The following is a 288,358-nucleotide window of genomic DNA, read 5'->3' as shown; positions in this document are numbered from 1 at the left end:
TCCTCCGCATCCCAGTTTGATGCTTGTAAGGCCAGGAGCCGCCATCATGGCCATTCACATGCAGGTTCCCATTGGATTCGGGCAGACGATAAAGAAATGGCGGAGTCAGAGGATGGGGGGCCATCCTATTTATTGGTGTCTCACCAAGACAGGCAAACCACAAAAGAAGACAAGGGAAAAGCAGAAAACCAGCTCTTCCCATGAAGGGCAATGGATCAGGGAAGCCCCTGCAATTGTGATAGCAGGAACTGTGTGTCCAAGCTCCTGGTCTGTCCCACTTTATAGTGTAGAAAACCAAAATCCCTTAATCCAATATACAAACAAGGAAGTCTCTGATACAAAGTCACTTATCCAAGGCATAATTGGATTCCTCATGAGAGTGCACCACCCAGATCATACAATCAGTCAAGGGTGTGGGGAAAAGTCTAGTCCCAAAACCAAACCTTAGGCTACAATGACCTGGCCTGCTTATAGCCTGTCCCCCACACCCAATATAAGTCACAAGCGAGCAAACATATATATCATATTTACAAACATATTTGACCAACATTCCACCCCTTTTGCTCGCTTTACAATCTAAACCACAGGCATCTTCCATGATGGTCACTGTGCAAGGAGTAGGATACATTGCATAAACAGAAATAGTACCAACTACAGCAATAGGATTAACAGATCAAAAACTATGGGCGAAATGAGAGAGCTGTCAGTGGCACCAAGAGAGGCAAATCTTTTCCCTCTGGCAGAATACAGGCCAGAGTTTTGTCTGCAGACAGCACCGTAGCTGGCACCAGAGGCCGCCCTGAGCGGGCATACCAAACCTTATTGGCCAATACACCAGCATCTGCTGGTTCTATGTGTAGTAAAATAGGGGAACTCATTATTGGCCATAAAGAAATTACAAAGGTGCCCTTCAAAATGCTGTCCCCTTGAGCACTCAAGGGATAATACACTTCTACCTTAGGTGGCCAGGTGCTGGTTGCCCAAGGAGTTAACTGGAGGTCCACCTCTAGCCCCTTTCCCCATGGTGCCAACAAGGCCACCCATCTCAGATGGGGGGCCTGTACAGTCCAGGGCCAAGTCCATTGAAGCCATTGTCCTTTAAGAAGGGCTGTTGGAGCAGGCAAGAGCACGTTGCCCTGCTGTCCGAAACCTGGCTTGAGTAAAATGTCCTTGGTGCGTATCTGCAACTGAATGGGGGCAGCTGTCCGATGCAGGAGGGCCTCTACTGGAGCTGGGCTTCCCCGTCGAGGTCGCTCATTCAAAATCCGAAGTACTGTCCATAAGCGGCGTGTCCATCCAGTAAGAGAGCCGGTGCCCCCCTCCTGTCACAGTCCCTGCTTTAAGAGTCCATTATAACGCTCAATGATACCAGCAGCCTGGGGGTGGTAGAGAACATGGTACTTCCAGTCCACCCCCAGCTTTTGAGCCCATTGCCTCACCATTGAACCAGTGAAGTGGGTACCATTGTCACTTTCAAGGACCAGCGGTCGCCCGTATGCAGCACTCAGGCGGTCCAGAGCCTGTATGACTGCCCTCTGGTCAGGGTTACAAGCGGGGTAAGCAGCAAGCAGCCCGGTGGCAGTATCTATACAAGTGACTGCATACTGGTACCCTTCTGACTTTGGTAAGGGTCCAATGATGTCTATCTGCCACCGTGTCAGTGGGACATGACCCCTCTGGATCTGTCCAGGTGACACCAGTGGTCTCCGAGGGTGTTCCTTGGAACATACTGCACATTGCTCACAGGCTGCAAGTACCTCTGCATAGGACACAGGCAAGTTCCAAGCCTTAACCGTAGCCCACATAGTTTTCTGTCCTGCATGGAGCAGGCGCCGGTGGAGCCACTGTGCCACATCACCTGCAGGTGCAGTCTCCAACCATCGCACCCTTGCCAACGTATCTGCCTCATCATTCCCAGGATGGGCTAGAGGGGCATGCCCTGTGACATGATATACTGTCACCTGCTTCTGGTGTCCTATTTCCCATAAGTCCTGCCACATGGCCTGACCCCATAATGGACGGTGCATTACCATCCACTGGTTAATGTGCCAAGTAGCAATCCAAAGGGTCAGTCCACGATAGACAGCCCAACTGTCAGTACAGATCACCAGAGGTGAAGGTTCATTATGGGCAACTAGCCAAACAGCTCTTAATTCTGCCCATTGGCTGCTTTGGCCTGTACCCGTGTCCATCCAAATAGTCTCAGTGGCCGGATGGAAGGCGATAGCCGTCCATTTGGCAGGTTGGCCCCTGCTGGAACCATCAGTATACCAGGCATCTTCGGGGATGGGCACCCGCCCCTCCTGGTAGGGACTGACCTCAGGTTCTGCCTCCTGAGCCCCAGTTGCACCTGACTCTAAGGTCGCATAGGTGACTGGACCCAAGACCTCCTGCAGTTCTGCCCTCAATGGGCTGGTGCTAAGAGCACAGCGTTGTTGCAGATAGGCACCCCACTTGGCCAGGGTAGACATTTGGGCCATACCACTACGTGGTTTAGTTGCCCAATCTCTCACCCATCCAGCTATAGGGTATGTTGTTTTGACTGTAACTGGTGTTGTGGTTGTAATACTCTCAGTTGCCAGGAGGGCAGCATACACAGCTGCCAGCTGCTTCTCTACTAATGAGTAACGAACTTCAGCACCTTTCCACAATTGGGACCAAAATCCAATAGGTTGCCGTAGGCGCTCTGTCCGCTGCCAGAAGCCCCATCCAAACCCCTCTGAGGTTACATGAACATCCAGCTCACAGGGCCTGGCAGGATCAAACACATTCAAGGCCTGTGCCACCTTGACAGCTCTCTTAGCAGCTGCAAATGAACCTTGCGCCTGCTCAGTCCAATCCCAGCGAACCCCCTTTAGAATAAGGTTGTACAAGGGGCGTAGTAACTGAGCCAAATGCGGTATAAATGCTCTCCAATACCCCAACAAACCTAAGAATTCCTGTAACTTTTACCGTAGTGGGCACGGGGTATGCTTGAATCTTATCTATAACTACGTCAGGGATAACTTTTGTCTTACCCGACCAGACAACTCCCAAGAATTTAACAGATAACCCAGGTCCTTGTAATTTGTTCTCGTTAACTGCCCAGCCACATGCTTTCAAATGGGATAGCAGGGTAGGGACTGCTTGCTCCAATTCTGAAAGAGAATCACCAGTTAGCATAATATCATCAATATAATGGTACATGCGGACTACCTCTAGCTGTTTCCATTTAGCCAGGTCAGCAGCCACCAGCCCATGGCACAAGGTGGGGCTATGCAAATAGCCCTGGGGTAACACTGTAAAGGTCCATTGTCTCCCTTCCCAACTGAAGGCAAATTGGTCTTGACTCTCTGCGGCTATATCAATAGAGAAAAAAGCATTGGCCAAGTCTTCCACAAAGTGGTATGTCCCCAACTCATGACTTAGCCGATCCATCATGTTAGCTATCGAGGGAACAGCAGCGTGCAAAGGGGGAACAACTTTATTAAGTTCCCTATAATCTACTGTCATTCTCCAGGTTCCATCTGCTTTGCGCACAGGCCATACTGGGGAGTTGTAAGGACTGTGTGCTGGCCGGATGATCCCCACCTTTTCTAGTTCAAGGATTGTCCCTGTGACTTCTTCATAACCACCTGGCAGGTGGTACTGCTTGGTGTTAGTCACACGCCAAGGGACGGGTAATTGCAAAGGGAAATGTGATGCATGTCCCCGCAATACTGCCTTCACAACCCTGATCCGCAGCCGGAACTCCCCAGCTGTAGTTTCCAACCATAGTCCTTGCAAGACATCTACCCCCAAAATATATTCAGGAATAGGAGATACATACACCTTATATGGCTTAGGAGGCAGTCTCCCTATCCCCAATGGAATAGTTATTGGCTTCACTTGAACAGTTTGGCCCCCATAACTGTCAATGGCCACTGGGGTCCCAGCAAACCGCTCTGGGTTTCTATAGAGAAGGGAACATTCTGCACCTGTATCCACCAAGGCCAACACCTGTTGTACATTGGAAGGGGACCAGTGGATAGCCAGTTCCACATGTGGCCTCCGGTCCCCGCCCATCCCCGTTAGACGGGTCCCTCGGCCTTTTTCCTATTCAAACTGGTACAATGGGTCTTGGGAGTTCCGGCCGTCTCTATCATATAATTTTGTAACCAAGCTGTGCGCGCACCAAACGTTTTATTGGTAGCTGCTGGGGCCTTTCGTCTCAGTGGCTGGAACTTCTGTTCTGGTTTAAGCTGCCGCCAAAGCTCCAAAAGAATTTTATTAGACTGGCCATCCAATTTCCCCTTATCTGCTCCAGCCGCAATCAAGTCTACCCACATCTGCGTTCGGGTAACCTTTACAGGCCCGTTTCCCTTGTTAGTTGGGGGGGAAACATAGGCAGCAGCCCTCACTGCTTTATGATCCTGAGTGGCCTCCAGCTCTCCCAAATCTGCTACCATCTGTGTAACTGCATTGATGGGCTGCCCCACATAGGGGCCCAAGATAGCCACAAGTGACCCAAAAAGGGCTGACGGGGCGCTAGCAAGGACAAATTCCCTCATTTTGGCTGTAAACACTTCCTCGTCTGGCCCACGAGACCCAGGGTTGAAAACAGCATTCTTCATACCTAGTTCCCGAAGGACCTTTACTAACTCACTGTAGCACTGCCACCGACTCATTGCCCCCGGCAGTTCTCCAGCATTCTGCCAGACCATACGAATGGCAGCCATCACCCATTCTAATAGGGTATGGTCTCCTGGGTTGCCATGGCAGTTCTGAAGACGCTGCCTCAAGGAAGAGTATGTGGTAATGGCGGCCAATTTCTCCATCTCTGTTCCGGAGAGCATGATGCCATCCACCCCTATATCCCATAATCGTAGTAACCAGGCTACCAGGGATTCAGTAGGTTTCTGCCTAAATTGTGCCCCCAACTCCATCAGCTCTGCCTGGGTATAGGGCCGGACTACAGAGTGTTCCATTACCTGGGCAGGAGGCTGTGGCTGCCCCTGAGGGACTCTTTGTTGCTGGGTTTTTACCTTCTTGGTGACAACTGGTCCGGGCTCTCAGTGTGCATATGGCAGCTTCAGCCTGAGCCTTCTCATCCTCAGAAGAGGAGTTGCAAGCGCCTGCTCCCGCTGACTCAAAGCCAATCCACCGGCACGGATGCTGCTGCTCCTTTGGTGACCGTTTAGGCTCCTGTGGCTGCTGGCTTTTGGCCAGAAGCTGGGACTCGAGCTCTTGAATCCGCAGTTGTTTCTCCAACAACTGCCGGTGAAAATGTTCAGCTTCCAGGGTTAAACTGCAACTTGTGAACCCGTAATTCCTTCTCCAGTGCTCGCTCCAATTCCAGCCTTTTCTGCCGTTCTATTTGCAATTCATACTGAAGCTTTTGACCTCGGGCAGTTTCCTCTTGAGTAAAAAACATGTAGCCCATGGCCCCTAAAAGGACAGCCATGGGGAGCCAGAGCAGCAACCAGTACTCTATCCCACCCATCAAGGGTGGTGGTTCCATACCAATCTCTGAATCCTGCCGGAAACTACGCCAGTTGTAAGGCCAGGAGCCGCCATCGTGGCCATTCACATGCAGGTTCCCATTGGATTCGGGCAGACGATAAAGAAATGGCGGAGTCAGAGGATGGGGGGCCATCCTATTTATTGGTGTTTCACCAAGACAGGCAAACCACAAAAGAAAACAAGGGAAAAGCAGAAAACCAGCTCTTCCCATGAAGGGCAATGGATCAGGGAAGCCCCTGCAATTGTGATAGCAGGAACTGTGTGTCCAAGCTCCTGGTCTGTCCCACTTTATAGTGTAGAAAACCAAAATCCCTTAATCCAATATACAAACTAGGAAGTCTCTGATACAAAGTCACTAATCCAAGGCATAATTGGATTCCTCATGAGAGTGCACCAACCAGATCATACAATCAGTCAAGGGTGTGGGGAAAAGCCTAGTCCCAAAACCAAACCTTAGGCTACAATGACCTGGCCTGCTTATAGCCTGTCCCCCACACCCAATAAATATAAGTCACAAGCGAGCAAACATATATATCATATTTACAAACTTATTTGACCAACAATGCTCTATCCACTGCTTCACTGCCTGGTCAGGCTCCGTCCCTCACATTTGTGCCAATGCTGTAGCTTTCTTGTCACTCCTGCAGCACCTGAGTCATTTTTTACTCCATTCTTCCTTTCATTACCACATGGGCCTGTGCTCCAGGCCCTGCCCTGGCCAGGCCTTCTGACTGCTCTCCGGGACACAGTACAGATCACCTCCCTCACTGGTCTCTGCTTTTTCCAATGATGTGACTTTGATTATGTCTCTTCCCAGCTCCACATCCTACAATCCTTTCATCTTCCTAATAAAATTCAAATGACCCAATGCTCTCCTGTGTGCCTACTATAGATGACCTAAACTCAGTACATGTAATGATCTGTCGCTCCCCAAAACCACCCAGAGCTTTTCTTCCTGGAATTTTTTGTTTCCTCTGAGATTTTCCCTTTGACTGAAAACCAATCTCCTCACAGCTCAGTCCATCAAAACCTTAGCCATCCATCAACACCCAGTCTGACATCACCTCCTCCTGGAAGCTTTCTTTGATTTCCTCAGACTCTTTACTCCTCTGGGCCTCCTTACTGCTTCATGCATCTCTGGTCGTCTGTTGGGCAGATAAAATGTATTATGCTCACTTTGTTAAAGATGGAGGCCGTCACCCAGGTGATATTAATGTGTGTTGAGAATCATTGTAGCCTGGGGCTTGGTTTTGGGATTAAGCCTTTCCCACCCTTTTTGATGTGGGGCGGTACAATCCAATCATGCCTCAGAGAAGTGACTTTGTATTGGAGACTCCCCTATTTCGTATATTGGATTAGAGGTTTGGATTTCTACACTATAAAATGGGGACAAAACGGGAGCTGGCTCGCTTGGTTCCTGAGGTTAGCATGAGAGAGCGGAGAGAGTAGAGCCAGCAGCAGAAGGAGGCCACTTGGAGGAGGCCAGGAAAAGCAGCCAAGATGGCGGAGTGCTGAGTGAGATGCCAGTTTGTACAGAGTTTGTATCTAGGATAAGGAAGGAGATGGGGAACTGAGGAGAATAAGGCTGGTGAGCTAGAAACCTTTGATTCTAGGAAACTTGGATAAGTCAGTGGCTTTGTGAGCACTGAATGTGATTGGTTTTGGAGCCCAGTGTATGTTTTTTACTTGCCCGCCGGGTGCAAGCTAGAATTAAAGACTATGGCCCACCAGTTTGTGGCTCTGTTGTTTCTTTACCGACTGTCCGAATCCAATGGGAACCTGCATGTGAATGGCCACGATGGCGGCTCCTGGCCTTACATCGTCCCTTTCACTCACTGCCTATGCTGCTCTCACCATCGCTGGTTACACACGTATTACCAAAAGCTGCCAGTCAAACTAAGTAGCCAGAAACAGTCCAAGCATTTTGGAAAGAGTAATCTTGAAAGGAAAAGTAGGCAGCTTTTAGCTTAACCTGTTCTCTAGGATCTCTGGAACCTGCTTTCCATGAAGAGCATGTGCGTACCATCCATCCTCACTTAAAGTTATGTGGTTTCATGTGAAACCAAGACCAGGACCCCATAGTTTTTCTCTACACCACCTTTTGGGGACTCCACTGAGCTACCAAATACCCAGGAAGTTAATGGGAAAGGGTGCAGGAGGATAAACTCAAAGTGAACTCTTCTTTTCCGATCGTCTCCCCACTTCCTTGTATCTGTAAAGGCACCAAAACCTCCGTTGTTCAGGCTGCTCGGCCCTTTCCCGGGGTATTCCATGCCTGTCTGCCTCGTTGCCCCACCCTTCCCTCCCTGTCTGCCCCGTCTGCCCCGCCCTCCCCTCCCTGTACTGGCGCCAAGCATCACCCTCTCACCAGGCCTATTCCACAGCCCCCTCACCCCCAGAGGTAGCAGGCAACAGCAGTTTGCATAGGTGGTGTTTCTTCAGCTTTAAACAGGGAGAGACTTTGTTAGAGATGTTCATCTCCTCATTCTTGTACTCACAAGAATTTGGAGAGATACAGAATAGGCATGATGAGCCTGGACAACACAGACCCTGCACCTCCAAAGGGTGCTGAGATGCGGCCCCAAGGGACCAGCCTCAGGTGAGCCGACCCAGCCCAGCATGTTCCTGAGCCAGTGATTAATTTTATGTTATGTGAATTTCACCTCAACAAAAAAGCAACATAATACAAAAACAGTACTACTCTTAGATTAGTACCAAGTGAAAGATGATAGCTTGACAGAAAATAAGACACAAAATAAAATTCTAAAGTTTGCACAGAACTAAAATAGCCAAGTAGTCTGGGGCCATTTTGTGTCAGGGTGGTTCAACCACTTCAGTATGAATAAAGAGATGAACATCTGTAAGCCATCATCATTACAGTGCAGTTCAAAATTAACGTTCATTCTATGGCTCTGTCTATCCAGGAATATTTACACGATGTGGGATATACCCTGCTTAGGAAGTCGGGAGTGCCTAACAAGAAAATGTTCTATGCAAATCTAGTGAGTAAAGCCCTGGCTGGTTGGCTCAGCGGTAGAGCATTGGCCTAGCGTGCGGAGGACCCGGGTTCGATTCCCGGCCAGGGCACACAGGAGAAGCGCCCATTTGCTTCTCCACCCCTCCGCCGCGCTTTCCTCACTGTCTCTCTCTTCCCCTCCCGCAGCCAAGGCTCCATTGAAGCAAAGATGGCCCGGGCGCTGGGCATGGCTCTGTGGCCTCTGCATCAGGCGCTAGAGTGGCTCTGGTCGCAATATGGCGACGCCCAGGATGGGCAGAGCATCGCCCCCTGGGGGGCAGAGCACCGCCCCTGGTGGGCGTGCCGGGTGGATCCCGGTGGGGCGCATGCGGGAGTCTGTCTGACTGTCTCTCCCTGTTTCCAGCTTCAGAAAAATGAAAAAAAAAAAAAAAAAAAAAAAAAAAAAGAAATCTAGTGAGTAAAATAAAAAAACAAAACAGAAAAAAAAAACCAAAAACAAAAACAAAGGAAAGGCTTTGGAGCCTGTGGTTTATTTATTTGGAAAATGAACTTAACCGGAACAGTTCATTCACTAACAAGGCTACATACAGGAGGCAAGACCACCCAGGTCGATTCCCATTGACATTGTGTTAAAATCACTACATTCACAGAGGGAAGGGGGTATTGGGGAATTATTGCTTGATGGTTATAAAGTTTATGTTTGGGGTGATGCAAACATTTTGAAAATAAACAGTGGTGACGGTTGCATAAAATAATGAATGTAATTAGTGCCACTAGAATGGTTAATATAGTCACAATAAAAATGTAAAAAGATAGGCCCTGGCCGGTTGGCTCAGCGGTACAGCGTCAGCCTGGCAGGCGGGGGACCCGGGTTCGATTCCCGGCCAGGGCACATAGGAGAAGCGCCCATTTGCTTCTCCACCCCCCCCCTCCTTCCTCTCTGTCTCTCTCTTCCCCTCCTGCAGTGGAGGCTCCATTGGAGCAAAGATGGCCCGGGTGCTGGGGATGGCTCCTTGGCCTCTGCCCCAGGCGCTAGAGTGGCTCTGGTCCCGGCAGAGCTATGCCCCTGAGGGGCAGAGCATCACCCCTGGTGGGCAGAGCATCGCCCCTGGTGGGCGTGCCGGGTGGATCGCGGTCGGGCGCATGCGGGAGTCTGACTGTCTCTCCCCGTTTCCAGCTTCAGAAAAATACAAAAAAAAATGTAAAAAGATAAAAATAATTTTTAGGTCCTGGCCGGTTGGCTCAGTGGTAGAGTGTCGGCCTGGCGTGCAGAAGTCCAGGGTTCGATTCCTGGCCAGGGCACACAGGAGAGGCGCCCATCTGCTTCTCCACCCTTCCCCCTCTCCTTCCTCTCTGTCTCTCTCTTCCCCTCCCGCAGCCAAGGCTCCATTGGAACAAAGATGGCCTGGGCGCTGGGGATGGCTCCTTGGCCTCTGCCCCAGGCGCTAGAGTGGCTCTGGTCGCGACAGAGCGATGCCCTGGAGCGGCAGAGCATCGCCCCCTGGTGGGCAGAGCGTTGCCCCTGGTGGACGTGCCGGGTGGATCCCGGTCGGGTGCATGTGAGAGTCTGACTGTCTCTCCCCGTTTCCAGCTTCAGAAAAATACAAATAATAATAATAATAATAATAATTTTTAAAACCTTATAATATTGGTAAAAAAACAAACAAACCAAAACAATCATGACATCTGGCGGTTGTTTTCCACTGCGTTGGGAGAGCTCTAAAGCCTGGAGAGGGTAATTCTGATGCTGCAGACAAGACTGGAAGACCATCTAGTGGCGAGGAGGGTCCTGAGCAGGAGCGCGAGGAGCACAGGGAACGAGGCTTCCATTAGCCTGATTAGGGTCCTTGTAAACCATCTGTGCACTGACTGACTCTCATGTGAGCAGCAGCTGTTTTTATCCATTAAGAATGAGCAGATATATAAGTTATTGCACAATGTGCATTCCACAGCTGGGCTTTGAGTTGAAAGGCAGTTCATATCCAACAAATTTGGCATCAAGTATTTACGAAGATCTTTGTGTGAAAATGTTGTGCTGAATGAACCTTGGGAAGGATTTTCATCTTATAGTGGGTTCAGCTAAGCATTAGGAAGATCCAGGAAGACAGGCCTCTGTAGGTTGGTGATGGGATCAGTGGGTGTATTTGACCTTACTCTGTTTTGGGCTCTGAATTGCTATGTCTCTGTGCACCTAGCCATTTTTATTAATTTTAATGGGATGTGGTATATAGTCATAGAACATTGGTTTAAATGTACTTCCTCTGCTTAAGTACAAAGCCATTCGTGGGAAATAAAATGTAAAATGATAGAAAGGTAAATCTGTAAATGTCAGTGAAACAGGGAACTCTAGTTCTACAGTGAGATCCCCTTTCTTGGGCTCTGTTGACAAATGTATTGGTCTGAGTAGCTTATAACAAATGAACCCTAGAATCTCGGTGGCTTCATATCCCACAGCTTTATTTCTTGCTCATGGAAATTCCAGTGTGAATCAGGAGCCTCTCCAGGACTCCAATGGACTCCCTCAGGGGCCATAATATGATGATGTGATACTTCAACCTGCTTCAACTGACAGCTGACCATCTCACTCTATGGCTGCCAGCAGGGAGAGAAAACAAAGGGTCATGTGCCAGTTTTCAAATGTTCTGGCCACAGAGAGTCTGAGAACCTGTGGGTTAGATCTAGCCACACAGCCCTGAGGACCCATGGGGGGCTCGCACTGAGCAGACAGGGTCTCTGCATAGACAGAAGTGTGCTAGAACCTATCGGAAGCCTGGTCACTTGAGCTAGACTGGTCACTGGGGGAAATAAGCATTTATTTTCCTATATTTGGAATGAAATATAGCCTGTCACCATTGGTTAATAATAGGCCCAGAAGACAAAATCCTGAAAAAAGGAGAGAAAGCATTGCGATGGAGAGAAAAAATATCATTAGGAAAGGGTGTGGGTCTGAGACCATTGATTTGATAGTTGTCTACATCTAGTGACTAAGGACGTGTCAATAAACACTCAGGTGGGGAGTGAAGTGGTTAGTGGTGATAAGGGTGTTGCTATGGGACTTGCTGGCTCCTCCCTGATACCCTGGTCTTGGAAGTAAAGTAATTGTGAGCTCCAGTTTACACAGTGGAAGCATCTGAGACTGTGACCCACACATTGGATCTTATTTTAAGCATATTGAGGGACCTGGATATCTAAAGTGGTTCTTTGTAAAATGAATCATTGAAAACATGGGTCACCACATGCTGGCTTTTCATAAGAGCAGATCACACCCATAACCAGTTAATACCTAGACCAAAGGTGCAGTGATGTCTGGTCCCTGCTCTGCCTGAGGCCCGAAGTCCCTTGAGCCTCTTGAAAATCAGGCAGCCATGAGACTGAGCAGACTCCCCAAGTAGGAGGATCAAGTGATGGTTTGTGTGATTAACATTTTGGCTTCTGTAGATGTTTACTTCATTTTCCTAACTGAGCATGTGCTCTCAAACACATTTCTTTCCATCTTCTTCTGTTCTCTCCTCCTTTGTAGGAATGAAGATTTTGGAGGACGGCCCTGTACAGCCCCTCATTCTTCTATGTTTGCTAATGAGCAGGATTGGCAGTGCCTTAAAAGTAATTATCCATTGTTTGTAGCTCTTGTAGAAATTTAATTTACAGGCACCATGGAATGCATCCTTTAATTGCTTAGGGGAGCCTGAACAACTTCCCCCTGAGTGCACGGTTGTTGAAGCGACAGGGTGAGGTGGGTCCTGAGGCCAGCGGCAGAGATGTGGGTTTCTCCCGGTGAGCAGCGTCGCGCAGAGCTGTGCCGCTGCGGGAGCTTCCTTACCGCTGCCCGAGTTCTATGTGCTCAGTTGAAGCTTTGGTCTAACTTGAACAGCTGATGCAGAGGAGTTACCAGCTGCTAATTGCACCACTGAATTTGGCCAGTGTATTCGCCACAGTTCTTTGTGCTTCTTTGAGTTTCCTGTGTAAGACAGTAGAGTTTGCATTTGGTTAAAATGGGCTTGATCTTAGTAGTTCTTATTTCTGTTTTTAACTATAGCTTCTAGTTCTCAACTGACTAGCATAGAATTAATTGGCTACAGTCATTGATCGAATACTTAATTAATGTTTGGGTCTAAAAGTGATTTTGTGTGTGTGTGTGTGTGTGTGTGTGTGTGTGTGTGTGACCATCAAACTTGTATTAGTATAAAGAGCTGATCTGCTCATGGGCTGAGTTGACATTTCTTTAAAGAGAAAAAGTGACAGAAGAAGAAATATCAAGTCTTGAATAACCTGCAGTTAAGTTTCCCATATACCTGTCCCACAGAAATATCACACCTGTTAAATGTACCCTAAGGGTGAATTCCACTTATCAATGATCCTTCCCAGCCATCCAGGCCCACCCTAGAGCTGGCTATATACAAACTTAGAAAACACATGCATCCTTTTCCCATATGATTTCATAAAAATGAAGCAATAACATAAGGAAAACCAGAATGGAAAGGGCCACACTTAAAATTCCACTTGGACCAGTCTGATTTCTTTGCCAGCTTCCTTCTGGTTCTTGGGGCCTTCAGATGATGCTGGCCAGCGGCATTGGTCATGATACTGACCTAAGACATCAAAGGGATGTCTTCAAGATTGCTGTTCTCTTCTGCAATCAGCACAACAAGCTCAGTTCTGTTCTGAAAAATGTTCTGGGGCAAGTGTTTGGAGCCTTTTGCATCTGAGGTTACCTCACGGTTAAATGCCCTCATCTCCTGACAGCCTTTGTAAGGTGGTATTCCGAAATGTGTAAATATAGTGACCCTCCCTCTAAGGACATCTTTGTGGGATCCGCCTGGGACTCTGCTTACCTCTAAGGCAGCGGTTCTCAACCTGTGGGTCGTGACCCCAGCGGGGGTCGAACGACCAAAACACAGGGGTCGCCTAAAGCCATTGGAAAATACATATTTAAAATATGTCTTTGGGGATTTGATAACACTGTTTGCTGTTGCCGATGGCTTTAGGCGACCCCTGTGTTTTGGTCGTTCGACCCCCGCCAGGGTCACGACCCATAGGTTGAGAACCGCTGCTCTAAGGGATCCCAAAGCGCTCAGCTCAACAGGGCTGCTCTCCCCCGTAGTCCCTCAGGGCTAGGGGAAGGCACTGGTGGACTGAATGCCATCGAGATGCTCAAAACAAGGGTGAGTGTTCAGCAGTAATTACCTTGGCCCTAACCCCCCTCACTGCACAGCCTTATCATCGGGCTGCAGAGCGGACCTTTCCGTTAGAGGTGTTACTATCCACAGTATCTGTTTCTCTTAGTAACAGCAAAATTTTCCTTTATGAAAACCAGCCCAGAACACAAAGGTAATTTATTTTAATGAACAAACTAAGGCCCTAATAAACATTGTTGATCCCCCCCCCCCAGCAATCTAAAACTGTTTTGAAGCCAAATCAAATTTTTGTGCTCATCATAGTAAGGCAATGCACAGTGAGTCTATCACCATTAGAGCAACAGCAAACAGTGTTATCAAATCCCCAGACAAAGACATTGGCGATGCTGACGCTTTGCATTTCAGCCACTGAGGATGGCCAGCGTGGCCAGCATCCTAGATCCCTGGAGACAGCGAGTGATAGAAATGGCCAATAGAAGAGACAAGCAGGTTGGGTGGGTGGAGGCGTGGGCGTGGAGGGGAGAAGAGGACCCGCAGTGTCTGGACTTGACCAGCCTGTGAGGTAGCCTGCAGGGAGCCAGAATGTCTTGTAAGACGAAGGGGCCTATGGAGAGGTCCTCCAGCATCTGCACCAGGCGTAGATGTTGTGTCACCTGTGGTAGAAACGTGCTAGGACAATAGAAGGGAAAGTCTGTCCAATTGGGCTTCCACTCACAGGAGCCCAGCACGGCGAGTGGGCAGAGGGAATGAGTTAGGGGATGAGGAGACAGTGGGGAATACACTGGGGCTGTGGTCAGAAAGAATGAGCAAAGGGCATCCCTGAGACGTGAGCTGTGTGTTGTCACCAAAGAAACTGTGAGGAGGGAAAGAGGAGATTCCCCCTTGAGGCTTGCCCCGTGCTGATCAGACAGCACCTCCAGGCCACACCAGCGAATCCTTACTCACCTGTGTCTGCGAGTCTGAGAAGCGAGACGCAGCTGGGGCACCACGTTATACACCCGAGTGGGCACATGTACGCACATACACACACACTGCACACGTATGTACACGTCTTTTATAGACTCTGTTTCTCACCTTCTATCCCCTTTCCTTCCCTTACTTTGCTGCTCTGCCCTCTGCTCCCTGGCTCCCTGCTGGGACCCCAGTGTCTTTCACTGTGTGACTCCACCAGGATGAGGTGGCTTCTGCCCAAAGCCATGGTGGCTGACAACAATGATGAGGATGAATATTCCTGGAGGCAGAACTTACACAGATATTACATCCACCTCACCCTAAGCCTCTTCCTCTGGCTCATTCTGAGGCATTACTGGTCCTTTCTGTTTACCTGCCTGATGTACTCCTCATTTCCAGCAGCGTCGGGGTTACTGGGACAAAACCCTGCACCTCTGTGCAGTAGGGGTCCGCATGCTCAGCCCGCTGGTGCTGGCCTTCCTTGCCCTGTGCAGCACACACATGCACACACACACACAGGCACACACTGTTGCAGAGAGGGCATGCTGTAAAGAGAATAAAACCTTCCTTGCCCTGTGCAGCACACACACCCAGGCACACACTGTTGCAGAGAGGGCATGCTATAAAGAGAATAAAACCTTCCTTGCCCTGTGCAGCACACACATGCACACACACACACAGGCACACACTGTTGCAGAGAGGGCATGCTGTAAAGAGAATAAAACCTTCCTTGCCCTGTGCAGCACACACATGCACACACACACAGGTACACACTGTTGCAGAGAGGGCATGATGTAAAGAGAATAAAACCTTCCTTGCCCTGTGCAGCACACACATGCACACACACACACCACAGGCACACACTGTTGCAGAGAGGGCATGCTGTAAAAAGAATAAAACCTTCCCTGCCGGCATTTAGGAAATCACCAAGTGCAGTGAGCATTCTAGCAAGCTAAAGAAACTTACTTGCCGGGGCCTGGGAAAGGTGCCTTCACTCTTTTCAGAGTGGGAATTCTGTACTCATAAGAGTTTTCAAAGGGATTTTTTTGAAGGCAAAGAGTGAAAAACCTTTTAAACCACAGTGGAACTCCAGTGACTGGTCCAAGAGCAAGATTTGTTGGATTACTGTTGTTATTGCTGTGTTGTCATTCAGCCACGGGTACCTTGAAGTTACAGAAAGAGCATGGACTCTCAAACAGGACACATCTTAGCTTTACTTGCCTTGATGGTTTTTGTTATGAAAAGAGAAAGTTGCTCTTATTTGATGACTTCAGCTGTATTTTGGGGGAATGAAGGAGCATTCTCTCCCCACCCCAAATCAGATGGTTTTGATCTGACAGGTAAGGGCACCCCAAGGACAACTCTAACATCTGCCAAGGTCGAAGGAGCAAGTTCTTTGCTCTGGGCTGGCCTGCAGGTGGCGTCGCGGAGAGCCGCGTTCTGTCGCACTCTGCTCTGCGTGGGGCTGGGGCAGCTGCACTTGGCTGCACTGGTTATCTGCATACGTCTTTCCCTGGTTACCTGCGTACGTCTCTGGGATCTGCAACGGCAGAACCAGGCCAGGCCTCACGCAGTCCTTAACATCGGCGTGGTTTGTTTGTTTTTAGTGTTTGGGTATAAATACTGTAAGTAGCAAATCAACTTAATGTCAGGTTAGGGTTCAGAGGCCTTTTGTAAAACCATGTGTCTGGAAGCTCTAGACGACATTACATAGTGACCACTGCACCCCCTCTCGCCACTATTGTTGTGAAGTGAAGTTCCTGGGAGCTGTAGCTCTGTTGTCATGTGTCTGGTTGTCATGTCTGCGTGCCAGCCCTCAGGAATTCGAGATGAGGACTCTGTGTGTGCAGGGGCAGTGAGTGCCAAGGGGAGTGTGGGCTTCTGCCTCAGCCGCACGTTCTGTCTCTGTGTATTTACAAGTAGCTGAGCTGCTTTTCTGGTGGGGAGGGGTACATTTTATAAACAAACCAACCCCTGAATGGCCATCAAAGTGGTGTACCTCCCCTTATTAGAAACATCCATCAGCTCAAACCAAGAGGCTTACTCCTCTGTAGCTTTGGGAGAAATGGCCTCTGAGTCCATAGAGAGTTCTCCTGGAGAGTTCTGATGAGAGTTTTCATGGACTCCTTTGGTCCTGGTTTCCTCCCTGTCAGAAGGTGCTGGTTGCACCCTCTGCTGGGGAAAGTGGGGATAGCCCTTATTCAGCTTCATCCCTTTGGGTACTCCTGGTTTCATTTCCACTTAAACCGTGGACGATCAGAGGGTGTGCAACTTGTTGATCCTGCCCTCATCTGTGATGCCAACGCCATTGTCACTGTGCTCCCATGTCACCCTCTCCATGCTGGGGCCGGGGCGTCTGCAGGCTCAGACCCTGGAGCAGGTAGGTGCTCCATGGCGCTCCTCCCACCCAGCTTTCCCCCGGCCATGACTTCACAGTCACTCCCAGCCACAGAGCTAATGTTTGGACACAAACGCTGCTGAAAGCCAACAGAACCCATTTCTAAGCTCACTCCAGGACACACATCAACTAGTACCTCCCTTTACCTCTCTGACACTAACTCCTGAGCCAGGGACTTGAGAAGAATGTCTAGGATCCAGTTACAAAAGTGAGCCAAGCCTCTAAGGGCCGTTAGGGACAAACCAGACTCTGTGCTTGTGGAGATGGCGTGGCACCCCTCCGCAAAGGCCCGCTCTCCCTGGTACGTGGTGTGAGCACCACTGGCCGAGGCACACTACAGCTTAGGATGGCAGACAGCTCTGTCCTCTCCTGCTAGCTCCAGTCACAGCTGCACGTGGTGCTGGGAACGGCTCTGAGGTGCACTGAGACTCAGCAGGAAAGAGTGCCGATGTTGTCCGCCATGCCTGTGGGGCGTGGGAGGGGAGGAGGCTGCCCGGTCCCACCGTGGGGTGCTGACTCTGGGGTCTGAGGACTACGCTAACGGAGGGTGTCCCAATCACATTTTAGCACTATCCTCATCGCTGAAATGACACCAAGACGCTTCGCTGGTTGCTTCATGAGTGGCTTACATGGCGAAGTCTGGCCACAGAGGGGATGTGAAAAGGAAAGGATGTGCACTTGCCTCCTCTCCGCCCTGAAGGCAAGTGTAGCCGACTCCCCGCCTGTGAGCGAGAAGACCTGCGTCAGGGACCCTGCCCCCTCCCACACCAGCGCTCCCAGCCTTTGTTGCTGCAGCCTTGGCAAAGGTGGGAAGAGCTTGTGAAAAAACTGTGGGGACAAAAACGGCTGTTGGCAGGTTAGTGCTTTGGGTCTGTCAGCAGCCAGGTCTCACAGGCTGGAGATCCCCAGTTTCTGACAGGCATGACTGTCCCTGGAGTGCATAAGAAATCCTTCTCTGGATATAGAGAATGACTTGTCAAATATGCCTCTAAAAGTGGAACATAGTCTCTTACCCAGAAATGTCTGGAAGAGGATTTATTTTTTCTGTCCTTTCTTGGTTGGTATTTATATCTTATTCTATAACAGATTTGGAAGGTCTTTAAATATTATACTTGATACAATAAAATAAAAGAAAAATGTATAGTTAAAAACACTGTAGGAAAGCTACGATGGCTGGAAAGCAGAGGAGCAGAGGGTCTCGCTTTTCCCCACCCCAGTGGTGAAGACGTGTGCTCGTTCTCCTATGGCCCCACACTCACTGCCACTGCCGCTCCCGCCCCCACTGCAATGAGGAGTATCAGTAATGGGTTCTGAATGATTGCTAAAACATGGACGACATTTTTAGCTTTGAGTTTCCTTGACACCAAAGCAGTATGATGATCAGATATGAGTTGCACATTTTCTGTGGAGTAAAAAATATGCCCATCTCAGGGGAAATACAGGTTAAGTCTGAAAGAACAGGTTGATGGGCATCAATTCACAGGACACTGAGCGATTCAGCGGCACCACCATCAGCGTGCTATGCAAATGCATTAGCAGGCTTTGGATGGTAATTTTTTAGGGCTTCCCTCGATGAATGGTGCGATGGTTATGACAAGGCACATTTTAGGGGACAAGTTTGGTTATCCAAACTTACTCTTTGCTTGCATAATGGGCTGTGTGCCCTTTAAGTGACTGCCTGTTAACTGTTTCCTTCATCTGGGCTTTTGGTAGAAAGTGAACATGAGAAGCTCATGTTTGGTACCATTGGCAGGGCCCTGGACTGCAGGCTTCTACACTGGTGTTAAGTGGGCTGCGAATATCTGGAGACTGGAAGTGCCTGGCCAGCACTGACCCAAAGGGACACCATCCCTCCTCTGTAAGTATCTCATAAATTAGTGGTATTCGGGAGAAATGAACACAATAACACCTGAACCTTCCGGATGGTATGAAAACTCAAAGGACAAATCCAAGTGGCTGGAGAGAAAATCAAGTGTTCCTATCAGAGAAAAGACAGTAGCATGAATAACTACACACTGAAGCCATTTAATTTTATTTGGGCATCATGCTAAAGACCACCTTGTTCCATTCTTTGCCTGAATCTATAGAGATGGCAGTTGAAAGTGGTAAAAATAGGAGCGCTAAACATCTTTTCACATCAGTGCAAAGAGATCTGCTTCAGAAGTAACGAGTATTTGTAAGCCTCATTTAAATAGGCACATTCCCTATAACTGGCATGGTCTACCATTTCTGTAAGTCAAAATGGAAAAACCAGTTTGAAATTTTATTTTGCCAAATGAACAAATGAGAGCTCAGTTTGAGAAAAGGGTGATTTTCCCCTTCACGTGCCAAATGACATGAGCTGGGCTGAACCAACACGGCCTGTGAAATTAATTGCAAAGCCTTTGAGATTCAGGCCCTGTGGCTCACCTGGGGGAAACACAGCTGTTCCCAACAATGGATTAAAGCTCGTGAAAGAAAAAAATCATTATTCTTTTTGGTTTTCAGATATATTATGTTATTCATAAAACTTCATACCTAAGGAGCAAGTTATCATTTCAATATTGCATGTGTGTGGGAGTGCGCATAAGATCTACGCGGCAAGAAATGCAAGACGGAGTCTGCACCTGGATATCACAGAAATAATAACAGATATTTTAAGATACGTAACAACAACAACAACAACAAAAATGTACCACACTGAGATACCATCTCACACCTATTAGGATGGCTACTATAAAACACCACCAAAACCACCAGAAAACAACGAGTATAGGGGAGGGTGTGGGGAGACTGGCACCCTGAGCTCTGCTGCTGGGGATGTACAATGGCGCAGCTGTTGTGGGAAACAGTATGGTGTTTCCTTTAAAAATTAAAAATAGAACTGCCCTATGATCCAGCAATTTCACTTCTGGTTATATACCCAAAAGAATTGAAAGTATAGTCTTGAAAAGATATTTGTACACCAATGTTCACAGCAGCATTATTCACAATAGGCAAAATGTGGAAGCAACCCTAGTGTTTATTGACAGATGAATGTATAAACAAAGTGATATATATATAGATAGATAGATAGATAGATATATAGATAGATATAGATAGATATAGATAGATAGATATATTATTCAGCCTTAGAAAGCAAGGAGACCCTGGCCGCTGGCTTAGTGGATAGAGTATCGGCCCAGCATATGGACATCTCGGGTTCGATTTCTGGTCAGGGCACATAGGAGAAGCAACCATCTGCTTCTCTTTTCTTCCCTCTCCCCCTTCTCTCCCTCTTTCTCTCCCTCAGCCAGTGTCTTTTGTGTGTGTGTGTGTGTGTGTGTGTGTGTGTGTCAGAGACAGAGAGAGTCAGAGAGAAGGACAGATAGGGACAAACAGGAAGGGAGAGAGATGAGAAACATCAATTCTTCGTTGAGGCACCTTAGTTGTTCATTGATTGCTTTCTCATATGTGCCTTGATGGGGGCGGGGGGGTACAGCAGACGGAGTGACCCCTTGCTCGAGCCAGCGACCTTGGGCTCAAGCTGGTGAGCTTTGCTCAAACCAGATGAGCCCGCGCTCAAGCTGGCGACCTCGGGGTCTCGAACCTGGGTCCTCCGCATCACAGTCTGACTCTAACCACTGCACCACTGCCTGGTCAGGCCCTCAGCCAGTGTCTTGAATTGGCTTGAACATGAGTCCCAGGTGCTGAGGCTAGCTCATTGGTCTGAGTGTCATCCTCAGGTGCTAAAAATATCTCGGTTATGTTCACACATCAGCGTCAGACAGAGGTTACCCGGTAGATTCTTGTCAGGGTGCATGTGGAAGTCTGTCTGTTTATCTCCCCTCCTCTAACTTAAAAAAAAAAAGCAAGGAAATTTTGACATGTGCTACAATATGAATGAACCTTTAAGACATTATGCTAAGCGAAATAAATCAGTCAAAAAAGGATAAATACTGTATCAGTCTACTTATATGAAGTACCTAGAGTAGTCAAATTCATAGAGACAGAAAGTAGAATACTAGTTGCCCGAGGTTACGGGGAAGGAGGAACAGGGAGTTATTGTTTAGTAGGCACAGAATTTCAGTTTTGTAAGATGAAAAGTGTCGCAGACCAGCGCGGCTCCAAATAATGGTGCGGAATTAAGGACAGTTATCAAAACAAAAACGATGGGACCAGGAGGACTCTTCAAAATGCCTGGCAGTATCCAAGTACCCCATAGCCCCAGTTTGCTTTATTATATAGCCATATGCAAATCAAGGACCCTGATACAAAGTTGCACATCCAAGGCTAAGACAGGAACACTCCCAAGGCAAAAACAGGATACATTAGTGAAATCTACCAACATCTGAAAACAAACAAAGAGTCAGAGGAAGGGCATGTAGTATATATTGCTTCCAGCAACCCAAGGAAGCAAGTGGAGTGGGTGCGAATACTCAGCATCATAGCCAATATGGAGATGGAGGGGGGAGGACTTAGCCTTTAGCTAAGCCTCGAATCTACAATGGCTTGTTGCCATTTACAGTCCACAACATATCCCCCTTTTCTTTTTAATTTGTGTGCTGAGATTTGCACTCATCTGATTTCCTAGTTTCCCAGATTCTAATTTGGAGGCAGACTGAAAAAATACAGAACAAACACAAAATTAGTATAGTCAATGCTAACAGATACCCAAACAAACATTCTAATACATTACAGTGATTAAAGCCTTTAAGCAAACTCTTGGCCAATACAACAAGAACTCATAAAAGAGTAATGTCCTTAACATGTTCACCAAGTCCAAGTTGGCCCCAACACCATGCCAAATCCCTGAATAATGCAACTCAACCCGAGTTCAGTCTGTTAGGAGCTGTCACAAGGAGCAGGAGTCCAGGAAAAGTCCACATCCAGGAAAAGTCCGCATGGCACTGGAATTGTTGTCACAATTCTATACTTTGCAGCTCACGTCCAAGTCCCAATGACCAATGCTTCTAGCTGGTAATGATTCAGGTAGACTGGAAAAGCCATCTGCAGCATGTGTGGAGATGGAGCTTCTGTTCTCCTCTGCCTGGAGAGATGAGACCAGGTTGCTTTTCTCTGGAGCTCTGCGACTGTGGCGTGGTAAAGAGAACCTTGGGATACACTAAGCTGGGTGGCAAAGGTAGATTCATAATAGAAGTTGGCAAAAGGGGGAAAGAGAGCTCTAAATTAGGAGTAGGTCCCAGCCTGATATATGATGGGGCATTGAGGTAGGAGGAAAAAATGAGACACTATATATTAAACAAAGCAGCAGAAAATAGGACTATCAACACCCACAACAGAGATCTTGGAGGGGAGAATAAAAAACCTGACTATTCAGGCAAAACATAGTTAAGAGGCCCTTGTGCAAATGAGATCGGTTTACCTGCTTCTTGGAAGAAATACCCTAGGCTTATCCACAGTGTCGTAGATGGGGCTGATGGCCCTGGGCACCTTCAGCCTTCAGTGGCAAATCCCAGCATTCTGGGCAAGGTTAGGTCATAGTTGGCTGGAGCAGGGCTGGAAGAGACTGAACTCTCCCTTAGAGGAGCGAGGGGGAAGCCTACCTTCCAGTGTCTCTGTTTCCTCACAGCAGAGGCATGTAAGCCTGGAAGGCTTTAGCTCAATGACCTTCCTTTCTACTATTGAAGCAGGATCCAGATGGCATCCTATGAGACCCCTTTGGGGCGTTGGAGCCTTTAAGGGTGTATCCTAAACGTTGGTAGTTCCCCTGATCTCTATTGGGCTTTTTCTGCCTCTAGGTATCTTAAAAGCCATGCTCAGAAGATCTTGCTGAGGGGTTTGAGGATCCCCATCCGCCTATATAAATCTTTTCCATATATCTGGAGCTATTTAGAAAAAGACAAAACAGTGTTATTAGCTGGATCAAATAAAGAAGGTAGTAGTTTGCAGGCGAAAAAGATTTGGTGTCTCCTGTTCATCAGCATTCAAAAGAAATTTAAATTTTTTTTTAGTAAAAAGCATGATATGGTAGACCCATAGGAGTTCCAGGATATGACTACCCCCTTTTAAAAAATTTTTTAAGTTGACCTCAAAATATTTGCTGGGTACACTTTAATAATACCTTAACTTTAAAGATTGTAAGTATGACAAAATACAGTAAATGCTTTTGTTCCATCAAAAGAAATTTTTTTTTTTAATTTTTTTTTCATTTTTTCATTTTTCTGAAGCTGGAAACGGGGAGAGACAGTCAGACAGACTCCCGCATGCGCCCGACCGGGATCCACCCGGCACGCCCACCAGGGGCGACGCTCTGCCCACCAGGGGGCGATGCTCTGCCCATCCTGGGTGTCGCCATATTGCGACCAGAGCCACTCTAGCGCCTGAGGCAGAGGCCACAGAGCCACCCCAGCGCCCGGGCCATCTCTGCTCCAATGGAGCCTTGGCTGCGGGAGGGGAAGAGAGAGACAGAGAGGAAAGCGCGGCGGAGGGGTGGAGAAGCAAATGGGCGCTTCTCCTGTGTGCCCTGGCCGGGAATCGAACCCGGGTCCTCTGCACGCTAGGCCGACGCTCTACCGCTGAGCCAACCGGCCAGGGCAAAAGAAAATTTTTTTAAGTAAAAAGCATGATATGGTAGACCCGTATGATTTCCAGGATATGACTCCTCCTTTTAAATTTTTTTGAATTGATCTTAAAATATTTGCTGGGTAGACCTTAATAATACCCTGACTTTAAAGATTGTAAGAAATACCCGTAATTCAAAAGGTTTACAAAATACAGTAAAAGCTTTTGCTACATATGCAAGAGTATTGTCAGTTTTAATCACATCAAGAAGTCCAATAATAGAAAATGCATATAGACAATGAGCTATAACATGCTTAGCAGCCTCTCCTGTCCTAGCAGAGGTTACCATAAATGCAGAATAAGTATCCACTGTAACGTGGACATAGGATTGTTTGCCAAATAAAGGTGTATGAGTAAACTTCCATTTGCCAAAGTTGTCCTGGTAGGAGACCTTGAGGGTTAACTCCAAATGAAGGGACAGATTGTAGTATAGGACCCCTTGGACAGGATTTACCAATCTGCAGTGCTGCTTCCCGAGAAAGTTGAAACTGTTTACACAGGGCTGCAGCATTCTGGTGATGAACAGTATGAGACTGACTTGCTTGATCTGTCATGGTTGCTCCAAATAATTTTCTTTTGGGTAGTTTGATCAACAAGGGCATTCCCTTGTGCTAAAGCTCCAGGGAGCATGGAGTGAGCTCAAGTATGTCCTATAAAACATGGAGCTCTATGTTGACATACAAGTCTTTGAAGAAGGAGAAACTGCTGAAATAGTTCATCAGCAGTTGTTCCTAAGACAGCAGTCTCTATAGTGGAAACAACCATAAGTAAATATTTGCTGTCTGTATACAGATTAAAGGAGGAATATGGCAAATGCTGAAAAGCCATCATGATAATGGCATATAATTTTACTCTTTGAGCTGATTTCAAGGCGAATTATTTTAGTATAAATTTGTCCATCAATTTTAAGCCTGCTATTCCTGAGCTAGACCCATCAGTAAAGACTGTAGGTGCTTCAGGAATGGGCTCATTAACAATTGTTTTAGGAAATACAAATGTAGTAATTAATGAAAATTGAACTATTTTATCAGCTGGGTAGTGAGAATCAATTTGGCCTCTAAAATTTGTAAAAGCAAATTGCCATTTAGTGGAAGTTTCCCAGAGCCATTGTTGTTGATCCTTTGAAAAAGGAACAACAATAATTTGAGGCTCAAAACCTATAAGCTGTAAGAGTCGCCTACACCCCTTGATAATCAAGGAGGCGACAGATCAAAATACAAAGATAAAACTTTTTTTTAGAAGTAACAGCCAAATGAATCTATTCAGTAGGACCTGAAACTTGCCACAATAGTCCCGTTGGAGTGTAACTTGAGGGACACATTAGTAAGGCAATTGATTCTTCAGGATTTATGTGTTTTAGTTGTGCTTGTTGCAAGCCTTTTTTTTTTTTTTTACAAGCTTTAAAGCTCGTTGTACCGCAGGTGTAAGTAGCCGAGGAGAAGCTGGTTCAGCTGAACCTTTAAGAATATCAAAAAGTGGTTTCAGTTCTCCGGTAGTTAATTTCAAGGAAGGTCTAAGGCAATTAATGTCTCCTAACAGTTTTTGATTTCTTTTTAATGATAGATATAGGTGTATTCCATGGACTATTAGATGGTTCAATGTGCCCAAGCTGTAACTGCTCTTGTACCAATTGAGCAGCTGCCCTAAGTTTCTCCTGAGAAAGGGGCCATTGGTCTACCCATACAGGATTATCTGATTTCCAAGTAATTGGGTCTGCACAATGCCTTATTGGGGTAGCAGGAGCTACCAAGGCCCCTATGCTAAAATTTGATATCCTAATCCACACCTTCTGGTATTGGTTGCCACTTCTATGAGGGTGAGAATTCCATGCTGTTCTTTTCCCTAGACTCTTAGTGGGCAAAAATTCCTGATCAAGCATTTGAGTGTTGACTAAATTATTAGGACTGACAAGCAATGCTCCCATATTTTTCAAAACATCTCTACCCCACAAATTAACTGGCAATCCAGGGAGCACATAAGGCTGAAAAAAAATCCAGAATGACCTTCTTTATCTTCCCATTGTGAAAAACTAGAACTTTGTTGAGGGGATTTACTCTGCCCTATACCTTGTAATTCTGTGGCTGCTGCATGAGTGGGCCAGGAAGGAGGCCAATGTAGCTTAGCAATAACAGATACATCAGCCCCAGTATCTAAAAGTTCTTTAAATTTATACCCTTGTATTGTTAGTTCCATTTCAGGGCGTTCCTGACCTATTTTTTGGATCCAATTGGCAAAATCAGAGGAGCCAAATCACCGGTTTCCTTGGGGCCCCCTTTGCAGGGTGTGGCCTGAGAAGCAGAATTAGCATCCTTATACTATTCTTCTAACTGCCTGAATTAGCCGTGAGAAAAATTCCTGAAATGACTTATTAGAGCCCTGCTTAATTTTGCTCAATTCCTTTGTTTTGCCTGAGTATAACCTTACATATAACAAGACAATTTACACACAAAAAACACAAGTATAACATATAACTTTGACTAATCCTAATATTTAAATTGCTATTTGGCTCCTAACTCTGAACACACCTCACAATGCACTAACCAAATCAGTAAGTCTTAAGGATCTACATTCTATTCTATTTAACTTTAAATGAGCGCTCCTTACAAGTTCTAAAAACATTTTATTTTTTCTAAATATTAGAGCCAGTATTTCCAATTTTTGCATGCAAAAGAACCCTTAATTCAGGCCTTAAAAACAGACACATTTTAGACAACATTAAACAAAGACTAAACAGAGACAAGAATTAGACAAACCAGAGAGAAACCTGGGATTTCAGAGCACATCCAGATTAGAAAGATGCTTGCCTGATATTAGTCAAGGCATTTTCAGACAGAGAGACTGAAGGATGTGACTAAATAAAATCTCCTCGAGAAAACTTGCTCTCGGCAGCTGCTGGGATATTTTCTATAGTCGGTCCAACACAGGTCCCCTGCCCCAATTTCCAGGCAAAGAATAAGAAAGAAACAAAATGATAGTTCAGAAGATCATAGTTAAAACATTAAATAAAATCAGATTATGACAGGAAAAGCTGTAACTTTCCTAATACCTGAATCTCCTTTCCATTTTCAAGAAAGTCCAACTTCCACAGCAAATAATTACCCCCGAGAGACAAGCACAAGCAATCACCCTTCCAGCCATTTGGGGGAAGAGCCTTTGCCCTAATAGTATCTAATAAACCAAGTGAAAAAGGGGCAGTAGGCCCATACTGAACACAGCAAGTTTAAGCTCTTTCAGAGTTCTAAAAGGTATAGGTTCATGTTCTTGCACTAGTCTCTCTGTATCATCCTGTTTTTCTACAACAGGAAAATAGGTAAAGCCATCATTTATTGTTTCCATACATTTTGAGCCCGGTCTATAGCTTGTTGGAGAGGGGATTTCCCAGATTTTGAGCTATACACTCCGCAATCAGCCGGATAAGGGAACAGAGAAGCAGAGGGTTGAATGTAGGAAGGAGCCAAGGGCAGTGAAGGCCCTGGGGCTAAGGCAGCCATAGCCGCGGATCTTTCATCCCCTCTGTCATCCTCAGACTCCAAGCTATCCTTGTATTCACATCCCTCTGTTTCCAGCTCACCCTGATACTCTTCAGACAACAATTTGTCTTCATACGGAAACATTTCTACATAAAGGTCCCTTATTTTTTACCCTATCTGTCCCATAATCTTTTACTCCCGACTACACTTTCCCCAAAAACTTTCTTTACTCACTGTGCGCACTTCACTTTGGGGAGTTCCGTCACCTTCCTTCAGTTTTAGTTTCCTCATACTCAAGTCGTCTGTTTGGGCACCACGTGCCACGGACCAGCGTGGCTCCAAATAACGGTGCGGAATTGAGGAAACACACTTATCAAAACAAAAACGATGGGACCAGGAGGACTCTTCAAAATGCCTGGCAGTATCTGAGTACCCCATAGCCCCAGTTCGCTTTATTATATAGCCATATGCAAATCAAGGACCCTGATACAAAGTTGCACATCCAAGGCTAAGACAGGAACTCTCCCAAGGCATAAACAGGATACATTAGTGAAATCTACCAACATCTGAAAACAAACAAAGAGTCAGAGGAAGGGCATGTATATTGCTTCCAGCAACCCAAGGAAGCAAGTGGAGTGGGTGCAAATACTCAGCATCATAGCCAATATGGAGATGGAGGGGGGAGAACTTAGCCTTTTGCTAAGCCTCGAATCTACAATGGCTTGTTGCCATTTACAGTCCACAACAAAAAAGTATTCTTGAGATGGATAGTGGTGATGGTTGTACAATAACGTGAATGTACTTAATACCACTGAACTATGCACTTCAACATGGCTAACACGGTAAATTTATGTCATGTGTATTTTACCACAATTAAAAATAAAAAATAAAAGTAAAATTATGTAATTCTTAGTCCTTCCGAGCCTCCCCAGAATGATGGACTCTCTCAACATGAAATAGCTGCAAAGTGCAGGCTCATTGGGTCGTTCCGTGTGTGTGTTCTGCCACACATGCTCATAGGCTCAAAACCCAGTCTCACTCTCAGCTGATTGAAGGTGTTTGTGCCCCTCCTTTGGTGCGTCAGTGCCTCTGGCTTGGGGATAGGGATGGGGAAAGGGAGACATACCCCTCAACCAAACAAAAAGGGGGAGGAAGCAGAAGTTTGCTCCATAGAAGGGACTAAAAGAAGAAACCTAGGATAAACCACCATAAGAAGTGTCTTGTTCTGTCAGAAAAGGGGTTAGTGTGTGAAGTCTGGACCCAGACGGTCAGGTTGAAATCCTGGCTCTGCTACTTTCTAGAATCTAGTGTGATCTTGGACATGCCATTGAAGTTCTCTGTGCCTGTCTCCTCATTTGAAATGAGCTTAGTGAGCACAATGCTTGGCACATATACACATGGACAGTATTTGTTAAACAACAGAAAAGGATTTTTAAATTTTTAATTCATATACTGAGAGGACTGGATAGTTATGCTGCCATGTAGAGGGGAAACTGAGGCTCAGAGAGATGAAATGTCTCCTTGAAGAGGCCCCAGAGCTGAATGCAGATCTTCTGACTCTCAATCCCAGTTCTTGCCACTCTGTGTCCACCACCCCGTCCCTGCCTTATTGGTGACCTTCCTCGGAGTCAGCAGGGGAAGCAGGCAGGACAGGGAAGTGGAAGAGGGTAAGCCCCACTGCTGCTTCTGTGCTCAGCACAGACCCTGCTTGCCACGGAACGAGAGCCCTAGAACAGCTGCATGAGAGTCTGAGACCAACACAAGCCCGGTTTGTGGGCAGTCATTTCCTTCATTCACTTGGTTACATGGAGACTGGCCCACCGAGGCTCCGCGGCTGCCTTGCCCTTGGCCCAGCTCATCGCGTTGTGTCTAGTTCTTGGAAGGCAGACAAGGGTAGGGAAAGAAGGCAGACCTTTGCATGTTTTATGTTTATTTGCGTAAGTAATTCATGCACATAGTATGTAATTCAAAGACAAAAGGATATTCGGTACAAACTGACTTTTTCTCTTGCACCAGTTCCCAGTGCCAAACGCCCTTACCAGGGACCCACCCCCCACCCCCGTGGTGATTTGTTTCTTGCGAAAGCAAGGAAACCCTATAATCAAATGGATTTGTTCATTAGGGAATTGGTTCAGATGGGCAACAGACAGCACTGGTGCAAGACAGTCTGTAAGAGCTGGTGGACATCAAGAGTCTCGGGAGACAACCGGAAAGGTGTTTTTAAATGGTGTTCTCCTCTCGCTGGGTGAGTCTTGGGGGTCACTGTCTGCCATGTACATCTTTCTCGCGCTGCTTCTCTCCTCTGTATAAACTCCAGAAAGCAGTTGCTTTGGGTTTCCTCTAAGCATTTTGTAATGGAGGCTGGGAGCCCCTACCCTCTTCTTCTTGTCATGGAGGGAAAATCCAGTTCCTGAACCCATGCACAGACAGGGTGAGGACCTGTGTGTGATCTACAGAGCGATAACCCAGATGAGCATCAGGGACCCTCCCTATCCCTGTCTTATCCTTCCTTTTTCTTCCTTTCCCTTTGCTTTCATTCCCCTTCCCTATCCCCAAGTGCACACTAAATACACACAATAAGCAGTGCCTGGGCTTCCTACAGATTTATGATTTATAGTTATTCATCTTATTATCTAAGTGGCTTTGCCAAGTAAAATATTAAGGCACCACTGCCATTATAACCTTGTCTTCCATGATCTCATTGGCAGCTGGTGTTGCCATGACAACTAGGCTGGAGAACTGGTACTGAGCTTCAGTGGAAGATAATGCGAACACTATATGTGTGTGTGTGTGTACGTACACAGACTTCCCATCATGTATTTCTGCTGTGCAGGAGCCGTGGATGGATTTCTTAGTCCATACCTCTGCTTCTCCTCCCAATTTGGTCAAAATTAGCTTTAGGTCTCTAAATCAATAGGAAGGGAGCTTTGGAGGATGACTTTGGTTTTTGAGTGGTAAATTGGAACCAGGGACACATAAGAAATATTTTAGAGACTTTCTATCCACATGAAATGACGAAACTACACCCACTTGTTATCTCTCTTAAAAGTTTGTTGGTCCTAATGTATTTAGCATCTTTATCATTATTAGACATAGAAAGTCAGAGCTGGGAGGGGCCACAGATGTCATCTATCTGATCCTCTTTTTATTTATGTAGATGTGAAAACTGAAGCCCAGAGTGACTAAGCAGCTTGTCCCCCAAGTAGCGTACAGTGTGGGTTCTGGAATCATATTGCCTGGCTCAAATCCTGGCTCCAGCATGTCTTTACTTTGACCTTAGCTGAGTGACTTACCCCTCTAAGTCTCAGTTTGCTAGTCTGTAAATGGGGATAATATTGAGAGCAACCTTACTAAGTCATTGTAACAATTAGGTGAAATAATCCATGATGCTTGGCACATATAAGCCCTTGATAAATTTTATTACTATTACCCTGGGTCACACTGGGAATCAGTGGTAGAAACAGGACTAAATCTAGCTCGGCTAACTCCTGCATTAACTGGGGCCTTTTCCCATTAATCCCACGTGTCCTTTGTTTTGTGTATGTATCATCCAGGGGAGAGTGGAAGCCCTTTCTGAATGGGGGTTGTCTTTTCTTAAAACCTTCTATGTAGTGTGTATAATGCCTACACAAGCATGCTTCCTGCAGTCATGGAACATTGTGTATTTAAGGTACATGACATAGCTGTATTAGGAGGAGAAGGGAATGACAAGAAAATTGAAGAATGGAAATGAACATTTTGTGGTCATTTCATATGAAACCAAGCATTTGCTAAACTCTTAAAAATGTGTTTCATCTCACAACCACCCCGTGAAGAGAACATATGCATTCCCATTCTACAAGTAAGAAAACTAAGAAGGAGCAGGTATGCAGTAAGTGCAGGTTCACATGGCAGGCTGAGAGCTGGGGTTCCACCCTCCGTCTCACTTGAAGGTGCTACGAGTGCCTTCAATAGACTCGGTGGTTCAGAACAATTTCTCAGCCCCTCTGTGAGCCAAAAGCTTATTCCCTGAAGGGGTGAAAGGGATTCAGAACAGACTGACACCTTTTCCATCACTTGCACAAAGCAGAGTGTACAAAGCACAGTTACCTACCCCGGGGGCTCTAAAATATTATCCCAGCCAAACTGGACAGGCATTGAAAATCACACCAGGCTGAGTGGTTGTGCAGAATACCACCTGTTTAAACTTCCTTTCATCTCTGTCAGAAGAAGAGCAATGTGGTGGAACCACACAGTCCTCTTCAGGGGAACAAGCTGTTTGGGGGAAATTTATTTCTAAAGGTATGCTAGAGTAAAAACAGGCTGACTTGGGAGAGGGGCAATGATCCTACAGCCTCGGTAATGAGGCCATTAAATCAGCTCTCGGCTCTGCACATCTTACATAAGAGTGGCTCAGTCTCTGGTAGACTTGGGTAAACCAGAACAGAATTTAATGGAGTGAACCAGGAGCTGGAAATGGAGATCAGATGTGAACTGGGGTGCCTGATTCCTACATTATACGGGGCCCAGAAGAGGGTAGATGACTTATCTAGGATGTAGGTCAGCACAGCAACAGTCCTTTTATTTTATTTTTAAAAAACTTATGCTATATGTTTATTTGTTTTGGGGGAATAGGGAAAGCTGAAGAAATTTGAAGGAGTTAAAGGGGACCTCCCAGGCACTACATGGAGTTGCAGAACTAGAGGCAAACTCCTACTTTGGAGACAGATGTACCTCCAGGTGGGAAACCCAGTCCTGCCTCTTACCAGCTGTGTCACTGTGTACAGGTTACCAATCCGACTCATCGCACCTCCTGCTGGAGACGCGGGGGGGGGGGGGGGGGGGGAGGGGAGACCCTCCACTGAGTTATTGGGGGCATTGCTTGAAATAAGATACGCTGGAACTTAGAAAATGCTAGTGATTATAATAACCCCTGGAAAAATCCTTTTGGTATCAATAAACCTCTTCTTTTTATTACACATTATTTTCTTGGTAACCAAATTTTAGGAGGTGCACTGCGGTGCCATCTTTGCATCGCTGCCATACCCACCAGGCAGGTATTCCCCAAACACGTGCAGACGCGGGGTTTCAGCCCCGCGGAGACCACGCGGACTGGGAGCGCGGCCGCAGCCAGGCCAGCCCTCCCCCGCTCTCGGCTCCGAGGCTGGGACAGGAAGGGGCGCTCTCCAAAGCAGGGGAAGAGGGCGGGCTCGGAGACCCCGCCGCACTCCCCGCAGAGAAAAGCCCTGGAGGCCCCGGCCCTTACATAACCGGGATGACGTAACCGCTGGCGGTTCCCGAGGGGCGGGGGCGGGGCGGTGGCACCAGGAGCGCGGGACCGCGGGACGCGCGCCCCCACCAAATCCCTGGGCTGCCGCAGGCTTCGCCCAGGAGTGCGCGAGCCCAGAGTCCCGCTGCCGCGCGCGGCCGAGAGGTCAGCGCGCGGGGTGGGGCGCCCGCCCGTCACGTGGCCGTCCCCGCGAGTGAGCCGGGTCGGCGGGGACGCGCCGGTGACTTGGTGATCTTGCTGGGCCGGCTAAGCGACGGTGGCGCCCGCAGGCTAGCAGGCTCAGGCCGGTGCGGGGTCTGCCGGGGGCCCAGCGCCTCGGCGCTCTGGGACGGGCTGGCACCCAGGGCCAGGGCGGAGCATTGCCGCGCCCGGCTGGACCCGTTGGTACCAGGCGGCCCGGACGTCTGCCAGCCGCTGGGGCAGTTTTCGGCCCAGGCTAGTTCTAAACTGCTAGCCGACTACTTTCCTGGGTGTGTTTTTTCTCACGAATAAAACGAGGTTTGTGGACTGTGACCTTTTGCTCCAGCTGAAACGTTCTAGCGCAGGTTTCAGGGGCGCTTTGGGCCCTGCACCCAGGTTGGTGAACAGTGCTGGACCGTGTCACCGCCCCATGCTCACCCTCGCTGTGTCCTGGTCGGACTCTACCGTACTGCGGTTTTAAAGGTGGCCAATTCCGGGGGATGGAGAGGTTTTTTAAAAATTGATTTCAGAGACACAGAGAGGAAAAGAACATTGATTTATTTGTTGTTCCACTTATGTATGCATTCATTAGTTGATTTCTTGTATGTGCCCTGACCCTGGATGGAACCTGCAACCTTGGTGTATCCTGATGATGCTCAAATCAACTGAGCAACGCAGGGCAGAGATGGTTTTGATCTTAGAGTTAATTAGGTTTATGCACTGGTTCTCAACCCTGTGTGAGTGCATCACCACCGGAGAATTAAAAATACAGTGTACCAGTTTTCAGATTCTACCCCTAGAGGTTCTGATTCAGTTGGTCTGCACTGGGGCCTAGATTGACATCTTGTAAAATAATTCCCAAGGTGATTCTCACATGCAGCCCAGGCATGGCTAAGAGATTTCTCCCTGTGCTAAGGTTCTTATCAGTTCCTGGGGCAGCCTGGGCAAATTTCCATTGTATAGGACTCAAGGCATGTTCCAAGGGCAGGGAGTGGCTGCTGCTCCCCTCTCCTCACCTCACCCCACATGCTTATGGGAAACTTGCAGCCCCTCCTCAGGTGCCCCTGCTACAGAGAATGGGGGGGGGTGTAGCCGTCAAGGCCTGCTCCCCAAGTTTAGGCAAATACTCTGGCAGCCTCTTTCTTTCAAAGGGAAGTACTCTGGCAGCGGCCACTGTTTGCTGGGTCTTTCCATGTTTCCAGAATGCAGCGTGGAGAGTGTGAGTCAGCTTCCACCCCCCAGGAAAACATGCTTCTAAAGTCCCCGCCTCCCATGGAGGTGGAGGGTACAACCTCAGTGCATGTCTCCCTGTAGCTGTGCAGTTGGTGAACTCGAGGGAAAGACAACATCCTACTTTGATTTCAGTGTGAGTGTCTGTAGTTTGGGTTTACAGGGGTTTTTTTCTCCTTGGGGCTTTCATGAAATTTCTGATGTTGGACCCCTAAGCAGCAGTATCTAGTCAGTCTCCTAAACTTGCCCAACCTAGGTCTGAAGAAATGCTTATGTCGAAGACAAAGAACAGAAGGAGTGTGACGGGTCCTATAGGCCAGCCTGGCCCCACCCGCTTGGCCACAGCTCACAGGCTGGAGTTTGAGGAAGAGGCTTATAGTATTTGAGGAGCCACCCTCAGCAAATCTTAGTCTAAGGGTCAGTGTGGTGGACCGGAGGGTCAGGGCTCCTCAGGCGAGTCGACCCACAGAAAAGCCTCTCAGCTCCCTGCCCCTGGAGGAGGGGGATCTTTGGGGCCAGCTGACTGCCTGTTCTGTGGGCCCTGCTCTTCTGGCCCTGTTGTGGTTTGGGAAGCTCTCACTTGCTCCACACCAGTGCCTTCTCCTGGAGAGACCCCTATTTACTGACTCTTCCTAGAAGGGCTTGGCTCTTTCTGAGGAACTTCTTGCCTCTGGAAAAAAAAAAAAAAATCAGTGATCCTGAGACCCCACTTGTAGCGGGGCACAAATCTTACAGCTTCCTCTTTGGTTATGATTTAAAACGCTCTCAATGTCCCTAATGATATGAAGGGCTGAGGGACCAAATGAGGGGCTCAATTTTGCACAGGGAAGGTTTTAATGTTATTATTGATAATAGTAACAATAATGGCAACTACTATTTATTGCTCTTAATTTATTCCAAGTACAGTGATAAGTGGCTTCCATACATTATCTCACCTAGGCTGCCCAAGAAATAGCTTTTTATCCTGTCCCCTTTCTGCAGATGAGGAGACAGGAGCTTGGGAAGGTGAAGCCAACGTATGAGATTGCGCAGCTAGTAAGAGGGAGAGCTTTGATTAAAACCCATGTTGTTCCAGCCAGAGTCCTTATTGATATTATTTTTAGTTTCAAGTCAACCTTTCAGGAAGCTCTAGAATAGTAACAAGTTTTGCATACCCCACTAAGTGGGCCACAGACAGCAGAAGGGATGGGCAGGGTGTTCTCTATCAGCAGTCTCCGACAAATCACAGATGAGTTTCAGATGTGGGAGCAAGAGTATTCTTATAGGTCTCCTGATGGTGAGACAAGGGTGATGACTTCCTCCATGGCAATGATTTCCAAACCAGAACCAAGCTCATAAACATTCTCTGGCCTCCTCACCAGTGTCCAGGCATGTAATTGACAGCCATGCTATATTAGGGTGTGGGGCAGGAGACCAGCTGTTAGCAGCCTGTGTATAAACAACAGGGCATGTGGGAAGCTCTGGGCTGGTTGTAGAACCTTCAGGGAAGAGTCACATTCTGTGTGCAGAGGAGAAACCACTGAGCTTATTGAGTGATTGAGGCAAGCTCTAAGACCCGAGCCCACCTTGTGTGAGGGGCCTCCTCCTGCTGGTCCCTCTCCATTCTGCCTCCACCTCCCCCAGCCAATTTTGTGACCAGGAAATATGAGTCAAGTAAAGGTAGAAGAGGCATCTCAAAAGGCAGAGAGAAACAGTTAAGGAACTCAGGGTTGCATCTATCCATATGGAACTTTTGTGCAAATTAGAAAAACACCTCCTCCTCAATTTGCTTTGTTCTCTGCCAGAAAGCTGTCCTAATGCAGATGCTCCCAACACAATGAGCTGAATGGTGCCCCCTAGAGTTGTGCAGCTCACACTCTATAGCCCTAAGGAGACTTTGCTTTTTCTGAGGGGGTGCAGAGCTCAAATAACTGCCTTGCTTCTCCTTTCTTCTTTACTTGAAAACCTCCCCACTCTGCAGTGGTCCTTCTATAGCTGCACAGGGATCCCTGTCCTGCCATGAGTCCGCATGATGCTCACATTCTCCTAAGCTCCCCTCCCCCGCCCCCAAAATGGAAAAAAGAAAAACAATCCATCTATCAAAGGAGATTGGGTTTGGGGGCGTGTTAGGGGAGGGCACTTTGCAGTATCAGAGACAGTAGAGAAAGGTCGTTTGGATTCCAAATTGTTGGAACTTCCAAATAACAGGAAACTAATGGTGCAGAAAATGTAGGGGCTGATAAGATGGTTTATTTGTGTGGTGAAGGAGAGAAGTGGGGAGCTGAGGAAGGAAGGGGCTATGTGTGTGCTGGGAGAGGGCAGCCATGCCCACTCCAGTCAGTCTTCTCCCCTGCGCGGCTCTGTGCTCTGGCTCCTCAAACAGCCCTCTTCCTGTGGCTCCGCTGCTTCCAGGGTGGCCATGAATCTGCATCTAAGGACTTTGTTCCTGGTCACTTGGTGGTCCAAGTTCCTGGAATAGCTTTCTTGGCCACCAGAGGGAACAGTGGCATTGGAAAAGCAACTGCCATTGTGACAGCCAAGCGGGGGGAGCAGCCTGCTAGCCCGTGTGTCCACTGTGTCCCGTGGCCAGCCGGTGGCCCCGTCACAGGCAGGTCAGGAAGGGCTGTGCTGGCATGGCCAGGAGTCCTAGATAATAATCCTGTGTTGAGTGGCACCGCTGCCAGCTTGCTGAGCTGTGCCTTGAGCTTTAAACAAGAGGTGGACAGTGAGTGACCAGAGGAGCCTTTCCTCAACACTTAATTAATTCACAGGAGAGCCAGGCCGTGTCCTCCTGTCACAGTGCTTTCTGATTAAGAGCAGTGAAAGTCTCCAGCTAACCCTGGGCTAGAATCACGAGTGGAACTTAAAAAATGTGGATACTGGCCCTGGCCGGTTGGCTCAGTGGTAGAGTGTCGGCCTGGCGTGCGGGGGGACCCGGGTTTGATTCCCGGCTAGGGCACATAGGAGAAGCGCCCATTTGCTTCTCCACCCCCCCCCCCCTTCCTCTTTGTCTCTCTCTTCCCCTCCCGCAGCCAAGGCTCCATTGGAGCAAAGATGGCCCGGGCGCTGGGGATGGCTCCTTGGCCTCTGCCCCAGGCACTAGAGTGGCTCTGGTCGCGGCAGAGCGACGCCCCCGGAGGGGCAGAGCATCGCCCCTGGTGGGCGTGCCGGGTGGATCCCGGTCGGGCGCATGCGGGAGTCTGTCTGACTGTCTCTTCCCGTTTCTAGCTTCAGAAAAATACAAAAAATAAAAATAAAAATGTGGATACTCGTCCCTACCTCATGTCTTCTTAATATGAAGGGGTGGGTGGGGAGGAGACCGGGCACCCACTGCAGTGTGGTTGTGGATGCTAGTGAAGAACCAGTGTGCCCAGAACAACCGGAGCGGGGAGTACGCTGACCTTCCTTCCTCCTGCTGCCCTGCTGTCCAGACTGCAGGGTGAGAGCAGGTGGGGCCGCCTCCCGGGCCACTCCCCTAACCTTGGCTCCGTGCAGCGGCTCTCTAGGTACCCAGAAATGACTCCATCAGCTGAAGTATCCCCCCCCCCCCCCCCCCCCCCCCCCCCCCCCCCGGTGAATACCGGAATTCCCTGCGTGAACTCAACCGCCCTGGCCGCTAAGTGGGGTTGTGGTGGCCAGAAAAGTCTGCACGTCTCTCAGAGCCTCTTCTCCGGGAAAAATGGATGTTTCAACAGAAGTTGGGGAAATAGATTGAAAATTTATCACTCTGCAAGATGCTCAAGATGTTTTGGTTTTTATTTTTTCTCTAAAATCAAGTTAGGCATTTTCCAGAAGAATATTATACTGCTTGGAGCTGTAAAATTATCTCCCGAGTCAAGGTGAGGACTCACCGCATCTTTACACCTGGAAGTGCTTTGAAGTGTTGCAGGGGAGGTCAGAGAGCAGACGGGTCAGTTAAGAGGTTACCTCAGCTTCCCATGAAACAGGCCCCATTTAATAAAGTGAGTTATTTCAGTGAAGGAAGCAGGTTCCCATAACGGTCACTTCTTATCTGCCTAGCCAAGGCTTTCCCCTTTGCATAAACCTCAGTTGACGATATTATGGCCTTTATTGAAATAGCGTGAGTGCTATTTACAGATTCAACCAGTGATAAATATTTTTGAGTCCTTGCTACATGTTAAGCCAGTGGTTCTCAACATTAGACACACCTGGGGAGTTCTGAAACCTACCCAGGTCTGGGCCTGTCATCTGGAGCTTTAAAAACTCCAGGTGAATATAAAGGACGGCCTGTGGCAGGTACCCTGGGAGAAGCTAAGGATGCAGGTGTGACTGAGAAAAGCACTTATCTTTCATGTGTTTCAACCCTTTAAAAAAATCAGGACATTATCCCAGATGCACTGTCAGCACTGATGGGCAAGAGGGAAGGTTCCGGGACCACCATCACTGTCACACTTGCGGCTCTAACAGTGGGGACCGTCCGCTTAGATCACCGGAACAGTCTTAGCTTCAGGTATTCTTTCTGTGAGCCCATACGTCTTAACTCTTCATTTGGAAAAGCTGGTCTCCGGAGTTACAGCTTTCACTATAACGCAGTGTTCTGTTCAGTTCCACCAGGTGGCACAGTTCACCTGATTTGCTGAGATCCAGACTGAGCCGAAGGTGTCCAAGGTGAGATCGTCAGGGAGAGTGGTAACCAGGTGAGCTGCTCTCAGTCCCTCCGATGGGGGTTTCATGCCTCTCTGGTAAGTGGTAGGGGGTGGACCCCTGCCCATGCGAGGGCAGGGGCCTGTGTCTGTGTGTCTGCTCTGCAGGGAGCCTAGGCCGATGGAAAGCTGCAGGCGTGCTTTTCAGTAGTTTGGTCTGACCCGGGATACTTGGGGTTGTGAGGTCTGGTCCTGAACCCTGGGCTGCCTGTGAGCCTCAGCCAGGGGCCGAACCCTGCTGCAGACACACCACACCAGGGGCACTGCTGGGGTTCTCCTCCAGGGGGAGCCCACGCCACTGAGACCTGTGGAGGGTGGCTCAGGCGCCTGGAAGCAGGCTGACCCAAAAGCCTTCCAGTGAAGAGGGACAACAACCTTTTTGATCTTGCTGAGAGCCGCTTTCTAACCAGAGCTTTCAAACGCATTTTGTGGCTTCCACTACTGAGAGAGCGGAACCTGGACTAGCTACAAAGTTTGTGGGGTCCAGTGCAAAATGAAAATGGGAGACCCTTGTGTAAAAATGAAGGATTTCAACACAGAGAGGCACAGCATTCAAACAAGCATGGGGACCTTCGCAGACTGTACCCATGAAGTTGGCCCTGAGTGGCAAACCTGAACCCCCACTGTAAAGTGGAGAGAAGGGTCCCTGGGGCTGGCCCTCAGTGTCCACATCCCTTTACTGTCACTAGAGAATACCCTCCCTTCCATCTCGCCCCTCCTCACAGCTGGAGTTTCTTCCTCTCTCTTGTGCGTGCTTCACTCACTGACCACAAGTGAGAGGCCCAGGGAGGAGACAGGATAGGCAGACAGCACCCCCACTCCCTCAGGCTTGGACAATGTCCAAAGAAAAAAGATCCCCTTCCAATATAGAATGGAATATTTTGCATCTGTTCTTGAAGGTTATTATTATTATTATTTATGCAATAGCATTTTCAAAGCGAGTAGCTAGCTGTTCCTTTCCCTTCTAGCGGGAGCCCCTGCTCTCAGGCCCGAAGATGCCTTCCAGAGGTTGCGTGCTGGCCTGAGCCTGAGGGGGGCCAGCCTGAGGGCCAGAAACCCTCCGAGTGCCTGCAAGGGCTGCTGGCTCTGGGCTGCAGCTCCTGAGACGGAACACTGGCTCTCTGCCTGCAGATAACCTTCGGTTGTGCTGCTACAAGATGCGTCAAGAATACCAATCTGGCCCTGGCCGGTTGGCTCAGCGGTAGAGCGTCGGCCTAGCGTGCGGAGGACCCGGGTTCGATTCCCGGCCAGGGCACACAGGAGAAGCGCCCATTTGCTTCTCCACCCCTCCGCCGCGCTTTCCTCTCTGTCTCTCTCTTCCCCTCCCGCAGCCAAGGCTCCATTGGAGCAAAAATGGCCCGGGCGCTGGGGATGGCTCTGTGGCCTCTGCCCCAGGCGCTAGAGTGGCTCTGGTCGCAACATGGCGACGCCCAGGATGGGCAGAGCATCGCCCCCTGGTGGGCAGAGCGTCGCCCCTGGTGGGCGTGCCGGGTGGATCCCGGTCGGGCGCATGCGGGAGTCTGTCTGACTGTCTCTCCCTGTTTCCAGCTTCAGAAAAATGAAAAAAAAAAAAAAAAAAATGAAAAAAAAAAAATGAAAAAAGAATACCAATCTGGGGCACCGGCAGAGAAGGGTTCACCTGCATTCCAGCCTGCGGTGGTGTGGGCCATGTTTTTTACAAAGTGGGGTTCTATGGAAAAAGATAGCAACGTGGTTCTGTTTACAATATGGAGCTGTTCTTATAACCAAGGCCACTGTCTTTGGGAGGGATAGAGCTGAGAAAGGAGCAGACAGGTCTCCTGAGGTGGGGAGACAGGGCGCTGTTCACCTCCTGCCCGCCCACCCCGCGACGCACACGCACATACACACGCACGAGGTGGGCTTTGAACAGACCCTGGGAAATCCCCTCCTCTTCTGAGTTTGAGTATCTCCAGCACTGAGAGCGGGGAGGGCCGGGGCTCAGAGGGCCTGTCTGCTTGCCCGCTGGGTGTGGTTTCCCTGACTCAGTGTTCCTCCAGGCTGTGCCAGTGATCTGCCCCTCCCTGTTCCCTCTTTGTGGACAGGCACGGGGCACAGCTCCACCCCGTCATCACTCACAGTGTGGGAGTGCTGAAGAGCTGGGCTCTGAACTGAGTCCCTGGCCTACTCACCAGCCCTGTGAGCTTGGGCAGGGTCCTTAGCTTCCCGGAAACCTGTTTCCTCTTCTGAAAAACAGGGGTGACATACTTTATTCCTTGCTGGACAGCTGTTTGAGTATGAACCATATGTCAGACAGTGTGCTAGGAGCTGGAGGTAGAATGACAGAGGCAGATACAGCCCCTTACAGTCTTGTGGCATTCAAGTGATCAACAAGCACTGTCGGTGAAGCCTGGGTGCCGGCCGGGGCCTACCTGCCCAGCTGTGTCACCATGGGGGTGGGGGGAGAGGATGGTGTGGACCCTGCAATGTGTTTCTCCAGGACCCACATCAGCCAGCTCTGGCTGGGTGTGGTCAGTGGGCTGGGGTGGGAGGGTATTAGAGGAAGGTTGGTAGTGGGAGGAAGGCAAAAACAAGATACCTGCTTCCCAGCCACAGCTGAGTCTCCTTTGTGGTCCTTCCTTCTGGAGGCCACCCTGGTTCCTGGGCTGGGTCCCCCTCATCTCCTCTGTTGTCCCTCCAGCCTAGGGCTGGTAGGAGCTTCCTGCTGTTGCTGATCTCTGGGTTTTCTCCTGTCCCATTGAGTTCTCACCCTATGTCATTCCCTGGGAAACCAGTCCCTGCATTCGGTTCCCTCTGTGGGAAGAGCTCACTGTTAGACCCTTATTGACATAACATGGTAAGTGCTATGACATGGCAAGTTCAGGGTATTTATTTAGGACAGTGGTTCTCAACCTGTGGGTCACGACCCCGGCGGGGATCAAACGACCAAAACACAGGAGTCGCCTAAAGCCATTGGAAATACATATTTTATTTAAAAATGTATTGTATAATAAATATGTATTTTCCGATGGCTTTAGGCAACACCTGTGTTTTGGTTGATCGACCCCCGCTGGGGTCGCGACCCACAGGTTGAGAACCGCTGATTTAGGACATACAGCTCTCAATCTGTAGGAGAAGCTATTATTATTGCTGTAAGCAGTATTGTTTATATTAATTACCATTCCCAGCTTTGCATTCATTCTCTGCTTCAAGTTCCCTAGTTCTGCGCAAACTGAGCAGGGGCTGGAAGCTGGCAAACTCCCAGAAACAGAAAGGGAATATGACTGAGCACTGAAGGCACTAGAGGGACTGTTCCTTGCTATGTGGTTGAATGGACATCAAAGAGCAGTGGTCCCATGGCCGGGAGGGCCTGGGCAGGCCAGCTGAGTCAGTTGAGCCTGGGCACATGGGGCACCAGGGATGGCACAGGTGTGGTGGGAATCGGCTGCTTGTCCACACTGGCTTGGTAAGGTTGGGTGTGTAGACTATCCTGCCAGGATAGTGCCCTTTCTGGAGAGGGTGAGTGTGACACTGGCAGAACACCCCCTGCTCACCAGCCTGCTGTGTCTGGCTCAGTATTCCCAGTGGTTCTGCAAAAGGAAATCAGAGCGGCCCCTCTTCCTTCAGTTCTTGTGGCTGTTCATTATTGTCTTGCTGCCTGGTTAGAAGGATTCCAAACTTTTGTCCCCTCAGTCAACACTTTAAAAATAAGCTTTTACATTTTGGAATAGGACCCTGGCCAGTTTGCTCAGTGGATAGAGCATTTACCTGGCATGTGGATGTTCCGAGTTTGATCCCCAGTCAGGGTACACAGGAGAAGTGACTGTCTGCTTCTCTCCCCCTCCCGCTCCCCCTTCTCTCTCTCCTCCCCTCTCACAGCCAGTGGCTCGATTGGTTCAAGCGTCAGCCCGGGCAATGAGGATAGCCCAGTTGATTTGAGCATCGGCCCCAGACAGGGGTTACCATGTGAATCCCAGTTGGGGCACCCGTGTAAGTCTGTCTCCCTATCTCCCCTCCTCTTAAAGTAATTTTTTTTTGGAATAATTTTTTAGATGCACAAAAAGTTGTGGAAATAGTGGAGGTCCCATCTACCTCCTACCCAATTTCCCCTTTGTTGACATCCTATGTTAGTATGGTTTATTTGTTTCAACTAATGAACCAATATCAATACATTATGATTAACTCAAGTCCATACTTACTTAGACTGCCTTAGTTTTCACCTAATATCTTTTTTCTGCCCCCAGGTCCCAGCCAGGATGCCACACTCCATTTGGTCATCATGTCTCTTAGTCTTTTCTTGGCTATAACAGTGTCTGTGAGTTTCTTAGTTCTTGGTGACCGTGACAGTTGTGAGGAGTGCTGGTCTGGCATTTTGTATACTGCCCCTCCTTTGGGATTTGTCTGATGTTTTTCTCATGATTACGCTGGAGTTCAAGGTTTTGAGAAGAAAGATCACAGAGCTGCAGAGCCTGGGCAATATTTTAACTCCCGCCACACTGCCGCCGTGGCTGGAAGGTGTTGCTAGTCAGTGGGCCCTCGGACTTGTGGGAATGCCCACCCACATTAGATCTCTGAGATGAAGAATGGGCTTCTACTCACCGTCTCTTCCAAGCCAGTGTGGATATGGATTTCCAACTTCTTGACAATTACTGGTTGAGCTGCCCGAGTACTTGACATCAATATTAACTACCATCTCATTCCTACATAACGATGTCTACTTCTGAGGGTACCTTTATTCACAATTTCCCACTGCCGATCAGACTCACCCTCTGAGCTGAGTAGAGGGTTTCCCGTGGTGTCATCTCATGACTCCAGGACTCCACAGCAGTTGGATGGTGGCTCATCCACAAAAAGGATTCAGTTGAGTTTTGTCCAATTTCAGCAACCAACTTCAGTATCCAGAGCGTCAGAGTCAGTACAGTGGTGCCCAGTTGCTACTCGGCCAGCCTTGTCATATGTAGATTAATCAGAGTTCAGGTTTATACATACGTGTATCTGTTCCTAGTGCTGCCCCCTGGTCACAGCAACTGCTGGCCTCTCCTTCTGGGTGCTTTCTGGCCTCCTGTTTTCTCCCAGAGAGAGACGGACGATTTCCTTCATCTTTTCACGATGCTTCATATTACCTGGCTCCATGGTTGATTTGTCTGGGACAGTGATTCTCTGTTCTCTGCTGCTACCTCCTTTTAATGCTGAGACACCTCGGGAGCTTCCAGAAGGCTCGTGGAGGTTGTGGAATGTTGAAAGCAGAATTGATTTTAGTTTACCTGCTTATTGAACCTGGGTTTTGTGTATTAACCAGCAGTGGGGAGGGAGGGTGTTCTAGGGCAATTTTGGAGGAGGCTTTGAATGAAAGGATTAGGTGTTTGGACTCCGTTTGCAGTCCCTGGCAGAGGCTCACTGCCGGCTCAGGTGTAATCGGCAGCCTGCATTTGCTCTGGCTGAGCAAGGGCCTTCACAGGCTTTTTTAAATGACCTGGTCCTGTACAGACCATGCTTTCGCTATCCTGCAGGTAGTGGAAATCCAGTGGTGCCGCACTTCCGCCGGACACAGAAGTTAAGTAGACTGCAGACTTTCATGCAGACATGAAAATGTGGGTTTTCTCTGTTTTCTCATTCTCTGAGCCTTTGTCTCAGGGTGAGAAAATAATGTTTTAAGGTCAGTAGAAAGAAATGATGATTATAGCCTTGGGTTCTATGGCTCAGTGAGTGGAGAAACCGAGGCAGGGCACTGAACCCTCTGCTTTATTGAAGGAGTTGTGGCTGTCGCTCAGAATCACATCTGCAGGTTCAGGTCTCTGGTCTGTGCAGCAGCAGGAAGCTCTGCTGCAGTTGGTGACAAGGAGTCAGAGTGGATGTCCTCGTGCCCACTGGATACTGAGAATTCAAGTCTGATTCCTGAGCTGGGTACAGCAACCAACACACATTAATCATCAGCACGTGTGACTGTGTGTCTCACCATAGGGAAAAGTGGGGCATCCAACTTGGTTCTCCCACCAAGGGGTTCTAAGTGTTGTGGAGGAGGGAGCTGTGTCCAGAGGTAGCCGTAACACAAGGCAGAAATTGATGTGCATCATCAGGAAGGACTGAGCCACAGAGGAAGTTGTCTTTCTGTAGTTATGATGTGCCTTAGATATCGTCTTTTTCATTTTCTTAATTTTCTTTTGAGAGAGGCAGGCACATCAAGCTGCTCCTGTACGTGCCCTGAGCAGAGGATTGAACAGGCAACCTCCGCGCTCCAGGACAATGCTCCAGCCAAACGAGCTATCCAGTCAGGGCTTTAGATATCATCTCAAGAGCAAAATCTTGACAAAATCTCCTAAATGATTGGCAGCAGAGAACTATGGCACATCCATGGAAAATTATGTTAAGTAGCCATTAAAAGAAATAACATCTCCAGAACATATTGCTAAGTGAAAGAGGAGAAAGAGCAGTGTGTACTCTGATCCTATTTGTATGGAAAGGGGACACACACATATATGTGTATACTTAATATAGTATGTTTAAAATGTATAATGTATTATGCTTAATATATGTATATATATATCATACTTAAAATATGTCTAAGATATTTAAATAATATAATATTTTTAAATGCTTAAAATATTTCTGGATGATTTACAAGAAACTGTGAACAATGGTTTATTTCTGAGAAGTGAAACTATTACTTTCCATTTTGTATCATTCCAAACTATTTGATTTTGAAAACCAGGTACGTGTATTTTTTAATTTAAAAAATATTAGTTTATATCTTTTTTTAAAAGGATTTACAACTTTTCTTTTCCTGTTCTGGTTTAGAACATCTTTCTGCACATTGTGGACTTGTTTGATCCCAAGAAAATCTGGAAATTTGTTGAAAATTTCAAGCAGAAACATAAACTCAATATTCTGGTAAGGTTTTATAAACCTAGGGAAAGGCTGAATCTCTTTACGTTGACCTCTTAGTAAGAGTCTTTCCCAGTGAGGCCTGTTCATGCAACCGTGTTCACTCCCAGACTCGGTCTGATGAGCACGTGACTTAGGTCTGTGGGAAAGGAAGAGGCCGTCCGTGGGCTAACTGCTGTGGGGGGTGGGGCTGTTCCATTTTTTATAAAATTACAAAATTTTTATATCTGCATTCCCAAGCTCTGTAGATTTTGGGATTGGCATATTAAAATTCAATGCTCAGGGAGAAATAAAAACAGGAAGCTCAGTCTAAAAGAATGCCTGCTACAAGCGTGGAGGGCCACAGAGAGCGGAGGGGCCGGTGGGATGCTGTCCGGCTCTTCCTCCCAGATACTGCACTTGGAACTGAGCTGCTTTTCTACCCAAATAGTTTTGTTTTTTTAATAAAAAAAGTTTTTATTGATCAATTTTAGAGAGACAGAGAGAAGAAGGGAAAGAGAGAATCATTCATGTGTTGCTTCATTTAGTTGTGCGCTCATTAGTTGCTTCCCATGTCGATCTCTGCCCTGCCCGGAGATTGAGCCTGTAATCTTGTCGTTTTGGGAGGACACTCTAACTGACTGAGCTAACCAGCCAGGGCCTCAGTCTCTAAATGCTCCAAAATGCCACGTGTGGGCCAAGGTCTGGTCTTGTGTGGTCCAGAATGGCTATGGAGCATTTAAGATGTAACCAGTCCAAACTGAGTTGTGCTATAAGTGTAAGAATCAACTAATTTTGAAGACATAGTGTGGGGGAAAAAACTATCAGTAATATTTTTATATTGATTACATGTTGAAATTATACTATTGGATATATTGAGTTAAATAAACTATATTATTAAAGTTAATTTTACCTGTTTCTCTTACCTTTTTAAGGTGATTACTTTCTAGAAATAATTACATATTTCTATTGGATGGCACTGATCTCAACAAATTCTCAGAGCACCTTGTTCTGAATTAGGTTGCTCGACCAAACCTTTATACCTAGAGATCTCGTCACAGTTCTATGGCTGAGCCTTCTGTACAAGTGGCATTTTCCTAGAAGGGGTTTGATATGAAGGGACAATTGTCATTACTTGAGTGTGGGACCAGTGGTGGCAGTGGAGGTGTGAGTTTTGGAAACAAGTCCTTTGGCCCTATTGTCTTTTATTTTGAAATGGCAACCGCAATTTCTAGATTAATAATACAGGTTGCATGGTCAATAAGAGAGCTCCCCGAAGAAAATGGACATGAAACAAACTTTGTTACAAACACTCTGGGTAAGTATATGTGGTTTCCTTGTTTGTTTTAGAAAAATAAACATAGACAAGGATGACACCATAGAAGAATCAGAAAAACATTGATCAACATTTGGGGCTCTTGGTCCTTGGCATGATTGTATTTGCTTTAAGTTTATCCTTCACTACATTATTTTTTCTTCATAAAACCTTCTCTTTTATAATATGTGTTAATGCCAGAAATACTTAGTATTGTTAAAGCTTTTTTTCTTCCTGGAAAGTTCAAGGCTCTTTGTAGACATTTTGGTGAGGAGAACAAGTTCATCTCAGGTAGAGTGAAAACAGAAGAAGTGCAGCTTCAGGAACCCTCTGCCGGGGCTGAGGAAGGCACAGCCCTGAGACAGAAGGCTCATCAAGATGAACATTCAGTCAGAACCCAGGACAGCAGGGGCCGGTTCCTGCTCAGTGACAACAGGCTGGCTCATTGTGTGCCAGGTTGGTGGCTCTCAAAACAGGACCAGCAGCATCACCATTACTGGAGAACGTGGTATAAATGTGCACTTGGACCCCCACCCCTAGACCTACTGAGCCCAAAACTTGGAGGTGGTCCCAGGAAATATGCTTTTTAACACACCCTCTAGAGCAATGTTTTAAAAACCGTCTATCTGTGGACCGGTGCCAGTACACCAGAAATTTCGGGCTGGTCTGCAAAAGAGGTAACCACTCTGACGTTGTATGAAGATTATAGACCCAATGATCTAGTTGAATTTGCTTATGCTCAGGGTGAGTGCCACTTACCAGCCTGTATCATTGATGAAAATACTATTGAGGTGGTCTCAGATATTGTTGGGACTTGTGGAAAACCACACTAGACAATTCTGTTCCCTAAAGTTTGAGAACCAAAGTACCAGGCTTTTAACCTCTTTGGATGTTCTCTTGCTTGGACCAAGGGGTCTGGAGTAGATTATTTCAGTGCCTTTCAACTTGGAGATGCAGTGAATCTAAAATTCTTTCCAGTATTTATACCACTTTCTCATAGTTAAACTTCTAATGAGGTGTTTTAATTAAACAGCATCCTAAGTGACAAGATGGCTGGCAGGGATTCATATGGCTGTTGGGGTCATTGAGGGTGTCCATTAAATAGCAACCCTCTTCTCAGCCAAGAACTGAGCAGAGTGAGGAGTAAGACAATGGAATACTAGATGCAAGTCGAAATACCACTGTTGTTATTGATGAGGTTAATTGAGGAGCATGCTTTGTGAGAACCAAATGGGTTTCCTCGTATTGGACCCAAGAATTAGACTTACCTTACTGCATGCAGCAGGCTGGCCTAGGACAGATACCTCTTCCTTATGGAGAGGAGAAAGGGGGTAACAGAGCTGGGTATGCCCCCGTTATTGCTCCCAAGTTTACTACATTTATTATTAAGTGCTCCATGTCCCAAGAATTGAGGAAGGAAGGGCCAGGACAGGACAGAATTGTACTCATTGTGTTCTCTCTGTGAGAAAGGAAACAGGAGAAGCAAGGAAGAACCTTTCTCCCCAGCCGTGAAGTTGCATTTTTAAATTAATACCTAGCAGCTTGCTATGCAATGGTGCAGGTTTAATACTAAATATTTCCATCTTTGACTTTGTTCCAAATGTGGTATCATTGTTGCCAAAGTATCCGAATGTCGGGTCATGCTGGAGTGCGCTTTATAACTCTATTGGGTGGCAAAGACACTCAGAGGGCCACAACTGGCCCCCCAGGTGGCTGCTCAGACAGACAAGCTCCATGGTTTGTGGGGGCCAGCGCCAAACAAAGCTGCAGGACCCCTTGTTTTAACAGAGCATTAAACCACATACAAGACCCTACAGTGGGACTGCATAGGGAATAGCAATTCTGCTGCTTACACACCCACCCAAAATTCCCCTGGGTGTTTGCTGTGTGCTGGGAGCCAGTGAATGTGGGGTGTGTGTGTGTGTGTGTGTGTGTGTGTATATATATATATGTCATTAACTCTCATGACCACCCTGGGATAGAGGTAGTCCTACCTATACAATGCAGATAAAAACTAGGACTCAGAGAGGTTGTATACATTGGCCTAGGTCAAGTGGAGGAGTCAGAATTTGAACCCATATCTGTCTGCTTCCACAGCCCATGTTCATAGCCAGGACGCAATTCTACCAACCCTCCAGTGTTTCCTCCTTAAACTAGGCAGGCATTAAGTGATCATGAAATACGTGCTAAGGTGGGGGCCGGGAACCTTTTTGGCTGAGAGAGCCATGAACACCACATATTTTAAAATGTAATTCCATGACAGCCATACAGCAACCCATGTACATTATACATTATCCAATAAAAATTTGGTGTTGTCCCGGAGGACAGCTGTGATTGGCTACAGCCACCCACAACCATGAACATGAGTGGTAGGAAATGAATGGATTGTAATGCATGAGAATGTTTTATATTTTTAACGTTATTATTATTTTTTATTAAAGATTTGTCTGAGAGCCAGATGCAGCCATCAAAAGAGCCACATCTGGCTCACGAGCCACAGGTTCCCGACCCCTGGGATAAGGGACCCGTCATGCCAGGTGGAGGCTGTGTCAGGCTGGGGGTGCTACTTGGAGGACAGTCTGGTACCTTTACTTTAATTAAGAACATAGCAGGCATGATAGACTTTAAGGGGCTGATTTTTTTTTATTATACATTGATTATGTTGTACTTTTGCATGGATCTGGTCTGCTTCTGAGGACCTTGATATCTCTTTATTTTCATTTCTTTTTCATGTCAGAAACACTTCATTGATCTCCCCAACCTCTTTGAGAAGCATAATCCTTCTCATGCTTTGATATCTGTTCATCCCTGGAGTGGAAGACAGAGTACACTATACAAAGAGGCCCCCCAGTGATGGAGGGGGCAGCTTAATGTGTCTGAGCAGAAACAGAAAAGTTCAGATATTGTCAAGCAGGTCCAGAGCCAGATGAACAATCCAGACCTCTGTCTGGGTCCTAGAAAACTGCTGGCTGCCGTTCTAATATGGAACATGTTTTCCCAGCCCGATTATGTAACACGGGGTAGGTTGTTTTCTGTTTTCTAAGATTCATTTGAACTTCTAGAAATATTTCCAATCCCTAGGAAGACATCAGTAGATTCCTGACAGTCTGAGGAGAAGACAACACCAGTATTTGCAGAATGTATCACCAGATCCTAAGGGTTGAGAAGCAGGAGTTAAACATGAGAGCCCATGCCATGCCTGCCCATGAAGATACCATAGTACGTATATGAATTAAGTGAAGTTTGGGAGCATTGCTCTTTACCTTTTGTGGGGTGGATTGGTCATGGAAAAACTTTTGTCGTTTACCTGTGGGACAAAATGAGTTGCTTCCCTGGGTAAATTTGAGGGTAGATGAAGCGTGGAGGCAGAGTGACCTCGTGAGACATTCTGTTTGATTGCGTTCTCACCAGCGCTTGGCACTTGGGGTCCTTTCAGAACCTGCACATGTTTCCTGTTAGCACTCAGAGGCATTAAGAGTCCTCGAGCAGGGAAGACAGATGGGCGGGGGCGGGGGGGGGGGGGCGGCGCTAAGTGCGCTGCTGGCAGCCTGCCACAGCTTGAGGGATGGATTCAAACTCTCACCCACAACACAGGGCTGGAGAGGACACTGACTCCGCCTCTCCTCTCCCGGAAGGCTGCGTTATCAATTAATTGACAATAATAAACAGGCTGTGGTGCCTTGGCTCCTTGGCAGAAGGCAGGGGAGTGCACTTTGGGTCACTGGGGAAAGTAGGCATCAGTACAGGGTGAATGTTCTGTTGCTTGGCATTCAGTTGTTAGAAGCTCTCTACTCGCTGCTCCGGCCCCACACCCAGTGGTAACTGCTGTTTAAAGCAAGCACCTGAGGTCCAGAAACATCATCATCGTCAGTGTTTTTCTGGATCATCTCATTCAGTCCCCACAACAACTTTACAGATTTCATAGACAAGGGAACCGAGGGCCAGAAATCGTGTAGAATCATTGTCTGTGACTCACCTCTTTAAACAAAGGACAAAAAATTATAGTTTGTGCATTATTAGCATAGGGTGTATCTGTCAACTAACACTACATAATAACTCCAAAAGCTCAGAGGCATACAATAATAAGCATGTATTATTGCTGACTGTTACGCAGGCCTGCTCTGTGGGCTACTCTCAGCTGAGCTCAGTGGGGTGTCTCCAAGCAACAAGGTAGGTCTGGATGTTGCAAATTCTCACATCCTCCTTGGTACTTACGTTGCTGGCCAGAGTATGTTCCATGGCAATGGGAAAAGCCCAAGTGTGCAAACACATTTCAAGCCTGTGCTTGCTTCCCATCTGCTAGTGGCCTAGTGACCAATGCAGGTCCTTTCACGGAGCCCCAGATCAACGGGAGTCAGAGGTACGCCCTTCCCTGGAGGGGCGGGGAAGAGGACATGGACATTGTCAAACAGTAATCTGCCATGAGAGTCAATTTGATTACTCTCTGATTTTTTGGTGATGGGTCATCTGAGTTTGATGGTATCTATTAACCAAAATATTTAATGAACAAAACATCTCATTTGTTCAATAAACATTTATAGAGTGCCTACTGCATGTCAGATACTGTGGTCAGCGATGAGGGTTCAGAAATTGAGGGACTCCTGGTCTAGTGGGAAACTAGACACATCAACAATAACAGTACCATATGGTAACTTCTCTTTTCATCCATGAAGGGAGCTAGGGTACGAAGCCCTAGGGGAAAGCAAAGAGCAGTGCTTCTAAGGCAGAATATCTCCCTAGGCACTACATGTGTTTGGTGCCAGGCATGCCTACTTGTCTGTACTTTTTACCCTAAGTTTTACCCGTTCACTATTTTACTTTTAAGATATCCAACTCATAACCCTTCAGGATTCTCAGAGAAACAGTACCTGGGAAGCAGAAGTACTATAGAAATGTCAGCTAATATTGCTTTAACATCTAAACCCCTTAACCTGGAACAAATTTTCTGTTATTTCCCTTCGGGGATCCTCTGCAGTTAATCCATTGTTTTTGAAGCGTGCAGGAGCAGTACGCCTCCAAGCTCTTGTCCCTGTGGCTCCTCTGCCTGGACCACAGCCTTCCTGGGTCATTTTCACTTTCCATCCCAGCTGGGCTCACACCAGCCTAACGCTTGGTGCTCCTCCTCTCCGCTCCAGTAGCACCCTCTGTGAACCTATCTGAGCACAATAGAAATCACCTGCTGAGAGGCTGGTTTCTTGCACAGAGCATGAATCTTTACCAGCAGACACTGCTGATGCTTAGGAGGAGCTCAATCCACATTGGCTGCACTGACCCGACAGGTGACTGCTCAGTAGTTCACTTCCTCCAGCTGTATGCCTTCGTGCAAATTGCTTAAACCTCTCCAAGCTTCACGTTCCCATTCTATAAAATGGGGATAATGATACTTTTATAGGCTAGAAGTGAGCATTAAATAAAGAGTTGTCAGTTACTCAAGAGAAAAAGAAAAAAGAAAGGTAAGCGTTGTCCCTCTCAGCATAGCACCTGACATGTAGTGAGTCCATTTCTTAGGAAGAGCGGACTGTTTATTACAGTTGTTTCTGGATGGCCTCTGTTACATACAATTTCTCAGAGACAAGAGACCAGAGGAGGAGGCTTACAACTCTGTTATATCGAGCTTATTGTAGGAGCTTACATGCAAGGCACTTTTGAGCAGCAGTAAGATGCCATGATACCCTCTGCGCCACATGGCAGGCACTAAGGGGTTATACCAGGGGTCCCCAAACTACGGCCCGCGGGCCGCATGCGGCCCCCTGAGGCCATTTATCCGGCCCCCGCCACACTTCCGGAAGGGGCACCTCTTTCATTGGTGGTCAGTGAGAGGAGCATAGTTCCCATTGAAATACTGGTCAGTTTGTTGATTTAAATTTACTTGTTCTTTATTTTAAATATTGTATTTGTTCCCGTTTTGTTTTTTTACTTTAAAATAAGATATGTGCAGTGTGCATAGGGATTTGTTCATAGTTTTTTTTTTATAGTCTGGCCCTCCAACGGTCTGAGGGACAGTGAACTGGCCCCCTGTGTAAAAAGTTTGGGGACCCCTGGGTTATACAGAACAAGGCAGAATGGGTAGGAGTATGGAGCGTGACTGCCCCAGAGAAGTGAAAAGTTCCTTACCTGCTTGCTTGGGGAAGGCTACTGGCCTGTTCCAGAAACCAGCAGGAACTAGTGCACCTTGAGGAGGGCTCGGACTGGCTCTGAGGGGATCTATTCTGGCCTGGATCTAGCTCAAGGATCCTTGAACAGCCTTTCCTCCACACCCTCCCTCAGTAATCACTGAATCCCTTGAAGTGGAAGCTGAGTAATCCTCAGCTTTGAGCACAGGGCACCCTGCACAGGCATTAGAATAGCAGGTGCTCAGAAGTTTCAGTTGGTGAAGAACAAATGCAAGGCACCTTCCATGCTGTGCTGTGCAGATGTGGGGTGGTCCTTGCCTGCCCACCTGCTCCAAGGACAGTGGAGTGCACAAAGGCTGAAGGAAAGAGCCTCTCGGAGTGAGGTAAGTTGGCCTCATGAGGGACCCTTAGCCCAAGTCAGGTTTCATAGTTCTTGAGAGACTGGTTCTGGGTAAAATTGGACAGCAAGCAGTAGTCACAAAAGAAAAGATGAACAACTAGCCGCAGTGTCTCATTGGAGTTCCCATTGTTCCTCTACCTGATCTTTGTTCTAGAGTTTTCTCTGTACCACCTCTCCTTTAAGAAGCCACTGAGAGGGAGGAAGAGAGGAAAATGGAAAGGGAGAGAGAGAAAGAGAGAGCTGCTATCCAGCTACATTAGAGGTCTCCTCTTAGACTTTTTTCTCCCACTTGGAGTCTAGACTGCAAGGTGCCCAGACCCCTTCAGTCTCTTCAAACAATCAAATCAATGGACACTGGAGTGTTATTAGGGCCTTAGCAAGACCAATATGGCTTCAGCAGTATTCCATGTTCTGGGCCATTCCCAGATCTCTTTCTGACTCCTCCCTTATTCCCTCCCTCCAAACATTTGTCTCCTTTCTCTCATTTCCTTGAGCCACACTCCTTTCTGAGTCCCAGCACGTAGCTAAGCAAATCAAAGGATCTATGCATTTTAGCAGGTGCCATCTTAGGACTTTGTGTGCAGAAAGGGTAGTGTAGGGTCCATGCTGGACATGGCTCTTCTCTTTCCCCAGTTCCTGGCACCATGGTCATGGGTCCTGGCCACGAGCCATGGGACAGAGAGTAATAAAACTGCACCTGAGGTTTTACTAAGAACAGAAGAACCGAGTCACCAGATTTTATCAAGGACAGCACAGAATGGTGTATACACTTCCTCCCTACCCCCTACTTGCCTGCTTGCTTGCCCGTAGACAAAGAATTTTGTTTGAGCAATTGTCCAGGGCTTAGTTATAAAAACTGCACACCCGCACTGAGCTTTCACCTACCTACCATCATAGGTGCTGTCCCTGTATGTAAGTAATAAAGAGTCCGCTCCATCTGGTCCTCCTTATGGTTTCTTCGGGATCCCACAACAACACCAGACCAATTTTCTGGGTCTAGACCTCCTCCTGTATTACAGGTAAGGGAGGACGCATTTATTCAAGAACACTTTTATTTTTTCTAATCATAAGAAATGTGTATTCATTTAGAAAATAAGGAAATGATATAATTAAAAGATTAATTTAAAATATATAAATAGGGAAATAAAAATAAATTAAAACTCTCTTATAATTTCATTGTTAAGATATAACCACTATGGCCTTGGCAGGCTAGCTCAGTGGTAGAGTGTTGACCTGGTGTGTGGAAGTCTCAGGTTCAATTCCTGGCCAGGGCACACAGGAGATGAGCCCATTTGCTTCTCCACTCTCCCCCTCTCCTTTCTCTCTATCTCTCTTTTCCCCTCCCGCAGCTAAGGCTCCATTGGAGCAAAGTTGGTCCGAGTGTTGAGGACGGCTCCATGGCCTCCACCTCAGGTGCTAGAATGGCTCCCATTGCAATGGAGCAAGCAATGCCTCAAATGGGCAGAGCATCGCCCCCTGGTGGGCATGCTGGGTGGATCCCAGTTGGACGCATGCAGGAATCTTTTCTCTGCCTCCTTGCTTCTCACTTCAAGGGGGGGAAAAAAAATACACACACACACACACACACACACACACATAATTACTATGAATATTTTGGGTCCTTTTTCTTTAAGCTTTTTTAATTTTTTTATTTTATTTATTTATTTATTTATTGTATCTTTCTGAAGCTGGAACAGGGAGAGACAGTCAGACAGACTCCCACATGCGCCCGACCGGGATCCACCCGGCACGCCCACCAGGGGCGACGCTCTGACGCTCTACTGCTGAGCCAACCGGCCAGGGCCACTTTAAGCTTTTTTTAATGTGTTTCTCCTACTCCAGATTTGGAACAGCATTGCATATATCATTCTGAATCCTGGGCTTTTCCACTTAACATCATATTATAAATGTTTTCTCATGTCATTATTCTTTAAAATGGTATTTCTATTTAGAATATATTCTGCTCACAAAAATTAGGGGATATTTCAAAATGAATATGAAGTGATAAAAAAAGAAGCATTTGATTTTTTTTATTAAACAAGAACATTAGAAAAGCAAACAAGTCTAAGAAAGTTATTTGATTATGCAAATGAGATACAAACCAACTTTTATTTCATTGGTGAAAATGCACTGTACACAAGGCTAAAAGTACTGGAGTATCTGCACGTCTCTGATCCCCTAATTTTTGTGAGCAGTGTATTTTATTATATAAATGTTCCATAATGTCTTTAATCCCCTATTGTGGGATATTAATCACTCACTTGTTTTGTGAGTGATACTGAAATTGGGGGTAATAGTTGTTTATTGGCCACTTGTATATCTTTTGTAAGTTGCCTGTTCATGTCCTTTGCCCATTTTTCTATTGTGATGATTATCTTTTAAACTGTTGATTTATAAACCTTCTTTGACACATTTATCACATCACATGTGCCTTTCCCCTCGTTTTAGCAAATTACTTTCTAATTTTGTTTTTGGTGTTGCCACACAGAGTTTTAAATTTTTTATGTATTCAGGCTATTTATCATTAAGACTGATTTATTCATTTTTATAGTAAAAAATAAAGTCCCACCAGGAGGGACCTGAAGATGGCAGTGGAGTAGGCAGACACACAGACTCCCAGCTCACACCACCGAATTGGATTATAAACTAACTTATGAACAATCAGCATGAAAAACCAAATCTAGACTACAAGAACAGCTCTCAAAAACCAAGGAACAAAGAAGAAGCCACAACAAATCTGGTAGAGAGCACCTGAATCTCCCCTGCTTATAGGAATGGAGGGGGGTGAGGCTGGGCTTTCATTCCAAGGAAAAGAGCAGTAAATACTGCTCAGAGCCACTTGCCTGGCAACCAGGGAACAAGGTGTGTTGAAAGGACCCGCTTGTCTTCCAAAAAGAAAGGAGAGAGAGAGAGAGAGACGGATGGTGAGGGGGAGAGGAATGTAGGTGACGACCTGAAAAGCTGACTCATTCAGTGCTGGAGGCGGCCATAACTGGGGGAGGGGCTGATTCTTCTACAAAGCAAAATACAAAAGCACTTCCAGGTGACAGAGATACAGACAGCTCTCCAGCTCCAATCAGCGCAACAAGACAAAGCTGAAAACAAGAAGTGGGGAGGAGGGGCAGTAACTCAGGTCTCCATGGAGATCTGAGATGCACCTCTCCCTATTGAAGCTGAGAAAGCAACCCACCCCTAGAGAGATTAACTGGCAGAAGAGAACTTCAGAGCCTCAGGTCATACCCACTGCATTCCTGGATACAGTTTCAAATAAGCCCCCTGCTGAGATCAGCAAACAAGACAATCACCTGTTAAGTAAACAAACAAACCAGGCACTGGCTGGTTGGCTCAGTGGCAGAGCGTCGGCCTGGCGTGCGGAAGTCCTGGGTTCGATTCCTGGCCAGGGCACACAGGAGAAACACCAATCAGCTTCTCCACCCCTCCCCCTCTGCTTCCTCTCTGTCTCTCTCTTCCCCTCCCGCAGCCAAGGCTCCATTGGAGCAAAGATGGCTCAGGCACTGGGGATGGCTCCATGGCCTCTGCCTCAGGCGCTAGAATGGCTCTGGTCACAACAGAGCAATGCCCCGGATGGGCAGAGCATCGCCCCCTGGTGGGTGTGCCGGGTGGATCCCAGTTGGGCACATGCGGGACTCTGTCTGACTGCCTCCCCGTTTCCAGCTTCAGAAAAATACAAAAAAAAGAAAACAAACAAATCAAGACTTCAAAGCTGCCCAAATCCAAAAGTGGATTACAAATAATAACTGATGACAACCCAAGAAGACCTAGAAATAACACAATTGAAAACTGAAGGCAGACAACACCAAGTCTAGACTCAACCAGCTCTACAAACAAAACAACCAGATAGATACAATGAGAAGACAGAGAAGTGCAATCCAAATGAAACCACAAGAGAAACATCCAGGAAATGAACTCAATGATATGGAAATAACCAAACTTCTGGATGCGGAGTTCAAAATAATGATTGTAAGGATGCTTAGGGATCTTAGAACAACAATAGATGATCATTATGAACACCTAAATAAAGAAATAGCAAGTATAAAAAATGATATTGAAATATTAAAAAAGAATCAGTTGGAGATGACAAATACAATATCAGAAATAAAGACCACAATGGAAGGAATTAAAAACAGGATGGATAGAGCTGAGGATCAAATCAGCGAGTTGGAGGACAACTGGAATGAAGGCATGAAAGCAGAGAAGAAAAAAGAAAAGAGACTCAAAAGTCTGAGGAAACTCTTAGAGAGCTCTGTGACAACATAAAGAGAAATAACATCCACATTATAGGGGTTCCTGAAGAAGAAGAGAAAGAACAAGGGATAGAGACTTTGTTCAATCATACCGTAGCTGAAAACTTCCCTAAATTAATGCAAGAGAAACTCTCACAAGTTCAAGAAGCACAAAGAACTCTATTAAAGAGAAACCCAAAGAAACCTACACCAAGATACATCATAATTAAAATACCAAAGCTAAGTGATAAGGAGAAAATATTAAAAACTGCTAGAGAAAAAAAGGCTATCACCTACAAAGGAGCCCCCATAAGGATGACATCAGACTTCTCAACAGAAACACTTGAGGCCAGAAGGAATGGCAAGAAATATTCAAGGTAATGCAGAACAAGAACCTACAACCAAGACTACTTTATCCAGCAAGGCTATCATTTAAAATTGAAAGAGAAATAAAAAGTTTCCCAAACAAACAAACAAAAAAAACACACAAGGAATTCATTACAACCAAACCAATGCGGCAGGAAATGTTAAGGGGCATGGTGTAAACAGATCAAAGTGGGAAAATAATATAGCAAAAGAGGAATACAGCTTTAAAGAATAAAATGGCAATAAACAACTACATATCAATAATAACCTTAAATGTAAATGGATTAAATGATCCAATCAAAAGACATAGGGTAGCTGCATGGATAAGAAAACAGGACCTGTACATATGCTGCCTACAAAAGACACACCTTAAAACAAAAGATGCACATAGGCTGAAGGTAAAAGAATGGAAAAAAATATTTCATGCAAATGAAAATGAAAAAAAAGCTGGAGTAGCAATACTTATATCAGACAAAATGGACTTTAAAACAAAGACTATAGTAAGAGATAAAGAAGGCCACTACATAATGATAAAGGGAGCAATCCAACAGGAAGATGTAACTATTATAAATATCTACACAGCTAATATAGGAGCACTTAAATATATAAAGCAGACTTTGATGGATATGAAGGCGAGATCAACAGCAATACTATAATAGTAGGGGATTTCAATACTCCACTAACATCACTAGATAAGATCCTCAAGAAATAAAATTAACAAAGAAACAGCAGACTTAAAGGACACACTAGATCAACTCGATTTAATAGATATCTTCAGAACCTTTCACCCTAAAGCAGCAGAATATACATTCTTTTCAAGTGCTCATGGTACATTCTCTAGGACAGACCACATGTTAGGGCACAAAAGCGGCCTCAACAAATTTAAGAAGATTGAAATCATATCGAGTACTTTCTCTGATCACAATGGCATGAAACTAGAAATCAACCACAACAGAAAAGATAAAAAATTTTGAAACTCATGGAAACAAAATAGCAGGTTGTTAAATAATGAATAGATTAAGAATGAGATAAAAAAAGAAATAAAAAAATTCCTAGGAACAAATGATAATGAGCATGCAACAACTCAAAATTTATGGGACACAGCGAAAGCAGTACTGAGAGGGAAGTTCATAGTACTACAGGCACACTTTAAGAAGCTGGAAAAAGCTCAAATAAACAACTTAACCCTGCATCTAAAAGAACTAGAAAAAGAACAGCAAGTAAAGCCCAAATGTAGTAGAAGGAAGGAAATAATAAAGATCAGAGCAGAAATAAATAACATAGAGGCTAAAGAAACAATACAGAGGATCAATGAAACTAGGAGCTGGTTCTTTGAAAAAGAAAACAAGATCGATGAACCTTTAACTAGACTCACCAAGAAAAAGAGAGGACTCAAATAAATAAAATTAGAAATGAGAGTGGAGAAATAACAACTGACACAACAGAAATACAAAATATTGTAAGAAAATACTATGAAGAACTGTATGCCAAAAAACTAGACAACCTAGATGAAATGGACAAATTCCTTGAAACATACAATCTTCCAAAAATCAATCTGGAAGAATCAGAAAACCTAAACAGACTGATTATAACAAATGAGATCAAAACAGTTATCAAAAAACTCTCAAAAAAGAAAAGTCCTGGGCCTGATGGCTTCACAAGTGAATTCTACCAAATATTCAAAGAAGAACTAACTCCTATCCTTCTCAAGCTATTTCAAAAAATTCAAGAGGAAGGAAGACTTCCAAGCTCCTTTTATGAGGCAAGCATAATTCTGATTCCAAAACCAGGCAAAGACAACACAAAGAAAATTATAGGCCAATATCCCTGATGAATATAGATGCTAAAATCCTCAACAAAATATTAGCAAACCGGATCCAACAATATATGGAAAAAATTATACACCATGATCAAGTGGGATTTATTCTTGGGAGGTAAGGCTGGTACAATATTCACAAATCAACCAATGTGATTCATCACATAAACAAAAGGAAGGAGAAAAACCACATGATAATTTCAATAGCTGCAGAAAAAGCATTTGATAAAATCCAGCACCTACTCATGATCAAAACTCTCAACAAAGTGGGAATACATGGAACACATCTCAACGTGATAAAGGCCATCTATGACAAACCCACAGCCAACATCATACTCAATGGGCAAAAATGAAAAGCAATCCCGTTAAGATCAGGAACAAGGCAGGGGTGCCCCTTTCACCACTCTTATTCAACATAGTCCTGGAAGTCCTAGCCACAGCAATCAGACAACAAGAAGAAATAAAAGGCGTTCAAGTTGGAAAAGAAGAAATAAAGCTATCATTATTTGCTGATGATATGATATTGTATATTGCCGGGGTCCAGCCCCGGGGGGAAACCAGGGGTCCCACAGGAAGAGACGGCGTCGGCACGAATCGAGTGAGAGAGCCGAATTCTTTTCTTTCTCTTTATTCTCTTGTTAGCATTTACTGCCAGGCATCTCTCTCAATTGCTGGTCTAGCTTTCCTTTTATGCACACACACTAAGTTACAATCACATGGTATTCAGAATACATTGATTAATCATTGTTTTTGTTTCACTATGGTTACATTTCCTAGGTAACAGTTAATTCATTTCTATAAACTATAAATCAGGTGGTAAATCATTCAAAGTACAATTATACAATAACTTGAACAGCAATAACAATATTGATACAAACTTGCAAAAGGTCAGTACTAATTAATAACTCTACCTTGTCTAGGATACTATTGTCTAGTCAAATTTTATTTATTTACTATATTCATACACTAATTAAGTTCTAACTTTACTTTTCTCAGAGTGTTCCACCACCTGCAGGTCAGGTATGCAAGAAGAATGGAAAGTTTCTTTACTCTACCACATGAAAAGGCTAGGGAGGAAAAGTGATGAATTAAGTGAAGGCTGAAAAATGCTCTGTGTATAGTTACTGTTTCCTACCTATTCATAAGCCACAATCTATTCTTTCTAACATGATTAATAAGAAGAAATTCTCCTACAAACTTAACCCTTTACGAGGGATATCATAGCCAGCCTCTTATGTCTATGAGCCCAGTTCAAGGGGCTTATAGGCTTTTCTGTGGAACTCACACCCTCTGTCTCATTTCCAAAGAAATTACTACGAATCTACAGGGAAAGCACGGTACTATTATCCCTGTGCTATAAATGATAGCACACACCCAGAAAAGGGGGGATATAAGGCCAAATTAATTCAAAAGATCAAAGGGGGAAGTATCGTTGTGCCTTTCCTTTGCGGTGACTTTGTCAACCCGCAGCCATTGGCAGCCATTGGTCTTCACTGCGGTGACTTTGTCAACCAGCAGCCGTTGGTCTTCTCTGCTGTGACTTTGTCAATCAGCAGTTTTTGATCTTCTACTGCTGTGACCTTGTCAGCCAGCAGTTGTGGGTCTTCTTCTGCTGTGACCTTGTCAGCCAGTAGTTGTGGGTCTTCTCCTGCTGTGACCTTGTCAGCCAGCAGTTGTAGATCGGCTCCCAACAGTATATAGAAAACCCTAAAGTCTTAGTCAAAAAACTACTGGACCTGATAAATGAATTCAGCAAAGTGGCAGGAAATAAAATTAATACTCAGAAATCAGAGGCATTTTTATATACCAACAATGAACAGTCAGAAAGAGAAATTAAGGAAACAATTCCCTTCACTATTACAACCAAAAAAATAAAGTACCTAGGAGTACATTTAACCAAGGAGACTAAAGACTTGTACTTGGAAAATTATAAAACATTGATAAAAGAAATCAAGGAAGATACAAACAAGTGGAAGCATATACTGTGCTTATGATTAGGAAGAATAAACATTATTAAAATGTCTATATTACCCAAAGCAATTTATAAATTCAATGCAATACCAATTAAAATACCAACGACTTACTTTAAAGATATAGACCACATATTCCAAAAATTTATATGGAAACAAAAGAGAACATGAATAGCCTCAGCAATCTTAAAAAAGAAGAATAAAGGGGGAGGTATCACACTTCCTGATATCAAGCTATACTACAAGGCTATTGTACTCAAAACAGCATGGTACTGGCATAAGAACAGGGACATAGATCAATGGAACAGAACAGAGAACCCAGAAATAAACCCACAGTTCTATGGACAACTGATATTTGACAAAGGACATAAGGGCATACAATGGAGTAAAGACAGCGTTTTCAACAAATGGTGTTTGGAAAATTGGACAGCAACCTGCAAAAAAATGAAACTAGACCACCAACTTACACCATTCACAAAAATAAACTGAAAATGGATGAAAGACTTAAATGTAAGGCGTGAAACCATAGCATCTTAGAAGAAAACATAGGCAGTAAGCTCTCCGACATCTCTCGCAGCAATATATTTGCCGATTTATTACCACGGCAAGGGAAATAAAAGACAGGATAAACAAATGGGACTATATCAAACTAAAAAGCTTTTGCATAGCCAAAGACAATAAGAACAGAATAAAAAGACAAACTACACAATGGAAGAACATATTTGACAGTACGTCTGATAAGGGGTTAATAACCAAAATTTATAAAGAACTTGTAAATCTCAACACCAGAAAGACATACAGTCCAATCAAAAAATGGGCAAAAGAAATGAATAGACACTTCTCCAAAGAGGACATACAGATGGCCAATAGGCATATGAAAAAATGCTCAACATCACTAATCATTAGAGAAATGCAAATTAAAACCACAATGAGATATCATCTCACACTGGTCAGAATGGCGCTCATCAACAAAATAACACAGAGTAAGTGCTGGCAAGGATGTGGAGAAAAGGGAACCCTCCTGCACTGCTGGTGGGAATGCAGACTGGTGCAGCCTCTGTGGAAAACAGTATGGAGATTCCTCAAAAAACTGAAAATCGAACTGCCTTTGGACCCAGCCATCCCACTTTTAGGAATATACCCCAAGGACACCATAGAATGGTTCCAGAAGGAGAAATGCACCCCATGTTTATAGCAGCATTGTTCACAATACTGAAGATCTGGAAACAGCCCAAGTGTCTGTCAGAGGACAAGTGGATTAAAAAGCTTTGGTATATACTATGGAATACTACTCAGCCATAAGAAATGATGACATTAGGTCATTTACAATAACATGGATGGACCCTGATAACATTATACAGAGTGAAATAAGTAAATCAGAAAAAACTAAGAACTATATAAACCCATACATAGATGGGACATAAAGATGAGACTCAGAGACATGGACAAGGTGTGGTGGTTACGGGGTGGGGGGGAAGAGAGGGAGGGGGTTGGGGGAGGGGTGGGGCTCAAAGAAACCAGATAGAAGGTGACGGAAGACAATTTGACTTTGGGTGAGGGGTATGCAGCATAATCAAATGTCAAAATAATCTGGAGATGTTTTCTCAGAACATATGTACCCTGATTTATCAATGTCACTGCATTAAAATTAATAAAAATAAGATAAAAAAATAAATAAAGTCCCTGGTTACTGTACCCTAAATACTTATTTCATTCCCCCACCACCATTTTCTTATAATATTTTCTCTTATTTAGCTTTCTAATCCACTTGGAAGTTATTTTCTTATCAGGTAGATAAGGAGCCTTCTCTCTCTATGTGCATATATATATATATATATATATATATATATATATATATATATATATATAATTTTTTAATGAGAAGTGTCACAGAACTGCTTATTTATTGCACAAGTTTTTTTTTTTTTTCTGTGTTGTGCTGCCACCTTTTATCATACACTGAATTCTCCTTAAGTTGCTTCTCTTTCCAAGCTGTAGTCTGGTTCGCTGATCTATTAATTACATGAGGATTGCACCATTCTAATTATTCACAGTACATTTTAATATCTTCTAGGGCAAGCCCCAGCTCATTCCTCCTCTCATTCTTAAGACAGTTTAACTCAGAGGATTGATAGGGGAGGGTGAGGAGGGCAGATTTGGGGCAACAGGGGAGGCTGGTGGAGTCTGGAGCTCTGCAACCAGACAAGGAAGACTCCCCCAAACTTACCGAAGAACTTTGGATCCCTGAGTGAGGCTCTCGGTCTAAAACGGTCTGGCCCTCATAAGGAGAGAATGAGTGAGCCCAGAAGCCAGAGCTCATTTGTCCGATGACTTGGTTTTTTGTCAATCATAGAGGCTGCTTTGAATGAGGCATAAACACCTCCCAGAGTTGGCCCTCACCCGCCCTGCCCACGCCGTTCCCCAGGTATGGCTGAGCTCCCTGAGCTGCTGTAGTCCCAGGCCAGGCTGAGCTGCCCTCAGCAGTGTGAGGACTGCTGCTCCTCATCTCCGGCCCGAGGAGCATGGCCCTGATGCAGGAAGCCAGCGAGGGGCCTGGAGCTCACCTGAGTATCTGGCGGGGATCCAGTGGGGTTTATTTCACAGTGGGGTTTTTTAAGGAGCACTGCTTACGGCAGTTCTCCGAGGCATTCATTTAGGCAATTTTGAAAACAAAATCCCAATTAAGCTTCTTCGTGCTTTTTTAATTAGCTGAGGCCTCAGTGCCCACACTCATCTTCTCTTTGCTGTAAAGCAGACCCTTTCATTGAGTCTCCCTAGGATGTGACAGAGGGACCACCATTCAGTCATTTGGCAACAGCTGAGGGTTTGCTTTAGCAGCTGAGGCACAGCCTTTGGATAGTCTGGGAAGACAAGGAAGCAACAACATTCTCACTTAGGTGTGAATGACCTGGAGGCTCAAGGCAGGTGACATAAGCACTCCCCTCTCCTCTCTCAAGTGGCTCCTTCCATTAGTGTTCACATATATCTGTATCTGTTCTAATGTTTTAAAAAGACAAGAACAAATACTTTGCCAGACTCGACTTTAGGGTGAGCAACCATCTGGGTTTTCCTGGAACCAAGTGGGTTTCCAGAAAACAGGATGTTTAATGCTGAAAGCAGGAGTCCTGGGCGAGACAAGACGGGGCGGTCACCTGCTCCACATTCCACTGCTTCTTCTTCATCTCTCCCAGCCAACCTCTCTCTTCACTTCCTCATTTCCCACAAACGTCATAACCCGGTTGGCTCCAGCTGCTGAAGTCACCTATGAGCCTCATGTTGTCAAACCTAGAAGACATACCTCCATTCTCGTCTTACCTGCTCCCCCAGCAGTGCTTGATGTGGCTGTCCACGCTCACGTGGGGCCCTGCGATTCCTCTCTTAAAGTCATGGCTCCTCCTGTCCCTGCTCCTCCCACCTTAAGCTCCTAAACTGACTGTAGTTTCTCCATGTGACCTTAAATGTTGGAGTCCTACCCAGCCAAACCCTGATCCGCCCTCTCCTCTCCCTGTGCACTCTCTAGGGATCTCACCCCTGCCTCAAATGCCACCACATGCCCTGGCTCCCCAGGGTCTTAAACCAGCCAAGGTCTCTCTTCTGAGTTCCATGTCTCCATCTCAGACACATCGAAGGCAGCATGGCCACAGTGGAGCCCTTGTCCTCTCCTTAGCCATCTGCTTCTCATCAGATCATCCCCACCCTGCAGACGGCAGGGCTGGCCATCCGCTTACTGGTCCTTGACAGCTGTCCTGTCTCGCCTCCTGTATCCAACCATCAGCCCTGCGGGGCGGCTCCCAGAACCTGCCTCCACTTTGTCTTCTTGTCATCTCCAGGCTACCACTCTGCCCAAGCCAGCCCAGAGATGGAGATGTTGTGCAGTAACACCAGGGCTTTCGTGCCTAATGCCCTCCCCCCACCCATGGCTTCCTCCATAAAGCCAACAGAGGGATCCTTAAAAACACAACTGTTTTATTCTGCCTCAGACCATCCCTTAGTGTGATAAAGGCTTACTATCCCTGGCATTGGCCTTCTAGGCCCCAGCCTCTCCTGGCCCCAGCCTCTCCTGCCACCCTTGGCTGAGCCCTCCAACCCAAGGCTCTCTGCACAGGCTGTGCGCCATGCCTGTAACTCTCTCCTTACCTTCCCCAAGACTCTTCCAGCACTCTGCCAGCTTATTCCTATCTGCCTCCAAAACTTAGCTCAGGTGTCACCTCATTGCTGATGTACCCTGACTCTGCCCCACCCCCCTCCACGAGCTCCTGACAGCCTGTGTACACTCTTCCCAGTGGTTACCGAGACTCTGAGTAGGTTAACTACGTAACTACCTGCTTAATGCCCGGTGCGTGCTAAGGGCCGGCTCCCTAGTACTCATCACTGGGTCTGGTCTTTCGCTGGCCCTTGATAAATACTTGCTGAATGCATGGAACTGGATAAGGAGTTGAGGTTGGGGGTGAAGGGAAATAGCTGACTCACCCTCAGTGCTATCTGATCCCAAACCAAAATACCCCATGAGAGGCTGATGCCTCTATGCCTCCTGATGCCCCATTTTCTCTGGAACTCTGTGTTGCTGGTTTCTCCAGGCAATATGATCTTCAAAATGGTCTTTGTATAATTTATAAGGTCAGTGTGTGAGTCCCTCTGGGCTCACTATGAGATGTTTGTGTTACCGTAGAAATGGAGAGGAGCCAAATGGTAGGCTACCCTTGCAACTGTCTGCTCCCTTAACATCCACACCAGTGACCTCCCAGGGGCAGAGGGACCATTATTTTCTCCAGCAGATAGTACAACCAGTGGAAGCACATACCCACTGACTGATAACCAAGGTGGCTTTCATTCTGGCTGGCTTGGAAAGATTCTTATTAGGAACTCCAACTGCTTTTTTTGAAGCGAAATGTAAGAATCACAATATATTTTCCTCATCAGACAATAATTAACTTCAATGATATTAAAATATATACAACATACTGGATCATTTTTGGGAGCACCACGAATTTAATATTTGGATGGAGACATTGTCTTAGTGATGCCTTAGGAGTACTTCACATCTCTCCTTCAGCATTGCCTTCAGTTTTACAGGCTGGACACAGTTTTACATCCCTTCTTAATTAGCTTATAGAGGGAGCTTTGCTTCAAGTCATGTACCAGCGTAATAAAGGTCTTTGTTGCCATATTTAGAAGACTGTGTCCAACATAAATTCCATTCCCAAATCTCGTTCTCATAACGAACTTCCATTGACATAATGAGTTCCTTGGAAGGAAGGCATTGTGTAAAGTAAAAATACTAATGAGCCATAATAAATTTTCTTATTACTGGGAGCAGGAGTAACCTTGGGCACATTTTCTAGTAACTGAAAGTACCTTCCCTACACCCAGGCCCGCCGTCTCCCGGGAACTTGGACTCTAAAATATTTTCTCTTTCTTGCTTTTTTTTCTCATCAAAACTTTGAATCCGCCCTGGCCGGTTGGCTCAGCGGTAGAGCGTCGGCCTAGCGTGCGGAGGACCCGGGTTCGATTCCCGGCCAGGGCACATAGGAGAAGCGCCCATTTGCTTCTCCACCCCTCCGCCGCGCTTTCCTCTCTGTCTCTCTCTTCCCCTCCTGCAGCCAAGGCTCCATTGGAGCAAAGATGGCCCGGGCGCTGGGCATGGCTCTGTGGCCTCTGCCTCAGGCGCTAGAGTGGCTCTGGTCGCAATATGGCGACGCCCAGGATGGGCAGAGCATCGCCCCCTGGGGGGCAGAGCACCGCCCCTGGTGGGCGTGCCGGGTGGATCCCGGTCGGGCGCATGCGGGAGTCTGTCTGACTGTCTCTCCCTGTTTCCAGCTTCAGAAAAATGAAGAAAAAAAAAAAAAACAAAAACAAAAACAAAAAAAAAAACTTTGAATCCCTCAGATGTCCCTGATATGAGCTAGTCCGTCTTATAGTTTCCTGAACTGACTCATACTAAGATATGAATGACCAAAAACATCATTAGCCAGTTCTAATGATGTCCTATCTGCACCTTTCCAAGGATATTCTTATTTTAAAAGGTAAGCTCCTTAGCCCTGAAGACCTGATGAACTTTCTAGCTAAGATAAGCTGAGTGCCTTAGGGATTGTCTAATTAAAAGTAACAGGCTCTTCCACTGAGTTCTGTGAGGGCTGTCCTTGTATCCCACCAGTAAATAACTTTTGCTTAGTCATCTTGAGTATGTTTCAACTGACCAGGTGGTGGCGCAGTGGATAGAGCATTGGCTTGGGACGCTAAGGACCCAGGTTTGAAACCCTTAGATATGACCCCATGCTCATTGGCTTGAGCCCAAGGTCACTGGTTTGTGCAAGGAGTCACAGCCTCAGCTGGAGCCCCCTGGTCAAGGCACATATGAGAAGCAATCAATGAACAACTAAGGTGCCACAAGTATGAGTTGATGCTTCTCATCTCTCTCCCTTCCTATCTGTCTGTCCCCGTATGCCCTTTCTCTATCTCTTGCCTTAAAAAAAATAAATAAATAACAAGAACCTACTCAAGACGACTAAGCAAAAGTCATTTACTGGTGGGATACTGGCGCAGCCCTCACAGAGCTCAGTGGAAGAGGCGCAGCTGGGCTCAGAGGGCTGGTACAGGGAAAGAGAGCTATGAAGGGCTGGGTACACTTGTTCTCTTTCCCTGGAACTGTTGTCCACAGACTGTTGTCACAGCGCCATACTCTCTCCCTGCTTTCCGCCCGAGCTGTCTGCCTTTCTAAGCACGTGGGCCAAATATGGCTGCAGCCAAGCCAACCTGCCCTCAGTTCAGGGGTCCCATTTCCACACTCTGGTTAAAGGGTTGGACTGGCACAGCTTAGGTCAGGTGTCACCTGTAGCTCCCTCCACTTTGCCCATGGGACCAAGGCCACATGGGACAATTATAGTGCCTGGCCCAGGGTAATGACTCAGTTGCATGTTTGTTGTTATACAGAGGATGCAGGGGCCCACCTGTTACGGAAGGGGATGGGGCATATCCCCAAAAGAAGTCTACTTACCAAGTCACAACCTTCTTTGCTTAGTTTGGTTGGGAACCTGGAGCTTTGGAGCTGGAGAGTAGTAACATTGGCTCGGGTACCAAGTTCACCAAAGGGACCAATGAGTTGCCCACAGTAGGATGCATTCTGACTCCCTTGGCATTGGCGTCAGTGGGGCTCAGTGTGGTTTAACAACTCGAGAAAAGGGAGATTTGCCATCTGTTTTCTACTTTGTATGAACTTGCTGGGAACTGGGATCAGTGACTGAACCTCTTTGGGATTTTTTCATTCCAGTCCTCTTAATAAAAAAAGTTTATGCACACATACACATGCATGTAATTTATGTATTTGTACATCATTATGTTAGCAGGTTATTACTGTGTTTCTCTTTGCTGGCCTGAAAGACCCTGGGGGTGCACAGGAAGGGCCTCAGAAAGCTGGCCGGGAGGTTGGAGGGTTATAAATTGCTTGTAGCCAGAAAGAGAGATGCTTCCACTCCTTCTCAGGGAGGAGGAATGCTTGCTTCATGGGAAGAATTACTATGTCCTTCAGAATGGTGAAACTGGTGACTTAGGAGGCAAAATAGTGTCAAGAAACACAGGACACCTCAGATCAGCTCCTTTGGGAGGTGGGCGGGCCCAAGGAAAAGGGTTGGGAGGGCCCCTTCTGTGGACTTGGGATGAGAGTGATTTTTTTTTTTTTGTATTTTTCTGAAGCTGGAAACAGGGAGAGACAGTCAGACAGACTCCCGCATGCGCCCTACCAGGATCCACCCGGCACGCCCACCAGGGGCGATGCTCTGCCCACCAGGGGGCGATGCTCTGCTCTCCCAGGCGTCGCTCTGTTGTGACCAGAGCCACTCTAGCGCCTGGGGCAGAGGCCAAGGAGCCATCCCCAGCGCCCGGGCCATCTTTGCTCCAATGGAGCCTCGGCTGCAGGAGGGGAAGAGAGAGACAGAGAGGAAGGAGAGGGGGAGGGGTGGAGAAGCAGATGGGCGCCTCTCCTGTGTGCCCTGGCCGGGAATCGAACCTGGGACTTCTGCACGCCAGACCGACGCTCTACCACTGAGCCAACCGGCCAGGGCCTGAGAGTGATTTTAAACATGTAGAAAAGCCCCCAGGAGGCCTGTTGCTAAAGACCGCTGTTTTTCCAGGAGTTTCAGAGGGCACCTTGCAAGCTGGCTGTGCTCTCCAGGAGGAGAAGGGCATTCAGTGGGGCTAAGCAGCCCAGCTAATGCTCCGGCAGGTGCCCCGTTAGCATTTCAGCCCACACCGGTGTGTTCTCTCCCTGAGGGTGAAGCAGAAACAGAGCGCAGCTGCCTGCTGGGAGGGTAGGAGTGGTGCAGAGGGGACAGGCCCCTGGGGAGGGCTGCCAGGCCCCGGGGGAGAGCTGCCAGGGGGTGGGGCAGACAGGCTCCCAGAGGAGCTGTGGGCCTGCTCAGTGGGACCTGCTCCCAGAGCTCGTTTCCTTTATCAGGAGTCATTTATGACAGTCCGTCATGGCAGGCTGATGGGGCAGATTGCTTTTGGCAGAAGTCCTTCCCACTTTCCACAAATTAAATCATAGAGCAAGCCACCGGCAGGGAATACAAAGAAAGCGTTCATAGCCACTGGTTGGAGGTGAACAGCTGCTGCGGCCCAAGTGTACGCAAGGGTTGCAAAATTCCACAAATACGAACGAGGCAGGCCAAAAATTAACTGGGCCAGGGACAGCTAGGAACGCTGTCTGGGACGAGCCAGTGCAGTTACAGTTAATAATAATGCAGAACAAAATGACATCAGCCAGTGAGCACAGAGCGTCCCCGTCCGCACACACTGTTGTTTCAGCACTAAACCCTCCGAAGCCAGGAGGGGGGCTAGCCAGCTGCGCTCTCCCTCTCACAAGTCAAGAAGTCGAGGCCAAAAATGCTACACCACCTTGCCCAAGGGTGCATCACTGGGGTTGCCAGAGTCTGGGCTCAGATCAAGGCGTCGGGCTCTCCACTGTCCCCTCTCTGTGTTGCCGGGCTGTGCCTTGGAGCTTGCGCACAGCACTGCGCACGGCAGGGCGGCCGCGGGGGCGGGCAGAAAGCGCTGGGCAGCCTGGGAAAGAAGGAGCCCTCGCTGGAAACCGCCCAGGCCGTCGCTTGGAACACCTTACTGTTTCCCACTTCACATTGGAATAAGGGACTTTAGTTTACCTTCCCCCTTTAAAACCAGTTAATATCTATTTTTAAGACGCAGATAGACATAAGATAAGAACACAGAAACAAGAATTCTAGAACTCACAGATAGCGTTTTTAGCATTCTAGTGCCCCAAAATATCATCCTTGCAGACACTTTCTCCTTTAAGTTGGCACATATTTCCTCAGAAAGTGACATTTGTTGTTCCTGCCATTTTGTAACTTCTCATTCCAGATATTGTGACTATCTTTCCACGTCAAATACACTTCCACAGTATTTTTCTCATTTCATTAAGAACGTTATATATGTTTTACGATTGCAGTAAAAACATAAAATTATGTATAGGCTTATTGTAAAGATATTCAAATTCAAACAGTGCAGAAATATACAGCAATGGAAGCAAATATTTTACTTAATTTCACCCTTGGGACATATGCAGTGTTGCTAAGTTTCATTTTTCCTATTCGTATTTTTCATGCACAGAGTAGGTATAACGAACGTTTGTGCAGATATACTTTTCCCTGCAAAGTGGGCTCATAGACCCTACAGTCTGCTCTTCCCTTCCCTGCTGTGTGGTCACAGTCATCTTCTCCTCCCAGGCCATGGGACTCTAAGGCTTCTTTATTCCAGCCCTGCGGGAAGATGACCTGAGGAGGCTGGCGAAGGAATGAAATGGTAAGCAATAGCAGCACGGGGCTAGGTGCAGTGTTTGGACTTGAAAACCCTCGGAGAGGAAGGAGACTGCAGCTCAGGTAGTGACTTGCTTCATCCGACGAGGCAGGTAAACAGGCCACCCCCTGCCCCCCAGGCCACCTGAGAAGAGGGTGCCATGGAAGCAGGTAGCTCCACCCCACCCTCACAGAATGTTCCGTGCCTCCTCAGGTGTGGATAGTCTCACAACGGGCCCGACCCCTGTGTTGGAGAAAGAACATGACCCTAGAGTGGTGAGTTGACTTTTGTTCCTGATGAGAAGTCGGTGGTTCTACATTTGCTGCACCAGCTGTCTTCAGGCGGACATTCTGTCCACACTCACAGGGAAAAACAAAACCTGACTAACGGTCCCATGGGCCTTCTGTTTAATAACCTGAAGCTAATCAGTGGTGCCCCAGCCTGGGCGGAGTGCAGGTGGGTCTAGGGAGGGACGGAGGAAGCCGGGAGGGATCCAGGTCGAGGTGAGGGTCAGCCTGGTGCTCCTTCCCCGGGACACACGCTCGTGAGGACGCCTGCTCTGTGTGGACGCACAGACTGGGATTCACAAGTGTTTACTCTGGCAGTCAAGAGTCCTTGGAAGCTGCTCCAAATCCTGCCCCTCTGCCCTCAGGGCATCTGCATCTCCCCTCGTCCTGCCTGCTGTCCTGGGTGGGTGGCTGCTGCCCACACATGGCTCATTAATTTTCTGTGAAAAGGGAGGCAGGACCATGCAAAGGGCTGCGTTAAAGACCCAGCCATCACCGCGGCTCTTCCCTAAGGGCTGTGTCATCTTAGAGCGGGCAGAGCGCTGGGAAGGGAGGCTCCAAGGAGCGGGGTGGGGCCACCAGGGGAGGCATTCAGAGGTGGTGGTGTGTGCATTTCCTAAGAATGCAATGCTAAATGGTAAGGGACAAGCTCAGGGAGCCTGTTCTCTCCTAATGGGTTGAAATGATATAAGTCAGAGAATTCAGGATGAAGGCACTTTATGAAAGCTGTCTTCTCTCTGCTGTGGTGGGCAGACGAATGCAGCCCTCCCCCTAATGTGCATCTCCTGATTCCTGGAACCTGAGACTATGTCACCTTTACATGCAAAAGGGGGACTTTGCAGAGTGATTAAGTTAAGGATATTGAGATGGGGAAGAGTCTCCCGGATTATCCAGGTGGGCCCAATGTATTGTAAGGTGTGACCTCTTCATAAGAAGGAGGCAGGAGGGCCAGCTTCAGAGGTGTTGTGCAAGGGACACAGAGGTCACCAAAGTGGTGCAACCAGAAACCAAAGAATACAAGAGGCCCCTGGAAGCTGTAACAGGAAAGGAACAGGCTCTGTTCTAAAACTTCCAGGAAGAACACAGCTCTGCTGACACCTTGATTTTAGCTCCATTAGACCCATTTCAGACCTCTGACCTCTAGAACCCTAAGAGAAAACCTCTGTGTTGTTTTAGGCTCCTAAGATTGTCATTTGTTGCAATAGCAATAAGAAAACTAATACATTGCTTGACAGAGAAGAGGAATGAGTGGGCATTACACACATTTGCTTATAAATTTCCTTTTATTTGTTGCAAATGACAGTCTCAGGAGGAAGGCTGGTTCAGAAATTGAATTCCAGTGATCGACAGAAAAGAATGTCTTTAGTGGAACTGTGGTCTATGCACAAAACAAAGTTAAGGTGGTTTTCTCGAGACTGCATTTCCTTAGTGTGCCGTGTGGGCTCTTCCCCAGGGAAGGCTTATTCTGGGGCGGGCATTCACTGGGACCTCCGGAGTTTACAGCAGCATTGCTCCCTGGCTGGGGGAAGGGTGTCTCCATCAGCAGCGGAGCACAGCTCTGCTGGGACTGGGTGGGCCTTCAGTCTGTTCTGTGGGCAGCTACCAAAGCTGCCACCTCTCTGCTCGGTGTTCCTCAGACCCACAAAGACCACGGGGAAAGCGGGAGACCACGGAGCAGGGGCCTGGCAGAGGCGTCCTTCCCTCGCACAGCTCGGAGAGAATGAGGACCCTGGGAGGTCCCTCCGCTCTCTTCCAAGCACACTGGCTGCCCAGGCAGGAGCCCCAGCGACGGCGCTGGGCTCCGCGGGCTAACTTTGAAGGGCACGAGCGTTCAATTCTGGAGACAGAAAAGGGCCCGTTCTTGACAGAAAGCGTGCTGCAGCTTCGCGTCTCTCTATTGAAGCTGTTTTTCAAAGCCCGCTGTGCAATCTCCACACGCACCTTCCTTGAGTTCTTGCCCTTCTCTTCTTCTGCTGGGCCCTGTCTGTGCGGCCGCCAGCTCCAGCATGGCTTCCCCTTGCCTCTGCCCTGCAAGCAGGGCACACCCCGCCCGAGCTCACTGCCCCCAGACCAAATCTGGGGGGATGCTCTCTCATGACTCACAATCCCCACGTTTGAAAGGGCCTGAGCTCTTGACGTTCTCCTGTGGGAACAAACCACTGCCCAGCACACTTGCAGCCTCGTTGGAGAGTTTTGCAGAGCATGTCAAACTGTCCTGAGAGTGGGAAATAGCTCCATACAGCTGAGGTGTAAGCAGGGGCCTTTAGTGATTAAAAAGAATTGCAAATGATGTGTTCTCTAAGCACCCTCTATGTTTCCTGGTCTCTGAGGCAGGAGTAAGTTCCCGCATGACTGGACATCCATCAGTGCCAGCCTGTGCCGGGCCTTGCCCTCACTGAGCGTGTGCCCAGCAAAGAACAGAGTCGCACAAACAGCTTGTGAATAAAGAAGATCTGGGCGCTGAGGGGATTGAGTGTCACACAGGGGAGGAGACAGGGAAGTCCCAGGCAGTGTGCCCTTGGCTGTCCTTCATCGTCCGAGTGCTGGCGCCTCCTACAAAGGGGATGGCCATGGCTCTGGGTTCCATTCACACTCTCTTGGTAAAGACGATTCGGAGGTGAAACCTGCACATGCTGTGTCATCCTGCGGGGTGCGGGACTTGTCCCGCGTGCGGGCAGCCGGCTGCCTGGCCTCACAGGGAGGGTGCCTTCTTCCCATTTGCTCATCATCCACCTGCCCAGAGGCCGCAGGTGGTTCTTGCTGAGCAGTGGATGCAAGTGCACCAGGCTATCCATTTCTTCTTAATGGACCCTGGCTGGGTCAACACCCACATAGACCGCAGCCTTTCATTTTCAGGTCTGCGTTGCCACAGGATAGAATCTCCCAACAAGGACATAAAACCTGGGATGAAGGGATGAAGGTGTGGCTTCAGTGCCACCTGGGAGGGGAGTGTTGGGGTGGGTAGGGGAAGCCTGGCCTTGTGGCTTGTGCACAGCCTGGGGTTGGAGTGTGGCCGGGGGCGGTCCTGACCCTGGTGGCCTAGTGGTAGAGGGAGCTGACGAACACGGCCGTCTCCGTGTCACAGAGGATGAACAGAGCCCAGGTCGACACTGGGGAGCTGGAGACAGCCCACTTCACCCCCACCCAGGTTCTGGAAATGAGTGCACAGAAGTAAATAAGCACTAAGGAGACAGCTGGAATTACCTGGGAGTGTGTGGGAGCAGCAGGGAAGGAGAGCAGAGCTGTCTTCCGACCTGTGCCTCCCAATTCCCTGCTCCCTGCGGCTCCTCCCCCCTCTCCCCACAGGGGGAATAAGGCAGCAGCCACAGCGAGCACCCGCAGGACATCAAGGTGCCCAGGGCCACCCTCAGCGCTGTCTGAATGCCAGCGCGTGTGTCCTCAGTCCCTCTGAGGTAGGCACAGAGAGGTGAGCCATCCCAGCTGGGCGTGGCCATGGTGTGTAAGGAAGCAGGCTCTGTCGTACACCGATGGCGCCTTTCTGAAAGTCAGCTTCCTAAAACCTTGACGTTTGCATATTCGTCCTTGGAATTGTTGCTTAGATATAATACAAGATTTGGAAAACAAGTCTGCTCATGGCGGAACTAGTGGTAGGAGGGAAGTTAATAAACTACGGAACACCAGTACGAGGCAGCTGTTCAGACCTGAAAACTGCCATCTATAAACACACAGGAAAGGAGAATCGTCTGCACTGTATCATTAAATGATGTCAGGTTCTAAAACAGTACACACCTTATGAAGGCATTTCTGCTACAACATGAGGTGCACACTGGTGCTCTGTGGTGTCCCCGGAGAGCTGGCTGCAGGCCTGGCCCGAGGAGCACATGTGGCATGGATCTGGGAGGTTGTGCTGTCTCCTGTTTAAATGTGGGGTCGGGGCTACTCTCAGCAAAGCACGCCAGCAAAGACTCAGGCCGGGCTGCTGGGAGAGGGCGGCTTCTCATGCTTCTCACTTCCCAACGAGAAATAATGCTCAGTGCTCCTGACAGGATGTGGACGTGCTCTGTGGACTCAGAGAGCCCCCTAACTTCCTCTGCTCCCGGGTGCCTCACCCGGCAGCTCTGTGTGGCCGTAAGCAGTGGGTGTCCTGTGGGGCCCAGTGGTGCAGTCTCCCTGTTCACTTGAGCCCAATACTCCAGGGGTGTTCCTTGTGTGGCTAGAGTGTGCCCTCCTGTTGTAGTTGAAACTTGACTGTTATTGGCATGTCAATAAGTGGGATTGACCCCAGACTGACTGGCTGTGAGGAGTGGCTGTGACTTACAGTGGAAATGTGGTTGTATGGGGAATGACCCACGCAGTGGGCTTTGCTCCAGAAGGGCTCTGTTGCCTTCCTAGCCCACCTTTTGGGTGTGTCATTTGTGGAACTAACTGGTGGTGCTCTGGTGTGGTCTGAAGCTGGTCACCAGGCACGCTGATTGTGGGGCCTCCTGGGAAGTTCTCTGGTGTAGGCCCAGGTCAGCCACTGCCTGTGCCCCACGTGGGGCCACCTGGTAGGAGCTAGAGTGCTCTGTTGTTGGTAGCTGCTTGTGCTGGGCTTGTAGGTACCTGGGAGAGGCTATGCTTTGAACCAAGGCTGGCTGCCACTAGTTCCACGTGGGGGGCCACTTAGCAAGAGATACATGGCATACTGAGGCCAGCCACTTTGTGTTTGGGGTTTGTGGACCTTTCAGAGACTTTAAGGAAGTCTGCAGAATGGTGGAGGCTGGTCACTTGTGAGGAAGTGTTGATGAAAGAGGTTTGGACCTGTGTGTAAATTTGATAGGTCAGGGATCTTCTTAGGAAATCACCAGGGTGGGGTGAGGGGTGTTATAGACCGTTCGATTGAAACTGACATATGGAACCAGCCTGTGTCTGTAGGCTGGGTGGGTGGAGGGCTTAGCAAAGGAATATCTGCTGCACTTCTGTCTAGGGGACAGCTGCCCCTGGAGCTCTCCCTCTGAAGCCAGACAATTCAGTTCCTCCCCTGTATGAGCCTGGAGCGTTGTCAGCTAGTGCTCATGCACTGGAGCTCAGAGCGAGTCTGTTAGTGTGTAAGCCCATGCACAGTCCCTAGGTTGCCTGGGACTCCAGCAGCCTTCTGTCTCACTCAGCCACAACTTCTGTTGGTTTTCACAGCCAGGTATTGTGGGACCCCTCTTTCTGGCACTGCTACTTCAGGCTGGGGAGCCTAGAGTGGGGTTGGGACCCCTTGAACCTCAGGGTGGACCTCTGTGGCTGAGATATCTCAGGGGACTGGATTCTTCCTCTTCTTTTTTTAATGGTAGCAATATGGTTTACTAAGCTGTGCCTTAGTACAGGCGCTGGGACTTGCCCATGGTGCTCTTGATGTATAAAACCCAGACATACTGCTAGTTTTGTTTGTTTTTTTTGAGCAATGGCGCCAGGAAACTGACAGCAAAGTAGATGTAGTACACAAGCTTATCACCTGTCATCTTCACATGGCCAACAGCCAGAGCCAGTCACAGGCTCTTCTTTACCTGGAAGTACGTTGTGGATTTCACTTCATCGACTCTGGCCGCCACGTTCTCACTGTGGGTCGGTAAGGAAGGCAACTTGCCAGGCTTATCAGGCCTGGGCCCAGGATTCATGGAATCTGCTCCATCAGAGACTTTGAAGTCAAAAAGGCATCATACTTCTTGTCCAGCCTTGACTAGTTTCTCATTCCTGTTGAGTCCTCAGTTCCTCAGTGTCTATGTGGGGAGTCTACAGCCTTGGTCTCATCGCTGTGCTGCTGGCCCCCAGAACACAGATGGTGCTTGTGGCAGGGGGTGGGTTTAAGTCGGATTTAACTGGGTTAAGATGCATCTGCCCTTCTGAGGGTCAGAGTTCTCTAAGCTGATCTGCAGCTCTCTAGTCTCAGAACACTCGGGGCACTTGCACTGGTTCCCGTGCAGGACTCCCTGCAACGCCTTGCAGAGGCCTCAGAGGGGACTTACTAATGCCCGCGGTGCCTCCAACTACTAAAATCAGGAAAGAGCTCCCTCTTGATGCATAGCCAACACATGTGGGTGTGGGACCAGCCCATTTCACATCTCCAGCCCTCCTACCAGTCTCGTGGTGCCTTCTTATTTATATTCTTAGTTATAGAAATATTATTATAGAAATATTCTTAGTTATAGAAGTTCTATTAATATTTAGCTGGTCATCAAGTAGTTCACAAAGGTGGTTCTATTTAGTTTCAATTTTTAAAAATTTTTTTCTATTGATAGAAAGAGAAAGAAGCATCAACTTGTTGTTCCACTTAGTTGTTCCATGATCATTTCTTGTGATCAATTAACAGGGGTCTGATACTGTGACCTTGGTGTGACAGAATGACACTTTATCCACTGAGCCACCCGGAGAGGGCCTGTTGAGTTATTAATTTTGATGTGGTTACGGGAAGAGGCAAACACGGTGTTTACCTCTCTACATTTGGCTGGAAGTCCATGTTTTTCTTTTTGCTCACTGGTATCTCCTAATTGTTCCACAATAAACCACTATAGCTTCTGTAAAAAGAAAGTTTATTTGTGATCTAAAAAAATGAAGGCCTCAGTTTAGATGATTCTGTCTCTAAAACCCTCTGATCTCATTACAGTCTCAAATGCTGTTTTCTCTAGTTTCTTTTCTTCCTCTGGTTTCACAAGAGAATGATTTCCCAATGTGCTCACTGTAGGGACATTATGTTCCCGAGGTCTGGGGTGTAGTCTGCAGCCAGGTCTGGGCCACTTGAATAGGGGGCACATGAGGGGTGTGGGCCATGGGGCCCAGCCAGGCAACACTAAGTGAGGGAATTTTCTGTAGCCTGGGGTGAGACACGCAGAGGAAGAGTGAGGTAGAGGAGTTTGGCAGAGGAAGTAAAGTTCTTCCCCTTCTTGCTCTAGTTTTCCCTAAAAAGAAGAAAATTTACAGTAGTCCAAGAACCATCAGGCAGGATACTTCGGCCAGAATCATCTGTGAGAATGCTGACCCAGGAGGGGAGTCTCAGCATGGAATCCGCTCTCAGCCTCATGGGAAAGAGCTCCCGTTTCTAAGGACAGAAGGAGGTAGAAGGCGCTCTGCAGGTGGTTTAGGCCTCAAGAGGTGGGCTGGTCTGTGTGTCCCTGCCCTGGAGCCTGGGGGACATGGGACACAACACTCTCAGAATCTAGTGAGCAGGACTTTCACCCAGCCCCCAGGGCAGCACTCAGGGACCAGGTCAGAAGAATCTTTGGTATCTGAACAGATGGAATAAATGCTATTTTGAAGTATAAAGAGAGTAGTTTATGATCCCGTTCCTTATTATTATCTTGGTATTAAAAAGAAACCAGCCACCCAAAATCTCTTCAGTTGAGACTGCTGTCCTAATCAACCATGTGTCCCTGCACCTTCTTTCTCGTAGCTGTGAGGCTGTCTACGCCAGGCTCAAGGACAAGCTGCCTCCGTGCCCCAGGGGGTGGACACCATCCTGTGGCTGGCCCTTTCCAGGTGACTTCCTCTGTGAAGGCAGCCAACCCCCTTTCCCTAAAGCACAGGCTGGGGGTGGGACTGTCCCACTTTCCCTGCGATTGTGCCTGGGCTTCCTGGTCACCATGGCCCTGCACCTGTGGGTGTGCTTTGTGATGTTCTGCACCTCTGACTCTGCCCCCACCCCTGCGTCTTTTCCACTTCTCTTTCTGAACTCAGGAGGTGCTCTGATGACAGAAGTCTTTCAGGTTGTGATCCCTGTCTTCCAATTCCTGGCTCGGGGAGAGGCGGTCCCACCCGGGAAGCCCAGGGGAATGAGCTGTCCAGCAGATTCCAGGACTCTGCTTCGCTGTGTCTGTTCAGGTTTTGGTCTCATCTGGGCAGGATCCTGTGGGGTGGAGGGTGGGGGCGGCTCAGAGAGGAGGATGCTGGGAGGAGACGGTGGCACAAGAGACGGGATGGACACTAGGGTCTCCTCTCCGGTTCTCATTCCCCATCGTGAAAAACCACCTTACCTTGAGCTGTCAGGAAGCTCTGGTGCTTCTGCAGCAAGGACGGTGTGCCCCGGCCCCGGCCCCTGCCCCTGCCTGCCAGCTCCCAACACACTGCTCTCCCCACCCGAGCCCTAGCAGCCAGCACAGGTCTGAAGACCCTCCCCTCAGCCACCTGCAGAGCTCCTGTCCGCTACCCCGTGGTCTCCCTTCTGCAGCACGGACATGACACGCTGTGGGGACCTGAGTGCAGGGCTCCTTCCTGGTCCGTGTCAGTGACATAACTGACCTGGGGCCCAAGCACAGCAGGCAGAGGTCAGTCCAGGCCCCTGTGGTTCTCACATCTTGGTTTTGTCCCCTCGCTTTTAGATCAGGAATGCGTTCCCACACACTTGCCTCTTGCTAGAACATCCCCTCGCAGCTGAGGGGAAGCTAACTGAAACTTCATGTCTGGCTCAGACATGAAGCCAGGAAGAGCTGGCTCAGACATGTCAACAGGCCAGGCCAGACCCAGGGTGGAGCCAGAACTGCCTCAGAAAGTATGAGAAGGTGCAAGGCAGGAACAAAGCATCCTTCACTCCCCCCCCCACCCCCCAAGACGCTCCTGATATGAGGAACCTACAGGGGCAGAACTTTTATTTTATTTTAAAATTAGTAAGATGATGGCTGGCAGGTTCTTTTCCTGTGTGTCTCTCATGGACTTGAGAATTCTGCATCTAAGATGAACCCACACTTGTCAGTCCCCGGGGAGCAGGGGTGGGAGGAAGCACATAGGCACTGTGCCTCTGTGCACCAGGAGGGCTCTCCCTGCCAGCCTGGGCAGAGCCTAACCAAGGGACAGTGCCTGTTCACATAAACAAATTACAGCAGGCCTAGTGTACATTTGCTCCCATTAGGAATCGCTTCAATAACGCACCTGGCATTCTAGCGCTACAGCTGGATAAAACCTCTAAACGACACCATTTGGCTTCCTGGTGTCTTCAGGGACAGTTGTAACAAATCAACAAACAGATTCAGAATATATTTACATACATTTGTGGTGTTCAAGGCAACATAAACATAACTCTTCATCGCCCAGTGGAGGAAAACTCAGGTGGGCCCAGCTAAGTTGATCACAGGAGCAGTTTCTGAGAGGGGCTCAAGGTGCTTCGATCCAGGTTCTCAGCCAAGGAGCCGCAGGAAGGGGATTTTCTGGGCGGGCGAGCTGCCTGAAAGACCAGCAAGCACTGGCTCCACTTGACTACCACCCCTTTTCTGAAGGAGGGAAGCGGGCCTCTTGAGTGCTGGGCCTGGGTGAGGCTTCACTCAGAGGTGGCTGTGGGGGAGGGCAGTGCCGTGGCCTGCTGCTCCCCAGCTGTGCCACTCACATGGTGCAGACCACTCCATTCTTTCCACCTATTCTCTTATCCGTAAAATGGGCCCCATGAGTGTTTAGAGCAGGGGTCTCAAACTTGCGGCCGTGCGGCCCGCCCACCAATTTTGTGCGGCCCGCAGACTAATCAAACTTCGTGGATTAATCTGTGGGCCAGTCTGCGGGCCGCACAAAATTGGTGGGCGGGCCCATGAAGCCCGCGAGTTTGAGACCCCTGGTTTAGAGGCTTTCCATGGCTGTAGGTGCCCTGAAGCCCCCACTTTGCCCTCGTTTGGAAAATGTATTAACTACAGGTGAAATAAAAGGACTACATGCTACGGCCCACTCACTGTCCTCGAATCCGGGTGAATGGCGGCTTACCTTTGCCTCTGACTGCTGCTCTTCTTGGGGTCCTAACAGCCAGGTGCCAGTGTGGCCTGGAGAGTTACCCCACCCCCAAATGACCACCACAGTAGGGCTTCTGGGCTGCATGTGTGGGCACGTGTCATAACTGGACAACAACAGTGGGACCACAGTGGCAGGATGATTTCCACAGATGTTTATTTAAACCATGGAGGCAACTTCGCGTTGGTAACACACATCAATGTGTTGACAACACATTGGTAACACACATGGCCGCATGTACAGTTCAGTTGGAGGGAAGCACAGTGGGAAAGTGAGCAGAGTTTACAGTTATAACATTCGGCAGCATTTGAATGTAGAACTGGATACAGATATTTTAACACTATAGGAAATTCTTGCCCTATCCCACCTGATCACATTCAGGAAGTCAATGTCAAAACTGCTTGGTTTGCTTGGTGGCCTCAGTAACAGAAACCATGTTTGAGAAGTTTGTTACAACTTCAGGCTTATTGCATTTTCAGCCTGACCCCTTCGAGAATCTTACTTCAAAAAGAAAGAAGCCCTGGCCGGTTGGCTCAGTGGTAGAGTGTCGGCCTGGCGTGCAGGAGTCCTGGGTTCGATTCCCGGCCAGGGCACACAGGAGAAGCGCCCATCTGCTTCTCCACCCCTCCCCCTCTCCTTCCTCCCTGTCTCTCTCTTCTCCTCCTGCAGCCAAGGCTCCACTGGAGCAAAGTTGGCCCAGGGGCTGGGGATGGCTCCATGGCCCCTGCCTCAGGCGCTAGAATGGCTCTGGATGCAACAGAGCAACGCCTCAGATGGGCAGGGAATCGCTCCCTGGTGGGCATGCCGGGTGGATCCCAGTCCGGTGCATGTGGGAGTCTGTCTGACTGCCTCCCCGTTTCCAACTTCAGAAAAATACAAAAAAAGAAAAGAAAAGAAAAGAAAAACACCCTAAAGTAATGCGCCCCTGCAGCCAGGGTCTGGCGAGGCCCAGACTGACGGGCCGCAGACAGGAGCATCCGCGTCCCTGGTTATGAATATAGTGGTTGGCAGGCTCCATGTGGGGTAGCACCTTCCCTGTTGTCCAGTTCGTAAGTCTCTGTACTTTTCACAGATTTTCTTTTGCAGAATGACAGTACATTGAAAAAAAAAGTCACTTAAAAAGCAAGTCAAATGGCATAAAACACAAATATGCATGAGTGCAATGGCTACCAGTGACACAAGTATTTGATCCATACGTCATATTGGTGTATGCTACAGACATAGGCTGTCATCCATTTAAATGGGGGAAAAAGTGCATATTAGTGAAAACCTTTTAAACCATGTCCCCTTTTTGTGTTCCAGTTCTCCTCCTCAGGCTTCCCAGAGAACCAAGGGAAGACAGAGGGAAGAATCATGAATATCGAGGTAAGACTCTAAACTTAACCTTTTCAATGAACCTGTAATTCCCTGACACTTTCTCTCCCAAAGAGTCAGTTACACTTTTGACTTACAGAGGTGAACATTTTAAGTTATCTGTTTTTAATGAGATGACTGACTAACTTCCACCTTTGCCATCCTAGAGTACATGCAGAAAGCAACATTCCTGCTATGACAAAAGACAAAGATGTTACAATGTGCTCCCATTTATCTGACTCGAGTCAGCCACTTGTGGTCAGACCCTGGTAATGGTTTAGGTCAGTCTGGTAATAACCAATATTCATGGGCTCACAGGATTGTGGGATTAGAAGGGATCCTAAGAACAATCATCGAATTCAACCCTTTACTCCAGGTTTCAGTTCCCATCCCCCTCCACTAACAAGGGGCCATCTGCGGTCTGCTCAAACATCCCCTGCACGGAACACAAAGGGGGGATCCCACCCCAATAGGGGACAGATCTGATTTTCAGACATTCCTTTGGTGTGTTAGGCCCCAACAGGCATCTCAGTGGGAATGATAACATTTAAAGACAAAAATACTGTATTTCCCCATATATAAGACACACCTTAATTTTGGGGCCTGAAATGAAAAAAAAAAAGTATTACATAAAGTTATTGAACTCGTTTTATTCATCATATCATTCATATAACTTCTCATCACTGTCAAAACTCCCATCCATTAGCTTGTCCTCCTCTGTGTCTGATGACGAATCACTGTCTTCATATATTGCCTCATCCTCAGTTCCATCTATGGCATTTGAAATGCCACATTGTCTTGACAATGATCTCAATCTTGATATTATCCCAGGATCTTTTCACCCAGGTACAAACTTCTCCTATAGTTGGTTTCTTCACTCTTCCTGCTGGTGTCAAATTGTCCCCAGAAGACTTCATCCATTGGTTCCACTTGACTCTCATGGCAGATTTGAAGGGTTTGTTAATGCTTACATCAAGTGGTTGGAGCTGAGATGTCAAGCCTCCAGGTATGACGGCAAGTTTTGTTTTTTGCTCTGCAGCAATCTTCTTTGTGTTTTTTGTTATGTGTGCCCTGAACTGATCAAGCACCAATAGGGCAGGTTTGTCTAAGAGCCCACCTGGTCTCCTTCTCCAAACTTTCTCAAACCAGATCTTCATCCCATCCTGATCCGTCCAACCCTTGTCATGAATGTGGACAATCACTCCTCGAAGAATGTCTTCTTTTTTTTTTTTTTTTCTGAAGCTGGAAACGGGGAGAGACAGACTCCCGCATGCGCCCGACCGGGATCCACCCGGCATGCCCACCAGGGCCAATGCTCTGCCCACCAGGGGGTGATGTTCTGCCCCTCCGGGGTGTCGCTCTGCCGTGACCAGAGCCACTCTAGCGCCTGGGGCAGAGGCCAAGGAGCCATCCCCAGCGCCCGGGCCATCTTTGCTCCAATGGAGCCTTGGCTGCGGGAAGGGAAGAGAGAGACAGAGAGGAAGGAGGGGGGGGGTGGAGAAGCAAATGGGAGCTTCTCCTATGTGCCCTGGTCAGGAATCGAACCCGGGTCCCCTGCACGCCAGGCCGATGCTCTACCGCTGAGCCAACCGGCCAGGGCCAAGAATGTCTTCTTTTGGCATTGTTTTGTGTTTGAAAATCAGCATAGGAGGCAACTTGGTTTCATTAGCACAACAAGCTATAACAAGTGTATAATGGCTCTTTTCATGTCTGCTTGTCTTCACAGTTACAGTTTCACCCCCTTCTTATCAAGAGTTGTTATTTGGGACATCAAATCGAAGGGGGGCTTCGTACATATTTGCAATCAGTCTCAACTCAAACTGATGTGTCTTCTGACATTGAATGACAAGATGATGAAAATCAAGGCCCTTCTGCTCATAGCTTTCAGGCATCTTTTGGGCAAGTCTGGTGTTAGCCCATTTCATCAGCAATTCTTCCTGCCTCATGCTGAACCATCTTTGTGGACACAGGAATTCCAAGTGCCCTTTGCTCTTCAATCCATATCTTCAATTCCCTCTCTAAATCAGGCCATTTTGCTGACTTGCCTCTTCTGGCCTTCTTCTGCCGTGGTGTTTCTTCTTCCCGTAGCCAGTCTCGGATTGATTTCCCAGTTGGAGGAGGACCAAACTTACGTTCAGCAGCACGATTTCCATTCACTTTTGTAAACTGGATCACTTTTAACTTGAATTCAGCACTGTATAAAAATCTTTTCTGAGCCATTTCCGGGCAGAACATGGCAAAACATAACCTTACCGTAAATACCAGCAACAAGTGTGAAACAATGAGCGCAAAGACAATAGGCATGGAAAAAGCAGAAAATGCAGGTAAAAAAAGCTACAACCACTGTATAAGATACACCCAGTTTTCAGACCCCAAATTTTTTGATAAAGGGTGAGTCTTACACATGGGGAAATACGGTACGAACTAAAACCCCTCCATTTATAGGTATATAGTACCTGGTTGTAAGGTTGAGCTAAAGCTTGAATATGAACATTTAAGTTTGGAATTAACCCTTTGAGTAGTGAGTTTTTTTCATGCTCGCTGACCCCTGGGAGTGAATTTTTTTCTTCAAAAAATGAAATTAGTTCCAGTTCCAGTTTTATTAACTTAAAATCATGTTTGTTTGATAACCAATTTATGGAAACAAGAAGAACATATATGTGCCTCTTTTTTTTTTTCTTAAATTTTTTTATTTATTCATTTTAGAGAGGACAGGGAGAGACAGAGAGAGAGAGAGAGAGAGGCAGAGAGAGAGAAGGGGGGAGGAGCTGGAAGCATCAACTCCCATATGTGCCTTGACCAGGCAAGCCCAGAGTTTCGAACCGGCGACCTCAGCATTTCCAGGTCGACGCTTTATCCACTGCACCACCACAGGTCAGGCTATGTGCCTCTTTTTAATGTTGCCTTACACATTTTTAAAGTAAGTTGATCGTACTCTTGATGGTAAGAAGGCACGAGGACATACATGAACATTCGTACTACTCAAAGGGTTATGAATGTGATCCTTGGGCATTGAAAGAAAATGGCTGAAATAGCAGGGACTCAAGAGTGCCAGGCCCCATGGTGAGGGGCTGGGTGTGCCCTGGGCTTGGCAGAGCCAGGCCTCTGTGGCAGCGACTGCTGAAGCCTCTTTTATTGTCACTGAATTGAGAAAAATGTTCCCTTCCACTGGGAGAGGGCCACTGTGATGAGGATTTATCATGTTTGCCACACTGCACTGAAATGACCCATTACTTGCAAGAACAATGTAAGACTGTGAGGAAAACAGAAGGCAGCAGCTGCCTGCATAAAGCACAGCTCTGCTCTTAACTTAATGCCAGTGGTCTAGAACAATCTCCTCCTGCCACAGGTCGGGGTGAGAAGCAAAGCCCAGCCCACCTGTGTAAGTATGCAATTAGTATGTATGGGAAGTTCTTCCAGGACAAGGTCAGCATGCGTGGGCTCCAGGTCCGTCCACCTCACCGCCTCCACTGGGGGCTGCACCCAGGACTTCAAAAATTAGTCACCACAGGTCATTGAGAAAAAAATTCTAGGCTTTTCCAAAGAAAATGATACCTTGACTAAAACTGATGAGCTGCTAAATAAACAAACCCCTCATGGCCAACCGTGTGCTGTCTCCTTCTCTGTAGTCAGGAGCATCTGCGTCTCAAAGTTGCAAGTGCTCCGGCTCCAGGACCACAGCTGAGCGCCTGCTCTTCCCCGCAACTCCCACCGCCTGTGCCTGTGCAGTGAGCTGATGCCAGGCTCGGGCCTTTGTTCAGGCTCTCTCTGCAGCCTGGAGAGCTGTACTTCACTCAGCTCACCCCCTAACACTCAGCTCAGAGGTCCCTTCCTCAGCAAGTCCACTGGCCCCACCTGCTGGGGGGGGGGCTATGCACAGTATCATTGAATTTATCATACTGTACAGGAACAACCCACCTATACATCTGTGCGGCCTCTGCCCAGGCCTAGCTCAGCCTGGCAAATCGACACGTGGACAGTTGAACTCATTAGAATCTCAATGATCATCTAGAGCAGTGGTCCCCAACCTTTTTTGGGCCACGGACCGGTTTAATGTCAGAAAATATTTTCATGGACTGGCCTTTAGGGTGGGACAGATAAATGTATCACGTGACCGAGACAAGCGTCAAGAGTGAGTCTTAGATGGATGTAACAGAGGGAATCTGGTCATTTTTAAAAAATAAAACATCGTTCAGACTTAAATATAAATAAAATGGAAATAATGTAAGTTATTTATTCTTTCTCTGCAGACCGGTACTGGTCCGTGGCTCGGGGTTTGGGGACCACGGATCTAGACGACTGAGTGTTAGAATGAAACTTAATTTCTGTGTTTTTCAATCAATGTGCAGATATCCATGCTTTCACATCAGGAAAATTATTTTTAAAGAGAAAAGGAATGTTTTGTTAAACTGTTTTCTTTTACTTTAAAATATAAATCTTAGTGAACGAGATCTTTGTATACAATTAAACTATTATAAAAAAGGCAAAACCAAAAAAAATCTCATTTAATATTTATATCCAGTAACTTTGATACATGGTTTAGAGCTATCTCTGCTTTAAAGTAAAAATTCAAGCCTTAAAGTAAAAATAATTTATGCTTTTAAAAACTGAATCTGCAAACATGAGAAGGTGATGTTCCACAGGAAGGGCCTGCCTGCCCCCAGCCCTCAGACAGACGGGGAGGGCGGGAGCTCCGCCTCGCGACTGCTGCGGGTCTCTGGAGAAGTGCTGTAGGAAGGGCTTTAGGCCTATGAAGATCTGCAGTCATTGTCCCACCCACTCATAACCACAGGGCTGGGGGCAAAAGAGGCGTCCCATGTGCCCACGATGAGGGACAAACCTGGTTCCTGAGCAGCGCTGGAAGTTACTCCTCCCTCTCATGCCATTACCAGGTAATGTTTAGGAATAATTGTTCTTGAAAATTCTTTTAGACTCTCTTGTTTACACCTCAGCTATTCTAACTGCCTGGTAGACTAAAGTGTTTTGTGCTTGAAACATTTTAGATCTCTGAAGATCCCTTCCAGCTTCACGATATTATGAGTCTTTGAATAATCCAAACAATCAGGTGACAAATGACCTCCTATAAAAAGGCACACAACTCCAAGTACTTATGCAGAACCACTTAGAGACCTACCCAGGCAGGTAAAGGTTCCAGTAACGTCGTATCTTTGGAGAAACTGAGGGCACACAATGGTTTTAGCTGACCAAAGAAAGAACAACCATGTGCATGATGGGCAGTCCTGCCACGTCCCCAACATGGCCGAGGTAGGCATCACTTGCCAGAGCTGCTGTATGGTGAAGAAACAGCAAAAACGTATGTAAAGTGCAAATTCAATGGATGAGACAGGGATTGTGACCGCGAAGCTAGACAGGAGGAAGCCAAGTGCTTGTGCCAGCTTCCTCTCCTCGTGAAGGAGGCCTCCGTCTCCATAAAATGCTTAGAAGACACCCAACACCAGCACATATATCTCTGAGTTACAAAAATGGTGGAGATTCAACGGAAAACTCAAGAATTCACAATATTACAGAGACACACGATTGGTTTACTAAGTGCTTCTCACCAAAACGAAGCACCCATTCACATGAGAGAAGTGAAAGGGGGCAGAGCAATAGGTACCTTGACATCTCTGTGGTTTGTGACTGTGACCCTCAATCACCAACCAAGTGTCAAGTGGTTTCCGAGAGTGGCTCTGTGACTGGGGTACAGCCGGGCTGGTAGGGAGATGACTGCCTGAAGGGTAGGTCACATAAAGAGCCACCATGCCATACCTCTGTGGTCCAACAGGGACAATCCGCTTCCCAGATGGGCTATGAGCTCATCTAGTGCTGACTCAGACCCATGCAGGCCTCTTTGGGTGCCTGACTGCTGCCTCTTACCCACTGTCTTCTCTGCTGAGAGAAGGCATGTTCCAAAGTTCAGAGGGGGCAAACAGTCATCCATTTCTATCGCTCCTTCCCAACATCACTATTTTGTACAACTTAGTAATGGCTGCAGTTCTAGTAATAAATTACAAAACAGATACACAAATATTTTAAATTTAATTCCCTTTTTAAAGCTCTCTCACAGAGCGATCATGCAAAAAAGACTCAGATTAACTTTAACAGCCTGATGGCAAGCCTGGGTAGAGTGGAAGGGGCCAGTGAAGGGAACCAGTCATCACTTCTGAGCGCACACACACACACGCCTAAAACCTGCGAGTGCAGTCCTATGGGCTGGTCTGGGCTAATGGTGCAGGTGATGACTGTCACATGCTCTGGCTGCCTGGGGACCAGCCACTGGTCCTGCTTGTCAGTGCTGCAGCAGCAGAACCATCTCTGGAAGCTCCATCCCCAGGAAGCACACGAGGTCAGTGTTAGTGGTGGTACCCAAAAGTGGCTCGTAGTAGATACTTCTCTTGGTTAGAAAGAAAAGTAATTAATGATCATGAGGGAAAAAACTGCTTTCTAAAAAAAAAAATAAGGGAGAATTTAAAGTACCACCATCAAAAAAACCGTCAAATCAGATGTGAACAAGACAATGTGGAGGCAGGGCCTGGATAGAATAGGCGAGTTAACTGGTCTGTTTTTCTGCACGGTTCTCCTTACCCTGGTAATCCCCAAGAGACTCAGTGATCTCCACAAGGCCCAACAGGTGCGGGCTGACCGAGGTCGCACATGGAAAGCGCTCAGAACGGGGTGGGTGCAGAGCACATGCTTGCCACTCAGTGAAGTTCTATTGTTATTGGTTACAGTAAGATTTTAAAAAGGGTGTCAACACCCCAAGTTGAGTCACTACACATAAGAACACTTCGCTTTATCAAATTGATTGAATTCCCTTAATATTAGAGATCTTCAGGTCTATTTTCTAAAGCCCTTTTTCACATTCCCAACAGGAACACATCATGAGCTGTAGGATTCAGTACCTTTTAGTCTAAGATCACACAGTTTTGGTATAGAAGTATGCAAACTGTTCCGGTTTTAAAGGGGAAAGGAAACACAGATGGTGAGGAAGAGCACAGGATAGTCCCGCAATAGTGAACACGTGCAGGCCGAGAGGTGAAGTCAGACAGAAAAGCACGTTAAAGACACTTTTTTTAAGGACATAGAATTTTGTTATTTTTAACATGAGGCTCGGTCAATAAAATTAAAACATGAAAGGCTCAGAAGGCTCCAACTCAATTAGAAATAATCCAGGCACTGATAGTTGGAGCTCTGAGTTATAACAATCTTCGTCCGGGATGAGCACGGTTGGGAACAGTGTTCTCGTGGCCGGGAAGACAGAGAAAACAGAGGCAGAAACGCTGGTGCACTTCTGCTTGATAAGCGCATGAGTGAGTCAGATAGTACACCTCGTTCCTCGGGTGATTCAAGTCGGTGGTAGATACACATGAATGGTTTCCCAGACCTCTCACCTGGAGCGGAGTTCTATGAGAGCGGAAACACTGCGAATGAACAGTGTGGACACACACACGCTGCTGGAAAGCAGGTGAAGCTGAGGGCGACTAAACACACAGAGGAGAAAACGATGCTGACCACCTGACCCGTCCCAAGTGCAGAGACAGGGACACTGCTCCACGACGACCAAAAGTACCCAGAAGAGACAACTGCCACACCTCCAACACACAGAGCAACTAAGACGAAGTGTCAAAAAGTTAAAATTAAATGGCCCACACAGAGTTTTCAGGATACTGAAACAATGCAGCACAGCCACAGCCGGACTGTATAAACCATTTGTTAAAAAAATATCTTCCTCTATATTGTATGAACAAGATGACAGTGTCCCTCCAGGTGCTCATCCACGAGCTTCCTACCGGGTGCGCAGGTGATATGCAGACCCAGCTAGTCTCTGTCGTTTCCCCGTCTTCTGTGTCTGCTGTACAGCTCCGGTAATGATTTGGATTAGGACTATCATTTCTTGAGTAAACACTATCTTTCTGATGCCTGGGAGTGTCATCAAGATACTACTGGGGTCATATCCCACAACTGTAAAAAGAAAAAGAAGATATATAATAAACTAAAATTAAGTTACATTGAGGATAACCAGTCCTTATAGTTAAATTCAAACGAATTTTAAATTTAACAAAAAACTAAATATTATACTAAATGATTCTGAAATCTTTAAAATAGCATTTTCTATCAAAAAGTATAACATAAACCTCAAAAACATGACAATGGCAGCTGGAAAGTGTAATCCAGCTAATGGAGAATATAAGCAGACTAGAGTCACTTAGGGCGGAAGGGAACTCGGAAACATTAGGTAGCAAATCGAGATCAGGGATATGCGTTATCCTTTCCACACCTTGACTCGTTTAGTCTTCCAAACGGTTCTACAAGTGTCTCGTCTTCAAAAGTACAGAAGCTGAGGCTCCCAGAGTTTAAAGTTGCTCAAAGTCACAGAGACCTGGAAGTTTCCAAAGGGAGTTATTTTAACCACCGTATCCTGCTGTTGCCTCTTCAAATGGACCAGAATGGGCCTGGGAGGCAGAGCTCAGTGCGCTGGGCGCACCTGCGCTGTGCCTCTGCAGTTTTCAGAAAATGCTGCGGGTGTGGCCCCGTCTGTCCTGGGCCTCTGCTGTGGCAGAGTCCTCGTGGTCGGCCAGTCTGCAGAGGCACTGGAGAGCTGCCTGTGGATGAACTGATCTCACTGGGAAAAGACTTTGTTTATGACTTGTTGGCTTATTCAAGTCCCAGCACTCCTTCAATGCTCATCACAAACCCCTCCTCCTTCCTGAGGCCACACCCAGCAGCACCGCCTCCCTCTACGGAACCCTTAACATAATTCTTGTCTGCATCACTTCTCTGACCACTGCATGGGTGACCTATTACTATCTTTTTAAGAGTATGTCCCCCATGGACTAGCTGTTCCTTGCATGTCTTAGCTTGGTGCGTACAGCCAGTGCCTTGCACGGCCTCTTATGTAATAGGTTCTCAGAAATGCTCACAGCCATGGTAGTCCCTGAGCAGGTTTCCCATAGCCTTGGTGCTCCTGTGTCCTCACACAGGGCCAAAGACGGAAGGTCCTACAGGCATCATCCTACCTTAATAACCTTGTCAGTCCCTGAAGTCAGTAACCAGCCCCTGGTAGCGTCGAAATGCACGTGCACAATGTTATGTTTACTGTCATGGAAGGTGGCCGTGGGCGCACGTCTGGAGAAAGCAAAGAAAGTTTACAAGAGTGAAAAGTCATGACACAGGAATAGAGGATATCTAGGGTTAACATTAAACTCGAATTTTTTGCCAAATGTCTAGAACTGCTTCACTGTTAACAATGCTGCTCAGATCTACCTTTATTCCCTAATGACCTGCTATGATTTCTTTTTTAAGGATTCTTATATTCTTCAAAATGGGAAACATGATTAAATTTTTAAAAATCCCCTATTTGTTGTACTGACAGAGTTTATGAAAACCTGTTTCTGACAATTTATTAAAACAAACAAACACAAAATATCACAGTGCTTCGGCTAAGTTTGATCTCAAAAGGACTTGCTGGCAAAATAGTCTACCAAACACTGTTACCTGTTTTATACTTTTAAATCTACGCGTATTTTTTAGTAAGAAGGACTCTGTCAACTGCCCAGGTGCTCTGACGGCAATGCAGATCCTGCCGCAGAGAAGAGGCAGAAGAAACCGTGGTGTGGGGCAGGGGCAGAGACGTGCTGCAGGATGCAGTTTCCTCTAATCATGTTCCAGGGCTCCCACACTTCTGCAGTGGGCTCTCTGAATATATGTTTTCTTTCTTTTCTTCCTTCCTTCCTTCCTTTCCTCCCTCTCTCCCCTTTCCCTCCCTCCCTCATTTCTTCCCTCCCACCCTCCCCTCCCTCCCTCCCTCCCCCCCTCCCTCCTTCCTTCCATCCATCTATAGCTAAATCTGAGGAATAGAGCTCAACATACTTTTTAAAATGACTTTAAAATATTTACAATGAAAGAATAGGTTTGATTTGCAGTCCCAAAGACCCTCTGAATCTGTGTCTTTCTCTATAAAATGAAGAATTAAACGAGAGTAACTCTAAGATCATAGGCAGCTCTCTAATTTAATGAGAACTCACATTAATTCATTATGTATATTGAGTGAAAATAATCAGTGAACAGAAATATTTATGGAGGGGATTTTAGTTTATATTTATTATGTATAAATAAAAATGAAAACACATCAGTTAGGATTATCTGTAAAAGAATACTTTGTTTTATTAATTGGCCAAGAATTCCCTTTAAACGATAATTTACTCTGCTTCATTTTTTATTATTATTATTATTATTATTTTATTGAGAGATGGGGAGCCAGAGAGACAGATTCCCACATGCGCCCTGACCAGGATCCACCTGGTAAGCTCCCTATGGGGAGATGCTCTGCCCATCTGGGACGCTGCTCTGTTGCTTGGCAACCAAACTATTTCAGGACCTGAGGTGAGGCCACGGAGCCATCTTTAGCATCAAGGGTCAACTTGCTAGAACCATTCAAGCCATGACTGTGGGAGAGGACTAGAGAGAGAGAGAGAGAGAGAGACTGGAGGGGGAGGAGTGGAGAAGCAAATGGGCACTTCTCCTGTTTCCCTGACTGGGAATTGAACATCCACATGTTAGGCTGACACTCTACCACTGAGCCAACCCACCAGGGCTGTTCATTTTATTATTTTTAATTTTAATATATATATATTTTTACTCTGGTACCTTTTAAATGTTTCTATTTACATGCAGCTTTTAAGACACCCACCTAGTCCTCAGATGACCTATACATGGTGCTGAAGGTGAGGGAGGGAGGCAGAATTAGGCAGCCATTCTCCTATGAGATCCTGCTGTATTTCACTAACAGAGAAACTTGTTTACATGTGGGACAGCTTTTGATTAGCGGACACTGAAGAGACAGCATGGATTTGTTCTACCTACTAAGCACACTGAGATGCAGTAACCTAAGGTCCTGGGTTTCTGGGCAAGACTGACCAGCAACTGGGAGTATTTGTTTCTCAGGTGAAGTGACTTAGTTCTTCTTGGAAAATGAAACCCCTGGAGCCTGGGGGCTGATTCGGCTCCTGCGAAAGACACCAGCAATGGCTGGGCAGTGACCGTGGCTCCTGAACTCCTGGGCACTTCTCAAGGAAATGAGTACAGGAAAGCTCTGCTGGAAGAACATTTGTTTGCAATGCACATACCCCTGGGGTTGAGAGCACAGGCATGCACCTTCTGTGTGTACTCTCTCCTCTCCTACCCCACAAGAGAACACAGTCTCTCGGTGGAAAGGAGGGCTTTGCCTGCTTGTCATGATCTGTATTCTAAACCAGCAAGAACTAGGGCACAAATAGTCATGGCTGTGGTGCTGGGTGCAGCTCTCAGACCACATTCTCTCAACCCTGACAATCTGAAGACTGCTGGAACTTACTCTTCATCTGTGATGGCCTCGTGGCAGCTATCGCAGACCCTCACTTCAAACTCGAAGCCCATCAGAGGAATGGAGGAGCGTTTGGAGCTGCACTTGCCACAGACGGCCTTCCCACACTTGCGGCAGTGGTGCTGGAGGGAGAGAGAACAGGTCCCTGTTAAGGCCACTGTGGCTTGGTGGCTCCAGGTAGGCGCAGGGGCGGAGAGCATTCAGGTGAGAAGCTAAACAAGAGTGCCCAGAAAACTGAAAGGAACACACCAGGTGAGTTATCTTTTTGGACTGTTTATTCAGAATGAGGACTGCTGGGAAACACATCTGACTGCCACCTCCCCTCCTGCCCCCTTCCTCCATTTAAAAAATTTATTGGTTGATTTTAGAAAGAGGAAGGTGGAGAGAGGGAAAGAGAGGGAGAAAGAGGAAGAGAGAGGGGGAGAGGGGGAGAGAGAGAGAGAGAGAGAGAGAGAGAGATGGAAACATTGATCTGTTCCTGTCTGTGCCCTGAACGGGGATTGAACTGGCAACCTTCAACCTTTGTGTATCAGGACAATATTCTAACCAGCCAAACTATCTGGCTAGGGCAGGGGTCCCCAAACTACGGCCTGCGGGCCGCATGTGGCCTCCTGAGGCCATTTATCCAGCCCCCGCCACACTTCCGGAAGGGGCACCTCTTTCATTGGTGGTCAGTGAGAGGCAAAGCAAGGCGTCACTCATGTACAGTACTACTTCCGGTGATGTGGAACGCACGCGTCACAGCTCCAGAAACGCATCATATCACTTGTTACGGCTAGCAGTGACAAATATGGAACCGGACATTGACCATCTCATTAGCCAAAAGCAGGCCCATAGTTCCCATTGAAATACTGGTCAGTTTGTTGATTTAAATTTACTTGTTCTTTATTTTAAATATTGTATTTGTTCCCGTTTTGTTTTTTTACTTTAAAATAAGATATGTGCAGTGTGCATAGGGATTTGTTCATAGTTTTTTTTATAGTCCGGCCCTCCAACGGTCTGAGGGACAGGGAACTGGCCCCCTGTGTAAAGAGTTTGGGGACCCCTGGGCTAGGGCAACCCTTCCCCATCCTTGGCCCTCTCTGGTTGTCATCACTAGGAACTCTAGCCGAACCACCCAGCAGTCAGGTTAGCTTAAAGCTGGGTATACTAAGAAGTGCCATCTGCAGAGGTTAGGCTGTCTGATAAAGGGGAACATGAATGAACCCTCATTCATCCCCGTGGCATATACTCTGGCCATGTTCAACCTCAGTGAGCAATGAAATCAACACCTGGTTTCCTTAGAGAAGACCAAACCCAACCATGGAATCAGAGTGAAAATGCTGTATTATAAGTAGATCTAAATAACTAAAACTAAGACATAATAAGAAGGGCAAGTGAAATTATTAAGAAGAAATAAATATTTCTATAATTGCATGGTTTGGTACTGATATGAGCTAAGCATGATACCTCTAACTTTAAGGTATATTTCAATAGATGCCATAAGAATTCTAAAGTCATATCCCTTAGCTACTTACTAGGGACAAGTCTCTACAAAACTGAATCCAGTAAGAATGAGCTACAGTAGATAAAGAAAGTTAATGTGCAGTTACAGAGTGACTTCATGGTAATAATCTACCCGTTTCTTCTCAGATCATGAAGTAGTTATTTCCACACTTACATTCTGAGGAAGCAGTCACATCACCCACCTGTCTTAGGCCGATTTTCCTGCTGTCCCACATTTGCTTGAAGTTCCAGAAGAAAGGCTGGTCACACTTTTGGCAGGAATCACTGTCCAACCATTCAGGGGTCTGGTCAAATAAAGCACACAGTAGGTCACAGTGAGAAGCAGTGAAGACAATGGAACCAGTGACACTGATAAGACTTACAGAATCAGGAAACATAAGCATGATTTTTCACTCATTTAAAAAATATTTACTAAAGTGTCTATTATGTGTTAGGCCCTGGAGATGTAATGAATAAAAAGAATCTTGTGGGCCCTGGCCGGTTGGCTCAGCGGTAGAGCGTCGGCCTGGCGTGCGGGGGACCCGGGTTCGATTCCCGGCCAGGGCACATAGGAGAAGCGCCCATTTGCTTCTCCACCCCCTCCTCCTTCCTCTCTGTCTCTCTCTTCCCCTCCCGCAGCCAAGGCTCCATTGGAGCAAAGATGGCCCGGGCGCTGGGGATGGCTCCTTGGCCTCTGCCCCAGGCGCTAGAGTGGCTCTGGTCGCGGCAGAGCATCGCCCCCTGGTGGGCAGAGCGTCGCCCCACCCGGTCAGGCACATGCGGGAGTCTGTCTGACTGTCTCTCCCTGTTTCCAGCTTCAGAAAAATACAAAAAAAAAAAAAAAAAAAAAAAAAAAAAGAATCTCTTGGAGAATCATCACGGAAGATGAAACACGAAAACATTATTAATAATAATTATTGAGATTAGTGTAAGTGCAAAGGCCTGAAGAGCAGCACAGAGTGCTGAGGGTGCTGTGACCCAGGCTGGGCTCAGGGGCTGAGGGAGAGCGGGGCTTTACCAGCAGCCCTAACAGCCACGTTTCTGGATTTAAGACTTCATCTCATATTCTCTGATCACATGCAATTATTTCTGCTCTGATTGTGTACAATTACATGTAATTGCACATCACACACACACACAGCTATCTGTGCTGGAGGAACAGAACCTGACCACAGTGGGTACTCAGGGACACTGCTTGTCCACTACCTAACTCATGGAGGATCCAGCAGGTTTTGAAACTCTGCTCTTGCCTCATGGCTCACACAATATTCTGACTTGGTTCACTATTTCCCAGCCCCATGATCAGTACTCTAAACTATGGCGAACCGGTTTAAAAGTTGTGTTCAGCTTAAAGCTATTCTTTTATAAATCTTTATAGATTATGCATATAACAAGTCTTCATTTGCTTCTAGAGTTCCACGTTGAGCTCTGTAAACCCATCACTCTTTCCACATATCGCCAAAGCCAAGGAATCCTGGAAAATAAACCTAACCCCCGGGTTTCCTTAAAGCGAATTCCAGGGAACTCCAATTTGATTCTTACTGCAAGAGGCCTGAGAGCAAACAAATTTGTGAGATGTGGTAAACAGTGGTCTGCTTTTCTCTGAGGTTCACAATGGACAGCAGCGGATCAAGGCCCAGGAAGGCCTTTTCTGTTGACATAATCCTCTTCTGAGGAATACCTGTTACAGAACAGAGTTAGGGATCCAGCCTATTCTCCTACCTAAAACTGAAGCCATACATGTTCTCAAAAGTACGAAGGTGACCTGTTAAGAGCTCTAATTCTTGGTCTACTTATTTTATTAAAACTGAAGAAAAGAAGTACACCTTTTGTTTCATAAGGTTCATATCCTAGCTGGTTTAAGGACAGATTTAATAAAGTAATACAAAGTTTTTAGCTAAAGACAATATTTTACCCCTAAAAGTAAAATCTATGTTGTGCCTTCTCAGAACAGTTCTAATGCTGGAAGATTTACAAAAACTTATACACACACACAAATGTATCTTTCACAAGGAAGCATGCAGGTTTAGCACATGTACCAAATGCATCACAGTGGGAGTCTACGAATGAGGAGGGAGTTGGGAGTAAGGATCAAGAAAGAAAAAAAATCACCACGTAATGTCTAGTATGATTCCATTTTCTATTAAAAAATCTTCCATACATGTATACATAGAGAAAAATGTAAGCAGGTATACTTGTCAACTTGTTAAGGGTGAGATTTCTGGGTTGGTGGTATCATGAGTAACTGACATTCTATTTGTTAATGAACACTGTAACTTTTCTACAAAAAAAAATTTATTATATATACTTTGAAAAAATTAGAAAATTAAAAAATCAAAAAGGATTTCATTAACCTATGGGATGTCAACCCCACCGCAATCAGCCACTTGATGTCTTCTGTCATCTACCCCCCCCCCCCCCCCCCCCCCCCCAGCCTCTCAGCCCGCCAGCTTCCCCTGCGCATGCGCACTCCTGTACTCTGTGCTACGGCTGGTGTTCACTTGGTCTTGACTCTTGTGGTTTCTTGTACAGGTCAGAGTTCCTGCCCCATTGATCTTTCAGCAGTATGTCCTTCCACAAACCCTCTTCTGAGAAGATTAGATGACAGTAATGTCCCCTCTCAATATCCAGCAATAATGCTCTAACATTGACTGCAACTGAATCATTTATACCATTTCATAGTTTCCGTAAGTTTTCTCCCACATGTCTTTTCTTTTGGAAATTCTGCCAGTGCTTCAGGGTAGGGACTGCTTCATCGTGCGCAGACCTCCTGAGGTGAGCACTGCCAGCGCCTGCCCCAGCTCCAGGAGGCAGCTCCCAGACACATCTCAGGGGACTAATGTTTACATGCCACTTGCAAAAAAGTAGATGGGGCCATCTCAACTGCTCATTTAGAGCTCTGAATCACTCAATAGGATGTAAAATAGTCAACATAGCTGTGTCAAAAGGCATAATTTAAGAAGATGGCTCAAAGGACTGCCACCAACCACCTGGTTTCATTATCATCCTTTGGGCCTTTGTCCATCAAAGGTGGAGACTGCAGTGCTGCTCAGAATGAATCCCCCTCACACCAGGATGTCCCTTTGTGGTATTTGGATTATTTTGAACTAAATGAAATTATGACCCTGCAGGCTCACAATAATTTACCTGTCCCTATAGAATGTAAATTATAAAACTTGCCCATAAGAGCTATCACTAGAAATAACTTGTTATGACCAATGTGTAGAGAAGAGCAAACTTTTAATTACTGAACATCTGCTCTTCCTCCTGTCCTACCATGACCTGCCTTCCCTCTCAGCCCCAGGGTGATCCTTAGCTTAGAACACCCATTATTACCTCATTTTCCCTTCTGTCTTTGAATCTCTCACATATGTAAGTTCTCTGACTTTTTCATGTATGTGGAGTTCCCATACATATATATATATATGTATTAAATTTGGTTATTGTCTCTCATTAATCTGTTCCATATCTATTGAATATTAGACCAGCCGAGAGAACCTTGAGGGCACAGGAAAGTTTCTTCCTCTGTGCACTAAGGGAAAACAGCCCCTGGTCCTCTCCTCCCCTGGTCAGCTCAGTGAGGCCAGGGAGAAGCCAGGACAGACAGGGTGTGACTGCGTCACCTAAAGCAGGCTTCCATGCAGAATGACACGTCACAGGGACCACCTGGCCAGCACTGCTAGCACACCATGTGTGGACTTCTCTGCCTTTATACTGATGGGGCCAAATGATACTTTGGAACGTAACATTCTACCATTCCCTACTTAACAATAATGATAATTTTACTTAGTTACTAATAGAACTCCTATGGACTTATGGTTTGAGCAAATCAAGTTTCAATCTTCTTAAGCATTTAATTACTGGCATTTGAAAGGCATTGCATTGTGGGTAATACTTCTTGAAATGAGACTGGGTGAGAGCCAGAATGAAATTGGGGGAATTGCTTTTGTCTTTTTCAAGTGTTGCTTTTTTGAAATTAGAAAAACACTGTCAATGGGAAAGTTTACCCACCATAATTCCAGGGAAATGAGAATACAATTACCTTCAATGTACTTGTCAAAGGGGATATTCAGTAAACATATCAGTTGTTAAGATGTTCAAAGGTGAAAGAGAAAACTCATTAAAAAAGAATGTTATGGTAAAAGTTACTAACATATGCTTAAAAATGACAAAATATTGCACCCGAAGAACTATTCAGGACATTGACCCATAAAGAAACATAAAATAACTATTTCTAATATTTCTATTGATACCAAACTAAAGATTCTTACTTCAAAATACCACTTCTCACACGTGAGTCACCATTTGTATCAATACTATAAAGCATGTGAGTTTTCCGTTTTCGTTGGGCACTTTATACCCGAAGGCTAATCACCTGAAAATAGAAGGTTCCTTTTTCTCACCTGAAGTTTTGTTGTGACCGCTGCAAAAGATGTAAATTCTAAACAGCTTAGTTTCAGTCTAAATTCTTATGAAATCTCCATACATACATAAATGTTCAATGCCAATTTGTGAGGGGCAAAAAACCCAGCAACTCATTTTCTACTAGAATTTGTATCCTCGGACATAGCATGTCTTATTTCACGGTTTGGTGATAAAAGAAGTAAGTGATGAGCAGGAGAGCGGCTGAGCCATTCTCAGCACAGCTGGAATGGCAGCGCCCAGCCCACAGCTGTGCACCCACCTCCTGCCGCTCCACATCCATGTTCCAGACAACAATGCCACCATCACTGCCGCATGAGATGAGCTGCCGTGTGTGCTGCACATAGGAGAGGGCCTGGATTTTGTCACTGTGAAGGAAACCAGAGTTAGCTTCAGCTTAGGGGAGCAAATGAAAAGACTACGGGAAGAAAACCCAGCAGCCAACAAATGCGCACACTCAGTGCTGAATCCCAAGCACCGATCTTAGAAATTGGCTAGAACTGTCAACATACCAACTGTGGCAAGGGTACTGAGAATAGACACTTTTCTAAGGAGGAGATATAGATGGCCAACAGACATATGGAAGAGTGCTTTAGGTAACTAATATCAGAGAAATGCAAATTAGGATCACAATGAGATATCTCCTCACACTTGTCAGAATGGCTATCATCAATACATCAACAAACAACTGTTGGCAAGAGTGTGGAGAAAAGAGGACCCTTATGTACCCCTGCTGGGAACGCAGACTGGGACAGTCACTGTGGAAAGCAGTACGGAGTTTCCTCAAAAAATTAAAAATGAAAATGCCTTTGGAATGATCCCACTTCTGGGAATATATCCTAAGAATCGTTCCATACACTACAAAAGGTAAAGGCCGTAACAAAATCCTATGCGGCCATAACAAAAAAAGAAGAAAATCCTATTCTTTGTGACAGTGTAGATGGATCTGGAGAGCACTTTGCTAAGCAAAATAATCCAGTCAGAGAAAGACAAATACCAATGATTTCACTCATATGTGGAATCTAAACAAAATGAATTAAGCAAAATAGAGACAGACTCATAGATAGAGAGCAGGCTGGCAGCTGTCAGAGGAGGGGGCTGGGTAAGGGAGTGGAAGGAATAGAGCAAAAAAGGACAAAAAAAAAAAAAGAAAAAAGAAAAAAGAAAGAAAACTCATGGTCACGGACAACAGTGGTGACTGTGGGAGGTGGGGAGGTGGAGGAGAGTGTGGGGGATAAATGGTGATGCACTAAGATCTGACCTGGAGTAGGTGAACACACAATAGAGTGTACAGATACGTCGTAGAACTGGGCTCCTGAAACCTGCAGAACTATGTTCACCAGTCACCCCAATAGATTCAATTAAATAAAACACAAAAATAGATGTCGAGGCCCCAGGCAGAGGTATAATTTTTCTCTGTTACCAGTATTTAAGGAAAAAACCTGATTGTTCAACTGGTTTGAACAATCTTACATCTTCCCCTGATTAAATAAATAATTCTGTGACATGTTTTCATGTTATCCTTGTTCAAGAGTCATGATTTTCTCTTTTAAAAAATGGTATCTTTTAAGAGTTTTCGAGGTTCTGAGCCCACCGGGTCACTGTGGCAGAGCCAGGCACGTGTTTCCCAGGGTGTGAAGCACACCACGGGTAGCTTCCCCCAGGCATGCCATTACTTTGCTCCCAGAGTGAATTCAAAGCAGCAGCAGACTTGAGCTTCATTCTTTATTTCTCTAGTTTTTATTCCCTCTTTACTGATTTGTGTTTATTTTTTCTAGTCTATACATGGCTGACAAGTTATTCCCTTTTGGTGGCAGCCACGATGGAGGGTTCAGTTTTATGGTCTGACAAGCTGTTGGTCACTAACAAAAGATTATATATTTTCTGTTGGTTTGAAGAGAACAGGGAATCTGATTTCCTGGTCAGATTTGTTTGAATATTCTTGTTTTGAGCTCAAATCAATTAAGAATACTGTGCCCCCAGGAAGAAGAGCAGCTTTTGAAATCCGGACTGGTGATGTTTTGTGATTACTTGTGACTTGTGGCCAAAGCCCTGTGTGCCTGTGCCTATAATTCAGACAGGCCTTTATCTTTCATAACGTCTGGAATGTTTCCATTTCTGGAGGGTATCAATAAATTAGATTATAGCACACTTTAAGTTATAAAACTTGTTCTATTTGGCATATAAAGGTAAACAAGTGCTTTTAAAAATTAAGTATTCCTAAACATCACCAAAAATAAGGAAACTGAACATCTAAAACTTTAAATTTACTAGATTTAAAAATAAAAATTATTTTACAGAAAATGCTACATAATTCAGTAAAAGTTTAAGAATCCACATTCACAAAATTAAGGTAACAAATGAGACCAGTATAGTAAGTTGTATAACACCACTATGTCTTTCTCTAATTTATCAGTGTTAAGTATAATGCAATTGTTCATTTTATTTTACTTGGGTTGATTTTTCCTGATTTTACACAGGATAACAAGCCAAACAAGCTAGTATTATGCCTGAATGTCGAAGATTATAAAATATATATATAAATTTGTGTTCAACTAAATTGAATAATTTTTCTGATAAACTTTTAATATAAATAGCAATTATGTTTTATAACATATCAACTTAGAGCTAACTCCCACGATCTTCAAGTAACTTAAAACAGACTAATAACAGGTTAACTGACAGATAATCATTGGATGCCTACCTAATTTCTTTTTTTAAAATTTTTTCTTTAATTTTTAGAGAGGAGAGAGAATGAGAGAGAGAGAGAGAAGGGGGAGAGAGGAGCAGGAAGCATCAACTCCCATATGTGCCTTGACCAGGCAAGCCCAGGGTTTTGAACCGGCGACCTCAGTGTTCCAGGTCGATGCTTTATCCACTGCGCCACCACAGGTCAGGCCCTAAATAATTTCTAAGTCAGTTAGAATACTAAAACTTTGATTACAAAGCATATTATTAAGTTTATATACAGTGTGTCCATAAAGTCATGGTGTACTTTTGACCGGTCACAGGAAAGCAACAAAAGACGATAGAAATGTGAAATCTGCACCAAATAAAAGGAAAACCCTCCCAGCTTCTGCAGGATGATGCGGCAGCATGTGCCCATGCACAGATGATGATGTAACATCGTGTATACAGCAGAGCAGCCCACAGCCATGCCAATCGAGATGTGGACGGTACAGAGGAAAGTTCAGTGTGTTCTGTGGCTCGCTAAATTCAAATCCGTGACCAAAGTGCAACATGAATATCGGCACGTTTATAATGAAGTGCCACCACATAGGAATAACATTACTTGGTGGGATAAGCAGTTGAAGGAAACTGGCAGATTGGTGGAGAAACCTCGTTCTGGTAGGCCATCAGTCAGTGACAAGTCTTAGAGGCCATACGGGATAGCTACCTAAGGAGCCCTAAAAAATCTGTGTGTGAGCCCACATCGAACTGCACTGAATAGGTATGAAACTGGGGGAGTTTTCCTTTTATTTGGTGCAGATTTTACATTTCTATCGTCTTTTGTCGCTTTCCTGTGACAGGTCAAAAGTGCACCATGACTTTACGGACACACTGTATATTTGTTTATTTTTATATTCTATAGATAAGCTATAATGTAAATGAGTCATATCAATGAACAGATTCATTTTTGCCACTTCTAAGAAGATAAAAAGTGATATGTGTGTCACAGGAGAAATTTGTTATGTGTGTTCGTGAGCTTTGCTAGCCTGCTAAAATGCCTGTATATGACAGATAGTACTTAATTATCTACATCTTCCCAATTTGATCTATGAAATATAGGTTAGTTCTTGGTTAATTATTATAATTAAAATGGTTGGTTGAGACTACGCCAGGTTCAAATAAAAAAAATTACAACTCTATATGCACTTTTTGTTTTGGGAGGGGGTTAGGAGGGGTAACTTTTATTCTATAATTTAAAAAATTTATCCTTTTTGACCCTGGCTGTTTGGCTCAGTGGTAGAGCATTGGTCCAGTGTGTGAAAGTGCCGGGTTTGATTCCCGGCTGGGGCACACGGGAGAAGCGCCCATCTGCTTCTCCACCCTTCCCCCTCTCTTTTCTCTCTATCTCTCTCTTCCCCTCCCATAGCCAAGGTGGGCAGAGCATTGCCCCCTAACGGGCATGCCAGGTGGATCACAGTTGGGCGCATGCAGGAGTCTGTCTCTCTACCTCCCCATTTCTCACTTCATAAAAATTAAAAAAAAAATTATCCTTTTTTAGCAGCTTTAACAAATACATGACATACAATAAACTGCATAAACAAAATGTACACTTGATAAATTTTTATCCATGAAACTGTCACCACAGCAAGATTATAATGTATCACCCTAGAGGTATTCTTTTGTCCTTTTGTAATCTCTCCCACTTGACTTTCCCCAGCCCCTCCCCCAGGCAAACACTGTCATTATAATTTTCATTTTCTAAAGGTTTTATATAAATAGAATAATATAGTATTTGCTTTTAAAAAATGTTTGGTTTCTTTTTTTAACTGTAATTACTACAAGATCTGTTTTTCTTGTTAGATGTACAACAGTGTTGGTTTATTTTTTTTTCTTTTGAGTTGTATTTTATTTATTATTTATTCAATAATTCTTCAACTGATGGATATTTTAGTTGTTTCCAGGATGGAGTAATTACAAACAAACAAACAAACAAACAAACTCCACGTTCACTGGAGTACAAGTCTCTGAATGGGCGTATGCGTTTATTTCTCTTAGGACAAGATACGGCAGAATGGCTGGATCACCTGGTAGGTGCATTTAATTTTTAAGAGATTGTCAAACTGTTTTTCAGCATGGTTGTACTGTGTCTATGGACACCATCAGTGCCAATTTTTTGTTCCTCCAAAGCCTCACCAAAATTTGGTATGATCAAACTTTTAATTTTTAACCATACAACATACGCATAGCAGCATCTGATTTTAGTTTTAATTTGTATTTTCATTATAACTAATGATGTTGAACATCTGTTAATTTTTAACCATACAACATACGCATAGCAGCATCTGATTTTAGTTTTAATTTGTATTTTCATTATAACTAATGATGTTGAACATCTTGTCATGAGTCTATCTGTATATGTACTTTGTGTTAAAGCAGTGACTGTCACACTTTTGGGTCTTAGGATCTTTTCACACTTTTAAAACTTATTTAAGTGAGTGATAACTATCAATTTCTGTATTTGAAACCAAAATTAAGAGCTTTTAAAAATACTGATTCATTTGCAAATAGCAATGATGAATCCATTCCATTTTAACATTAATAAATAACATATACGTTTTATGAAAAATAACTATTTCCCAAAACAAAACACTTTGATGATAAAAATTGACATTTTTACAAGTCTTTCTAATTAATGTTTTGCTCACCTGTTTCTGCATTTGTTATGATGATGTTACTAACTATGCACCCTCTGGAAAACTGCACTGTATACCTTTGAGAGCACATAGATAAACAGAAAATTCTAAGGTAAAGTATAAATTTATCCCAGAATATGAAAGTAAAATGAAAGACGAAACTTGGAAAGTGAATTTTATTTGCTTTGGTTTATAATACTAGAGTCTGAAAAAAAAAGCTTATAAAATACATTAAAATTTTGGCATCATTCCCTCAGTTTTGATGGCTTGCTTTGTGGTTTACTGATTAATGCCTTTGGCTACAAAGCAGAAAGGTATTCTTGACCTTCTATGGAATCTGCCTAGGTAGCAGACATTCTATGTCTGTCTCACCAAAATTACTTTCAGGGCTCTATGTTGATTTGATTAAAGTCTTTGATTATTTAAAGAAAAAAAAATAAGGGTCCTTACTTGTGAAGAGTTAAGACTGTACTACTCTCTCTATTTTCAAATGTTCCGTTACTTTGATTATTTAGATGACCAAGTAATGTTTTTTAGGCACCTATGCTCGTATCTTAACCAAGTACCTTAAACTCCTCTGACGCTGCTTTTGTTTTTACCTTCTTAGACTAAGCCCTGTATTTTGAAAAAATTAATTAAAAATTTTATGGTACTTTTACACCTAAAACTTTCTATGAAATTTCCTGAAAAGGTCCTAGAAAATCATAAAAATTTGTTCCTTTGCTTATAAAAAATGAGATGCTATAAACAACTGCATTTGTTGGTGGTGTTAGTATGATATTTTAAGAGTTGCATGGCAAGAGTTGTGGATCAGGAGAGACCTCAGTCTTCCCTATGTTAAGTCAGATCAGCAGTTCTCAACCTGTGGGTCGCGACCCCGGCGGGGGTCGAAGGACCAAAACACAGGGGTCGCCTAAATAAAATATGTATTTCCGATGGCTTTAGGCGACCCCTGTGTTTTGGTCCTTCGACCCCCGCCGGGGGTCGTGACCCACAGGTTGAGAACCGCTGGTGTAGATGAAATGCTATTACTACATTTTAGTCGGGAGATTTATGAATGCTCTCAGTGCCTATCGTATGTTCTGACCCAGAGTGGAAATATTGATCAAAACTCTTAGGAAATAGTTATGTAGGTATCACAATAGGAAATTTTACCCTCCTCCATTCTTTTACTATTTGTCACAGTAAAAAAAAACTTAACCATTCAATTTCTGTAACCAACAGATGAACTTTGATTACTCTAATGCTTGCCTGAAGGCCCTGCTCTGAGCGACAGGCCAGAAAGCACAATCCGTACCAGGTATTTTATTTTAGTTTTTACATACCAGGTATTTTTTTTTAATTCATTTTTTAGAGTGGGGAAGAGGGGAGGGGAGGGAAGGGAAGGGAAGGGAAGGGAAGGGAAGGGAAGGGAAGGGAAGGGAAGGGAAGGGAAGGGAAAAGAGGGGAGGAGCAGAAAGCATCAACTCCCATATGTGCCTTGACCAGGCAAGCCTGGGGTTTCAAACCAGCGACCTCAGTGTTGCAGGTCAGCGCTTCAGGTTATACCAGGTATTTTAGAAATACCAGTATTTTAAAATATATAATAATACCTGATATTTAAAATATATATTTTTAAGTACATTACTTGATTATTTTTAATCTGTGCTAGTGGACTGAGCCAGGGTTTCCCTGGCTTTCTGGACTCCGGCAGGTCTGGATGCAGATGTCTTCGTGGATGTGGACTGCTAAACCAAGAACCAGCAGAACAAGAACTCACTACACAGGACTGAATGAACCGAAGGGGAAAATCTCACTGCGTTTTCTGGATAGAGTTTTAATGTTCTTTCTAGACATGCAGGGATGCCTTTTTCTTTCTATGCTATCTCTAATCTACAATGAAGTAAACTCTGCTTTTATAAGCTAAATGGAAACATTCAAAAATGATACCCAATTCCCAGTGATCTCCCAGAATTAAAAACTGTTACTGACTGCCCTTAATTTTCATGGCAATAAAGTTATTTCATAGGTTCAATTAGAATCTATCTGTAGGATATAACTGAGCAACCAAGCCCTTACCTGGAGTATCATAGCAGAGAATGATGTTAATTGAGTCAGACATGACTAGCCATTTTAAGAACTAATGGAACACAGCTCTCCCAGGGAACTGGCCTGGTACCTGGTTTTGCAGGGTCCTGGGCCTTACAGGTGGTAAGAAAGCTACCAGGACAGAAACCTAGCAAGTGTTGAAGCCTTTGGGGAGTTCAGCCAAGGTTATTAAGGACTATAAGTGAAAAAAATATGGTGAAAGGTTTCTTTGGTTTAACTTCCTAGCCTTGGTATAGAAAAGCCCAATCCAAGATGCCTTATTAAAAACTTCTACGCAGAAGGTAGTAATTTTGTGGGCTTAAGAGTTGTTTAACACTGTATGACTATATATTTGCAAAGCAAACCAAGAAGGACAATATGGTTAATTAACACTCTTACTTACCAATGTAAATAACAGGCCAAGTCTTATGAGACCAGCCCTCTTTTTTGTGATTGAGAAAACCTTTGAGATTATTATGATTATCAAAAAGGAAAAGGAAACATTGCCAGGAAGGCTGTGACTTTGAAATGGGCAAGAAGAAATTAGTGGCATCTTTTCAATGATATATTAAGGGTTGTCTACCCTTCTGGGTTATCTGATTCTTCAGGGGTCTGTACCTTTAACTAAGCTACTTGATAACTCAGCTAGTTACAGAAAACTGCTGTTATTGCACATGAATCTTGTCCAGTGAAGATCCAACTAGTCCCCATGCCCCGCCCCTCCCATGGAAGTAGCCAGTTGTGACTCCACTTATAAATCCGTTTCTACAGTCTCCACTGCCTATGCATGTTATCTACTCTATGGGTTGTCCTTGGAACTGGTTGTAATATCTTACTATATATTTCCTGAATTAATTAATGACTAATACAAAATCTCTGGCATATAGTCATTAAAAAAATGTTTTCTCTCTGTCCTGGTTGTGATTTCTTACATTTTAAAGTATGAAGTGCTACCATTCTGACATTCAGGCACAAGAAGGAAAATGTATCTAGTTGAACAGACTCGTAACCCTGTGATCTGAACTACGTTTCATTCGTTAAGGCATCTTGATATACATCAATGGTCTTGTAAAACCAAAATAAGCTCCAGAAGGAACTGCATTTCCACTCATAGCTGGCAGCAACATTCAGCAACAAATACATAATTTATGGAAGTCCAGTCCTGTTAATATTCCAACACTAAAGAGTGGGGCACAGTGATAAATGGTGGATTCCACACTTTGCAATAAAGCCACTCAGGGACTTCTTGATTTAAGGACTCAAACTACAACCACCCTGCAGTTAAAAACAAGGTGAGAGAAAATCTCCAGGTTCACAGATCAAGGGTTATAAAGAATAAAAGATACTTTCTTCTTGCATTCACATTTCATCTGACATCACTGTAGCATTTATACTAGAAAGCATTCCAAAACTGGTTATATTTCATGGATGAGTGCTCCATGTATGCAATACAAATGATCTTATGACTGCATAAAACCCCGCTTTCCACAACCTCCACTGTCTGCCATCATGAAGACTCCACTTAGTGGGATGACTCCAATTCCTTCCTCACCAGCCCAACAGGTGCCATGTCTGATCAGGCCCAGCCACATAAATTGGGGGGCCCAATGCAAAATGAAAATACAGGGCTCCTTGTTAAAAATGTGTTAAGAATTACAAGATGGTGACAGTAGCACATTAAACCAAGTGTGAGGACCTTCTAAGTGGGGTCCTGTGTGACTGCACAGGTCACAGGCCCATGTGGCTGGTTCTGTGTCTGACGCTGCTTAAGGGAAAGGGTAGAGAAGCCATTATCCTCTTTACGGAAACAGATTTTCAGACACAGGCTAACATATACCCAAATGTCAACTTAGGCCCTCTTCTATCCCCTAATAATAGTAGGGGGGACTTAAATGTATATAGTATCTTTCATCTCTTTGATGCAAAGTCCTAGGATAGTTGGTAAAAATCTAATCTTGCTCTTTTATATTCAGAATTCCCATATTCACAAGTTTCCCAAAACTCAAAGGACCAGAGCTGGTGGGCAATCCACACACGTGAGATCTCCCAGATACTTAGGGTTATCCCACACCAAACAGACCCTAGAAGGATCTGCCTTACCAGGAATCCTTGGACCACAACCAGTCTGAACTTGAACTCAGGGACCCCTGCCTGGGAAGAGCAGTAGAAGCATCAGCAACATTTTGCTGTTCGCGGGACAGGGTAGAGGCCCACGTTAGCTACAGCCTTTCTCTCCACTGCAATTTCCTGAAGACACTGTATCTAGTTCATGCAGTTGTTCTGGGTCACCTCCTGACCCTGAGAACTGGGAGAAGCTTCTCATCTCTTAACATCCAAATCAAGAGTGACTCTCCCAGTGAGGCCTGCCACTTTCTAAAAAACTGACAAATTGTACCCCCTTGACCTTATTTTTATACTTCTAGCACAGCTCCATATAGGCAGGGACTAGTGCTCTAGGTGCCTAACAGTCTCGCATGTAGAGGGAGCTCAGCAAACATTTGTTGAACAGATCCGAATAGAGGGCGTGGGTATGTATATGGCAGTATTTCCATGGACATGCTAGCTTCAGGGAGAAACAGTAATCATATCCAAAAACTTAATTTGTGAAGAATTAGAATTTTTATTAACAAGAATAAATTTAACTGTCACTTGCTAGCTTTTACTCTAGTGATTATTTTACAAGCATTATATCATTTATGTTTTTTGACAACCTTTGAGCATTTTCTTTCCAATGTTACCCTTTCTTTAGAGGTGAAGAAACAGAACCAGCGAGAGGACCTGCCCTGCCCCAGCCCTCATGGCCATCAGCAGCGGGCCGGACAGACCACGGCCTGACTCAGGTGCCAGCGAGAGGACCTGCTCCGCCCCAGCCCTCACGGCCGTCAGCAGCAGGCGGACAGACCGCGGCCTGACTCAGGTGCCAGCGAGAGGACCTGCTCCGCCCCAGCCCTCACGGCCGTCAGCAGCGGGCGGACAGACCGCGGCCTGACTCAGGTGCCAGCGAGAGGACCTGCTCCGCCCCAGCCCTCACGGCCGTCAGCAGCAGGCGGACAGACCGCGGCCTGACTCAGGTGCCAGCGAGAGGACCTGCTCCGCCCCAGCCCTCACGGCCGTCAGCAGCAGGCGGACAGACCGCGGCCTGACTCAGGTGCCAGCGAGAGGACCTGCTCCGCCCCAGCCCTCACGGCCGTCAGCAGCAGGCGGACAGACCGCGGCCTGACTCAGGTGCCAGCCCTCACACCCGCCGTCTGTCAGCGAGAGGACCTGCCCGGCCCCAGCCCTCACGGCCGTCAGCAGCGGGCTGGACAGACCGCGGCCTGACTCAGGTGCCAGCCCTCACACCCGCCGTCTGTCAGAGAGAGGACCTGCCCAGCCCCGGCCCTCACACCCGCCGTCTGTCAGCGAGAGGACCTGCCCGGCCCCAGCCTTCATGGCCGTCAGCAGCGGGCTGGACAGACCGCGGCCTGACTCAGGTGCCAGCCCTCACACCCGCCGTCTGTCCCCTCTCTTTGATAAGATTCTACCTTCTATGGGAATTCTAGTTTCTAATGAATTTACTTACTTATTTACGTTTATTTTATTGATTTTAGAGAGAGAGGAAGAGAGACAGAAACATCAGTCTATTCCTCTGTGTGCCCCGACCGGGGACCAAACTGCCATCCTCTGTGCTGTGGGATGATGCTCTAACCAACTGAGCTATACAGCCAGGGAAACTAATACTTTTGTTTATTATGTCCTTAGTTAAACAGTTAAAAATAAAAAATAAATCTCTTCCTGCTACCCTAATAATTCTCCAGTGCAACACTGAGAAACATTCTTAAATCTCAGATTCAAAAGGAGAGCTTTTATGTATATATGTTCTTTGCTTTCCCTCACCAAAACCCAGAAGTGGTATAAAGAAATTTTTTTTTGATAGAGACAGAGAGAGAGACAGAGAGAGGGACAGATAAGGACAGACAGACAGGAAGATAGATGAGAAGCATCAATTCTTCATTGCGGCACCTTAGTTATATATCGATTGCTTTCTCATATGTACTTTGGGGGGCTACAGCACAGTGAGTGACCCCTTGCTCAAGCCAGTGACCTTGGGTTCAAGCTAGTGTCCTTGGGTTTCAAGCCAGTGACCTTGGGTTTCAAGCCAGTGACCTTTGGGCTCAAGCCAGTGACCTTGGGCTTCAAGCCAGTGACCTTTGGGCTCAAGCCAGTGACCATGGAATCGTGTCTATGATCCTATGCTCAAGCCAGCGACCTCATGCTCAAGCCGGATGAGCCCGTGTTCAAGCTGGTGACCTTGGAGTTTCGAACCTGGGTCCCCCGTGTCCCAGTCCGATACTCTCCATTGCGATACTGCCTGATCAAGCGGTATAAAAAAAAAAATATTTTCTTTTATAACTTCACATGCAATTTACCCGATACAAGAGGGAAAAGCACAAATTCTTTGCATATTTATTTATGAATAACCTATTTCTTTACCAAAAGGCTTTGAGGATGCTTATAACAAAAGTCATACAACATGGTAAGAGTAGGAAGAGAGAATCCCACAGCTGGGACTGTGAGAGCAGGACGCAAACACCCCAGCTGTGTGTGCAAGGGGCATGGCTGTGACCGTGCCTCAGGCCACCTGGAGAGCTCAAGGAGGGACCAACCACAGAGACCACACAAACCTTTTCTATGTGTTTTGAATCAAGTTACCATTAACTTAAATTGCCAAAATGTCTTAAAAGCCTAGGAAAACACTTTTATAAAAATTATGGTCATAAAGTTGGTCATGAAATGATATTATCTAAGAATAAAAAAGGACCTAAAAAGCCCATGTACCATTGTCAAATTTGACAAGGTGGGCATGGGCAATAAATGCCCGGGTTTATGCTTCAATAATATCCATCCAACTGGTAAGTGATACTTGAAAAACACAACTGGTCCCTGAAACTGGAGCTATTTCTTTGCCCTTCACTCCAGAGATCTAGCACATCATCATGTTTCTGTTCCATTTGCTGCAGGAAACAAAAGTACCAAAATGCTCCCAATGCAGAAAACAATTATATAGAATCATACATATTTTCTAGCTTTTTCCCCTTGAACTTGGAAACATTTTTGTTATCAATCACTTACTCTAGTGCTAAAGCTCTCTCTGCTTTGATGGCATTTTTACCCGCAAAATCACACAAATTACCAAAATGTTGTATCTCTGCTGCTGACGGAAGGTATGAAGCCGCAGAGGTTGGGACAGAGGCCACGGGGACCTGTCCCTCCACCCCGTGCTGGCCATTTCTAGAAGAGAGGAAAGCAGTTTCCCCACCCTGAGGGCGGGAAGCGTGAGTCCTGCCTGCTCTTCCCAGTTCACCAGCTCGCCAGCTTTGTCCCTAGTTCGGAACCCTGACTCCCATGAGTCACCCTGGGGAAGGTGGGAAATGGGTAATTGTAGGACAGCAAAAGGGGCAGCCTCAGGCTCCAAGCAGAAACTCTTTGGCCTCTAAAGCAGAAAAGATAAAACATCATGGGGCATAGTGGGGACCCTGTGTTACTTAACCTGGATACAAAGAAGGTTCTGAATAGCATTCTCAGTTCCAAATGCACTAAGGTTTGGGAGACTTAAGCTGCTAGGTGGTCTTTGAGGATGGTATTCTCACCTGAAAAGTGGTGCCTAACTTCTCCTTTTCAGAGGGTAATTATAAGATTAAACTAAGGGGTCTGTGTGTTTTGAAAGCTCTTTACAAAATATTTGGCACTACTGAAATTCAAGAATCACTGAACACTGAGCCAGTGGCCAGTTCTCAGGGCAAAGGAACAGTTGTGACAGAGGGCCTCCGACTCCTTCTTTCCTGCCTCCCGCCCCGGCACCTTCTCTGTGAATGCCATCCTCCTTCCAGCAGTTCCAGTAGCTTCCCCATCCCCAGCTCAGGCACTCCAACACACTCTAGCAGGGTGACATCAGCTGATGCTGAGGAGTTTTACTTCTCCTCGCTCTGTGACCCAGGGCACCCTGCAGGCAGATCCCAGAGAGCCAGAGTTCACTTTATTACTAAGCTCGAGTTAAGTAAAGCCCCAGGCCAAGGCCTCTGCCCTCATTCCAGTTTAAAGCCAGTTCTCAGTGCTGGCTCTGTGCTCACCAACCTGCCTGCCCCACTGAGTTCTAAGGGTGTGATCTCAGGACCAACTCCAAGTATGATCTGTTCCATTTTCTAAAACACCAAGTCGGGATTTCTTAGAAAGTGAAAGAACTCTTCGTTTAGGCTTCATTTTTCTGGGACTGAGACATATCTCAACTTGACAGCCTTTCCTCTTACCAAACTATAGGTGTCAGTCTCCTAGGATGTTTTCCAGGAGTGCCCTCAGCAGTGATGCCGGCGTGGCGTGTGACACTCCCCATCCTGTGCTTGCTGTCTTATCAACCGCTGGGTATAAACAACACTAGTAGTAAGCTCATCTGAATGAGTCCAATGAATATCGCTGACCTTCATTCAAAGCCTGCGTTGTGTTTCTCTGAGAGAGCCCAAGGTGACAGGAATGGCCTGGCAGAATAGGTAGTAACTGACTTATTAAATAGGACTGTGTTGGGCATCTCTTTCTCTTCACTTGACATGGATGATGTCAGCTCTTCTACATGATCTGATGTATGTTGCCTCGTCACAGAGAGAAATGCTGTATAAGGGAACGATTATGGTAACGAGCTGAAGATGAGGTCCAAGTGGCCCCACAAGCCAGCGATGGTCCTTGAAAACTGGTCTGTTCCTTAATGTGGGAAAGAAGGGCTAATAGCGACCTCTCTGAAATGAAACTCTAACATTAAAACAATTATTTGTTCATGGGCGCTCCAAAATTGAATTAGTTCAATAATCCTAAACTGCAGACCTAACTACTTAGGAGACTATTTTAAAACTATTGTTTCCAGGTAGGTTCACAGGAAGAGCTGATGTTGCTTAAAGCCCGTCCGTTCATGGGAGCACCACTGACGTCTGGTTCCGCTGTCTGGAATCACTCTCTGTATCATTCTGAAAACTTCACAAGTTAAAAATAATTCAGAGTTCTACAGTAGATCTAAAATTCTTTTCTGTGACGTGGTCAGACTTTGCCCTCGGGGACTGCGGCAGCACAGGGCAGGACAGATCAGAGTGTGGGCCGAGGGCCGGCAGCAGAGCTGCTTGGGAGGCTTGCCCCACACAGATGCCCGGCTCCAGATCGGTGGCCGAGATCTCCAAAGACAGGGCCCAGGAACCTGCTTTAAACAAACTCCCCCGTGATTCTCTGAGCACAGCCAGGGTTAAGAACCGCTCCAAGGAAACAGCAGAGCTTTCCCTGCTCTTCCTGGCAGCCCTGAAGCCTGTTCTCAGGAAGGAGGGCCTCACCGGAATCAAGGCGAGTACTCAGTGAAGACCTGGCAAAGCAGCAAGTGTGCTGTGTAAGGAAGAGTGTCCTCCTCCCTCCACCTTCAGCGTCAGGCCTCCCGAGCCACCCTGGCCCCGATCACAGACGTTCTGTAGGCCCATGCGGCTCGCACTTCTACGCTCTTACTTTCATTCTCAAATTTTTACTCTTATATTCTCCCTGGTTCTAATTTTGACCTCTTATTTATTTGTTGCCATTATTTTATTTTATGGTTTCTGTAAGCACTCTGAAACCCTCTGTGGAGTAAAATGGGGTATAAAGAAGTAAACATACTTAGTGCAGATAGAAATCAAAGTGGCCATTATGTGCTTTCCTGCTGTGTCTTCCCGTGCTAAGGCCCCGTGACAGAGCCCAAACCACACCCCTCTGGCCCAGCTTTATTTTATTTTTTACAGAGACAGAAAGAGAGTCAGAGAGAGGGATAGACAGGGACAGACAGACAGGAATGGAGAGAGATGAGAAGCATCAATCATCAGTTTTTCGTTGCAACACCTTAGTTGTTCATTGATTGCTTTCTCATATGTGCCTTGACTGAGGGCCTTCAGCAGACGAAGTAACCCCTTGCTTGAGCCAGCGACCTTGGGTCCAAGCTGGTGAGCTTTTGCTCAAACCAGATGAGCCCGCACTCAAGCTGGTGACCTTGGGGTCTCGAACCTGGGTCTTCTGCATCCCAGTCCGACACTCTATCCACTGCGCCACAGCCTGGTCAGGCTGTCCCAGCTTTTGACTGGGACTCTTCTTAGGGTTCTCGCTCAAGCACCAGTAGCCTTACTTGTGTCCTTGGAGCTCGATGGCAGTTCCTTTTCTCCCACCGATGTCCCACATGATCACAGAGTGATCGGAGCTGCCCGAGAACAAAACTCGCTGGACGGGGTCCCAACAGAGAGCAGTCACCCCACCTGAGAGAGACGAGACACAGCTAGACATTAGTCACAGAGCAATAATCTTATCACCAATAAAATGTCAATGCAAATGAGTTAGGATTTAGTGCAGTTCCTAGCATGCAATAACATTATTGTCAAAAGAACAAACAAGTCCCCAAAGAGAAAAAAATTGTCTCTGGAAATGAGCTCCACACTTTAAAGCACTTTTCCCCCCAAATTTAAATGTACCATAACATCAATTTCCATAAAGACCAAAAGGAAATGAAAAATAATTAATTAACCTTTAAGCAACAGATATAATTCTAGGAAGAATGGAAAAAATTGTACTGTTTGGAAATATTAGCCAAAGTTTTTTAACTGTGGTCTACCTGCTACCCCAACAATAACAGCTGACAAGTTAATAGGGTTTAAGAACTTGTTAGATTTTTAAATCTTGAACATCACCTATAATTAGGCTATAACATTAGAATTTAAAATTTACTTTCTCTTTTTAGAAATTTAAATGTACAGATCCTAGGAAAATCATTTACATTCTTAAGTGTCAGTTTCCTCAACCGTAAAGTGGGGCTGAGTAGCTACTACCGATAATAAAGACCTGGCCACTACCCACTTCATCTGACTGTGGGAATTAGATGGGATCAGTTACCCTGAACCACTCTGCAAGCTGTGCAGTACAGATGTTGGCTGTTAATACTACGCTGGCGGTGTGGCTATATTATAAAATATTATGACGGACTGTGTTCTCTGCAGTGCTCTTATAGATCAAACTCCTGTGCACTGAGAACAATATGAACTTTTTCCATATAAGATGAGCATGAAGCCTACCAATACTTAAGAATGTGACAGGTACTCATTTATTACATTATTGAAAAACACTAGAACTTAAAATTCTTTTCAAAAAAAGACAAATAGTATATACTGTAAAGAACATAAAATAGATTATGTGTTGGACTCTGATTTTAGATGATCAACTTGTTCTAAATAAAGTGCTGCCCTTGAAATGCTTTTAGAAAGTTTCTCTTACATAACTGTGAGATATTTTTTCAAGATCAAAAGGAAAAATATACCCACTATGCTTAATAGTTTCTTCCTATACCTTCACAACATTCTGCTTGTATATATTTCTGTCCACGGAACTAACATCACTTCCTCCAGTGCACATGTGGTAATACCCCCTGCAGCTCCCATCTCCTCTTGCCTCATCCCTTCCTACCCCTCCACACCACCTTAAACACACACACACACACACACACACACACACACACACACTCACACACCCAGCACCAAGCACAGAGTCAGCAGCAGAAAGGCCCTAGTATTGTCTGTTGAATGAATGAACAGATGAATGAAAACACCTCTTTATTTTAATCCATAAATCTTATTTGAAACTCCTCTGTGATGCTTACCTAGCCTTTCAATGCTAAATATTTCCTCCTTCTGTAGAACTCATCTTCTTTCCCTGCTAATAAATTCCATGATTACACTTAAAAAAAAATCGGTATTTGGCAACGTAATAGTTCAGGATATGCATTCCATTCTGCAAAACGTTATTTATTCTCCCACAGTACCCAAATGGCTTATTTTGTTAAATGTCTGTGACAGAGTTGGTTAACTGTCCATCTAAGTTCTCTTCCCCTTCCACATAAAGAGCACTCCCTGGAAAGCTGCTGTCCTGCAAGGACCACACTCACCAGGCCCTCCTGCACCCAGGGGCCTGTGACTGGTTCTCAGCAACAGAACCCAGGAAGGAGCCCCGAGAGGACAGACATGGAAGTAATCTGCACCTCTTCCAGGCCAAGGCAGTTAAGAAGTCCCTTTTCTACTCTCTCTTTATACTTCCTCCTAGAGGGCTCCCAAGACCTCAGGCATGGAGAAACTGTGTTCTAGAAGGAGCCTGGGTCTCTGAATCACCACCTGGGAAGATCTGTAAATTAGCAACACCTATAATGGATTGTTACATGAGTGAGAATAAACTTCTGCATTTAGGCACTGAAATTGTTGGAGCAATTAGTATTATCTTTTCCAATGCCATGTATTATTTGGACTATTATAATAAGCTGGCCCAAGAGGAAGGTGAGTCACCAAACGCTTCATAAATGCTGTATGAATGAAAAGAAGTTATAGTTTAGACTTAATATTGATGCATAATATTTAAACAGAATTTAGCCTCCAAAGCAATCCATCATAAACTCTGAATTGGCTTTTCCTCCAAAATATATCTAGAATCTAAGCATGTCTACTCGCTCTACTGCTATCTGTGTAAGAGCCACTATCATACAGGGAAAACTAAGTATGAAGCCCATTTTGCTGTAAAGGCTGTGGAGGAAAATGACACTCTCCCATGCTGCTGGTGACAGTGCAAACCAGTAAAGCAGGGAAGGTCACAACTAACAAAACTATATAGACACTCAATTTTTAAACCTGTAATCTCACTTCCAGGCATTAATCTTAAAGATACTGTCCCCACTCCTACCAAGTAATACAAAAATATACACGAACAAGGCTATTCATTTCAGCAATGTATGAAATAGCTAAATGTTAAAACCACCTGGATGCTTATATATGCGAGTGGGTGATACACCATGATCCCTTCACACAGAGGACTAGGCAGCTCTGGGAAACGAGGACTGCTTGGATGGATAGCAGGGGATTTCCTGGATGTACTCTAAAGTGAAAACTAATTATCTATATTATGCTGCTATTCATCTAAGAAAGTAAGGGTAAATGAGAAATTAAAGAGAGTTATTAACAGCAGGTGTATGGGAAAGGCTGGGGAACGGGAATGGAGAGGGGTGAAGGAGAGGGACACTTTCTGTAGTATATTTTTTTGATTCTGAGTTTTAGAACCATGTGTATATTTCACATACTCAAAAACAAGTAAATGATTAAAATCAACTAGGAGTGTGTGTGTGTGTGTGTGTGTGTGTGTGTGTGTGTGTGTGATGGACCCAAAATGGAATATAAATAGAAAACAAGTGAGCCCAGCTGTATTACACAGGAATGATACAACCACAATAAAGTGGGGCAGGAGTGATAAAAGTAACTGGAAAGTGGTAATAAGGCTAAATATAAAAGGATTTGTACACAGAAATAGTACTCTATTTAGTAGGTTTGAATTTCACAGGGCTTTGTGTTACATAGGTTAATCATGTGTATTCCAGGATTAATTAAATAAATGTACTGAAGATGTTGAGAGCTGAGTTTCTCACTATTATAATAGTACTTACAAATAAGAGGGGGAAGGTTAGAATGATCTCTCTGGTATCAGTATGAAATCACAAAAAAATACAGAACTAGTTAGATGTGTGAGTATACATGTATAGCTCTGTTTACTGAGAGGACCTAGAAGAAATGACACCTCATTAACAATAAGCAAACACAGCTCCCAGATTTTGGCTTCTAAATACTATTCATTAACAGAAGGAACAAGGGCTGTTTGGATGGCTGATTCTAGGGCTGAGGCAAGCACTGTACAAGCTGAGCCAGAAGCATCATATGATACCAAAAACTAAGATGTGCTAAAAAAATGGAGATGTGAAAAAGGGCACAGGAGCCAATGTGAAAGGTTTCCCAATGGCCAAATATGGAACAATTTGAGAAACAAGAAAAAGAAATGGTAGTTCATGGTCCTCACACATAGATATTAATAAGAACTTGTAGGCCTATTTCTATATAATTGAATATACAAATAGGGAAGAAGTGAATAGCTTCGTACTTCCCAGGCAGGTTCTTGCATCTGTCAGCAAATAGATAAACAGTCCTTTTTCCCAAACACTTCTGCCAGCAGGGAAAGGCACTGCCTTCTGCCAGCTAGCCTGCATCTCATGGCAATGCACCCATACCTGCCCCCCTCCCCCACAGGGCATCCTCCTTGCCCTCCATAACAAGGTGAATGAGAGCCAGGAGCTGCAATATTTGTGGGTTCCCAGAGTCTATGATATTTTAAATGATAGAAATAATTTCTTCCATTTCTTCTTACTCAGATTACTACACCTTTCCGCTCCCCCTCAATGTTTCAGTATATGATTCTCCTTGCCTTTGACCTCCACAATATGAGCTACAAAATAATTTGTGACATAAATGAATTAATTCTCAAACATAAAGGTATTTATTTTACTGCACTATTATATACTTACACGTATAATTTTTAATGTTTGGATAATACTCCAATACATGAATGTACTTTAATTTATTTCATTTATTGTTAGAGTTTTCTCAACTTTTAACTATTATAAATTTTGCTAAGATGAAGATTTAAAAAAATTTTATTTAGAAAATTAAATTTAACAGGGTAACATTGATCAATAAAAAGTACATGGGTTTCAGGTAAACATTCTATAGCATTTAACTATTGATTATGTTGTATATCCACTAAAATGAATATTTTTAAACAGAAAGCTTTCTCACATTTCTGACTATTTAGTTAGAAGAGATTCCCAAATGTGTTATCAGCTCAAAGAGTATAAACATTTTTAGAAATTTCATACGTTACCAAAATGCTTAGTGAACAAAATTTTTGGAGACTTTTACAATCTATCTTGCAAAAGCTAGACTATGTGGAGAGCTGTAAAAACCAGGGCTGGGTCTCTTCACCAGCATGTGACCATCGCTCGTGAAGAGCATCCCCTACATCAGTGAAGGTGAAGGCGAGCAGGCTAAATGTGGCAACAGCAGAGCCATCCAAGTGTGCCGATGGTGAAGCCTCCTGAGTAAAATCCTGCCCTTCAGTGACTACATTTCACTCTAGGTTGAAGTGATGAGTGTTTTGGTCAAGTTAAACAAGCTCTGTCTCTACGCTACACCTTCCTCCTGAGGCCCACTAACAGACATCCAGCTGTCCTCTGCCACCTCCCCAGGGGCATCTCTTGATCATGTCCAGATAGAAGCATCGTGATATTCTCTTACAAACCTGTTCTCCCTCGAACATCCTTGGTGTCAGTGAACAGCATCACTGCCTACCCAAGTGCTCCCAGCAGAACCCCGGAGCCACCCCAACTTCCCAGTACTGCTGACGCCTTGCCTCCTAAGTCGATCCTGAAGCACACCCGTCTCTCCAGGCTTACTGCCAGCCCCCAAAGCCAAACAAAGGCTACCTCTTCTAGGAACTCCAGCAGCTGCTTTCCTTCCAAACGGTCTCCTCACATCCATTCTCGTCCTCACTCACCTACCACTTCCTGCTGCCAGTGGGGAGTTGAAATGGAAGCCGTGCCACCTTGCTCCGTCCCTGGCTCCTACTGCCTGGGAATGGTGTCAGAGGCTCTCAACCTTGCCTGAGGGTCAACCTGTACTCCCACCCCCCATCTCCCCACATAGGCTGTTTAACTTCACTCAGCTGCTCATACTTTCCCACTCCAGGGTTCATACTTGTTTCACACATCTGGGGCTTGGAATGTTCCTACCACCTGGGTGTCTCCTTTTCCTTCTTGGGCTGTTGCTTAAACCACCACTTGTTGGAAGCTACTCTTCCACTCTCTGGACAAGAGAACCCTCCTGTTAGTGTCTCCCAGTGCAGTTCACGCACAATACCCAGCTCCACAGCCCTGCACTCGCTACACGCACATTTTATTATCTGTAACTATTAGTTTAATGCTTGTATTCCATGATGGAGAGTCAAATAAACTGAGCATTATGTTAGTTTTCACCTACGTAATCCTGCACTCATCATATAGACAGCTAATGACTACTGACTCCTGATAAAAACATGCATTTATTACACTTCATATAAACTGGTCTGATTCAAGTCTCGTTTCCAATTATTTGAACTTCCATATTTGTACTGAACTACGTCTTTCCTTGTTTTTACTACTTGTTAAAGTTGCCTTGTTACTTTCAATATTTCTCTTCACAGTTAATGAAAAGTTTGCATTTAACTTTTCATTAATTAATATGTTTGGCAGATTTACATTTAAACCCTCCTGTTTCTAATAGGTTAATACTAATCAAAAAAATTCTTGGAAGTAAAAGAAATGGTCAAAATCTGACTCCTCCCCTTTGTTCAAATCAAGTATGACTTTTTGTTAGAAAAACATTCTGATTTCTGCAGAAATAGAAAAGCACTAATTGGCATTTAGCTCCTAAATAAACCAGGGAAGGAACCCTAAGAACATAAAACTAGTTTCTTAAGTCCCCACAGATCGGTAATTGCTGCATCTGGCCTCTGGGTATGACTATTAGGCTATTCCATCATAACCACATTTTTGTATGACCTTCTCTACTGTAACAGAGTGGTGGGTGAGCGGTTAGGACTCTATGCACATACCAAAAACGTCTGCTTCTGAGTTTGGATCAGGACTGATGAGATCCCCAAGATCACTCTGTAATGGGTATGGGTTCATCTTAAGGTCTTTGTTTGGGAGGTCGGGGAGATAGGAGATTAAACAAATTCTTAGAAAACTCTTTTCCAGAATTGTGTCTGCCTGAGTTTGGGACGTCTCAGGGTACACCTACCTGAGACAGGCCTACTACCTGGGGAGAGCTTGATAATATGTTTGGATCAACACGGAATCTCTCAGACTCCTTGCTCTAACATTAAATGAGTTGTACTATAGCAAGATTGGCAATGGGAGATACTACTGTCTAGGAATAACAGCAAGTCAAATATGTGACCTGCTACATTTGTCTTCATGTTAGTGATTTTCCTGCGCCACGTCCTGTCTTCCTCAAAGATACCTCATGATAAAATCATATGAAAATGCTTTAAACATTTTGAGAAAGACAAGACACAATGTCAAGGTATCATTTTATATTAGAACTAACGCACAAGGCATGAAACCCTTGGGCCACATCTGGTTCACCACAGAGCAGTGAGCTGCAGCTACTGACTCCTTTTCTGACCTGAAAGCAGCAAACGGAACTCAGAACACTCCTATCAGCCCCCACATGGAGAATGCCCAATTACTAACAAGCCAAAAGGCCAGGCTCAGCACCACCTCCACCTAAACCAAATCCGGAACTAGACAGGCCACTAGGCCTGCTGAGCTCACCACCTGTATTTTTACCTTGGGTCTAACCACGCCTCACTTTCCCATTACCACAGTCACATCTCCAGGTGCTAGCTTTCCAATTACATTCTCTACTCATGGCCAGAACAATCTAATCTGATCAGGTTAACAACTTGGCTTAAAAAACATGCTTTAATGGTTTCCCTGACATAAGAATAGTGCCCTCAGGGACTGAACTGGCTTCTCCCTTCCTTTCTAGCTGCCCTCCCCTCCTGCTCAGTGGTCCAGGCCAAAAGAAAGAGTTACTTGATGTTCCCAGGAGAGCCACACTCTTACAACTCTCCCTGCTGTGGACCATGCTGGTTTTCGCTGCCTGGACTGTCCTCATTTTTTCATGAATTCAGCACTTATCTTCCCTCAAAGAGCTTAACTCTTCCTCTCCAAAGAGCCCATCTTCCCTGGGGAGGCCTTACCTGACGCCCACTCCCACCCCGACTTGGTGCCACTCTGTGCTCCTGGGGGCACTCTGCCTGCCTCCTCCTGGCCCTGCCCAGAACTCCTGGGTTAGCTTTTGTCTCTCTCACTGGGCTGTGAGCAATCTGAGGACAATGACTGTGCCTTTCTGTGACTGAGAATGGTGGTTGAGATCAACCAGAAAGAGCACAGAGTGTAAGGAGATGAGGGTCCAGGGCAGAACCCAGAGACCACGAAGGAGATGAGAAAGAGCAGCTGGGAGAAGCAGAAGGGAACTGGAAGACAGCGTGCATCCCAGGAGCCAGGAGGCAGGACAAGCAGGGAGGAAAAGCCACAGTGTGAAATGTCGCCAACAGGTTTAAATAGGACATGGTTTAAAACACGCTCACTAGCTCAGCAACAGCAGGCCACAGGCTACCTTGGGGAGAGCAGTTTAAGCGGAGTGATGAGACAGGCCAAGTGCAGGTGGTTGGAAAGGAAATAGGAGGCGAAGCATGTGAAGCAGCTGGGACAGCAATAAGCAGTAAGCATAGTGCTGGTGTTTGCCATAGCACGAAGGTTATGCTGAGGGGAGTGAGCCAGTCAGAAAGCAACAAACACTACGATTCCACTCATAGGCAGGCGGTCCCTAGAGTAGTCAACTTCATAGACACAGAAAGCATCATGGTGTTTGCCAGGGCCTGGGGGAAGAGGGGAGGTAGTGTTTGTGGGCACAAAGTTTCAGCTTTACAAGATGAAAAATGTTCTGTCGTGGGATGGTGGTTAATAGTTGGAAAACAATATGAATGTACTTAATGCCACTGAACTGCATAGTTAAAAATGATTAAAATGGTAAATCTAAGGTTAAGTATAGTTTACCACAATTTTAGAAAAGAAAAAACATTGTTGTTAAGGAGATTGCTACAACATGACATGAACTGAGTTTTTGTTTCTTGACAAAAAGGCAAGAAACTTCATAAATTGAGAACTGGTTGACCACTGGTGTGGAGCACTGCGGAGCCTGAGCCTGGGCCAGAGGTCAACAGGCTCCTACTCGAGGCAGAAGGGAAGCGCTAACGAGGGGGTCGAGAAGTTTGTTTGATGGGAAGGGAATATAGGGGGGGCAAGAAAAATATTTTTTAAAAGTTTCTATCTGATTACATCTATTTTTCCTTCAAGGAGGAGGCTAGGATGGGGGGTGGCTCGGGAAACGATGAGGTTGGGGAAAGCTGTCGGGGTGGGAGGGTGCGCTGAGCACCTGTGGAGGGGCTACGTGCAGGGTCCCAGGCAGTTCCTGACTCCGACTGGCATGATGACTGTGCACTGGGCACGACAGGCAGAGTCTCACAGTGTGACCTGCAGCTGGGTCCTGACTCAGTGGCTGACAGCACTGGAGAGAGCGTGGATAATGAGTGATCCTAGACAAAACCTACCAAGGAGGACGAACAAAGGGGCCCTGAGCGAGTGTGTTGGGAAGCGCGTGGCTGAAGAAACACATACCTGGGGAGGGAGGAAAGGTGCCCTGGAGACACAGGGAAGGGAGGGAGCAGAGACCAGCCTTCTCAGCGAGGGCAAGAGCAGGTGGAGGTGGAGTACGGGTTCAGGGAAGACAGAACACTGAAGTTAGCAGTGGAACACAAGTTTAAGATCCCTGAGCGGGGAGAGTTCTGGGTCCCTCCCAGGCCAGAGCTGGCCGGGCGTAAGTGACTCTGAAGAGAAACCCTCCCGGGAAGCACTGGGGCCTAGCCACGGGCTATGTTTCTGTGCTCCTTCCTCCCAAAGACACAGGGAATTCAGAGGATCTTTTAAGAATCTTTTTCCCTGCATTCAATTTTCTTGCATTTCTTTTTTCGCGTTTAGGAAATCTCGTGATCTGGGTATTTCATTTTACACCCCATTCACTACTTTTGTTCTTATAGTAAGTCTAAACTCAATATTAACCTTGTTCTGGATCCAACCATGGGTGTACTCTTCCCATTAAAAACCATGAAAAAACAGGCAGTGACTTATTTTCTAAGATTAACATCTCATATTAAAAATACTAGTAAAATAATTAATCATCATTACCTAATTCAAGACTTTCAAAGGCTAAGTGTGGATATTTTATATTACTTTGTTTAAATGATTCTAAACAGACCAGTAACATAAGGGGGGGCCTGAGTTTTAAACTGGAAAGAGCCCCAAAGGAAGGAAAGTTAAAGAGGAACTTTTGCCTTTTTCTGCAACCTGGCTACCCACACTGAACACGCTTTCATTTCCTTTGTCTTGGAAGTGGGAGTCTGCTGCACACCATCTCCTCAACCCAAGGATGGCAAGGACAGACTGAGGCAGCTGTCCTTTTGGCTTTCCGGGGTTTGTGCAATTGCCACATAGTCTCAAACAATGCCTCATTAACGTGTGCCAATATTGGCTTTCTCCAGTACAACACGACAAAGAACCAAATCACCAACATTTTCAAAATAGGTTGATCCCTCTTTTGTTTAGGTTAACATAGAAAACGTTTGCCATTATATCTTACTGAACCATTCTGAAATAAACTGGTTACGTGTGTCGCGTGTATCTTTGCACAAGCTCGTAGCATACCCTGTCACTTTCACAGCTTGTGAGCTGAGCACCAGAACATGCAGGAGGTGCTCGCTCCCCGAGACAGCAAGTAGCACATGGAGACTCGGCTTTCCGTCCCACCTGTGTGTCCTCTGAATGCTGTGACCAGCGTGCAGTTTTCTTGCTCCAGTTTGAGGATGGTCACTTGGCCTGAATGGTCACCAATAAACACATGCCGGGTTTCAACATCAAATCTATCATGGAAGCATTAAGGATTTTCTCAAAATTGAGTGGAGGAATTTACAAAAATAATACCCATAAGAAGAAATGTGCAAACCCTGGAGGACACCTTGGACACAGTGCTGAAAGATACAAAAGTGGACATGACAAATGAAAAGGAAGACAAAGCATTACTGGACAATATGACTCAATAACACTGATGTTAATCCTTTTCACACCATGAATTTATACATTTAATACCTATAAAAATATCAACATCTGATTTCCTAGAGCTAGATATGTTCATTCTAAAGTTTATAAAGAAAAATAAGCACGAAGAGCCAGGAATATTCTGAAAATAATAGTAACGTGGTATGTGATGGGGAAGGCTAGCCTTGTCATATTATAAAACATGTTTTAAGGTGTCTTTAATCAAAAGTGTGGTACTGGTACACAAATGGACAAATGGACCAATGGAACAGAACAGAAAGTCTAGAAATATACCCAAAGCACAGAGAAATTTGCTACATGTCTAATAAAGACAGATTTTCAAATGATAAGGCGAAGATGGATTAAAACAAAAAAGATTACTGGCACAAACAGAAGCTGGATGGTAATTTGGAAAAACAAGATTTGTGTTTCACATTATCTACCAGAACAAATTCCAAATGAATTTGAGATCTAAATGTAAAATAATTAAAAATATAAGTTCTAGATGGAAAAGTTTCTTTATAGCCTTGAAGTAGAAAAAGCTATTACTATTCAAAAACACAAACAACAAACAAATACCATAGGAAAAGCTAAAAGACCAACTGAAAAACAATACTGGCAACTTAAATTACCAAAGGCCCAAATCCCTAATATATAAAAAGAACAATCAAGAAAAAAGCCATAAGCCTAATAGAAAAACAGGGAAACCATATGCATGAATAGTTCAGAAAATGAAAACAGGGCTATGCAAAAAAGCATTCACCTAGCTGCTAGGTCCTAGCAGGCTGGACTGCTGTCCTCTGACAGCTGCCTGCAAGGCCAACAGGGCATCAGGAAACTTGGCATTTCAGAAGGGCTTCTACCATTTACAGACAAAGGTGGCTCCCTGGTGCTTTAACTGTACAAACAATATGGTTTAGGGCAGGGGTCGGGAACCTTTTTGGCCGAGAGAGCCATGAACGCCACCTATTTTAAAATGTAATTCCGTGAGAGCCATACAACGACCCGTGTATGTTAGGCATTATCCAATAACAATTTAGTGTTGTCCCAGAGGACAGCTGTGATTGGCTCCAGCCACCCGCAACCATGAACATGAGCGGTAGGAAATGAATGGATTGTAATACATGAGAATGTTTTATATTTTTAACGTTATTTTTTTTTTATTAAAGATTTGTCTGCAAGCCAGATGCAGCCATCAAAAGAGCCACATGTTGTTCACAAGCCATAGGTTCCTGACCCCTGGTTTAGGGCAAACACTTGCTCTCCTTCTGGTTCAGAGTTCTATACCGCACTCTGCAAGTTCGGTACATGCCATGCAGAGACCGCCTACACAATAAGTCTCCTGTAACAATCCGAGGGGCTGTTGACAAGTGCCTGGCAATCCTAGCTCTAGAGATCTGTCCCAGAGATACACTGGCAAAAACACAGAATGAAACCGTACTGGGGCTATTCATTCTGTATTACTGTAACAGCTAAAGTTTAAAAACTACGCCAAAGTCCATCCAATGGGGACTTTGAATTAACCAGACACACCCATGCAACAGAATACTGAGTGGAGGGGCAGTTGAGGAGACCTCCATACCATAAGCAGACTGACATGGAGTAACTTTCAGGATATATTATTAATGGGAAAAAAGCCAAAGTATATGAGAGTTGATATGCTTTATTACTTTTGTGTAAAAAAGGGAGAAAATACAAATACAAGTGTGTGTGTGTGTGTGTGTGTGTGTGTGTGCTATTATTTAGAAAAGGATGCCCTGGACTTAAGGTTAAATCAAGATCTAACAAAAATGGCTGCCAATAGAGAAGGGAGAAACAAGCTGATGGGACAGAATGCAGGTGTGACTTTTCCCGTCATATAGTTTCCATTTTGTAATCTAGTAATTACTTTACACATTAAAAATATTAAAAATATTTAAGTTAAAAAAAAATCCAGGCCCTGGCTGGTTGGCTCAGTGGTAGAGTATCGGCCTGGCATGCAGGAGTCCCAGGTTCGATTCCCGGCCAGGGCACACAGGAGAAGCGCCCATCTGCTTCTCCACTCCTCCCCTTTCCTTCCTCTCTGTCTCTCTCTTCCCCTCCCGCAGCCAAGGCTCCATTGGAGCAAAGTTGGCCCAGGCACTGAGGATGGATCCATGGCCTCTGCCTCAGGTGCTAGAGTGGCTCTGGTTGCAACAGAGCAACGCCCCAGATGGGCAGAGCATCGCCCCCTGGTGGGCATGCCGGGTGGATCCCGGTCGGGCGCATGCGGGAGTCTGTCTGACTGCCTCCCCGTTTCCAACTTCAGAAAAATACAAAACAAAACAAAAAAATCCATCTGACCTGTGGTGGCTCAGTGGATAAAGCATCGACCAGGAACACTGAGGTTGCCTGTTCAAAACCCTGGGCTTGCCTGTTCAAGGCACATATGGGAGTTAATGCTTGCTGCTCCTCCCCCCCCCTTCTTTTTCTCTGTCTCTCTCTCTCCCCCTCCACTCTAAAATGAAGAAATTCTAAATAAAGTCCCCCAAGTTGACAATAGGGTAAAATGAATGAACCTCATTATCAAATTAGTGTTATAACCAGGTAGTTAACAGAATTATTTCAAATGACTTCAAAACACAACATTTTGACCATGTGTCCTTCATAGAATATATTCCAAGGACAATGAGACTGCAAAGAGATCTAAAATCTCAATCAGTAGTCTTGTTATTATAGTATTACTATCATTATTTTGAAACAACTTAAATACACCATAGGAGAAAGCAAATAAGGAATTATGTTAATGTTTTAGGAACCAAAATTTTCAATCCAAGATAAAAGAACCAAGTATAAAAAATAAAGTCAAAACTCTGTAATGTTAAATTTCAATTAGAAATATTACATGCCAATGGTGAGAATGTAAAGTAGTACAACCATTATAGAAGAAAGTATGGTGGTTCCTCAAAAAATTAAAAATAGAAATACTGTATGACCCAGCAATCCCTCTACTGGGTATATACCCCCATAAGTCAAAAGCATTGATATGTAAAGACACATGCAGCCCCGTGTTCACTGCAGCATTGTTCACAGTGGCCAAGACACGGAAACAACCAAAAAGCCCTTCAATAGAAGACTGGATAAAGAAGATGTGGCACATATACACTATGGAATACTACTCAGCCATAAGAAATGATGACATTGGATCATTTACAACAACATGGACGGACCTTAGTAACATTATACTGAGTGAAATAAGTAAATCAGAAAAGACTAAGAACTATATGATTCCATACATAGGTGGGACATAAAAATGAGACTCAGGGACATGGACAAGAGTGTAGTGGTTATGGGGTGGGGGAAGGGGAAAGGAGGGGGTGCGGGGAGAGGAGGAGCACAAAGAAAACCAGATAGAAGGTGACAGAGGACTATATGACTTTGGGTGATGGGTATGCAATATAATCAAATGTCAAAATAACCTGGAGATGTTTCCTCTGAACCTATGTACCCTGATTGATTAATGTCACCCCATTAAAATAAAAAAAGAGAAATATTACATGCAACGATAATTGCTTTTCTTTTAAAAAATACACATACATGTATTTTCTAGCTATCTCTACATACTATTCCTCACTAAGAGAAGCAGTTGACTGCAGGACTGGGACAGGAAGGGACAAGATGAACTTAAGACAGTTGTATCAAAAAGCAAGGATACTATCAGAAGCTATGCGGTTGTATCAAAAAGACACCGGGATGAGTAATGTCTTACTGACCTGACCCTAAATCCAACTCACTTATATGTTTAGTTTAAAATTTTGGTCACCTTCTCTCCCAGGCTCCTTACCTTAGTCCTCTCTTCTTTCATCCCCAATATGCTCTACAGCGGGTTGGAAGGGGGGAGGCAAAATATATTTTAATTCCCTTTGACTTGGCCATTTTGAATTAGGTTAGTTATTGGGTACAACTTTTATTGCTTTTTACAAAAGAAAAACACATTTTTTATATAAATGTCACACTAACAATGTTTTAAGAACTCATGGGAGATGTGGCCACACTTTCATTTTAAGCCTGCTAGCTCCTTTTTCTCCTAGCTCCCCCGTTCCTTACACGCCAGCCAGCGAGGCCGCCAGTGAGAAGACCTGCCCGTCAGGCTTGTAAATGTGTCTGGGAGGCAGGAGCACAGCCACTGTCTCAGTGAGACTGAAATGGCAGACCTATAACTGGGAAAACTACAAACTCTCATGACAGCCCTGCCACCCCTTGCTGTGTGTGTGTAATACTTTGTCCTTCATATGTGAAAGATCCAGTCTTGGAATGCTCTGGTGTAAATAAATGTTTGGTTTTATTTATCAAGGAAAAAAAGGCACAAGAGCCAATATGATGGGGCTCTTACTGCCCAAAGATGGACAATATGAATATTTAAGAAAAAAGAAGCAGAAGCAATTTATTGAATTACTACATATATTTTTTTAAAAAAAGACAAGTCCTGAGAGTTTATAAAAGATCCCTATTGGAAGTAAGCAGGGTACTACATCTCTACCTGAAAATGAGCAGTTAGAGAAATAATTAAGAATTTATGCTGCTTTTCATGTATTAATTTTGTTTCAGGATAATCAAACAGCCCTAGTTAAATGAGGTAAAATTCTAGTACTTTATAAAAGAATTCCAACTTACACCCGTGCACACATGATAGGATTACAAAGTCACCATTTTCCAACACTAAAGGAAGAGCTAGTTGGGGCAAAGATCAGTGGTGGACGAAACCAGTAAAGGCAAGACTAGTGGGAAGGACTGCCTGCAGGAAGGCTGCCCTCCCCTGAGCCACTGACCAATCCTGCCTCACCAGAGGAGGGCCCCACACTGTGCTTCCTGCTGTGCAGCTCTATGAACAACAACACAATTACCAAGGGTTCTGACCAAAAGTTGAGTCCGAACTGAGTCAAGGTTTTAGAGGCAACTTTCCACGTACAGAAAAATGGGGGACACAGGTAGGTAGAGGAACAGGTAAAATGACAACATGAAGAAGCAGAGATCAATTTAGTATGTGATACTGTCTACAGGAGAACTGACTTCAGCATCTTCTCAGTGGCATAAAGAAAGGGGCGCGAGGCCCTGGCTGGTTTGGATCAGTGGTAGAGCGTTGGCCCGGTGTGTTTAAGTCCCAGGTTCGATTCCCAGCCAGGGTAAATAGGAGAAGCACCCGTCTGATTCTCCACCCTCCCCCCCCCCTCCTTTCTCTCTATCTCTCTCTTCCCCTCCCGCAGCCAACGCTCCATTGGAGCAAAGTTGGGCCAGGCACTGAGGATGGCTTCATGGCCTCCACCTCAGGTGCTAGAATGGCTCTGGTTGCAAGGGAGCAACAGCCCAGATAAGCAGAGCATTGCCGCCGGTGGATCCTGGTCGAGTGCATGTGGGAGTCTGTCTCTCTGCCTCCTTGCTTCTCACTTCAGAAAAGTACAAAAAAGGGGTGGGACACTGTTCTAGACTAAAACATTGAGGAGGTATGATAACCCGATCCAACATGTGGGCCTCATATGGACCCAATTTCAATCATAATCATTACAAAAAGACATTTTAGAAACAAGTAAAATTTTAAAAGGGATTGATTATTCCACAACATCAAGGAATAATTATAAATTTTAGGAGTAATACAGCATTTTGAATATTGAATTTTAGAGGTTCACAATGAAATACATAAGGATAGAATGACATAAGGTCTGGAATTTGCTTTAAAATATTCCAGCAAAAAGAGAAAGCACCAGGGGAGAGCAGGTCAACAGTGGATCTGAGTGGTAAGGAATTTGATATGTGTTCTGAAAGTTTTCATAATAAGATTTTTTTTAAACGTGAGGGAGAACAAGGTATAAATTTTTTTCCAGTCTCAAGAACAAGGGAGATTAGTTATACTCTATAAACAAGTAGATATATGTAAAAATACATTAAAATTTATACAAAATGAGATCACCTTAAATTTACCTTAATTTTAACAAACTCAGATGAAGAAAACAGACTCAATCTGATACCCAGCAATCTTTACAATTGCAGGTAAATAACAGAATTCTCTAAAAACAAAAGATGCCAACAAAAGCTATTTGAAAGAGAGTTGAAATAAAATTATAGTATAACCTTAAAGCCAGAGTGATTGGCACTGAGTGTGATATGAGGAAAAATGAAAATCAAGATAATCTTAACAGCTTTTCTGTACTCATTCTCTAAACAGGAACAGATCTAAGAGACCTCTTGGTGGAAAGACATCTTGCCACCTAAAGTGACATTTAAAAAATATCTCCAACATAAACAGAATCTTAAAATGAAGAATACCTGAATTGTTTTGTGGAAGCATGAAGAATGTCATCAAACATGGCCAATGACAAGACATAAAAGGTGAGGCCCGAGAAAGGACTGACAAATGTAGAGACTAGGAAGCAAGGTGGGGAAGGAGACAGTTCTGTTTCCTGACGTCAACCTGCCATGTGCCTCTGAGAAGTGCCTCCACTCTTCTGTATCTAGTTGTGCAGAGGGCTAGCTAAAAGGTTGTAATACCCTGAGTCTAATCCTGGTTTTACCAGGTGACACTCATATGACCTTGAGAAAGTCATTTCAGCAATCTGAACTTCTCTGAGCCTTGGTTTCTACACTATGAAAATTGAAAACTAGGTCTTCTTGTTTTTACTTCATCTTACTGTACTCATGGTGAACAAAGTAATATATATTAAGAACTATACTCTCAGGGACTGCAAATATAAGTTAATTCTTTTTCTCTCCTTCTCTGCCTTATTGTTGTTATAACAGACCATTTAATACCTGAAGCTTCATATCTTTAGCCAAAACAACCACAGATTTTTTAGGTTATTCAGAAATTGATAATTCAATGTGTAAACTGGTCAGTCTCTTGGTCTTCCTTTACTTCAGTTTTGTTTATTTTCCTTTCATATTTACTCTCCACTAAGAGGCCTGAAAGAAAAGAAAAAGTGCTGAATTCAATGTCATTGTTCTGCCCTTGCATGACAGACTGGGCGGCGACGGGAGAGAAAGAGTTCACTTGTAGAAGTCTCGTATCTATACCACCCAGCATCTGTCCTGAAGAGAAACAGGGGCAATGATACCATTCTGAACATTTCAACTATTGCAGGTCTACTTCTTCCTTCCCTTATCATATACACCAAAAAACCCCAAAACAAAAATCCACAAAAAACATGCAGGTATGATAGGTGACAGAGAGAAGAGAGGTGGGGGTGAAGGGTTCCCATGAGAAAATGTGTCCAAAAACTGGGTATTAATGTGAACCACAATGCTGTATCGTATGTCTACTATGCCTGTTAACAGTCTGTGCACAGGCAGCCCCCAGAGAACAGCCCCCAGTCTCGGGAAAGTCGCACAGTTCTCGGCTGAGACTCTGGCGAAGCAGCACTCTTCGGCCATCAGTGGGCAGCACTGGGGAATCACCAGGAACACATGTGCTACGAGGAGCTGTAGCCAGAGCTGGGGCTGTGGCTCCAAAACTGGAGCTGGAGAAGCAGAGCTGGTGGGGGTGAAGGGATCTTGTGGAAGGGCCTATCCAGCTACTGTATTGCAGCTCCCTCCACTTTAATAGCAAGGTTAGGCTGGATGGCCATAGATACTAGGAAATAAGCCCCACAGGTGTGTGCGCGCTCTCTCTCTCTCTCTCTCTCTCTCTCTGTCTCTCTCTCTCTCCCTCCCTCTCCCTCTCACACACACAAACACGCAAAAGCTTCCGCTATCCAATCACATGATTTCCCCCACCTTGGCAAACCACATGGTATGACCAAAGGAAACAGTGGAAAAGTGAGGATAACTTCTGGAGATGCCTGCAGTCAAGACCACTACAGTCAAGGTGAGTTTAGTTCTGTGTATTTGTGTTTTTCATCTCAGATAGTTTAAAAAGTAAACTTCTCTACTTTTTCTCTACTCCTTAGCTTGGTTATGTGATATAGAAGATATTAATCACTAGGCTTGGCTAGTGATACAGAAGCCAAAATATTAAGAACAAATTATTATATAATGGTGCCATTAGTTCTGTTCTCAAAGGGGCAGTGCAGTATGACAGGAAAAGACAGCAGCCCAAGCGCAACACCTGGATTCTGACGGCAACTTCCCGCACACAGCTGCATGGCCGCACAGACGCCTGCGGCCTTCCTGGGCTTCAGCTGACACGTGTGTGAAACGAGGAGTTAGACTACGCGATCTCCAAGGGCCTTCCAGCTCTAACACTATAAGAAATCATTAATCTATTGGAAAAAGAATCCATGTATTCCAATTCAGGCATTAGGCTCAAATGAACTGGCTTTTTAAAAGTAAACTTTGGAATTTCTTTTATTAGCAGGTGGTACCACCCTCTCAAAGATAAGCTGATCCTGCTCTTCATTCCTTACTGTCCTCACTCTGGTCTTCCTGCTAATGTGCCACTTTTACAACCTTCTACGAAGGCCACTCTTAGTATCATCATCTTGACCTCCCAGTGAGGAACAGAACAGCGACGTTAGCTTATACATACAAAAACACAGCTACTGCAAAGAAACAGCAAAGGACTGTTCTGGATTGTTCAGAACCACTAATAGGCAGCTTACAAATGAGATGAAATTTTGAAAGCAAATCTTATTATTTCTTCTTCCTTTGGCAGACAAGTGATCTATTTCCACCTATTTTCTCATTGACCAGAAGGTGAAGAGAGTTCCATGCTTTATAAATCAAGAAAGCCGGGGCTCTTCACGCCTTACAATGGTAGCATCAGACACACAGGGTTCACAGTTGGCCCGGCCGTGATGGCTGGAGCCCAGTGGGCCGGATGTGAGGATCACTCAGCATGGCAGATGTTCACAATGAGCACATGGGCCCTGGAGACTTGGGAGAGAAAAGCAGTATCATTCTACATCTTCTGGCAGTCTTGGAGCTGGAACAAAGCCTATAGATACCATGGTCCTGGCATGGTAGCCTCGCAAATATTTATTAAACAAAGAAGAATCCTGTGGTTCTTCAGCAATGGGTAACAATGGGAGTGTTCACAACCTTAGTATCTATGTGTAAACCACTCTTGTACAAAATAAAAGATTATTTCAATGATGGTTTTATCTCCATGTCCATGATTCCTTGTGATAGCTGCAACTCAGAATCTGGGCTGTGTTCTATCTACATGTCAGGCTTTGGGTCATAGTGGACTATACCTACTCAGCAGGGTCTGTTACTTGAGGTGAAAAACCTCACTTTACTCCTCCTATTCGAGGATTTGTTCATTAGAAAAGTCTATGGGTATCTTAATCAGCAGGGTGAGTCAGCAAATAAAAAAGAAAACTTTCAAGTTGCACATACCCAAGATTTTCATGAAAGAAAGAAGTCGGCAGCTAAGTTCTCACCAAGGAGTTTTCTCCAGCAAAGGATACTGTAGACCCGAGGCCACAGCACTGGTGCGGTAACCTCCCAGGCGTTGCCCACTCTCCGAGCAGTGCCAGGCAAACTGCTTGTCCTGTCCCGTGCTCAGCACCCACTCCAGCTCCAGGACGAAGAGGATCATTGTCACTCTGCTCTGATGCGCTGAAAACCAAGAGGCAAGAAAACACCCCATAAAGTATCCTACAGGAGGCAGGTAAAGCATGGCCCACGGAGATCATCGTCCTCTTTTCCCCTCCCCAAACAAGCAAATGCAGGCCAGAAACGGGGTTCTTATCAGCAGCTGGGGTATGCTACTATAAAGGGGGCACATCCATGTTTTTATGTGATTTTTAAAAAATGATCCATTTCCTGTCACTGATCCCTTTCTCTCCTGTCTGCATCCCACTGCAAAGGTAACTTCCATAGACGGCTTGAACTGCCATAGGGAGTTCAGACACGGCCAAACTGCTGAATTAGACAATACCGGATTCTGTGTGACCACAAAACACATTAGGACCAATGTTCTTATAATAAAGTCACTGGGATCAGTTTATTTAAGCTTTAAAAAAAGTAAAGATAATTACTGTTCTTCTTTTGATGAAGTGTGGTTTATAAATCTACAGCAAAGTTCTAGATCAATTTTCTGTAAGAAATCAAATGCTTGGGATAGAGGAGAGAATTAGTCTCAAGTGCTAAATAAAAGAGAATTAAATATCTGTTACATCACAGTACCCACATGTGATAACGAGAGCACATTACCCAGGGTTGCTCAGACACAAGAGCAAACATCACAGAATCATCACATCACACAAGCTTGGAGTTAGAAGAAACTACTCATGTCATCTGCCCCATTTCCCTAGTCTAATATGGGCAAACTGAGGCACCATAAAATTCAGTGGTTTGGTCAAGATCTGGTCTAGTTTCTACTAGCATGTTTTAAAGGTTCATCCATGTTATAGCATAAATCGGTAATTCTTTCCTATTTTTATAGCCAAATAATAATCCACTGTATCAATATACCATATTTTATTCATCCATTCATCCAGCAATGCATATTTAAGTTGTTTTCACTTTTTGGTTATTATGTGCAATGTTCCTATGATATTTGTGTACAAGTTTGTGTTTGAATATATGCTTTCTAGTCTCTTGAAAAGAATGAAATGAAATAGTTTTTAAACAGCAAACTGTTTTTAAATTTTGAGTATACAGGGGTGGGCAAAAGTTGGTTTACATTTGTAACAACGCAAAACAGGGTTTATCTTGTATTATGATTTGCCACAGTAGCTGTCCCCTTTTACATTCCCACCAGCTGCGTACAAGGGTCCCAATTTCTCCACTTCCTTGTCAGCACTAGCTCCACCCCCCACACACCTTTTTTGGGAAGAATTAATATTTGTTGAACCACTAAACTGTTTTGGATACTGAACTAAGAAATTTACATTACCTATGCGGTCTCTTTTTTATTGTAGTAAAATAAACAAAATATAACATTTACCATTTTAACTATTTTTAAGTGTACAGTGCTGTGGCATTAAATACATCTAAATTATTGTATAACCATCACCACCACCCGCTCTCTAGGACTTTCTCATATTCCCAAATAGAAACTTTGTACCCATTAAGCATTAATTCTCTGTCTCCCCTCCCCTCAGCCCCTGACAACCACCTCTACTTTCTGCTTTTACGAGTTTGAATACTTTAGGTCCTCATATAAGTGATACCACACAGTATTTGTCTTTTTGTGACTGGCTTATTTCACTTAGCATATTGTCTTCAAGGTCCACCCATGCTGTAGCATGTGTCAAAATTTCCTTTCTTTCTAAGGCCGAGTAATATTCCATTGTGTGTATATACCACATTCTCTTCCCCCTCTTGGATATTGTGAATGCTGCTGCTATGTTCATGGGTATGCAAAAACCTGAGTCCCTGCTTTCAGTTTTGGGTATAAGGCTGGGATAAACCTCACTTGGTTATGATGTACTATCCTTTTTATATATTTGCTGAATTTGATTTGCTAAAATTTTGGTAAGATTTCTTGCATCTGTTTCATGCAGGATGTTCTGTTTCTGTCTAGCTTTAGTATCAGGTAATGCTGAATTCTTAAGTGTTTTATTTATTTAATTTCTCAGAGTTTATATGGAGTTTGTATTGTCTCTTACTTGTTCAGCAAAGTTCACCAGTAAAGCCATCTAGGCCTGGAGTTTTCATTGTGGGAAGATTTTAATCATACAGTCAATTTCTTTCATAGATATAGGGCTATTAGGATTATCTATTTCTTCTCGAATGACCTTTAGCTGTTTGTACCTTTCAAAGATTTGTTCATTCCATTCAAGTTATAAAACTAATGTTAGCATAAAGTTGCTCACAATATTACTTATTTTCCTTTAAATTCCCTAGACTCTATAATCACGTCACTTCTCTCACTCCTGGTATTGGTAATTTGCATCCTCTTTCTGGTAAGTCTGGCTAGAGATTTATCACACTTATTGACCTTCTCCAGAAAACAAAAAACACACATCTTTGCTTTGCCTCATCTACTGTAAGAATGAAGACCATTCTCAGCAATCCAACTGTCAACATTCCAGAAAATGTCAACAGCACTGTGAAGGACACAGTTACTGTGAAGGGCCTGAGGCACCCTACAGAGGGAATTCAATCACATCCACCTAGAACTCAGTCACTTTGGAAAGAAAAAGGAGAGGGTCCAGGCTAACAAATGGTGGGAAAACAGAAAGGAACTGGCCACAATTTCCACTGTCTGCAGTCATGTGCAGAACATGATCAAGGGTGTCACATTGGGCTTCCCTTACAAGAGAGGTCTGTGTATGCACACTTCCCCATCAATGTCATTATTCAGAATGGTTCTCTTGTTGGAATGACCTCTAAGTGTTAAGAGGTCCACCTCTAATGTTCTGATCCCATGAGATTGGTGGTCTGGATAAAGAAATACTTAACAAAAATTATTCCTGATCCATACTATGGAAATGGCCTATGGTATACTGCCAGTGTTGAAGATATAATACAGCCATAATTCCTTCCATTAGACAGTACATATAAACACACTGAGCCTTTTAAAATATTTACTCACAACCGAAACGAACCCCATGTGAAGCAGCTCACTCCTAACAGTGGCCCATACAAAGTGTGGCTAGTAAGCAGGAAAACAAAGGACAAAGGCTGTGGGCTCTGGAACCACCTTACCGGGCCAGGCCCTGCACTCTACCAGCTATAGGACCACAGGCAAGTCACCTGACCTCTCTAGGGCTCAGCATCTCACTTCTAAAACTGGCATAATATTAACCTCAAATTGCTGCTCTGTTTTGTCCCCCCTATTTTAAAATAAGGCCTCTCTTGTGGCAGTGGAAGCATCAAGATACATTTCAAAGTCTAGGTAAATGAAAATAAGACTCTCATCCTTACCTTGATAGTTTTTCACAGGTGTCATCTTGTTATAATCTTCTGATAAAATAAATTCCTACAAAAAATTTAAAAAAAATTAAGCAAAAGGAAATTCTTTAAGTGAATAAATATGTTTTGGTAAAACCAGATTATATAAAGTTAACATTATCATAGATTACATCTAAAATCAGTATTCTGCCAGTCAACTCAGCACTTTGTAGCTCTTTAAAGTGATAATCATAACTGTGACTCAATGCAATTATCATAATTTTTACCTTCTAACCCTGAAATTGATCTTTTGAGTATGCATGTGAAGAGGAAGACTGGATCAAATTCAGAGTCTTGATAATGATAAATTCTGAAGATAAACTTGATTCAATGGTGCCAATAGCTGAAAATTTGCAAGGCTCTGGCCAGTGTCCATAGATGGTAACCCTCTACTAGAGAAATAAGTAAATATTTTAAAGATTTTATTTCTAATATTGGTGACTATTTTCCCTATTACAAGCTTCTTAAGGCTGCATTTTCCTCATCCCTGTATCCCTATGGCATCTGGCACAGGGACTTAGCACAATAGATAATAAATATTGATTAACTGTAGATAATAAACATTGATTAAACGAATGTGAAAGGCATCTCCCAATACGATGAGATTACAATGTCAAATTTACTCAAAATAAATTTCTATGAGACACACATACACTCTTTATGGGTGTGTGTTTCACCTGTCATTCACCATTCACCTCCTTCACTGCATCACGCAGGTATTGATTCATCTCACGTCATCACAGGCAGGGTGAGTGAAACACAATAAAGTGTTTTGAGAGACAGAGAGACTGCATTTACATAATTTTTACTGCTATACAGTTATAATTGTTCTATTTTATTACATTATTATTGCTAATCTTTTATTGTCCCTATTTATAAATTAAAATTTATCACAGGTATGTATGCGCAGGAAAAAACATAATATACTCAGGGTTTAGTACTATCTGAATTGTTAACACTAATTCATGCCGTCACTGGTTGATTCTTATATGTGCCCTGAACAGAGATCACACTCGCAACCTCGGCATGTCGGGATGCCACTCTAACCAACTGGGCTACCCAACAAGTGCCAATCTTTGGTTTACAATTGTTTTCTTTGAATAGTTTTCTAGAAATAGAATTATTGATCTAAAAGGTAGAAGAAATACTTCTAAAGCTCTAGTTGTATATTACCAATAATTTTTCTAAATAGTTTGTGCCTATATACTATATGTCCCCTCTATCGTTGCACAAAGAGAGCCTATTTTATTCAATTTAGCCAACATGCATATTCTAAAATTGTTACTACTAAAAACAAAATTTTAAAAAATTAATGCTCTAAAATGTTTATTAGCCCAGAAATACAAATTAAAACCACAATGAGATATCACCTCTCACCTGTCAGAATGGAGCTCATCAACAAATCAACACACAATAAGTGCTGGCAAGGGTGTGGAGAAAAGGGAACCCTTGTGCACTGTTGGTAGGAAAACAGACTGGTGCAGCCACTGTGGAAAACTGTATGGGGTTTCCTCAAAAAAGTAAAAATGAAACTATCTTTTGACTCAGCCATCCCACTTCTGGGAATATTATCTGAAGAAACGTGATGCACTGATTAGAAAGAATATATGCGCCCTATGTTCACTGCAGCGTTATTTGCAACAGCCAAGACTTGGAAGCAGCCCAAATGTCTGTTAGTAGATGAGTGAATAAGAGAGCTGTGGTACATTTACATGGAATACTACTCTGCAGTAAAAAAACAAATCTTACCTTTTACAACAGCATGGATGAAACGAGATTATGATGCTAAGTAAAATAAGCCAGTCTGAGAAAGGCAAATACCATATGATCTCACTTATATGCGGAATGTAATGAACAGAATGATATAAAAAACAAAGTAGAAACAGAAGTACAGATACATTGAACAAACAGACTGACCACTGTCTGAGGGGAAGGAGCTTGGATGGCTGAGTGAAAAAAAGTGAAGGGATTAAGGGAAAAAAAATATATATATGACACACAGACACAGATAGCAGTATGGTGACAGCCAGAGGGAAAGGGGTGGGGGATGGTGAGATAAGTGGGGAGGGAAAGAGACTCTCTGGGTGGAGAGTGCAGGATACAGTATGTAGATGATGTTTTATTGAGTTATATACTTGAAACCTGTATGGTTTTATTAACCAATGTCACCCTAATAAATTCAATAAAAAATAAAAAACAAAAAAATATTGATCAGAGAAAAATAATGATTCAATCACTATAGATATAAAACATGTATTAACATAGAAACTATGTGCCTCCTAATTTATCTTCTTAAAAGAAATGTAGCTAGATGATGATGATGATGGTGATAATCTTTTTTTATAACAATAAAACTCACATTAAGAATTTTGATTGGAATTGCACCAAACCTTTAAATGCAGAAAAACTTGACATTTAAATGTCTTCTTTTATGTATAATTAGCTAATCCTTATAATGTTCTTCAACTGAGTTTCACATATTTCTTTTTAATATCATTTGATTGATTTTAGAAAAAGAGAGGAAGGGAGAGGGAGAAACATCAATTTGTTGTTCCACTCATATATGCATTCAATGATAGATTCTTGTATGTGCCCTGAATGGATATCAAACCCCCAACCTTGGTGTACTGGGATAATGCTTTAACCAGCTGAGTGACCCAGCCAGGGCCTGAAGATCATTTTTAGATTGTTGTTGTTAACGTCTATAAATGGGATTGTACTTGGTAACCTGTGAGTATAAAAAAAGACAGATATTCAGATGCTACTTTTGGACTAAAACTGAAAAACACTGGTATCACAGTTCCTAGAGGACACATTATAGACCCATTAAAAATCTTGTTTGTGATAGTTACAGGTAGGATACTCAGTTACATGGGGTATTTAACACAATTCTATCCTATTCCTAAGATTTAGAAGGAAAGGAAAAGGACATTTTTTCAGATCAAATTAGGAAGAAAAGAAGAGGGAAAAATGGCAAGACTGGCTAAGCTCCAATGGTAAGAGTGTTATTAATAGCCAGTGCTTGGCCCTGGCCGGTTGGCTCAGCGGTAGGGCATCGGCCTAGCGTGCGGAGGACTCGGGTTCGATTCCCGGCCAGGACACACAGGAGAAGCGCCCATTTGCTTCTCCACCCCTCCATTGCGCCTTCTTCTCTGTCTTTTTCTTCCCCTCCCGCAGCCAAGGCTCCATTGGAGCAAAGATGGCCCGGGCGCTGGGGATGGCTCTGTGGCCTCTGCCTCAGGTGTTAGAGTGGCTCTGGTCGCAACATGGCGACGCCCAGGATGGGCAGAGCATCGCCCCCTGGTGGGCAGAGCACCGCCCCATGGTGGGAGCGCCGGGTGGATCCCGGTCGGGCGCATACGGGAGTCTATCTGACTGTCTCTCCCTGTTTCCAGCTTCAGAGAAATGCAAAAAAAAAAAAAAAAAAAAAAAAAAAAAAAAAAAAAAAAAAAAAAAAGCCAGTGCTTTGGGCTGGGAGTGGAGTAAAGAAAAATGAAATATGCTATAAAGCTTCTTTGTACATTTGTCGATGCCTTTTCTATTCCTCCTGTCTCTGAATTTTTATGAAAACCAAGTCCTGCAGAATGAGTCAATCAGATGGTAATATTACTTTATTTGGGTAACATCACGCTGAAAGGTTGCTGCCATGTCCCCTTCATTAAAGAATATATGAGGCCCATGCTTGTGTATACATATGCTATTCTCTGCCCTCTTGTGATATGCTTTACAAGAACAGCAATTATTTCCTATTGGTATAAAACTATTATCTATCAAGTGGATACCATGGCTCTTGTTTGGTGACAGAGGTCATCTAAACTGAGTCAGTTGTTACTCAGCTTTCTCTCAGTCTAAATCAATAGGCAGTACTTTGTGTTTCCACACAAATGAAAGATAAGGTTTTGTTTTCTAGTCATCCTTAGATTCCTACATATCACAAGCTTCCAGGGATGTCCTAGAATCTTCTGTGAAATGCAGGAAATAATGGAAGAGAAGACGAGGATGCATAATACTGTGGTGTAGCTCTGGCTCCTCCAGGGACACAGGCAGGCATGACAGGAGCACAGTAAGGCCCAGGAGCACAGAGGGCAGCAGCCCCCACCCTGGGCCAAGCCATCACATTTATATTTATAATCTTTTTTCCAGTTAATTTTTGTATAGAGTGTGAGGTAATATTTTTTTTTGTACATGACTATCTATTTGTTCCAGCACCAGCACCATCTGTTTAAAGTATTATTCTTTGCTCATTGAATTGCCTTGACACCTTTGTAATAAATGACTTATATACATGTGGGTATATTTCTGGACTTTCTGTTTTGTTTCATTAATCTATTTGTTGGCTGGGCCAAGCTTATATCTTTCTCTCCTTCCCTCCTTCTCTCCCTCAGTCTCTCTCTCCATCCCTCCCTTCCTTCATCTATGTCTGTCCGTCTTAACCTCTTTCTCTTTTCTTTCTTTCTTTCTTTTTTTTTTTTGTATTTTTCTGAAGTTGGAAACGGGGAGGCAGCCAGACAGACTCCCGCATGCGCCCGACCGGGATCCACCCAGCACGCCCACCAGGGGGCGATGCTCTGCCCATCTGGGGCACTGCTCTGTTGCGACCAGAGCCACTCTAGTGCCTGAGGCAGAGGCTATGGAGCCATCCTCAGCGCCTGGGCAAACTTTGCTCCAATGGAGCCTTGGCTGTGGGAGGGGAAGAGAGAGACAGAGAGGAAGGAGAGGGGAAGGGGTGGAGAAGCAGATGCGCGCTTCTCCTGTGTGCCCTGGCCGGGAATCGAACCCGGGACTCCTGCTCGCCAGGCCGATGCTCTACCACTGAGCCAACCGGCCAGGGCAATAACAATTTAATTTAAAAACAATGAGCTTGGCTCCTCTGCTGTCTCCATGGCTACCCTGACTATCTACTCTGAGCTTCCAGTGAAGGCATGCTGGTCTTCGGTTCTCAGCAAGGCCTACCTATTAGGTCCAAGGAAATAGATCCTACAGAATTCTAATAATAGAACCATGAGACCTTACACATAAAAACACATCAATTTTTAGTTTCTTGCTTTAGCTGAAAGAAGTCAATGATCTATTTCTTAAAATACTGTATAGCACTACTTTAGGGAATAAAAATATATTTAAAATTAGATTATTAACTACTGACTCCTTGTCATGTTTGTTGCATGTCAGAGCATATAAATTCATTTAATGTTTGATAAACCTCATTTTTATGAAGACAACTAAATTAGAATTTCTGTGTAGGTTCTTCTCTCTTCTCAGAAAAAATACATTACAAACCAACCAGCAAGATCCTACAAAAACTGAACAGGAACTCTTAACTTAGCCTAAATACAACAGAGAATGAAGGAAGGCATGTTGTCATCTGCTCACTTGCCCGCAGCCTTGAGGTGCTCTTGTGTGTGTGCCTATGCAAAGCCGTAACTCAAGAGAGGAGATACACACACGAACAGTTTCACGAACACAGAGGTCCGACATTTCTGGTTGGGAACAGGTGTCTTCCTTCTGCATCTGCTTCCATCAAAGAAACTGATCTAAAGCCAAGATCGTTTTGAGAAGTACAATATTGGTAAACTTCTCATTTTACATTTCTATATAAATTCATTTCTGCATCTGCTTTAGAAATGTTCAGGCAAACAAATATATTTCTCAGTGTCTCAAATTTACATGAAGGTATGATTGTTTTAATTAACTGTGGTAAAAATACAGAACATTAAATTTACCATCTTAATAATTTTAAAAATATAGTTCAGTAGTGTTAAGTATATTCATGTTGTTGTGCAACAGAGCTCTAGAAATGCTTCATCTTACAAAACAAACTATACCTAATAAACACTAACTCCCCCTTCACCCCAGAGCTTGGCAATCACCATTCTCATTTTTGTTTGTATGACTTTGGTACTTCCTGTGAGTAGAATTATACAGTATTTGTCCTTTTGGCTCATTTCTCTTAAAGTATCCTTGAAGTCATCACTGTTGTAGCATGTGACAGAATTTCCTTCCTTTTTTAAGGCTGCACAATATTCCATTTATATATAAACCACATCTTCTCTACACATTCTTCTGCCAAGAGACCTTTGGGTTGCTTTTACCTTGTGGCTTTCTGTCTAATGCTGCAATGAACACGAGTGTGAAAAGGTCTTTTCCAGATCCTGCTTTGAATTCTTTTGGGTAAAAACGCTTAAGTGGGATTTCTGGATTGCATGGTAATTCTACTTTTAATTTTTTAAGGAACTGCCATACATAACAGGGTGACTGACTTTAAATTCAGTGTTAAATATTATAACTACCTTTAAAGCTGCTTTTTATTATACAGTTTCATAATTTACTGTGTCTTCCTTTTGCCTTGGCTACCAGGTAATTCAAGACCATTTTCAAGTATTAATCATACAACCACCTGCTAGTCTTTGTAATCTGCATACTTGTATTATTCTAGGTTTCCCTCAGGCTCTATCGGTTGTCAGGAACTCAAGCCAGTGAAGAAGAGAGGATGTATTATTATAAAGAGGCAGAGGCCACATGGGAGAGCTACTGGCCACTGATGCTGACTTAGCACCCTCTGTCTCTCTTGCAGGCTCAGAGCCTCTCTATGTGAATCTTAGGATTTTTCTCCAAGTGCAATCTATTATCCTTCCTCTACCAACCAGTCTCTTCTGACAGCTCAGGTTCTGTTCCCTCATAACTGGAGCTTGCACATAGCCAGCATAGCCCCTCTCTATGATGTGACCTTTCAGCTTCACTTTCTACCCACTGGGTTGCTCTCTGAATACTTCCAGGTCCAAAGTCAGGTAGGAATCTGGCCAGCCTACACATCTTTTCTCACTAGGACCCCAGCCAGTCCATACCAGGCCCCTAACCAGGCTTTGGGTCAAATATCCACTCTCCGTTCAACTAATAAATACTAAAGGAAAATGGTCACAGGTATAAAACATGTCTACCTCCATCTTTTCATCAGGGCTACAGAGGGCAGTTCTTTCACCACAGAAGAGGCTAAGCAGACACAGACACTGTGTATAACATATCTGACCCATCTTTACCTGAGCATGGCATGTAAAACACACCCCCCGAATATTTTGTGGCTCTTCTTTCTTAGGGCCATCTCCACATTTTAGTGCACACACATGCATGCACACAAATCTTTTCCCTGGCCTCGACTCCAATTTTTATTTTCATTTTTATTTTATTATGTATATTCTTGCAAGCTTCTATAACAGCTTTCCGAAATCAGATGGACCATAATTAACAAATAAACAAAATAAATTTACTTCTATATTTTACAGAAGTTGACCCTATTTTGAAGACTATTTTATACTATAAAATTGCAGTGTTTCAAAATTGAGAAATTAAGAATTTTGAAAAGGAATTCCAGAAAAGTAATGACTTCTGCTCAAATATTTAAATGGGGGAAACACCTTTAATTCCTAACCCCTTCATAGATGTGACAAGGTGATGGCCTGGAATGTGTACCTCTTGCTTGTCTTTTTGTTTAAATCAGCAGTTTCCAAAGTTTTGGGTCTCTGGTTCCCTTTATTCTTAAAAATTGAGAATTCTTTACATTGTATTTATTGATAGTTATTATATTAGAAATTAAAATTAAGAAAATTTAAAAATATTAATTCATCAAAATAATATATTTAATACATTAATATAAATAACATTCTTTATGAAAGTATATTTTACAAAAAAAAAATTAAGCAGTAAGAGTGGCATTATTGTACATTTTTGTAAATCTGACTAATAGAAAACAGTTGGATCTTCGTATCTGCTTCTGCAGTCAACCTGTATACTTGTTAGAAATGAGAATGCAAAAGGCAAATAGTATCTTAGCATTGTGAACATAGCTTTGACCTCACAGTCCAGTTTGAGAAGACTGGTTCAGTGATTGACCTGACTTTTGGTTTTGATTAATCTTCATTTCTGTTTCTGTCAACTTGCCTGCAGACTTCAAAGAATTATTCTTATTTGTTTATAAATTATGAAAAGAAGCTTCAATGGCTGTCAAACAATGGAACATTCTCTCCACCCAGAAACTAGCTAGGGTAAGTGCCTTTACTCGCTCCTGTCAAATGCCTAAGGACTCTAATCTTTTCTGACCACGTGTATTTTAAGAAGTGGGGGAGGCCCTGGCCGGTTGGCTCAGTGGTAGAGCGTCAGCCTGGCGGGCAGAAGTCCTGGGTTCGATTCCCGGCCAGGGCACACAGGAGAAGCGCCCATCTGCGTCTCCACCCCTCCCCCTCTCCTTCCTCTCTGTCTCTCTCTTCCCCTCCCACAGCCAAGGCTCCATTGGAGCAAAGATGGCCCGGGAGCTGGGGATGGCTCTGTGGCCTCTGCCTCAGGCGCTAGAATGGCTCTGGTCACAACAGAGCAGCGCCCCAGATGGGCAGAGCATCGCCCCCTGGTGGGTATGCTGGGTGGATCCCGGTCGGGCGCATGCGGGAGTCTGTCTGACTGCCTCCCCGTTTCCAGCTTCAGAAAAATACAAAAAAAAAAAAAAAAAAAGAAGTGGGGGAAGGAATGCTTTAGCTGCTAACCCCCCAGCCTCAGCTCTGAACTTTGTCATATTTCTAGGAAGACTGACATGTCACAATACATGGAAGCACCTGAGGCCAGAGAATGGTAATTGAGGCTTGTGTAACAAGAGCAGCTGTTAGTCTCTCCGGATTCAAAACATCACATGCAAAGAAACAAATTCAAGTTTACAAATTCTCTTGATAAATTCTCATTCAACCTCAGGTTTATACACAAAACACAAAAATACAATTTCAAGGTCTTTCTGCACATAAACGCAGGTCTGGCTGTTCCCTCTCTAGGTTTGCTTAGGTTCTTAAGGTTTACTTGTCATCATCTTTCTTTAATGGTACTGTGATTTTTGCACTTTCCCAACCCACACCCCCAGCACTGAATGCAGCTGGATTTTTCAATTACATCTCCGCCAAGAGGGCTGAGGAAGAGGATAAAAGAAAAAAGATACACGGGTTTGAAATCAACCACTTTCGAGACTGCCTCTGGCAAATTTCAGAAACTTAAGGACAAATGCTCTTGGAAATTATTCAAGAATGGGAATATCTTGCTCAAGACCACAATGTGAAGCCAGAATGATGATGTATTACACAAGAAAAGCCATTCAAGTATTATGCCCTCATTACCCTTCATGGACAGTGGAAGTGATTGCATATTTTAAATAACTTCTGAACATAATTGAAATTCTGCTGTAATATTAAACAGCAAATTACATGGGAAATCAGTTTACATAAACCAATGCTAATTTTAAACAAAAAGTGGTTCAAACCTTTTGATAAAATATGCTGAACAAAAGGCTGCCTGCTAAAATTGAAAATTACTTTCCGCTGATATGAAATTCAGGCTGACAGTAAGGCCAGTGACTACGCCCCTCCTGACAAGAGCAGGGCCGAGAGAAGTATGGGCCTTTGGTTGCTAAGTTTTGGGTTTCCTGGAATTTTAGAGTCTGTAAGGGGTCTTAGACATTGCCTGGCACAATGACTCATTCTTTTTTATCTACTGATCTTTTCACTCACACAAACCTCAAAAAGCCTCTTCAAACGGATAGCGAAACCCGGATGAATGTCTGACTGAATTTCTATAAGCAAAAGGAAAATAGTACTGTACAAATTCTGAAATCACTCGCTCTTCAGAGAATTCAGATGAAAATACATTATAACAAACATAAAAGAAAGATAGACATAAAGTACAACTATGCCTCCCTCATTAACTGTTACCCAAGTCAATACCTAGAAGCAGGACTAACTGGTACGCCATGGACATTGACCAATCAGAACAGTTGCTGTTGTCGACAATAGCAACGCCATATAGTCTGCTGACTGAATAAGCTTGGCCTAGGAGTTCCATTTGTCAACTACCCTTTCTCTCCAGTCAATTTCTTCTACACATTCAGTAATTAGATCCTTATCATCCTTCTTGAACCCATGCCCCTTCCAATGCACTTCCAATTAACCATACTTGTGCTTAATTGTGGCCGGCACAACCCCCCTAACTGGCTTTTGCACTAGTCTCTCCTTTGCCCAGAAACCATTCTCTTTCCCCAGGCTACATCATTTCAGATCAATCCTTCCAGGTAAGGCTGAATGGTTGCTCATAGGCTTACCCCAGGCAGAATGGTCTTCCCTTTGCTGAAAGTCAAGAGACTCATCTTTTATGCTCTTGATCATAATTTGCATTAAATTAGAGCTATCTATGATCAGATTATTTTATCTTTCCTTACAGATTTTAGATTGAAAAAAGTGGAGTCTTTGTTTTCTTAATACATGTGTCTACCACATGTCCAGCCTTTCCTCAATATGCCATTTATGAAAGGTAATCAATAAATATTATAGAGGAATAATCATTCCTTGCTGTTTTTTATTATTAACATGTCAATATTTTAATTGTATTACTATTGCCCTAGCCAGCTGGCTCAGTGGTAGAGCATCGGCCTGGTGTGTGGAAGTTCTGGGTTCAATTCTTGGTCAGGGCACACAGGAGAAACACCCACCTGCTTCTCTCACTTCTCTCTCTCTTCCCCTCTTGCAGCCATGGCTCAATTTGAGCAAGCTGGCCTGGGCGCTGAGGATGGCTCCATGGCCTCCACCTCTGTTGCTAAGAAGAGCTCAGTTGCTGAGCAATGGAGTAATGCCCCAGATGGGCAAACTATTGCCCCCTAGTGGGCTTGTTGGGTGGATCCCGGTTGGGGCACATGTGGGAGTCTGACTGCCTCCCCTCCTCTCACTGAATAAAAAGAAAAAAAAATAATTGTACTACTATTACAAACATTCCTGCCCAGGGGCCTTTGCAATGTCTGTTCCTCTATCTTAAACACTTTTTCCAGATATCAGCATGCTTCAATACCCCAACCTTCAATTTCTCTGTTCAGATGAGAGCTTCTCAATGAGGCCATCTTTTTCAAGATTTGCAATCCGTCTCCTCTACCCCACCCTCACATTCCCAATCCCCCCTGTTCTGCTTCATTTTTCCCCCACAGCATCTATTACTTTAACATAAGTAAGTTTTTATATTTCCTGTTTATTCAATGTAACATACACAAGAAGACGCCTGAGGAGGGGAGAGTCCATTGATGTATCTCAAGTCCTAGAGCACTGACTAGCACATAGTACCTGCTCAACAGTTTTGTATGGCTGCAGTAAAGAAGTATGGCATCAGGTTCGTGTTTTTATATAGAGAAGACATCAAAAAGGGAATAAATGATTTGCTCAACAGCAGGCTTGGAAGTAGGAACTAGATTCTTCAACTTGGGGTTCAATGCAAACCACAACAGTGTTGAATGAAAATATGTACAATTATCAGGCATTCAAATAATAAAAAAGGAAGACAGCCTAATTGCTAAAGCTATTACTTTTTGTAATAAATACCAAAAAAATAGAGTAGCATTCAGTTTTGACTAAAATCTCAGGACTAATCTATGTTTTACTTCTTAGGTCAATAGCAAAACACAATAATGTATTGGTTTTTTTTTAAAAGAGTCAGTTACAATGAACACGTAATATTATATTAGTTTCAGGTGTACAAAATAATGATTATTTGCATATATCATGATGTGTTGCTTTATAAGTTAACTGTTTCTAACCATGTTCTTTGTGCTAAAATGTTAATTCTTAATTTAAACTGACAAATTTTCTGCCTGAACATTATTCAAACCAATAAATATGCAGACAGCAAGTAATGAGCAAAAATAGAAAACAAACTTTACATATAAAATTCAATTGTACTAGCCAGAAATGGTGCTCACAAGAAACAAATGAGTTGTTAAACTTTTCAAATTGTTTTTCAGAGAGAGAGAGAAATGGGGAGAGAAAGAGAAACATGGATTTGTTGTTCCACTTATTTATGCATTTACTGGTTGATGCTGTATGTGCTCTGACGAAATGGGACCCACAACCTTGACATATTGAGACGATGCTCTAACCAGCTCAGCTACCCGACTAGGGACAAAATTTATGTGTTTTAAAAAATTATCTTTAAACTTGAGATGGTAAATAATTATGGAAAAAACCTCTAATTTCAGATAAAACTGTTAACCTTATCAAAAAGTAAATTAAAGTTCATCTTTTCTCAAAATGAACAAAATTTTTGCTATAAGAATAATAATTACTATTTATTGAGAACTTTATATCAATTGCCTCATGAAATTCTCAGGTCATATATGACAAACCATCAACCAATATCATACTAAATGTTGAAAAACTAAAGGCTTGCCTGATCAGGCAGTGGCACAGTGGACAGAGCGTTGAATTGGGACATGGAAGACCCAGGTTCGAAACCCTGAAGTCACCAGCTTGAGTGCGGGCTCATCAGGCTTGATAGCAGGCTCACCAACTTGAGCATAGGGTCGCTGACTTGAGTGTGGGATCACAGACATGAACCCATGGTCACTGGCTTGAAGCCCAAGGTTTCTGGCTTGAGCAAGGGGTCACTCGCTCTGCTGTAGCCCCCCCCCCCATCAAGGCACAAATGAAAAAGCAATCAATGAACAACTAAGGTGCCACAACAAAGAACTGATGCTTCTCATCTCTCTCCCTTCTTATCTGTCTGTTTCTAGCTATCCTTCCCTCTCTCTGACTTTGTCTCTGTCAAGAAAAGAAAAGAAAAGAAAAGAAAAGAAAAGAAAAGAAAAGAAAAGAAAAGAAAAGAAAAGAAAAGAAAAACTAAAACTGAAGGCTTTTCCTCTAAAATCAAGAACAAGACAAGGCTGCCTCTCTCCACACTTATTAAACTTAGTACTGGAAGTCTTAGCCACCGCAATCAGGCAACACAAAGAAATAAAAGGCACCCATATATGGAAAGAAGAAGTAGAGGCATCACTTTTTGCAGATGACATGATCCTGTATATAGAAAACCCAAAGACTGCACAGAAAAACCAGTAGAAACAAGAAACAAATACTGTAAAATTGCAAGATACAAAATCAATACACAAAGTCTACAGTTTTCCTGTATGCTAACAATGAAACTTCAGAAATGAACTAAAAAAAAAATAAAACCATTTCTTTTACAATAGCAACAACAAAAAAATAAAATACTTAGGAATAAACTTAACAAAGGATGTGAGGGACCTATATACTGAAAACTACAAAGCATATTGAAAGAAATTGAAAAAGATACAATGGAATGAAAAACTATTCCATGTTCATGTATTGGAAGAATCAACATAGTTAATAGGGCCATATTACTCAAGCAATAAACAAATTTAGCCCAATCCCCATTAAAATCCCAATGCCATTTATGGAGAAATAAAAAAAATCACGAGATTTGTATGGAATCATAAAAGACTATGAATAGCCAAAGCAATCCTGAGAAAAAAGAATGAAGGCAGAGGTATCACACTACCTGACTTCAAATTATACTACAGAGCCATGAGAATCAAAACAGCATGGTGCTGGCAGAAAAGACAGACAGTCCAATGTAACCGAATCAAGAGCCCAGAAATAAAATCACATATATATGGGCAAATTATCTTTGACAAAGGAGCCAAAAACACACAATGGATAAAAAGAAAACCTCTTCAATAAATGGTGCTAGGAAAATTGGAAGGCCACATGCAAAAGAAATGAAACTCAACTACAGCTTGTCTTCATGCACAAAAATTAATTCAAAATGAATCAAAGACCTAAATATAAGACCTGAAGCAAAAAAATTACATAGAAGAAAACAAAGGTACTAAATTTATGGACCTTGGCTGTAGAGAACATTTTATGGATTTGACCCCAAAAGCAAGGCAAGTAAAGGCAAAAATGAATGCATGGAACTGTATTAAACTAAAAAGCTTCTGCACAGAAACTAACAACAAATAAAAAAGGCAGCCAACCAAATGGGAGATGATATTCACAAACAATAGCTCTGATAAGGGGTTAATATAAAAAAATATATAAAAAAACTTACAAAGCTCAGCAACAAATAAACAATCCAATTAAAAAATGGGGAGAGGACCTGAACAGATACTTCTCCCAAGAAGAAATACAAATGGCCAACAGGTATATGAAAACATGCTCATCTACACTAGCTATTAGAGAAATACAAATCAAAACTACAATGAGATACCACCTCACACCTGTTAGATTTGCTGTTATCAACAAGACAGGTAATAGCAAATGCTGGAGAGGCTGTGGAGAAAAAGGGACCGTCATTCACTGTTGGTGGGAATGTTAACTGGTACAACTATTATGGAAGATGTATGGTGGTTCCTCAAAAAATTAAGAATAGAGCTACCATAAGACCCAGCAATCCCTCTACTGGGTATCTACCTAAAAAACTCAAAAACACTGGAACACAAAGACACATGCACCCCCATGTTCACCACAGCATTCAAAGTAGCAGAGATATGGAAACAACCAAAGTGTCCCTCAATAGAGGATCAAATAAAGAAGATATGGTACATATATATAATATTATACTACTCAGCCATAGAAATAATGATATAATGCCACTTATGACAACATGGATGGGCCTTGAGAACATTATGCTACGTAGAGTAAGTAAATCGAAAAAACTAAGAAGTATATATGATTTCACAGACAGGTGGAATACAAAACTGAGACTCATGGACATGGATAAAAGTGAAGTAATAACGAGGTGGGGGGTGTGAGGGGAGAAGAGAAAAGAAGGACAAATATAAGGTGACAGAAAATGCTTTGACTTTGGATGACAGGAAACAATGCAATCAACAGTTCAGATGCTATAGAAATGTTTACCTGAAACCTAGGTACTCTTATTGATCAATGTCACATTACATTTAATTTCTAAATAAAAAAAACCTATGCAGCACAAGGTAACACATGGGAGCACTGACATCTAAGGGTCTGCCAGAGGAGGAAGAGCCAGCAGGGAAATCTTGAGACCTCAGGACTTACTAAATTGAAAACAACACACCAATTAAGCAACCATGATGCCACTCAACTCACTGGACAGCACCTTCTCAGCTCCTTTCTCTGCTATCCAAGCTCTGGACAAAAGGTACAATGCAGGAAACCACTTGGACCTGAGGGATTGTTGTTGATGGAAAAATCTGTGGGGTTCTATATGCCAGGAGCTAGAGGCAGAGGCGGATTTAATGGTGGGCACACTGGGAGCGCACCCTGGGCCCCGACTTCTGAAGGACCCCACAAAACCCCAACTTTACACTTTTTTTCTAATGGAAAGGGCCCAATATTTTCTTCTGCATCCAGAGCCTCAACTGACCTTAATCTGCCTCTAGTCAGAAGACTTTTTGGCAACTGTGTAATTTGCTTCAGTGAGCTTAATGTCTAATACTGACAGTTTCCTTCCTACACTAAAAAGGTATTTATAAAAATGAAACATTCACTGGTAACTAAGAGGAGCAGAGTTATTCCCAATCTGTGGAACTGGAGATGAGTAGATTGTGACTTGTGGCCCCTACATTCAAGGTGCAGTGCGGGAGAAGCTTTAAGTAAACAGGGAGGGGCGCCCACTCTGGAAACCAAACCTCCTCTGGGTTACCAACACCCTGAGTCCCTGTAGCATCCAACTGCAGGAAAAGAAAGAAACACAAGCCCAAGGGTGAAACCCAGCACTGTGTCTGTGACCAGTGCAGACCTAGTGCCACTCCCTTCTATAACATACTCTTCTAGGCAGTAAGGCTAGAGAAAAGCCTGTTTTCATGACTAAGATCAGAGGAGACACAATAACACCAGATGACGGCAATTCAGCGACACAGGGACTATAAAAGAATAACTGCTTCCTTCACACATTTTTGGCTCTAGTGAGTTCTCAAGCTTTATAGCAAAAGAATAAATGTCAGATGGCTCTTTGGGGAATATGTTTCATGACTCTGTTGTTGTCAAGGTACTCTGGGAAAAATGCCTTCAAAGGGGATTGACACGGAAATACCACATTAGTCTCTCTAGGCTCTGAACCTTGTGATCTAAATGACAGTGATATGAGAACCATGGCCCGAAGTATAGTGTGTATAAAAGATTAACTCAAAATAAAAATTAAAAAAATATTTGTGCAGAGGATCTTATTTTCACATGTTTAGATGAAAATGATTAATAAAAGATTTATGACAAATTCTTAGTGTTAAAAAAAATTGTAGGACCACAGATAGCTCTGTGGACAATTGCCTATAAGATCCAGACTCCCAAATGAATAGTTGGCGATACAGCCCTTAACAGCTGGTCACCTTCCCTCCCCCCATACTCTGTCCACTGCAGTAAGGCTGTCTCTGTGACATTTGCTACATCTTCTCCAGTCATCCATTCAGAGCATCCTGAATAATCTGCACATTTCTCCAAGCCCAACTTTCTCCTCAGGGTTAAAATTAAAATGGTAACAACTTGGATAAGAAATGTTTCTGCAGAAATAAAAAAATGTTATTAGCCCATGTTTTGCAAATAACTGGTAAATTACCACAACAAGGCAGCAAAGATCAAATGAAGACAGGACCAAAAATAAGCTGAATCATCCACAGAAGTGTGCCACCATGATGATACTTCCTGTCCTTGGAACTGGCCTACTAAACCCACACAACATAGACTTTAAGCAAGACTTCTCAGTTACCACCAATGGAGGATGCTGCCGCTAATGCCAATAACGTCGATAGGAACAAATATTTATGAAGCACTTGATGTGTACAGGCACTGTTCTAAGAGCTTGATGTGTATATCGTCAATCCTCACAACAATGTGATAAAACAGATACAATTATTATCCCCATTTTATGGATAAGGAAACTGAGGCACAAAGAGCAAAGCAACTTCTCTAGGGTGATAAAAACTTACGGAGTGAGAGCTGTGATTTCACTCTGGCAGTTTGATTCCAGAGCCTGCGCTTTTGCCCTCTCTACATTGTCAGCTTGATAGACTATATAATTAACTCATTAATTCATTCAATAAATATTTACAGAGCACTTACAATTAATTCCTGGGCACTGTACTGGGGTGTCAGGGATGTAATAAAGAGTCAAGCAGAACAGCTACTGCCTTGTGGAGCTTACACTAAATACAGTGGTCCCTCGTCTATTGTGGGGGTTATGTTCCAAACCTTTCCCCCCCAGAGCTCGCAATAGGCAAAAATTCACGAAGTAGCAACCTTATATTTATTTTATTATTTATAAATATTTTAAGGCTTTATTTCAATTTAATATTCTTTTAATTTGTTTTAATTAATATTTGTATATTTTTAAATATTGTTTTCAATTTTTCAGGCTACCAATGTTTATTTTACTTCAAAAATAATTAAAATAATAAATATATAAAAATACCTATATAGCACAAAATTCTGTGATATAGGAAAAAATCCGCAATACAAAATTAGATATATACAATTAAAAAAATCCGCAATACAGTGAGACTCCGACAAGTGAACGGTGAGCCTGACCAGGTGGTGACGCAGTGGATAGAGCATCGGACTGGGACGCGAAGGACCCAGGTTCAAAACCCTGAGGTCACTGGCTTGAGCACGAGCTCATCTGGTTTGAGCAAGGCTCATCAGCTTGAGCCCAAGGTCACTAGCTTGAGCAAGGGGTCACTCACTCTGATGTAGCCCCCCCCCCCACATCAAGGCACATATGAGAAAGCAATCACTGAACAACTAAGGTGCTACAACAAAGAATTGATGCTTCTCATCTCATTCCCTTCCTGTCTGTCTGTCCCTCTGTGCCTGTCACACACACACACAAAAAGTAAAGCACAATATGGCGAGGGACGCCTGTATATGTTTTTATCACATAATCACCCAAATAAGTGGAAAATGTCAACTATGACAACAGCTGCAGAGAAGGGGCACACAATGCTATGAGCACTTATAATCCAGGACATGTTGAAAGAATAGGGAAAACTTCCCTAAAGCAACAAAAATTAAACAGAGATCTGAAGGATGAAAGCTTAAGTACCTGAAGAGAGGAGAGAGGCACCAACAAAGAGGCTCTGAAAGGAAGGGGCGCGGTGAGGACAAGGTCTGAAAGTGGGCCACTAGCTGAAACTCCAAGAGGAAGGCCTTCACACAAAAGGAGGGTGCAGAGGGCAGGGGCAGACACGGCCAAGTCGCAGAGGCCATGTGAAGAATTTCGGCCTGTGTCCCCAAGAGCAAGGGAAAGGCACTGGAGAGGTTTGGCAGGGGAAATATCAAGATAAAAATGTGTTTTGAAAAGATCCTACTGGCTCCAATATGGAAAACAGAGGTAGAATTGATATGGGATGACCAGTGACGGGGTCAGCGGAGGGTCCAAGGAGAAGATGGAGCAGGTGATGGTGGTGGGGGGGCTGATAATGATAATGATGTTGATGATGAAGAGGGGTAGAAGCTGAGAGGTATGTAGGAGGTAAAAGTGATGGAGTGGGTAGAGTTGAGCAAAGAGGAGTGAAGATGACTCCAAAAATCCAGGCTCCACTACTGGGTGAACAGTGCTTACAGTCACTAAAATAAGAAGCACTAAGAAAGGACAGGTGGGAAGGGAGGGACAATGAGTCTGATTTTGGACCTGGTGAATTTGAGGTTCCTGGGAGATATTCAACAGGAAATATTAAGAAAGAAGTTGGAACTTCAGAAAAAAGAACTAAGAGATAAAAAGTTGAGCTAGTCATTTGGTAGCAAATGACACCAAGATGTGGGTGAGACTGTCTAGAGAGAAACTGTGAACGCCTAGGAGCAGAGAAACTCCAACCCTGAATCAAAGCTAGTTAGACAACATTGTATGATGCAAACAGGGACAAACAGCCAGAGAGGAGGGGGAAAATGAGGCAAGTATTGTATTGCTGGATGTCTATAAAGAGACTATTTCAGGAAGAAACGGCAGAGCTAAATGCTGCAGGGACGTCAAGCGTGATGAAGATGGAAAATGGCTGGTAGACAGAGCTCCATGGAGGTCCTCTATAACCAGAGGCAGAGCTGTTTGGGAGACTAACAGGACTGGAAGCCAGACTGCAGTGATCTGAGAGAGGGAAATCAAGAAATGCAAACAGTGACTACAAACTCTTTTGAGAAGTTTGATAATAAGGAGAGAAGTGAGATAGGCATTAGGTGAATAGGAAAGAGAGTTGTGATATTTTAGTGTTTGTTTTCAATAAAAAGAAACTAGAGTGTTAAAAACAAACAATGTGAAGGATCCAGAAAGGAGAGATTATTAAGGTGTTTGACAAAGGAAAAGTAATTGAAACATACTACACTCAGCAATTCCTAGCCATTGCCTTTCTGAAGCATGAATATGCCACTTGGTATGGCCAAGATAAGATGACCACCTTCGGAGACAGTAATACACTATCCCTATGAGGCCATCCAATGTGGCAGATAACTCCTGCAGGTAGTGTAAAGATGATTTCAATCTACCATGCACTCTGCTCAATCTCCTCAGCATCTAATTTTAGAATAGAGAGAAATCTGTCTGCCCCTACAGGCACTCAGGCTACTGAATCGGTCTAAAAGTGGGATCCAGAGGACCTTCAAAGACTTATAATTGCATGGAGATGCCACAGAATGCTGTTGTTATCACATTCACTACAGCGTGACCAAGGTTTTTGATCAGGGGTCCCCAAACTTTTTACACAGGGGGCCAGTTCACTGTCCCTCAGACCCTTGGATGGCCAGACTATAAAAAAAACTATGAACAAATCCCTATGCACACTGCACATATCTTATTTTAAAGTAAAAAAAAACAAAATGGGAACAAATATAATATTTAAAATAAATAACAAGTAAATTTAAATCAACAAACTGACCAGTATTTCAATGGGAAATATGGGCCTGCTTTTGGCTAATGAGATGGTCAATGTGCTCCTCTCACTGACCACCAATGAAAGAGGTCCCCTTCCAGAAGTGCGGTGGGGGCCGGATAAATGGCCTCAGGGGGCCGCATGTGGCCCGAGGGCCGTAGTTTGGGGACCCCTGTTTCAGATGATGTGCAGGCACTGAACAATAGACATCAGGGCTACATGTACAGTGACATAACCGGAGGACAGGTATCTCCTTTAGAGGATCTAAGGTCTATTTCCCACACAAACATCGAAGGCACACTAACTCTCACAACAACAGTGTTTTCTGTAACAAAACCACCTTCAATGAGTTTTACTATATAAATAGAGAGTAAGCAACTGGCATGTTGGCACCCTAGGACTCTTGCTATTACGCAGAAAAAGCCATATATATATATATATATATATGTATATGTGAACTTGTATATTTATATTAAATTCATTGTAATTAGCACAAGCTTAGAAGATATAACTATGTAGCAATCCATTAAAAGAACTCTTCACATTAGAAAGTCCAGCACCACAAAATTATGAAAAGACTTGGTGATCTTTTGTGACAGAAACTATGTAACAATGAATTATAAGTTAGTATAAATAATAGTGAAGTTATGTAAGAGTTGAAAAAAAAGGAGGTACTATGGATTCTAGGTCCAAATTTCTCTGAATATAGGACCTCCTGGAACTTGCTTCAAGTCCACCCTCTGCTGACCTCATAGTTAGGACATTATATTCACGTATGGTATCATACTAGCAATCCTGGAAAGTAGGAAAAGTCCAGAAGCAGCAGCAATTCTTCTGTAAGAACAAAACTTAGAATGCATCCTGATGATTGACAAGTCAGCTACACAACTGGTGTCTCTGAGAGCTAATCAAGGGGAAACTTTTCAAAATGCTTTCGCTCCAGCAGAAGTGGCCCAAATGTACATTCAATTTGGATACAGAAGACAGTGCTTTATCATAGATTACTCATGTCAACTGATAGTTGTTGGTACCAGTTCAACACTAACAGAAATCCCCAATTTGGGGGGCAGTGAAGAAGGAAACTTCATTCAGTGCAAAAAGCTCCATGGTGATACAGCACAGCTATAAAAATAGCACAGCTGTGAGGCAGCCCTGGGGCCAGGACCCTCTTCAGGTAGGCAGCTCAACTCTGCTCTGCTCTGCTCTACTCCAATATGCACAAGATTGCCCCTCTGCTCCTGCACTGGCCTGCTCTGCTCCAGTGAGATGTCTGTGGTGTTTCAGCTCTAGCCCCAACCAAGGAAGGTGTAGTCTGCAGACTTCTGTGGCAAAAGAAAGTTTGCTCCCCGAGACAGAGGAGAGCTGGCTTATACTGACAGATGTCCCCACTGCTGGTCCCTGATTGATTTGTCCTCACGCAAATGAGGACTCCAAATCCTCTCAGTTTGGTTGGTTCAAAAGGCACTGTCCTGATTTGTTAGAATTAGAGCCACTCTGGTTGGTTGTAGCTCAGTTCCAATTGAATAGGAAAAGCCTTCACCCTATTGGTTGAAATAGGATTCCAAAAACTCCTCTGTAAGGACTGGCGCAGATGGCGGGAACAATGCAGGTAGGCAGATCAGTGCAGGCTTCTTCCTGAAGTGCAGTTTGCACAAGAGTTCCCTGTATAGAAATGACTGTTTGGCTCTGCTGGTTTTTTTGTTTTTGTTTTAAATTTAATCCCAATTAGCAGCCAGGAGTTCTTCTTAGTAGGTGTCTTCTTTCTCAGGGTTTACACTGTCATCACTATAGAATGTGATCTCACTATTCAGATGCATGCCCTCCCTGTAGGTTCATTATAACCCACAATAATAACTTATCCAAAACACCTCATTATGTTAAACGCTCAAATTCTCTCTTTTTTTCATCCTTCTAGCAATGGCTTGATATATGGAATAACAAAAGCTTTCAGTTCATTTGAGACCATCCTAGGGCAATTCCTTGCAACTGGGCTGTCCTAGTTGTGTGAAGAAATCAGCCTGCTATAATAAAAAAATCTACGCAATGTTCAGGGAGGTCCCAGCTGACACCACTATCTCCATTTGTGACCTACCCAATGTGTCATTTAATTTAGGAAAGGGTGGCATTAGATTAAGGTTAAGGCCCCTTTCAATCTTAATCTTTTCTTATCTCCCCCAAGGGGATTTTGAATCATACACTTTTAATATCTTTGGATACCTCCTCCTGAAGGCATCATATTACACATTCAGAAAATTGATTCCTAATCAACAGAACACTGTTAAGAAAATACCACAGATACAATATTACCAGGTGTCTGGCCAGTGGCCGCTGTCATCATGGACATGCAAGTTCTCATTGGATTCAGGCAGATGGTCAAGAAACAGTGGAGCCAAAAAATGGTGGGCCATTCCTTTATTAAAGTCTCGCACCGCCTGATGAGCAAACACACAGGGAAAACACTTCCCTTTCACTCAGGGCTCCCAAAGCCACTGACGCATTCTCCGGTTCCACGACCAGGAGAATCTTCTCCAGTTCCTCGTAGAATCAAAGGCCTAACTAGTCTCAGCAGAGCTCGCAAAAGCCCCTCAGCTCTGGTTCCCCATCTGCACACCTTCTCTTTCCCTGCCAACATGGCTTTCTCTTCAGCACTCTGCATTCTCTTCTCTCACTCTGTAAACATGGCTTCTTTCCCCTTCTTTTCCTTCTGCTCTCTCTTTTCAAAACTTTATGGCACAAAAACCTCTTCTCAGCAAACATTAGCAAAACAATGGCCCTTCTCAAACAAGAAGGTAATTTGTAATTTCACAGACCACATATACCTGATGCTGCCTAGCCCACAATGCAAACTATAAGTGAGCAAACATAAACATCGTATTTTACAAACTTATTTGACCAACAGTGGGCCATTCCTTTATTAAAGTCTTGCACCGGCCAACAAGCAAACAGGCAGGGAAAACACTTCCCCTTTCATTCAGGGCTCCCAAAACCCTGATGCATCCTTCGGTTCCACAACCGGGAGAATCTTCTCCAGTTCTTCCTAGAATCAAAGGCCCCACCAGTCTCAGTGGAGCTTGCAAAGCCCCTCCACTTTGATTCTCCATCTACACTTCTCTTCTGCAAAACTGGCTTCTTCAGCACTCTGCATTCTCTCCACTCTCCCTGCAAAACTGCCTGGGCCCACAAAGACCCCTCCTCCAGCAAACATTAGCAAGACAATGGCCCTTCCCAAGCAGGAACGCAATCCCCAATTTGCAATCAACTGCACTGCTCTGAGTGCAAGCACACACGTGGCTGCCCAGCACCATTTCTTAACAATATAAGCGAGCAAACTCAAAAAATACAAATTTTACAAACTCATTTGCCCAACACCATATACACTAAGTTGAATAGTGTCCTCCCACAATTCATATCCACCTGGAACCTCAGAATGTGACCTTATTTGGAACTCAGGTCTTCACAGATGTATTTAGTTAAATGAGATCACAAGTTGGGTTAGGGTGAGCCCTTAACCCAATGACTGGTATCTTTATAAGAAGGCCATATGAAGAAAGAGACAGAAAGGAGGAGGATGAAAAGATGGGGGAGGGATTAAAGTGACCTATCTATAAGCCAAGGAATGCCAAGAATTTCCAGCAACCCCAGCAGCTAGGAAAAGAAAAGAATTCTCTCCTAGAGCCTCTAGAAAAATCATGGCCTTTTCCATACCTTGATTTCAGACTTAGAGCCCCCAGAACTGTGAGAGAACAAATTCTGTTTTTTATAAGCCACCAGCTTGCAGTACTTTGTTACAGTGGCCTTAGGAAAGTAATATACCAGGAACTGATACACTGCAACAGGTGACGACTAGCTGTCTGACAATGTTCAAGGACTATGACAAGTACACTTATGACCATGATTGGTTCCGACAGACTGGTCATAACATGATTTGGTCGTTAAGTTGAGTAGGCTATATGTATAGTACTGTGAAATGATGTTATAAAAATCTTTAAGTCATATTTTATCATAATTTTCTTTTGTTATATATCATAATTTTCTTTGTTCATTTTATGCTATTTGTATCATCTCTACACCATTTTGTTTCTTTTTTTTTTTTTTTTTTTTTTGTATTTTTCCGAAGCTGGAAACAGGGAGAAACAGTCAGACAGACTCCTGCATGCGCCCGACCGGGATCCACCCAGTACGCCCACCAGGGGCGAAGCTCTGCCCACCAGGGGGCGATGCTCTGCCCATCTGGGGCATTGCTCTGTTGCGACCAGAGCCACTCTAGCGCCTGGGGCAGAGGCCAAGGAGCCATCCCCAGCGCCCAGACCATCTTTGCTCCAATGGAGCCTCGGCTGTGGGAGGGGAAGAGACAGAGAGGAAGGAGAGGGGGAGGGTTGGAGAAGCAGATGGGCGCTTCTCCTGTGTGCCCTGGCCAGGAATCAAACCCGGGACTTCTGCACGCCAGGCCGACGCTCTACCACTGAGCCAACCGGCCAGAGCTACACCATTTTGTTTCTTATTTTTACATTTGTCAGGTTTAAGTAAAACACTGCATTACTAGTACAACTGGTTTAATATTTGCAAAACATACAAAATTACAAAATACAGGTGCATACAAAAATACAAAATACAGGTGTAAAAAATACCATAGGAAACATTTTCCCAATTGTAAAACATCAAAATATATAAACATGTACGAAATATTTTATTGGCCACTGGTGCTTGGCTGCGGATCATTGATGTCGTCATCTGAGGCAGCAGTTGGGGTTATCGGAGTTGGTTTTTTCATAAACATGATGAGCTTTGTCTGAATTGTATGTTTCTTTTTTTCTTCATAAATTTCATGATACGGACGAAACACATTGTGCGCCATCTGTTCAATCCTTGCAAATCGTTCGATGTTTGGGTCCATTGCTTCGAAATGTATAAGAAGTTTATCAGTAAAGATAAACCTTCTGATAATCCCTTAGTGGTGAACTTTCTTTCTGGCTTCTCCTCTTCTTTCTCTGCCTCTCTTCTTTCTTCTTCCACCTCTCTTTCTTCTTCCAATTCAATTAGCTCTTCATTTGTAAGTTCTCTGGATTCTTTGTCTAGCAACTCTTCGACATCTTCCATTTCACACTCCAAAGAAAGGTCTTTAGCGAGTTTTACTGTTTTTTCCAGAATCGTTTCAAGTTCATCTTCACTGTCAAATCCGTCAAAATCATTAACATAGCGCTTAACACAATTTTTTCAGATGCTATTCATGCACTTTGTTGTCACAACCTCCCAGGTGGTAGCGATATTCTTGATACACATCAAAATGTTGTAGTGTTTCCAAAAATCTTGCAATGTTAGTTCTGAGTCAGTATCTATAGTGGATATTGCTTGAGCGAAGGTGTTTAGAGATAGTTGGCCTTTAATGTAGCAATCGAACCTTAAGCTGGATGAGTGGAGTCGTATTTGGTGGAAGAAAAACTAATTTTATATCTGGATGGAGATCGCCTAGATGTGGTAGGTGTCCAGGCGCATTATCGAGTAGCAATAAAATCTTGAAAGGAGTATCTTTCTCCAAACAATATTCTCGAACTTGAGGAATAAAACAGCTCATAAACCAGTCTTCAAACAATCCCTGTGTCATCCATGCTTTACGTTGAGAACGAAAGTAGATGGGCAGTGAGTGCTTGTTAACATTCTTGAACGCATGCGGGTTGTCTGAGCGATAAATTAAGAACGGCTTCAGCTTAAACTCTGCGATGTTCCCGCGAAGCAGCAGAGTTAGCCTATCCTTAAATGCTTTAAATCCCGGCATGCTTTTGGCCTCTTTGTGAATATAAGTACGTGCTGGCATCCGTTTCTAAAATAATCCAGTTTCATCAACATTGAAAATCTGTTCTGCTAGATATTCGATATCCCTCATCTGTAATTAATTCATCCAGACTATCAACAAACTTACGTGCTCCTTCCTCATCCGCACTCGCTGCCTCTCCAGTCACTCGAACACTATGCATTTGGAATCTTTTTTTGAATCTCTGGAACCAGCCAGTGCTTGCTACAAATTCTTGACTGTAATCTTCTCCAGCACACTCCTTCAGAGTCTGAAATAGACTTCTCGCCTTCATCTGCACAGTAAAAAGACTTAATGGTGTCCGCTTTTAAATTTGATCTTCCATCCAAATATATAGCAATTTCTCCATTTCATGGATGGGCCCGCTTCATTGCTTTGTTATAACTGTTCATCGCATGGGTGCAGAAACTTTCACAGCTTCACGAATTCTTTCTTTATCAAAATCGTTGACACAGTCGAGTGTGATAACTTCGTATCATGTGCAATCACATTCACTTTCTTTCTTTCTTCATATTGCTTAATTACCTTCATTTTCATGTCGAGATCGATGGCCTTTCTTTCCTTCTTGGCAGGCTGAGGCGTAGACAAAGACAATTTCCTCTTGGTAGACATCTTGGGAGGGGTTTGATGAAAAATATCCAAGACACGAAACACAAATTGCTGTACCGAGTCTGGGATAACAGTTGAAATGGTGCATACGGAGATGGTAGTGCTGCCGGAAGCTGGTCCTCACTGTCGTATGCCCAGCTGAGCAACGCTTGCGCTGCCAGACACGGAGCAGTCGTGGCTAGCGATTCTGGTCGTAAAGTTGAATGGTCGTAAGTTGCATAGGTCGTAAGTCGATCAATACCTGTATTACAATACCTTGGACCTTCTGAATATAATAAAACAGAGTTTAAGATCCTGGTTTCATAGAAACAGCTATGACGATTCTTGGATTTCATTCTAGAGGATACTGAGTATTATATTCTTGTGAAAATTAATATAAACTTAAAATAGAATCAGGAGGTTAAAAGAGAGAACTCGCATACACAAGTAACTCAACATACACAACTGACCACAACAGAAAGAGATTTACCTTGCATCTCTGAAGGAAGTGATACTACTTTACCTCAGCAGAAAGAAGAACGGTGTCTTCCTTGCCAATAACAGTTCAGTCAATGGGAGACTGCCATAACTTAGTCCATGGAAAGACACTATATATTAAACTTTTAGTCTCCCCCAATGGACTCTTTGTGTACAACAGCTCCTCCCAAGTCCAATAAAAGTGTGTTCCTCTCCTTTGTTTCTCTGGATTTGTGCTTGGTTCATCATCAGAATGCATGTAATTCTTTGTTGTTCCCAAATAAACCAATTTTGCTAGAAAAATTGTCTGGTTATTTGTTAAAGGTCAACACTTTAAAGAGATAACTTCTCCTTTTACTTGGAAAAGTAACATCCTCTCTTACTGAAACTGCATTCCTCTCCCTTGAAGCTGCAGGTCTTCTGGAAGGGGGGGGGCACTTTCTGATTCACTGTTACAACAAGAACTCTTTACTGTGACCTCCGACACAGATTTCCCATCTATGAGATTCTGCCAAGACATGACATTCTGAATTTCATCATGTGAAACAAATTCAGAACATCAAGGAATACAATTGGTGAAATAGATGAACACAAAGTAATGCTACTGTAAAGTTGTTAATTTAATTACAAAATATGAATCTCCAAGTGATAATAAATGATGAAGCCATATTCCTTCAATAAGTCCCAAAGTTCAGATTTCTAGTCTTACCTGAAAAAGAGGCAATGAAAGACTTATTAACAGCAAAATTTAGGGTCCTACAAACTCTCAAGAACACACTGTATTTCTACCTAAGTTTCTTAGTTGCTTGCTTAATGTATCTGTGTATAAATTTCAGGAAGCAGAGCTGAACATCAAATGTTTAAATGAAGGCCCAAACCAGTCACTTAAACACAGGATTCACTCATATTGTATCAACTATTGAAAACAAGTTGTCCTGCCAGCTAAGTGCCCAACTTTGGTGTTAGCATCCTACAAAAACTGAAATGCCTCTGTCCTTCATTCAACAGACCTTTTAAAAAGCACCCACAATGGTCCAGGAATTCTGTTAGGATACAACACTGAAGCAGACACGATCTCTGCAGGATAGTAGAGTGGGGTGAGGAAAAAGCACAGCCTTCAAAGCTCAGAGTTTCTCGCTCTACTGAGAGCTACTTCTTAGCTAAGCAAGACTCATAAACAAATGAGGTATTAGGCAGGGAACAACAGCCTTTCACAGAAATTCTTTAAAAATGCAGAGTGGCTCCAGGACAGTAGAGTGGGATGAGGGAAAAGCCCAGGCTTCAAAACACACAGAAGTCTCTAGCTCTGCTGAGAGCTGCTTCCTGGATAAGCAAGCCAGAGGAGACACATGTACTCTCCGGGTCTTAGTGTCCTTACCTGAGAAATGTGAGCAATACTACCTACACCGGATTATTGTAAAGCTGGATGAAGTGATGTATGTAAAGCAGAGAGCCTGGTGCACAGTAGCTGCCAAATAAATGTTTAGCTCTCTTTATTGTTCTCGTTCCTTTGGATAATCCATACTAAAAGTGATATATATGATAAGAATATAATAACCATAAGAACTAGAAAAACAACAAATCTATACATGGTCAGTATTATTTCTTTTTGTACAATGATGACTATTCTGAATGTTAACCATTATATAGGTCACTCTTTTCCTCTCATCACAATTAAACTTCCCATAACACATACATGAAATTAATTTTCAGAAAGCAGAGATTTTTATCATTTTGGGGCCTTCTTCAAGAAATTTCCAATAACTACACATTTATCTTGGCAAGATTTTAGTAAAAATTTTGGTTCATTAATAGTTTTTTTTTTCTTTTCCTTTTTTTCCTGTATTTTCTGAAGCCGGAAACGGGGACAGTCAGACAGACTCCCGCATGCGCCCGACCGGGATCCACCCGGCATGCCCACCAGGGGGCGACGCTCTGCCCACCAGGGGGCGATGCTCTGCCCCTCCGGGGTGTCGCTCTGTTGTGACTAGAGCCACTCTAGCGCCTGGGGCAGTGGCCAAGGAGCCATCCCCAGCGCCCGGGCCATCTTTGCTCCAACGGAGCCTTGGCTGTGGGAGGGGAAGAGAGAGACAGAGAGGAAGGAGAGGGGGAGGGGTGGAGAAGCAGATGGGCGCTTCTCCTGTGTGCCCTGGCCGGGAATCGAACCCAGCACCTCTGCACGCCAGGCCGACGCTCTACCACTGAGCCAACTGGCCAGGGCCCTCATTAATAGTTTTGATGAAGAGCTGACCAGGCAGTGTGGTGCAGTGGATAGAGTATATCGAACTGGGATGTGGAGGACCAGGTTCAAAACCCTGAAGCCACCAGCCTGAGTGTGGGTTCATCTGGCTTGAGCGTGGGATCATAGACATGACCCCATGGTCACTGGCTTGAGCCCAGAGGTTGCTGGCTTGAAGCCCAAGGTCACTGGCTTGAGCAAGGGGTCACTTGCTCTGCTGTAGCTCCCAGTCAAGGCACATATGAGAAAGCAATGAACGAATAAGCAATCAATGAACAACTAAGGAGCCTCAACGAAGAATTGATGCTTTTCATCTCTTTCCCTTCCTGTCTGTCTGTCCCTATCTGTTCTTCTCTCTGACCCTCTCTGTCTCTGTCAAAAAAAAAAAGTTTTGATGAAAAAGAAATATAGTTATAAAGATGATTATACTGTATATATACCTCTACAGCCATTATTCAGTAGGGTTGGTAAAAATTAGTTTAATGGAAATTCTTTAATTTCTTTGTTTGGACATTTCCTCACTAGTCTATTATCCCTCCTAAATACCTTAGAAAGTCTTCCTAAGTAGTGATGGGGGGAGATCTTCCCCGTCAGGAATCCAGTTCCTTTACCTAATGCTAACTATTCACCTTGCATCAAGCTTTTTATAATTAAACCCCAACTATATTTTATATTTTATATACCATTAATCCTCTCCCCAAACTGTTGGTTTCTCTCCAAACAATTCCCTCCAAACATTTATTGCCCTTTCTCACCCTCATGTTTTTCTTTTTTATGTCTTATCTTTAGCTAATCAAATCCTAGCCCATCTTCTAAATTCAGCTGACATCCAATCTCCAAGGAGCTGACCCAGACCAGACCACTCCCACTCTCTTCTGATCTCAGCCTTGCCAACATTACACTCAATGGTGTACTGTTACTTTTGCTGTTATTTTGTGTGTGTATTTAACTGATTTCATAACTACACTTTCCCCCAACTGAAAGATAAGCTCTCTGAGACCAGAAGCCACATGTTAGAAATGAGCATAATCTTTTGCTTAAATAATCTATTTAAATATATGTTGATTGGCTAGAATACATGAATTATTATGACAGTAAACTTTAAAGTTCTATTTTAGCATAAGTAGCAGTTAGTACAATCGGGCTGACTTCTTTCAACATTAGAACAGAAGGCATTTCTGAAAACTCACTGGCATTACTTCTTCCTCTATACAGGATAATTCATTGCGAAAAATATTTTGAACAGCAACAGACTTATACAAATAAACTATCTCAGAACTTAAGAAGGCATTTATTACAACTAGCTATACTAAGTAATAATAGTGTTTTTACTTTAGTCAACAACTTATTGAATAAATTCTTCATTGTGTCCCTAATTTGTATAAGGACCCACACTAAGACCCTCTGGGAGAGGAGATGAATAAAAAGACCGATCAAGCCCTTCACATTCAATACTGTGTTTAATGGAAAAGACTTCAAAACTTTTTACAAAACAAGCTAAATAAGCAATACAATACAGCTAACCTACTGAGTACTGTGTGTGATTAATTTCAATAGGTAGGGCTCAGAACCACCTGTGAAAAAGAAAAAAAGGGGGGGAGTATAAAGGGGAAAAGACAGCATTTGAAAAACACCTTGCGAGACAACTGAGACTTTGCAGACCAAGATGGCAGAAGGGGTTTGGGGCTATAAGATCAGGAAAAGCAAGATACAGACATGAAAATATGCCCCCATCCCATTTTAGCTTCTGTCAGTTGGTGCTCTAACTTGTTTGTTCATGGGAAAAATAAAAGACCGTTCCTCTCCTATATCTCTAAACTGTCTGTCTTTCCCTCCTGTCTCAAAAGTCTCCCCATTCTTTCCCGAAGCTAAATTCTCCAAATTTTTCTGGACACTTTTGCTGCTTGTCTACTATTACAGCTTGTTCCAGTGCTTACCATCTTTCTCCTTCCTTTGGCAGTTAAATTTTTGAAAGAATAGTTTATATTTAGTTCTACTTCCTAATCTACTACTCAGTTACATAAGGTTAACTGCCTCTTAAATCGTTTTATTCAGTAAAACAAAATGAAATAAGGATATACTTTCTGATTTCCTCCTTTCTTTGTTTTCAAACAAGTTAACCAGTATTTCTTTTTAAAATCTATTTACTACATTCAAGGAACAGAGAATGTAAAGTCTCTGAATAGACTGCTCGTGTCCAGAAAGTAAAGTGTTAAACAGCTGAAACTCTAAGTCTTTTCAGTAAAAAAAAACCTGTTACCGTAGTGAGCACTGAGAATTCTGGACCTCAACATGCTGTGCTCTCAATATACCTTTCCTGAACTCAGAGGTCTTCAGATGAGAATAGGTAGGGTATTCATCTTCTTCAGCAACATAAAAGAGGTTCTTTTAAGGAAATTATTTCGTATAAGCGGGGCCCTTAATCTTGTTTAGAAGACCAGGGCTGAGAGAGGTTGCTGTCCAGACACTGAAACTGCTGCACCAAGAAAAGCACCTCAGTCCCGTCTCTGATCCATGCTTGCTTCTCCAGCTGCTTCATTTGCTACAGAAATAGTGGCGAAGGCAGTCTCTTCTTTTACATACAATAAATAGCCAGAACTCTCCATAATTTACTTGGCTCACCTATCTTGCCTTCAAAACCAAACTTATCAGCACCCATTAACCACCTACACTGATTCCAAAAATGCCAAGAATCACTCATATGTCGTACACACTTAAGTCTTCTCAAGGATAGTGAGTGTTATAGATACCAGTCCATGAACTATTATTGGGCAATATATGGGTCCCCACTCTCACCTTTTCAGATTTCCCTTCTAATAAATACTTTAGTTCATTAGGCAATCCAATTATCTCCCTTTAGCTTTTAAAAATAGAAACATACCTCCCCCCCACTTCCCACTTTTTAAAAATGGCTCTCCTTAAAGTAGACAAGATCTGTACCATGAATTTCTCTTCTGTCCTCCTAGGGAATAGAGTGTACAGAGCTATCAAATGCATTCAAAATTTTAGAAATTCCATAAATATTTGTTAATAGGCTGATATACATTTTACAATATTAAAGTCACCAAACAAATGTTTTGATAAAGATCAAATGGAAAATTTCAGATCCACCTCTTCAGACTCCTTGTAGGGGTCAGATCAATGGAGACCTACATTCCATAGGTTGAAATACATATTCAAAAATTAAAATAAGCAAGTTAAGCCATTAAATAAAATATGGTGTTTTCCTCCATTCTTGACAAATATACTTTCAACCGCCTCAAGGTACAGATACAAATTTAGAACTTTTGGACTCCCTGAAGTTCTATGCCATGGTGTGATGACGGGGAGGACCAGCCCACACCCTTCTCTTTACATTCCCCAGTTCAATCAACACCTTGAGGGTCCCTGTGCCCATGTGTAGATGTCCTACCCACCTCAAACCTTAGCCATCCTCCAGGCTAAGACTATACTAGTTTTATCCGGTACCCAGAGCAAGGTGGGGGCAGAGTAAGGGCTTAAGATGGGCACACACCCCTGGCCTTTCAAATCTTTCATGCTGTGGTGAAGTGGTGAAGTTGGCCAGAGTAGAGTCCTCTAATTCATGGGTCCCCAAGCAGGGCCTCTCTTGCCTAGAACTAAAGGCAAGACATACTGGGTAAGTTACCAAAATAGAGAATTTACCAGACCAGTTTGTTACTTTACACTAGTTGAAAACACATGCAAAAAGAAGATTAAAAGCAGTAAAATCTGAGATCCCAATCTCTAATAACTTTAGTTCCCTCAAGATATATAACTGAAGGGTTTATCTGAATCTACTCTTTAGAATAAATGTAGAGTCTGTGCTATCTTTACAAAGTTATACAAATTTACAGAATTATATTTGAATGCTACAGGGAATTAAGAGGACAATGGGGAACAGAAGAAAGAGGGAAAGGAAAAGAACATGGAGTATCAAAGACAAGATCAGATATAGTCTAAAAGAAGCCATTTCCCTTGTGCTGACACTGTGTGGGGAAGCATATGACACCATGATTAACCATCTGACCAAAGCCACTAGTATCACAGCTTGTTCCCACTAACACACAGATTCATAAAGTTCCCTAGTTGGCCTCATAATACCGCTAATTCTAGGCACTGTGTACACTGTAAGTCAAGCTGACCCTCACCAGAGACTGATGATCGCTCTCCCTGGACTTCACCACAGTCTGCTATACTGCAATTTCTACTTTACTTGGCAAGAAAATTCAGTTGTTAATTTGAAAAAAGAGCTAATAAATAATTCTCATCACAATACATATATACATGCTCCACAGGAAGGGAATTATTTCAACTGGAAATCTTATTTATGTGTACTTACTGAGATTGTACCATTGTCTAGACCTATGGACAGTCTTCTTGTTTCCGGGTTAAAAGACATGCATGAACATGGAGCTGAAAGAAATGAACATGTTGATGAAATTAACAAAATGATGACTCTCATCGATTCAGGAGTGACTAGCTAAAAGTGTGTGGCTATTGGGGGGGGGGCACTACTTCCTGAATAACAGTTCATATAACTACTACTCACCAAAAATAAAAATAGTAAATTTACCACCAACCTTACTTTTTAGTTATCCTTTTAATCAATATAACAAATAAGATCTTTTCAGACTGAACACATTCCAAGGGCCTAAGGCCTCAGCTGTTCTGTCAGTATCAAATCTAAATTTGCTTGACTAGATTGATTAATAATATTTTGTGCTGGATGCTTCTTCTGTCATCAACCTATCTATCTCTCCGCTCAAACCCCAACTTCAATAGAAATAACCGATCTTTCCTGAACTAGGAAAACAAAAGAAAGATCTTATCATTCTCTACTGACCTGCCTCCCCAAAATAGATTTTTTGACTCTTAAATGATTTTGAGTATGAAGACTCACTGAAGCCTTTAATTCATAGCATTCAAGAATACACTGGAAGCTGCTAACTGAAAAAGACTGTGGATTTTTCTCAGTCTAAAAGAGAACCAAGTTGACACAGGACTGGGCTCTACAGGAAAGAAACCAGGTGTCAGTTTACCCTGTCCTGGACAGGGCCGCTTGGTTCTGCAACACTGACCTGAGCCGAAGTAAAATCAAGCATGCTTAGAAGCCCCATGAGGCCAAGAGGTGCTTGCTAAAGTCAACTAACTTCCTGACACCTGCCTTCTTTATCTATGCTTATCTGTAAGAATGGAGGCCTTTTGACAATCTATCCTATATGGAAACAGCTGTTCTAAAGAGTCCAACATAATTTTTTTAAATTGTCCTCATCTTCACAGTGGCCCTATAGATCATGAACTATTCATCATCATCATAATCATAACCAGCATCAGATATTCTTATTCCTACTTTTCACAGTTATGATTAGATGCCTTACCCAAGGTCAGACAGGAAGAAAAAGTTGGAGAAGTTTCAAAGACATAACTCAAACACAGGCCTATTTTCAAACATCCAACTTAGATTATCTTTAAACTATAAAAGAACTTCAAGATTTACTAACAGCGCCATTTCATAAACACATTACTTAGTAACATTTTTTCATTCTCTACAAAAGTGGTCTGAGTAACAACAAAAAGATCTTTTAAACTACATAATCACATTTTTCTAGTTTTCAATCATGGTACATTTTTAGAAAATAGAAACATACAAGGAATGATCCCCACCCCCAATCTTCTACTAGTACAGAATATCTTCTTTCAGTTTAGCCATGAAACTAAAATAGATTCCCAAAAGAATACTGCTGGAAAAAAGTAACCAAATGATACTTAATGCACTACTTAAGAAAATTATTTGCCCTGCCCTTAAACTATGTTGGCAAAATTTCTATAGTCTCATAATCCCATAATAAAATTAAAATTTTACCCAATGAATTCATGAAAAATTATCATGCTAGCTAAAAACAAAATACACTGTGATTATAACTACATAAATTATATACACATGTAAAAATATACACAAAAAAACTAAATATAGTTGTGCTCGAGTGACAAAGATTACTTCTATAACATTGTCATTATTTAGTATTTTGATATTCCTGTTATAATTTTTAAATATCTAATGATTTCTTAAATATAAGTATGAGCAAAACTTGATTGCAACCCAAAAGACTATGGACTAATAAAAAATAAACTTATCATTCAGCTGCCTACCTGACTATGTAAAAGTATATATTTTCTGGGGTTTCTAAGATGCAGTGAAGTAGGCGGACATTCCAACTGCCAACTCCCTTGGATTACAATTTAATTTAAGAACAATCAATTTGAAAAATCAACTCTGGACTAAACAAAGAGGAGTCTATAACCAAGGATCATAGAAGAAGCCAAACTGAGACTGGTAGGAAGGGTGGAGATGCAGAAAGGGCTGTCCTGTTCCCAGAAGCTGAACAGCAGCTGAGGGTCCAGAGAGACTCTCACTGAGGGGAGGATCACCCTGAGAGGTGTGGGTGCTCAGCCCCAGTCCCGGAGCCCCAGCCTAGCGCCCCAGAGCCTAGAAGAGGCGCCCTCACAGCATTTGGCAGAGAAAAGAGTCAGGTTTCTGTCTGCGAGAAACAGATGGAGCTCTCAGAGACATAGGCTCCATCTTAAAGGCCAGCGCAGAAAACCTCATTCACAGCCACTTACCATAGGCTCCAGTGGAAGGAGGGGCAAGAGGACTGGAGTTGTGTAAAGAGAGTGTAAAGTTGGTGGCCTAGGCAGAGATACCATGCGGGATGGCCACTGGAACCCCTGTGCTGAGTCATTCTTCAATACCACAGTCACCAATATTCTGAGGTGGACTAGTCCACTCTGAGTGACAAATGCCCCACCCTTGGGAGTCTCTCCTACTCCATCCATGGAGACTAGGTCATTCTGAAAAGCCAGGAAGCAGGAGGCCATCAGTGACTCAGTTTTCTGGCATTGAGGCCAGAGCTCTCTCCTCCCCTCAATCCCCATCACGCAACCAAGTCTATGACTGGTGCTTCTGTCTCATGGGAGATTCAGTAGAAACTGCCTGGACTGTTGTCAGACCACACCTCTGTCTCAGAGGCCACACCCACGGGACTCCTGGGGCCCACCCTACTGAGGTCTCTGATAAAAGTCTGGACAGACTGACAGGTGGGGTTGAGGGGCGGGAGCCACACCCACCACCCTTTCTAATCCCTGAATTGCCACAGGCTCTAGACCAGGGGTCCCCAAACTACGGCCCACGGGCCGCATATGGCCCCCTGAAGTCATTTATTTGGCCCCCGCCGCACTTCTGGAAGGGGTACCTCTTTCTTTTTTTTTTTTTTTTTTTTTTTTTTTTGCATTTTTGCATTTTTCTGAAGCTGGAAACAGGGAGAGACAGTCAGACAGACTCCCGCATGCGCCCGACCGGGATCCACCCGGCACGCCCACCAGGGGGCGATGCTCTGCCCACCAGGGGGCGATGCTCTGCCCATCCTGGGCGTCGCCATGTTGCGACCAGAGCCACTCTAGCGCCTGGGGCAGAGGCCACAGAGCCATCCCCAGCGAAGGGGCACCTCTTTCATTGGTGGTCAGTGAGAGGAGCATAGTTCTCATTGAAATACTGGTCAGTTTGTTGATTTAAATTTACTTGTTCCTTATTTTAAATATTGTATTTGTTCCCGTTTTGTTTTTTTTACTTTAAGATATGTGCAATGTGCATAGGAATTTGTTCATAGTTTTTTTTTATAGTCCGGCCCTCCAACGGGCTGAGGGACAATGAACTGGCCCCCTGTGTAAAAAGTTTGGAGACCCCTGCTCTAGACTCTAACAGAGGTGTTTTTCAGTGATCAATCCCAACAAGCAGCCAGCAGAAGGTAGGACTCAGGGAACCTTGGCCTTTTAAGCAGACCTTCCCCCAAGTCCAGTGTGAGTAAAAGCCAGCCTAGGTATGCAGTTTGGTATTTCCATGTGCACCTGGGTGCAACAGAGGCAGCCACAAACCCTGGATTGCTTGTAGCTCCAAGAAGATTGCTGAGGGCCAGTCACGGGCAGTGTCTCCCATTGGTCCACACCAGGTTCCTTCCAGGGAGGCCCAAGGTTGGTACATCCAGTGGAAAGCTGTGGAAAGCATCGGTTCAGGACCTAACAACCCTGTAGTGGGGTATCCTAACGAAGGGCTCCTCACACTGGCCCAACTGAAGCAAGTTCTGCTTTCTGTGATAAGCACTGGCAGCTCATGTGCATTGGATAGGGTGGAGCTTCACAGTCAGCCAGCCTGGGTGCTAAATATCCTGCCCTGTTGGGCTAGATTCCACAAGGGGAAGAAAGAGAGGCTTGGAGCATGGACACTTAAAGTGTGGGTCCCTGTGAGCCTATTGTTGGGTCTGGTTCAGGGGCTTAGCCATTTTCTGAGGGGACACAGTCAGCTCCAGGAGAAAAGTCTCTCAGTCTTCTTCCCTGAGACCAGGGTCTCACTAGCTGAAGAACTTCTGCAGAGGGGACTGCCGGCCCCTCTTGATCAGAACCTGCTGCTCACCTTGCTGGGGAGTAATAAAATTTGAGTATCCAGCAGGGGCTGAGGGACAAGGCTCTGGAATAGGGGCCACACTCCCGTATACTGAGCTCCTGACAAAGAGACCCCTGTAGTAGGGGATCCCACTAACACCGTATTCACAACCTCAGCTTTGCTAACCCTTCAAGCTTGCAACCTGTAGAAGGCTGGTTGAGTGAGGCCAATCTCAGCCCACATTACAGTTTTCCTACAGAAGACACTGTGGGAAGACCAGGTAGATGCAAGAAAAGGTGGAACAGCTGAAAGGTGAAGGCAAATCTTATGGAGCCTGGGGCTCTTATGGAATAGCTGTCATCTCTAAGTAGGAGGAAGCTGATTCTTATACACAGGTTGGTAGTGCAGGTTGTGCACTACCCAGGCACAAGAAAGGCAAACACAAACAATTAACAGAGAAGCAGCTCCAGACAGGTAGCCCACAGCACATTCCAACAATGGCTGACGCCAAGTCAAGAAGACCTAGAACCAACACAACCAGTAGTGGGTGGCAGACTGTACCAACCTCAAACTCAGCTAACTACACAAGCAGCATGCCCAAAGGAGGAGTCGAGCAGGCACCAAACACTGGGGAGAATAAATATGCCCAACAGGACAGACACTGCACACATGACCAAGGTTGACCCTTAGAGCCAGCCAGCCTGAAGGGATAACCGCACCCATGAAAGGCCTAGCTGCATTCAATACTCACATACAACAGGAGGGAAAATGGTACCCTCAAGAAGCATTCCTAGAACAAGAAAAACAGGTGGCCTGGAGGGCAGTACCACCAAACCCACCTTTCTCATAGAGACATCAAAATGAATTTCAAAGTCAGACAGTGCTACCTAATACACAGACAAAATGAGCAGACAAAGAAATATGACCCAAATGAGTCAACAAAAGAAATCCCCCCAAAAAGAATTAAATGAAATATAAATGACCAAACTACTAGATGCAGAATTTAAAATAATGATTTTGAGGATGCTCAAGGCCCTTAGAGCAACAATAAATGGTCATAATAAACACCTAAATAGATAGCAGGCATCAAAAAGGACACTGAACCTGACCAGGCAGTGGCGCAGTGGATAGAGAATCGGAATGGGATGCGGAGGACCCAGGTTCGAGACACTCAGGTCACCAGCTTGAGTGCAGGCTCATCTGGTTTGAGCAAAGCTCACCAGCTTGAGGCCAAGGTTGCTGGCTTGAGCAAGGGGTCACTCGGTCTGCTGTAGCCCCCCGGCCAAGGCACATATGAGAAATCAATCAATGGACAACTAAGGATCCACAATGAAGAATTGATGTTCCTCATTTCTCTCCCTTCTCATCTGTCTGTCCCTATCTGTCCCTCTCTCTGACTCTCTCTGTCTCTGACACAAAAAAAGGACATTGAAATCATAAAAAAGAACCAGTCAGAAATGACAAATACAATATCAGAAATGAAGTCTGTATTAGAAGAATCAACAGCAGTCTAGAAATGAAGCAGAGGATCAAATCAGTGATTTAGAGGACAAGATAAACATAAGCAGAGAAGCAGAGCAGCAAAATGAAAAGAGGCACAAAAAGACTAAGAGACTCTAAGAGAGCTTTGTGACAACACGAAGAGAGACAACATCCGCATCACAAAAGTTCCTAAAGAGAATGAACAAGGGATAGAGAACCTGTTTGAAAAAATCATAGCTGAAAAATTTCCCAAATTGGTGAAGGAAAAAATCACACAAGTTCAAGAAGCACAGAGTCCCATTAAAGAGGAACCAAAGGAGGCCTACACCAAGACACATCATAATTAAAATGCCAAAGTTAAGAGAAACAAAGAATCATAAAAGCTGCAAGAGAAAGGCAGTTAATTTACCTACAGAGGAGTCCCTATAAGGATGACATCTGACTTCTCAACATAAACACTTGAGGCCAGAAGGGATTGGTAGAAAACATTCAAAGTGATGCAAGACAAGAACCTACAATCAATACTACTATATCCAGAAAGGCTATTTAAAATTGAAGGAGAAATAAAAAGTTTGCCAGACAAAAGAGACTCAAGGAATTCATTACAACCCAACCAGTACAGCAAGAAATGTTAAGGGGCCTGCTGTAAAAAGAGCAAAGGAAAAGAGAAATCAAGAGAAAAAAGATTGTAGATTTAAAGAATAAAATAGCAATAAAAGTTCATATCAATAACTTTAAATGTAAACAAATTAAATGCTCAATCAAAGGACATAGGGTAGCTACAATGATAAGAAAATCAGACTCGTACATATACTGTCTACAAGAGACCCACCACAGAACAAAAGATACACATAGACTGAAAATAAAGGGATTGAAAAAAGTTATTTCATGCAAATCGAAATGGAAAATAAAGCTGGACTAGCAATACTAATATCTGACAAAATACCCTTAAAACAAAGGCCATAGTGAGGGATTAAAAAAGGTCTCACTCCATAATGATAAAAGGAATAATCCAGTAGGAGGATATAACCATTGTAAATATTTATGCACCTCATATAGGATCACCTAAGTATATAAAGCAGATTTTGATGGACATGAAGGGTGTTATAGTAATATAATGGTATAGTAATTAAATACATAGAAATATAAAAAAATATGAAAGATATATAGAAATAAGTTAGGATATAATATTAATAGCCATTAAGGCAAATGAATAAGGGTATGCTGTCTGGATAGAAACTAATTTAGCTCGTACAGATATGATAGGCAGACTATGCCTTTTGCTCAGGGCCCAGTTACTGTGCGTGTGAAGTTATATATAGATAAAAAGTAGCTGGATGGCCTGACCAGGCAGTGGCACAGTGGATAGAGCATCGGACTGAAATGCAGAGGACTCAGGTTCGAGACCCCGAGGTCACCAACTTGAGCATGGGCTCATCTGGCTTGAGCAAAAGCTCACCAGCTTGGACCCAAGGTCGCTAGCTCAAGCAAGGGGTTACTCGGTCTGCTGTAGCTCCACAGTCAAGGCATATATGAAAAGCAATCAATGAACAACCAAGGTGTCGCAACAAAAAACTAATGATTGATGCTTCTCATCTCTCTCCACTCCTGTCTGTCTCCCTATCTATCCCTCTCTCTGACTCTCTCTCTGCTTGTGTGTGTGTGTGTGTGTGTGTGTGTATGAAAAGTGGTTTGATGTGATAATTCTGTAGATTAACTTAAACAAGAAGCTTCCCTAGGCACACATTAAAAGTGACTTGATGTGACATTTTGGTAGATTAACATAAAAAGGGCTCCTTGCTAGGACCTCTCAAAATGGTGGTTTGATGTGACAATCCTGTAGATTAACATGTTAGAAGGCATAGGACAGAAAAAGTATTACTCCCACCTCCTGCAGCAGTAGTCACCCAGACTCCAACATTGAACATGGACTGTCTCCATGCCACTCTGACCAAGGACAACCTAAAGGAGCACAATGATGGGACCCCATTAAGCTGTACCCAGACACACCAAAAAGGATTAGTGAGTAATAAACTGCCTGTGTGGTCCTTCCAACTAATTTGTGTGTTGGTCATGTCCTTCCTCTGGTGGCAGTTGGTCTCAGTACTAATAAGTAGAATCCTCATAGTGGCCTCAAGAGTTGTCTTGAAGAAGCTGCTAGCCCTGCTGTTAAGCAGGAGTGTCTCACTGTGCGGGGAAGTCAGATCTGCATTGCCTGATCAACATAGAGCTTGGGGTCTACTGGGATAAGAAGTGAGATGGACAGCAATACTATAATAGTAGGGGATTATAATACCCTGCTAATATCAATGGAGAGATTCTCCAGACAGAAAATCAACAAAGAAACAGCAGCCTACTTAAATGACATACTAGATCAACCGAATTTAATAGATACAAAGCAGCAGAATATACATTCTTTTCAAGTGCTCATGGAACATTCTCTAGGATAGACCACATGTTCAGAGAGAAAACAAGTCTGAATAAATTTAAGAAGACTGAAATCATATCAAACGTCTTCTCTGATCACAATGGCATGAAACTAGAAGTCAACTACAATAGGAAAACTAAAAAACATTCAAACACTTGGAGGCTAAATAGCATGTTATTAAATAATGAATGGGTTAACAGTGAGATAAAGGAAGAAATTAAAAATTTCCTTGAAACAAATGAAAATGAACATACAATAATTCAAAGTCTATGGGACACAGCAAAAGCAGTCCTGAAAGGGAAGATCATAGCATTACAGGAATAGTTTAAGAAATAAGAAAAAAATCAAATAAACAACTTAACCCCACACCTAAAAGAAATAGAAAAATGACAACAAATAAAGCCCAGAGGAAGTAGAAGGAAGAAAATAGTAAAGATCAGAGTAGAAATATATGACATCAAGGCTAAAAAAAAAAAAAATACAAAACATCAATAAAACCAAGAGCTGGTTCTTAAAAAGGTAAACAAGATTGACAAACCTTTAACCAGACTAATCAAGAAAAGAGGAGAGAGAGGACTCAAATAAAATTAGAAATGAAAGTGGAAAAGTAACAACTGACACGGTAGAAATACAATGGATTGTATGAAAATACTACGAAGATCTATATGTCAAAAAATCGAACAACCTAAGTGAAATGAAGAAATTCCTAGAAACATACAATCTTCCAAAACTGATTCTGGAAGAATCAGAAAACCTAAACAGACCAATTACAACAAATGAAATGGAAACAGTTATCAAAAAACTCCCAGCAAACAAAAGTGCTGGACCAGATGGCTTCACTGGCAAATTTTACCAAACATTCAAATAAGAACTAACACCTATCCTTCTCAAGCTACTTCAAAAAATTCAAGAGGAGGCAAGACTTCCAAGCTCCTTTTATGAAGCAAGTATTATGCTCATTCTAAAACCAAGTAAAGACACTACAAAGAGAGAAAACTGTAGGTCAATATCCCTGATGAACAAAGATGCTAAAATTCTCAACAAAATATTAGCAAACTGGATCCAGCAATACATTAAAAAGATACATCATGATGAAATCAGATTTATTCCTGGGAGGCAAGGTTGGTACAATATTTGCAAATCAATAAACATGATTGATCACAAACAAAAGGAAGAATAAAAACCACATGATTATATTAATAGATGTAGAAAAATCATTTGATAAAATACAGCAAAGTGGGAAGACAGAGAACATACCTCTACATAATAAAGGCCATCTATGACAAACTGACAGCCAATATGGGCAAAAATTAATAGCAATCTCCTAAAGATCAGAAAAAAGGTAGCGGTGCCCCCTTCCACCACTCTTATTCAACATAGTTCTGGAAGTCACAGCCACAGTAATCAGACAAGAAAAAATGAAGGGCACCCAAATTGGAAAAGAGTAAAATTATTATTATTTGCTGATGACATAATACTGTACATAGAAAACCCTAAAGTCTAAAAAAACTACTAGACCTGATAAAAAAAATTCAGCAAGGTGGCAGGATATAAAATTAATATTCAGAAATCAGTGGCATTTTTATACACCAACAATAAACTGTCAAAAAGAGAAATTAAGGAAACAGTGCTCTTCACTATTGCATAAATAAATAAATAAATAAATAAATAAATAAATAAATAAAGTGTCTAGGAGTAAATTTAACCAAGAAGGTAAAGATTTGTACTGGGAAAACTATAAAACATTAATAAAAGAAATCAAGGAACATAGAAACAAGTGGAAGCACATACCATGTTCATGGATAGAAAGAATAAACATCATTAAAATGTCTATACTACCAAAAGGAATTAATAAATTCAATGCAATTCCTATTAAAATATCAATGGCATACTTCAAAGATATAGAACAAATATTCTAAAACTTTAAATGTATATGGAACCAGGAAGCAGTAAGATGGCAATGGAGTAGGCGGACGTACCAACTTCCACCTCCCAGAACCAAAGTGGATTACAACTCAATTTTAAGAACCATCATCTGGAAAAAGCACTTTGGAATAAACCAGGGGTCTCAAACTCGCGGCCCGCAGACTCTTCAACCAAAGAATACTGAAGAAGCCACACTGAAACTGGTAGGAAAAGCAGAAACGCGGAGAGGGCTGCTCAGCTCCCCTGGGCAAACAGCAGCCCGGAGAGACTCGCGTAGTGGGAAATGAGTTTAGTGGAGAGGGGAGGGTCCTGAGCCCCAGGAACAAAGCCCCAGCCTGCAGCCCCAGAGCCTAGAAGAGGCGTATGGACAGTAGCTGCGAAACAAGTCAGGATACTCTTTGTGAGAAAGAGACAGATTTCTCAGATCCAGGATTCTTCTTAAAGGGATGGCACAGAAAATCTCTCTCACAACCACCCACCCAGGGCTCTGGGGGAAGGGAGAGAGGAGAGTACTGGAGCAGCAAGAAGAGAGTATAATCTACGAGGCACAGGGAGAAACACTTTAAGGGATAGCCACCCTAACCCCTACGCTGAGTCACTCCCCAAATTTGAAGTGAGTATTTCTCCTGGAACCAGCAATACCAGCAAAGGGAAGCAGGACACCAGCCAAACAAGCTCTTCCATGGCACTCAGAGCAGAGTCACTTAGAAGGAGGGAGCTTTTGGGACCACAGTATAAAGTGTTAGGGTCTGAGATACAGTAGCCCCACCCACACGGCTGATGGCTCACCGGAGAGCGGGAAGCAGCTGAATATGGAAGCACGGTTCCACTGGCTAGGGCGGAAGCAAGCAGGCCACAACTGAGGCCCGGGCGTGAGCTCAGTCTTGCCCAGCAAGGGCATAGGGGACACAAAAAAGTGGTCAGGCCCAGCTGCAGCCCGCCTACAATCCCACTGGCGGGGAAGGGTGGGAGCCCCGGAAGGGGCGGAGACCCACTGCTGCACAAGGACGCACAGCCTTGCTGGGCCCACGAAACCAAGGCTTGCGGCCCGATGTGCGAGCCGACTACTTGTGCAGAGGTGGAGCAAAAGCCCAGAACAGGTGAGTCCCGCAACTGAGCATGGGCATGCAACACAGCCGGGCCCCCGGAGCCGAGGCTTGCAGCTGACCCCAAGCAGGATCCTCCCATGGGGCAGGGCAAAAGCCCAGAATCAGGCTGAGACTCACAGCTGAGCAAGTATGCTCACCCCTGTCTGCAGTGCCAAGGCTTGCGGCCCCCATCCACGGGGGCGGGGTGAATGCTGAGGCCACGGAGGCTTGTAGACCCAGGCACATGATCACAGTTCCTCCCGTGGCATAAAGGCGGAAACTGCAGCAACAGCCCAAAGGGCTGGCACTGGCAATGTCCATACTCAAACACCCTAGGCAGTATGGCAGAGGGGGTGGCGAGCCTGCAGATAGAGCACAACTAGGGAACACAGAGGCCACACCCAGTGGACTCTAGTGGCCAAAACTTTCTTATACACAGACAAACTGGGAAGGCAGAGAAATGCAACACAAATGGATCAAGAGAAATCCCCAGAAAAAGACCTGAATGAGTCAGATATAACCAAATTATCGATGCAGAGTTTAAAATAACAATTTTTAGGATGCTCAAAGATCTTAGAACAACAATAGATGGTCAATGCGAACACCTAAATAGATAGAAAATATAAAAAAGGACATTGAGATAATAAAAAAGAATCAGTCAGAATTGACAAATACAATATCAGAAATGTAGAACACAATGGAAGGAATTAAAAGGAGGATAAATGAAGCTGAGGATCAAATCAGTGAGTTAGAGGACAAGATAAATGAAGGCACAAAAGCAGAGCAGAAAAGAGAAAAGAGACTCAAAAAGTCTGAGGAAACTCTAAGACAGCTCTGTGACAACATGAAGAGAAATAACATCCACATCATAGGGGTTCCTGAAGAAGAGAAAGAACAAGGGATAGAGACTTTGTTTAATCATATCATGGTTGAAAACTTCCCTCAATTAATAAAGGAAAAAGTTTCACAAGTTCACCAAGCACAGAGAACTCCATTAAAGAGAAACCCAAAGAAATCTACACCAAGATACATCATAATTAATATACCAAAGCTAAGTGATAAAGAGAAAATATTAAAAGCTGCTAAAGAAAAGAAGCCTATCACCTACAAAGGAGCCCCCATAAGGATGACATCTGACTTCTCAATGGAAACACTTGAGGCCGAAGGGAATGGCAAGAAATAGTCAAAGTAATGCAGAACAAGAGCCTACAACCAAGACTACTTTATCCAGCAAGGCTAGCATTTAAAATTGAAGGAGAAATAAAAGGCTTCCCAGACAAAAAAAAAAACCCTCAAGAATTCACTACAACCAAACCAATACTGCAAGAAATGCTAAGGGGCCTGTTCTAAACATATCAAAGGGGAAAAAGAATATAGCAAAAGAGGAATACAGCTTTAAAGAATAAAATGGCAATAAACAACTACATATCAATAATAACCTGAAATGTAAATGGCTTAAATGATCCAATCAAAAGACATAGGGTAGCTGTGTGGATAAGAAAACAGAACCCATACATACACTGTCTACAAGAGACACACCTTAAAACAAAAGATGCACATAGACTGAAGGTAAAAAGATGGAAAAAAATATTTCACGCAAATGGAAAAGAAAGCCGGGGTAGCAATACTTATATCAGACAAAATGAACTTTAAAACAAGAGATAAAGGCCTGACCTGTGGTGGCGCAGTGGGATAAAGCATCGACCTGGAACACTGAGGTCGCCAGTTTGAAACCTTGGGCTTGCCTGGGCAAGGCACATATGGGAGTTGATGCTTCCTGCTCCTCCCCCTTCTCTCTCTCTCTGTTTCTCTCTCTCACTCCTCTCTCTCTAAAAAATCAATAAATAAAATATTAAAAACAAAAAACAAAAAATGAGAGATAAAGAAGGTCACTACATAATAATAAAGGGAACAATCCAACAGGAAGATATAACCATTATAAATATCCACGCAACCAATATAGGAGCACCTAAATATATAAAGCAGACTTTGATGGATATAAAGGGTGAGATCAACAGCAACACTATAATAGTAGGGGATTTTAGTACCCCACTAACATCACTGGATAGATCCTCAAGAAAGAAAATAAACAAAGAAACAGCAAACTTAAAGGACACACTAGATCAACTCGATTTAATAGATATCCTCAGAACCTTACACCCTAAAGCAGCAGAATATACATTATTTTTAAGTGGTCATGGTACATTCTCTAGCACAGACCACATGTTAGGGCACAAAAGTGGTCTCAACAAATTTAAGAAGACTCAAATCATATCAAGCATTTTCTCTGATTACAATGGCATAAAACTAGAAATCAACCAAAACAGAAAAACTGTAAAATACTCAAACACTTGGAAACTAAATAGCATGTTATTAAATAACAAATGGGTTAACAATGAGATCGAAGAAATTAAAAAATTCCTAGAAATGAATGATAATGAGCATACATCAACTCAAAATTTATGAGACACAACAAAAGCAGTCCTGAGAGGGAAGTTCATAGTATTACAGGCATACCTTAAGAAGCCAGAAAAAGCTCAAATAAACAACTTAATCCCACATCTAAAAGAACTAGAAAAAGAACAGCAAGTAAAGCCCAGAGGTAGTAGAAGGAAGGAAATAATAAAGATCAGAGTGGAAATAAATGACATAGAGGAAAAAGAAACAATACAGAGGATCAATGAAACCAGGAGCTGGTTCTTTGTAAAGGTAAACAATATCGATGAACCTTTGACCAGACTCACCAAGAAAAAAAGAGAGGTCTCAAATAAATAAAATTAGAAATGAGAGTGAAGAACTAACAACTGACACAACAGAAATATTGTAAGAAAATACTATAAAGAACTATATGCCAAAAAAAACTAGACAACCTAGATGAAATGGACAAATATCTTGAAACATATAATCTTCTAAAAATTAATCTGGAAGAATCAGAAAACCTAAACAGACCGATTATAAGAAATGAGATTGAAACAGTTATCAAAAAATTCCCAACAAAGAAAAGTCCTGGGCCTGATGGCTTCACAAGTGAATTCTACCAAATATTCAAAGAAGAACTAACTCCTATCCTTCTCAAGCTATTTCAAAAAATTCAAGAGAAAGAAAGACTTCCAAGCTCCATTTATGAGGCGAGCATAATTCTGATTCCAAAACCAGGCAAAAAAAAAAAAAAAAAAAAAAACACAAAGAAAGAAAATTATAGGCCAATATCCCTGATGAATTTAGATGCTAAAATCTTCCAACAAATTATTAGCAAACCGGATCCAGCAATACATGAAAAAAATCATACATCATGATCAAGTGGGATTTATTCTCGGGAGGCAAGGTTGGTACAATATTCGCAAAACAATCAATGTGATTCATCACATAAACAAAAGGAAAAAGAAAAACTACATGGTAATTTCAATAGATGCAGGAAAAGCATCTGATAAAATCCAGCACCCATTCATGATCAAAACTCTCAGCAAAGTGGGAATACAGGGAACATACCTCAACACAATAAAGGTCATCTATTATGACAGCCAACATCATACTCAATGGGCAAAAATTAAAAGCAATACCCTTAAGATCAGGAACAAGGCAGGGGTGCCCCCTTTTACCACTCTTATTCAACATAGTTCTGGAAGTCCTAGCCACAGCAATCAGACAACAAGAAGAAATAAAAGGCATCTAAATTGGAAAAGAAGAAGGAAAACTATCATTATTTGCAGATGATATGATATTGTATATAGAAAACCCTAAAGTCTCAGTCAAAAAACTACTGGACCTGGTAAATGAATTCAGCAAGGTGGCAGAATATAAAATTAATACTTAGAAATCAGAAGCATTTTTATACACTAACAATGAACTATAAGAAAGAGAAATTAAGGAAACAATCCCCTTCAGTATTGCAACCAAAAAATTAAAGTACCCAAGAGTAAATTTAACCAAGGAGATTAAAGATTTGTACTCAGAAAATTATAAAACATTGATAAAATAAATCAAGGAAGATACAAACAAGTGGAAGCATATACCGTGCTCATGGTAAGGAAGAATAAACATAATTAAAATGTCTATATTACCCAAAGCAATTTATAAATTCAATGCAATACCAATTAAAATACCAATGACATACTTCAAAGATATAGAACACCTATTCCAAAAATTTATATGGAACCAAAAAAGAACACTGTGGAAAACAGTATGGAGATTCCTCAAAAAATTAAAAATGGAACCGCCTTTTGACCCAGCTATCCCACTTTTAGGAATATACCCCAAGAACACCATAGCACTGTTTCAAAAGGATAAATGCACCCCCATGTTTATGGCAGCATTGTTCACAATAGCAAAGATCTGGAAACAGCTCAAGTGTCCGTCAGTGGACAAGTGGATTAAAAAGCTTTGGTACATATACACTGTGGAATACTACACAGCCATAAAAAAGGAAACCTTACCTTTTGTGATGGCATGAATGGATATGGAGATTATCATGCTAAGTGAAATAAGCCAAGCAGAGAAATAAAAATATCATATGATCTCACTTATATGTGGAATCTAATGAACAAAGTGAGTGAGGAATGGAATAGAGGCAGAGGCAGGGTCACAGGGAGCAGAGGGACAGCTGTCAGAGGGAAGGGGGATGAGGGAACGGGATCAGAGAAGGAGAAGGGGTTAGTGAAATTATATATACATAACACATAGATACAGATAACAAGACAGCAAATCTAGAGGGAAGGGGGTAAGGAATTAGGGGGAGGGTAGCATAGGGGAGGGGGTAATGGGGGCCATGGGGATGGGGGTGAGAGTGTTATATTGAGTGGGACACTTTAATCCATGTTAACACAATAAATTAAAATTAATAAAACACAAGTATTTTCTATGTAATTTCTTCAAAAGTTCATTTCTAGTTATGTAATAATTAGAAAACCCACTGATCTTTGAATGTGATTTAAAAGATATTTTTATAATATTGCACAAGGTACCCTTAAATATACATTGCTATTTGTTAGTTTTTTGTTTTTGTTTTTGTTTTTTTGTATTTTCTGAAGTGAGAAGCGGGGGGGGGGGGGGCAGCAGAGAGACAGACTCTCGCATGCACCCAACCAGGATCCACTGGGCATGCCCACCAGGGGGTGATGCTCGGCCCATCTGGGGTGTTGCTATGCTGCAACTGGAGCCATTCCAGCAACTGATGCGGAGGCCACAGAGCCATCCCCAGTGACCGGGCCAACCTTGCTACCATGGAGCCTTGGCTGCGGGAATGGAAGCGAGAGATAAAGAGAAAGGAGAGGGGGAAGGGTGGAGAAGCAGATGGGTGCTTCTCTTGTGTGCTGTGGCTAGGAATCAAACATGGGACTTCCACACGCCAGTCTAATGCTCTATCACTGATTAAACGGGCCAGGGCCCACTATTTCTTTAGTCATTGTTTTTCCCTCATTTACTAAATGTCGTTATTCTGTCAAATATAGAATGCTATATTCCAGGCACGTGATACAATAATAAACAGCTGTCATTGAGGAATTTATAGATTGTGTCAGCAACTACATATAAAGAATTGTAAGACTTGTCCCCAAATGCCACCTCCTTAGTTAAAATCATTTTATATTGATAGTAAGAATTCAAAACATAAAGAACCATAAATAAAATAAATTTTAATAGAAATTCTGTTGTTCTAGAACCCATATGCTTGAACACAAGATGGCTATAAACAGGGAATGTCAGAGCTAAAGAGTAATACCGTCCAGCCTGACAAGGCAGTGGTGCAGTGGATAGAGCACTGGACTGGGATGCAGAGGACCCAGGGTCGAAACCCTAAGATCGCCAGCTTGAGCACAGGCTCACCAGCTTGAGTGCAGGGTAGTTGGCTTGAGCGTGGGATCATAGACATGATGCCGTGGTCGCTGGCTTGAGCCCAAAAGTCACTGGCTTGAAGCCTAAGGTCGCTGGTTTGAGCCCAAGGTTGCTGACTTGAGCAAGGGGTCGCTTGCTCTGCTGGAGCCTCCCGCCCCCATCAAGGCACATATAAGAAAGCAATCAATGAATAAGCAATTCAACAAACTAAGATGCTGCAACGAAGAATTGATGCCTCTCATCTCTCTCCCTTCCTATCTGTCTGTCCCTATCTGTTCCCTCTCTCTGACTATCTCTGTTTAAAAAAAAAAAAAAAAAAAAGAGTAATTAATACCTTCCAGGTATTGACCCAAAGGTGTACACACCCCTCCAAAGAGGCATCATGGAAAAGCACCAAGCAAACCTGTGTGTGCATATGCGTGTAGAGAGGAAGACTTCTGGTACATGAGCCTTATGACACTTAAACCATTTTCCAACTGTGACACTCCCATAGGAATGAGCTGGCCATAGCTCCTGTAGGGCCAAGGAGGAAGGGAGTGGTTGAAAAAAATATTTATGACCTACTTGTTGTTATAGTAGATGTCTTACCTTTGGGGGAGAGGGGGAAGACAGATTGACATAGCAATCCTTCTAACTTCAATTCACTAGAAATGATCAAAAAAGCAATTTCTGAATAACTAGTGCTAGAGCCCTTACAAAATGGGCTCCTATCCATCCATGCAAGAAAATATCAAAGGGGCAAAACTGTCCAAGGAAGTATAATAAAACACAGTAATGTTAATTATAACCACATGGTAAAGGGAATCCTTTGGCAGGAAGAGCAATGAAAGAAACAAACAAAATATGACTTGATTTAAGCACAATATTTGTAGCTAGGTTGCAAAAATGTGATGTTTCGCCAATAAGATTTTAGCTTTCAATGCTATAAAACTAATAATCACAATTCATTAAAAAATAATGGTCTCTCTGATGGCTAAAAGTTCATCAGAGATGAACTGGCTGAGAGACTGTTCTATTCTCTTACCTTAAAATTACATTCTCCAGAGGCTGGGCAAAGTGGCTGACAACGACTATAAAATTATAATACAATACTATCAAAACTGTGTCCCTGAACTGGAATTGAAATAAATACAAAGTAATATAAAACCTGAGGATATTTTTATTCTCCCCACCTTTTTTTAGAAGAGCTACTTTATCTTATTATTTTATTATTTAAATTGATTTTAGACAGAGGAAGGAGAGGGGAGAGAAACAGAGAGAAAGAGAAACATTGATTTGTTGTTCCATTCATTGGTTCAGGGGTCTCAAACTCGCGGCCGTGCGGCCCACCCACCAATTTTATGCGGCCCGCAGACTAATCAAACTTCGTGGATTAATCTGCGGGCCAGTCTGCGGGCCGCACAAAATTGGTGGGCGGGCCGCGAGTTTGAGACCCCTGGAACTTAACTCTTGTATATGCTCTAACCAGGGATGAAACCCGCAACTTTGATGTATAGGACAACACAATCAACTGAACTACTCACCCAGAGCTTCCTCCACCTTTAACTGTTTCCTCATGAGACAGGTTCACCACCAGAGAAATCTTTGTGGGGTGATCCTCCATTTGCCAAGGCCTTTCACATATATCATATGTCAAAATTTATGGAGTCTGTAACCTGGACAGGTGGGAAGAGATCTCATACCCTGTATTGGTACGGAAGTCCTATAGAAAAAAAATCTGTTTCCCACAGAACTCTATGACTCTAACAGTACCTCTCCTTAATTTCTTCTTTCTCTCAGTAAAATAGAGGCTTCCCACTTCCTGCAGATTGTAAACGCGGCTGACCAGGGCTGTATATACTAGACTGCAATCCTTCCTTTCCTTTGAATAAATCCTTTTTTTGGTGATGGAAGACTTGGTTGGCTTTTGTTTATAGTCAATACATGCTATGTGTAGTTTGCCTGAGCTAGCACCCACACACACCCAATAACTGAAATTCAAGGCCTTGCCATAAGTCTTGTTGATGTCATACCCTATTTTTTTTTCCAGCTTCCTATTTTCTCCTCAATATTTTTATTAAAATCTAGGGGAAAACCTGACCAAAATGTCTTGATCAAATAGTACAAGAACTCATTTTCCATGCTATCTGATTAAGACTTGTCATCTCCCTTCTCTATCTCAGACTAATGACAGTCAAAGTATATTTGGCAAAATTTTAGGAGGATAGTAAAAGATAAAAATAAGATGCAAAAGAAATTTCTGCCAGTCTCTGTGCAATGGGAAACAATATTCTCTTACCTTAGACCTTGATGGGCTGCCAAAATCTTATCTTTACAATTAAACACTTTCATAATACTAGGTGTGTTTTAAAAATAAAATCTTTGTAGTTTCAGACAGGTATTTAGATTAAAGTTTAGGAAAAAATTTTAAAATGAGAAGAAACTCAATAATTTAGTGGATTAGAGAGAAATCAGCCACTTGTATTTCTAATACTTCTATCCCATAGGAGATCTTAAAAAAATATATTACTTTTGCTTTTAAAAAAATATAGTTGTGAGGAGGCATTTTCAAAATACTTCTACTTGGGGGAAAGTTTCCTAATATTTATTATTTGTACCTGTAATTCTTTCAATTTATGACTTATTTTCCATCCTTTGCTGATCAGTTGAACTTTTGCTCAAATCAACAGAAATTTCACTGAAGGGTAACCAATGGATTTCAATCACACTGACTGTTTTACAACGCTAATGGCATTATTTGGCAGGAAACATTAATCTTCATGGGATGTTCTGGTGGGAACTTTAAAACTAAATAAACAACAGTATTCCATGAATAAAACTTCAGTTGTTAAAGGGGTCCTGGTGACGTTAAATGTGCAGATCCTAAGATAAAAGGGCCTTGACTTACAGAGCCTGCAAGGAGTACCCCACCCCCACAGTGCAAAGGTTTAATTCATTGATATTACTTCATTCAGTCCTGTTTGTCACAAGATAATATTTATTATGCTTACAGTATTCAACCCATGTTTTATTTTATTAAGAACATTTATATTTAGGACTTCAGCTGCCTAGCATTTAAAAACATTTTTCATTTAAATTAAACATTTCATGCATTCAAACAAAATCAACCATTTGTTGATTTAGTATAACGTCAGCAAAATGACACTAAATTAGCGGTAGTCACTTTTTCTCCCTGACAAATTTTAAGTTACAGTAAAGTGACCTAACTACAGCAAATTTTAAATTATTCTGTCAGATTAAAATCAAACAAGAGTATGCTGAATGGTATAATTTCTCAGATTAATGAATATTTGTTTCTTTCATTTAAATAATCTATGTTTTACTTCATTTCTGTTAAAAATCAAAAGTTCCTTAGGCACCTTAGTAAACATAAAATTAAAAGATCAGATAAAGTTGTTTTCAAAAATATAAATACTATAAATGATACGTTGTTTTCACATATGGTTCCATAATCTAAACTATACCAAAAAGAAACCAACAAAAGAACAATATACTTCACAGCTAGGAACTAAGAAGTTATTTGAAATAAGGTATAATTTAACAGGATGAACATTTCCCAATTATACACATATTCTACCATTTGCCAAGAAACATCCTCAATTAAATTACAGATATTGTCTAAAAGTGACCAAAGCAAACATTTTAAAAACAGAACTGCCAAATCCATTATTTTCAACACCTTTCTATCACTATAATCTAATAATCACATGTATTTTTCCCCAAAACTCCAATATACCCAGCAGAAGATGTGGGGTGACACATGAACCACCTTCACAGTCCTAAATCATTGAAGTTGTCCTTTAACCTTATCAGTGGGAATATTAACATTTGCAATTCACATAAGAGTAACTCACTTCCATCCCAGATAAAAAGCATATAAAGATATTAACCATTTTAATATTCTGAATCCTCAGTTGCAAGTTATCTGTTGCTCCAGGACAGCAAACTTCACCCTCTTCCACGTCACAGCACACACAAACTAATTCCTAAAACGTGCGGCACACCAAAAGATAGATGATATTTTTTGCCAATCTGACAATAAAATAAAAAAGATTCATTCATACAGTTCACATATTGTTGTGTTGGCTGTTATCATTTTTTATTTGACAATGTTAAGAGAATAGAGGTCAGGTATTGCATGTTTAAAATTTTCTTAGTTTTGTTTTAAAAACACTAGTTGAAAATCTCTGCCCTAGGACTACAGTCCCAACAAATGGGAAAAGGAACCCAGTGCAGCTAAACCTCACAAATGAGCAAATCTTTTCTAATGCCTCTGGTTAAGATAAGCAGTGACAGTATACACTGCTAAACACCAGTAATAAGAAAGGACAACAAATCCTTCAATACCTCATACTTTCGCAAATCTGAGAACACAGAAAATGGGCAGAGACAATGTAAAGGCCTTCCCCAAAGCTGATGCAGCAAATTGGTAGCAAAAATAAAAATCAAATACCAGTTTCCTTCCCAGGCACAGGGTCCAACCTATAAGGTATTTTGAATACAGTAGTCCCCCGTTATCTGTGGGGGGATATATTCCAAGAGCTCAGAGGATGCCTGAAACTGCGGAGAGTAATAAACCACACATATATTATGTTTTTCCTATCCACACATATCTTTTCACGTGAAGGAAGCATTTTTTTTTTTACCGCTTCTCCTCGGCTCCTGTGAATTGCCAGCACCACTCTTCTTGTGCTCTGGGTTCGCTATTAAATAAAATAAGGGTTCCTTCAACATAAGCACTGCGACACTGCGACAGATCGTGAAAAGTCTCTAAGTGACTAACAGGCAGAAAGTCTACACAACGGGAAGGCTCTGGACAAAGGGATGATTCACACTAAAGCGGGGCGGGAGGGATTCCATCACACTATTCAAAACAGCACACAACTGAAAACTCATGAATGTTTATTTCTAGAATTTTCCATTTGATATCTTCAGAACTAATTTGACTGCATTGAGTGAAACTGCAGAAAGTGAAACTATGGATAAGAGAGAACTACCAGTACTACAATCTTAAATAATTCGTATTTTTGGTTGAATTTAGTGTAAACAGCAAGACTGTGTTCAAACTTCTTTGTATTCATCTTAATTAAGATCATTTATTTAATTCATACCCTATCTCATTTCACAAAGAATTTGAAATGGTTTAAAAAGGCAGATAAAATAAAGCCAAACAACAGAAATAATAAAAAAGTCATGACTATGGAAAAAATATATAAGAACAGAAGGAAAATTAGAATAAAGATATGTTGGAAAACAGAATAGATTCCACATTTCACACAACCCTTCAAGGACCATGTACCAGGTCCTTACAGCTGTTCCTCTGCAATGTTCTCACCTCGTGATACATACAGAATATTAGGTCTGTGCACCACTGAAGTAAAAGGGAGAGAACAGCAGGGCCTTGTGGACTGGATCGCCCTGGCCCTGGGATAGGGACTGTGCTCAGAGCCAGGGAGCCATCTGGACCGTCCCAGCAGGCTGCAGCATGTGCTGGGAAGCTACACCTCAGAGCGAGCAGAGGGGTTCTTGCCCTGTTATCTGAAAAATACTACTGCTTAGTGCTTCTGATCAGAAGGGCACCGAGCATTATGGTAGACAACTATTTCAAAAATAGCCATAATGTACACATCAGTCTGAGATGAAGGCACAGTGAAGGAAGGCATTTCTGCAGAGGGCTGACACCAAGTGGGACAAATCAGAATACAGGTGAATAATTGAACTGCATCAGCTTCACGCTGCCACCTTACATAGCCTTTCAACCAGGCTTTTGATAAAACCTGGGAAGCATATATACTGCTCACAAAAATTAGGGGATATTTCAAAATGAATATGAAGCACTGAAATATCCCTTAATTTTGCGAGCAGTACAGTTCAAAATTACATTTTTCAGTGAGCAAATGGTAAAGTGAGCAGCCTTGTGTGAAAGGAGAAACCCAATCACAGCTTGAGCCAAACTGGCCAATACCGTCCCACCAGGCCTCGGCAGAGGGGGAAATATGACAAAAGAGGTTATTTTATGGCTCTGTTAAGTGTGCCTTTTATCTGTAATTATTTTCGAAAAACTATCTTCTGTTTTGCTTTGGGGACAAATAAACCCTTAGGAACCAAAGTAACTTCCAGCTGTGGGCCCTGGCAACAACAGAACCCAGAGGTTTTTCAGTTATCCAACACACCTGACCGGAGGCTTTGCCCTCTCCACCTGCTAGTCACTAATCACTGGCAGCCAAGTTGTGTTACCTACGCTCTGTGCCCAAAGGGAAGAGTTGGCAGCAGAGGCCCAGACATGATAACCAATAGTTTAACAGGGTAAGAAAACCTCAAATGCCTACCACCCTGGCTCCTGCTCGAGATCTCTCTCCTTCACCCCACTGTCTGACCTAGCTGGTAAAGTTAATCTAAAATATGTATCTCAACAATGAGTCTGGCCTGCAGTGGCTCAGTGGATAGAGCATCTCACTGGAATGCTGAGTCACCAGTTCAAAAGCCCGGGCTTGTCCGGTCAAGGTATGTAAGCAATGAACAACTAAAGTGAAGCAACTATACTTCTCGCCACCCATCCCCTTGTAAAATCAATAAATAAAATCTTTCTTAAAATCTTTTTTTTTTTTTAATAAATTTTTATTAATGGTAATGGGATGACATTAATAAATCAGGGTACATATATTCAAAGAAAACATGTCTAGGTTATTTTGTCATCAAATTATGTTGCAAACCCCTCGCCCAAAGTCAGATTGTCCTCCGTCACCCTCTATCTAGTTCTCTGTGCCCCTCCCTCTCCCCCTAACTCTCTCCCTCCCTCCCTCCCATGTCCTCCCTCCCCCCCCACCCTTGGTAACCACCACACTCTTGTCCATGTCTCTTAGTCTCATTTTTATGTTCCACCAATGTATGGAATCATGTAGTTCTTGTTTTTTTCTGATTTGCTTATTTCACTCCTTATAATGTTATCAAGATCCCACCATTTTGCTGTAAATGATCTGATGTCATCATTTCTTATGGCTGAGTAGTATTCCATAGTGTATATGTGCCACATCTTCTTTATCCAGTCTTCTATTGAAGGGCTTTTTGGTTGTTTCCATGTCTTGGCCACTGTGAACAGTGCTGCAATGAACATGGGGCTACATGTGTCTTCACGTATCAATGTTTCTGAGGTTTTGGGGTATATACCCAGTAGAGGGATTGCTGGGTCATAAGGTAGTTCTATTTGCAGTTTTTTGAGGAACCACCATACTTTCCTCCATAATGGTTGTACTACTTTACAGTCCCACCAACAGTGAATGAGGGTTCCTTTTTCTCCACAGCCTCTCCAACATTTGCTATTACCCGTCTTGTTGATAATAGCTAATCTAACAGGAGTGAGGTGGTATCTCATTGTAGTTTTGATTTGCATTTCTCTAATAACTAATGAAGCTGAGCATCTTTTCATATATCTGTTGGCCATTTGTATCTCTTCCTGGGAGAAGTGTCTGTTCATGTCCTCTTCCCATTTTTTTATTGGATTGTTTGTTTGTTTGTTGTTGAGTTTTATGAGTTCTTTGTAAATTTTGGATATTAGGCCCTTATCTGAGCTGTCGTTTGAAAATATCAGTTCCCATATAGTTGGCTGTCTGTTTATTTTGATATCAGTTTCTCTTGCTGAGCAAAAACTTTTAATTCTGATGTAGTCCCATTCATTTATCTTTGCCTTCACTTCTCTTGCCATTGGAGTCAAGTTCATAAAATGTTCTTTAAAACCCAGGTCCATGATTTTAGTACCTATGTTTTCTTCTATGTACTTTATTGTTTCAGGTCTTATATTTAGGTCTTTGATCCATTTTGAATTAATTTTAGTACACGGGGACAGGCTGTAGTCGAGTTTCATTCTTTTGCATGTGGCTTTCCAGTTTTCCCAACACCATTTGTTGAAGAGGCTTTCTTTTCTCCATTGTGTGTTGTTGGCCCCTTTATCAAAGATTATTTGACCATATATATGTGGTTTTATTTCTGGGCTTTCTATTCTGTTCCATTGGTCTGAGTGTCTATTTTTTTGCCAATACCATGCTGTTTTGATTATCGTGGCCCTATAATATAGTTTAAAGTCAGGTATTGTAATGCCCCCAGCTTCATTCTTTTTCCTTAGGATTGTTTTGGCTATTCGGGGTATTTTATAGTTCCATATAAATCTGATGATTTTTTGTTCCATTTCTTTAAAAAATCTCATAGGGATTTTGATGGGAATTGCATTAAATTTGTATATTGCTTTGGGTAATATGGCCATTTTGATTATATTTATTCTTCCTATCCAAGAACAAGGAATATTTTTCCATCTCATTGTATCTTTTTTGATTTCCCTTAACAATGCTTTGTAATTTTCATTATATAGGTCCTTTACGTTCTTTGTTATGTTTATTCCTAGGTATTTTATTTTTTTTGTTGCAATCGTGAAGGGGATTATTTTTTTGAGTTCGTTTTCTAATATTTCATTGTTGGCATATAGAAAGGCTATGGACTTTTGTATGTTAATTTTGTATCCTGCGACCTTACTGTATTGGTTTATTGTTTCTAATAATCTTTTTGTGGAGTCGTTCGGGTTTTCGATGTATAGGATCATATCATCAGCAAAAAGCGATAGCTTTACTTCTTCTTTTCCGATATGGATGCCTTTTATTTCTTTGTCTTGTCTGATTGCTCTGGCCAGAACTTCTAGCACCACGTTGAATAAGAGTGGAGAGAGTGGACAACCCTGTCTTGTTCCTGATTTAAGGTAGAAAGTCCTCAGTTTTATGCCGTTTAATAGGATGTTGGCTGATGGTTTATCATATATGGCCTTTATCATGTTGAGATATTTTCCTTCTATACCCATTTTGTTGAGAGTCTTAAACATAAAATTGTGTTGTATTTTATCAAAAGCCTTTTCTGCATCTATTGATAAGATCATGTGGTTTTTGTTCTTTGTTTTGTTGATATGGTGTATTACGTTAACCGTTTTGCGTATGTTGAACCATCCTTGAGATTCTGGGATGAATCCCACTTGATCATGATGTATTATTTTTTTAATATGTTGTTGTATTCGGTTTGCCAGTATTTTGTTTAGTATTTTAGCATCTGTATTCATTAGAGATATTGGTCTGTAGTTTTCTTTCTTTGTGCCATCCTTGCCAGGTTTTGGTATGAGGGTTATGTTGGCCTCATAAAATGTGTTTGGAAGTATTGCTTCTTCTTCAATTTTTTGGAAGACTTTGAGTAGAATAGGAACCAAGTCTTCTTTGAATGTTTGATAGAATTCACTAGTATAACCGTCTGGGCCTGGACTTTTATTTTTGGGGAGATTTTTAATAGTTTTTTCCATTTCCTCCCTGCTGATTGGTCTGTTTAGGCTTTCTGCTTCTTCATGACTCAGTCTAGGAAGGTTGTATTGTTCTAGGAATTTATCCATTTCTTCTAGATTGTTGTATTTGGTGGCATATAATTTTTCATAGTATTCTACAATAATTCTTTGTATTTCTATGATGTCTGTGGTGATCTCTCCTCTTTCATTTTGGATTTTATTTATTTGAGTCCTGTGCCTTTTTTCCTTGGTGAGTCTTGCCAAGGGTTTGTCAATTTTGTTGATCTTTTCAAAGAACCAGCTCCTTGTTTTATTGATTTTTTCTATAGTTTTTCTGTTCTCTATTTCATTTATTTCTGCTCTGATTTTTATTATCTCCTTTCTTCGGCTGGTTTTGGGTTGTCTTTGTTCTTCTTTTTCTAGTTCCTTAAGGTGTGAAGTTAAGTGGTTTACTTCGGCTCTCTCTTGTTTGTTCATATAGGCCTGAAGTGATATGAACTTTCCTCTTATTACTGCTTTTGCTGCATCCCAGAGATTCTGATATGTCGTATTTTCATTTTCATTTGTCTGTATATATCTTTTGATTTCTGCGCTTATTTCTTCTTTGACCCATTCATTTTTTAGAAGTATGTTGTTTAGTTTCCACATTTTTGTGGGTTTTTCCCCCTCTTTTTTGCAGTTGAATTCTAGTTTCAAGGCTTTATGATCAGAAAATATGCTTGGTACAATTTCAATTTTTCTAAATTTGCTGATATTGTCTTTGTGGCCCAACATATGGTCAATTCTTGAGAATGTTCCATGTACACTAGAGAAAAATGTATACTCTGTCGCTTTGGGATGAAGTGTCCTGTAGATGTCTATCATATCCAGGTGTTCTAGTATTTCGTTTAAGGCCACTATATCTTTATTGATTCTCTGTTTGGATGACCGATCTAGAGCCGTCAGCGGTGTATTGAGGTCTCCAAGTATGATTGTATTTTTGTTAGTTTTTGTTTTAAGGTCAATAAGTAGCTGTCTTATATATTTTGGTGCTCCTTGGTTTGGTGCATATATATTAAGGATTGTTATGTCTTCTTGATTCAACTTCCCCTTAATCATTATGAAATGACCATTTTTGTCTCTGAGTACTTTTTCTGTCTTGTAGTCAGCATTATTAGATATGAGTATTGCTACACCTGCTTTTTTTGGGGTGTTGTTTGCTTGGAGTATTGTTTTCCAGCCTTTCACTTTGAATTTGTTTTTATCCTTGTTGCTTAGATGTGTTTCTTGTAGGCAGCATATAGTTGGATTTTCTTTTTTAATCCATTCTGTGTCTTTTTATTGGTAAGTTTAATCCATTTACATTTAGTGTAATTATTGACACTTGTGGGTTCCCTACTGCCATTTTATAAATTGCTTTCTGTTAGTTTTGTATCTAGTTTGATTCTTCTCTTTTGTTTTTCTATCATTTGTTTTTGTTTGTTTGTGTTCCATACTTCTTTCCTCTGTTGCTACCTTTTTTAAGTCAAGTGTTTTTGTGGTGGTTTTTTTAAGGGTGGTTACCATTAAGTAATGAAAAGGGTACCTACCATATTCATTGTAGTACCCTATCTTATAAGTATTTCTGCACTTCATCATCCTTTGCTACTGTTAATCTCCATCCTCTCCCCCCTTTTTTTCCTTTGTTGTCACAGTTTAAGTTTGGTTTTATTGTGTTCTTGGTGGAGCTGTTACTTGTGGTGTTGTTTTCTTTTGTTCTTTGAATCTGGTTGGAAAACCCCCCTTAGTATTTCCTGGAGTGGGGGCTTTCTGTTGATAAATTCTCTCATCTTTTCTGTATTTGTGAATGTTTTTATAACTCCTTCATACTTGAAGGATAGCTTTGATGGGTATAGTATTCTTGGCTGAAAGTTCCTCTCTTTCAGGGCTTTAAATATTGGGGTCCACTCTCTTCTAGCTTGTAGAGTTTCTGCTGAGAAATCTGATGATAATCTAATAGGCCTTCCTTTATATGTTGTACTCTTCTTTTCCCTGGCTGCCTTGAGAATTTTTTCTTTGTCATCGGTTTGTGTCATCTTTATTATGATGTGCCTTGGAGTGGGTTTGTTGGGGTTAAGAAAACTTGGTGTTCTGTTTGCTTCTTGAATTTGAGGCTTTAGTTCCTTCCACAGGCTTGGGAAGTTCTTGTCTATTATTTGTTTGAGTATATTCTCCATTCCATTTTCTTTCTCTTCTCCCTCTGATATACCTATTATTCTTATGTTATTCTTTCTGATGGAGTCAGACAATTCCTGTAGGGCTTTCTCATTTTTTATTATTCTTGAGTCTCTTTCTTCTTCTCTCTGTTGTGCCTCAAGTTGTTTGTCTTCTATTTCACTAATCCTATCTTCAATCTGGGCTGTTCTGTTAGCTAAGCTTGTTACCTCGTTTTTCAGCTCGTGAATTGAGTTTTTCATTTCTGTTTGATTTGTTTTTATAGTTTCCATTTCCTTGGTAATATATTCTTTGTGTTCATTGAGTTGTTTTCTGATCTCCCTATATTGCCTTTCTGTGTTTTCTTGTATATCTCTGAGTATTTTTAAGATTTCTATTTTAAATTCTCTGTCATTTAGCTCCAAGGCTTCCAATATGTTAAGTCTTTTCTCCATAGATTTTTCCACATCTATTTGTGTTACCTCTCTTTCTTTTGTATCCATAATATTCGATTTACTCTTTCTTATCGGCATCTGAGGGTGGTCTTATTGATAGCACTAATTAGAATTAATAAAGAGTAAAAAGAAAAAAAAAAAAGGGTAAAACACCCCACAAAAAAAAAAACAGTAATAATTTATTATTTCCCCCTTTTTTTCTCTCTTCTCTTTCCCTCCTCTCCCCTCCTCAGGGAAATATCGTGCGTATAATGGAGGGCCTGATTTGGGGTGAAGAGTTCAAGGGGCAAAAGAAAAGGGAGTAGGGACCTACTAAATGCAAAAAAAAAAAAAAAAGGAAGAAAATCTTAGACAAGCATAAGATGATTTGCTTGTAAGTGATGGTCAACTAAGAGATGTAATGAGAGGGATAAGAGGAAATCAGAAAAAAGGACCAAAAAAGAATAATAAAGAAGAAAAAATAAAAATAATAAGTAAAAATCTGTTGTATTAAGTAGAGCGAAGACTAAATACAATGGAGATCTTGGGTTGGGAGGACCCAAAATGCCACAAAAATAAACAAACAAGAGAAAAAAAAAATAAAAACAAAAGCAAAAAAGAGAAATAAAGCCAAAAAAAAGCCTTGAGTCCCAAATTAACTAATTTGTTCATGATTGAGGATTATATGGGAGGAAAGTAAAATGAGAAAAGAAAAAACGAATAGAACGGAAAAAATAAGAAAAAGAGAAAAAGGAAGGAAGAAATAAAATAGGAGGAGAAAAAAACAAAATAAAGCAAGACAAAAAAAAACAAAAAAAACACAAAAGAGGAGAGAGTGAGAGTTAAGTGTTTTGGAGTATAACCTTAAAGGAGGGTGAGGATGAAGAAGAAAAATAAAATGCAACACTCATGGGTAGTGTAGTTCAAGAAAGGGGAAGCATAAGATGGGCAGAGAATAGAAGGACCGAGGTGGAGGAAATAAAGGCAAAAAGATAGAAGAAACAAACAACAACAACAACAACAACAAAAAATTAGTGGATCAAGTTGTAAAGTCTGTGGGTTTTTCTTGATTTTGAGAGGTTAACTTCTTCCTTTTTCTTTTCTCTCCCTCTTCCTAGTCGGTGACTCTGTACCCCAGGCTCTGCCCCTGTGTCACTCTTAGGTAGGGATTTGCAGTTGATGGGATTCTATGGCAATGTCATATAATTGGCTTTAGTCTTGCTGGAAGTAAAGGCTTGTTGGCGTTTGCAGGGTCCAACGATGACAGAGTTTGCTTTCCTGGATTCTCTCTCCTAGTCCCCCCTTTCTGAATTAGCAGCCTGGTGATCCAGCTATAAGGCTGCAACTGCTTCTGCCTGGGGAGTAAGAGGCTCAAAGAGTTGGGAAATCCCCACTCTATCCCCACTCAGTGCAAGGCTTTGGGAAAGGCTCTGAGAGTCAGGGCCTCCAGTGTAATCAGGCGGGGGTGGGAGTCAATTGTTGTCAAGGTGACCGTTCAGCGCCTATCATTTAGTTGGACCACTCAACCCAGGCTTTCCACACTTTGTAGCCTGTTTTTGCAGGGAAGAAGAGGCACTAGTCTCTGCTTACGACCAGTGTAGTATAGACCTTATTATCTGCCAAGTCCTTCTTGTTAGCGTTTATCCCCGAATATGGAGGCTCTATCAATCAGAAGTTGCCCCCGCCCCTTTAGCGAGAGGCACTAAAAAATATCACGCCTCTTGTCTTGGTTCGCTGAACTGAGAGAGATCTTATCAATTAGAACCGAGGGTGCGCAGATTTTATGGGTTAAGCTAATTTCAGTGATTGGGTCGCAGCTGTGTTTCCGAAGGTATTTTAGGCTGCCTGCGCGCGCCCCTCCCCCAACGCTTGATTGTTAGCTTGAATGGCTGGGTGAGGTGCCCCGCCCACGGAGAGAATCTCCCAAGCCTCTCCCGCTCGCCCCGCCGCTGGCGGCTGGACCGCACCAGGCGCAGGATAATGGAGCCCCCTGGGTGTGCGGGCCAGTAGGGCACCCTGGGCGCGTGGAATGCCCAAGGCACGCGCGCGAATGGGGCGCTCCGGGCACCGGTGGCCGGCGACCCCCACTCGCAGTGTGCGGGCCGCTGGGATGTCAGCGGTGCTCAACCGGACCGGGCGCGCGCGCGGTGGCTCGTGGCGGCCGCTCGCGGTGGCGGTTCGCGGCTCGCGGGGGCTCGCGGCAGCTCGCGGTGGCGGCTCGCGTCAGCCGCTCGCGGCGGCTCGCGGCTCCCAAGTATGGGCTGACTCACCGCAGGCGCACTCCCTCGCGGCTTGAATGAGCGTCGCTGCGGTATCTTCCTCCACACCGTCTCTCAGATTCAAGTGATAACAGTCCTTTTGCTTTCAGTTTGTGTGGAACTCCGGAATGCTCCGAGGATAAATTTTTCTGTTTCTAGTTGATAAATTTGTTGTGATTTAGGGGAGAGCTGGCGGACGCGCTTCTCACGGCGCCATTTCCATGACGTCCAAATCTTTTATTTTTTTATTTTTCTGAAGTTAGAGGTAGGGAGGCAGTCAGGCAGACTCCTCCTGCATGCGCCCAACTGGGATCCACCCGGCATGCCCACCAGGGCGTGATACTGTCCATCTGGGGCGTCACTCTGTTGTGGCTGGAACCATTCTAGAGCCTGAGGTGGAGGCCATGGAGCCATCCTCAGCACCTGGGCCAACTTTGCTTCCATGGAGCCTTGACTGAGGGAGGGGAAGAGAGAGAGAGAAAGGAGAGGGGGAGGGGTAGAGAAGCAGATGGGCATTTCTCCTGTGTGCCCTGACCGGAAATCAAACCCGGGACTTCCACACGCTGGGCCAACACTCTACCACTGAGCCAACCGGCCAGGGCCTTAAAAAAATCTTCATCTGGCTGGTGGCTCAGCGGATAGAGTATCAGCCCAGCATGCAGACCTCCTGGGTTCGATCCCTGGTCAGGGCACGCAGGAGAAATAACCATCTGCTTCTCTACCCTCCTTCCTCTCCCCACTCCTTTTTTCTCTCTTCCTCTCTCGCAGCCAGTGGCTCAGTTGGTTCGAGGGTTGGTCCTGAGTGCTGAAGAGAGCTCAGTTGATTTGAGCATTGGCCCCAAACAGGGGTTGCCAGGTGGATCCCGGTTGGGGCACATGCAGGAGGAATCTGTCTCACAATCTCCCCTCACTTAAAAAAAAAAAATCTCAACTGTGGAAATAGAAATGCCTGTGCTTTTCAAATGTGTATGTGTTTTTTCCTTTGTAGTGTAATGCAAATGTGGTGGCTGAAATGGTACCTATCAGAAGCCTGAAACAAATAATCATACTTATGGCCACAACTGAAAACTCAGCTCTGTACCATCAGGAAGGCTCCTCTCTGGTTCCCAAGCCCAGCAGGTCCCAGTTGCATAGATTGTAACCTGATCTTGTCATAGGCAATAAGCAAGTATTATGTGAGATATGTTCAAAGGATATTATTTTTTGAAAGAATATTTGATAAGGAAACGCTCTTATTTCTCACCCATCACAAAAATCAGCTTATAGGAAACTTCAAAACAAGTTATCATTCACCCCAAATTCTCTGTAGACAGCAGGGGTTTAAAATGAACTTTCCTCAAAGAAATTCTGACCATGTCTCCATTATGCCTACTTGCCACATTATAACACTGTGCATCATGAGTAGAACTTACTTAGGTCTGCCTTCCCCACCAGACTATACACACCATGAAGACAGGAATCATCTGCTGTATTTAACTACCATAGCCTTAGTTAGTACACTGAGTGATGTTCAGTAGAAAAGAAACATTTAAAATCCGCTAAATGAACTAGCCAAAGAAATTAAAAAAAATAGGAAATTGTCGGCCCAGCATGTGGAAGTCATGGGTTCGATTCCCGGTCAAGGCACACAGGAGAAGCACCCATCTGCTTTTCCATCCTTCCCCTTCTCCTTTCTTCCTATCTCTCTCTTCCTCTCCTGCAGCCAAGGCTCCATTGGAGCAAAGTTGGCCCAGGTGCTGTGGATGCCTCCATGGCCTCTGCCTCAGGTGCTAGAATGGCTCCAGTTGCAACGGAGCAATGCCCCCTAGTGGGCTTGCCCAGGTGGATCCTAGTTGGGCGCATGCGGGAGTCTGTCTCTCTGCCTCCCTGCTTCTTAATTCAGAAAAATACACACACACACACACACACATGCGCACACACACACACAAAACAATACGATAAATATTTCTTTCTGCTGTTGTTCTTGCCCTTCCTTTCCCAGACTATTCTCATTTAACCACAGTGACACCCACAGGGACATAGCTCAGTCCTTTATCTCTAAGGATCACAGAGAACCCGGGGAAACTGAACAGAGAAGAATGAGGAGGCACACTAATTCCAAACAGGGCTCGGCTGAATCACATTCTTGGAGTTACAAAGGACAGAAACCCACTGGAGTGAACTTAAGCACAAATGGGCATATCTAGTAAGAGAGGGAGCATCTTCTAAACTCAAGAAGCAAAGCCAGGTTTCTGGGGGTTAGGAGGACGATGGGGAAAACCTTCAGCATCACTCGCTCATATTCTTTCCCTCTGGAGCCAAGGGGTCCCTTCTTGTTCATACTTTCTTTTAAGGAGATCAGATTTCACGGTTTCCTTAAGCACTCTAATGCCTCACACCTCCAGGGTTTACATGTCCATAGCTCAGGAGACCAGGCTAGGCTAAGACTGGTGTTTTCTGATTCAAATTCTAAATTCCTGGGAAAATCAGACTGACTCGGGCAAACAGCCTCAACCAAGAAAGTCTGGTTTCTCCTAGCTCCCTCTTACAGGGGACATAAAAGTGAATTTCTGATCAATTATGGAGAACAGCTTTGTGTTCTTTCACCTTTCCATGATAGTGGAAGCATCCAACAGTAAAAGATTACAGAAATCATCCTGACCTTATTATGTGTCTCGTTCATCTATAAATCCTGGCCCTAGCCTGATGACCCATATACAGTAAATGTGGTATCTATGTATTTACACATCGACATTGCATATTCTTGAGGCTTTACATGTGTTCATATGAGCATGTGTAAACTGCCACAAAACAATCTTCTCAAACTATAAGATGCATTCAAAGAACCAAAGGATCTTTTTAAAATGCAGATTATGACTCAGAAGATCTGGAGTCAAACCCAATCTAGTAAATTAACAGGTAATCCTGATGCTGCTGGTCTACAGCCCACATTTGAATATCAAAGTCATCCCCTTTTACTCCCTGTAGTGGAACGCCTTGGGCAAAGTATGTGAACAATTAGTCCTCCTCAAAGACTGTGTTCAGTCATTGGGAAATTATAATAATGTTCTCACGGAAATGCATCTTTATTAATAAATTCGAGTCTTCAGTAAGTATTTATTTAGTGAGCAACTATGTCAGGTGCAGGAGCTAAGCAGCCTTTTAGTGGTTCTTACATGCAGCTTAATATATGAGGAAACTGTAACTCGAGTCTTCCGTGTATTTTCCGTGATGTTCAAATGACAGCATCAGAGAATGACCGAATGTGTATGGATGCGTGTATGGGGAAGGGGGTGGGTGAGCTACTGCTCAGGATCCTGTGTCTTCACGAGGTTCCTGTGTTCATCTCAACTGGATTCCTTGCTTGCCATCCCCAAGCCCGTGTCATTTCTCCCAGGTCTGCTCCTCTTCCGTCTTCACAGTGGAGGAAGTGACTGGTCACTGGGGTCAATTTCAACCTTTTGGATTATAGACCTTTCCCATCTCTTTTAGTGAGATGTGACAAGTATGATGAAAAAACAAGACCAGAGATCAGACCATTCATGCCTTTGTGTATAGTGGTGTCTGCTGGAGGCACTCAGGTAAAGGGTGAATGTAAGTACTCAAATTACATGATGTTTCTTCTTCACTAGTGTAGGGCTGGATACTTGGTTCAGCTCCATGGTTGTCATACAAACTTCTAAAGACACATAAAACTTAAAGATGATTTGAAAATCACAGAAAGCCATTACATCCTCAATAATTCATTTGTTCATAAACAGGCAAATTATTGTTTATGTTATTACAGTATTCTTGTGCCAGAGGCATAAACTTAATTACATCTACAATCTAGCATGAATTTATTTTGATTATACATTACAGCTTGTACTTCTCCAACAGGGATACTTAGAGCTAGAGAAGAGGTGTATTCTCAGCAAGCCAGAGGGTACACGAGCCCAAACAACAAACCGATTTTCCTAGGATGTCAATTTTAATTAAGAGTAAAAGGAAAGGGAATAAAAAAATGTTCACTAATATAACTGAAAATAAATTTAAATAATTATTTTACACTAAAACAAACATGGAATAGGATGCCCAAACTTCATTAATTTTAACTACAAAACACTAGACTGAAGGAAAGTTCCTATTTTGGAGAGGTAGCTTTCTCTCCCCACAGGGGAACTTCGCCAGTGTAGAAATCTAGGCAGCAGTCATATCATTGTTGTTGTTGTTTTTTAAGTATTATATTTGAAATATTTACTATTTATCAGTGCAAGGACTTATTGCTCGCATAAGATCTTGGGGAAATGAGGTTGTTTTCTATTTAGAATGTTTAAATCCTAAGCAAATCCTTTTAAAAACTGAATGTTGGGGGTGGGAAGGAAGAACTGAATATTCAATGTTGAATGTCTTATATGTGAATAAATGATATAACAACAATGAAAGAACAAATTTACTTCACAAATGTAAATCACAAGACAAAATTTTCAATTGTCTAAGGAAGTACTTTACAAAAATGTTAATCAAAAAGTTAGAGACCAGATGGGGTCAGCTGTAATCAAAGAGCCTATATGCTGTAGTCCTTTCTTTAATCTTACTCAGAAACTGTGATACATAGTCAACTTCAGAACAAATTCCTTATTTTATATACATACTGAGAGCTTTAGAAGTGTAAAGTGATTGACTATGGTACTTTCCATTATAACGACAATCCTAACCCTCAGGCAACACTGCTCAGTAAGAAAACACAAAGGCAATCTCAGAAGGAAGGGGAGTTGGAGATCAACATCTGGTTTTTAAAGACAGAAATCCAGATATACTTACAAGGCATCATATGGTATATGCTTGGCCAATACTGTCCGCTGTCTCTCTTTAACCATACACGAACTGTCCTGCAACAGAAGGAAATGTGTTTTATTCATAGGAAAATACTTTGGTTTCATAGAAAACCAAACCTCTTAACTATACACATATACACATATTTATATGTAACATTTTTTAACTATATATCTTAAGTATATATACAGGTACACCCATATATGCATGTACACCACATATAAATCTCTAAAGATCTTAAGTTTAAGGCTTGTATACATTAAGAATTATATGTGATTCTTTAAATATAATCCTCATATGTGTCCCTATACACACATGTGATAGTGATAGTGGGGTTTTTTTTGTTTTTTTTGGCGTTTTTTTTTTTTTTTTTTGTATTTTTCTGAAGTTGGAAACGGGGAGGCAGTCAGACAGACTCCTGCATGTGCTCGACCGGGATCCACCTGGCATGCCCACCAGAGGGCGATGTTCCGCCCATCTGGGATGCCGCTCTGTTGCAACCAGAGCCATTCTAGCACCTGAGGCAGAGGCCACAGAGCCATCCTCAGCGCCCGGGCCAACTTTGCTCCAATGGAGCCTTGGCTGCAGGAGGGGAAGAGAGAGACAGAGAGGAAGGAGAGGGGCAGGGGTGGAGAAGCAGATGGGCGCCTCTCCTGTGTGCCCTGGCTGGGAATCAAACCTGGGACTCCTGCATGCCAGGCTGACGCTCTACCACTAAGCCAACTGGCCAGGGCAGTGATAGTGTTTTAAAATTATTATTTTTGTTGTTGTTTTGCCTCTCCATGTATATGACTTAATTCCCTAGTCTGCTGGAAGTCTTTATCTGCTTGGGAGCTATTAGGTTTCACTACTGAAAGAAATGCAGAGATAAAGCAATATGCAACATCTGACACACAGAGAAGGATTACACAGTAAATCCATAGTCTTACCAGCCCAGCCATTGTCTAGGCAGTTTTTCCAAGCACAATCAGGCAATCTAAGCTCTGAGAATTACATTTCCTGAGCTACAGAGCCAGCCATGGGTCCACCATGGAACAGTGTAATCCTGCAGCAAAGACTATGACGGTTGTTGCAGGTCAGACAGAGAACTCACAGAAGAGGAGCAAATTAAAGAAAGTAGTCAGGCCTGACCAGGCAGTGGCGCAGTGGATAGAGCGTCGGACTGGGATGCGGAAGGACCCAGGTTCAAGAACCGGAGGTCACCAGCTTGAGTGCAGGCTCATCTGGTTTGAGCAAAAGCTCACCAACTTGGACCCAAGGTCGCTGGCTCGAGCAAGGGGGTTACTTGGTCTGCTGAAGGCCTGCAGTCAAGGCATATATGAGAAAGCAATCAATGAACAATTAAGGTGTCGCAATGCGCAACGAAAAACTGATGATTGATGCTTCTCATCTCTCTCCGCTACTGTCTGTCCCTGTCTATTCCTCTCTCTGACTCTCTCTCTGTCTCTGTAAAAAATAAATAAAAATTAAAAAAAAAAAAGGAAGTAGTCAGGGAGTGGACTATTAAGCTCTAACCAGTCATAAAAGCCCCACCATGAGTTACACCAGCCATGACATCATCTGCACGAGCTGGCAAGGCAAACACACTAGGAGGAATCAGGACAATGCTCCACAGACCAGAGGAAGTAGAAGACAGCCAGTTAAGGAAAATGAGCAGTTCCCCACTGCTAGATCATATATGCCACACCCTCACCTTCACCCACACCCTTAAACCATCCCAGGATAAAAAGCAGACAAAAGACAGATCATTTTTTTCTCAGAGAGTTGGATACTGCCTAAACAAACTAACCAAGTCATCATACTAGCCTAAGTTTTAAATAGTATTGGACTTTTTCACCTATTCAGTAGGTTACCTATAAGAAGTATAAAGGAAAAGACTAGACTAACTACAGACAAAATAAATGCCATTTTCTTTGCATAGTCACAAAATACAGTGTAGTAATACATAGTCACACACACACACACACACACACATGCAAAGTTCCACCTTTTTGGTCAACTATCCTAATTTATGAGATGGACAGGCATAATGGTAAATAATTTGTAAGAAGTAATTCAATACATATACCATTTATAAACATGTCAGCCTACACTTAAATTATTTTTACAATATATGGCCAGCACATTTTAATAAGGAAATTATTACCTCAACAAGAATAGAGTGACATGGAAAATAGCAGATTGGGAAGCTCCAGGAATCTATCCTTACACCAAATCAACTACTGAGCTGGCAAGAACTGTCAGAATCACTATCTGAAAACTCTCGAGTCTAGTTAGATACTTGTACCATACAAGGGGATGCTTGATGAAGAAATGAGGCTGGTATATGTCAGTGAATTTCATGTTTAGCTAGCAGCTTCTGTCATGCACGCCCATTCCCTGTGGCAGGCAGTTGTGGGGACAGTGGCCCACATTCACAGAGTGGCTTGCTGGTACCAAGGTGGGAACCCTGCCCTCCCAAAATCTGGGGATGTGTGTTGTGATTTGCCTGGCAGTTCACTGAAAGAGTAGAGCCTGGCCATTATGTATTCAATTACCGAGGGCTGAAGGGTCCCAGGTAATACATGTCAAAAAGAGACAGAAGACCTTTTTTCTTTATGAAACTCAGACATTAAAAGAAATCACTGGTTGACTTCAGAGATGACAGAACAGAGACTTCAATAACAAATAATAAGAAATACAGCCTTTGCAAATATAGTTAAAAAAATGCTAAACAGACCATTTGAAGCATGGTCTGCAGAGGCAAGAGAATATGATTTTCAAAGTTACTGCATTATAATATTTAAAATATCCAGTTCTCAACAACAAAAAAATCACAAACTGTACCAAAAAAAACCACAACAAAAACAACAACAAAAAAAACCCCAAAACTGGAAATGGCCCATTCATAGGAAAAAGAAAAAGTGACAGAAGTCATCAGTATAGAAGACCAAATGTTACCTGACCTTACTAGGCAAAAACTTTAAATTAACTGTCTAAATATGTTTAAAGAGGTGAAAGGAACCATAAAGAACTAAAGAAAATTGAGACAAGGATATATGAAAATATAGGAAATATGATTAAAAATTATAGAAGGGAATCAAATAGAAATTCTGGAGCTGAAAAGTACAAAAGCTGAAGTGAAAAATTTACTAGAGATGTTCAACAGCAGATTTGAGAGAACAGAAGAATCACAAACTTCTAGACAGGACAAATGAAATGACCTAGTTTGAGGAGGAAAATGGAAAAAAATGAATAAAAATGGATAGAACCTATGGGATACCATTAAGTATACCAACATATATAATATGAAAAGAAGAGAAAGGGTCAGAAAAATATTTGGAAAAAAAATGGATGAAAACTTCCCAAATTCGAAGGTATGAATCTACACAGCCAAGAAGCTCAATGAATTCCAAGAAGGAGGAACTCAAAGAGATCCACCAGAGACACATAATAATCAAACTGTTGAAAGTTGAAGAGAAAATCTTGAAAGCAGCAAGATTATTCATCAAAGAGAAAATCCTGAAAGCAGAGGCCAGCAGGCTGTGAAATGATAATATGCTAAGAGAAAAAAACAAAAAACTGTAAACTAAGAATTCTCTGTCTGGCCTCCTTTACTTCTGAAGAATAGTTTGCTATTCTTCAGAAGTAAAGGAGAAGTTAAGACATTTCCAGATAAACAAAGGGTAATGAAGTTCACTGCTAGTAGATCTTCCCTACAAGAAATGGTAGAAAGAATTCTTTAGGCTGCAAAAAGGACAATGCCCGATAGTTGAAGTCATACAAAGAAATTCAGGTCATTGTTAAAGGCACATACATGGGTAAATATAAAAGCTAATATTGTGGATTTTGTTTGTAACTTCTCTTTTTGTTCCCTACATGAATTAAAATATATAATATATGCACAAGCCAAGAATGTTAAGCTTATGTTGATGGGCACAAAATGTGTAATTTGCATTAATAACAACAAAAGGAAGGGAGAAAAGAGCTGAATAAGAGCAGAATTAATGTATGCTATTGAAACAAAGTTGCTACCAACTTAAACTAGATTGCTATAAATTTAGGATATGAAAAATCCCCTTGGTCACCTCTAAGAAAACAACTTAAAAATGTACAGTGGAGAAAAGGAAGGATCCAAAAGGGTGCACAACAAAAACTTCAATCAAACGTAAAGGAAGACATAGCCGAGAAACGGAGAAACAGAAAGAGGTGACAGGGTGTGTAAAAAAGGGAACTCTCATGCACAGTGGGCGGGATGTAGATTCGTGCAGCCACTGTGGAAAGCAGTGACGAGTTACTTCAAAAAATTAAATGAAACTGTCTTATGTCCCAGTGATTCTATTTCTGGGAATTTATCCAAAGAAACCTGAAATCGCGATTTAAAAGAATATATGCACCCCTATGTTTGCTGCAGTTTTATTTACAATAGCCAAGAAGTGGAAACAGCCCAAGTGTCCGTCAGTAAATGAGTGGATGAAAAAGCTATGATATGATAGCCCCAGCCAGATAGCTCAGTTGGTGAGAGCATCATCCTGATATGCCAAGGTTACAGGTTTGATTCACAGTCAGTGCACACAAGAATCAACTAATAACTGCGTAAATAAGTGGAACACCAAATCAATCTCTGTCTCAAATCAATTTTTTTAAGTGAGAGGAGCGGAGATAGTGAGATAGATTACTTCATGCGCCCTGACTGGGATCCCAGCAACCCTCCCACCCCCCCATTGGGGTTGATGCTCGAACCAATCAAGCCACTGGCTGCGTGAGGGAAAGAGGGAGGGGAAGAGAGGCAAGTAGTTGCTGCTCATGGGTACCCTAACCATGGATCGAATCTGGAACATCTGAATGCCAGGCTGATACTCTATCCACTGAGCGAACAGGCCAGGGCCTTAAATCATTTTTTTTAAAAACTATGGTACATTCACACAATAGAACACTACTCAGCAGTAAAAAAGAAGGAAATCTTATGTTTTAGGACAGCATGGATGGGCTTAGAGAGTTTTATGCTAGTAAAATAAGCCAGTCAGAGAAAAACAAACACCATATAACTTCATTCATATGTAGAATCTAATGAATAATATAAACTGTGAACAAAATAGAAACAGACTCATAGATACAGAAAACAGACTGACAGCTGTCAGAGGAGAGGGAGTTGTGGGGCTGGGTGAGAAAGGTGCAGGGATTAAGCAAAAACCCCTCATAGGCACAGACAACAGTATGGGGACACCAGAGAAAAAGGGGGTGGGCGTGAGGGAGAAGAGGGTATGGGGAGTAAATGGTGATGACAGAACACTTGACTTGGGGAGGTGCACACACAGTACCTGGCATATCATAGAAGCGTAAACCTAAAACCTATACAATTTTATTACACAATATCACCTCAATAAATTCAATAAAATTTTTTTAAAAGATGTGACATACAAGAAAGCTGGAATAGCTATACTACTATCACAAAAAATATTTTTCAGTCAAATATTGTTATGTGATAAAGAAGAATACTATTTTAATATGTATTGACAACAGGGACAATACATTAAGATATATAATTGTAAATGCACGTAGGGTGGAGCCAAAGTAAGTTTACAGTTGTTTGTATGGAAAATACAATAAATAATAATACAAGAATAAATTGTTTTGTGTACTTACAACTGTAAACCTACTTTAGCCCCATCCCTTATATGCCAAACAAAAGAGCCAAAAATAACATCAAGTAAACACTGACAGAATTGAAAGGAAAAATCAACAGTTCTTCAATTATAACTGGAGAGTTTAATACATCACTTTCAATAATGGACAGAACATCCAGACAGAAGATCAAAAAGGAAATAGGTGATTTGAACACTATAAATGAACTAGACCTAACAGACACAGAGCAGAAACATAAGAGCAGAACCCAATAAGAGCAGAACATACTTTACTTCTGAAGTGCATATGCAACATCCTCCAGGACAGAACACATCTTAGGCCATAAAACAATTCACAATGTATTTCAACAGAATGAAATCATACAAAATATCTTCTCCAACCACAAAGGAATGAAATACTATAATCAATGAGGAAAACTGGAAAAATCACACGTATGTAGAAATTAAAGAGCATAACCTTAAACAACTAATGGATCAAAGAAGATGGTAAAATTAGAAAATACTTTGAGATGAAAGAAAATAAAAACACAACTTACCAAAATTTATGAGGGACAGCAAAAGCAGTACTCAGAGTAGAAGGTCTCAAATCAACAACCTAATTTTACATTTTATGGAACTAAAAAATGAAGAGCAAACCAAACTTAAAGGTAGCAAAAAGTGGGAAATAAAGACCAGACCACACTAAACTAAAACAGATTACAAAACCAAAGGAGAGAATCAGGGAAACCAAAAGGTCTTTGAAAAGATCATCAACATTAACAAACCTTAATTAATAATTTTTAAATTTTATTTAATGAATGATTTTCTAGAGAGAGGAATGGAGACAGCAAAAGAGGGGAAGAGAGAATCACCTATTTGTTGTTCCACTTATTTATGCACTCATTGGTTGAACTTGTTTGTGCCCTGACTAGGGATCAAGCCCACAACCTTGGTGTATCAGGATGACGCCCTAACCAACTGAGTTACCTGGCCAGGGCCTTAAAAACGGAAAATAACAGTTATTGTAGAGGCTGTAGAGAAATAGGAACCCTCATACATTGCTAGTAGAAATGTAAAATGGTTTGGCAGTTCCTCAAAAAGTTAAACAGAACACCATAAAACCCACCAATTTCAATTCTAGATATATATCCAAAAGAACTGAACACAGATATTCAAACGAAGAGTCATGCACGCTCTTGTATGTTCACAGCAGCACAATTCATAGTAGCCAAAGGGTGGAAACAGGCCAAATGCTGATCAGCAGATGAATAGATAAGCAAATGCAATGGCCACTCTAAAATATGAAATGCTGATATCTGCTAAACTCAGATGAACCTCAAAAACATTACATACTGAATAAAAGAGCCACACAAAAAGAGAACATATATTGTATGAGTCCTTTGATATGAAATGTCCTGAACAGACAACCTGAAAGAACAGAGAACAGTTTAGAGGTTGCCAAGGGATAAGGGTGAGGGAAATGGGGAGTGGTTACTTAATGGGTAATGGAGTATTCTTCTGGGGTGATGAAAAAGTTTTGAAACTAGAGAGCTGGTGGTTACACAACACTATGAAAGTGTGCACTGAACACCAAGATGAACTATACACTTTAAAGTGTATGTTATTATGAATTTCAGCACACAAAAAAGTAGAAGAATCAATACAAGTTATGCACAAAGTTGAGGCAATTATTTTCAATATGAAACAACAAGCTTGAGGACAAAAGCCATCTGCTGAAGATGGCAGAGAAGAAGGCCAGCAAGAGCCTGGTCCAATTAGCACCTCTGATCCACCAACCCTTGACTGACTTCAAGCTTGTTTGTGAGATAATTTTATCTCATTTTACCTTAAGCTACTGCTAGGTGGATTTTGTGACCAGGACCTGAATCCAAGTTAACTGATAGAAAGGATGAAAGAAGGGAAAGTCTTTTCCTGGGCTTTAGGTTTTCCCAAATACACAGATGATGCTGTCATTCACTGTGATGAAAAACTCTGGATAAAGATCAGATTATGGGTGGGACTCATTGGTTCAATTTTGAATATTTAAGTTGGAGGTGTCTGTGAGTAACCTGAGTTCCTAATTAGTGAAAAATGAGCATTATAATTAGAACCTATTATGTGTAGCTGTGAAGATTAAATGTAAGGTTCTTGACAACAGTACTTGGCATGTAGCAAGTACTCAATAATTGCCAATATTATTATTATTATCACTGTTGTTTAAAAATGCATTAATCAGCCATAGCTTAGGAGAATTTAATATCTAAAACCTTTCCTGCTTTGCCAGCATATTGGACATTTTAATCCTTGAAGTAAGGACTCTATAAAGGTATCCTGTAAGGTATTTATCCAGTCCTTTATGCATTTCCTTTAACTGAGGCATCCACTATGTGCCATGCACTGCATAGGAGTTCCATGTGAACAGGTAAGTAAATATATCATTAAAATGAAGAGAGGTAAGAGTTGTGAGCTATTTTATATCTTTGTAAGGCCATGTAGAAATTACATACCCAATATATCATCCATGTAGGGAAGGGCATAGGGTTCAAGAAGTGCTGACTCTGGGAGAATGGAATTATCTCTTATTTCATTGCACTGGCCACAATCTGTTATGTAATCTATCTGCATATAAATATGCTTATTATCTGATTTTCCCACTAGAAAATAAGCATGAGGATAACGGACATTCTTTTCTTGTTCACTATTATCCAACCAGAGCCTGGCAGAATGCATGGAGTAAGACAAGTATATGAAAAATATTTGTTAGATGAATGAAAGTAGGTACTAGTCCAAGGTAGCAGAGGCTGCTGAGTGTCTACACCAAAATCATTCTTCTCTTCCTCCTTTGCACTTATACTGACCCGAGAGGGGTGTGCAGCAGAGCACAAAAGCCAATAAATATGCTGCTCACAAAAATTAGGGGGCATTTCAAAATGAGTATGAAATGATAAAATATCCTCTAATTTTTGTGAGCAGTGTAGAAGACAACAGGCCTCAAGTTAGACAAGATGCTCAGCAGAATTCATTTGCTACAGATACTACTGTAAGTGAACAAAAGGAAGTCTACAGCCTTTCCAGGTGATGTATAGCATATATATCATTTATCTTAATATCATGCATGTCAGATTTATCATGTATGTCATGTGTCTTATATATATCACCTTGTAATTTATGCACCTGAAAGACCACGAGCAATGATTCAGCTAACAGTGTATCAACCTGTATGCACATAACTCCACGTGTAACTGCCACTCAAATGAGCTATAGTTATAAATGTATATCTTATGTATTAGTATATATGCATATGTGTGTATGTATATATATATATATATGTTAGTTACTAAAATATATATTAGTTACAGTGTTCTAAAAATATCAGTAAAAAGAGTATACCCGGCCCTGGCCTAGTGGCTCAGTGGATAGACCATCGACCCAGCATGCTGAGGTCATGGGTTTGATCTGCAGTCAGGGCATGTATAAAGCAGCAATCAATGGGTGTACAACTAAATGGAACTAAGTGAAAAATGAGTTGTTGCTTCTCTCTCTCTTTCTTTCCTTCTCCCCGCCTCAAATCAATAGAAAAAAAAATTCAAAGTACATGTCAATATAGCTAAATACACACCTGTTTTAAGATTTTTAAAAATAGTTACATGGGTCAAAAGAGTAACAAAATATTATTAGTTTTAATTTTAATAACAGTAACAAATATTTCTACAAAAATATCAGCCCCCAAAACACTTTACATGTACATTTCATCCTTATAAAAGGATGAACAGAAAGCATCCTTTAAAGATGAAACTATAAAGCCCAGAGAACTTAAACTATTTTCCCTAATTAGTGAGGCTCACTAGTTAAATTTTAAATTCTGTGTTTTCTTCACTAAATATACTATCTTGTTTACACCAATGATTAAGGACAATTGATATATTTCACAATCTAAAAAAATTATATAAAAATATCTTCTACTTTAACTTCAAAGGTATCATGGCACTTTAAAAAGAAATAAAGCTATTGCATCCTAGAGATCAAATGTACAATTGGGATGGCTAGGAATTTCCTAGATAATGTAAATTCCACCATACAAAGCCTATGAATATTAATTTTCTGAAAATTATATTTAAAAAGCCACACAAAAGCTTTTAGTAGTAAGTGAAAATCTTTTTACTTGAAAAAAATTAAGAAAACAGCTGTGATTAAAAGTCCTAGTTAAGCCAGTAGAGGTCAGTGTATTGGAGAAGAAAACTGCATGGCCATGCCGAAATGCAGGGCAACTGCCTTCACCCCCACACAAAGCCCACCAGGGCCACACACAAGGTCTAGTCCACCTTGCAGGGTCCTGCCTTCTACTCCCCTTGCCCCCCCTCCACGCCCTCAGCACTAGGCAGAAGCAGACCCTGGAGAGTTGGGAGAGATACGTAATGCCCACCTCAAAAACAGGAAGACAAGGTACAACCCAAAAGGCCTCAGTCAGTTCAGCAGTTGGGCTATTTTGAAAACAGCAAAATCTTATTCTATGTTGGACACAGCTGATCACATCTCAACAGGTAATAATTACTTTAAAATATTTGCCTCAAATATTATTCCGTAAACCTAAAAAGTTTCTTTTTTTTAAAGCTTAAAATAGATGTTAGATAAATTGTAGTATTTACCAAATCTCCACTATGAACAGTGCCGGTATACTCTTTGACTGAACTCTACATAAAATCAGAGAAGGAATCATATTTTATCATACTTGGCATCTTCTAGGACCATGCCTCATACCATGTCTAAAAATGGTGCTCATCGTTTATGACAGATCAAAAGGATCAGTCAAAAATCCCTCCCTTACCCTGGCCGGTTGGCTCAGTGGTAGAGCGTTGGCCTGGCATGCAGGAGTCCCGGGTTCGATTCTTGGCCAGGGCACACAGGAGAAGCGCCCATCTGCTTCTCCACTCCTCCCCCTCTCCTTCCTCTCTGTCTCTCTCTTCCCCTCCAGCAGCCAAGGCTCCATTGGAGCAAAGTTGGCCCAGGCACTGAGGATGGCTCTGTGGCCTCTGCCTTAGGTGCTAGAATGGCTCTGGTTGCAACAGAGCAACACCCCAGATGGGCAGAGCATCGCCCCCTGGTGGGCATGCCGGGTGGATCCCGGTCGGGCACATGCAGGAGTCTGACTGCCTCCCCATTTCCAGCTTCAGAAAAATACAAAAAAATAATAATAAAATTTTTTTAAAAATCCCTCCCTATAGTCACTCACCTCCTATCTGTTCACTGTCAGGAAGTTCTCTGATTACATCTGCACAGAGGTCTTGTGCAGAAAGGGCAGCAAAGAAGCTGGGCTGATACCAAAATGTCTTTACACTGTGCTGGGTGAGGTGATGAGAAGGAACTATAAATTCTTAATCCTACAGCTTCAACCTCTATTACTTCTGTAAAGAAATAAGAAAGGGAATGGTATCACCATACTACCTCCCATCCCACCCCAACTCCTTCTAAAGAACTGAGTCCCATGCCTGTCTTGAGCTACAGTCCTAACGAGAATGGGTGTGCCTTCCTCACTGGCAGCCCTCAGCTCAGCAGCCTCTATCATCAGAGGGGTGTGGGCTCAACTCTGACAATTGGCCTGGGTTAGGTCACCTCAGAAAAAGCTTCCCAGAGATGATGGTGTCAGAAATGCAGGATAAAGAGGCACTCACCAGAGGAAAGGGGAACAGAGAAGGGGAGCAATATTTCCGGCAGGGGAGCGACACCTGCGCACAAGAGGAAAAAGCAAGCAGGGAGAGGGCCAGGTGGGGGCAATGAGGAACAAGCTTGAACGAAGCCGCAGGCAGGAGGCCGCCCAGGGCTTTTCACACCACGCTGGAATCAGCTTTTCCTCTGAGGACAGTGGGAACCACTGGAGGATGAGCAAGCAGTCACAAAACCATACTTTTGTTTGTTTGGAGGAAGTCTTTAGGGGGAGGTTAGAGTTTGTCACTCCCAAATATGCCTTCTGGGATATTATTATTTTAAACTGGTTATTATTTTTTTTAATGTGCCTTGACTGTGGTCCTTCAGCAGACCAAGTACCCCTTGCTTGAGCCAGCAACGTTGGGCTCAAGCTGGTGACTTCAGGGTCACGAACCTGGGTCTTCCGCATCCCAGTCCGACGCTCTATCCACTGCGCCACTGCCTGGTCAGGCTAAACTGGTTATTTTTAATAAACAAGACTCAGAAAGAACTTTTGACCCTCTCCCTTTCCCCACCTCAAGGAATTCAGAGAGAAAAACCTGCTTCAGGAAGGAAGTCTCAGCACATTCACCTCAGCATCTATGAAGTCAGTGCGGCACACGGGGAGGGTCCAAGGTCTGTTTGTTAGATTCTCCTCCGGCCTGGGTTTCTCTGTGGACCGTGGAAGAACCTGATTTCTACGTTTGCTCTTTCTCATCAGCCTCATTTCCTGCCTTCCCTCTGAAGTCCCAGGCCCCTTACCCCTTCTCCTTTGTCCAGAATGCATGTAAGCCTCAAATGCCCACTGTGTCTTTGGGTCTCACGTTCTCTCAAAAAACCCATATGTACATACATAATAACTTTGGTAATTTTCTCCTGTTAATTTCATCATTAGTCCAGCCAGAAGTTAGAAAGATGGCAGGAAAATTATTTTCTGCCCCCAAACCTGGCAAAAGCCGCAGTACCCTGAAGAAAAGAGCTTGGGGGCATGTGGGCAGTACACCAGACAAGAGAGGATGTGGGCCCAGAAGAAAGAGGACAGATTTTAGAGCATTCAGGAAGTAAAAGCATTTGGACTCAGCAGCTGACTGGATGTGGAGTGCTGCGTGCCATTCATCAATAACTGATTTTTGTGGGGGACACTTCACCTTGCACTTGCAGAGTCTGGGACGATCCAGTTAGGGCTGTTAAGGACAACTGCCTACCTGAAGTCCAGGGACAAGACCTGAACTGAAATGTGAGAGGCACCAGCACATAAACAGTAGCTAAGTCATTGGTAAACAAGAAAAAGGGGCTGGGGTATTCACAAGCAGCATTAAAGACTCATGTACAGTACTCCCTGGAATTTACAGTATCTGTTGCATTTCACTCCTCTTCAAGGTTCTTCCACATTTAGTGCCTTAGCTCTTCATAAAAGAATGCTGCAACGAGTCCATTTTCCGAGTTGGAAGGATCCAAGATAGCAGCGGACTAGTTGATGTTATATCCTCCCAGGACCAAACTAGAATTACAACTAAACCTGAATAACCAACTGAGGAACTAGCTGAAGAGAAGTCTTATAACCAAGGACTTACAGAAGAAGCCATGTCGAGACTGGGAGGAAAGGCAGAGACGTGAAAACAGCTGGCCTGGTTCCCAAGGGCTGTGGCTGACATTCTGGAGCATTATCTCAGCTGCAAAGGTTCCCCCTGAGGAGTGTGAGGTCTCAAGCCCACACCTGGCTCCCCAGCCCAGAGCACCAGAGCCAGGAGGAGGCTACCACATAACATATGACTGTGAAAATCAGCGAGGTTTTTGTCTGCCAGGGAAAGACAGCAGTCTGCAGAGATGCAGATACCATATGAAAGAACCCACACACAAAATCTCATTCACAGCCACTCAACCTGGGCTCCAGCACAGAGTGAGTGAAGCAGCCTGGAGTCAGGTCAGGAGAGATTGGGGTCTGTGGTTCTGGGGAGATTGCTGAGGGGAAAGCCACTGGGGCCCCTGTGTGAGCCACCCTCTCTCAACAGACTCCTCCTTCTTTGGTGTAGCACTCCCCTCCTTATGGCATCAACCTGGAGGAATGCAATAGCTCCACCCACTGGACTCCTTGTCACTCACCCTGCAGAGCTCACACCCTACTGAGGTGTCAGCTTCTTAAACTGGGGTGGAGAGGGCTGGGCAGACTCAGGGGTGTCAATGTCTGAGTGGTGTGGCTTTAATGCAGGGGCCACGCCCCCTTCCCCTTTCCCAAAAACCTGATTGATTGTCACAGGAGATCCTCTAACTCTACCCTCTGGGCTCCAGGTGGCCCCTTGCTGCCAAGGTCTGGGCAGAATTCAGGACAGTTTGAGTTGTGTGGCTGAGGTGGGAGCCATTCCTCTTACCTTCCCGCAAGGCTGCCCAGCACATCCCTCTCATTAGAAATCCAGTAGCCTCACCCTCCTGACTCCGGCAACTCCACCCTCTTGACTCAGGCTTCTGGCAGAATCTTGGACAGACTGAATTGTGGGGCTAGCACAGGAGCCATTTTTCCCTCGCACACCCACGCAGTGCAGAGCCCTCCTTTCACACAGTCAAACCTTGGTCTGTTTGGGCCTGATAAATTCTGCTAGCCTCAGTCCAATGACTCTGAAACACTATCCTACCCCAAAGGTCTGTGGGCACCCAGCAGGTGGCAGCTAGACTTGGTTACCCTGTCTTTGCTGAGGGGCCTCAGACCCACCAGGGACGCTGAGTTTAAAGCTTTGCCAGTCTGTTGAAAACCACTCACCCCCCTACCTGCTGACTCACACAGAACCTACCTTATGCAACTCAAGTACCACCACAGGCTCTTTTAGTACCTGACCAGGTGGAGGCAGGCAATGGCAAATCTCAGGGAACCTTAGGACTTTTGCTGAACCACGTCCCCCAGACCCAGTGATGATAAAAGCCAGCCTTGGTGTGCAGCTTGGCCTTTCCTGCCCACACCCAAAATCAGCAGAGGTGGTCACAACCTGTGGGTCACTTTGTAGCTCCAAACAGGTTGCCCAGGGCCAGTCACAGGCAGCATCTGACATTGGCCTACACCAGAGTCCCTCCCAAGATGCCCCAGAACCAACATACCCAGTGGCCAGCTTCAAACAACACCAGAGCAGGGTCCAATAAGCTTCACAAACAGTATATCTAAAGGGAGATCTTGGCAGTTACCAGACTCTGTTGAGGCAAATTCCCTTTGTGTGGTCAACACCTTTAGAGCTGCTCATACACTGTGGTAGGGGCAGTACTCACAGTCAGCCAGCCTGACGGCCAACCCCATACACAAATAGGCCAATAGCAATCAAAACTCAATTACAACCAGAGGGTCCACATAACCCACACAAGGGACATTCCTGGAGCACCCAGCTCAAGTGATCCAGGAGACTGTCACTAGGTCCCACAGGACACCTACTACATAATACATAAGGCCTCTCTGACAAGACTGGGGGTCAGCAGATCTACCTAATATATAGAAACAAACACAAAGAAGGAGCCAAAATTGGAGACAAAGAAACATGCCAATGTAACACTAAGTGAAATAAGCCAGTAAGAGAGACAAATACCATATGATGTCACTTATGTGTGGAATCTAATGAACAAAATAAAATAGAAACAGATTCATAGATACAGAAAACAGACTGATAGCTGTCAGAGGAGAGGGGGGTTGGAGTTGGGTAAAAATGGTGAAGAGATTAAGCAAAAAAGAAAAAGAAAACCTCAGACAGAAACAACAGTATGGTAATTACCAGACAGAAAGGGGATCAGAGGAGGTGGAAAGGGTAGAGGGAAGATAAAAGGTGATGAAAATAAAATTGCCTTGGAGTGGTGAACCCACAACACAATGTCACATGATGTATTATACAACTGTACACCTGAACGCTATGTAATTTTATTAACCAATGTCACCCCAATAAATTCAATAAAATTTTTTAAAATAATACAAAAATTAAAATAAAAGAGAGGGCCAAAGACAAACCCTTGCATAACAACAGTTAAGGGACACAGAACAAAAATGCTCTGTGAAGACCACAGAGTGGGCCAGCGAGCAAGAAGAAAACCCTTTACTTCTCAGGCATAGCATGTGGCCTCATTTTGGGGCCAGAAAACAAGGTCATTATAAACATACCTAAGAACTGAACCAAACTCACAGTGAAAACATACACACAATTAACAAGAGGAAAAAAAAGCTATCTATATAGGTCACTTTTCTGAGAGAAAAAGTTGGGGGTGGTGACAAACAATATACCACAGGTTGCTAAGCTACTGAATAAAATAATACGGGGCGTCTACCCGTGTTGAAATCCAGGCTTTAAATAATGTGCCCTAGAATGATGCAACCTTCATTAGTTACCATAGCAATGGGCTTCATTTCCCAGGAGATAACTGTTATTTTTGCCACCACTGAAGTATCTGAGGGGATTGGGGGGGGAGGGTAGAAAATCCCACTGTGTTTTGAAGACCCTCAATTTTCAGGAAATACTTTTCTAATAAATCACACATTTCAGCCTCAATTACAAACAGAAGGCAGTGTCTAGCGAACTGCAAACTAATAAAAAAAAAAACCTGAGCAATAAGATGTCAGTCATGTCTTTTTGTAGTTTTTAAAGTGACTTGTTTAAAGGGGGAAAATGCCTATAATGCGTAGAATGTTGCAGAAATTGTTGGAAAACACAACTGAAAAATAAAAGATGTTTTTAAAAGGCCTCCTTCTGTATGATAATTTGTAATTAGAATAAACGGCCAGATTCTCATTATCTGCATTCAGACCATATGTAGTAAATAAACTAAACCTAACCTTTGACCAAACACCGTGTATCTCTGTTTCCCCACGGACAGAAGAAGGTGACTGCTGTGTGGACTGAATCGAGGCAGCCAGGGTTTCAGATCCTGGGGCCCACGCTGGGCGCTGTCCAGGCTCTACCCCACTCTGCCAAGCAGCTCAGCTCCAAGCATTAATCACCCCGCTCTACCGGACCTACACAACTCCGCAGTCACAGAAACCTGAATTTGTTCGCATAGCTGTAGCAACCTAGCAATCAGAGGCTGGAGAAGAGATGTGGCTGTTTTATATTTCAACACCTTGAGCTTTTAATGACAGTCCTGCTTTAAAAATAGTAACAACCATTCTGGTCATTTGCAGTCATGTGCTTCAGTCAGGTGTGCTAATTAGAGCCATGTCCCCTTGGCAATTTAACCAGCAGGGGCATTTCTCTCAAACCAAAGGTTGTGAAAGCCTTTGTCATTGAGAATTTTAAAAATCACAGCCAACAGGCAATATCTTTATTGATTTTTAAATCTATAAAATGAAGTCTCAAAATGAAGTTAAAATGACCCACATATCAGGTGAGAAATTATAAACAGACACAAAATACGTGGAATTGTCTTTACTAGTCAGCAGTATAAGTCTAGAGAAAAAGAAGCCCCACAAGGCCTTATTCTGAGAAGTTTTATTACTAATAAGCACTATTCTGTGTCTATAATTAGTTTCCTCGCACCTGAAACTTGTTTTTATATATTGTTTTTCTTGGTGATTTAATTCTGATTTAATTCTTAGTGGCCATTTAAACACAGCTTCATGAACATGCATAGTTGTGGGTTGTGGGTTTTAGTGTTCCCAGATTCCCACCCTCTTACCAGTGTTGCCTGGGTATCTATTCTCCCATATTAGCATAATTCTCCTATAAGCACTGGGACTCCCTAGGCAAAGTTAAGCTCCAGGATCACACTGTATCTTGCATACATTAGGATGATCACATTAGTTGTCAATGCTAGTTAGCAAGTCCATCTCCCCAAAGGTGATGAATTCTTTGAGGGCTTTTAAAATTTTCATTTTGAATATTTCTCTCTTTGACTTAATATGTACAATACTTTTTACTATAGATGGTACTTAGCATAGAGGAGGTGCCTGAGGAGGTCATATAAATACATAAAAGAAAAAAAAGAACAGGAAATAAAAGAAGAGAAAAATGAACACATTTCTGGTGCAATGGTGAAGAATAACCCATACGGAAGTACTAGGAATGCACCAGAAGATCAGAGAGGCTGGATGGGTTCCTGGTTATTACCATCAGCAATGCCATCTGTTCCTCAGTCAGAATCCCTCACAGGCAAGGGAAATGTGAGTAAAGGCCTTGAACTGTCAGTCTGAGCAATCCAACAACATGAGAGCATTCATCAATAGCTCCCCCATTAGGAGGAATATGGATGGAATCATCAGAGAAACAATATAGATTTAAATACAGTCCCTGGCTCTGTACGCAGTGGGAAGGCAAGGTCTGCGTCATCCTACTCACTACGATATTGCTACAGCCTGTTCCAGTGGCAGGCACGTGACACATGCTCAACAGGGACTCAATGAAATAGTAGACTGAAAGAGCAGTGTGTCAGAGAACGCCTCTGGCCGCCACTGTTCTGAATCTGTAGATTGATGAACTGCTCTTTTCCAGTGTGTAGCAAAACGACCAAGAATTTTACACCTTAAAAACACAGCAGGGCTGCAGGGAGGGGAGAAGAGGGAGTTCATGTTTAATGGGCACAGAGTTTCTATTTGGGAAATGGATGGTGGTGGTGGTTGCACAACATTACGAATATACTTAATGCCACTGAATTTTACACTTAAACTTAATGCCACTGAATTTTACACTTAAAAATAGTTAAAATGGTAAATTTTTGTTATGCCTATTTTATCACAATAAGAAAAAAAAATTTTTTTTGAAAGGAAAGAAACAGACAAATGACTTTCTCTCTAAAACTGAAATCTTCATACAGTTGCCAAAGATGCAGCAATTAGAAGACAGCTGTCAACAGACTGGCCCTCTCTGTGTGGAAAAGGAATTCATTCGTCCACTGTAGCAGGGTAAGGCAGCAGGGTACCTATTCAGCGTTCAAATCCAACTTGCACTTCAGAGTTTGAAGGAATTAGACTGGATAGCCTATGAAAAAAAGGGAGTTTCTGAATCATGTGTAAGTGGGTAAAGTTACATAATGAAACGGGGATGTTTTTAAAAGACTTTGGCAGTACTGAGCAACTTGGATTAGACAGGAGAAAAATGAAAGGCTACAAGTCGAGTTGGGAGCCTACTACAGTGATCATGGTGTTAGAGGTAGGGAAATAAGGAGGACGGACCAAATCCTACACACGTTCCTAAGAAGGAGGTAAGGAAAGGAGGAAGAACCCAGGTGGCTCACAGCACTGCCAGTCTAGAGAGCCACGCTGAAGATGCAGGCACATTGCAACAGACGCTACCAGTCCATATTTAAAAACAAGAAAAGGGACCCCTACCAGGACAACTTTGGCAAATGGATGTTACTCATATACCTTCATTTGGCAAACAGTCCTATGTCCACATTACAGTGGATACATATTCTGGATTTATAGTAACCTCTGTCAGAACAGGAGAGGCTGCTAGGCATGTTATAGCTCATTGTCTGTATGCATTGTTCTATTATTGGATTTCCTAAACTGGTTAAACTGACAATGCTCCTGCATATGGAGCAAAAGCATTTACTGTATTTTGGCATTCTTACAATCTTTAAAGTCAAGGTATTATTAAAGTGTACCCAGCAAATATTTTAAGGTCAATTTAAAAAAAATTTAAAAGGGGGGAGTCATATCCTAGAACTCCTACAGGTCTACCATATCATGCTTTTTACTTAAAAATTTTAAATTTCTTTTGAATGCTGATGAACAGGAGACGCCAAATCTTTTTCTCCTGCAAACTACTACCTTCTTTATTTGATCCAGCTAATAACACTGTTTTGTCGTTTTCCAAATAGCTCCAGATATATGGAAGACTTATATAGGCGGATGGGGATCCTCAAACCCCTCAGCGAGATGTTCTGAGCATGGCCTTTAAGATACCAAGAGGCAGAAAAAGCCCAATAGAGATCAGGGGAACTACCAGCTTTTAGGATACACCCTTAAAGGCCCCAACACCCCAAAGGGGTCTCATAGGATGCCATCTGGGTCCTGCTTCAATAGTGGAAAGGAAGGTCATTGAGCTAAAGCCTGCCAGGCTTACATGCCTCTGCTGTGAGGAAACAGGGACACTGGAAAGTGGGCTTCCCCCTCACTCCTCTAAGGGAGGGTTCAGTCTCTTCCAGCCCTGCTCCAGCCACCCATGACCTAACCTTGCCCAGAATGCTGGGGTTTGCCACTGAAGGCTGAAGATGCCCAGGGCCGTCAGCCCCATATACGACACTGTGGACGAGCCTAGGGTATTTCTTCCAAGAAGCAGGTAAACTGATCTCATTTGCACAAGGGCCACTTAACTATGTCTTGCCTGAATAGTCAGGTTTTTTATTCTTCCCTCGAAGATCTCTGTTGTGGGTGTTGATAGTCCTATTTTCTGCTGCTTTGTTTAATATATAGTGTTTCCTTTATTCCTCCTACCTCAATGCCCCACTCATATTTCAGGCTGGGACCTACTCCTACTTTAGAGCTCTCTTTCCCCCTTTTGCCAACTTCTATTATGAATCTACCTTTGCCACCCAGCTTAGTGTATCCCAAGGTTCTCTTTACCAAGCCACAGTCACAGAGCTCCAGGGAAAAGCAACCTGGTCTCATCTCTCCAGGCAGAGGAGAACAGAAGCTCCATCTCCACACATACTGCAGATGGCTTTTCCAGTCTACCTGAATCATTATCAGCTAGAAGCAGCGGTCATTGGGACTTGGACGTGAGCTGCAAAGTATAGAATTGTAACAACAATTCCAGTGCCATGCGGACTTTTCCTGGATGTGGACTTTTCCTGGACTCCTGCTCCTTGTGACAGCTCCTAACAGACTGAACTGGGGTTGGGTTGCATTTTTCAGGGACTTGGCATGGTGCTGGGGCCAACTTGGACTTGGTGAACATGTTAAGGACACTACTCTTTTATGGTTTCTTGCTGTATTGGCCAAGAGTTTGCTTAAAGGCTTTAATCACTGTAAAAAAAAATAGAAGACTGGATAAAAAGATGTGGCACATATACACCATGGTATACTATTCAGCCATAAGAAATGATGACATCGGATCACTTACAACAAAATGGTGGGATCTTGATAACATTATACGGAGTGAAATAAGTAAATCAGAAAAAAACAAGAACTGCAGAATTTCATACATTGGTGGGACATAAAAACGAGACTAAGAGACATGGACAAGAGTGTGGTGGTTACAGGGAGCGGGAACGAGGGAGAGAGGGAGGGGTGGGGAAGGGGCACAAAGAAAACTAGATAGAAGGTGACGGAGGACAATCTGACTTTGGGTGATGGGTATGCAACAGAATTGAATGACAAGATAACCTGGACATGTTTTCTTTGAATATATGTACCCTGATTTATTGATGTCAACCCATTAAAATAAAAATTTATTTATTAAAAAACAAACAAAAAAAAACAAGAAAAGGCCTCAAAAAGTCAAAACATTTTTTTCAAGAGAAATTAGAAAATACTACTAATTTCCAGCAAGGTGACAGAATAGACAGTGAAAGACCTTCTGGATTAAAACAATCAAAATGCTAGGTGAAATGTAGTAGAATTTGGTTTTCTTTTTATTGTCATTTTAAAATATTGCAGAGCTCTGTAAGTTTTGGAACTTACAGAGCTCCAAAACTCTAAGTAACAAGGGAGTTGTTTTTTTTTAACAGTTTTTAAGTCTAAAGTTTTTAACTTTAAAAGTTTTTGTTGGATCCTGGAAATCTTGAGTATTCATTTTAAATGCCCCAGTAGGCACTGGATATAGGGGGAAAGGCCTAGAGACTAATCAACATGAGGAATCTAATAGAAGACTCTATTTAAACTATACCCTTAGTGTAAGAGTTTGTAAGATATAAATCCTCCCATGCAGAAATGGGACAGCGAGGAAACCTGTCTGGATAAGAGGGAAAACATTTTCTATCACGCTGTTCTCCAGAAGCTGACCTCATGAAAAATGAAGTACAAATTTAATCTAGTTGTGTCATCTGAAACACCTCAAGTGGAGAATTTAATTTTAAGTGGTCCTAGATTTATAATGTCCTCGGCAACCAGTTAAGATACAAAAGCAACCCCAGTCCTCTAGAGGAGCTCAGCTTCAAGGAAATCTTAACCCTTTAAGTACTGAGTTTTTTCATGCTCGCTGACCCCTGGGAGTGAGTTTGTTTTTCAAAAAATGAAATTAGTTCCAGTTACAGTTTTATTTACTTAAAATCATGTTTGTTTGATAACCAATGTATGAAAACAAGAAGAATTTACATTTGCCTTTTTTATATGCTGCTTTACACATTTTAAAAATAAATCGATCTTACTCTGGATGGTCAGAGGTACAAGGACATACACAAATATTCGTACTACTCAAAGGGTTAAAGATGAAGGCAGTCATGGATGAGAAAATTAGCTCAGATCAGGTCAAAAGAAACCATTTCTTCTCCAAGATAAACTGATTAGATTATGATGGTGATAATACTAAGAAAATTATTGTTAAGTTAGTTCTGTGTGACAATGACATTATGGAATGCAGAACAAGTAATCATTTGTAGATATTTACTGTAGTATTAATAGGTGAAATAATATAGTAACCAAAATTTATTTAAAGTAGCCCTGGCTGGTTGGCTCAGTGGTAGAGTGTCAGCCTGGCATATGGACATCCCGGGTTCAAGTCCCAGTCATGGCACACAGGAGAAGCGCCCATCTGCTTCTCCCCCTCCCACCCCCCCTTCTATCTTTCTCTTCCTCTCCTGATCCTGCTCAGTTGGCGCAAGTTGTCCCAGGGCGCTGAGGATGGCTCCATGGCCTCACCTCAGTTGCTAAAATAAAAGAGCTCAGTTGCTGAGCAATGGAGCAACAGTCCCAGATGGGCAGAGCATCGCTAGGTAGGGGGCTTGCAGGGTATATCCCGGTCAGGGCACATGCGGAAGTCCATCTCTCTGCCTCCCCACTTCTTACTTAAGAAAAAAAAATTTTAAGTAAATCTTTGCACCCCTCCCCACAAAGAATGGGGTGGGAAGTATCTGAAATAAGAATGGCAAAAGGATGATCACTGAAGCTGGGTGATGCCTACATCATTATTTGCCTGTACTGTATATCTTCAAAATTGTCCACTATAATGTATGTCTTTAAATCTTGAGGTTTTAACTCATACCAACATATATATAACTGTATGTTACAGAAAGGCATAGCCTCTTTTGAGAGTACAGAGTTTTTAAATAGAGAAATAGCAGTGTATATTAATTCACAAAAGTACTTTTTGTCATCTATTTAGCAATTTGAATTGGCTTAATACCTTCTATTGGTATTAATAAATAGCTCATAGATAAAACACTATTTCTAGAGACAATATAAACAACTTCTGGGTCTCTAAAATGAATGAACAGCCTTAAAAAAAAGTTATGCTTTATTAAAAGGTATAAACAGTTGAGGCCTTTTGGGCATTACCTAGCATATATGCCCAAAAGGAATTGGTACAAAGAATAAAACTGCTAGAAATTCTTTTTACGTGTTCACATTAAATACTCTCAATATATAAATTATAATAGTATATATCAATGATAAAAGAGTTCAAACTTCGTGGACTACTTTGAAGTTAGCAGAGTAGACGAAAATGTCTATTTTCTACAGTGCTTAGATGTATTTCATTAGGAGATTAAATTCTCCTCACTACTGGAAAATACTAAATGGCATAAAAGAATTCAAATTCCATATTAAATAATCTACATTATTTCAAATGCTCTCCTTTATGACAAAAAGACAAGTAGTAAGTTTCTAGATGGAATCACAAAAGCCCTTAAAATCCAGCCTATTTTATGAAGTAACTAAGACTAGTCATATTTCCACAAATTTTAAATGCATTTGTCATGCTTTGTAATAGTACAAAGGAGGTATAAAACAGGAAAATTAAAAAGACAATGAGACTAACTCTTTATTCTGCCAGGTCAAATAAACACATAACAGTAGCCACTGCCCTTTATAATTCTGCCTGATATCACGTGATGATTTAGCATAAACGGTTGAAAAATCTCATGTTATCTTTAAAAACACCCCTGTATACAGATATCTTCTCCTCCTACAATCAACCATTCTTCCTGTGGGTTCTTGAGATACATAATGCATACTCATGAATGTTAATAAATCCCATAAATCAAAATCACATTAACTTCCCTTCCACCTTGACTGTTCCCCCCATAAGCTTGCACAGAATTTCGGTGACGTACATGGTGCACATGAACCTACAATAGCAAAAATCACTTTTTTTTTGCAAAAATGCCTTATATATTTATATGTAGAAAAGCCTATTACCACAGATAAGTCACTATAACTTGGCCTCCCTTGGAAAGCATGCTTGCTTTAAGCCATGCCTACAGAAAAGCTCACGTGTACACTCCCTGAGTGCATACAGAAGCCAGAGAAATGGAGCCGTCTGCTTATTAATCAACCCTCATTTATGTTTTCTTGAAATAATGGCTAAAAATAAGTTAGTTTCTAATATTAGGATATTAGTTTCTAATATTAGGATATTAGTTTCTAATATTCATTTCAAGAATTCATTACTTGTAAAAAAGTTCTGAAATTCGTAAGTCTCTTTGAGCCAAGGCTGACATACCACCAAAAGCCATTTTGTAAAGCAAGCGTGATACGTAAATTACTGCTCTACATAATATGCAGCAGTATGAAATTAATCCTTGTAAAAATAAAAATCCAAAAAGTTTAGCAGTGCCCAATATTTCCACTAGCCAGCATTCTCCAAGAAATTACATATACGTACAATAAAATGAATGAAATAAGCATTTTCTGACTCAAACATGGCAGGATTTTCATGAATGAGTACTTAAGTATGAACACAGATTAACTCTCTGATCTCATTTTAATGAGTTTCTCTTAGTCTTTTAGGGACTACACTGCACAGATGCTCAATCACTCTACTCTGTAGGAGTCTTCTACGCCAATCCATTTAAGAATTCTGAGAACTGGGCTGACTTGCATGCTCTCAGGAATACTAAATTCACCAAAATATAAAGTCAGAGACTAATTTGAATACTGTAAAGTTATCTCTTCCATCCACTGAGTTCCTAATTTCTATCAGTTCTACCTCCTTAATGTAAGTCAAATCTGTCCTCTCTCTGCTATCTCCATTGACTTAGTCACACTCTTGCTTTTATCCACAGGAGCCTCATAGCTGGTTTCCGGTCTCCCTTGTCAGGCTTCTCTGATCCTTTCACCCAGAAAGTGAGGAGTCCTCCTTCTAAAATGCAAATCCAATTATATCACAACCTTCAAAGATGTGGGGATCAAGTCCAACTCTGGTCCACCAGGTTCTCCAGGATCTGACACCTGTCTGCTTCTCTGGCCCCACACACTCCAGCTGCTCAATACTCTACCCAAAATACTCTTAATTCTCTAACTCAGTAACAGGCACACTGTTTGCTGAATTTCAGAGGTCAGGAAGAAAACGTCAAGTGAAACTAAAAATGTGGAAAGTGAAACACAGGGTTGCCAGCTTTTCATTTTGTCAAGAAAAACAGACAAACAAACAAAAAACACTTCAAACAAAAACAAAATGTATCATTTGCTAGCACTTTCATTTTACAAAGTTAAGAAAAACATGATCTTAGAATTCTAAAACTTGGCGAGTTTTAGATATAAAAAGCTAATTGTATTGTCCTTTTTTCTTTCACTGTATATTGGTGAAAAGTCCTTTTTTATTTCACTGTGTATTGGTGAACTCTTGCGTGAACTTACTCAATGGAACCACTGACCTCACTCGTACTTCGTGCCCCTGTACAAGCGACCCTCTAATGAACCATCTTTCTCTCCTTCTGCCCTTTCTGATCTGTATAACTAATACTCACCTTTCCTCATACCCTTAATAGGGCAGTTCTTTTCAAATTTTAATGTGTATAAGAAAAACCTGGGGATCTTATTAAAATGCAGATTCTTGTTGCAAAGATTTTGTCCTACATTTATTCTAGAAGCTTTATGGTTTTAGGTTTCACATTTAAGTCTATGATCTACTGTTGTGTTCACTTTTGTACGTATATGAAGCATGGACTGAAGTTCATTTAACATACAAATATCCTATTGTTCAACACCATTTGTAGAAAAGACAATCCTTTCTCCATCAAATTGCCTTTGCTCTTTCATAAAAATCAATTGACTATGTATGTGTATTGGTATCTTTCAGGACTCTATAATCTATCTGCTCTATTGATTTATTTGCCTAGGCCATGCTATCTCACACGTAGCTTGAAGGTTCATTATCCAAAGACAAAAGGCATTCTGTGTAAACAAGAAAGAACCTGGAATGTTCTGTATTCCCAAATGTTTGTCTGTGTTCTCTTTCTCTTGCTATAGTGTATGCTTGTCTCTGCTAAGCCTTAATGTGTAAGTCCTTGTGAGCCCTTTCACTTGCTGCAATGAGTTTATTTTATGTGTTGAGAAAGAACATAAGGCCAAAGAACTGGCTGTTTTCCATCCTGCTTAGATGGGTCAAGGTCAATTCCTCCTCTGCCCTCTCTGCTAGGATTGGCACTTACCAAGTTCTACAGATCATGGCCTACAGGTCTGTTTTGATATTAACCAGTTAATCATGGCCAAGATAATTGTAAAATGGGGAATTTTTTAGGCTAAAGCATGTTCACAAATCAGAGCATTTGCCACTGTGTGAGTGCAAGTGTGTATGCATGCACATGAGCTACGGAAGAACTGACTCCAACTGACACATCCACCAGAACATGAGCAAAACCAGCAAAAGCCAAAATCTTTTAAGAAATATCTCCAAGTGCCTACCACACAGTTGTCTAACCTCCTGATATATAAAAGGTTGGCATCCAGCACATTGTAAAAAAGATAAAGAAATTTCTGGTGGGCATCCTTCCATTAAGAGTGTAGCCAAAATAAAGTATATAAAGAATCTGAGAAGGAAGTTCCACTTCGGCATGCCCAGATATGGGGACACCAGAAGAGAAATGGAGAATGTGTGATTAGATGGAGATTAAATGGAGAGTGTGATGAGAGTAGGCTTCCATTTTTCCTTTTATTAGCTGAGAAAGTTAAATAATGATAGTAGAAAATTAAATAGCAACTATTAAGGACTGAATGTTAGTGAGTTCCCCAAAATTTATATGTTGAAGTCTAACCCCCATTGGATAGTGTTAAGAGGTGGGGTCTTTGAGGGGTGATTAGGTCACAAAGGTGGAGCCCTTGTGAACGGGATTAGTGCTTTTATAAGAAGAAACACCAGAGGCCTGACCTGTGGTGGCGCAGTGGATAAAGCGTCGACCTGGAAATGCTGAGGTCGCTGGATCAAAACCCTGGGCTTGCCTGGTCAAGGCACATATGGGAGTTGATGCTTCCAGCTCCTCCCCCCTTCTCTCTCTCTGTCTCTCTCTCTCTCTGTCTGTCTCTCCCTCTCCTCTCTAAAATGAATAAATAAAAATAAATAAAAAATTAAAAAAAAAAAAAAAAAAAGAAACACCAGAGAGGTGATCTCTCTCCCCACCATGTGAGGATACAATGAAGAGAGTCATCTGTAAGTCAGAAACAGGGGGTTACAAAAACCCCCACCGTGCTGGCACCCTGATCTCAGACTTCAGTCTCCAGGTCTGTGAGAAAACCATCAGTCTGCAGTAGTTTGTTTCTGCAGCACAAACTGACTAAGACAACAACCGACTGAGCACGACAAAATACTGCGCATGTATTATAGAAGACACATTGTACTCTACCTGCTTTCCTTTTTTAATCCTCACCAAAGTTCTAGAAGGGGATCCTGTGTTCATTTCCATTTTAGAAGTGAAGAACTGCACACGACAACCTGCCTTTGGTCCCCAAGCCAGTGAGAGACCAGGAGCTGACTCAGCTTGACTCTGAAGTCTACATCTTGGTCACCACCATACTATTTCTGAAGGTGTCTGACTGCTCAGAGAAAGAGAACTAAATCAGACCATTAAGACAAAAGGTAAAATGAAAAAAGTCAGGTGAAGTTTTCATGACTTAGATAACAGAAGACAGGAACTAAAGAAAATGGCTTACAGGCATGTAAAACACCTTGAGCAGTCCATTAGTTAGGTCTGCATTTGATCATTTCTATGCCCAGAAGTACAGGAGACAAAAACCATGCTGTTCTGTGAAATTCTCTCAGTTACACAAAATGGCTGTACTTCACAGCTAGTGAGGAAAATGATGATCACTTCATAAATTCTCTTTCAACTCTTCTTAAGCCTTTGAAAGGCGAGCTTCCTCATGGGGCGGCTGTGTTGCCTCTCCCTGCCTTCCCCAACCTGAGCTTTGTCAGTGCAGATGCTATCCATTTAACTCAACCACATACATCTAATTGCTTTGATCAGTACATAAGCATTTTAGCAAAAAAGTTCTCCTTGCTCTACTAAAGTCATCTCTTGGTACTTAATATATGAGAAAAACCAGCCTTTTCCAATCTGAAGGTGCTAACTGGTACTAAAAATTTATAAAAGTTTAACTGACCTCAACCTGGACTCATGATGTCTTAAAATTCTTTGATTATTAAAAGGCTGAAGATACTGCCTTTTCTTCATTTTGAAAAGTGTGTATTGAGTATTAATCACAAACCAGGACACTAGTAGAATCACAGAAAGGGTAAAAGGGGACCCTGGCCCTCTCAGAGCCTAGAATCTGGGCACTGCAGGACTGCACCATCAGTCCTTGGTGTTGTTACCTAGAAAATTAAACTATGACTCCCCTGGCAAATACGGGAGAAACAAGTTCATAAAAGAGGAGGATCTAAATTTTGTAATCTCTAACTCTGAAAACCAGACTCAGAAATGTCTGTGCTCCAAATGGCAAGAGATTTTAAGATGTAATAACTAAAAATTATTATTACGCACTTCCTCTGAGCCAAGCCCACTCGGTCTTAATTACTTCATGAGAATTATCTGATTTAATCTTTACATGGGCTCTACAGATTGGCACCATCACTATGCCCATTTTCAAGATGATAAAAATTGAGATACAGATAGATTAAGGAATTTACTTAACCTCTCAGGCATTAAAAAGAAGCCAGAATTCAAACCCAGGAAGTCTGTTGCCAAACCCTTTGCCTTTGAAGAAAGACTCAGTATCACTGTATCAAATTAAACAGACTGAACAGAACTAAAAACCCAGAAACTCATGCATTTATACTAATTAATATATATACTAAAAAGCTATTACAAATAAGGGAAAGGTGAATTGCACTAAAAAGGTACTTCCTTAATTAGTTAGTTCCCAAAAAGTAGACCCTTACCTCACACAATTTTTAAAATAAATTTCAGTGGTTCAAAGAATTACATGCGAGTACCAAGAACCAACATGATGCATATGACCACTCTTTTTCCTCATCATTTCTTGCTAAAATGACCTAACTTGATAGGGAATATTCTTCACCACCAACTGACCCTTCACAAAATCCCCCATCCATAAACCTGAACCCTTGAGGAGAGTGAGCAGGAAATAGTTCAGGAAAGAGCATAGAGAATGGAGAGCCCAATCAGCCAGTCCCCAGAACCCTAACAATAGAGCTGCTGCCAGTCATTAGCTATTGAGAGCCAGACACCCTACTAAATGCTTTAAGCTGTTAATAAATTTCAATATAATTATACACACTAGTAAACTGGTGCTGAGGGTTAAACAAGATGTTCAATGTTACCAAGCTAATAGTACCAAAACCAGGATTGAAATACAACAGTAATCAGCCTCAAACTTTAAACTGGGAATCATTCCACTACACATAGAAGGGACGGGTCCACCAGGATCCCATTTCCAGAGCCTGCAGACAGCTTCTGGATAGGTCTGGATAGGATGGAGGCTGGAAGCAAGGCAGTGCTGGACCAAGAGCCCTGCTGGAGCTTCCGCCTGGGTGCCAGGCTGGCCAGCTATGCAAGGGAAAGGGAAACTCCTCCAGCAGGCCCCGAGCTGCCAAGGCAACACAAAAGAAGCCTGTTCGGCAACAAAGAGGAACTCGGCCCTGCAGCTGTCCCCCACTGCCTACAGCTCCATCGCTACCCCACACGAACTGTAAGGACTCGATGCTGTTGATGAGAAATTACAATAAATCTAACTTTTCCCTATTTTCTCCTGTAATGAAAAGAACTCAACAATGACCTACACAATCTGACAAAGCATTATTTCAATTCCCCATACTGAACAAACTAAACCTCACTGGGCAGATAAGCAAGCAGACAAGCGAGCAAACTAGACAGGAAAAAAGACTCAGATATTTGAAAGAAAGAGGAGTAATATGAATAATTAGGGTAACTTCAAAAAACAAGTTAAGCTTACAAATTTTTAAATTTGCATTCTCAGGGAGCTTCAAAATGATAGTCTATCAGTGATACAAACATTACTTCAAGGAAGGGTAAAAAAGGAGCAACAAGATAAAGAATTTGAAGGTAAAAGGTGAAGCTGGTAGCCCAAGGAATAGAGGCAGGGAAATGCAGACTGGCTACTGCAGAAAACTGTGTTTGATCAAATCTGCTAGAACTCATAGGAAAATAATAAAAATCTGGAAATTATCCGTGAAAAATATAAAACTTGAAAAACAGATCCAGAAGATCAGATATGTATATAATAGGAATTTCAGAAAGAGAAGATGAATCTGAAGGAGCAGGAAATATGTAAGTAAAAGGAAATATTATTAACTAAGTAACTAATGAGGGGAAAGAAAAATAAGTTTTTCAAACTGAAATGATTCACTCAGAGCTTGGAAGAATTAATCATCAAAGATCCACACATCCAGAATTTGAATGTCAAGGAGAAAAAAAATTCAATAGAAATATGAACCTCCACCAAGAATTTTTTTTAAATGGAATATGAATGTGATGGACATCAGGCTTCTTACCTGCCATACTAAGTGCTGAAAAGCCATAGAGTAAGGTTTATAGGGCTCTGAAGGGAAAAAACTGTGACCTAAGACCTAAACTTAACTAAGTTATACTGTAATTATCATGATTATAAAACAAATGAAAAATATTAATAGAGAAGGACAAAAATGTACTTTCCACATATTCTTTCTGGAAAAGAAAATTCTTAAGAAAGGGGAAATACAATCAAGTAGAAATGAAAAAATCAAGAAAAAAGATATATGAAAGTATAGATAAATATAAAACAAATAGCAGGGGCAATAAAACTAACAAAACTATAGTGATCTAAATTATGTATGCTAATCATGTTGAAATTAGGATACATATATTAAACAAGGACACTTAAAGAAGCAAAATGTTTTTATAACAGTGTATGAACAAACATTTCTAATTATTTCAACAAAATTTAGGCGGTAATGGGAAGCAAAGAAGTAAAGAAAGCGCTACAGTTCATATGGTTTAGGGCAGTGGTCCACAACCCCTGGGCCGCGGACCGGTACCGGTCCATGGGCCATTTGGTACCGGTCCGCAGAGAAAGAATAAATAACTTATATTATTTCTGTTTTATTTATATTTAAGTCTGAGCGATGATTTATTTTTTAAAAATGACCAGATTCCCTCTGTTACATCCATCTAAGACTCACTCTTGACGCTTGTCTCGTAAGTTCGACAATTATATTTAAAAACACCACAGTTTTTACACCAGTCGCATAATTTTATTTTGTGCACTTATCTGTCCAACCCTAATGGCCAGTCCATGAAAATATTTCTGACATTAAACCGGTCTATGGCCCAAAAAAGGTTGGGGACCACTGGGTTAGGGAACTCCACAACTACTGACCTAATGATACGTTCAAATGTTAGATGTGCCAACAATTATAACAAAAATCAGATGTATTTAACTCCCAAGTCACAAAGAGAATTACTGAAAGGAAAAGTTAATAAATAAATCAAGATAAAACTCAGAAAAAGATAAACTATAAGAAAGCAGAACCTAACACAAGATGCCAAGGATAAGACCAAACATTCAGTGAGCCCTACTGGGTAAAACACCTCTATAAAAGGAACACTCATGCACCAGGTGTAAAAAGCAAAACACCACTTACCCTCTAGGTTGTTAAAAGAGGCAATGTGTGTAAAAATATCAGGCACAGAGTAGATGCTTAAAAAAAGTGTACAAAAAGAAAGATACAACATGTAGGCACTGTAGTGAACCAAGTATTTTAAAAAGAAAAGGAAACATCAGTTTAAAACACAAAAAAATTTATTAAAATAAAAAAAAATTAAGTCTCATGATAAACGAGCAAGAAAATCAAGTAAATCCTTAGAGGTCAAAACCTTACTAAAGTGTATAATCTTTGGCCCAGAAATTACACTTATAGAAATTTATTCTATATTCACATGTTATGAAAGGAAGAAGTTAGACATGGGAGGAATTAATAAATTCAAGACAGTTTTCTCAGTTTAGAATGATTTGGGCTGCAAATAAGAGAAACCCAACTAAAGTGACTTAAACATAAAGACTCTGATTTAAACAAAAGGTCTAGAAGGCAGGCACTCCAAATTGATTCAGTAACTCAAATACAAATGTGACTGAGGCTCCATGTGTCCTGCCGTCACTTTCAGTGTGTATGGGAGACATTTCAGGTTTTAAAAGACTGTACATATAAACTGATCTTTACTAAAATCAGAGGAAAAAAAAGAGTTAAATCTCTTAATAGTTGTTGCTACAAGATGGGGAGATCATAAATGGTTTCTTCTTGTTTCAGATGTTTTTGTCCTTCTTGTGTTTTGTATTAAAATGTAGTATGGGCCCTGGCCGGTTGGCTCAGTGATAGAGCATCAACCTGGCGTGCAGGAGTCCCAGGTTTGATTCCCGGCCAGGGCACATAGGAGAAGTGCCCATCTGCTTCTCCACCTCTCCTCCTCTCCTTCCTCTCTGTCTCTCTCTTCCCCTCCCACAGCCAAGGCTCCACTGGAGCAAAGTTTGCCCGGGTGCTGAGGATGACTCTGTGGCCTCTGCCTCAGGCACTAGAATGGCTCTGGATGCAACAGAGCAATGCCCCAGAGGGGCAGAGCATTGCCCCCTGGTGGGCATGTGGGGTGGATACCAGTTGGGCACATGCGGGAGTCTGTCTGACTGCATCCCTGTTTCTAGCTTTGGAAAAATGAAAAAAAAATGTAGTATGTATTAACTGAAAGAGAAAAAATACACACACACACACACACACACTTATATATACTAAGTGTGTGTGTGTGTGTGTGTGTGTGTATATAAACTAAGAGAAGTGCTGCTGAAGAAAGAAGCCCAACTATCCCTTGGCCATAATGACATAGGTACCATACTTTCTCCTTGTTTTCCAATAAGATTTGCTGTATGCCTGAGTCTTCTAATTCTCCACCACATGCAGCACAACAGTTTAGTATAAAAAGTGCAGGATTGCCTGAGCAGGCGGTGGTGCAATGGACAAAGCATCAGATTGCAATGCCGAGGCCCCAGATTCAAAACCCTGAGGTCTCATACTTGAGTGTGGGCTCACCAGCTTGAGCGAGGGGTTGCTGGCTTGAGCTTGGGATCATAGACATGACCCCATGGTCACCGGCTTGAAGCCCAAACACCGTTGGTTTAAAGCCCAAGGTTTCTGGTTTAAAGCCCAAGGTTTCTGGTTTAAAGCACAAGCTCCTTGCCTGAAGCAAGGGGTCACTCACTCTGCTGTAGCCCCCCAGTCAAGGCACATACGAGAAAGCAATCAATGAATAAGCAATCAACAAACTAAGATGCTGCAATGAAGAACTGATGCTTCTCATCTCTTTCCCTTCCTGTCTGTCTGCCCCTGTCTCTCTCTCTGTCACACACACAAAAAAGCAGCAGCTCAGGATTAATGACTATCATCTATGTAGGGTATAACACTTTAGAGTACTTAACAGTTCCTTTTCACATGACTTTATTTCATTATTGACTGCAACAGTTAACAATAAATATAGGAAAATTAAAAGATAAATAGAGCACTTTGCAATAAGGAACCTGGAGCTTTAATCATACAAGAGCCTTTCCCAAAATCACATTAATTGGGAGACTTAAGTACAGTTTACCCCAATAACCTTCTCTTTTCATATGCCATATTTCATAAAGATAATATTAAAATAAAGTGATGGTTATAGTGCATCAATTTCCAATGGACGCCTGACCAGGCGGTGGTGCAGTGGATAGAGCATCGGACTGGGATGCAGAGGACCCAGGTTCAAGACCCCAAGGTCGCCAGCTTGAGCGCGGGCTCATCTGGTTTGAGCAAAAAGCTCACCAGTTTGAACCCAAGGTCGCTGGCTCCAGCAAGGGGCTACTCGGTCTGCTGAAGTCCCACAGTCAAGGCACATATGAGAAAGCAATCAATGAACAACTAAGGTGTTGCAACGCGCAAATGAAAAACTAATGATTGATGCTTCTCATCTCTCTCCATTCCTGTCTGTCTGTCCCTGTCTGTCCCTCTCTCTGACTCTCTCTGTCTCTGTAAATAAATAAATAAATAAATAAATAAATAAATAAATATAAATTTCCAACGGGCTCATATTCTTTTAGATTAATTAGTACCAATAACCACCTGTACTCCTAAGTCTACTGTAGGCAAAAATGAATGTTTAGATATTGAAGCCGGTTACAATAAACCTATGCTCTCCGCTTGGTATGCTGCAATGACTTCCTTCTGTGAACCTTCCTCACGTTAGAAGGTGGTCAGAACAGCTGGAGGGACTTCCCAAGTGTAGAGTATTACTTATTGACTAATTTCAGAGGCATCTTCCAAAGACTTTTTTAAGCTTAAATCTAAAAATTTGGAATTCCATTTTAAACTGAGGGACACTTGAGAAATAATCTAGTCAAACTCCTCATTTCATATACAAGGAAACTGTCATTGCACCATTTAAAACCATCGAAATGGCTGTTATAAACACAAATGTTCCAATAAGACCAGAAAGATGTCTTCAGAGGAGGTCAAAATCCTGCAAGAATCTATCCCGCTGTTTAATCTTTACTTATGATCCAATTTTTAAAATGCTGGTCAATCAGTTTCTAAGGCCCCTTTGAGACATCACAAATCCTCAAATGAGAAAATCCCATTCCGTTAAACAGGACAAGTAGAGCGAAGCAGTTAAGTGGTGTCCATTAGGTCATCCTGCCTCTTCTCCGTCCACAAGAAATGGAAATTAATCTCTGCCATTTTGGTTATTTTCTTATTGTCTTAAGTAATGTGACATAAGGCATTAAAGAGAAAAATGTGCAAACACCAAAATTTTAAACAAAAAATTCACTGAAATAAAAGTTTGTGTTAGATTTGTTTCATTTTGTTTGAGGCCCTGCCACATTAATCACATAAATTATGAAATGTAATATATTTCACGATACAAAATTAAACAAACTATAAACATCTATGATGTTAATCATCAATCAAAATTAATGGTTTGAGCCAGCGGTGGAGAAAGAGGAAGTAGCTATTAAATGAGCCCTGCACGGTAGACAATGCTTCCTATAACTCTATGTAGCCTGGAATGATCTTACAACACCTCTAGCTAGTAGATACTGAAAAATTCCTGTTGTACAGAGAAGGAAACTGAGGCTTGGAGGTGGTTCACTTGTTCAAGTCTCACCAATAGAAAGGAACCTGAACCATACTGGTCTCACTCCAAACCCTGTCTTCCCCTCTACTGCGCAAACGCTGCTACAAGTACAGATAGAACAAGAAAAGATCTAGGGCTTATTATTGAAGAATTTATATTCTAAAGACAAACTTGGGCCTCATACCCTTGCTTACTTAGGAGTTCGAGATTTCACGTGAAATTCTAAAATAGTTATTCCGCTTTGGCGTCTGTCCTCCCTCATCCTCACTGTGAGGCACTGGCGTGGCAGCTGGGGGCTCTGGGCCACTCATCTATCACTGAAGACGTCTAAACTCTTAGCCAGACTTATTCATAAAACACATGAACAATGTATGACAATATTAAAACAATCATGCAGAAGTAACTCACTGGCGTGCTAAGTATTAAATGCTTTGTCAGGTGAAAACTCTCTCCCCCAATATCAGCTTCCTTTTCCCATTCCTGGCTGCATCTCATGCCTGCCCTGTCAGCATCTGGCCTGCAGCCAAGGCTGGTGCGCTCTGAGCTGGCTAATCTTGGCTGAATTCCACATGATTTTAGTTGGCCTCAGGAATATTTTTGCTTAGCTCTCAAGTCCAGAGGTACTTATTCTATAAATGACTGCCATTTTTGTACTGAACTTCTGAAACCCTCCAAAATAAGGAATATTTTAATTGACTCAGTAAGGATGGGTACCAAATTTTTTTTTTTTTCTGAAGCTGGAAATGGGGAGAGACAGTCAGACAGACTCCCGCATGCGCCCCACTGGGATCCACCCGGCACGCCCATCAGGGGGCGAAGCTCTGCCCACCAGGGGGCGATGCTCTGCCCCTCCGGGGCGTCGCTCTGTCGTGACCAGAGCCACTCTAGCGCCTGGGGCAGAGGCCAAGGAGCCATCCCCAGCGCCCGGGCCATCTTTGCTCCAATGGAGGCTTGGCTGCGGGAGGGGAAGAGAGAGACAGAGAGAAAGGAGAGGGGGAGGGGTGGAGAAGCAGATGGGCGCTTCTCCTGTGTGCCCTGGCCGGGAATCGAACCCGGGACCGCTGCACACCAGGCCGATGCTCTACCACTGAGCCAACCGGCCAGGGCCTGGGTACCAAATTTTGATAGTGGTTGCCATGGGGAAGGGTGGAGCAAATTTGTTTTGTATATTATAAATATCTACTTGTATTTTAAAGAATTATTACTTTTAATGTGCAAAGATACATACTTTATCTTTATTGCATCACTGGGGCTAAAGAATGGCTGCATTCTTTCCAGCATTAAAACAAGATTAAACTCAAGAAACACAAGTTTTGCGCCCCAAACTTTTACACAAAAAAATGCTATACACATGCATGCTTCAGAGAGGAGGAAATCACATATCAATGCTGGAAATGTATGGGGTTAAAGTGCTCTTTAACCAAAATTTTCTTGACCAGAACCACTGAGTTTGAATTATGAAATTATAAGTGCCCATGAGAGGTACCTTACCACCTCTCACTACCTATGCCACAATCATTCTGGTTAAAGCCACCATCACCTCTCCTACTGCCATGGCCTCCCAACCAGTCTTCCAGCTTCTGTCCTCACTCACCCTAACCCTGCACCTAGCTGACTCTCACACAACAATCAGTTGATACTACTAGAACAAGTGAAATCTCATCACTCCTCTGCTCAACACTCCACAGTAGCTCCTGTTTTACCAGAATAAAAGCCACCATCTTCATAATGGTCTGCGACACAATCTTTCACCCTGTGACATCCCTCTGACTTTTTCCTCCTAGCCACACTGCCTGCCTGCTCAACATCAAGGACATTCCTGTCATAGGACCTTTGCACCAGCTGTTGCCTCTGTCAAGAAAATTCATGCTCAGATACCAGATAGCCCCATGGGTAACCCCCTCCCCTTTCCAATCTTGATTCAAATACTACCTTCTCAGTAAGGACTACCTTGGCCATTCCTTTTTTTAAAAAAAGTAGAAACACAGCCCTGGCCAGTTGGCTCAGTGGATAGAGCATTGGCCCAGTGTGCGGATGTCCTGGGTTCTATCCCTGGTCAGGGCACACATGAGAAGCAACCATCTGCTTCTCTTCATCCCTCCCCTCCTCTTCTCTCACTCCCCCCTTTTCTTCCTCTTTCTCTCTGGCAGCCACTAGCTTGACTGGTCTGAGCATTGGCCCTAGGAACTGAGGATGGCTTGGCTAGTCCAAGCGTCAGCCCCAGGTGCTGAGGACAGCTCTGTTGATTTGAGCATCAGCCCCAGACAGGGGTTCCCGGGTAGATCCCAGTCAGGCTGCATGTGGGAGTCTGTCTCTCTGTCTCCCTTCCTCTCAGTTAAAAAAAAAAAAAAAAGTGAAAACTTCACCTCTCCCCACCCCTATCTGTATTCCCAAGTCCTTCTACCCTGCTCTGTTTTCTTCCACAGTGCTTATCACCTTCTATCAATACTATACTCTTTACTACTTACTTCTTATGATTATTGTTTATTTCTCCCCAGAATATAAGCTCCACAGGGGTAAGGATCTTTGTTTTGTCTACTAGTATTATCTTCTGCCTAGCATAGTGCCCAGTAGGGTCAAGAACTCAACTAGTATTTGTTGAACACATGCTAAACTAAAGAAAAATACGCAGAGAGGAAGCAGCCTAGCGCAGTAGTGTAGAGATCCCAATACACAGATTCTCGCCATGGCCAGGGTGGATGGAGTCAGGAAAAGCAGCAACTCAGGAATCACAACTGGCAAGTGATGGTGGCTCATACCACCATTCTTGGGACCAGAATTATAAATATTCCACTGAGGCCTGAGAGTATCTCAGATGAAACCTGAACTTCTGCTTTTAGCAAATGCATTCTATCAGAATCCAGCACTAATATGTCCACACTATCCAAGTAATGTGTGCCTGGAGTAGCCCTTTGACGAAATGAATCATTTTCACCATATATTATTGGGTTCTCCCAGCATTTTCTCTAATCCTTCATCCCTTATCACAGTATCTCAGAGCAGGGTTCAATCACTTCAACATCAACTCTTGAAAGGACTAGTAGGTGACAGTAGGAGCACAGTCATTAATTTTGTCTCTATTCTGCCCCTTTGTTTTAAAAGCTGGGGGTGGGGGAGGTGGTAGTAAAGAAATTACTTCTATAAATTAAAAAAGGACCCACCCCTTTAAAAAGAGATGTCTGCCTGGCCGGTTGACTTAGTGGTAGAGCGTTGGCCCAGCATGTGGAAGTCCTGGGTTCGATTCCCAGTCAGGGCACACAGGAGAAGCGCCCATCTGCTTCTCCACTCTTCCCTCTCTCCTTCCTCTCCCGCAGCCAAGGCTCCACTGAGCAAAGTTGGCCCGGGTGCTGAGGATGGCTCCATGGCCTCCTCAGGCGCTAGAATGGCTCCAGACGCAATGGAGCAAAGCCTCAGATGGGCAGAGCATCGCCCCCTGGTGGGCATGCTGGGTGGATCTGGTCAGGCGCATGCAGGAGTCTGTTTGACCTCATCCCTGCTTCTAACTTTGGAAAAATACAGATAAATAAATAAATAAAAGATAAAAAAATTTAAAAAAATAAAAAGAGCTGCCTATAGTAACTGTCTGTTGTGACAAGATGGAATCAACCACAAGATCGGGAGGACAGGGACCGGAGAATATCCAGAATTTCTAGAGGGAATGAGAAAAGATTGGAAATACGGGAGCTTCCAAATGTTCGCTAAATGTGGATCCTGCCAGGTGGTGTGCTTGGAGAGGTGAGTGGTTTTCTCTGATGAGGGTATGATAAGGTCTGAAAGATTAAACAACAACATCTGTTGAGAGGCTACTGTGTAAGAATTACACAAAAGAAAAAGTCTGTGAAGGAAAACCATAGGCAACTACTGAAAAGTGGGTGAGGAGGTTACAAAAACTACTGAACTCTCCCATTTTAGGAGCTTGAATTAACTCACTGAATCCTCACAATAGCTCCTATGAAATCAATGCTGTCCTCATCCCATTTTAGAGCTGAGAGAAGTAAGGCACTGTGTTCCTTCACCACCCTAGCTTCCTCCCGGCTCTGGCTCTGTCTCCTGGCTCCTCTCATCTTTCTGGTACAGCTTGTACACTCATCTGGCTTGCCCCAAACTGCTGTTGTCCTGGCCTAAGTATTAACAGCACCTACCTTCACTTTTTTGTTTTTACTATAGGAAAAACACATACAATTTACATTCTTAAGCCATTTTTAATTCTATCTTTACCTTTAAAATTGTCCCAGTTTGGAATATGCACAATCACCCTTCTCTACTATAACTGTTCACTTCTCTGCTTCCTTAACTGAACAGTGAGTGAGCTCTTGGAGAACAGAACTATGTGTCCTGTTTCTAAGCTCACAACCCAGCACAGAAACAGCTGTACCATCAACAAATATTTAATAAATGAACAAATGAATATTATCCCAAAATCTCTACTGCTTAATTTTCATTTTACAGAGGGAGTCTGTCTGCCCTCTACCAGGTTTAGAATCTGAAACTTGTAAACTGCTCCAGCTTATCTGAGACCAACCAGAGAGAGAGCCAGTGACCCACAGAACACTGGAAGTGTGAGCACCTGCAAAGAAAAGAACAGCCATGCCCACCACAGCGCCACCAGAGGAGACAATGGCTGCAAAAACGTGGTGGGCTTATAAATACATATATGACAGATTCACAAGACCGCAGAAAGGCAATACTGAAACAAAAAAAGTACATACTAAAGAAGGAACTCCAGACACAGAGGAATGGTAAGTGCTCCACTTAAGCATTCCTTTAAAACTCAAAGATCATCTTTAGGGATGCAAAGACCACAAAGCTCCACACTGTCAACCTATGGTCTCCCAGACTCAATCACAACAAAAATGCTCTTTGGGTTAATCCTGTCCCTTTGTGAAAAGGGAAACAATAATGACATCCAATCTCAGTGCAATTTTATAAACCTAAAATGCAATGTTTAATATGACAATTTACCTTTCCCTCCCTCCATTCCTCTATTCCAGTCTCTAAGACATGTACACACACCCCTAACTTTCTACACTGCAGACAAAAAAGAGGGATTTTATGGAAAGTAACCTTCCAGGATGATCTGATCAGAAATTCCTAACTGGGCAGGTCATGGTGGGTAGTCTCACCCCCGACCTGTAACTTCTTTAGTGAAAGGTTTTAAGCCAGACCTGTCCATTGTTCTTGTGTAGAACAATGGTTAACACACTTTTGAAATACCAAAAGTAATTAATACTCTGCAAAGGGGGTATTAACCCTGAACAGAGCACAAAATCGTGTTAACTACTCTGTAATCTAGCAATTTTTAACCTGTTTTCATCTCACAGCACATATAAACTAATTACTAAAATTCTTCAGCACACCAAAACTTTATTTTTTTGCTTATCTGACAAAAAAATAGGTATACTTTTGGTTCATTCACACCAGATGGCAAATGTTGTATTGTCTGCTGTCATTATTTTATTTGACAATTAAAGGAAAACAGGTCAGTGCCCCTGACTAAATAGGTACTTAATGTTTTAAAAATTCTTGCGCACAGCTGTTGAAAATTGCTGCTATACTACAATCCCCGCCTGAGTTTCTCCAATCCTCCTCCTGTCACCTCCTTAATTTCAAATGCACAGAAGCAGCCAGAAAACTGGTATGATGCAGAGCATTGGCAATCTTGCTCCCTGGCACGTGTCATCAGTTTGGCTTAAATAAACTCCTACAAAACTTCTTTACAGGTTTAGACATTTCTTACATTGGCAACATCAAGTTGAATTGAGAAAAAGAATTAAGAAAAAGAGATCAAAGGAAGAACAGGTTTTAGTTAATTTAAAAACAGAAAATACCATTGCAATACTAACAAGAACAGTTTCATCAATATCAAACTAATTTTTTTTTTTTTTTTTTTTTACCCTCTACTCAAGTTTTTGACTACTACTACATGGTCACTCCAGGACCAACCTAATCTTCTCTGTATTTTTCCTAATGACAACCTCGAACTGTGCCTGAGGGGACCCGAAAGGACCAACCTGGCCTGCCATCAAACTGTGCACTTCAAAACTTGCACTCAGAGTTGAGGCAGCTGCTACCACTTGATTATTTGTAACTTTTATTTCGATTGTGAGGTACATAAAAATCTTCAAAATAGTTGTAATTGCTTTAAGGTCTGCTATTTCCCAAAGTCCCTTTAATTCTTACAGATTTAATGGAAAAAAAGTATTTTTCAGCTAGTAATGTACTTGTACTCAACATAGCCACAGCAGAGATACAAGTAGAGGGGGGGGAGACGGAGAAGAGAGAAAGCAGCAAGAAAGTGTATTTTTCTAAATTCCTTCAACTCCAGTAAAAACAGTGAAGCCCACAGGACTCGGTCCTCTAGTTTATGCTGAAGGGAAGCCAGGACTGAGCGGATGTGGAAAGAGCCTCGGAGGCCGCCGAGAGGGAAGGGGAAAAGAGGGCCACCTGGGTCAGCAGTGGGAGTAGGTGAGGTGAGTGTCCCAACCGCCCCTCTTGAAAGGTGTGCTCACAGGGGGACAGAAATACTGAGGACAGAGAGCTTCTGCCATGCTTGCCATGAGGATTCTGGGGAAACGTGCCTTGCAGGCCACACCGCACCCATCCCAGGTCAGTCATGCCGAGTAAACTCCACTGCAGGAACCTCAGGCAGGACAATGGTGGAGTCTGTCTGTCTTTCATCTCCATGTGCCTGACTTGCGTTTTGTTTCCGCCAGAGCCCAGGAAATCGACCTGGGCTGGGGCAAGGTGGGGCTGAGCGCTGCAGGAGTGCCTGCTAAGGGGCGAGCTGATGCAAGGGCACAGGAGACCAGACCACGAGGCCAGGGGCCAGACGGAGGACATGGCAGAGGCCCAAAGAGGGGCGGCATGCCCTGAGAGCCAAAGAACTGTGGAGCCTGCCAGGAGCCCCAGCAGACATGACGGAGCATAACAAGCCTAACAGGAGTTCTACCAGCAGGAGTTTTCAGGAGCAGCTCCAGGCAGGAAGATCACCCCTCAGAGACCTCCATCCAGGTACCAGGGCAGAGCAGCTGCTCAGGGCAGAGCCAGAAGGATCTGGAGGTCACCAGGTGGGACCATCCACTACTGTACCCCTCCCCCCTTCACCCAGTGCCATTTTAGTGAGGAATGTGGAGAGGGAGGAAATATAAGAATCAAAATATTTCACATGTCTAAAAATGAGCCTTGTCTAAAAGGTATGTATACTGCTGCCTCAGACTAATTTTACTTACGTTAGCCACTCCCCTGCTCCATTTCCAAAATGGGAAGGGGCTTATAAAGTCAGCCCAGGTTAGAAAAAAAGGAATCACTGTCTCTGCCTTTGTGTTCCATAATCAACCACTGTTTCTTGTCACCTTTATTTTGATGGCCCACAATATGAAGTAGATTGAGGAAAATAATTCCTAATCCTATCTGAAGAAGCTCAGGTTCCATTATTTAATTTTGGAAGGGTCAGGGGGAGAATCTCTTCTGTATCTGCCAGTCTGTGGAGGTGGAAGAAGCAGGTCTCTTGAGGAACGAGAGAACACACTTAGCTGAGGGAGGAAGGAAAGTCAGAGAGTGAGGCTCCTTTTGCTTTTTCCTGCTTTCAGCTCTGTGGCTCACCACTATAGTAACAGCATTTGCACAGCAGCAAAGAGCATCACATATTTCATTCTCCTTTCTAGCCTCCCCAAAGGTGACTAAGTGCCCCCAGTCTGTGACCGCTTTTTAATGAAAGGCATGCTCATTTCCTCCCCTACACACTCTTCCAGTATTCACAGTGGGGCAGGCAGGGAGGGGGCACGCCAAGCTCTTATTGCTTTGTTCTGGGATGCCTCCCATCATCTAGAACTGTGATGCTCTGTGTGCAGGGGCATTCCAACAGCACTCTGTGAGAATGTGGACTTTAACAGTGAGGGGGACAGGAACAGGCAGGTTCGCTTCATACAAGGTAGACAGGCTGTACACACTCAAGAAACCTTTAAACGCCCACTGATCATTTCCAGATTCATTAATTATCTGTTATTCATAAATTTCTCCAAATCAGGGACCAGGTGGCACATTGAGTGAGTCCCATCATTCATCCAACTACTTTGCAGGCACTCATTTAACTAACTTTATTGATATACAATGTGCGACACCATTGGGGACACACAGAAGAACAAGATACAGTTCCTGTCCTCAAGAGCTCAGAAGCTACTAGCAGAGGTAGAATAATAAAGCACCACACTGTCATTTCTTAGTTTATTATCAATGTCACCAGTACAAGTATTAGAGACAGGCCATCTGTTAGAGCAAAGTTCTAATGAGGTATTTGTTGGCACATAGTCAACGCTCAAAAAATGTTAACTGTCTTTCATACTCCGTAAGTGTAACACTGAACCCACATAGCCCACTGGTAAAAAGATAAAATTCTGTTGAATTCATAAATAAGGATAATTACACTAACTTGGAGTATTGTTGAAGAGTCGATGATATAATGATGTTAAGACCCTATACAAAACTTGACCCATAAGAATTATCCTACAATGTTGAGTTAGTATCCCTTCTCTTCTGAAATAGAAAAGTAGAAGATACTTGTTTGGTGACCTGCCCTATAAAAAATTATTGAAATGGTGACTCATAAGGTGGTTGCCTCCACTGATGTAAATTCTCTGGAAAGGACTTCCATGGGACACTGATTTTATAATAGCCCAGGAGGGCCTCACTCAGTATGCCCTGACACAATCTAAGTGCATCACTCACCTACTGCAGGGCAAAGAGCATTCCACTAATATGCCAATTAGTTATACATGTCAGAGACGATAGTATTTTCACAAGGCACTGTAGCTTTTGTACAAGTGGATATAATGGAACATTAACATTCACTCTCCCTTACACAATTTCAGAAAAGTGCTAAAGGCAACCAAGCTCCACTTCTTGGCTGTTCAGAGCTCAGTCTGCACATATGACTGATAACATTTAGATATCAGGCAAAATAAATAAATAAATAAACCTTTTCTTTTTCTTTTTTTCAATTGAGTATAACTGACATATAACACTGTATCAGATTTAGGTGTATAAAATAATAATTCAGTATTTGCATACACCAGGAAATGATAACCACAATATGTCTAGTTAATATCCAGCATCATACATAGTTACAGAATTTTTCCTTGTGGTGAGAACAAACAAATCTTTTTCTCTCTCACAGATTTAGTGCAATGAAGTGAACTCAACAAATGCTTGTTGATTCAAAAATATGCAGACCATTTCTTACATACCACTTAAAAACACATCTTGTTTAGTGTAAATTACTGTATCTATGAAGATGAAAATGCTGTTTTAGAGCTCATCTCCAGTACCCCTTTAAAAGTGCTATGTTCACAAATATTCTGAATTCTCCTCCTTCTGAGCACATGGTAGGATGGTACTTCCTAGCCTCTTTCAATTTAGGCATGACCATGGGACTTGCTTTGACTGATAAAATATAATTGGAAATTATGTCTGTCAGTTCTGGGAAGAAGTCTTTAAAAGCCAGGGCAGGGCCTGACCTGTGGTGGTGCAGTGGATAAAGCATCAACCTGGAACACTGAGGTCGTCAGTTCAACACTCCAGCTTGCCAGTCAAGGCACATTATATACGACAAGCAACTACTTTGAGCTGATGCTTCCTGCTCCTCCCCTTCCACCCCAACCATTCTCTTACTCTCCTCTCTCTAAAAATCAACAAATAAAATCAAGCCCCTTTCCCAAGTTGGTGGAGCCTCTGTTAGCCTAACAGCTGTTAGCAGAGCCCACAGATAACACTCAATAATCATGAACCATGAATGAGAAATAAACCTTTGTGGTAGAGCCCTGAGATTTGGAAGTGGTCTGTCACTGTAATATAATCTAGCCTATCCTGAGTCACACAAGGTAGCTGAAGGACAGCATTTCTTTTCCAATACTCTAGCACTGATATTCTTCACTAACCTGGACTGTTTTCTCCCGACGACATCATTAGCTCCCCTATCACTCCAAGAAAGCAAGTCATAAAAGTCACCATCAGCATTTTAGCAGTTTTACAGATTAAAAATTGTATATATGCCTTTATTTTTAAGAATTCTGCTTTTCAGAAAGCTATTACTGCTTTCTAAAAAAATAGGTAATCTATCCTTGCAAAACATACACACATGTAATTTGCCTTTGTAAAAAATTCAAATACCTACCCATAAAAATTGAAAAATCATCAGACCTCTTACCCTGATACTTTTCTGTGCATACACAGATGCTCATTTTAAGAGGAAGAAGTATCACAAAATCAGTATGCATATTACTTTGCAAATTGCCTACTTACCAGTTCAGAAACAGCTTTCCAGTTAAGTCTACTATATTGCCACAACATAATTTACTTAACCATGGCCCTACTGATGAACATTTTGGCTTGTTTTATATTTTAATTTAATTGCAATGCTACAATAAAGATCCTTGTAAAACCTGGCTAATATTTCTGTAAAATTTATCCCAAGAAGTGGACCTGCGGGGTCAAAGGTATGTACACTTTACATTTTGACAGGTACTGTCTGTCAAACTGCTCTCCAAAATGATGGTATCAATCTAACAGGACTACCAATAACATATGAAAGTGGTTTTTCTACCTCGATCTTTACAAAACTAGATATTGTCAATTTTCCAAAATATTTATTAAGCTGGGAATAAAAAAAAAACCCTGTTTTCATTTGCTTTATTTTGTTCCAACTTTTTTTGAATATCTGTATGTTTTTTTCAGAGAAGTGACTGCCTGTCCATATTTTTGTTTTTTAATGGTATTTTATTACTTACCTGTAGAACTTTTATATCTATTATGTGAATACTAAGACTTTATGTTGCAAATATCTTCTTCAAGGCTAATTTATGAAAGCTGGTTTCAATACATTGATCTTTTTATTTATATAAATTTGTCAAAATCTCTCATTACAATATCTGGGTTTAAAATATAGTCCTTTAAATTAATTCCAAGATTAACAGATCGACTGTGAGAACATTTCCATAAAGAATACAATTAAACCTGCTTTTATAGCTCTTGAATCCATCTTGAACTTATTTTATTCTTTTATATAAGTGTGTATATAACTTACCTCTCTGAATGCTAAAGCTAATGTAAAATGATGCTCCCAAAAGCAATCAGAACCGGATCCAATATGCAAGTTTTCAATAAAGGTTCATTCACTTTATTCCTACGGAGTCCCATTAGTTTAGAGACAACAAGCATGTAACTCTTTTCAAAATATTTCCATCAGAATTCCAACTGTGCTCAGGGTAACAAGGTGCCCTGCAAAACGCACAGCTAGGGCATAGTGCTATCCCACAGTGCTGGGTTAATGTGTAAGCAGAAGTCACTGCACAGAGCTTCCAGTAAGCTCTTTGAAAGAGAGCAGAAGCAGCTGTTATCTGCCTTTTGCCATGGGCCCTTCCCCTTCTTCCTGCCTGGAAGGCAGACACAATGCTAGCTGGAGAGCAGCCATCTTGAGACTATAGGATGGCTGACTGGAAAGGCAGAAGCTGGGTCTTTTTGCTGGCTTTAACCAGCCCTAAAAAGCCTGCCTACCTCTAGACTTCTTACTGTAAAAGGAAATTAACCCCTTTACTACTAGTTTGAGACTTTAATGAGTCAGATTTTTTTTAATTGCAGAGGAATGTATGTACATCTAAACTACATCATGGTTTATCCAACATCGTCATATTGATTTTTTGTGTGTGAGAGGGGACAGATAGGGACAGACAGGAAGTGAGAGAGATGAGAAGCATCAATTCTTAGTTGCAGCACCTTAGTTGTTCGTTGACTGCTCTCTCATATGTGCCTTGACCAGGGCAGGGGGCTACAGCAGACCAAGGGACCCCTTGCTCAAGCCAGCGACTTTGGGCTCAAGCTGGTGAGCCTTGCTCAAACCAGATAAGTCCATGCTCAAGCTGGTGACCTCAAAGTTTCGAACCTGGGTCCTCTGCGTCAGAGTCCAATGCTCTATCCACTGCGCCACTGCCTGGTCAGGCTCGTCATATTGATTTTAAAACACTCTTTCCATTTCCATGACTTGAGATAGTCTCTTGAAGAACACAGTTATGCCCATTTAAAGGGCAAGTTCTCTATACACAGATATATTTCATTTAAAAGGAAGAAGTCAAATTATTAAGCACTTCAAAGAGAAATCCAAAAGAACTTTTAAGAAGTGAATAGTCAACAACCTATGGTGTCACCTGTGCTAGTCTTGATGTTAATTTACCCTTATTGGGAATACCACATAGTTTATTTTAATTGTGAGATCAAATTTTAGGGACAAAAGATTTTTCAATAAAAAATATATCACAGTTTTGGAGGAATTCTTAATAATTATACAAGATTAAATATTTATTTTTGCATTAACCAATTCCCAAAAATTTGGGCTCACTTACAGTTTTTTTTTTTTTTTTTAATAATTATTTTGACGGAGGTATTTTTTTTATTATTTTATTTATTCATTTTAGAGAGGAGAGAAACAGAGAAAGAGAGAAGGGGGGAGGAGCTGGAAGCATCAACTCCCATATGTGCCTTGACCAGGCAAGCCCAGGGTTTCGAACCGGCGACCTCAGCATCTCCAGGTCCACGCTTTATCCACTGCGCCACCACAGGTCAGGCCACTTACAGTTTTAAATGAAATTAAGAATTAAGAAAGTATTCCAGAAGGTGCCCAATGAAAGCTCCACCACTGTCTGAGATAAAATTCTTCAAAGTTTTTCACTAGATTAGACAGGAAAACAACAAGATGCAGGAACTATTTAAACAATGTGCTCTCAGGAAAAGCAGTCTCAAAATGCTGGTCCTAAGTGAAGTGAGGGCTGCACCCTGGTCAGCAAACTGCGGCTGGCGAGTCACATGCAGCTCTTTGGCCCCGAGTGTGGCTCTTCCACAAAATACCAAGTGCGAGCGCTACCTCGATAAGGAATGCACGTACCTATATAGCAGGGGTCCCCAAACTACGGCCCGCGGGCCGCATGCGGGCCCCTGAGGCCATTTATCCGGCCCCCACCACACTTCCGGAAGGGGCACCTCTTTCATTGGTGGTCAGTGAGAGGAGCATAGTCCCCATTGAAATACTGGTCAGTTTGTTGATTTAAATTTACTTGTTCTTTATTTTAAATATTGTATTTGTTCCCGTTTTGGTTTTTTACTTTAAAATAAGATATGTGCAGTGTGCATAGGGATTTGTTCATAGTTTTTTTTAAAGTCTGGCCCTCCAATGGTCTGAGTGACAGTGAACTGGCCCCCTGTGTAAAAAGTTTGGGGACCCCTGCTATATAGTTTAAGTTTAAAAAATCTGGCTCTCAAAAAAAATTTCAGTCATTGTACTGTTGATATTTGGCTCTGTTGACTAATGAGTTTGCTGACCATTGATAGACTAAAGGCCATCTAGCATTCCAAGGAAACTGCTTCCCACCAGCATTCCTGTTACTCTGCATTCCACCTTGGCTCTGCCTGACCCTGAGACAGTAGGCTCCCTTGTACCAGCTGCTGGGGCAGTGGCCTGCACCCAGGCTAGTTAAAGGAGTCTGGACACTTTCTTTCTCTGGAACCCCTGCCTAGCAACTTCATACAAAAATGACTGAAAAAAAAAAAAAGAATACAGCATTCCAAGGACTCTGGCATTCCTGCCATGCCAGGTGCGTGTCATCCATCTTTCCAGTCCCCTTTGCCCTGTCCTGTTCAACAGCTGTGCGGCTTCTGTCCCAGCACCTAAACAGAAGACTGAAGTCTCTACTGCAGGCTAGTTTTCGGTCTTATATAAGCATGTTCCACAGCATTGCTAATGTAAACTTCAGCTTTTCCCTCTAGGACAAGCACTTCCCAAAATACACAACTTCTTTTGGTAAGAAGAGAAATTGCCCTGTGACTTCTATTTATCTCCTGAGGCCTGTGGAAATAAACCTTTACTTCTTAAAGTTATGGGGTGGGGAGGGAACAGAATAAAATTAATACCAAACTTTTAAAAAATATGCTGGTTATATCTTAGGCCTCTCATGTCATCTAGCCAGCCCTCCAACCTAAAGAAGTCACACGAAGGGTGGAGGGAAGAAAACAGATTCTGGCCCCCACAGAGGTCCTCTCCAACACAGCAGTCACTTCAGTTTGGGGAAAACGGAAGGGAGGAGACATAAGCTGCATTTTCCAGGAGACTGGGGACTATCTTAGTCATCTTTGCAGCTTCCTCCTATAGCCACCACTGACCGCCAAGAATAATCTTAAAAAAACAAACAAAACACAACTAACCCATACCCATCAAAGTGTCTTTCACGTGGAATTATCATCATTATTATTTCCGAGGGATGTCAAATAACCTTTAATTGAAGCATTTCCCTTTGTAGTATTTATCTAGCTGGGCATTCTACTACATCGCTATTGGTGTCAGCTATGATGTCATGAGAGTGGGCTAGCAACATCAGAGCCCACAGACGTTTTTAATTGAATTCTTCAACTGTGAATAAACTCCTTTACTCAGATTGAACACTGTCCTGATGTACCACTGTGATAAGAAGAAATGTACATATGTACTGATCCCAGTCTCTTTACCCTCTTCCTGTACAGAGGAGAGGAAGATGAGAGAAGAATGGGTGGAACACAGAGGAGAGAGTCAACAAAGAATAACTGTAAAGAACATTATGTATACAGTCAACCATAAACTTTCTATGTTCACAAATGTCAACACAGCTTCTGAAGTCAAACATGAAGCCCCTACTCTCATTCAGTCCAATAGTTTGGCCAATTAATAATTTAATTCCTTTATAAATGAACCATATCACTTCTCGGAATTTAACACAACTTGTGAAATATATATCAACACATTTAGTCAAAGTTTAACAACCTTTTTGAAATACACATTCACAAGAGAGTTTTAAATAGGACTTCTTTTCAAATTGTTAATTTGTAAATAAAGTTCTAATTTATGTCAACCAAGATAAGAAACGTTGATAAAAATATCAGAATTTCAAAGCAGTATTTGTCACAGGTAATAAACCACCAAATAATTAGGAACTGTCTAAAATGCATCTCAGAATACAAATACCCAAGTTTGGTAATCCAGTTCTCTCCAGAGCAGGGAGGCAAGGCTGTTTATATATACGTACACAGTAGAACAGGAAAACTGCTCAATGAGGAAATACATTTCATTTTCCTGGCCTGAATAGTGAAGTCATCGTCTAATGATTATAATTTCATTTAAAGCTCTATGAGTCTCCGTTTCCTTACTGGAAAAATGGCAATAATGACACCATGATCAGTTAGAATGCTCTCGATTGGAAAAAAAAAAATTGACTCTCTGGTAAGAAGTCAAGAGCTGCCATAGGTGGCTCCAGGATTAGGCAATTTGGTAGCTGGTTTTTTCCACCTTCTCTTCCAGTATATTCAGCTGTCACCTTATTTTCAGGCTACCTTTCCTGCAGTCACAAAACTGCTACAGCAGCTCCAGGAGGTTACACCCAATCATGACAACAGGGAGCAGAAAAACAGAAGTAGTTTCTTTCTGTCTGTCCCTTTCAAAATGGATAGAAACCTTTTCCAAATAAACTTCCTTCCCTTACCCACAGCAGACTGGGTCACATGCCTACTCTTAAACCAACCCTCACAAAGAGAATGCCCTTAATGTAACAAGTTTAAACTAATCAATATTTAATACTTCTGAATCACGTGAGGTAGGGATGAACAAAATTGGGGCTCAGCCATCGAGACAGAATGAAGTAGACTACTGGGCAGAAAGATCAGTGTCAGGAATCCTTCGACAGTACTGCTGTGAAGATCCGATGGTAAAGCATGGAGACTGTAAACGAGAAATGCTTTAGATACGAGATTATTGTTCATTCAAGGAGAATGCTGTATATTGAGAAAACATATTTCCCCAAATCTCAATGATGAAAGAGACTCATCGAAAAAAAAAGGAAATTCACAAAATACCAAACTGTAATGACCACCATTCAAATCATAATAATAGACTGTGAGGTTCTGAACTCCTACTGAATATATGCATTTTTCATATACATGCCTTGTTGGTGCTTAACTGCATAACTACTTCTGAAGACAAGCATTCTTGATCATCAACATATACTGAACTCAAATTTTTAGAACACATGCAATTTAGGTTTTTACTTCCTCCATGTTACCGTACCATCCAAAAAATAAAATCATGAATCTAGGGGGGAAAAAAATTGACAGGCACTCATCTGTTTTTCCCCCAATTACAAATAAATGCCAAGAAGCAGAATCATATTTCAGCTATCATTTCTGAAAGTGAATCTTGGAAAGGGCAAAGTGAAAATATAGAATCAATATTTATATAGTCATGCATCACTTAACAACAGGGGTAAGTTCCCAGAAATGTGCTATCGTGCAATTTTGTCACAGTGCGATCACAGAGGGCACTTCCACAAGCCCCGATGGTAGAGCCTACTACACACCTACGCTATATGAGTAGTACAGCCTATTGCTCCTAGGCTGAAACTTCATATAGCAAATTACTGTACTCACTACTGTAGGCAACTATAACACAATGATAATTATTGTGTATATAAGCACAGAAAAGGCACAGTAAAAGTATAGTACAAAAGATTTTAAAATGGTACACCTGCAGAGGACACTTATGAATGGAGCTTACAGAACTGGATGTTGCTCTGCGTCAGTGAGTAATGAGCGAATCTGAAGGGCTAGAACATCACTGTGAACTACTGTGGGCTTTACAAACTGCCCCGCAAGCCCTCCCCCTGCTTCCTCCAACAGGATCAGGAACAGAACACTGAGGCTGTCAATGATGCTCCATAAAAGGAATGTGGGCTGGCTGGCTGGAAATACTGAGGAGAAACTGGCTAGCCAGGTAAAGTGTGTATAATTATCAGGAGGGAGTGAAAGGGGGCTGAGGACACAGGGAATAAGAAATCCAGATGAGGAGAGAAAGGAACAAAGGCATTACTGTGGCAATGTGGCTTTGGCTATTGCTTAGTGGAGCAGTGGTCAGATTAAGGAACTTTGTGGTCTTCATTAAAAAACAAACAGTATTTTAACCTGTAGAAATGAGGAATAAATATTTTTACTTTGGAAATCTGTTTTTTGTTTCATTGACCCTATTTGGCACAAAAGGTTCTCTGGAATTGAATTGACGTAAGAAATAAAACTTACCTATGCTTTACATCATTACAACCTGAAAATATTTCCAAATTACAGATACAGCCTGGCTCCACACTATCACCAAGACATTCATTAAAGTGGCAGTGGCACTAAGTCCTTGCTAAGGTAACCCCTGTGGAAACTGTGTCCTTCTCTGGGATCTTAGGTCCTCAGTAAGGAATTTACAACAGTGTACTCTGAGGACCGTCGAGCTAGATCTGGGAGAGCTGTGACATCTTCTGGATATGTATCTCTGAGGGGGACAGGCTCACTGTGCTGAAAGCAGGTCTGTGACTGACCCACTGGATGTAACCCATGCACTTAAATCTCAGGTGCTGTGAGTGAGAGGGAATCTACTGCCACGCCCCACAGACACTGCTCCCATGGGAGAGGAAAGAAATTCTCCCTGAACCACATATCCTTTCATTTCTTCCATTCAGCTCCATTGTAATATCATGGAACCACCATCAATATAGTCTGCTGTTGACCAAAACATCATTACGCGGTATATGACCACAGCCTAAAAACAATCAAATACACATGAAATATACATAGCCAGAGAACCCTAAGAGCAAACCTACAATGTATGTTTTCCATGACTGTTGTCCATTAATAGATTTGACATTATATTTTTTTTCCAGAAATCTCGTAAGTAAATGTTACATTCACACCAATACTTTCCAAACAATTAAATAACATTATTGGATGCAAAGAAAGTTTGGTTGATTTACTTTTCATATCTGCAAAGATAGAGTTATATAATTCCAAGGAATCACACAAATTAGAAATGAGAATGAAATATAGGTATTTAAGCAGGTATTCATCACCTAGGTTCTAGTTAAAAGAATTTTCATACAATAATACTTAAGCACATTTGGGGTAAAAAATAAACTACCTACTCCAAAAAAGTGTTCAGCTAGGCTTTTTAAAGATTCACTTCACTTAGCTTCTTTAGAGATATGCAAGGCCATACCAATTTTTCTCTTTTTATTCAGAAAGATACATGATTTCCTGTGTCTGTTTTTAGCAGAGGACAGTGTGAAAGCATTACTTTGTGCTAATGAAGCCACCCCCACCTCGTTCCCATTAGTGTGTGCAACACACAGTGACAACCCAATGACCAAGTCTTACTACTCTTTCCTTAAACTTTCAGTTTTAACTTTTTCTTACTTCTCAAATTCCTGAAACTTTAGAACCATAAAAATTATCAATGGAAGGAATTAAGAAAGTTGGCTATTAGGCCAAAGAAAGCCAAATAAGTTTGGGGGCAAAATAGCAAAGATGATAGAACTCTGACTTCAACTCAGAGGACATTCATAGCTACCTGCTGCTTGAGATGAGGGACATCACCTTTCTATCTGGGAACACCCATCTCCATGTGGTCACCACCCCAACCAAGACTTTCTTACAGTGAGAACTGGTGTTTGCCACTTTTAGTGAGTATAAGTCAGAAAAAAAGACAAGAATTATATAGGTGCCTAAGATTCAATTCCAACTTTAATCAGCACTAATCAGAAAGAACTCCTTTGGGGAGTTTACAAAACAGAATAGATGAAGAATTAGACTCTCAGGGCTTGCTCTAAATCAAGTCTCCTAGGAACTTTGCTTAGAATCAATTTAGCTTTTAAAAATCAAGATCAGGTTGCCTAGTGCACCGTATTATGAATGCAGACATTTGACATCTCAGCAGATTGAAGCAATCTCTGTGAATGAAGTTTCAAGGTAATAGAGAGTTGTCTTTTCAAAATCTTTTTTTTTTAATCACCTTATGGTATTCCTTCTAAAATACTTTTCTGTGTTCTTAAACATAAATTAAAAAAAAATTTTTGATGCCTAAAATACAGTTGTCCCAGGTGTAAGTCTTACACAGAGTGGTACCATTCTAAAACTAATTGTCCCACACTCTCACTTTGTTTTTAGTTCTTATACCTACTTTCTATAGTTTTTCCAAGGTGAACTGTCCATTCTTGACCATATTATTAAGAATACATTATTTAACTCTTTTCACAATCCTAACATTTTGAGGGCCAAATGACCAAGTTTGTTAGAGTTCTATTCAAAGTAAAAAGAAGTAAAAGTCACAATACGGTGAACCTCTCTGGGGTTGTGATCAGGAAAGGGCACAGGAGAGTTCTTCTGAGGGGCCCACAATGTACAATTTCATAATGTGTTTGCTTTTCAATAGAGTACTTAACTATACATTTGTAGATATACATGTGTTTTATGTAATCTTCCTAACTTAAAAAAATTTTAAATACCATACTCTAGGTAAAGAGTTGAAAGGAAGATACACTGTTGCCCATGCTCACTCCGCCTCCGACACAGGCACACACAACACAGACAGACTCACGCTGACATCCAGGTAATGATTCAACTGCTAACAATTATATTTGTAGGTCACAGTCAATATTTGTAGCACATACTTCATTTCAGCAGTTTGTAATATAGAGAGAAAAAAAAAGAAAATCATCTAAATGTTCCCTAAAAAGGGAATGGTAAAATAAATCATGGTACTACTGAGTGAGGTAGATCACTTTATTATGATATGAAAATATGTCCAAGAATATACTTAATAAACAAAATAAAGGATATAATATGCATATCTATATGATCTTATTTGTACAAACATGAGAATACATGTGACTATTTCTAAAATATGCATGAGAAACTAGTAACAATGGTATCCTATAATAAGTGGAAATAATTAATGAGTAAAAGGAGGATTTTACTTTCTATCCTTTGATTCTATTTGAATTCTTAACCAATAACCATGTATTTCTTTAAAAGTAAAAAATTAAATATATTAGTTCCCATTTGCTGCTGTAGCAAATTACTATAAAACAAACATAAATGCATTCTCTTTGAGTTCTGGAGGTCAGAAATCTAAAATGTGTCTTCATTAAGAGGCTAAAATCAAGGTGTCAGCATCTGGTTCCTCTTGCAGGCCCCATGGAAGAAAGTGTTCCTTGCTTCTTCTAGGTTCTAGACCAGAGGTCAGGAACCTATTTGGCTGAGAGAGCCATGAATGCCACATATTTTAAAATGTAATTCCATGAGAGCCATACAGCGACCCGTGTACGTTACACATTATCCAATAAAAATGTGGTGTTGTCACCTAGGACAGCTGTGATTGGCTCCAGTCACCCGCAACCATGAACATGAGCGGTAGGAAATGAATGGATTGTAATACATGAGAATGTTTTATATTTTTAACATTATTTTTTTTTTTATTAAAAATTTGTCTGCAAGCCAGATGCAGCCATCAAAAGAGCCACATCTGGCTCGCAAGCCATAGGTTCCCAACCCCTGTTCTAGAGGCTGCTGGCTTTCCCCGGCTTATGATCACATCACTCCAATCTCTGATGCATCTGCACATTGCATTATCCTAATCTAATCTTCCTGCCTCTCTCTATTAAAAACTCTTCTGATTACCCTGGGCCCACCCCAATAATCCAGGACAGTCTCCTCATCTCGAGGTCCTTAATTTAAACACATCTGCAAAGTCCCCTTTACTTATAAGGTAACAGAGTCACAGAATCTGGGGATTAGGATGAAGGTATATTCATGGGGACCCCTATTCAGCCAACATGTTCTTGAATGTGGGGAAAGGGGTATTGGGAAGCACTTTAACTCTTAATATTATTTTAATTCTTCCATTGAATACGTATTGGTTTAATTAAAAACTCAACATATACCATATTTCATCAACTCTAAGATGCAACTGATTGTAATTATTTTATGTATGACTAAGAAAGAAAAAAACACTGACTAAATATGATATTCATTGCAATATAGTCAAGTATTTGAAAAAAGCCCTCCAAAATCCCACCCCTTTGCAATGTGATTTGACTGCTCCTCTCATTAAGAGGTAGGGTCTATTTCTCCACCCCTAACTCTGGCCCTGGCCTTTTAACTTGTTTTAGCTAATGGGATATGAGCAAAAGTGACTCATACAGAAGCTGGAAAAGTACATGCACGCTGGGACTGCCCTCTCTTGTGCTGCTGCTTCTCTGCCACAGAACCAGTCCAGGGTGGTCTGCCCGGCATACCAGCCAACTCACTGAATCTTAAGCAAAAAATAATTGTTTGAAGTCACTAATCTTGACATCAGAAAACTTTACAGGTAAAAAAAATGTGGATCTCCAAATCAATGATAGGGCATTTCAGTACAGTATCAGTATATAAGCAGGCGTTCAGACGGTGAGCAGAGTTTTTATGCCTCATTTTCGCTGCTAAAGGTTATTTTTGCTTATTTTCTAGTTTTCAGTTACTTTTCACATAGTTGAGATCATTGAATAAGTGATCACTGGCACTGCAGGGCTACTGCTTTCTGCCACAGAATATCAAAGCAAGACAAATTATTGTGTCCATTCAATGGGAGAGAAACTAACAATCTCTAGAATTAAATGGTAAAAAATTACTTTGTCATTCTGGTAGTTACTGTGGATCATAAATTAAGAATGACGATACAGGAAAATATCTACTAATTTTATTATATAAAGTATATAGTTTTATTAAAAACACAAAAATTAGTGCATGTGAGTTCTAGTATTATTACATTTGCAGTTTTTTAAATAAAATGATTCTAAAAAAGGTTCTAAATCCTTCTTATTACAATACTGCATTTATAGGCATGCTGTGACCTTCTTGTTCATATACCCCTGATACAAACAACATACTTTGTTAACAAAAGGTCAAATGACGCTCCATTGTGAAAGGTGAATTTTCTACTTTGCTACTATAAAGTCCAGTTTCTGGATTATCATTTAGCTACCACTTACAAGAGTCCTCACTTCCCAAATAACCAGTTATAATAATATCTGATTTGGATGTATCACTGAAGATAAATAAGCAATAGAAATAACTGCTTTACTCCTAAACAACTTATTTACATATACAAAGAGTTACATAAAATTCACAGGTCATTAATTTAATGCATGATTGAGTGCTTACAATGTGCCTGACACTGTACTTGAGACGAGAGATACAAAGTCCCCACCAAAAAATAAATCTCCTCAACTTCTGAATTAAAGATGTTAACTGAATTCATGCATTTCCTAACACTACAACACTAAATCTTTTGCCAGGAGCTTTACACACAACTCTTTCTATTCTTTAATCTTCACAAACATCATGGCACATATTAAAATAACTTGAACCTCTGCGAGCGAAGTCACACAGCTAGTAAGTAGAGGAGCTAGGATGTGATCCAGGTAGGTCTGTCTGGCTTTTGCTGTCTCTGTCTTGTGCTTTTTGACTTAAAATGAGAAGAGAATTGTTTCAAATATGCTAGAATAAAAGAAAAAAACAAACTCATAAAGTAACAAGAAAAACAAAAGTCACCTTAAAGCAACACATCCTGATAAAATGCTGGGAAAGTCCTCTTCCTGGGTCCTTGTAGGCATGTGAGCATTAGTCCTCAGTGAGAACATTAATATGGCTCCTGCAATTTTGGGACTTTTCTCAGATATACGAAACACCCCCGGCATCCTCCTTAATCTTCCCGTGTAGATGTATCAGCCACAAATGCAACCATTCTAAACTTTATTAAAGGTATTTCTCTACAAGGCTCCAAGCTATGAGTTCCACAGGTAATAATGGTGTTCACAAAAGCAAAAAACTTTTCATTTACACCCAAAATTATTTTCTATACATTCTAAATTTCTGTCAGGGTGCCCTTAAGTTTTAATTATTTTTGGAGAAAATTCTCCTTGTTTGTACAACCCACATCCACCATGACTCTTCTACTATTTGATACTAAACTTTTACATTTCAGGGATGGGTTCTTAATAACAAGAACTATCAGCTATTGAATGTTCACTACATGTCAGGCTCTTTACTAAATCCTTATATAAATCATCCCCTAATTGTCATGACTTTTTGAGATAAATGTTATTACTCTGCCCATTCTGCACATAAGGAAGCAAGGGTCCAGGTAACTGAGAGCTCATGTGCTGACTACTGACATCGCAGAGCCGGTAAGTGGTGTGGCTGAACTCAGGCCTGACTTCAGTGCCCATGCTCTCAAGCCAATGCACTTTCCTGACATGGACACTGACCGATTCTAAAATCCAGAGTCCATGCATCTTTAGAAACCTGGTTAGCATCCACCTCTTCCTGAGATCTTCCCCAACTAGCATTTCCCCTTGCAAGCTTCCCCAGCATTTTCTACAGTCACACTGCCAACCCTCTTCCTTTTTCATTCTACCCATTTTCCCTGGATTACTGCATCCATCCCAAAGGCTTCAATAACCCCCATCTGTCAGTCGAGGAGTCTTAAGTAACTTGTCTAACAGTATACAGCTAAGAAAGGGTAGAGCAGGAACTCAAATCTGACACCAATCCTCACTGGTAACTCCTGCACAATGCTGCCTCCCTAAGGGTAACCTGCCGCAGTAACTGAAATCCTCCTCAAAGTGCTCCTCGGCCACTGCTGTGACTCAGGTGCCACCGTCATTTAGTTTAACCTTTAACTAGACCTCCCTCTGCATGCCCTTGCTCCGTCCACAGTGCCCAACAACAGTTTATGCAATGATGGAAATTTTCTATTATCTGGACTAATATATGGCAGCCACTAGTTACATGTGGTTTGTGCGCACTTGAAATGTAGTTGGTGCTACCGAAGGACTTTTAATTTTATTTAATTTTAATTAAACTTAAATAGCCACAGGTGGCTTGTGACTACTACATCAGACAATACAGCTCTACACAGCTCTCAAGTCTCTCCTGTTCCCAAGTCTTGACAGGACAAGGCTCAGCCACTGTCCTTGGTTCCAGTTTTCCTGTAAGCTCACAATAAACTCCCCCTTCTCTAGGCTTTTGGGTGCATTTCTGTTTCTTAAATAGGAGCTGTGACTTAATCTGATCCTAATTACTAAAAGAGCCTCTCCTCCTGAGTTTCTTCTTGACAGAGGCCACACCACAGTGATACATAGTTCCTCACACATGTTCAGGGAAGAAACGTGCAATGAAGAGCATGAAGCAGAAATTTCTTAGGGTACAAAATGAAGGAGGCAGCCCTAAAATAAATGCTTTTATTGACTGGAAACCTTGTCAATAAATATTATAAATTGCCATCCATTCTTTTCAAAAGAAATAAATGCTGATAAAAAAAAAAGGGATGGATTCCAGCTCATGTTAGTATTTTGCTTGGCTTGCCAAGTTCTTAAAAGCATTTTTGCATTCAATTTAAAAATGGAAATATTTCACCTGAAAATCTGTACTTCTGATACTTCTTGAAAAATCCAGAGGCCTACACTCCCACGTGACAAATACCAGCTGGAGCTAAGAAGCAGTTGTCCTCCTCCATCAGGCAAACACTCCCTAGTTTGCTACAATCCCCACCACTCCCTCTTGTACTGTAGACACTGACACCCCACCCAGTTGCAAATTATTCTTCTCAAGGCACACTGCTTCCCTCGTTGATGCTACATGTGTCTGGTGCCGACGGCCATGTGAGTCTGTGACCCTCAACGGAGTTTTACAAAGAATTTTCATGTAATTCTTACCACAATGTTATGAAGAAGGTAGCATTACTCTCCATGTTTTTTTACAAATTAGGAAGCCAGCCCTCAGAAAAAGGAAGCCTAAGTGACAGAAGCATGGCTTTAACTTAGGTCCTACAATTCCTTCTCTCATGCTCTTCAGACCACAGGACAGGAATAGCCCACGAACAATTCTATGATGGAAATGTTGGGCAAATTACATATATTATCATGTAAAGAAAACATCCTTCAATATCTTGCTTAAAATGTGACTGAAAAAAATATAGCCAGGCTTGATGATTTGGTTGTTTTTCATACAAGATAAAAGCCATGAGTGTCCCTAGAACTAGACAGGGTTCTTTCAGCTAGAAGCACACAGCCCAGGGGCTCTGGCTGCTCCAGGTGCTACCAGGCAGCCTAAGGGCTGAAGGTGTCACTAGCTCATCACACCTCTAACTTAAATCCCCACATGGGAACTAATGCTCCAGATAGTCTAGAATAAAAGTAGTAAAAAGAATACAGTACTACAAGTTTAGAAAACACAGTGGTTGCACATTTACAAATTCTAGTGGATGCCAACAGTTCAATAACTGGCATCTAAATGGGAAGAGCAAATAAATGACTTCAAGTGATTCTAAAAGACTGTCAAGAATTGCAAAACTTTCTGATATTTCTATTTGCCAGGTTAAATAATGAACTTTAGGGTAGACCATGGCCAAAGCACTTATATAAATTAATCATAAAAACCCTTGGCCTATATCCATGAACTTAACCACAGATCCCAGATATGTATAAGGACTTAGAGTACAGCACTCAGCACTCAGGCCAATCTGGGAATCTGTTCCAAGCAGCGACAGCAGTTCTGCAATGCTAGTAGAGGGGCATCGTTGGGTGTATGGGGAAGTTTTAATCAGTTTGACAGGGTACAAAATTCAAATGGAAGCTATTAGGAGCTTAAAGCCAATATCAGTCCAAGGGATAGAGTGTAGTTCCCCTAGCCAAAGGCCCGGTGTGAGATCATACTAGTGATTTATCTCCCCTATATCCAAACTTGTTAGTGTTAAAATAAATGAAATGAATGAATGAGTGAACTAATGCCTCATTCTCCCTAGTGGCTACGTGGTCCTGTGATAGAGCCAAATGTGAAGTGAAAGCCAAAAAGCCATCTTCAACCACAGGGATAGGAGCCAGAGGCTGGAGATGGCAGAACAGAAAGAGGCACAACCTAGCTCCAGACGTGCTAGTAGGTGAGAGAAAGAGGCTATACGTGGTTAGACCTAACTTATAAATGCCCCACTGAGCCTACAAGGCCTTCCTCATTCATAGAACTGTGGTCCATCAATAAATGCATAGCCTTGTTGATACCACTCAAAGTCATATCCACAATTAAGTAACACCAACACTTGGAGCAGGTAAAGAAGGGCATCACAGGGTGTATAGAGGGAAGTCTCTACCCTCTATTTAATTAGTATTGTCATTTGTTGATTGGTAAGCTGATAATGCTAGCTTTCTCTCTGGAAAACCAAGTTTAGCCTGTTGTGATTTCCATGGAGGCTACATGCTGGTCCTACCACACCTGCCTAAACAAAGCCTGAGACAGGTGATGTAGCACAGTGAGGCTGAGTGGAAGGGCTGTGGAGACAGATGAACCAGGGCGCATGCACATTAGATCCCTCATCTCTCAAATGAAAGCACAACCCTAGCTTCATAAAATCATCTGGAGGATTAAATAAGAAAAGGTACATAAAGGGCTTAACACAGTGCCTGGCATATGGAATAAAGTCAGTAAATGTGAGCAATTATTAATTACTATTAATATCCTTGAGGTTTTTCAGCTTTCTCCCTGAAATAGGATACATACTATGTCCATATGTGCTTAACTGTCCATTTTTTAAAATTTATTGATTTTAGAGAGAGAGAGAAAGGGAGGCAGAGAGAGACAAAGGAAGGAAAAGAAAGAGAGAGAGCGAGACACCTACCTGTTCTGGTATGTACCCTGACCAGGGATCAAACTGACAACCTTCTGCATATAAGGATGACACTCTAACCAACTGAACTATCCAGCCAGGGCTTAACAGACTAATTTCATGTCATTTAAAAAAATTGTTTGTTAAATGTATATTGAAATATTACATATTTTTTATTAGGGAAAAACCTCTTATTTCACCATATGTTTTGTTTTGGAGTTTAGAAAATATGGTTACCACACTGACTCTACTCACTAGTTCAGAAATTTGTTACATCACAATAGCTTTTGCCCAGCAAACATTCATAATGCAACATCTACCCATTTCTCACTTTATATTTACTACAGAGTAACAGTCAACATGTCAAGTCAGCAAATGAGGAGAAAATAGTTATCTGAAACATGTCAGATGCTATATTAGCAAATTTCAAGTAACACAGGGCAACAGAAATCATGAGAAAAGCAAGAATCAGTGTTCATTACCCTGCTGCTAGTAGAGCAATTACCAACAACACACCATGCTACAAGGGCACAGGCTTTTCCTGTGCCCACACCACCCTAGCAGTAGCCACATGCTGGACTGTTGACCTTCATCTGTTTCCTGAGACTTACTCTACCCCCCCATCCACAGACTGAATAGTGATTGCATATTCCTAAAACATAACCACACTTCTGGCCACAATCCCAGAGTGGACAGTTGACCATGGCTGGACCATTAAGTCCCTTCCAAAAGAATTCTGGGGACTGGTAGCCTGACATCAATCACTCCCTGCCTACCTAGACTGTAAAGGTGAAATGCAGAAGCAGCTGGCAGCCATGTTTTGCCATGTTGACTAAATAAGAAACACAGGAAGCCAGTGTGAGCAGAGAAAAGAACGAAGCAGAAAGCGATCCATGAGGGAAGCCAGCTTCCTGGTTCTACATTCGCTCTAGTCTTACAGCTCTATTCCTAAGGTTCAATGCACCCCTGTTCTTGTATTCTGCAAGACACTTGAGCCTACTCCAGGAACCATCAGAGCTGGTTTCTGCCCACAGCACCTAAGAAACTGAAACCCCACCCACCATTATATATCAGAAGATGATTGGTTTACAGAGGGATCCTCTTCCTCACTGTGAACTGACACAACACAACTCTATTGCTCTGATCCTGCCTATTACATTCTGAGTCCTGAGCTAGAGGCCGTGAGAAACAGAGTGAAGAGGAGGAGAACACAGCAAAACATAAGTCCCCAATTTCAGTGCATGTGAGGAAGCGTTTTAATAGACACACAAGAGTGTGCCGAGGGAACGCAGCTATCAGGAGATCCGGAGGAAGCAGCAGCCACATGACATGCAAGCACTGCTAATCCCCAGAGCAGTTTTACAAGCAGAAAGTTTACAGCTGCTAAAGCAGAACTGCCCAGAGATCAGTATCAGGGCACTGTCAGAGCACATGTGGGTCCTATCAGCTTTCCTTCCACAAATGTAAAACCCCACAAGTGGGATGGAGCCCAACTCTTCTCAGGATTGCCTTCTGATTTTTACCTCAAAAGCCAGTGTCATTAGTTTTTAAATGTTACCTGCTATTTTGCACTTAAATATTAAGAACTTCAGCTGTGGTATGAATTAATCAGTCCCCATGGGAAATGAACTACAAATTACCAAGCTTTTCCTTCACCTTATAACCTTGTTCCTTTTGTACTGTTATTCTCAAATTGTGGCACTCTCCTCACTAAACTGCATTTCAATAACTAAATGTTTCAACATTTTGATCTATTTTCTCAACAAATCCACCCAGTATTTGTCACCAGCTTTAACCTCACTTTTCCACATATAAAAATGAACTTTGATGTGAAATCCAGAGTTTTAAACCTGTCTACTAATTCAAACTTCTAAAAACATTGTGTACGGACAACATCTCTCTCAGGGGGACGTGGCCTCTGAGAGGCTGGTTTCCAATGTCCAGGCTGCCAGCTGAGCGCAGCTCCCTTAGAATTCCATCTCTACCTCCCTATCTCAGTATATTCCCAATGGGAGACACAGCCCTGCCCTTCAGGAAACCTTGGGGGATGAGGGACACACCCCTGCAGGACAAGGTGGCAAGTGGAGAGAGAGATGAAAGCCTGCAGAGGAGAATGAAGCACCCACCTGCCACACACCTCTCCTGACCTCGGGCAAGTTTGGGAAGTGGCAGGAAAGACATGGCAGGGTGACCTCACCCTTACATAGCTAGGAAAGAACTAGTCTCAGAACCATAGGAAAGCAAGCAAATAGCCCAATCCTACTGGAACCACAGGCACAAAAAAAATCCACCTACTCAGAGGCATGGTGGTATCCTAAATAAAAGAGTAAAACTTTTACTGAACATATATGCTCCAAGTACAACGCCACATGCTGCAGGAATATCACCTCCTGTGAAACACCCCACAACCCTAAGTGGAAATCTCATTTCCAGCTTATAGGTGCAGAAACTTGAGACCCTGAAATTTTAAAGTTGGAGAAAGACCCAATCATCTGTAGTCAAATGATTCCTCTCCCATTAACTCACTGGCCTCGCCTGGCCAGAGAGATTCAGACTATTATTGTAGATACATAACAAGAACTCATTAGCTACAATAATTAAAAGTGTATTAAAAGAAGCAGAGATCCTCAAAAAACAACAGACCCACAGTAGGCCCTGCTAATTATGAGAAGAATTTAATTTTGTGAAGGCAGTAGCACAAATAAATACAAAAGAAAGTATAAGGACAATTCAATAAATGTACTGAAGTAATTTAACAGTAAATTCTAGAAAAATGATTAGAACCATCAATTTACATCATTCAATAAAAATATATTCCAAGTAAATCAACAAGTTGTTTTTATCATCAAATTATATAACTAGGATGAAAGAAAAATAAATATTCAGTGAATCTCTGGCCACAGAATTACTTTCAAAAAACAAAGAATGATGGAAGAAATTTCAATTAAAAAGGTGTAGTTAAATTACAAAGTAAATGTTTTCTGTGCTGGCGGGATAGCTCAGTTGGTTAGAGCTTCGTCCAGAAGCTCTGAGGTTGCCAGTTCGATCTGTGGTCAAGCACATACAGGAACAGACTGATGTTTCCTGTCTCTTTCTCTCCCTTCCTCTCTCGCTAAAATCAATAAAATAGAAATTAAAAAAACTTTTTTGGAAAAAAAAGTAAATGTTTTCTAAGTAAAATAAAAAGGCAGCCCTAGCCAGTTGGCTCAGTGTTACAGCTTCAGCCTCACATGTGAATGTCCTAGGTTAGATTTCCGGCCAGGGCACATAGGAGAAGCACCCATCTGCTTCTCCACCCTTCTCCCTCTCCTTTCTCTCTCTCTCTTCCCTTCCCACAGCCAAGGCTCCTTTGGAGCAAAGTTGTCCCAGGCACTGAGGATGGCTCCATGGCCTCCACCTCAGGTGCTAGAATGGCTCCGGGTGCAATGGAGCAACAACCCAGATAGTCAGAGCATCGCCCCCTAGTGGGCTTGCCGGTGGATCCTGGTTTGGCATATGTGGGAGTCTGTCTGTCTCTCTGCCTCCCCTCTTCTCACTTCAGAAAAATACTGAAAAAGAAAAGGCAAACAACAGAGTATAAGAGAGAACTGGATTTTAACAGACATAGCGATAATATCCTTATAGCAGCTATAGAATGTATGTATAAGAAATTGTTCAGAAGAACCAAGAGAATTTAAGGGAGAAACAGACAAAGGATAGGAACTGACAATTCACAAAAGGAAAAATAACAAGTAAACAAGCAAATAGAAAAATATTCACTAGCCAACCAAAACATACAAATTAAACATCAATGAAGTACCACTATCAAGTAAATTATGAAGAAGTACCTTTAAATAATAATATCATGGCTGGTCAGATGGGGCCAAACTAATGTCCTCCTGTGTCACTGTAAATATTACAGGTGGCACAAACCTTTTGAAAAGCAATACAGCAATCTCTTCTTATAATCTTTCCTGAAGAAATAATCCAAATATCTGGGGGGCAGGGGATACCTATATGTACAACAATGTCCATTATAACATTTTTAAAACTGAAAATAATGTAAATAGCCAACAATAAGTGTTGGATAAATTATGACATAACCGCCCTGGCCGGTTGGCTCAGCGGTAGAGCGTCGGCCTAGCGTGCGGAGGACCCGGGTTCGATTCCCGGCCAGGGCACACAGGAGAAGCGCCCATTTGCTTCTCCACTCCTCCGCCGCGCCTTCCTCTCTGTCTCTCTCTTCCCCTCCCGCAGCCAAGGCTCCATTGGAGCAAAGATGGCCCAGGCGCTGGGGATGGCTCTGTGGCCTCTGCCTCAGGTGCTAGAGACGCTCTGGTCGCAACATGGCGACGCCCAGGATGGGCAGAGCGTCGCCCCCTGGTGGGCGTGCCGGGTGGATCCCGGTCGGGCGCATGCGGGAGTCTGACTGTCTCTCCCTGTTTCCAGCTTCAGAAAAATGCAAAAAAAAAAAAAGGAAAAAAAAATTATGACATAACCACTCAGCACTTTGAGCGCTGGCTGTCTTATTCATGATGGGCGATCCAGGGTCAAGTTCATATAACACAAGCATTAAATACGAGTAAATGCCGAAGAAAAAAATGGCCACTTAAAGACTAGATATTGGTGGCTTATTTTAAGTGGGGGGCAAGAATATAAAAGTATATTGTCATATTTTTGAAAGCCACATTAGAAAAACTGCTACAAGGTAATACGTAAAACACTAATCGTCATTGTGCGAGAATAAGCAGTTATTCTTTATTATGGTTATATTATTTTTATTTAAAATGTAAACAGACCCAGAGGATTACTATTATGATTACTTAAAATATAAGTTGATCCTTAGAAACTGAAAAGATAAAAAACTTAATAACTAATGAAAAACAAAACCCATAAACAGTTCCATATTATAGGCAAATCTGCCCAGTTAAAAGAAAAGTATAGTCACACAAAGAGCTTAATTACTGACATTTGAAACTTAGATAAGACATCATTTCTGAGTCCTAATTCAGTAATAAATAAACACAAGAAGCCAAAACATCTGCTCAATTTGCTGTACTCCTGTTTTTTTTTTTTCTGAACCCTGCGACTGTGAGTTCAAAGGACTTACAATTATTATCTTCTGACTTGGAGGCTTCTGGTGAGACAGGTCAACTTTACAATGATCCCAGTAGGAATTCAGAAAGGTAGGGGAGCCAGGAGTGGGTTAGTCTGGGTAGGGTGATGTCCCTAAGTTGAACTGTATACCATCTTATACACAGAGAAAAAGTATAAAACTTCGACAGTTTCTCTAACCCGGTGATTTTCATCTCATGGCACACATAAACTAATTACTAAAATTCTGCAGCACTCCAAAAAATATATTTTTTGCTGTTTTTACAAACAAAATAGGTATCATTTTAGTTCATTCACACCGGATGGCGATTGTCATGTTAGCTGTTGTCATTTTTTTGACAATCTAAGGGAAAAGAGGTCAATGCCCTGGCTAAGCAAGTCAGGTATTGCATGTTTTAAAAACTCTTACAGCACACAGGTTGAAAACCACTGCTTTAAGGTACTGTATTTCAAACTATTGTTCTTAACCATTATGGGTATGAAATCAACTGAATAAATCACTGCCAGAAGTTTTAAAAGGCTATCATAGAAGAAAAATACCAGCAATGCAAGTCCCATTTAAAAAATACCATTTTCCAAAACTTTTGTTTTAGTTATATATTTGTGTATGTGTCAACATATGTGAGTCATGGGTAGTTAATGCTAAATATATTTCTTACTATGATCTGTGATCAGAAAATTTTCAAAAGCACTGCTGATTTGAGGGCCTGCAAACCACCCAGAGTTAAACTGCTCAGTATCTGAAACTGAAGGATTTATCAAGAAGTAGAAATATAAGGAATCCAGTTTAACCAGGTATCAAGCACCAATAGAAGATAAAAACCTCCTCACTACTTCATCCAGGAATACCTGCTCCCACTCCGAGGCTCAGGAAAGCATCTTTTCACCCCTTTTTCCCTCTGCATGCTTTTCTGCACACTTATCTCCACTTGAGGTTTCAGGATGATGTGGTGCAGAGACTGGACATTTATCTAGTCACTACATGGGCAAACCGTAGTGCCACAGTCGCAGCTAAGAAATTCTGCGTGCTCCTTTGCCAGATGGAGAAACAGAGGCTAAGTGATGAGATGCCCTGGGAAACGCCCAAGGTCAATGCAGGGCACAGCTAAATCAGACACCTCAGTCCCAGTGCTTCTCCAAGAATCCTTCAATTAAAGGCACACAAAGCACAAAGCAGCACTCCCTGCCAAGAGACAGGTAGATAGATGACTTTCTTTCCTTTTTGGTCTTTTGTTAGTTTCTTACATCTCTGGTTTAATTTCCACTAATGACTAAATGAAGCATTTGGATGAGGAATCCCCCTGCCCTTTAAAGAAAAATAAATAAAAGAGTTAATGAGACTGTTTACTAAAGTTGCACAAGGAAAGTTATTTTTTTCTGCTTTAGGGAATTCCTAGGGTAATTATGGCACTCTCCTTGAGAGATCTATTCCTGAAAAAAAATGAGTGTTACCTTCTTTTGAATTCCTTCTATTCTGTTACTACAATTGAGAAGAAAAGTTTGCCTTGATGACCATTTTCTTCTCAGGTAAGTAATCATGTACTATATATAATTTAGTTTAGTGTTATAAATATCAATAGATCACTACTTGCAAAAATCTTTTTAAAATTTTTTATTTTTTTATTTTTTTAAGTAAGAGGAGGGGAGATTGTGAGACAGACTCCTGCATGCACCCCAATTGGAATCCACCCAGCAACCTGTCTGGGGCCAATGCTCAAATCAATCAAGCTATTTAGTGCCTGAGGCTGATGCTCAGATCAACCAAGCCATCCTCAGCACCCAAGGCCGAAGCTTGAACTAATTGAGCCACTGGCTACAGGAAGGGAAGAGGGAAAGAAGGTAGAGAGGGAGAGAGAGAGAAGCAAATGGTGGCTTCTCCTGTGTGTCCTGACCAGGAATTGAACCTGGAATGTCCATATGCTGGGGCTGACGCTGAAATAGTCTTAAATCAATTAACTTTCTATTTCTAAATGCTGTATTTTAATTTCCCCAAAACTGTTATTTTTAATGACATTACAATGGTTCTCAACAACAAACAGAAAATGTCTCCCTCTCAAAGCCAAATTCAAAGTGAAAAAAGAGCCAGGTAAAGATGATATACAAATAAAAAGCAGCATTTGTTTTTAAAGATTTGATTTTTTTTTTTTCTCGGAAAAGATTAGCTCTTTGAAGTCCCTCTGGCTACTAACATCTTATGACTTTTACCTAGTTTTTTTTTCAAAGTAAGTTTAGTTACCCTTGATAGCTGGTCAGGATTTTACAATCTGTGAATCACTTATTACAGGAGTGCCACAATTGCCACTCTACTACTTCCCATTGCCTTATAATATTCAGATGAATGTACCCCAATTCGGACTTTTGAGGTCCTGGCCAGAATCCAGTTTAACTGTGTAAGGCAGGGGTCCCCAAACTACGGCCCCGCGGGCCACATGCGGCCCCCTGAGGCCATTTATCCGGCCCCCACCGCACTTCCGGAAGGGGCACCTCTTTCATTGGTGGTCAGTGAGAGGAGCATAGTTCCCATTGAAATATTGGTCAGTTTGTTGATTTAAATTTACTTGTTCTTTATTTTAAATATTGTATTTGTTCCTGTTTTGTTTTTTTACTTTAAAATAAGATATGTGCAGTGTGCATAGGAATTTGTTCATAGTTTTTTTTATAGTCCGGCCCTCCAACAGTCTGAGGGACAGTGAACTGGCCCCCTGTGTAAAAAGTTTGGGGACCCCTGGTGTAAGGAAATTCAGAGCCATCGGGCGTTTTGGGGTCACTGGAACTAAGTCTCCTCTAGTGAGCCTCTTTGAATAAGCTTTCCAATAGTGATCTTTTGTTTTAACAACCGACCTGTATCCTGGTCTTTACAGACATAGAGGCATCCTGTTTCCAGACAGATTTGCTGGCAGAAACATTACCTAATGTTATGAATCCAGCATAAAGGTCTAATTTTCAACAATTATATGAAGCAAATTCCCAATTTGGGACCTCAAAACCATCAATTATGACTGCATAGTAATGAGTCTCAAGTGCAGTTTAAAGTTTTAAATAGAGACTTGACACACTCAAAAATTAGTTTAGATTGCCTGACCTGTGGTGGCGCAGTGGATAAAGCGTTGACCTGGAAATGCTGAGGTCGCCAGTTCGAAACCCTGGGCTTGCCTGGTCAAGGCACATATGGAAGTTGATGCTTCCAGCTCCTCCCCCCCCCCCTCTCTCTCGCCCTCTCTCTCCTCTCTAAAAATGAATAAATAAATAAATAAAATTAAAAAAAAAAGACTCATCCTTTATATAAAAAAAAAAATTAGTTTAGATGGGTGTAATTCTGTCAACTTTAGAGACCTCACCCCATCGCACCCAGAAGTCCTCACCTTTCAGAACTACGTTTGCACTGAGAAAAAGTTTAATTTGCATTATTTTTTATGCAAGTGTTACAAAATAGGTAAAAATCTTCACCAGAAACTCAATTGAACTGAGCCAAGATTAAGTATTAGTGAAACTAACAGTTTCAACAAGAGAACTGATATAATGCAATTTAACAATGAAAAGAATCAAAGGTAAATGAAACAATAGCACGTGGATTTATAAAACAAAATGACATTTTAAGATTTCTTTTCAAGAAAATCAAATGGTCATGGCCACTTAGAATCATGGTAGTTCAAAGTCAGAAAATAGGAGCCGAGATTAAAATAACTGAATCTCTCTCTTGTCCCAGCCATTTCTTGCCTGTATCCCCTTTTGTAAAGTTACCCTAGCCTAAAGATAGTATTAAACTCCCCTCTGGCTCAACTTAAATATCTTTGCTCCCGATACCTCACTACCTCCTCCAGACTATTCTACTCCAAACAATGATTATTCAGCCAGTGTTTAGTTTCATTCAGGGACATAAATTGCCTATCTCCTTACTGCTAAGCTGGGGATCAAATCACTTAATATGAGGTTAAAAAAAAATTCTGGCTCCCTTTTATCTGCAGTTTCTGCCTGCTTTCAGGGCTTACAGAATACAGCTATGTTGTAGGAACTAGCCCTGAATCAAGTCAGAATATACAGCAGCAGTTTCCCAGAGTCCCCTCTCCCCAACTCACCACCACACCCTCAGGGCCCCTCTTACCCGAAAGAGAAGTCCAAATTATCGCACCCAGAGGTTTTGTGAATTTTTACTATTACAGTTATTCCCCTGGAGACACTAATTTTCCAGGTTCTTCAAAGTGTGACACACAGAGCTGGATTCTGAATTTCAGCAGACTGGCTCCTAAGTTTACCCATCACCCAGTCCTTTCTAGTGCCTCTAATGAAAGGGAGTTTCCTCTTTCTCCTCTACTAGAATGCCTTCTCCTCTTCTCTAGCTTTTTCATATGCACTCCTTTTCATCTTGCAAGACCCATCTGGAGCAGAGCTCATTTTCTTTAACCACCACAAACTGAGGAGATGTCCTTGGCAACCCCAGAGGACATCGTTTGTACCTGTTTTCATTCAGCACAACTTATACTGATATTTTTAAAAAACACTTTTACCTATTGCATGGGTATAGACTCCTAGTAAACAAAAAATTTCCTAAAATTGTCTAAAGCTAACTACCTAGAATTACTGAAACTCTCTGTATGAATGCTAACATTGTTGACCTATAAGATATGCCTATAAAGAATTTACAAAGATAAAGGTCTGGATAAGGCTGGGTCCTACCCAGAGAAGTCTCTCTTGACCTTCAACACTTGGGAGAAGCTGCCACTAGACAAGGGAGCCCTTGGTAAACTGCAGACAAGACATCAGTCTTAATCAAAATTAAGCCAGAGAGGAAGCTCCTAAGCAAGGAATGTTAAAACGACATTCACTCAGAATAGACAGTCTAGAAGGAAGGTGGGAAGTGAGGGACTCAGACAGCCAAAGTTGGGTTTGTCCGTTAGAGATGGGACCCAGCTAAACAAAAGCACAAATACTCAGATAAGGATGGTGAATTCTGGGGACAAGCTGTTTTATGATAGCAGAAATCTATACCTTAAGTCAGATTGTTCTAAATTTCTTATATTTCCTCCCTTGGTATCCAGTCAAGTTCCAGGCTGTCTTAACGGTGCTGATGCCCTCAAGGTGCAGTTTTATCCACTCCTGGCCTGCAGATGAGAACATCATCAGTCTACTACAGAACTACTGGGTGAAAAATGGTAGTCCAAGTGAAAGGACCCTTTAAAGAAAAGTAAAATGTAGAGTATGTAGAGTACAACAAAAACTGTGGACAGCCCTGGCTGGTTGGCTCCGTGGTAGAATGTAGGCCAGGTGTGTGAAGTCCCAGGTTCGATTCCCAGGCAGGGCGCACAGGAGAAGCACCCATCTGCTTCTCCACCCTTCCCTCTCTCCTTTTTCTCTATCTTTCTCTTCCCCTCCCACAGTCAAGGCTCCACTGGAGCAAAAGTTGGCCCAGGCACTGAGGATGGCTCCATGGCCTCCACCTCAGGCTCTAGAATGGCTCTGGTTGCAACGGAGCATTGCCCCAGATGGGCAGAGCATCACCCCCTAGTGGGCATGCCCGATGGATCCCAGTCGGGCGCATGTGGGAGCCTATCTGCCTCCTTACTTCTCACTTCGGAAAAATTCGAAAACAAAAACAAAACAACTGTTGAATCCAGTCATTCTTCTGCATCTGAAAATTCCCTTTTCAATAATGAATCTTAGCAGTTGTGGGGGCTTTTTATTTATTGATTTAAGAGAGGTTAGCAATCTGGTAGGTAAAACATAATACTTCATTTGATATTCTTTAATTAATATTAAGTAAGGTTATCAGCCATTTTTATTTCTGTTCTTTTTTTTTTTTAAAGACTTTAAAATTTATTAATTTTAAAAAGGTAAGGAGAAAGAAAGAGGCAACAAGTAGCATTTGTATGTAGCTTGACCTGGCAAGCTCAGGGTTTCAAACCATTTGTAATAGCGATCTCACCATTCAGATAGGTAGGAGCAGGAAGCATCGACTCGTAGTAGTCATTTCTTGTATGTGCCTTGACTGGACAAGCCTGGAGTTTTGAACCAGCGGCCCCAGCATTCCAGGTCGCTTTATCCACCGCACCACCAGAGGTCAGGCTTAGGGTTGTGGTTTTATTACCTTCTAAAATTTCCTGAAAAAACTTTGTTGTTTTCACCAATGTATTGCGCACATGTGCTTGAAACAGTAGGAAACCCAGATGTGTTGATGGAATGAAGTAATGCATGGACTTCGAAAGTTTTAAGGCCATCCTGTCCAATCCTTTTCCCACAAGGCTATACATTTGTCTACACGGTGCTTTTTAAGGTGGTCATAAAATTCATTCAACAAATATCAATCAAATGTCTACAATGGTTAAGATGCTGCTGTGCTTTCAAGAAAAACAAAAATAAATCAGTCATTGATACAACGAATGTTTATTAAGGGTCTAGGTCTACTGTGTGTCAAACACACTAGGCCCCAAAAATAATACAATGAATAAGATGCACATATAACCCCAATAATTCAGTTAAAAGAAATGTTGCCCATCTGGTAGGCAAAACATGGTATTTCATTTGATCTTCTTTAATTAATATTAAGTAAGGTTATCAGCCATTTTTATTTCTGTTCTTTTTTTTTTTTAAAGACTTTATTTATTAATTTTAAAAAGGTAAGGAGAAAGAAAGAGGGAACAAGTAGCATTTGTATGTGCCTTGACCGGGCAAGCTCAGGGTTTCAAACCATTTGTACTAGTGATCTCACCATTCAGGGTCGATGTTCCATCCACTACGCTACCACAAGTCAAGCCATTTTTATTTTTCTATGAATAATCCTACATCTTACTAATGTGTGAAACAAAGGAAACAAGTCTTTATCTATCATATGTGCTACAAATGTTTTCCCTCACTTTGTCATTTGCCTTTAGCTGGGGTTTTTAGGGTTTTTCTTTTTTCATAAAAATTTTTAAATAGTCAAGGTTAAAGTAAAATTTTTAGGAAGTCAAATTTATCAAAAAAAATTTTTATGGTTCTTCCAAACTTAGAAAGATCTCCATGATTAATTATAAAAGTTACCCTTCTTCTACCATTTTTATTTCAATTTTTACCTTTAAGTAATTGTACTGTCTAGAATACAGATTAAGGATTAAGAATTCAGAATGATATCTAGCTTTATTTTTTTATCCAAATGACTAACTGGTTCTCCCAGCATTGATTATTAAAGAATCAATTTTTCTTCAAAAGAAAAAAAAAGATGCACATATCGTCACCAGAGGGGACTTCTGCAGAAGATAAATGGACAAATAACTATAATACTGTTTAAAATAGAAAATGTAAAATGTTTTCAAAGTTATTAAAGGCTATCGGGAGTCAGAGGTCAAAAAGGAAAACCAAGGTTTCAAAAGAACTTATGGGACACTGACATTCAGGAATAGGACATTAGCTGTGGTTTAACCATACAGTTCAGGAATGAAGGTTACTTAGTTTCTAGCTAAAGTTAATGGAAATATTTGTAGGTTTATATGAAAATCAATATTCTATCTTCATATTTTTAGTGAAAGTGACATGGGATTTTGAAAAGCAAGAATACAGATCAATTCTCCTTTAATGAAGACTAATTGAAACTGAGCTCTAAATAACAAAGTTATTTTCTGTGTGAGTACAGAAACACAGACTTGTGGATTTGAGTAATAACAGAATATACATAAAGAATAATCCTGGACTTATGGGTGGGCCTTATTTATTTAACAGTGACTCTAATAAAATAAATTCTAGCATTTACATTATAAACTAGAAAAGTGAAAATTAAAGTAATATATTGACATAAATCAATTTCTTTTGTTCCATAATCAAATAAAAATTTACCTTTCAGTTTCTTTCATATATGCTACTTTAGTTTCTACAATACTTTGAAGTGCATCCCCTAAGACTGTTTCCAGCAAGATAAACACTGATATGGGAATTAGATGACTTAGGACAGGGGTCAGGAACCTATGGCTCGCGAGCAAGATGTGGCTCTTTTGATGGCTGCATCTGGCTCTCAGACAAATCTTTAATAAAAAAAAAACAAACATTAAAAATATAAAACATTCTCATGTATTACAATCCATTCATTTCCTACTTCTCATGTTCATGGTTGCAAGTGGCTGGAGCCAATCACAGCTGTCCTCCGGGACAACACCAAATTTTTATTGGATAATGCGTAAAGTACACGGGTTGTTGTATGGCTCCCACGGAATTACATTTTAAAATATGTGGTGTTCATGACTCTCTCAGCCAAAAAGGTTCCTGACCCCTGGATTTACCACCAGCTATATAAATTTGGGCAGGTAAATTCTCTGGCAATAAATTTTGTCATTTGTAAAATAAGCTGTTACAGCAAACAACCTCTATGATCCCACTGAACTTAAAATACTATGAAAGTCGCCTGACCAGGCAGTGGCGCACTGGATAGAGCATCGGACTGGGATGCAGAGGACCCAGGTTCGAGACCCCAAGGTCGCCAGCTTGACCACGGGCTCATCTGGTTTGAGCAAAATCCCACCAGCTTGGACCCAAGGTTGCTGGCTCCAGCAAGGGGTTACCCAGCCTGCTGAGGGCCCGTGGTGAAGGCACATATGAGAAAGCAATCAATGAACAACTAAGGTGTCGTAACGCGCAATGAAAAACTAATGATTGATGCTTCTCATCTCTCCGTTCCTGTCTGTTTGTCCTTGTCTACCCCTCTCTCTGACTCACTCTCTGTCTCTGTAAAAAATAAATTAATTTAAAAAAATACTATGAAGGTCTACCTCTACTCCCAAAATCATCAACCAAAGCAAAAAGTCTCAAAACTAATATTAAAGGAACTTAGGCTTAACTACCTTTTTCTCCTTTTACTTGATTCAACCAACTTACTTATGAATCTCCTAATAGCAGTTAGGCTAAGCAGTTTCATCTCTAGGAGTTACATCCTGGAAAAAGTGACATCTATCTATACATTCCTTTAAAAACAATTCTGCAACAAAAGACATTCTAGGTCAGAAGCAATCTCTTTCACAGAATTTTGCCTCTATTGAAAAATTATACACTCATACAACTTCCTTGTGAATTTCAAAAGGTTTCTATATCCATGTATTCTATTCCAGCCATAAGTTTCTTTTGTTTATTGCACACTCCTTGCCATTGTTGTATGTTTACAATCTTGTCAGTTGGATCTGTACAGAAAATATATCCTTTTGTCCATTTGTATGGACTATGATGTAGACAAGCATAATATACCCATCCTAGTTATATTGAAGAACCTATGGTATAAATAGACCTATCAGGCAAATTTGAGGCTACATTGTATACAAAGTATATTGTATAAAAAGTGCTGAAATGACTGTAAGGACAATAATGAACACTTGGTTGCTTAACCTCTGCCTACAACTTTAAATTTTAGGAGTCACAGAGAAAAAATACTCTCTACCTCAGCAGAATTTGAACTTACATTAAGAATACCTAACAACTATTTCAATGTTAAAGCCCCTTGTCATTTACCTCTACAGTGTTAAATTTTTTAGAGTGCTAGTTGATATTGTCAAAGCAACAATTTCAGAAAATACTGTAAGTTTACTATATATTCAAGCAGCATTATCTGTGCATTAGCTTCGTCTGCCTAGTTCTGCATATTGGCGGATATTAAATCAAATACGCTTTGTCTGAAGAATGAGGGAGAATATTAAAGACAGAACTGGCTCCACTTCTGCAAACTAAGCAAAATTAAAGCAAAAAGAAAGGAAGCAAGCAAAGAGAAGGAACTCAACAACTATTTGCAGCAGTGGTCCCTTGTAAGTTCTAGGCGCTTCCCTTTGAGCTCGAAGAGATAAGAAAAGGAAGGCAAAGGAGAGATGACACCTCTCCTTCGGGCAGAAATCCAAAGTTACTCTTCCCAAGTTGCAATATTCATTGAATCCAATGGAAGATGTCTAGCAGATCCGGATTCCGTGGTAATGTCTGGGAGAACAGTGGCATTTGCTTTCTCAGTTTGAAGCCCCAAGAACTGTACCACAGTACTCAAAACCCTCAGTTATTTTGGCAGAGGCGGCCCGGGGCATCTTCCCCACGCACACAGCTGCAGGGTCGTGCGGCTCCTTCCTCTCCCCCTCCCGCCCTCAGGGCTGGACCAAGGTCCAGCGGCCGCATGCCGTTAGTCAAAGGGCCACCCTGGCGCGGGCAGGCGTCACCCGACCCCGGGGGAGCCCAGAACTCAACGCCGCTGTCCGAGCTCCGCTTTCCCCCGACACGCAGCGGCGGCAGAGCGCAGCTGGACACCGGAACCACCAGGATACGTGTTGTTATAAAAACTTGAGAGCGCATATCTACACTTGTGCCGAGATTGAGGCACAGACCCGGACGAGGGTTCGGGGTCGCCCCGGCCCGTCCCGCCCCTCCTCGCGGCCGAAGGGCAGCGGTCTGTACCTGTCCTCCGAGACGCTGATGACGCCCTCCTCCTTGGGAACGATCACGGCCATATTCACCACCTCCTGGGACCCCTCGACCCGCTGCAGCAGGATCGGCTTGCGGGTCAGGGGCTTGGACTGGATCTCCGTCGCCATCGAAAGAGGGGGCGCGCCGGGAGCGCCGCTGCCAACCACGCAGTGGGAGCGGGTTGAGGAGCCCGCTCGGCCACAGGCACACACTAAGACAAGGACTCTGGCTGGCCCGAGCGGGATGCCGGGGTCCTGCGATCATAGCCTGGCCGCCGCCCCTGGGAACGACTCCGCGCTCCCGGCTTCGGGCACCGAAACCGCCACCACTAGTGCTGCAACTCGGCGCCACCACCAGCGGAGGGAGCGGAAAGCCAGGGGGCGGGGCCGCGGGGGGAGGGGCCTGCCGCAGGGGGGGCCGCCGGTTGGGGCCAGGGTGGCTAGCTGCACTTCCGGAAGGGCGGTGAAGGAGGAGAAGGAGGAGGAGAAGGAGGAGAAGGGGAAACCTAACTGGGGGCGGGGCGCTGGCAGCCCAAAGCGCGTGCGTCTGCCTGCTTGCCCATTTCCGCCTCTCCCGCCCCGCCCCTCCTCAGTTCCCAAACCCTAGCGGGCGCACCTTCGCTAGGATGTGTGGGCATTTTTCCATCCTCGCCACCATCCAGTTTTTAGTTATCTCCCTCCTTAATCTATAAACGCCCGTGTCCACACCCCTGGGAACACGTTTGCCTGCGGCCTCGCCCCCTTAAAAAAATCCTTGAAAAGAGGGCGGGAGATTGGGCAGGGAAAACCGCGCCTGGGCGAGGCCGGAAAAACACGCCAGCAGGAAGAAGCTGAACTAGTTGGGACATAACTGGGCATGCGCACAGTTTACCTGGCCAGAGCTGCCTCAACAATGAAGTGCGGCCGGAGGTGGCTTACCTCTCCCAACATGCAATAGGCCCTGACATCCCATGGACTCTAGGGAGTTGTAGGTTTTCGGAGCCATGTCTCCCTTGTACTTGAATGACCCATCGCCCACTTCTCTGGGCTCCTGGCCTGGGGAGCTTAGTAGCCTCCCTGGCCATTGGTGGAGATGCGACCAGGACTGACCTCTAACAGGGAGCTGAAGGGCAACCCCAGCTCAACAGTCTGTCCTATGTCCTTGTTTCAGGCCGCTGCACATAATAGTGGAATTCTAAGGGTGGGGAAGAAGGGAATCTCTCATACTAGAGTCTTTGAGGGGGTTTAGAAATCATGTAGTGTCAACCTCCCAGTTTTCTTACATGGTTAAGTTACTAGCCCAAGTTTACTTTAGCTCTAAGTTAAGGCCATAGGTCCCCCCAACTTGAACCCAAATCCCTCTGCTCCTGGTCCTTACTTCTTTCCATTCCCCAGCAATCAACCTTTCTAGCTTGCTCCAGAGACAATGGAGAGAATTATTGTGATTATTGAATGAATATTAGGTTCCTGGTACAGGCCTGGCAAGTGACATCTTTCATTATATGATAACCCCACTGAGCCAGCTAAGACTTAACAAGTTAGCTGAATAGTAGTCATGGTCTAGAGTGAGTGGACTGACAGGGCCTCTGGAGGTCAGAAAAATAACATGCTAGAGCTGGGAAAAGAATGGGACATGTGTTGTGGTAATGCATTTCTAAAGTAGGTTTTTGGCAGCCAAGGTGGTATGCTGCAAAGAACCTCTCTCAAAGCACAGTGCAACTCTTTACTACAACCAGTCTTTGCGGAAATTCTCTGAGGCCCCTGAATGAGTGAGATATTTTCCAGCTTTGGATGTAGAACAAAGCATTCCACTTCTCTACGCCTCAGGTTACTCATCAGTGTACCGGAGGATAACACCTACCACAGAGCCACACCTTTGTCTGGCTAGACAGCTGTGCTTTGCTCTAGATGTTCTGCTCTGCACTGTGCTGGCCTGCTGCACTATGCTTGGGTGAGAAATCTTCCATGTTTCAGCTCATTCAGGAAAATACTGCCTTGAGTGAGAAAGTGAAACAATCAGAGCCAGAGAGAAGCTGTCTTATATGGCACAACTCCCTGCCCCCTGTCCCTAATTGGCCTATCCTTGACAAATGAGGACTCCAAATCCTCACAGGTTGATTGGTCCAAAACTCACTGTACTGATTGGTCAGAATACAGCCACTCTGGTTTGTCAGAACTGAACACCTCCAATTGAATAGGGAAAGCTTCAGTCCTACTGATTAAAATAGGATTCCATGAAGTCCTTTATAATGGCTGGGTCAGACAGCAGAAACACAGTGCAGGCAGGCAGTTCAGTGCAAGTTTCTCTGCGAAGTACAGTTTGCAGGAGAGGCTTCTGTACAGAAATGGCTGCTAGGCTCTGTTTTTTTTTTTATTTGAGCTTGGTTAGCTACCGGGAGCCCTTCTAAGTGGGTGTCTTTTTCTTTTCTTTTTTTTTCCCTTCAGAGCTTACACTCCCATATTTTTATCTCCACCCCTGACCTCAGTCCGGAGCTCCAGATTTCTATGTCTAATGCTGCTCTGAAACAGGTGTTCCAAATATCCCAACAAGCATCTTTAAATCTACTGCATCAGTCACCCAATTGTTCGAACTAACTTACTAGTGTTGTTCTTAATTTTATCTCATTTCTTCCCAACTCATATCCAAATCTTTAACAAGTCCTATCAGTTCTGCCTCCAAAGTTTATCTTGAATTGTCTCACTTGTATCATCTCTAACCCAGTACAGGCATAATCATCTCTGGCCACTACTAGCACAGTAGCTAATTCCTTTCCCTGCTTCTTCTCATTGAGCCCATTCCCTCAAAACTCATACAATCCATTTTTATCACAATAGCCAGAGGATTTTGTTTTAAAATGTAAACCAGATCAGTTACACCTCTGCTTAAAACTAATCAGTGGCTTACCATTGCACTTGGGATAAACTGAAACTAATCAGTGGCTTACCATTGCACTTGGGATAAACTGACTCTCCAACTTCACCTCTTCAAGCCCAGGCTTGGAAATTCCCAAAAAACACCAACCTCCTTCCTGCTGGTGGCTTTTATACCAACTGTGTTCATCCTCTGGCTACTTTCTTTTCACTGCTCAGGCTTCAGCTCCAGTGTTAGCTCCTTAAAGAGTCTTACCCTCCCAGCTCTAACATACTCCACTTGTTCATAACACTCACTGTCAAATCACCGTTTTATTTTTCTCACAGTATTTACTTCTACTCAAAATAACCTCATTTGTTTCTTTTTTTTTTTTTAATTTATTTTTTTATTTTTTGTATTTTTCTAAAGCTGGAAACAGGGAGAGACAGTCAGACAGACTCCCGCATGCGCCCGACCGGGATCCACCCGGCACGCCCACCAGGGGTGAGCTCTGCCCACCAGGGGGCGATGCTCTGCTCCTCCGGGGCGTCGCCCTGCAGCGACCAGAGCCACTCTAGCGCCTGGGGCAGAGGACAAGGAGCCATCCCCAGCCCGGGCCATCCCTGCTCCAATGGAGCCTTGGCTGCGGGAGGGGAAGAGAGAGACAGAGAGGAAGGGGGGGGGGGTGTGGAGAAGCAAATGGGCGCTTCTCCTATGTGCCCTGGACCGGAATCGAACCCGGGTCCCCCGTGCGCCAGGCCAATGCTCTACCGCTGAGCCAACCGGCCAGGGCCTCTTATTTATTTTTTAATCTTTCTCATCTAGAAGAGAAACTCCAAGAGAGGAAGGACATTGTCTTCCTGTTTATTATTGTATTTCTAGCCCCTAGAATAGTACCTGGAATGTTAGGAGGCATACTGTATTTGTTGAATGGATGAATTAATACAGAGAAAAAGTGGTGAGTTTGGATTTGAATTAACTATATTTTATTAGAGTATAATGAGAAGACTGGAATCTATACCTCACCCTAAATCCTGGGATGGGACGATCCTTGGGAGAATACATACAACAGGCAGATGACCGTACCAAAGTGAGTAATTGGTATCCAAGAGAGAGGCCTACTATGCAATTTCAGAAAGCAAATAACTATCAGAAGCCCAGGTAGAACTCCTGCCTGTTCTAGGAAATTAAGACTGCTCAGCCCCACTCTCCCACCCACAAG

General features: G+C 42.9%; 2 protein-coding genes and 1 pseudogene across 2 annotated transcripts; 1 reads left to right on the top strand and 2 right to left on the bottom strand.

Annotated features, from left to right (window-relative positions):
* Window positions 1-14,765: 14,765 nt before the first annotated feature.
* On the top strand, window positions 14,766-32,204 carry TMEM272 (transmembrane protein 272). Its single transcript, XM_066237530.1, is given in 4 exon segments — window positions 14,766-14,901; window positions 14,904-14,924; window positions 14,927-15,012; window positions 32,013-32,204. Coding segments are annotated over 4 exon segments (435 nt in total).
* Window positions 32,205-76,717: 44,513 nt separating this feature from the next.
* LOC136309357 (large ribosomal subunit protein uL1 pseudogene) lies at window positions 76,718-79,569 on the bottom strand (annotated as a pseudogene).
* A 5,549-nt stretch (window positions 79,570-85,118) lies between these two features.
* WDFY2 (WD repeat and FYVE domain containing 2) lies at window positions 85,119-284,674 on the bottom strand. Its single transcript, XM_066234063.1, has 12 exons — window positions 284,299-284,674; window positions 207,520-207,587; window positions 171,719-171,792; window positions 138,553-138,607; window positions 135,144-135,294; window positions 125,500-125,612; window positions 115,309-115,435; window positions 99,983-100,088; window positions 95,502-95,603; window positions 93,805-93,935; window positions 91,469-91,577; window positions 85,119-90,413 (listed from the first exon to the last, which is right to left on the bottom strand). The coding sequence occupies exons 1-12, from the start codon at window positions 284,433-284,435 to the stop codon at window positions 90,384-90,386; spliced, it is 1,203 nt and encodes a 400-aa protein (XP_066090160.1). The 5' UTR covers window positions 284,436-284,674; the 3' UTR covers window positions 85,119-90,383.
* Between the last annotated feature and the right edge of the window lie 3,684 nt (window positions 284,675-288,358).

The sequence above is a fragment of the Saccopteryx bilineata genome, chromosome 6, assembly GCF_036850765.1.
Source record: "Saccopteryx bilineata isolate mSacBil1 chromosome 6, mSacBil1_pri_phased_curated, whole genome shotgun sequence".
Taxonomy (NCBI): Eukaryota; Metazoa; Chordata; class Mammalia; order Chiroptera; family Emballonuridae; genus Saccopteryx; species Saccopteryx bilineata.
This window is presented reverse-complemented; position numbering and strand designations above follow the sequence as displayed.

Excerpts from the sequence above, each read along its gene's own strand:
- WDFY2 (XM_066234063.1), bottom strand. The coding sequence starts at position 284,435 with ATGGCGACGGAGATCCAGTCCAAGCCCCTGACCCGCAAGCCGATCCTG. Across the intron at positions 125,613-135,143 it reads GCTGTGGCCTCGGGTCTACA|ATTTGATGTTGAAACCCGGC; the intron begins GTATCCTTTGCT and ends CTTCCATGATAG. Across the intron at positions 100,089-115,308 it reads ATCGAGCTCCAAGGACACAA|TGACAAAATCCAGGCCCTCT; the intron begins GTAAGGCTACTG and ends TTTCCTTCACAG.